Source organism: Pleuronectes platessa, chromosome 7 (assembly GCF_947347685.1).
Source record: "Pleuronectes platessa chromosome 7, fPlePla1.1, whole genome shotgun sequence".
NCBI lineage: Eukaryota > Metazoa > Chordata > Actinopteri > Pleuronectiformes > Pleuronectidae > Pleuronectes > Pleuronectes platessa.
In genome coordinates, this window is record NC_070632.1 from 26,392,721 (window position 1) to 26,681,078 (window position 288,358).

At 40.7% G+C, this 288,358-nt stretch overlaps 3 protein-coding genes and 1 pseudogene across 4 annotated transcripts; 3 read left to right on the forward strand and 1 right to left on the reverse strand.

The window, feature by feature from the left end:
- The first annotated feature begins 24,530 nt into the window (after positions 1-24,530).
- LOC128444805 (uncharacterized protein K02A2.6-like) lies at positions 24,531-27,074 on the forward strand (annotated as a pseudogene).
- Positions 27,075-69,463: 42,389 nt separating this feature from the next.
- Positions 69,464-193,627, forward strand: mgat4c (mgat4 family member C). Of its 2 annotated transcripts, XM_053427809.1 has the most exons (7): positions 69,464-69,601; positions 87,823-87,914; positions 122,150-122,220; positions 141,784-141,864; positions 184,265-184,416; positions 185,100-185,247; positions 189,015-193,627. In XM_053427809.1, exons 5-7 carry the CDS (start codon positions 184,288-184,290, stop codon positions 190,169-190,171), a joined length of 1,434 nt encoding a protein of 477 aa, XP_053283784.1. In that variant the 5' UTR covers positions 69,464-69,601; positions 87,823-87,914; positions 122,150-122,220; positions 141,784-141,864; positions 184,265-184,287; the 3' UTR covers positions 190,172-193,627. The 2 variants fall into 2 exon arrangements, with proteins under 2 accessions (XP_053283784.1, XP_053283783.1); XM_053427808.1 differs by lacking the exons at positions 69,464-69,601; positions 87,823-87,914 and adding an exon at positions 115,795-115,901.
- A 16,261-nt stretch (positions 193,628-209,888) lies between these two features.
- Positions 209,889-215,741, reverse strand: nts (neurotensin). Its single transcript, XM_053427786.1, has 4 exons — positions 215,681-215,741; positions 214,473-214,534; positions 211,034-211,234; positions 209,889-210,032 (listed from the first exon to the last, which is right to left on the reverse strand). Exons 1-4 carry the CDS (start codon positions 215,739-215,741, stop codon positions 209,889-209,891), a joined length of 468 nt encoding a protein of 155 aa, XP_053283761.1.
- A 4,637-nt stretch (positions 215,742-220,378) lies between these two features.
- Positions 220,379-232,756, forward strand: rassf9 (Ras association domain family member 9). Its single transcript, XM_053426615.1, has 2 exons — positions 220,379-220,556; positions 230,467-232,756. The coding sequence occupies exons 1-2, from the start codon at positions 220,510-220,512 to the stop codon at positions 231,728-231,730; spliced, it is 1,311 nt and encodes a 436-aa protein (XP_053282590.1). The 5' UTR covers positions 220,379-220,509; the 3' UTR covers positions 231,731-232,756.
- The last annotated feature ends 55,602 nt before the right edge of the window (positions 232,757-288,358 follow it).

Here is a 288,358-nt window from a genome sequence, read left to right on the forward strand (position 1 = left end):
CATTGACTCAGCTTGTGCATTTTCCTCCTGTGTTTCTCAGACAGATCAGCCTTTGCAACAAAGAGACCCGTCACAGAGATAATGGGCCATTAACACCGACACTCAGCTTCTGCTTCTCCTCTGCTGCTTTGTGGTGGGAGTCTTGTTCATGGCAGCAGGGAAGGTCAGTTCACAGCCAGCACGTTCATCAAACCACTCACGCTGAGCCATAAAATGAGGACAACTCTCAGGCTTTTAAGGGGAAAACACTCTCAGAAATGCTTAGCAATCCATTTAATGTTATGACTATGACACACACACATAATGTTATAAGAGCGCGAGTCCTCAGTTGAAAGTCGCTTTGGATGAGTCTGCCAAATGAGTAAAAGTAAATTATACAGAGGCGAAAAGAGGCTACTCACGGGGTCCTGGTGGGAAAATTCTCACATGGCCTCAGGCTAAGCCCAGATGGCCTCTTGAGACAGTTAAGCCAAATCGATCGCTTTGTACATTTTAGAGCAACATGCGCATTTCTTGAAAAAGAAGGTATCAATGAATAATCATATCCTGGGAATTTAAAGCACGGCCTTAGTGAGGTGACCTTGAGTCCTCTGTCTGTCATCAATAGTCAGTAGTGATTGACCGCTCCTGTTTTATCTCCACCTTTGATTGGCTGCCATCAATATCAGCTGCCTATGAGCAAGGGACATGATTTATTCTGCAGCCTCTTCAATGGGATATAGATCAGTTATGCGGGGTCAACAGAGATGGCCTCTTCGGGAGATCTGACTAAGGAGATGCAGAGGAAAGCAATGAAGTAAGGATACTGTGAGAAAGAAAATCTTTGTCAGTAAATATATTTTCCATCCATGAACTCAATTAACATATGATTTTTATAGGCAAAAAAGGTGGTTTATTAAGTGGAGCCAGAGGGTCCTCACATGGTACTGTCAGAACATGACGGGATGGTTCTAGCCAATATGACAAAGAGTCAATAGAAAAAGAAAAAAAAATTCGACTTCCATAATATTTAGTGGAGGGGTGGGACATGACCCAAGGAACAATCTATTACATTTCGGAAACGTTCTCACTTGGATCTGCCTCATACTCCGCCCTCTACACGCCCACTTTCAACCATAAATTGTCAATGCAAAGCACCTAATGAATATTAAATTATCTTGCTGGCCAATGGGTTTCCCCGGTGAGTCATGACAGAGTCAGGGCATCAAGCGATGAGAAGAGGAAGCGTAACTTTCTGACACTGACATTGAGGTGTTTGTTATGAGGTGGAGGTAAAGAGAGATTTTATGGGACAGCAGTGATGTCACTAATACAGAAAATATACTGATACTCTGCTGCTGCTGTGGATAAAACAATGAGTGAGAGTGGAGATGATAGAAAGAACGGAGCATGAAAGATCCAATTCAAAGGTGGAGGCAAGAAAAACAACACACTAACCCTAACCGTAACCTTAACCAATGTGGAGGAACTTGTATCTCATGCTCGTGTTTTAATCATCCAAAACTGCAGGATTATTACATTCGCAGTTGTCATGTCCCTAATATATAGAATTTAACAGAATTATTATTATATGTTTCTGTTTTTACTGGGACAGTTAGGTTCACATATCTATAGAATCTATGATCATTCATCATCATGGGAAAAAAAATCTTTGCGATCGCTTAACCCTCGTTTCCCGACTTCTCCTTCCATTTCGCGCGGATCCATCACGCAACATCGCACACGAGTATCACGGCAGTATTTATATATTTAGAGCAATGGGACCGATTACCTCACAGCAGTGGATGGTAACCTCCACTCCAGTGTTAATTTCGTTGACGAAGACTATGACGAAATATATTCGTTAACGACCTTTTTTCCATGACGAAGACGAGACGAAGACGTAACGAAAACGAATCTTTGAAAATAAAAACTATGACGAAATCTATTTTAATTTTCGTTGACGAGACGAAAATGTTGGTGGTTGACTAAGTCACAATAATTTTTAAAACATCATCGTATCAGGCCGTCATTAAGTATCAGGAGCGGGCGAGTGTGTGTGTCTGTGTATGTGTGTGTGTGCGCCCCAGATAGCGCTCCGGTCCGTAGCTCCGCCCCCCGCCTCGCGCACTCGCTCAGAGAGACACAGTGAAAGCAGAGCGCGTTCTCGTGGAGCAGCCTCTCAGTGACCGACTGCTTCTTAACTATGGAAACAGTGAAAACCAGAGTTTCTATGGTCTCAGCTGCTCAGAGATCAGCGCTTCAGCTTCTTCATCAGAGCAGAAGCTGCAGTTGGTTTCTACCGAGCTGCAGTTTCTGTGTCCGGCTCCAGTCTGACCTGCTCTCCCTTTTTGTTTTCACATTTAAAATTAAATATATATTTTTAAGCTATTAGGCTGCAGCTATATGTTTTTATAGAAAAGGAGTTTAATGTGGCTATAAAATGTGACTAAAACTAGACTAAAATGGAATTAGTTTTCGTCGACTAAAACTAGACTAAAATGGAATTTGTTTTCATCGACTAAAACTAGACTAAAATGGAATTTGTTTTCGTCGACTAAAACTAGACTAAAACTAAGAAGGATTAAAATGACTAAAAGGTGACTAAAACTAATATGCATTTTCGTCAAAAGACTAAGACTAAGACTAAATCAAAAATAGCTGCCAAAATTAACACTGCTCCACTCTGGGATATTATTTGGAAAGTGAATAGTTTTTCTTTATTTTTTACTGTATAATGGAATCTTAATGTAATTAGCTGTAAGTTGTTTTATATATTTAGTAATTAAAAGGTTTGTGTGGAACAGATATCGCCTGAGCAGAACTAAAGCTGTTGATTTTAATGTTGGAGTCGTCTCCTGCTGCAGCTACACCTCCAGTGTCTCTGCCGGACTCTTTTTCATTCTCTTTTTCTTTTGCGGCCACACTCTAAGAAAAACTGGTTCTTCACAAGTGCTCTGGAGCAACTCGAGTGCTCTGGGGAACCAGTTAAATCATCTTTATTCGAGAGAAGAAGAATGTAATTTCAATTTCACACGGAATCACACTTTACCTCATTGTAATGTTTTTGTGTCACATCATCTGATGAAAGAGTGAATTATGCATTAGTTGCTAGTTAGCGTTAGCTGTGTGGCCATGACCGACACAGAATTCAACGAATGATAATAATATGCTGTATTAGTTGCTTTTACCATGTTTTAAGTGTACAATTAATTTAACAAAATAACTGATAGTATCACTGATACTATTTACTTTATATTTAGTGTTTTGGCCAATTTTAAAGGTTAAACTTATGTGGGAGAACAGCAAATGCATATTGTATAATAATTAGATCAACTTTTTAATTAGAATTATTCAAAACATAAAATGTATTCAACTTTAAGGTTTCAAATTCATTTTTAAAAGCGATAGGTGATGAACTTAACAATACTTGAGTTTTCTACTCCATCAGAATCTGATCAATCCTCTGGGCTATTGATCAGGAACAACAACAAGTTATTTAATTTGTTTGTATTATGCATTATTCCCCAGCCTCCTTGCCTAACTATTGGGAAAGGTTTATTGCACTTCCTTAAAACATCTTACTTATTGCCAAATAAATAAGACAGGTGTAGTTGCTAATTTGTTTTTACTGGGAATCCTCAAAGTTAATGCTATTTTATACGCCATATCATGAGAGTCATTATGGCCTCATCACGGCCAGGCAGTCGATGTAGGTGTTGGCTCGAGATCTATTTTCTTAGTTTCACTCATGATGAGCTGGTTCTTGATTGTGTGCTCATCCTCCAGCCTCCTCAGTCCGAACTTCAGTAGGTTGACCTGCTCCTTCAGAGCCTGGTTCTCCTTCTCCACCTCCACCTCTCTGCTCCAGCTTGTCTCGGGCTGAGGTGGCTCCTGGTGCAGACTTGCGTCCAGTCTCCTACACTTGGCCTGACGCACAGTGAGCTCGGCCAGGCATTCAATGTAGACTTTACAGAGAGCACGCCGTTTCTTGGTGTATTTTTGTAAGAGACCATCTTTGTCTTTTAGCTGGTCCTGCAGCTGCTCCAACTGCTCCTTCAGAGACGAGACTTCATCTTTAAGAGCCTTAATCTCACCCATGGCTCAGAGGAGTTCGGCTTTGTGGGTCATCACAAGGTTTTGTTGCTGCATGGTTCACAATGGAGAAAAGATCTACTTCATATGACTTTGTGAAGAAAGTTCAAACAGTTGATGCACAGTTTTCTCTCGTCTGCTCAGTTGTTTGTTGTCTTCTTGTCGGTTGGTGGTTGTCGAGGATTCGTTCTCTCAAGAGTCTTCTGCTCTCATTTGGATCTTGGAGGCAAATGACATTTGTCTGTAGGTGACAACATGAAATAGTGTGTAAGATTCGGTAAGATTTAGATGAAATTGATCTATTGACAGACATTCAATAAAAAATAATTGATACAGAGGGAGAGACACAGACAGACAGAGAAAGAGAGAGAGAGATATTTACTCAAATAAATGACAGGCAACACTTCCCTCATCAGTTACAATAGCAATCAGTGGCTTCGATTTGAATTTGAATCTGAATTTGATTGGCAGTAATAGCTGTTGTCTTTTTGACTTTGCCTAAAATACTGTAGGTGGATACCACGGTTAATCTTCCCACTGTTACAAAAAAACACTCACATCATCATCTGGTCAAAATACACCCTGTGGAGTAAGATGGGAAAATATCCTGGCGCTCAAAAGCAGTTTTTTCCACACTGCCTCGCTCTGCCTGGCCTAGGCTTCAAGATAGTAAGACATCACTCAAGTCACACAAGGTCAGAGTGGAATAGCAAACTGTCTTAAACTTTGACAGTATTCAAGGCAAAATCAAATAGACAACAGCCAATCAGAGGTCTCCTGTCAAATACATTCAGTCAGATTCGTCCTGTTGTCACAGCCACAGTGGAGTTATTGATGAAATGTCGCTGTCTATCGAAATCAGCTTAAAATTAAAATTGCAGCATCTGGTTGCTATGGTGATAGAGAAAACCTACTGACGAAGGGAGTTTTCCCAATCAATTACTTAAGTAAATACTTTTTTTTACTCTAACTCATGAAGGTATTTTGATGACTACATTCTGCAGCAGAGCCTCACCAATATGAACCTTTCAGACATATTGATCTCAGCCTTAATGTTTGTCCATATGCACCAATATGAAACTTTGAATGTAAAAAGACCCTAAATGTCATTTTTTCTAGCCTGAAATTAGATGACTTTTCCTAAAGTCACACTAAATACAGTCCTGCTCACAATTATTGACACCCCTTCATTTTTTGCATAACCTGTACAGTATCTTCAGAAACAAATGGAAATGTACAAAATGTATATGATCATTATCTTTTAATTGGAGGTCCAAAGTAATTTAACAAAGAAAATTGTTTTTTCAACTTGAATATTGTAATTTCAAAGAAGAAACAGAAAAAACATTGTGTGCAGCAATAACGGCACCCCTCTTTAATATTTGGTTGCACACCCTTTGGCAGTGATGACAGCCTCCAAGCGTTTCTTGTATCCATCTATAAGCTTCTTGCACTTCTCAGCGGGTATTTTCTCCCACTCTTCCTTTGCATTTTGTTCAAGCTCTTGAACGTTTGCAGGGTTCTTTTCCCCAATAGCAGATTTCAGCTCACCCCAACGATTTTCAATCGGATTGAGATCAGGACTCATTGCTGGTCAATTTTTTCCTTTTCCATCATTCCTGCTTGCTTTTGAATGTGTGCTTTGAGACTGTCTTGCTGGAGGACCCATGATCTACGACTCAAACCAAGTTTTCTTACACTGGGTAGGACACATCGCTCTAAAATCTCTTGATAATTCTCTGATTTCATGATTCTTGCAGCGTATTGTACTTGTTGAAACCATGACCCCAGACTGTTCCAGCTTGGCCTTCAGGTCTTGAGATGTTTGACGTTGTTATTTTCCGACCATTCACACCAACCTTTGAAGACTTCTCTCATCAATTTTTCTCTTCCCCCCACGTCCAAGTAGGTTCTTGACAGTTCCATACAAACTTCTTTCACTTGATTAATTATTTCAGGAGTTATTCCAGATTATGTACTTAAACTTCTTGGGTGCCAATAATGGTGAGCAGGACACTACATGGTTGTTGGCAGTTGTCCGTCAGATTGAAGTCCACCCAGAAAGATGAGCAGTTTGAATCTATTACCTGTGGTCATTCCACCATAGTGATTGTCAATCAATTAAACAATCAAATTGTATTTGTATAGCCCATATTCACAAATCACAATTTGTCTCATAGGGCTTTAACATGGTGAGACATCCTCTGTCCTTAACCCTCAACAAGAGTAAGGAAAAACTACTAAAAACCCTTTTAACAGGGTAAAAATATGTAGAAACCTCAGAGAGAGCCACATGAGAGGGATCCCTCTCTCAGGACGGACAGAAGTGCTTAGATGTCAAGTGTAGGAAAACATCATTGTAGCTCCACTTATCCATTTGTTTCAAAACAATAACACAAGAGAATAACTTAACATTTACATTGTTACACAAAATATGCTGTGAAATCGTCAAGGTTTACAAAACAGATGGTTGCCATATGTTTTGATTTTACATTTATCATTAGCAAACATTTAAAATAAGTATGAAAATTAACTGATGACAAGTTTATTTATTGTTATCATGATTGTATTATTGTCATAATTAATATATACGTTTTTTTAAACTTCAAACATTGTTTTTTAAATCCTTTTTGGATTTCCATTAGCTTCCACAAAGTGGAACTTATTTAATGAAAGCTACTTAGCCATACTGATTATGTTGTGTGTGTCTGTTTTATTAAGTGTTTTTGACTGACCTGCTGCTAATTTTACTTTATTTTCTGCACAGTCAGCATGCTAGAACGAGGAAATGCCTAGGTGCTCCTGATGGCCAGTCCGCACCAGGCTCCGGCTTAGGGGGTGGATCCAAGAATTGTATTTGCACTTTCTTTAGTATTAAGAGATGGGCATATTTCTACATTTCATTGATTTATCAGAATATAATTTTGGAAACTCAAGGAAATTATGTTTAGGGGACTCATAATTATGAGTGGGTTTAATTTGGGGCAGATTCAAATAAAAATCAGGAACTAGTGAATTTAAATGTGGTTTAATAAGGGCTTGGCGAAGGTATACACTCTACTTGGTGTTATTCTAGTTGTAAATGACCCAATATGTATCTTTCAATGACAGACTGATACATTTAGTTATTTAGTTTTGGAAAATATCAATGCCCTTGTACAAAGAAAGAGATACTCGTTTGTAATATTGACTTAATGAGGTGAAACTTTTCATAATTAAAGATAGGTTTCTTAATCCTGGAAAAGAAGAGCAGACTAAACTTATTCAACAAATACATCCCATCCAATTCCATCGAGCATCTTGTCAAAGCTATGACCCCAAAACTCATGAACGTGCACTGACAACTGCTAGAAGACGACTTTTCTGTGAGTCACCCGCTTACATCTGGCTGTCGTCTCTGCTTCAGTGGTGTTTGTCTCTCCCGATGAAGACATACACAGGCAGGTAAGAAACACACAGATACACCAACCACTAATTTTATTTAGTCCAAATGAAATGATTGGTTGTGTTTACTTCAGTGCAGCAAGGGCCACTTGTTTTTCAGACGACAACCCTTTTTATGGCTATCGAGATGTGAAGAAGATTCAAACAAATACGATGCTTGTCAAATACGTTTTTCAGAAAACACTTACAAATCCTACCTTTTAAACGTATAAGAGGCAGAAATCATGACTTAAAAGCACTGATCCTACATTCTTAAAATTCATTGCTATTTCTGTCAATTAGCTGTTCCACTCTTTTTATTTATCAGCGTAATGGCCTGTATTCAATATTTTGTAACTGAGAGAACTGTGGCAGCAACAGGAGCAGCTAATTTTTTGCGTGGACTATTATGTGATGTCAGTATCTCTGTACGTAGCAAACTGTGTGTGTGTTTGTGTGTGTGTGTGTGTGCAAAATGTTATGGTATTCGTCAAAGCAAGCAGATGAATGAGACCATGTAGGCATCTGCGCTGAGCTGATAGTGCTCTCAGCTTGAGCTTGCGACAAAACTCCGGGAACAGCTTTCAAACCTCGATTCAGAGGAACCGTGTCCCAGTATTATCTAAAACCCAGAAGCATGCGTTGCCACTCTCAAACACCCTCATCACATTCTACCAATCATCAGCGCGAACCTTTCCAAGATGTTCCCCGTGAAGATGCGTTCTTTTCCCCTCTCTGCTCTCTGGTCCACAGAGAAAAAGTCCAAATCTAAAGAAGTTTATTTTCTTAAAAAATGACTTTTGAAAACATCAACATAACAGCAGCGGGTGGGTGTGTCTGAGTCTGGCTGGTGTTATTGCTTCATGTCACAGAGACACTGTGAAATGGTGTATTCAAAAAGTCAAAAATAGCAAGTTCAATATTCAAATTCCCCTGTGCCTTTTCGAAGGGGTTTCTTGGTTCGTAGATCATTGCATTAGCTCCACCTATAAAAGACCTTGTAAACCTTTTAAGTTAGATTGAGTTTTCCACATGCAGTTATGTGCTTGCGTAAGAACTCTCTATTTTTGCACTGACCAGCAATATTTTATTGCACTTTTCACAAGGACTGACTCTAGGGATGCACCGATATGGAAATTCTTGGCCGATACCGATATTTAAAATAACAATCTGGCCGATAGCCGATACCGATATTTGTTTATTTTCTTTTTGTTGTTATTCATTCACCCTTTTGTGCCAGAAAAATAATTAAATCATTATTTAAAAAGCACTATTTCAAAAATGTTCAGCCCTTCATCACTCTTGTCTTTTAATGACACAAATTGAATCAGATTTATGAAAAAATCTTTGATTTAACTAAACTTTATTGAACAGAGACATATAATGACCATTTTTCCGCAAGTTGAAATGGTTCCTTGGGATCTTAATGAAATGACTAACATATTTTGGTCAAAATACCACAAGGATTATTTAAAACAGCACCTTTTTACCCTGTCTAAAACAGCCCTGTTAAAGTATCATTATAGAGAACGCTCTTCTCATTCTTTTACGGTAGCAGTATTGCCCGTTTATTAGAGGTGTTACGGCTTCTGCGTGTATGACGCATGTTGTCAACTCCCTTGTTACCTGTGCATGAGACGGATGAATAGAGCCGGTGCACATGAGAATAAAGTACTTAAACAGATGCTACGCTCATACTTTTTACGCTTTTTACTTTTAAGTAACACTGCGTGAGTCAAGATAACTTAACAAGCCCTCCTCAGTTTTACCTGTTTTTAGTGCCGGGCAGAAATCACATCGCGTCAACACCCACGTGGCCCTTCGCGATGCTTGTTTTAATCAAACAGTCGGATTCCCCTGGTCCGCACCAGTTCTCAGTCAGCTGCTAGGCGCCAGCCGAGGCGCACCGCAGGGTGCCCCCCCGCGTGAACAGAGGGTTCCCCCAGCGGTCGCCTTAGCTGAGGTGATCCGCGAGAAGGGCCCGACACGCGTCCAGAGTGGCCGCCGCTGACCGCGTACCCGGTCCCCTCCAACAGCCCGCCTTCCGTGCCGGCGATGGACACCGCCCCGCGGTCCAAGAGAAAGAAAGCCCCCGCAGCACCGGATGAGGACCTCCCGGTGCCGCACACTGAGCCTCCGGCGGCGCGGAGAGGAGGGCGATGGAGCGACTGCTCCCCCAGCCGCGGCACGTGCCCAGCGGTTTTACCACAAATATGAACATCGGCCAATGATATCGGTGAAAGTCAAGTTTATTACCGATAAGCCGATATCAATTAACGAGGCGAATATCGGCCGCTACCGATGTTCGGCCGATAAATCGGTGCATCCCTAACTGACTCCCTTCATCATCTGATCTTTTTACTTTATGCTGTATAATTTCATTTGAGTGCCGTCGGTTGCTTATTTCATTTACTAGGAAACAAATATCCATTAGAGGAAAATGTGTAAAGTACACAGCAGTGACGAAACTATACCCATGAAGCCATGGGTGGTTTCAACATCACAGTCCATGTTCCCTTCTCCCAGAGAGGACATGAAGAGCCTCATTAACCAGGGGGAGTCACAAATAGAGTATATTTTTGTCCATTGTTAGTGAGGTAAAATTAAGGCACAGGTCACCATCAAATATGCTCCCTGTTGAGTCCAGAAACCAGAGAACGACAATTTTCACAAACAGGCATAGGAAGAAAGGGGAACATGATGAAGCAGGGCTGATGGCCAGGTTGGTTTGGCACCAGCGACCAGGTAATTGGGTTCTCAGTATCAAAGTAAAATGGCTGGGATCAGGAACCTCTGTGTCTCAGTCACAACTAGACCTGTTTGTTGTTCTTTCAAGAACAGAGCTGCATAGTCTTTCTGAAAGAAATGTTTTATTTCATATAGAGACAATGCAGATGTTTGTTTTTGCTGAAGACTGTAGATAGTAAATAGGCATTATGAGATATAGTCAACCCATAAATGTAGACGTTTAAAAAAAAAAAAATTATAAATGTGATTTAAAAACCGAACAACAGTCATATAATTTAGATTAAAGCTCGAAAAACACATTTAAGTGTGAAGTATCAGTACGTTTGCCAGTGCTACTGCAGGACAAGATAAGTCAAAACATATTTAGTTTTCATCTTCAGTGGACCATAGAACTAAATCTTGGATATTCTCAGATCTCTGAGAAACAGTATTTCAATCAGACAACTCACAATCAAACCTTTATTGATAATAAATTAACAAACAGGCAAACAGCGCCTTGTTATCAGCGGAGGTGGGACAGTGTGCCTTTAGTCTGTGAACTGAGTTGAACATCTTCCTCTACAACCTTGTATTCGCTATAAGTAGTGTTGGGAACTGGCAATATTATCTGGCGGATCTCCAACAACATTCATAGAATTTGTCTTCAAAGTAAAAGCATGTTTGTTTTGTCACTTCGGCTGTGTCTGAAGGGCGGCTGTGGCTTAGGGGTAGAGCGGTCGTCCTCCAACCTGAAGGTCGGCAGTTCAATCCCCAGTATTCCCTATCTGCATGCCAAAGTGTCCCTGGGCAAGATGCGGAACCCCGAATTGCCCCACATAGAACAACAAAGTGCTGCAAATAGATGCACTGTATGAATGTGTGTGTGTGTAAATGGGTGAATGTAAAACTGTACTGTAAAGAGCTTTGAGTGGTCATCAAGACTAGAAAAGCGCTATATAAATACAAAACCATTTACTTCAATAGTTAAACCAAATTACAGATATTTTATTTTGAACAGTTGTGAACTTGGGTCTGAATATTGTGACATATGCTAAACAGTGCTTTTGCAATGGGCGACATGAAATATGAAAAAATTGCAACAATTCAGAAAATCCTTCAAATTTGTATATAAACATATAAACACATGAATAGCAACAAAGCAAATTCAGGTATTTTTATTTAAACAATGAAAAAATTTATAAAACACAATCTGGTCGATTATGAACGCATAATAGCTTCAGCAGGTAGGATGAACTCAAAGTGGGTTTCCTGGTATGGTCGGAGGACAGAGGGCGTTGTAATGCTTGTTGGGGTAGAGAACCAGCGTGCTGGCCACAACACAAAGAAAATCTAATTTGAGGCCTTGTGGGACATTCTGATCCAGCTTAGGAATTTCCCCTGGCGGTTTCAAGAAGTCCCCAGCAGGTTTCAAGAGACCCCAGCAGGCCTAGGAGTCTCTCCCAGGTGGTGGAAAATGTCCTGGGGGTCCTTTGGGGACCCCTGCGGATTTTCTAGCCGCTCCTTGAGATCGAATCCTGACAATTCAATTGGCTGATACCCCATGACCCCTCTTTAAGGGGGCAGATACCTCTAAGGCAGGGGTTCTCAAACTTTTGCAAGCTGGGCCCCCCCAAAGCTGCTTAGGGTTACTTTAACTTGAAAAGAGCCGCACAGGAAGTCACTCGGCAGGCCGAGTTTCACACAGACTTTCTTTTCCACGATCCCCAAAACGGCTCCAAACAGCTGTTCATCCCTGCAGAAGACGGACGAGGTTAAATTCCGTTCAAAGAGCACGAGAAGAATTCGCTCTTTCCCTGCCCAGCTCGACTCCCGTTGCAACCAGCGTGGAGCACGGCTTGAGCGGCCACAACATCATTCACTTGTTTCAAGGAATCCGCCGGTCGCGCACGTATCCTGAGGCTCAACAAACAAGTAGGAGGCTTTATTGTCTGGGCAGAGACTAGTTTTAATACTTAGCGTGTCATTTATTTGAGTGTATGTTTGTTTGAAGACCGCCGTGTCTATTTTCAGCCGTGTAAAACGATGTGACTTAGGGTTCCTTTGTTTACAGTGTCAACTGTATTAAAAGTGCATCACGCCGCGACGGATCGTCTCCGGCCGCACTATTATCATCCGACTAGGTTTGCAGAGACTTTACCGATCAAAGATCAGTACACAACGCCAATTTGGGTACCGAGTGGTAAAGTCACTGTAAATTTGACTCTGCCGTGTTTTTGAGAGCTTCTCTGATCACTCCTGGCATGTTTATCTTCCTCTCTCTCTCACCTGCTTTTACACACGTCCCGACCTGCAGTCACATATTTCATGTTACATAGATAAATCTAACCTTAGAGAGCCTGAACGCAATGTGACGCCATTCGGCGCCAAAACCCCGAGATAAGAATCTCTTTGTCTGAAAACTCCTTTGTGTAACATATGTGACCTACCGCCATCTTGTCTTCAGCCTCATGGCGTCGCTGAGGTCGTAAAACCTCCATTTTGAATTACGCAAACGTAACATCATCTTGAATAGGCCAGACTACGTCACCACGTGACCGTGTCATTACGCCATTGCCACTCCCCCTCTCTCACACACACACACTCACAGACATACACCAACACACACATAGAGACACACACAGACAGACAGGCAGGCACACACACACATAGATAAATACCCCTCAGTATTACATGTGTGTTCTAAATTGTGTTAAGTGCTGCTGCTGTTGTTATCTTTGAAATATTGGAGTTTGTTAAATGAAGAATCATTGAAATAACATTAACTTTATTTCCCTGTTTAATAAATCCTTTTGTGATTAAAGTATTTGCATCTTGTGATTATTTGTGCATATGTATGTGAATACAGCTGGAATACTATAGCCTGTGCTCGAACTTAAAACCCTTCATTGTTTATTATATAATCATTAATATTAAATATTGAGATTATTAATTTAACTTTATAAACTGAGACTGATCTTTAAAGATTGACTTGTTGGTCCCTGTAACCAGGGTGGTGCCCCGCGACGATAAGTAATAATTACAGATTGTATTATTCTAATTGATTATTTTATTGTTTCATAAATTATTGAACTATTCTCAATTGATAACCATATCACTAATTATTTTACTATTCTTAATTTATAGCTTTATCATTTTTTATTAGTTTTAATACATATTTGTTTTATTATTTTAGTAATCATATTTCCTGATTATTAATAATTAGCCAACTTCAAATCTACTACTATTGCACAACATGCTGTAGTGGTTACTAAGCCAGGTCAAACAAACCTCTTAAATTAGTCAATATGAATGAAAGTTGAGTCGACTGACTGAACTGTGGATTACTGTGGCTTCACACACACCATCAGGCTGCCAGGAGTGAATGAAAAAACAACAGTGGTACGTGTTATTCAGTGATACAGTATGGTCTTATGGGAGGACTTTCACAGTAATATGAATAGCTCTGACCTTTTATAGAAGCCCAGGAACTAAATCATTGACTGTGGTCTAGGTTTTCTATATAAGCTAAGATAAAGTGGACAGCTCTGCCTCGGGATCTGCCTCAGCCGCTCTTGAGACCTCTCTCATTAATTTCTGGGCCAGCGAACAGTCACCTTGAATCAATTGATTAAACTAATTGAAAGCATGACACTACCAAACAAAGACGAGAGTTTTCTTGCTGATGTGTGTGGAGCTGTGCTGGTGTCCGAAAAGTCTGGCTGATTTAAATTACCCTCCAAAACCCACATCTCCTTATTTACGTCTAGTAAACCATGCAGGTCGATCATTTTAGTTTTATTTCCCCACTGTTTTTAACCCACATTGACCACCATTAGCAACCTTTTGTTGAAGGTATCGTTGTGTATGTATAATGATGGAAGGTTTTCTGTGATAAGTATAGCTGAATCTTTGACTGGGCGATCGATAATTTCTGCTGTGTGTGTGATCTGTGGCATTTCAGGAGACTTTAGGGGCCACGGGCAAAAGGGACCTGGAAGCACATTGAACCAGACAAACACCCTGAAGCAAAAATGTATTTATTTATCCTCAACGTACGTCAATGGACGGAGCCTTCTGTTGTCAATCTGTGGTCATTTCCTCTAAATTTGTGCACATCTTCTTAAAGCTTACAGGTATGGATAAAACAGAGGAATAGAGCAGTACTGCTGGAAATTGTGAAGCCAATAGTTCAAGCGCGAATGATGTTTCAACAATGGGGGAACTTTCAGAGGAGACTTTGAAAGTTGTTGCAAAACTACATGCATATTTGTAAGATGATACATTCCCAACAGGGATACACTGTTGCTTTAGCTTATTTCTAATGAAGTACATTATCACGCCTTGTTTGAAACAGATGTCTCTTTTTGCACATAAAGAGGCCTTTAGTGCACTTCATGGTTCATACGATATTCTGTATAGTTCATCAATGCTGCTCTGGCATTACAAAACTTTTGGCACCTACCTAGTGACATAGGACCTTGTAAGAGTGTTTCTGACCATTATGTTGTTTCTATTATACATAGATGGTTGTAGAATTTAGGAAGATTCTAACAAAACTGTTGTGGGACTGTGGACTAACACAATTAGACATTTTGAGATGGGGGCATCAAAGAAATGCCTGCTATCCTGTTGCAATGCCTCTGTGTGTGATCTCCACTGTTTAGCCGGCCAGTGCCACCAAACACCTAACTGAACTGTCAAAGGATCAATTCCAAATCAAAACAAAGAGTTTGAGAAGGGATCGCTCAAATGGGATACAACACAGTTTTTCATGTGGTTCCTTTAGAAAGATATAAGCTGGATCGGGTCTTCTCAAATGCCAAAACAATTTCAAGCAAATTCCACAAGCGAAAGCATATGAGGAGATGCAAAATCCCTGCAGATTATAATGTTACATTTAAGAACATCATTTAATATTATGGTGCATCTGTAAACAACACTTTCCTCAGACCTTTAAAAGAAAATTGAAAACCTGATGCCAGTAAGCTTGACTGACAAACTGTTACTGTCATGTGATACATTGTCTCATCTCATCTCATTTTCGTCCGCTTATCCGGGGTCGGGTCGCGGGGGGAGCAGCTCAAGCAGGGGGCCCCAGACTTCCCTTTCCCGGGCCACATTGACCAACTCTGACGGGGGGATCCCAAGGCGTTCCCAGGCCAGTGTTGAGATATAATCTCTCCACCTAGTCCTGGGTCTTCCCCGAGGTCTCCTCCCCACTGGACGTGCCTGAAACACCTCCCAAGGAAGGCGCCCAGTGGGCATCCTTACCAGATGCCCGAACCACCTCAGCTGACTCCTTTCTAAGTACAGGAGCAGCGGCTCTAATCCGAGTTCCTCACGGATGGCTGAGCTTCTCACCCTATCCCTAAGGGAGACGCCAGCCACCCTTCTGAGAAAACTCATCTCGGCCGCTTGTACCCGCGATCTCGTCCTTTCGGTCATCACCCAGCCCTCATGACCATAGGTGAGGATAGGAACGAAGATCGACCGGTAGATCGAGAGCTTTGCCTTGCGGCTCAGCTCTCTTTTCGTTACAACGGTGCGGTAAAGCGAACGCAATACCGCCCCCGCTGCTCCGATTCTCCGGCCAATCTCACGCTCCATAGTACCCTCACTCGCGAACAAGACCCCGAGGTACTTGAACTCCTTCACTTGGGCTAAGGACTCATTTCCTACCCGGAGTAAGCAATCCATCGGTTTCCTGCTAAGAGTCATGGCCTCAGATTTAGCGGTGCTGATCCTCATCCCAGCCGCTTCACACTCAGCCGCCAGCCGATCCAGTGAGTGCTGAAGGTCACAGGCCGATGATCCAATGAGGACCACGTCATCTGCAAAAAGCAGTGACGAGATCCTCAGACCACCGAACTGCAACCCCTCCCCACCACGACTACGCCTCGATATCCTGTCCATGTATATCACAAACAGGATTGGTGACAAGGCGCAGCCCTGGCGGAGACCAGCTCCCACTGAGAACGAAACTGACTGGCTGCCGAGGACGCGAACACAGCTCTCGCTTTGGGAGTACAGGGATTGGATGGCCCTGAGGATAGACCCCCTTACCCCATACTCCCGCAGCACCTCCCACAGTTTCTCCCGGGGGACCCGGTCATACGCCTTCTCCAGATCCACAAAACACATGTAGACCGGATGGGCATACTCCCAGGCCCCCTCCAGGATCCTTGCGAGAGTGAAGAGCTGGTCTGTAATTCCATGTCCGGGGCGAAAACCGCATTGTTCCTCTTCAATCTGAGGTTCGACGATCGGCCGAACCCTCCTTTCCAGCACCTTGGAGTAGACTTTACCAGGGAGGCTGAGAAGTGTGATACCCCGGTAATTAGTACACACTCTCTGGTCCCCCTTTTTGAACAGGGGAACCACCACCCCGGTTTGCCACTCCTTTGGCACTGTACCCGACTCCCACGCGATGTTGAATAGGCGTGTCAACCATGACAGCCCCTCAACACCCAGAGCCTTTAGCATTTCTGGCTGGATCTCATCAATCCCTGGGGCTTTGCCACTGCGGAGATGTTTGACTACCTCAGTGACCTCCACCAGGGAAATTGACGACGAAACACCATCAACCTCGAGCTCTGCCTCCAACATAGAGGGCGTGTTATTCGGATTCAGGAGTTCCTCAAAGTGTTCCTTCCAACGTCCGACAACCTCCTCAGTTGAGGTCAACAGAGTCCCATCCTTACTGTACACAGCTTGGATGGTTCCCCGTTTCCCCCTCCTGAGATGCCGGATAGTCTTCCAGAAACACTTTGGTGCCGACCGAAACTACTTCTCCATGGCCTCTCCGAACTTCTCCCACACCCGCTGCTTAGCCTCCGACACGGCAGCAGCTGCAGCCCTTCGGGCCTGTCGGTACCCTGCAACCGAGTCAGGAGTCCTCCAGGATATCATATCCCGGAAGGCCTCCTTCTTCAATCGGACGGCTTCCCTGTACACCGGTGTCCACCACGGTGTCCGAGGGTTACCGCCCCTTGAGGAGCCTAAGACCCTGAGGCCACAGCTAGCCGCTGCAGCTTCAGCAATGGAGGCTTTGAACACCGCCCACTCCGGCTCAATGTCCCCAACCTCCACAGGAATGCCAGAAAAACTCCGCTGGAGGTGTGAGTTGAAGATACCTAGGACGGGGGCCTCCTCCAGACGTTCCCAGTTCACCCGCACTACTCGTTTGGGCTTACCAGGTCTATCCGGAAATTTCCCCCATTCCCTGATCCAACTCACAACCAGATGGTGGTCGGTTGACAGTTCCGCCCCTCTCTTTACCCGAGTGTCTAAAACATGCAGCCTCAGATCAGATGACACGATCACAAAATCGATCATTGATCTTCGGCCTAGGGTACTCTGGTACCAGGTACACTTATGAGCACCCTTATGTTCGAACATGGTGTTTGTTATGGATAATCCATGACTAGCACAGAACTCCAATAACAAACGACCGCTCGGGTTCAGATCAGGGAGGCCGTTCCTCCCCACCACGCCTCTCCAGGTATCTCCATCGTTGCCCACGTGGGCGTTGAAGTCACCCAGCAGAACTACGGAGTCCCCTACTGGAGCCCCATACAGGACTCCATTCAGGGTCTCCAAGAAGGCCGAGTACTCTGAGCTGCTGTTTGGTGCATACGCACAAACAACAGTCAGAGTTTTCCTCCCTACAACCCTTAGGCGCAGGGAGGCGACCCTCTCGTCTACCGGGGTAAACTCCAACACCGCGGCGCTCAGCCGGGGATTTATGAGTATCCCCACACCCGCCCGGCGCCTCACGCCCTTGGCAACTCCGGAGAAGAATAGAGTCCAACCCTTATCCAGGAGTACGGTACCAGAGCTGAGACTGTGCGTGGAGGTAAGCCCCACCAGATCTAACTGATAGCGCTCCACCTCCCTCACAAGCTCCGGTTCCTTTCCCCACAGCGAGGTGACGTCCCCAGAGCCAGCTTCTGCCGCCCGGGTCTGGTCCGTCGAGACCCCTGACCTTCGCTGCCACCCATGTGGCTGCGCACCCGACCCCAACGGGTCTTCCCACAGGTGGTGGGCCCATGAGATGAAGAGAGGGGGGGGGTGCCACGTAGTTTGTTCGGGCTGTGCCCGACCGGGCTCCGTGGCAAACCCGGCCACCAGGCGCTCGCCATCGAGCCCTCCGTCTGGGCCTAGCTCCAGACGGGGGCCCCGGGCTTCCTCCGGGCCGGGTCACATCTCCTCTTTTTCCGATATTCATTGAGGCTTTTTGAACCATTCTTAGTCTGGCCCCTCACCTGAGACCACTCTGCCATGAGAGACCCTACCAGGAGCACAAGGCTCCAGACAACACAGCCCTCAGGTTCACAGGGACACGCAAACCTCTCCACCACGATAAGGTGACGGTTCCAGGAGAGGTGATACAAAATGAACAATATTGAAGTACATCTCTTTCCAGATACAGTTTATCTATTACTCTGGGGATTCCACATGTGCTATTAGCAGTTTTCATAGTGACAGACATATTGAGTTTTAAAATGTCAGTTCTCAGTACTGTGTGCACCACAAATGAAATTCTGTTCATCTCTGGTATAAAGGCAGAAATGATGAAGGTGTATGATTTAGTGCTGTCTGTTTCCTGTGCTGAAGGTCTCTCCTGCGTCTTGCTGCTCTCTGTCAGGACATCTCCACCTTTCCGAAACATCCTGGATTTAAACTAATAGTAAAACTACTCGTACATCCAACGTGCAGAGGAAAGAAAAGTAAAATCATTTCAATGTTGAGCTACAAATTATATACAATTAAGTGATAATGTACTCCAGTGAAAATGCAGAATGCTGTATTTTCTTGCTTAAATATTTATAATTAACTTGGTCATCATCATGAACATAGTTGAGAAGCATATGAGAGACCTCCAAAGACATACACTCACACTTAAATGTGTTTTATTGAGCTGTGAACAAAATGATGAATCACATATAAACACAATTGATAAACAACAATCAAAATGTATGGGTTGAACATGTATCATAACACCATCTACTGCTTAAAAGCTGCATTCATTTTGAATCTAGGCTAAATCTAGAGCCGTAAACCACCACATTATCTACCATTCATAGACGTCTCCCATCCGCCCCGGCCCCTCAGCTGTCTCTAACACACCATTCAATTGTGGCTGAGAACTGCAAGAAATCTCATGTATCAACCGAACATTACATTGTTCACATTTCATACCAGATGGTTGCAGTACGGCCACTGACATAATCCACAAAAACTGAATAAAAAAACACGGTTATGTAGTGGAAGTCATTCTTGTTAGAAGAAAATAATTAGACAACAGAATGCAATTTCTTAATTTGCATTTGAGAAAATTACTTTAATAATTTTAACATTTCGCATTTGATGGTTTTGGAAACTAGCTAGTCACCTGTCAGAGATCCCACGGTTATCTAAACACAAACAGATAATAAATACTGCTCTCCCTCCTGGTTGACAAGCCCCAGTCCTCATCAATGGGACATGGTCATGCCCATGAAAATAACAGAAACTATAGTCGACCAAACAAGTCAACAGTAAATTACTAAATGAATGCAAACAGGCGATATCACAATCCTTCTCATTGATGTCTTTTTTTAGCTTTGACTGGTCAAGCACTACTTGCCTCGTCTGTTCCAACAAAAGGCCACTGATAAAATAAAGGGCAATAATGAGGATTTGTGCAGCCGTCATTGTTGTTGAGACATTATTGACACAGTTATAATGAAAATCAACGGCAATTCTTAATAATTTCCGTATGTCTGGATGACAAAGGAAAGGAGGCTCATTAGTCATATGACTCAAATTGGATTTGAAATACCGTTGAGTTAAATGCCCTACTACTGAGCGGCAGGCTGAGTAGAGATCACTTTGAAGTGCAATGAATGTTCAACAAGGCCAGTCGAAAACCTCCACGGCACAAAGCAATGCTTTTTTATCTGCCATTCCTTTATCACTACTAGTTAGTCTAGCTAGGAAGCTTCAATTGACTCATATAAACAGCAATAATGCTGCCATTGAAAAACATTCTGCCTTTGTACAATAGCACTTTGAAGGGAAAGGGAATATCTGGGCTGCTTTATAAACTGTATTGGGCTCCACCTGAAATTAGGCCAGAAACTCTTGTGTTTTTCTCAACTGGGAGCGCTTGAAGAGATGTGCTTCGGGAACATTTTATGCAACCCCGCTACATGTGCTATTTTCCATATTTTAGCAGCTATTTGAGCTGCCTTTTGCATCACACATGGAAAAACAGAAGTGTTCTCCCCGCTGCTGTCAAGGCCACTTTAAAGCTGGAAAAGTTCGGGGATCATGTGGAAAACAAACATTTGATGATATCTCCTCAGAGGGACTCCTTTCAATTATTTTGGCAGCATTTGAAGAGAGAAGATGCCATGCCTTCTAGACTCTGTCTGTGCTTAGAGATTTATCTCATACTGTGTTGCTACACAGCCACCATCGTACATTTGAATTTCAAAGATCGTTCTTCCCAAGGAAAGTTTCCAGACTGACTTTTACAAAAACGGAGCTGTGAAAAGGTATTATTTTTTATTTTATTCACTCTATCAAATCCTGAGAGACATTGTTTGTCAGTGCCAATTTAGAGTAGGTCCCCTCACATATGGTGCTTTAAAGCCGCAGAAAGCTGAAAACGGATTTCCACTCCCAGGGAAAAAATTATTTTTGACATAAAAACTCCATACTGTTAAGATATATCACACTACCATATATGAGATAATAAATTAATGGATAGGTTCACTTTCACCAGTCAATCAATTAGTAAAGTTTTCACTCTTTTACCTTGTTTATGATATCAAATCTTAACCTTGCAATCACATTCTGGTAAGCAAAACACCCTAATCAGCCCTGCAGAATTTGGCCCATGTTGCTCTGATATGCCATCAAGCCTGTTTACATTAGGTCATGCAAGTAAGCAAACTGTAGAGAGGCAGGATTTAGGGCTATCAAGGGCTTTGGGAGAACAATTTGTTTACAGGACCTGTGCGGAATTGGTTCAAACAAATCTTTTCAGTATTGATCCTAATCCAATTTTTTTAAATGTCCATATTAGTTGTTCAAATAAAAGTGTGTGTGGTTGTCTAACAGCTGTGGCAGTAGCAGCAACAAGACATATAAGCTAACACTATTTATCATCTGACCAGACCAGTACTCGAGTTAAGTTGTTAAGTTTTGATGTTGCTCAGTGTGCTGCAGCTACATTTTAGCAAATAGTGCACTTTACCTGAATTTCCTCACTTTTTGTAAGCAAAGAGCAATGTAGCAAATATTCAGGTTGCCATTTAGAAAAGTAAGACTTAATAATTCTGATCTTTGTGGACAACAGGAGCTCTTACACTCTCAATCTTTGAGTATCATTTCTTGAAACTCCAGATATAAATACATAGTTTTGACTATATCTTAAAAAATACCAAGCTGAAGTTTAGTATAGTAAATAATTGGGTTGGGCTTCAAAAAGTGACTTCGTGGCAATCTTTCAACTCAATAAAATGCAACCGAACCCCTATAGCAGACCTGGCAACATCTAAATCACTGTAATGAATGTCATGTGGCTCAGCAAAAACCTGATATGCTCCACAGACTTGAAGAGACATCTGCCATAATTGGGAGCATAGCCCGGCATCCTCGCACCATGGAGCCACATTGATTTTCTATTTATTCATCCCTCTGTTCCTGAAAATTCTGCAGAGCAGTGGCCTGCAAACGAGAAGCATCTCCCACAATCTCTCAGTTCCTCCGGGAGCAGCTGTGTGCTGAGGAAGTGGTGCTGCAAACAAGAGGCCAGTGTGGATGTGTTTGTCAGGGCTTGCTTGCATGTATGCGCCCTGGCTTCATCTGTCTTGTTATCCATGTTAAGGGCAATGACTCATGCTAGCGCAAGGGCCAAAAGACAAACAAGGCACAAGCAGGAGACCACCTGCTGGGCTGGAGAGCAGGGCGAGGGGAAGTAGCTCTCTCTGACATCCATCTTGACTCTGATTCATTATTGTCTTTAGACGAGCAAAAAGTTGCCGTCTGTGGATTCTGTGGAAAGAGCGTGTGATGCATTTGTCCGCCTACTATCCTCCAAGGCTCGGTAACCCTTCCCTCTTTTGCTGCCTACTCTAAGCACTGTTATTTAGAGTGATGCATTTACCTCTGCCTCCCTGCTGGAGTGGACTCTTCATCACCCCGAACACAAATTCACACACACCAGCAGGAGTCATGTAAATACACGTGCCCTTGAGTGTGTGAAACTACACACGGATGTTAACACAAACAGACATACACACACATACTTCTGCCACTAGTGTTTAGTTTAGGAATTGGAGCGGACACGTCACGGTATCCAGAGGCAGCACGGGAGGCCGTGTGCAGCAGGACTTCTTTTTAGACAGGCTGCTACTTTGTTGAGGCAAAAAGAAAAAAAAAGTCTGCCTGTTTCTCTCAGGCTGGGTCAGAGGCATGGAGATCCATAGCCTGAAATGGATTATTTTTTAAACGGGTTAAAATTTATCCAGTTTGGTTTGACATTGTAATTAAGGGAGCAGACTAAAGATTATTTGAGGACATGTGTACATCCTGTCATTATCTCCTACATGGGCTGTGACAATGTTTTATTTATAGATTATGAACAGATCCGTTAATTTGGTTGCCACTAAAATATCATTGTTCTATTACTACCAGCAAAATCCATTTCCCTTACAAATGTAAGGGAAATGGATTATGTCGACAGAGTCAAAGACTACAAGCAATCTTGCTAGCTGCTTCCTTTTATTTTTCTAAAGTCAAAACTATCGTTCGTTTGATTCGGACCAAGATCAAATCTTTTTGTTAAACAATATTTTTGTCCGTTGGTCTGAACAGTGGTATATTTTATACTGGTTACATTTCTGGAACAAACAAAATAGGTATAAACACGCCATAAAACTGATATACAGCTTTCTGTAGTTTTGCCATGTGTTGGAATTACCTGCAATTACACCTAGGACCATGAAAATAAACACACAAAATCTTTACAGGTTGAAGAAGACAATTCTCATGACACAATGTTAGAGGGCACTGTTGTGTATTGATATCCAGTTAAGTTTGTTCCCTCGGGGCATCCGTAATGCCCCACCTTTTTACCTGCATTGCATGCTGGTTATTTTCTGTCCTGTGAAACTCACAGTAAAGTACGCACGTCTTTTCCATCACGTTCTCCTGTCTCATCTCTACTTAAGTTGTATCGGCATAGAGTGTACTATACAACAAAACTGGCGACGTGGAAGAAACGTTCTCACGTTTGTTTTATCATTTTCGGTGAAAAGTAGGAGTTTAATACGGAGAAGTTACGGAGAAGACGAGGAGGTAGCTGGTGAAGAGTGAAGCCGGCTAGCTTCCAACGGCTCGAAGCTTTCAACGGCTCGTAAGTTTCCAACGGCTCGTCCCTGTTAGCTTCCAACGGCTGGTTAGCTTCCAACGGCTCATCGGCTTCCAACGGCACGTCGGCAGGAGAGGAAAAGTGCGCCGCTGGAGAAAAGAGATTCTTCGCAAAGGTTGAGACATAAGGGCAGTGAGTAACAGTGACACGATGGCTGCACTGATTGGAAATATAGGACCATTTGATGAATCTGTAGAACAATGGAGTTCATACACAGAACGTTTTGAGTACTTTTTGTTAGCAAATAGCATCAAAGCGGACGTGATTGTGCCAACGTTTTTGACTGTCATGGGAGGAAAAACGTTCAACCTACTGCGCAGCCTAGTAACACCTGAAAAGCCTGGTAACAGAAGTTATGATGAAATAGTGGCTACTTTAAGAGCACATTATTCTCCTAAACCACTGATCATTGCTGAGAGGTTCAGGTTCCACAAGAGAAATCAAGAGGAGGGGGAGTCAATCTCACAGTTTGTGGCTGTACTGAAACAATTATCAGAAAACTGTGACTTTGGACGTTCTCTAAATGACACTATACGTGATGGGTTAGTGTGTGGCATGCGCAGTGGGACAATGCAGAAACGTCTATTGACTGAGAGTGACTTAACATTGCAGAAGGCAATAGAAGTGAGTACTTCAATGGAAATGGCAAACAAAGATGCTCAGCAGCTAAGTGCATCAACCCAAGTGCATAAGGTGTCTACGGATTTCAGATACAAAACAGTAGGTGGCAAGCCATGCTATCGCTGTGGGAAACCAGGTCACCAAGCAGAGGAGTGTTGGTGCAAAGACTTAGACTTCAGAAGCTGTGGCAAAAAGGCCCATCATCTCAGATGATGGGCATGGATACTGGGTTACACCGCTACTGGACGGAAAAGCAGTACGGATGCAAGTGGACACAGGAGCAGCTGTATCATTGGTGTCTGAGGTTGTATACAAGGAGAAACTACATCACCTCTCAACACAGCCAACGAAGATCACGCTGAAAACGTACACTGGTGAGACTGTACCAGTGAGAGGAATCGTGACTGTAACAGTGAAGCTCAACAAACAGAAGGTAAAGCTACCACTCTACATTGTGAAGAGCAGTCAGCCAGCTTTGCTAGGATGCACGTGGCTGGAAAAGATCAAATTAAACTGGCAGGAAATTCATATGGTTGCAAAAGTTGAGGACATAAACCTACAAGGAATATTGAGGAAACATGCTGAAGTGTTCAAAGGAGAACTTGGTAGTATGAAGGACATACCAGTTAAATTGACAGTGAAACCAAACAGTAAGCCCAAATGCTTCAAAGCCAGGCCTGTTCCATATGCCATAAAGCCAAAAGTTGAAGCTGAACTAGACAAACTAGTCAAGAGTGAAGTACTGGACCCAGTAAGTGTTAGTGAATGGGCTACACCAGTTGTTCCAGTCATGAAGAAAGACGGATCCATCAGACTTTGTGGCGACTTCAAAGTCACTGTTAACCCTGTCCTGACAGCTGAACAGTATCCATTACCCCACATTGATGATCTGTTTGCTGGTTTAGCTGGACGACAGAAATTCAGTAAGATAGACTTATGTCAGGCCTATCTTCAAATGCATGTTGAAGAAGAATCACAAGAACTGTTGACAATAGTGACTCACAAAGGACTGTTCAGGTACCGGAGACTTCCCTTTGGGATCACCTCAGCCCTTGTTCCAGAGAGCTATGGACCAGATACTGAGTGGGCTCACCGGTGTCCAGTGTTACCTCGATGACCTTCTCATCACTGGTAAAGACGAACAGGAGCACCTGAGAAACCTCGACGCTGCACTAAAGAGACTGGAGGAGTACGGACTGCGGGTCCGGACGGACAAATGTGAGTTTTTCCAGTCTTCAGTTGAGTACCAGGGCCACATTATCGACGGTGCTGGGCTGCACAAGGCACCATCTAAGGTAAAAGCTGTCGAGGAAGCTCCATCCCCACAAAATGTGAGTCAGCTGCGATCATTCTTTGGACTACTGACGTACTATGCAAAGTTTGTGCCGAACCTATCAAACATGTTAAAACAACTGCATGCACTGTTGAACAAAACCACACAGTGGAAGTGGTCAGACGGATGTGAGGAAGCTTTTAAGGAAGCTAAAAGAGCCTTAGTCCATTCAGAAGCCCTCACACACTTTAACCCCGACTTACCATTACAGTTAGCGTGTGACGCATCGCCTTATGGTGTTGGTGCTGTGATCTCACACATAATGCCATCAGGTGAAGAAAGGGCAATTGCTTTCGCATCACAGACTTTAAGCAAAGCAGAGAGCAATTATGCACAGATAGAGCGCGAAGCACTTTCTATAATCTTCGGAGTTAAGAAATTCCATCAGTTTCTGTTCGGAAAACGATTCACGCTGCTCACAGACCATAGACCACTCACCTCCATCTTTGGTCCCCACACTGGAATTCCATCGCTCACAGCCAGCCGCATGCAGCGATGGGCATTACTATTGTCTGCTCACCAGTATGACATCAAGTACAGAAGAGCTGAGCAGCACTGTAATGCAGACTGCCTCTCAAGGCTTCCCTTACCTGTCTCACACACGAAGCACTCCGAGGCTAAAATCTTCTACTTCAAGGAAGTGAGCAACGCCCCAGTTACCTCAGCCCACGTGAAGAAGTTCACCCGCACTGACCCAGCGATGTCTGAGGTCATGGACATCATCACTCATGGGAGAGAAAGAGAGCTGTCAGACAGCCTAAAGCCTTACCTGGTGAGGAGGAACGAGCTCACATTGCAGGCTGGATGCTTGTTATGGGGTTTTCGAGTCATCATTCCGCCGCAACTGAGAAAGCAGGTGCTTGAGGAACTCCATTCAGGGCACTGTGGCATGGTGCGAATGAAGGAGATGGCGCGTAGCTACTTTTGGTGGCCAGGCTTAGACGCAGCTATCGAAGACAGGGTCAGGTAATGTTCTGCACGTCAAAAGATGAGATCATGCCTCAGCCAGCGCCACTACACCCATGGGACTTCCCAGAGGAGCCTTGGCAGAGAATTCACATAGATTTTGCAGGTCCACTGGAGGATCGTATGTTCTTAGTCGTAGTTGACGCACACAGCAAATGGCCAGAGGTCGCCATAATGAAGAGCACTTCATCAGGGAGAACCATCGAGGAGCTACGGTCCATCTTCAGTCGCTTTGGATTACCTATGCAACTCGTTAGCGATAACGGCCCCCAACTGGTATCTGAAGAGTTCCAGTCATTCATGGAAGCAAACGGAATTCAGCACATCAAGTCAGCTCCCTATCATCCCGCCACAAATGGCCTAGCGGAAAGATTTGTGCAGACGGTGAATCAAGCTCTAAAATCATCACAAGGAAACAGAACGCTCAACAAGCGCCTAAGCGCCTTCCTGTTGACCTACAGAAACACCCCCATGCTACAACCGAAGTGGCCCCCGCATCAGCCATGATGAAAAGACAGCTTCGCACACGACTTGACCTTCTGAGACCACTGAAGACTAAGCAGGTCGTACAGACACAACAGAGAGCACAGTTGGGGAGACGGAGCAAAGCGAAAAGACAGAAGCTTCAGAGCTGGTGAGAGAGTTCTTGCTCGGAACTACTGCAAAAGTCCAAAGTGGATATAAGCAACAGTTGTCGCACAAACAGGCCCTGTGTCCTACACAGTTTTAACACCAGATAACATAATCTGGAGGAGACACGTGGATCAACTGTTGCCAGGAACCAACCTCAGTGATGACTCAGGTCAAATGGCAAACCCAGAACAGCTACTGGAGCCATTCCATGGTTTTGAGCCATCATCTGAACATCCACTGCAGCCACCTGAAAACAGGGAAAGTGTTCCCTACTCACCTGAACCAGTGGGTGTGCCTACTCAGGGTACTGATGCACCCCAGTCTGGGCATACACAATCACCACTCAGACTCAGAGACAGTGGGACTGTAGACTTACCCGTACGTCGTCATTACCCCACAAGAGAACGACGACCCCCTGACAGATTGAACATGTAGTCTAGAGACTAACCTCCAACAGTGGGGCAGAATACACCCCAGAGTTAAGTCTGGGAAATGAGGCAGTCTACCCTCTTTCCCTAGTTCAGGAAATGTTATTATATTCATTTATATATTTATATATTGAGTGTTATTTTGTAAACATTGTTAAAGTAAAAAGGGACTGTTATATTAAAAAGATAGTTTCTTTAAGGTTGTGGACTGTTATAAAAGAATAATCAATACAGTGAATATTACTTTTACTTATGGGGAATTAAAAGTAAAGGGGGAGGAATGTTGTGTATTGATATCCAGTTAAGTTTGTTCCCTCGGGGCATCCGTAATGCCCCACAGTTTACCTGCATTGCATGCTGGTTATTTTCTGTCCTGCGAAACTCACAGTAAAGTACGCACGTCTTTTCCATCACGGTCTCCTGTCTCATCTCTACTTAAGTTGTATCGGTATAGAGTGTACTATACAACAGGCACGACTCTATAAAGTTAATGTAAAATTTTGATCAAGATCTCCTTCTCAGTTCCCCTTGGCCCTTGTTTTGTTCCTTTCATTTCGCAGACCTGCAATTTTCCATCCACCCACCAGCTGTACCTGGACTTTCTCACGAGCAACATGTTCACTTGCTTACCAGTTTTCCTGAGCTACACCTGAACCCTGGTTCCTCAGCCAAAATGTATGCTTGCCATTGTCGCCAGCTCATCTGAGGTTTTCCCCCAATGCAGGGGCAGACTTCCCGGGGAGACCCCTCCCGCCGACATGTCACACACACTCTCTCTCTCTCTCTCTCTCTGAACGATGCCATGTTAGTATTTACTGTCTTCCCGTAATTCTCAGCCCTGCAACAGTTAACTAAAAGCAAAGGGTGAGTCAGAGATGATGCTATAAAAACACATTTACATTTAACCAGACCACATATTGTTTCTGTAGCTTATTGTTATTTATTTAACTCTATGAATTTTACACCGATTATTAATCTGCCACTCTTTAATTAAAGCTCCTTCACTGCATCATCCGTGTCCTGTCTTATGTGTCTGTATTTTAGTCTATCTTGCCTGTGCTGCTTTCAGCAAACTTCAGTCTCACTTTCTTTAACAAGAATCAATGAGCTGTGCCCACAAAGGTGAACCCTTTTAAAAAATTATAACTCATACACTCAGTACTCTAGGTTTCTGACCAAATTATGTCCCTACTAAAGAGTACAGATTTGTTGAATTGCACCAAATTCCTGTACCTCAGGGCGCACAGAGTGTAGAGCAAAAGAGAGCAGGAGACTAATGTGATACAATAATGTATACAATATGGTACTGAGCATTAAGGCCTTTTGAGTTATTTTCCATCCCTAAATCCTGTCCAGGTTGAGGATCGTCAACTCTGTAAAATACAGCCTCTTCAAGCCATACGGACTCATCTGCATGTCAGGCTTCCTGGCAGCCAGTGAGACATGAGGATCCTCCTTTACTGTTTCAGCATTCAACGGCCTGGCTCCATAATTTCCCATCCAGTGTGGCCAGGGGAGCTAAAGCACTAAATTGCAGTCTGGAGATACTCACTGGGTCTAAAAAAAAGCAACCCACTAAAAGGTTCCTGTGCAGGACTGCATAACCCAGTGCATATTTAATTCCTGGTTAATCAGCGCGGGAGATAGCGCATGTAAACAAATTAGTCCAGCCCTTATTGAACCATAACAGGACAGATCAATGTCAATCCATTTTGTTGGAGGAGACCACTGCCATGTGACTAGTTATTTAGCTTGATATATACATGCCATTAAGATTAAAACATTTTAAGCCCTGTGTATTTTAATTCTTCTCTGCTAGCTAAAGTCCACTTGTGGCTGCAGCCCTGTCGGGTAACATATGATTTATTTGAAGGAATCATCGCAGTCTTGGGGAAAAAACGGAAATTAAATAATAAAGATATTCTACGCAACGCAGTTCTGACCATTTCCTACCTTTGACTAAACATTACAGATTCTGTAACCCAAATTGGTCAAATGAAAAGGCAACCAAGAAAACATCTAGCAGAGGTGAAGTTTCATGGTTTGAGCACTAACTATGTTATGAATGGTGACAGCGAGGAAGTTATGTCCTGCACTGCCCCATTGGTCTCCATGGTGGGGTGTCATTGTCCTTGTACCATGTTCTACAGGGTGTCCTTTGAACATATGTATCAAAGTCAGACAGATTCCTCCCCAATGAAAGATACTAAGTTGTACCAGTAGTGTCTCTTAAATAATAGGCTTTAGTACATTGTTGTTACTTGTCCTTCTTAATCTTCCATCTCTTAATAATCTAATTTAGCATTTTTCACTCAGCAAAGAAGTCAGCCAAACTTTCATGAAGAAGAGTCCAAAGGGATCAGGGTCAACCTTCCACTGCTTTCTGATCATCATGAGGCATTATCAGTTGCATCATACATGTTGCAGTATTCCACTTGACTCCAATGTCTCCACACTGACCTTGGAGTCATGATCACAAGTCTGTTGGTTAGAAGTATTAAGCAACTTGATGTAGGGATGTGATATGGCTTCATAGAAGAATCCAATATATTTTGGTGCGGATCCGGATCCTGATTTCTTAGGGAATAAGTCATGGATCTTGATGGGAAAAAAACATAACGTTTTGGGGGCTGATATTTGTGAGTGTATGACATTTGGTGGAGATCCAAATAAAATCCAGATCAAGTGAATTTAACAGTGGTTTCATAAGGCCATTGGATCTAGGCGAAGGTATGCCCTTTCTTTCTGCCATTCTTAAATTTTTTGGTGTAAGGTGAAAAAAATAGGGAACATTTTAAAACTCCAGCAACACTTGTAGTATATATAATTATAATATAAAAATTATCAATCCGCCCCAGATGGGCTTGTGGACTTCACCAGGATCCCATAACAGGTCCTATTTAAATATTGTTGGTTATGTTTTCATCAGTGTTTGTTTCTGATGGTTAGCACTATTACACTAATACTATTCTATTGCACAGATTGACATGAAACTTGGTGAAAGGATGAGGTATAGCTAGGGTAAAAATATTTAGTGCGCATTAGAGATCAGGGGAAGGATCCTTTCTTTAACATTGTGAGATTGGGTGTTGCGTTATGAAATGTTACGTTACTTTATGTTGATGTACGTTATCAAAAATAAGAGTCGTAAAATGCCTTCATGTGTTTGTGTGTCCCCTGAAGGAACCCTAATTAAAAGGAAAGAGTGACAAGTAAAGCAGTGAGTAGCATCAGCAGAGAATTTGCTGTCCAAGTTTTAAAGTCTCTTAGAGTTCATTTGTCTCGCACGAGGGCTTCACACTCGTCAGACCACAGGCAGCAGGGTATAAATATGCAAAATGCTGCCAAGTTCCTTTATTTTACTTTCATGTCTTTTTGTGTCTGTTGCCAAAAATAGAGCTGTCACATTTCTGTTTTCAAATATTTTTATCCCACGAAACAGACCCAACATGTTTCACAAATAAAAATGCAACCTTGAGTGTTCTGACGCTGCCCCTCTGAGATTACAACCAGCAGATGAAGTGCAATATGCATGAATATGATTAAAACCATTGCAAGAAGCTGGGGTCAGAAGTCGTTTTGCTCGGCAACTGAATATTCATCAATTTCATCCTTAAACTGTGCAATGATTAATTGAACCTCCAGTGTGATTAAAATATGAATGAGATCCTTTCAAAGCCTAAACTCTCAGGGACGGCACATCCAAACTGAGCAGTTCATGTTTAATGCATGAACCACATATTGGTTTATCTTGGGGAGACCAGTCTCTGCTGCCAGGTATTCTTCCCGGACCATATGCCTCTGCGAGTGTACAGGTTTTCACTCTTCAGAGAGTTTATTAAACACACAGCGTAGATCCTTTAAGCCTTTAAAAGGGTCTGTCACATACTGTGGTCAGGTCCTTTAACGAATAAAAACAATACATGAACCACTGGCGCTAAGGAGGAAAATGGCATAGAGAACAGTTATCCATTCATTGCCCTGGGCGTTGTGTCTCGGCCCAGTTGTGCAGCCAACCAACCTGTGGTTCTGACCCACTTTCTGGCCTCATCCGTCACACTGAGAGTCCTGGAGACTCTGATTCATTTCCCATGAACCCATTTATTTCTCCGAGGCCGTTATATCCTCATTACAGACTTACCTTCTCCATCGTGCCGGAAGGCAGGTAGGCGGCATTTGAATATTTCATTATAGCACAATAATACTTTAAATATGCCACAGGATAAGATTTATACAGGTCGAAAAAGATGTTCGAAATATTTCTGCGGCTGACTTGCCGCAGGTTGTGATCACTGACCTGACATAGGAATGTATCTTTACAGGATGAATACTTAGTTAAGTTTAGTTAGGAAATGGTGACTTCAGAGAATATCACAACTCTTGTTCTTTCTGCAGATGGCTGGTAAAGCTGGAGGCAATAAACTTGCTGTATATGGATCTGTTTGATTTAAACCTGCAAACCCTGAGCTTTTGGATTTGTTTGGAGAACATCAAAGTAGGCCCTCCGTTAATTGTCCCTCCCTCTCCAAATTGATTAGGGGATCAGGGGTAATTCAGCACTTAAGAAGCTACACTTAGACTCCCTGTGAGTCTGGAAGTCATCCATAAACCACACATCACCCAGCGGTTAGCCAGCCTGTAACCCTGCTCCATACAAATAAGCTGCAGCCTGCTGCGGAAAGAAATGGACCAAGAAGGAAATGGATGCACTTGAAAAACAAAAAAGCCAGTAGTTTGTTGATGGTTGATGGCTGAAGCTTGCAGCCCGACACATGGATTCTAAATGTGGCACAGAGAGTTATCTCCTCTTTGAACATTTGTCATCAAAGTCACATCCTCCCCGGTGGTTTCTTCATGTCAATGTCATCCTGACAATGATGAGTATTCTCTCCTGTGCATTATCGTGGCTGAATTAGATTCAAAATGTGTTGAGTGTTAAGAAACTGGTCTTAGGAGCTAATGCACTGAGGGAGCCAACGAAAGAAGGTTGATTGGTCGTTTTCAAGGACAATTCATTATGACCAATGGCTGCTGATGGATGGATTATTGGTATTTGTCGAAACCAAACCTAAAACATGTCTGTTAAAGAGGCTTGGTCTGGCTGAGGTTGTGCACTTGAAAAATACCCCCCCCCCCCCCCCCCATCTAAGTATCAGATGATTAAAAGGAAAGATTCCCCATTGATTTCCTGTTAGAAGCACTTGGAGACATGTTTTGTTTATTGCTATTCTGCAAATCACCAGAGCACAGCAGGGAAGGAGAGAAATTACAAATGCAAATTCCCAATAAGTGCCTGGAAGGTATGTTGAAAGGTCCTCCGAAGGATATAATTACAACCCGGCTTGATTACATTTAAAGGGAGATGAGGGTGAAATGTTCCTGAATTATTCAAGCAAACAAAAAACACCCTGCAAGCATGCGAGGAACAAGAATTAGTATCAATCTGATGTAATTCTTCGTCTGTCTCCACTCGAGAGATTGACATCACACACAACCAAGAACAAAACCTGCTTTCTTTGTTTGCCTCAAGCATTGTCAGTGATTTCTCTCAAAACATGTTATTCCTCATAAAAATACAGTTTCCACAACATGAAAATTGTATATTTTCTTCCAATTAATAAAGCTCGGAATAGACAGCGCAAGGCCAACGAGCCACATCATACATTTTTTATTACCAACCTCTCTGACAATAGCTGAGATCAACATGGAGTGGAGTTGCCGATTAAATGGCAAACTACCTGGTCAGATTTCAGCATCAACATCTGCACATATCTCCCCAGTGACTGCATGAATTTCACGACCAGAGAATTCCTCTTTCCAGTGACACAGTGAATAGAACAGTAGCCTCGAGGCCAAACGGATGGAAAATGGAGAATGCGAAATGTTATTATGGAAAAGTTCTGACTATTAGTGAAACATGAAGACAAATATGTAGATATGAATAAATGAAACAGATGATCCCTGCACAGTCAAAACTGTCTTCTAGGTGTTTGTGCCATGCATGTACATGTAATCCTCAGGAATCAGCTGTTGTTTTTGTATCATCTTAGAGCACAGCAGATTGTTCAGTTAATGCAATCAGTGTGTCAAACAACAATTTCACATTGTAAAACTGAATTTCGATCTTGTGTTCTGTCTAGAAATGTTTTCTTACAAGTACAGAGATGAGATCCTTTAATTTGTTTAACTGTTATAAGAACTTTGTCGTTCATAGATAGCTAATTATTTCTTAGCAGATTGCAGATCAGTCTAATTCTTGTAGAGAAAGTCACACTACTCTTAAGGGGCCACGAAGTAGCCCTTAATGTCTGCTCTTCACTCATGCTCTACAAATTGTGGTGACCAACAGAGATAAAGGAAGTGACACAGATTCATTTTTGTCTCAGGTTTGGTTGAAGTAGGAGGACCCAAAAACAGAGAACAAAAAAAGTGTCCTTTAATTCAGGCAAAATCCACAAACCAAATCAAAACATAGAACTCACAATGAAGGCTAGAGGTGGGTGGCGTGAGGCGACCATGAAGTCGACGACGAACTGACAAAGGGAGGCAGAGACACTTGGATACACAGGGGAGGCGGGGGTAATTGGACACAGGTGGAACGCATGACGAACTGGTACCTGGAATCACAGTGGCAGGAAACGGGACAAAGACAGGAAGTAAAGTGTGAAACACAAAAGGAGCCAAACTACCAAATAAAGCAAGACACCCAGAAAACACAAATCCCAACATAAGGAAAACACAGGTATCGAGTACATAATCAAAATATGATATACAAAGGAGAAGGTCCAGAGAATAAGTTCAGAGTCCTGACACTGTGACTTTGCAATCCAATTGGAGTAGTGTGTCTGTCTCTACACAATTGAAGAAATCAGTATGACCTTTGGAGGAGCAGTTTGAAAGCAGATAATGATTCTCAGCAGGGAGCCTGAAGTGCAAATGAATGCCTCTCTTCACTTTGTTATGGAGCATAATCAGGAATCTGCTCTGACGCCTCTGGACGGAAATTGGCTGGAACGAGGCAGTGAACTGTGAAGGGCTGGGGCATGACAAGGACCGGTGATCGCTCTTACAGATAAACTATATCACGCACATATTCAAGATGAGAACAGATCTGTTCATCCTGTGTACCTTCCAGTTCTTCTCAGCACAAACAGTGTTTCCCATGCATTTTCTACACTGTGGCGGCCTACCATATTTAAATATATCCCCGTACAGTTTCATCATAAAAACATATTGTTTTACAATTTTCATTTTAACATAAGAGATCTCGGTGTACAACACTATTTTCTGGACTACTTTCCACGTTCCACTTGCTTTTGCTATAGTCCATAATAATTTGAACGTCCACGCAGTCAGACCTCATAGGTTCTGCTGCAGTTGTCGCATCACTGCAGTTCTTTTTCTCACGTGAAACCTTATCTTTCACTCTTCAGTAAACACTGAGCAATTTAAGTAGAAATGGCCCTGTGCGATCCCTTTCCCTCTACCTACCTTGTTATTCAGTTTGATTTGCTGTATGAGAGTTTGCTGGTACTGGTGCAGTTGGAAGACTTGTTTACTTGGTAATTTTCCTTCTCAGACTGGCCTATTGTATGCCTATTGCACACTTCATCATTTAAGTAATGTTTATTCTGTAGCCTCCTTCCTTGTAACCGGACCTGAGCCAGGTGGGAACAGCCCCCATTGGACATCAACCATACAGGAACACGTCCACTCTAACCAGCTCTAATCACTCATCACAACATAAGTGAAATACATATACAGCCGATATAATAAAGCATGATAATTTTTCCATGAACTGAATGTTAAATGCTGTTTCAACTTCCTGCAATTGGTACAAAAGTCCTAACTATCCAATAAACACAAATAAGTCTCTAACCTCTTCTTTGGTTCAAACTTAACTGAAAAGTCCAAATGTCTGGTCGGTCCACATGGTAGATGTGAAAGGTCTGAAATCCCATCCTGAGCCTGTTTTTCTCAGTCGTCAACTGTGGTTCTGTAACAATAATATCTGATGCAATGTGTATTATGAATTTAAACACAACGATTGCATGGTTGTACAAGCGGTTGTAAAAATGTTCTAGAGACTAGGAAAGTAAATTGTTGTCTCGTCCAAATTCACATCTTGGCTCTACCACTTGGCCCAAGGGAGAGGAATTGGGACAGGACCTTTATTTGTGTGATGGCCAAGGAAAGAAAAAAACAATATAAAGTGCATTGTGAAGTTCTTGCACATTGTCAGCACTATGTTTTTGCTACTGCTATATACACAGTATTCTGCTAATCAAGAATCAGCAGAATTGGCAATAACAAATAAGGCAATGCATCAAAAGCATCAATGAAGAGTCCTTGTAGCCAAAAGTAAAGGTAAACAATCCCCAAATAAAAATATGGGATAAACTCCACAGGGAACCTTCAATATGTTGTGTCAGATAAGGCTAGCTGTACAAATGTTTTTTTAATTTATTTTGCCTTTGTTTGATTATCGATTCTAATCAGAGATACATATTTCAGTTTATCTTGCACCTCTATTCCTTAGTATATGCAGCGAGCTGGCGGTTGGGCTGACTAGCGATGACGTCATCACTGGAAAAGGTCTGCATTAGGCTCCATAAAATGTCAGTTTGTTAGCCGGCTAATCAATATCCCGTCCACTATTGACACCATGTTGTTTTCCCTAGAGCATGACAACAATGTCAGAAGGGACTGCAAGTAGTTTTTGTGCTAACGACATCCAGCCTTTACAGGGGGATAACTGTTTGTGTGGACTGAGTAGTTATTAGATGTAACTAGAGCACAATGTGTGAGAATATTTATTCTTAAGGTTCAAGCATTTTTAATAATGTATTTGTTTGATAGTTTGCCTGTGAGTGAGTCTGGATTCCTGTTAATGCTGTTGATTTGAGATTTATGTTTAGATATAACAAATATCCACATAAATGTATGTTAGTACTGTTAGGGGAAATGGTGAGGTGTTGTTTATTTTTATTTTTGCTCCTGTTTTAAGATTTGCATTAGGTTGTATATTTGTCTTTGGACGTGACATGTTTCATGATGTACTTTACAGGAAACACAAATAATAATGTTGAACAATCCTTTGTTCTTTATCCTTTTGTTGCAGACTTAGGATGGATGACTTTAGATGGATGACCTAGTATATTCTGTGTTACTTCATGTGAGTCAAAATAACAACAGCTGCATTGCAGAGACCGACTACTTGCACCTTACTCACAGGTGATGAACCCATGGCATTTGCACAGGCTCAAAATTACATTGAACAAATACCAGGGCGGCCTGGCTCCTCTACCGTTGAAATGTTCTGTGGGAGGATGACATCCTCCTCTGGGTGTTTTTGTGCCGCTGCTGCTAAAGTGTCACACCTTTAGTAACTACCAACAATATTTTAAAACCTTGGTTTCATGGAATCCAGGCACCTGAAACCTACTCTGCTTTAAAATGACAGTGTAAAGTGTCAGATCATGTTAAGTCTGTTTTTCCCTGGTGTGGAAGTTTGCTATAATATGAATATGAAACAGGGCATTACTGGAACAGACCAAGCATTCTCAGTGGACTTTTTAATGGATAAATAAAGCCTAAGAGATAAAACAGATGGGCTGATAAACCACAGGTTTAAAGAAAACACACACACACACAGCCATACACATCACTCCCTTCTTATCAGCTGTCAGTCAAAAGCCCAGTCCTCCCCTTCTTGTTCTTACAAGGCCTTGCCAAGGATTAAGTGTGTTTACAAGCTGCCCTGCTTTCAGCGCCCATCATGTCTGCGGATGTCTTAGCATCTGACACCAGCCCACTAACCTCCTGAGCTTCTGCTTTTACACAGCGCGCATCTTCACCCAAACCTTCAAACTCCCCCATCCTCGTCCCATCTGAACCTGTTACATTGCTCATTCGGCCAACTGCTAACTGGGCCTGAAACTGTTTCTGCTCCCGGGTTACAGCTGCCCATCTGCGCCACTTTGTCATTCACTCACAAGAGCGTTGATTAGGCAGCAGGAAGTGTATTCTGTTGATGTTCGCTGACACTCAGCATTCTGGTGAGTAGAACGAGGAAGACGTGGTTTATCTGCCTGCCATGCAGCATGTTAGTCGACAAGGACCTAAGGATGTTGTATCACCCTAACTTGTGTATGAAGCCATTCCTTGTAAAACAAAAAAATCATTTTGTTTCTGCCTGTTTCTTCTAAATCACTTTACGAGATAGGGATACAGCTAAGAGAGACACGGAGCGAGGGACAGAATGTTAATAGTGAGCAAATGTTTTTGTCTGAATTCAGCCAGGATGAGGCTACAAAGGCGGAGATGTTAACATGAGAAAAGGCCAGAGGATTAAGAAAAGGCCTGTATGCTGCCAAGCAAAGAGGTGGAAGTGACATATGCTGCATCTGACTCACCAGAAAGACAGATGCACAATTAATACGATATTATAGATATATTGGCACAGTTTAACATGATGCTACAAATGTTTCTTCTAATCAATGTGTTAAATAGAGTTATTTTGTAGACACGCATCTTTTGCACCCCTGTCCGTCCCGGGAGAGGGATTTGTTATTATCGGCTCTACATTAAAATTTGACTGATTGATTGAGTTTTGGTTCTAAAGCTCTTTTAGTGTTCATTTAGTTTTCTCCTACATTTTGACTCCCTTTTGCATTTACTCATTTACTCAAGCTGAGATTGATGACCTGCTATTTATTTTCTTTGTAGATGTTTGCTATTATTTTATTCAAATGTATACATTTTTTAATGTGAGAAGATAAATAGACGAGACTACAAGCTATCTAACACACTACGAAATTTGTATATAAGGATGTTATGGTTGGTTTTGTCATTTCTTTAATAAACATTTATTTCCGTCTCTTTCATCTCACTCATTGTTGTGCAGGAAGAGACAGAATAGAATTACAACTGGAATAACAACACTGACAAGGTCATGGTCCAGTAAACAAGAAAGGCACTTTTTCAAAGAGTTATTATTTAATGTACTTAGATTTCTAGAACAGCTCTTCTCACTCTTTCATCACACACACAGCTTTGAAACATGCTCAAAACTGATTCTAAAAAGTTCATAATGAATGGAGTGACAATCCTCAGCAAAACTTTGCTTATAAATTATATATTACATAGTTCAATTATATTAACGATCACAGCTTAAATAGGCGATAAGGAAAACCTGTACATGTATCAAATATTGAGCCCAGCTTCACCCAGTACTTTTTACTAACTGCACATTGCACCTACAGACATTTAATAAAACCTCATTCAAAGCAGAACTATTATGGAGGAAGTATAAACTGCATTCACTTTTGTTGCTGGGTGAATTGACAGAATTTCTTTCAACGTGTACAAAAATAAAATATTTTTCAGTGGAGTTAGTAATGTGTGTTTGTTTTGACATATTATGGAAACTAGCAGTCCATTTATTCCTCCAGCAGCACTCTCTCACTCTGTTCACTCCTCCGCTTCATAATAGTGCTCCTCCTTATAACATTTTGGAAGCATTGACATTTTTATTGAACTTGAAAATTACTCGGCAGCCTTACACATTTACAATTAAATGTTTGACAAGTGCTAATTTGCAAACGGAGACAACTGTCCTTGTAGAAAAATCTGTTGAAATCAAGCGTTCTAATTAAACATGAAAATAGAACTGCTTGATGTTTCGAATCCAATGAACAGTGATGCAGTGATGTGGTGGTAATTTAATATATGGTGATCATAAAATATTGACCTTATTCTAAAGACTTCTTCATATATACATATATCCACGTTATTTAAGTTCCTACCACACAGAGTATATGACATAGAAGAATACAGACATGTCTGAGCCCCAGTAAGAGCTAATGACTTGTTGTCCTCTCTTATCCAAAGGTAGTTTATTTATCTTCCTTTATAGAAATATACCTAACCCAGCCACTACAGGGGTCCATAAGGTTGATTTGTTATGTGTGGTGCATGGTTCAGTTTTTAGACAAAAGACTCACCCTGGAGGAAAGTGGTCGAAGCACGTATTGACAAAGTACTGCACACATACACTACATTCCATAGCACATAAACATATTGTAAAACACAATGTCTACTGAGGGGGAAAGTCACTTATGCACAGAAATATATACAAGTACATTTACTCTGCATGCACTTGAGCCTTTTAGACAAAAGCACAGATGCAGGCATACACATTCACACACAAACACACACAGAGGATATTTGAAGGCTGAGTGGATGGGAGGGAAGGGTCATGGGTCACTGGGTCATGAGATTTTGCTTCTCGTTTTAAGGTGAGCTGAGATTTTGACAGACTGTAGAAGTGCATGTGAGTCACTGTAGTTCAGCTGTCTACCTTCTAAGGCCAAGGTTATCTCTCCTTTAATGTTTGGAATGTAACAGTTCACATTGAAAAATATAAAATTAGAAGCAGATTTGATTCCCCACCAGAATTTAACCCTTACAGCATGAAGAAGGCTTTTAAACAGCATTTACTATAAGAGGTGAGATAATATTTGTTCAGAAAATATAGCGTAATTGAAATAAATGAACAAATTTATCTTTATTGATGCTTTCACGATGGTTTTTATTTCAAAAACCTGTCCCTAATTACAACGTAAATGTTCAAACTCTTTCACTTCTAACTGTAAATCTTAAAAGACTAATCAACATTGTGTTGTGTTTTCGAAGGTTGGAAACAACACGGGACACTTAGTGCAGAATCCTTTTTTTTATTTATGATGAAGAAAATATTGTGTATTATGAGTATTTTGTATACTGATATTGTTGAGATGTAATTAAGATGACTAGATAATTTAGATGCTAAGATAGTTTAAACATTGGAATTCAAGATATTCACAGCATCACCTGCCATTAACTTTTGTTTATTATCTCAAATTGTTTCTTTGTCCCTTCGTTTTTTAATACCAAACACAGCAGAACTCTGAATATTAGTACTATACATTTCCGGTGTGATCTGTTTTAGGGGGATGAATTGTTAAAAGGTTGCTGGTGATGTTTGCGTTTTTTACAGTGAAGACCGTCTCTTTATCCGTATCTTATGTTCAGGTTTAACATGGCTACAGTCTTAACGTTGCATTTTTTAAGATTACCGCTTAGGACTACATTGGCAGCAATTTGTCCATGGTTTGACGGACAGTCAAATAGTTAATGCGAACATGCATGTGTGTAAGAGCAGGCGCAGGGAACTCTCCTCAGATGTTATTGGCCTTGACAGCTCTGGCGCAGAGCCCAGCCTTGAGCCACATTTACCAACGTGTCAGGTGTTGGAGTTTAATTTTTTTCTGCCATCTTGCCTCAGTACAGATCAGCAGATAAGTCAAGCCAGGCCAAGCCAAGCCAGACTGGACCTTTTCCACCCTGCTGCTTTCATCACAACAGGCATAGAGCTGGCCCCATTTCCGCTACCAGCCGTGTTTTGTGGGCTTGCCGAAGCTGTTCAGGGGAGAGCTAAAAATGGAAACAAGTTGGACAAAGTTCTGACTCAGCTGCTGAGTGAAAGACTGGAAACCATGATTGGTTAAGTTAATACCATACTTTGGTTGATTTAATAACTTTTCATGATCCAGTTTTGAACCTTTACAGCCCAATGTGAAGGCTGTACATAGATAAGACAACTGTGGATGAAAATGGATTCACCCCCATTCAATGGTTCTACATATCAGTAGAGCTGCAGCTAACACAGAGAGGAAACTGACTGTATTGCGGTACGAATACAAATACGTTTTGTGTTAAATAATATAAAGAAATTGCTTGCTTTTAGTCTTCCCCTCCAATTTCATGTCTCAGTTTTGTCTCTGGCTGTGTGGGAGACCACGATTGCATCGACGTTTGCAACAGTTTGAACAATGAGGATGTAATTTTTTTGCTGCTAGTAACAACACAATAATAATACAGTGGCAATATTCTCAATTCAAACAAAAAGACAGCTTTTTTCTATGCACTTTATTTAACAACATTTGCAAATACAAGAGCTGGATTGACAGCACACAGGGGTCAGACGTACGCCCATCTACAAATCAATCAGTGTCAAGTCTAGGCAAGTGATGAGGACAGGACGTACACATGTACTACTAATTACAGCCCAACAACACCTATGCTGCTGCGTTTTTCTGTGAAACCTGTAGCCAGACATTGGAGAGGTTTCTGACTTGTGTAGAGTGTTGATCCAATTCTCTAAACCAGATATGAATGTGAACACCCTGAAACAGTCAATACTTTAAACCTCATAGCCATTGTTTCAAATTAAAGGTGCCTAACAGGGAAAACCTGAATTTTACTATTTTATGGATGTATCGAATATATTGAGTTAATCTAACATCAGTCACGAGAGTGTGTGAAGGGCTGTTCAAGATTAGAGCAAATTGGTATGACTGTAGATTAAGTCCCTGCAAAGACAAGAGTGACAAGGTACAAGTACGTAATCAGTAAGAAAATCTAATGAGGAGGAGGAGAAGAGAACACTTACACATGCATGTACTGTATGTATATATGGACATACACATAAGGTGCACTTTAATTCTGAAGGAAACAGACCCACGGACCCTGACACTCTCCCCTCATTTATCTTTAACTGACATGAAAAGAGAATGTGAACACAAGCCCACAGACACACATGTACAGGCCTGTCGTTCCTACGGATGATTTGATGTCCTTACAGCCTGTCATTATATACACAACTTCTGAACACAGTACAGGGAATGAATAATGATGCAGTGTTTTGAGCACTTTAGCAGCTCAGCCTGTCAGGGTAGTCAGCGTTTATCTTGTCAGTGGACAACACCACCCTGCTCTTAGCACAAACAAATATAGACTGATATTTGCATAAGTCTCCTGAAAAGCTAACCTGTAATGTTCCCCTTGTACATCCCTCAGCCTCACCCTTGTGCCACCCACCCAACTTAATTTTTTCTACTCATCTTGAGCACAAGATCATTATCTTTTCAGGTGACAAAGAGATTGACTGTTACTATGTATAACAGGTTCAGTCAGCAAGAATGATTTGAAGAACTGAGGTTGGTGGCAAACAGTTTGCAGATACTTTGTTTAACAATTTTCTAATAGAAAAAAATGTAATCCGGGTGTAATATCCCCAAAAAATGCCTCTGCAAATGCACAAAACACAATTTCCTCCTGGGATCAATAAAGTATATCTGATTCTGAAATTGGCTTTAATTCATAGAAGAAACTAAACATCCCCAGGATGACAGATATTTTTAACAGACTACTTATGTTCTGTCTCCTGCTGTCATCAGTTAAGCTCCTCAGAGTTCAATTTGGATAACAACACAAACATTAAATCACAAAATGAAAATAACAACAACAACTGCCTCTTGGGTAATTACATTGTGAGGTCAGTCTCATTTCTTAAGTTGACTGTTGTGGATGCTTGGTGAGAAACCCCTGGGCGTCACTTTGATGTACTGAGTGCCCCTTTAGCATGACTAGTTTTAGATATTGAAAGTTGAAGCATGATTGACAGTTGGCATGCATCCAGCCCAAGGTTGGAGATGGTTGGCTGGACTTGACACATTTTCTTACCCAGTTTTTAAAAAATTGACGTTCAGGAACCATCTACATGGAATCACTGGACCAGGGTTCTGGTCCAATAAGCTGCAGTTGCCCGGTTAAGGGCTGCAACTGAGTTACAGGATCGACCTTTTTATGTTTTCTAGGCTTGCAAATATAGGCTGAACTAGACAAAGGAAAGGGAGACACATTCCGTCTATAACCCTTAAGATACTGTGTCCAAACACATCACACTTCCCTGGGAAAACCCTAACCATGCTTAAAGGGTAAAACACACACACACACACACACACACACACACACACAGACATCCTAACTCTAACCCTACCCATAATTCCAATAATAATAATACAAATGAATAAGTCTTTTCTCTGGAATTACTTGCAAGTTGTGGTAATTTGGTCCCCACAAAGATGTTGGACTCCACAAGCATAGTGGGTTTTCACAAATAGTAAAACAAAGCAGCACACACACGCACACAGTATATGTTTTTCTAACCTTGACCCAGCGGGAGCCAGGTTTTGAAGAGTCCGTATTTGTATTTCAAGGTTGCGCCCTGCTCACATTGCTGGAGGGTAATGCCTTTGTGATGATGACACAGCGGAGCTCACGGTGGAAATGGCGAAGCTGCTCTGTTGCAAATGAAGCACAAGATGAAAAGCAGCTGTTAGAAATAGTCAAGTAGCAAGGGCAGATCATTCTGTAAAGAATGGAGGGTGTCTGCGACAGAGGAAGTAGCTGCCAGAACTTTTGCTGCGTGAATGGAAACTGAAATCATGATATTACCTGGGAGACATTAAGTGATTATCACCTACTGCTGGTACTGTTTTAGAATCTTTAGAAAATCTTTCCAAGTAATAGTTTAAGTAAATGTTCCATTATATTCCTTTACACATTTTGAAGATGAATGCCTGCTGGTGGGGCTTACCAAGTATGAACACTCAGTAAATTGGCTGCTGCCATAACCTTTTTTTGTTTGTTCTTTCACACAATATACACTTTCATATTATCCTCTGGGCAACAGAAACAGAGAGGATGGTGGGATCTATAGAGGAACAATAAACTGAAGTTCTACTTTGATGAAACAGGAAGAGAAATAAATGAAAAATTTCAGGGCCAGACTTTTCATTATTTTGTGCAAATGGGTTCAACAAAACATATGGTTGGAGGCTAATTCATTAATTATACAATGATATTTGTCTGAAGCATATAGAGCTTCATTATACTTCCCCAATATTGCATTGATCTCCCAGATGCAGTAAACAAAATAAATTCTTTGCTTCAAGCAGGTTAAAGAAAACAGAAATTACCAAGAAATACTGAAACCATCTGAGGCCAGTCTCTGCTCCGCTAAATAAAAACACACAGAGAGACTGAGAGAGAATTTCTCATTGTTTGTTTCATGGTGCATCATCTGGTTTGCCCTGCCTCAGGCATCCGCTCATGTCATTTTCTAACTTTTAAATGTGGCACAGCTGTTCAAGCTAACAAAACTCCTCAAATGTGTAAGGAGGTGATTAAATACAATTTGTCGTCTTCATGCCTCTCCAACATGAGACCAAGTTCTTCTTCATTCATTGATCCCCAGGGTCATTTAAATGGGTCATTACGTCAATAGAGACCCGAGTTTAATAAAAACTCACAAGGGAATATCAAACCTTAGTTTGATAAAGCGTTTGTTCAGTGTTAATAACATGTTGAAAGGTTTTTCTAACTGATGGCTGTTCCTTTTTTGTAAGGCTGTGCAATTTCAAATGTTTTCATCTAATCACTTAGGGCTTTTAAAGGCAACTGTTTTACACCTACTTTGTTTGGACATGCACTAGATGTCCTTGTGATGCTTCAGTCTGAACCAAAATAACGGATGTAAATGGGGCCTGAGACCACGTACCTGACACAACCGACCAAAATTTATCAAACTGAATCATAGTTCGATTCGTTTGCAGTGTGAAAATCATTTCTTGGTTAGGTGGGACTTTCAGACCAGTTGCAGGAAACTGAGCCAGCATTAAACAATAGAAGAAGAAAAATAAGTGAAAAGGCTCACTGAATTTTATAATGTTAGAAAAATGAGCATGTTGATGTTGCTGGAGGTAATACCATTGTGATATTACAGTCGCAGCAAAATTCAAAAAGTGATCAGGTGAATTTTTTTCCCCTTTCAAACCAAAATAACCCTTAATACTATACATTTTATAATTTTTTTTTTACAAATACAATAGCCAAGTGTACAACACACTGACGTCAGACACATGTCAGTTAGGGGACAATATATATTCAGATGAATGATGGTTACTGGAAAATAGGTGGTAAACAGACTAATTACTCAGCAAAGACACAAAAACACTAGGTTGAAATGAGAGTCACAGAACCTGTAGGTTGATTTGTCGCTGAGGTTTTTACATTTTGTCAGATCAGACTGTTTCATAATGAACAGCTTTACTCAGCTGTAGATGCAAGCAGTCCAGCTTTTTAAATAAAAGGGGAAATAAATTAAAAATAAGTTTTTTCAAAAAAACACTCTAATTACATTACATTATGTAAAAGGAGTTCATTAATGTAGGTTGTATTGTTCAATCTATTAATGATAATTTGTCAAGGCTAGCCCAAGAAAGGATTTTTATTGTGACAAGTCCATCAAAGAGACTTTGAAACTGACATTAAAGTCCCTTCCTCCATATTTATCACACGTCTCAGTGAGGCATGCAGCCTGCCTGCCCACTGCTGATAGTGCCACTTTTTAATTATTTCCTCTGTGTTTAATTAGCACAACTTATTGGAGTTTTGTGTTGAGAAGAAGAAAACAAACATTAGACTGCAATCATTTACATGTGGGTGCAGCTTTTGAAGCCCAAGAAAAAAGACTAAAAACTAACTAATATATTCTACTTCAACAAAAATCTTTCCTCAGTCAAACCTGAGTATATTTGTGGACTGACTGGTTGTACGTGGCATCCAGCAGCCAGCCAAAGTCATGGCTGACCTCATCTTTTGACACAAGTCAACCAGAGGTCACTGGAACAGCAGCACTGCCACAGTAACTCATTCTGCATGATATGAAACAAGAATGGCCACCCTGGTCATCCATCATCTCTCTAGTGAGGCCCATCCATCATCACAGAGGCATGCTGACATCCGCTTTGCTCTGGTTCCTCTCGGCTGGACTGTGATTGGCCCGTGTTCCATAACCAAGTTGCCTAAGCTCAGGGGTGCGTCCCCCCATTCAGAGCAGAGAAACACCCACCCTGCCCATCTGAAACACATTGATTCAGAAATCTGTAGAGATGGGTTTCATTAACTGAGGGGCTTAAGTTTTACAAGAGGGTTGTTTGTTTTTTCCCCTTCAGAGTGTGAACAGCGTGAAGAGCAACTAGGTGAGCAAAACAGGGCCAGAGGCATCTGTTAATGTGTTGTGGTCTCCGGTATGATATGCAGCAAGGTGTTGTCAAGAGGAATTGAGTGTGACTGCAGCGCTTGTGAAAAATCTTACAAGTCTAGTTGAGTGTTGCTGATCGTGGCAGGTTTTTGCTCAAAGGTATCTTCCCCTGAACTTTTAAAATCTTTCAAGGGCTTAAATGTTTGACATTTCCATTTCAGTGGAGACCTGGAATCAGCGCTGAGTAACACGTCAAAATGGATCTAAACTCTCATAAATTCTCATACTACTCAAGCAGCCTAATTCACATCTCTGACCTTGAGCTATATTTTCTGCATGAAGGCTTGAGAGAGAAAAATTCAAAGAAGTAGTTCTTGAGATGTGGTACTGTAGAAATACTAACAGAAACAGGCAAATGGAGCTTTTAGTTCCTGAAATGGTTTGGGGGGATTTGCTAAATACCTATTAGCTAACTGATGGAATGATGAAAAGGTAAGTCAGTGAAATGGGACTGGTAAATTAATATGGAGGCTGCAGTATAAATAGAAAACAACCACTGAATCCGACCAGTCAGTAGACATGGTTCATTGTCACAAAAAGACATGTTACATGAGAAATAAATGTATCTGGTTCATTAATGGTAAAAAGGACATTTTCTAAGTTGACAGAAACAACACAAAGTGCTTTAGCGTTTCGTCTTTCAGGTAATGTCTGTTCTTTTTTCAGATGTAACAGCATGACAGGACCAGGACCCATGGAGACATCCAGATAAGATCCACAAGGAGATAAGTCGGAGTGAGCCCTTCATGCAGGACACAAAGAGGAGAAAAGCCTCAGCTCTTCTTTGAAATTCTGGAGCATAAAATGACTTCTGAAAAACATAGTTATCTACAGTATGGAGAGGGCTGGATTATGAAGCTGGTTTTATCACGCCTCATTGATAATACTACCTCAATGGGATTGAACACACAACAACAGGAAGCTTGTGGGGTGAAAAGGTATCTTAAGGGAAAGAGATTTCTGATGATGTGCTGTTTGATGTGAAGAGAAATGATCTGTTGAATGGGCAGATAAGATGAGAGAGCCTCTGTGTGCTTGTGGTTTGCTGCATCAGCCGATTAAGTGGATAAGATGCAAATGATTACTCTTACAGTGGCAACTTAATAGTGACATAGATTTCTAGCAATTACGTTAATTACTTCATTTAATTTACAATGGGTTGTTGCAGACGGTGCATTACCATCATGGCTTACCAATGGAGGACAGGCAGTGAAGTGAGGAAAACATGATCAGACGCTGTTTGAGCTGGAGCATTGTGGACAACCGTGACCACGGTCCATGATGAGTGTATTTTTACACAGCCTGCATCGTTACTAAATTCCTTTTTGACTAAAAATGATGTGACAGGTGTTAAATAAACCATTTAACAAACTGGTGTCTGCTCCTTCAATTGCTGCCCCGTATTTTCAAATATTCAAATAGGTATGGTGTTAGTATCACAGATTGCCATGATAATTTTTGTTGGGGTGGGATTAAGAATGGGGATGTCTTTCCACTGTGCTAGACTCTGGCTACATCCGGCTGCGTCCTCTCAAAATAATATTGGAACAGTGCTTTTAGCTGTGTCGACTGAAAGATGAGCTGGCGTAGCAAAGGTTTCACATGCTAAACGTTGGTTAGTGACAAAGGAAAATGACCAAATAAGTAAGATAAAAGTGCACTTAAGGCCCTTCATGATCAATGTTAGATACATCTACAGGAATGCATGGAGCCTTATGACCATACTTACAAATACGGACAGAAAAGATGAGAGTCACACTGGAAATCCTGGGGCCTGTAGTCTATAGTTCAAGTGAGACGTAAGAGACAAACCTTTTGAGGAGAGACTTTGTGAGTTAGTTAGAACAGAAGAGAATTGCTGTTGTTAACATGACCCACATTTCTTTCTTGATCCCAACTCTTTAGATGGTGGTGTTGCTAACCGCGAGGATGCTGTGCTCTCTGAGGTTGTTCTGGAAATTCTCAGTGGCTTTTATTGCCCCTGTCCTCTTGTATTTTTATTGTTAAACTTTAAACTGTTTCTCCAGGACTAACGCCGAACTGTGCCCCTGTTTCTGCAGAAGAATTGGTCGCACTGCGGCTGAGCGACTCACAGGCCGGCAACTTTACTACATTTTTTTGTGTGAGTGTGTAGGCCAACTCTGGTGTTTATAGTCAGTTAAACAGTTGGAGTTTGCTGTAGATGAAAGAAGAAGGATAAAAAAGTGAGAAATAAAGGGTAATTACTTTTTTGGTGAGGGTAGTTTTCTATCTTTTTTAAAGGAATTCTATTTTTGCTGTTTGTTTTGCATGTTTTTTTTTTTCAATTAAAAGGGTAAATATGATATAATATAATTTGTTAATTTCACCAACAATATTTTAGGTAAAAGGTTATTCCATTTTGTTCTGAAAGGGGACATATTATGCTCATTTTACCACAGTTGATATGGCTCCTTGGGGTCTTAATGAAATGACTGTAACATATTTTGGTCAAAATACCACAAGGATCATTTAAAACAGCACCTTTTTACCCTGTCTAAAACAGCCCTCCTCAGATTGACCTGTTTTGAGTGCCCTGCCCCCCTCACCCCTGATGAGCCTGGCCATGAGAGCCCCAGCTCCCCAGCGCTCCCAGTGGGAGTGCTCTGCATGACATTAAACAGATGGTAAAGGTCGTCCTTCTCATGATCATTATCATCTTAATTATTACCCCATCATCATTATCTTCATCACCATTATCACAATAACCTCACTCCCATCCATGCACCCATCCCTTTAATCTATCCAGTCAACAGTTTAAGGAACTGTTCTTCATATCTCGAGCACTTACCAGCTAAGTAATAAATATTTATTGGATTCCACAGTCTACTTTCTGTCACCTAATTTTGCTGCGGAAGTTGTTCAAGCAGAAAAAGATATGAAAATTGCAGATTCTGTAGTTTTCCCCATGCAGCAGCTACGGAGGGTGTAATGACTTTCTTATCAGACTTCAGGTACGGTACAGTTTGGTAGTGGCTGAGCTCAACTTATAGTCTGATCAGATCCAGCATACATCCTAAAATCACATTAGGAATACAGCACTTTAATTAGGTACCGAGTATCAGCTATATGTAGAAGAAGACAGGAAAATACAATTATATAAATATAAAATGATATAAAGTATTGAACATGATTTGGGTCAGCCAGTATTGGGCCAGTCACAGGTGGTGAGCGTGTCCTCACATGAGATGTTTCATGGCTAAACATTTCTTCATATGATGTTTTTCTAGCTTATGAGTTATACAAATTAGCAAAATGTAAATCTGAAGCTTGATTTAAACAAGTAGTATTGGTAAGTAAATCATGAATATACCTTTGTGCGGACCATTTTAAGCATATAGACTCTACAGAGTGAGGAACTTTTTTGAAAGTAAGAAAATTTTGACCGGTCCACACTCTTTCAATGGACTATTTGAGAGTCAAGATTTGGGTTTAGGGTTAGAATTAGGTTTGGTTAAGGGTTAAGCATTTAGCTTGGATGGTTAAGGTTAGGGTAAGGGGCCTGAGAATGTATTATGTCAGTGTCCTCACTAAGATAGAAGTACAAACCTGTGTGTGTGTGTAAAAAGCCAATCTAATAATCAGGTTTTTATTGGTGTGTTCCTGGCATTATAAAAGACAATATACTGTATACGGTATGTAGCCTTGCCATTAATAATGGGACCAAACATGTAGCAAAGGTATTGGTGAGCCTCTCATTCCCCAACTACATTTGAAATTAATTAGCATTAATTCTGTCATTTTTTGGTTCTGACAAAAAACACAGTTTTGACAGTGCAGATAATGTTTCCCTTTTTCTGTGCTTTCCCTGTACTCATCTGCACTGAATATTATCTTTCAACTTGAAACATACAGCATAAAATGAAAACCGGCAAACTCACCACCACTTTATCAGATAAATATATAGTCTCAATGGCTATGGCAGACAAGTCAGTCTAGTGAGCTTCAATCTTTCCACATCTTCTAGACAAGAATAGTGGCTTTCCAAAATAAAGGGACATCAAAATATATAAAAACAAAAAACAAATCAACATATTTGAACATACAACATATATAAGTTATTCTGTACGGCTGCTTCTTTGTTCATAAAGTCGCTATGGAACACTCGAAATCTCGTGATTTCCAACCTTGCCTTGCTCTCAAGGGAACAGCATCTGAACAAAAACAAACAGCTTTTACAGCAATAATTCAACAAGATAAAAATACAAAGCTTTGGATAAATACTACTCCCCTTGTTAACCAGGATACATACAAAAAAGAAAAATATAAATACAGAAATCTTTCATTTGTTGTTCTGATGTGACAAGTTCAGCTTGGTTTCTGTTGCTTATACCAAACGTTTTTCTTTGTACTGTTTTTATGGTAATCACATGTTTTATGTTATATATTTAGTGCTAAATATATAACAAATATGGGAATCAGTCAATTTTACTTCAGGGAAATCCATAATGTCCTTCTAGAACAAGAGTGCAGTTAGAGAAACTGTTAAACAGCAGCCAAATGGTATGCTCCAGCAGAAACTGAGTTGATTCTTCATGAGAGACAAGTTAATTGCAGATGTCGACAGCATCAGGAATCCCTGCTAAGAGATAATGAAGGCCAGGTCAGCCAACACACTCAGCCTACAATTGCTCATTTGACTCTTATTGTGATTGACAGAACAAAGATTGATTCAGCCCAATCTCAGGGGGTGAACTTTAACACTGGCACAGGTCGGCCACCCCAGTGTAATGCAAATGCACGCCTACGCCACGTCAGCCCAGTGGACAAGTGTCAACACTTTCAGAATGTATTGATCTTCTGCTGCCACTGGATTTAATATGCTTGAGTCTTGTCAACACCCATGAGGGAGGCTGGCCTCCTCTTGGCTCTGTTGCTGAATATTTGGCCTTAAGCCTGAAACATGCTTCTGCGTTTTCACGGGCCCGTAAGCGCAAGGGCCCTTCCGATCCCTTACGTGCTTATGTATCCCTCCTTACGTGCTGACGGGTGTCGACCCCCTTTTCTAAAATTTACGGCAAAGCTCCGCAAGCTCACTCAGCCCGCAAGGCTGTGATTGGTCTGCTCTACATCCCTTCTGGAGCTGCATTTCTGGTTTCATGCCCCGTAATACAGGCAGAAACAACGGGAGATTTAGAAGAATGAATATGGACCAAATAGAAGAGCGTTTGGCAGAAGAGATCCGAAAGTATGTCCACTTGTATAACCCGTGTAGTAGAAAAATTAACTAAATATGGTTAACAAACTATTTTGTATTTGGATAGTAAGTTTCTGCAGCCTTGTAAGAGACTTTTATGACTTGTATTTACATACACCAAATGTTTAAGACTTGAGCTGTTTTATGGTCGGGACTGTTAGTGTTGAAATACGTTGAGACCATTTGTTACTTAATTACCCATCAAAGGAAGGAGTGGATGTCTTCTTATCACCTAAGGAAACACATGTGAATCAGTTGCTAATGTTTAGATTCCTCTCCTTCCCCCACCCATGTATCCTTCCTGGATTGGTTCAGAAGGACAGCCCTAAATCCTCCTATATAAGATCTGTGTTTTTGACTGTTCTTCATCCTCACTCTGAGATCCTTGTGGTCTCCCTGTGTTGATCCTTTCTGCAGAAAGCCCCTTATTAAATACACGTAGATAACTTGGTTGTTTCCAGCCTCTTGTATCTCCAGATTTCCATCACACCCGTCACTGACTGGCGTATTTGTCCGCCTGAAAAAGGCTACAAGGAGCCGCAGTAGCTATGTAAATAAACAATCGATGAAGAAGAAAGAAGGCGTCTCTCAGGCTTCGACAAAAAGCATTACTCCGCCTAGTGTTCTGGCGCGGAATTGCTTTGTAAGACGCGCAACGGTTGGGGAAGCATGAATGACAATGAGTCTTGCGCCACAGCGGCGTGAAAAGACGCAGACGTAGTCGCAGAAGCATGTTTCAGGCTTGAAGGCTGAATTATACTCCTGCGACTGCAACCGCGGAAGGCCACGCAGCTGCATCGACGGACTCGTTTTGGTTTATGCTTCACTCACGTGTTGCGCATGTTGCAACGCAATTCACCGCCAGAACACTAGGCGGAGTAACGTTTTGTTTCGAAAACAAAACACACAAAGAAGAGACGTCTTCTTCTTCATCGAATCTTTATTTACATCGCCACTCCGGCTCCTCATAGCCTATTTCTGGCGGACAAATCGGCCAGTCAGTGACGGGTTATACAAGTGGTCATACTTTCGGATCTCTTCTGCCAAGTGCTCTTCTATTTGTTCCATATTCGTTCTTCTAAATCTTCCGTGATTTCCGCGTATTGTGGGGCATGAAACCGGAAACTAGACTCCGGACGGGATGTAGTAGGCAGACCAATCACAAGCCTTGCGGGCTGCGTGAGGCTCGCGTCGTTTTGTCGTGTAGTTAGAAAAATTGGCGGACACACGCAAGCCTGCAGAGGGCACGAAAGGGGCGTGTTACGTGTCTTGCGTGCATGCGTGCGTCCGTGCAACACGAGTATAATTCGGCCTTTAGAGTGAGAGGAGAAAATCCACCAGGTGATCTACAGAGATGCAGAGCACAAGAGCACTGTTGAGCACAAATCAAAATGGATTTTTTTAATCGATCTATTTCCAGTATAGTTGTATTGGTCCGAATTTTTCCTCTCCAAGTACTGATTGTTATACCTGAGCTAACGGTGTTGCCTAATATTAGTGTCGTTATTTTATTTTTCTTACCAATTTAAAATCAGTATGCATCATACCATGGCACTGATTAAGATATTTATTCTACAAATAAAGTAATATAACGTCATAGCTACACAATGCTAACCCTAACCCTATCAACTTTAAGTGATCATAAACCATTATTTCTTAATTGTATTGGGGTGATGAAATATAAAGAGCTTTTAAATGATAGTGACTAATAAACAGGATTTAATAATGATGAGTCATGTGTGGTCAATATTAGAGCTTTTATGAGGTCAGTTACTGATGCAATGTATTGTTCTGGTGATTATCTTCTATCTATTCTATCCGCTTATTCAAAAGAGGTCTGTCCCTCTGTATGTGGAATGTATACCTTCTGGTGTTCAGGTTATCAGGTTTGCACTCGGCATGTCTATTGTTTATATCCCGAGGAAGGGTTGAATTTGGTGTGATTTGTACAAGTGATAATTTTATATATATAAATTGTGAGCCCCATGCATCCATTGGGGATGGGGTTGCGTGCCTACAACATTCAGGAAGTCTGTGGACTGAGTTAAACATCTTCTTATATGTCCTTCTGTAGAAGAAGGAAGCTGGCCTACCACCAATAGCATTTGTCCTGACTGATCATTTTGAAAATTCAGTTTAATTTTACGACTATAAATTCTGAGGTTAACAAAATCTGGTTGATCATGGACACACAACGGCTACAAAAAGCAACAGTATATTACTGGTCTCCACACAGATTTTTTACACTGGTTGCACTGGTGCTTTTTCATTTAGGTGCACCTAAACATTTTACTGCACCTTTTGGCACCACAGTTATATACAAGAAATGTTTGGGTCTTGCACCCACGTCATTGTCCACAGTACCTCTGTGCAGACACTTTGAAATAGCAAACAGGGGAGGCTATAAAAGACATTACTTACACGGCATCCAGTTAGTCACCTCTGTTTCTCATAACAGGAGCACGAGGAGCCCGGCTGTGAGCTCGTCCTAATCACTTGCTGCTTAATCTGTCAATCCGTTCGGTCTACACCAAGATCCTTTATTCTCTTTTCTTCTCCTGAAAGGGTGCTTTTGTAAAGAAATTACCAGATTTTTCGCAGTTCACCTTAAAGTCGCCATATCTTTGCCGGTCAGCAGCGAATGTTTATTCACAGTAGATTCAAAAAAAGAAAAAAGAAAATAAATAAAAATTTCTCTTTAAATATGTGGGAGTGTCTGGGGAACAGAGAGGTCTCTAACAATAACACATTTTTGCTCGATAATCCTTTATGAGTCCTACAATGGGGACATTTTCAAAGAATGGAAATGGACTGGTGAAAAAGGCATTGCTGGGATTTGAACAAAGTATCTCTTGGTTAGTAAACAGGCACATCCACCAACTAAGCCACAGTACCACTTTAGTGTGATAATATTGTCATCATTGTGAAACCATTTTAAACCACTGGTACAAGCATAATCAGCAAAACCAGCTTAAACAGAATAGGAGGGCTATGATTTAGATCAACCTTTAGCTTTGTATTATATTGAATTAGTATTCCAGCATTTCCTCCAGGATTCCGTGGGTGTTTGTGTGTTTTTGTCTACTCGTCACATTTTCTATGTGTTAAAATACGTCACCCTGTATTCTCACTTTTTGTTGTCACTGTTCGACATTGACCAGCTTATTCACCGCCTCTCCGTCTGTCTGTGTGAGTGAGTGGGGCCGTGGCCAGCCTGGGAAATGTGTGTAAACTCTGCAGAGGAGATGAGATGAGGAAGCAACGCTATTGGCTAAAATACAGAGACAGAGCTTAATGTCTAGTGAGATCAAGGAACAATTTTAGTCGCACTTGACCGATTTGTGGTCACACAAGAACTGTTTGAGGACACTGACTAATAAATAGTTCTGAAGTAGCTCTAGAGCCTTAACAAAGGACAAGAGAACAGATCAGTCCATCAGGCAGGTTTAGAACTGACACTGCACTAGTTATTTCCTAAATTAAAATGGTGAGATATTTTCTCATGTACACTCGTCACCCTAAGATTATCAATATGCTTTTATATTAACACTGAGTAAAATTACTTATTTATAGGACATATAGTTCCATCTAACCGGTCAGCCACAGGCAAATGTTTCCAACAAACAGGATCTGAAAAAGAGTGGCAGCGGCAGGTAGACAGACACAGTTGGCGACTGGCTGCTGAAGCAGATAAAGGGCCAGATATTTCACTCCGGAGCTCGAGAGAAGAGTGAACGTTGGACAGAAACATGACTCCAGATCAATACTAATGTTGCTGCATGCCTTGTTGATGTATATGTTGGCAATTAAGCACAACATGTCAGGAGGTTTTTTTTCCGTCCCTCCAGTGGCCAAACATGAATTAATGCAGCGTTATGAAAAACAACTCGTTCACTAGCTATGATTTATTAATGCTCTCATGAGTTCGCAATGGGAGCTTAGGCTATGCGTGATATATTATCAGTTCTATGTGTACAGCTGCAGCAGGTCTACAACAAGCCCCTTTCAGCGGCTTAGAGCATAAGTGACCAACCTCTACTCCCTTCTCCTGTTCTTTCCTTTGACTTTCTGCCTGTGCACACTTCTTAAGTGTTGTGTCTTTGTTTCAGCACATAATACAGTATATTCATGTGAAAATGCCTTACTCAGTGAGCAAGTTAATGAAAATCTACATTGCTTTCCCCTGAGCTTATTGAACAGTCCTAACCCCAAATCCCTGGGATATTACAGTGCCTTGCATAAGTATTCACCCCCCTTGGACTTTTTCCCATTATGTACTACTAACTGGAATTCAAATAGACTTAAATAAACTTTTTCCCGTTTGATCAACAAAACATGCATAGTACTTTGGAGGTGCAAAATAAATTTTATTGTGACACAAACAATAATGAGAACAAAAAAGTTGACATCTGTTGGGTGCATAAGTATTCACCCCCCTGTGTCAATACTTGGTAGAACCCCCTTTCGCTGCAATTACAGCTGCAAGTCTTTTGGGGTATGTCTCTACCAGCTTTGCACATCTAGAGATGGAAAGGTTTGTCCATTCTTCTTGGCAAAAAAGATGAAGCTCAGTCAGATTGGATGGAGACCGTCTGTGAACCGCAATCTTCAAGTCTTGCCATAGATTCTCTATTGGATTGAGGTCTGGGCTTTGACTGGGCCATTTTAAGACATTAACATTCTTTAATCCAAACCATTCTTTTGTAGCTCTGGCTGTATGTTTAGGGTCATTGTCCTGCTGGAAGATGAACCTCCGCCCCAGTCTCAAGTCTTTTGCAGACTGCATCAGATTTTCTTCAAGGATTTCCCTGTATTTGGCTCCATCCATCTTTCCCTCTATTCTGACCAGTTTCCCTGTACCTGCTGAAGAGAAGCATCCCCACAGCATGATGCTACCACCACCATGTTTCATGATGCTGTTTGTTCAGTAATGATCTCCAACAAACTCTGAGTCCGTCACAGAACAGGTGTATTTATACTGAGATTAAATTGACAGGTGGACCCTATTTACTAATTATGTGACTTGCAAATGTTACTAGTGAATGCAATTGATCGCACCAGATCTTTGTTAGGGGTTTCACAGTAAAGGGGGTGAATACATATGCACTCAACACTTTTCAGATTTGTATTTGTAAATAATTGTGAAATCCATGTAATATTTCCCCCCACTTCTACATGATGCACTATTTTGTGTTAAACTCACGATGAAATAAATTTTAATCTGTGGTTATACCATGACAAAATGTAGAAAAGTCCAAAGGGGGTGAATACTTATGCAAGGCACTGTACATGAGTGCAGGGGTGGACTGGCCATCTGGCATACCGGGCATCGTCCCGGTGGGCCGTTGACCCAATGTGGGCCGGTCTGGTCCGCTATGTTTTTTTTTTCTTTTTTTTTTCTCTTCTTCCTCTCTAAATTCCCTCCAATTGGGCCGGCCAATTGGCTACAGAGGGCTAGCAGTGTGTTGCCAGCATCGACACATATTATTGGTCTGTTGTTTGTCATTATCAATCAATCATGGGCTGACAGGCTCAGGGAGCCCTGACAGTGCTGTCAATCACAACACAAACCAGGGTGGGGCGGGACCTCATGCCATTGGCGGGGGGAGTCGCGGGACGGGCTGCTGCTGAGACAGAAACTTAAAATGGATAATAAGAGTTAAAAACGCCCGGGTGGCGCTGAGAAGCATCGAAAAAAAAGCTGAAGTCTCTGGAGGTGGAGGCTGCTACATGTGCCAAACTGACGGACCTATTTGGTGCCGGGTTCACCAGCCCAGCAGCAGCAGGTGCGCCGGGAGACGAGCGAGGAGGACTCGACAATGATGAGCGAGTGGAGGCAGACATGGTAAGTAACGCTGGCCTGGGGCTGGCTAGGCTACATTTTTGTAGCATGTCCAAAACAAAGTAGAAAACGTTTTTGATTTTGTTTTAATATGCCGAATTGTGATATTATGGGTTATTATTGTTCAGATGATTTAGCTAAGCTAGCTAAGAGCTGCTAACGTCTACTGTTGCCATAGCAACAGTAAACTTTCTCAGCTGTAAATAGAGATGCAGAATCAAGCTAATTCTTTTCAGAAGTTTTATTGTGCTTATGTGTTGATCCTTAATGGTGTGATCATGTACACTAAATGATCAATTATTCTCCATTACAGGTTGTTGTGATATATTTAAGGAGTCGTTCTCCCTCTGTTTTATATGTGGACATTTGGGACCACTGTTAGAATTTGGTAAGTTTATCATGTCTTTTTTAATGTATAAATTCATACTTCATAATTATAATAATTTTCAAAAGGTTTTAAAAGAAACACAATTCCAAAAAGTTCTCAACTCTAGGTGCAGGACAGAGGAAAACATTTTCTTTATTTTTCAGACGTTATAATGTATCCATGTTCTTCTCAGGTTGACCACTTGACATGTGAGAGCCTGAGGAGTTGTTCCCCCTCTGTCCATGTTCGAGGACTTGCTCTCTGTCTGCCTCCACTCTCTGCCTTCACTGTACCATGTCTGTTGAGTCTCCTCTAGTCTGGTGAGTTTATCATTTTTTATTTTTTATGAAATCATACTTAATTTGTGATGATTAGAGACACTATAATGTATCCATGTCCTTCTCAGGTTGACCACTTGACATGTTAGAGCCTGAGGAGTTGTTTTCCAGACACAGGTAGAGCTGGCAGGGGCGTCACACTGGGCCTGCCCTTTTGGGCTGGGCTTCAGCTGCAGATCTAAAGGCTGCTTCCAGGGGCATGGGGCCCTCAGCCTTTGTTTTTCTTTGCTTCTGCACCTTACAACATACATCACACCTTATTTTCACACATCCAAACACCGTTAACACCACTGACGCGTTACATATTTTTCACATCCCACTACGTAGTTAGAGCTATCTTGATTTGGAGTTAAATAAATTTACTTTTGGCTTGAGAGGTTTGTGTGTGGCCTCCCTTCTTGTTGCCATATTTGAGCTAGGTGGTAACAGTAGTATGCATGAGAGAAGATGCCGCGAGATTGTGGACTTCTATGTGGTGTCCGCTGATAATGTAGTGGGCTGGTCTGGACAGACAATGCCAGGGCTGAATTTTTGTCCCAGTCCACCCCTGCATGAGTGTCAACATGAGCTGGGTTGTCAGCATAATTACATGATATAATTTGATGCATCAAGCCTCATTCAATTCTTTAGTATCTGCTTGTATTTCCCTCCGTCATTGTATCCAGTTGAACATTTTAATTTCCCCTCTGTACCCCTGCAACAGTAATTGAAGCTTATCTGATGTTGTCCTTTTGCAGTGTCGGAGGATTTCTATTTATTCGCAGCACCTCCAAAACCAACAGTTACTATTGCAGGTGGTGGTAAAACAAGCGTGGTGGGTGGTGATTGTAGACTGCATCGCTAATCAGAGGTTAATATCTCCACAGATTAAAGAGAACACTGGCAGCTCTGTGTCGATATGCTGTCAGCGCAGCGTGATGATAAATGTTTACGGCACTACATTAAGAGGAAATTACCTCTTTTTGTTCGCGACCCGATCATTCATCCACAAGCGTAGCATGCCCATCGTCAGCCCTGTTGTAAATTAGTCTGCACCTTTCTGTGGAAAGAAAGGTGGGGAGGATTGGGGAGATCAATCTTTTAGACGGGCAGTTAAAATCATTATTTGGCTTCCTGCAGGACACAGGCTGCGCTAAGCAGCGACAAATCATCTCACACAGTTATAAACATTCCTTTTCGTCGACACCCCAGGGAATGGCTGCTTTCTGTCCCTCTGTATGGAGATGACCAGTCTGACCAACAGTAGGAGAGGATCCTGAGTTAGTGAGGTTATTAAGGCTGCAGGACCGCTACAGTTATTCATAAGAAGCAACCATAACAAGCCCACAGTGGCTTTCCTAGCTAAGATTTACAGTGTGCTCCAAAAAAAACTGCAGCCATATCCCCACAGAATCTATTATTTTGGCTCCTTCTCCTCCACCAAGCTTAGGAACCAGGCTAAAGGAAAAAACGATGAACGATGACGACTACCTCAGGCCATGATGCCGATGAAAGGTATCTAATTCCTGCATCAAGTCTGTCTTAAAATAATCACAAATTGACTTGTGTTATTGGCGCAAAGTGTCCTTGTCCTGCCGTCACTGACATTGTTTACAATGAAGTTGGGGAGATTTGCATATTTAACGAACAGATCTGAACGGAGTTTCCACACTGACGTGATTCAGACCCACAGCAATCACCGCTCGGCCGCATCATCTGGTGCTAATCCAGCTAATCTTTCCATTGGCGACTGTTCTAGGATGGCTGTTTGCCCTGTTATTTTAGGAGAATGATTACGCATTGTGGAATTAACAATGGCTTAACCTCTTCGCAAGATTTCTTCACATCGCGCCTGCAGAATGCTTGGGGGAAAAAAAATATTCAGTAGAGAGCTGCGCTGCTCTCGCTTCCTCCAGAAAACACAATGTGAACCAAGATGTTCGCACCAATTACCAGATATCATTCATTGCATAAATGATACTGTGAGAAAGGGACCTTGCTTCCAGTATTGTGAGAGCTTGCATTTCAGTAAGCCGCCGTGAACCACCTGGCTGTTCTTTCAGATAATATCCTCTCTTACCTGCCCTGTGAGATTTTAATGAGGCAGAGGATTCCTGTAAAAAGAAAAAAATCTCTTTTTAATTACCAGTAGGCTTCCTTTCTTTTTCTGTGGTCCAATAATGACCAAGTCCAGGAAATCAATTTAGTGCTGTACTGCAAAAGGGAGTAGCCACATTCACTCCCTGGGCTGAAGAATGGCCAGAAAATCCTGCATATTTAGCACAAAGATCAAAGTCATAAATTCAATGTATTGTGCAGGAGCTGCTCCAAACATCTCTGAAAGAATAAAACTGAAATCTTCTTCATTTGTTTTTGTTGTACTTTGACCTGAATTACGTTTGCTCGATATGCACAGGAAGAGCAGTCACATGAGATTCTAGTGTCCTTTAGTGAATAAGTTGCACATACTCCCACTCTCAGGAGTTATTACATATCTTATTATTATGATCAGATGCAAATTGTTAAGTCCTCACGAGCAGTTCACTGTGCCAGTTTCTACTTAGTTCCTGTATTCTTCTTGATGATAGATTTGATGTTAGTGCCAGTTAGACTAAATTTGAAAAGAAAAGAAAAATTCTTCAGCGTCTTTGCAGGAACGTGTTCATCCAAGTCAGTACCACAAAGTCTAAATGAGCTTAATTAAAGGAGATTGAATTGTTGTTCCAAATACCATTAGCACTCGCACAGCAACAATATCGTGATTAGTTCTTCAACAAATAATGAAGCTGTGAGTGTTGTGAGCAACAGGATTGTCCTGCTTAAATCTAGCATCTCAAAAACTAAAGGCCAAACAAAATACAGCGAGGACTGAAGTTTGCTGTTGTGTTTCAGCCATTTCTAGTTCTCCTTTTGACTATTTGAAAACTGTCAGTATTTATCACTGTTTTTTAAGAGACAGGCAGATATACTGATACGAATGAATACACAATAATAATAATAATACAATTATTTGGCAAATCATTTCTGAATTACACTTGTTGATTGAAAATCCCCTACAATAAGACATAACTTATAGTTATAATTATTGGTGAAGTATTTATTTAGTATTTATTTCTCTATTACAGTTCTCATGGCATAAAATAACAATCTCATTATTTATCCTCCATAGCCATTTATACAATACACAGCATGCTTCCTCAGTTATTAACATTATTGACACGGCTCCTGTGGGGAATGTGATTAATTTACAACTGGATTTCTGTCACTTCCACCTCGGCTAGGTGTGAACAGGATGCTGATTGGACAAACCCTTACGAGGCATCTCTGCGAGCAGCTAATCCGTCGAGACCTGGAGAGGCAGTTGCATGTTTTAATGCTTGAGATGGATGCCATCCCCAACACAACAAAACACAACACCCACACTGTTCCTCCTACAAACCATCCGTCAACATACTGTTCGAGCATTGAGCGTAAGATATTCAATTGTTCATCTCTATAAATGTTCAGGGGCCGACTGAAATCCATCCAGTTTATCTCCCAGTCCTCCACCAGTAAAGCTGTGATCATTATCATGCATGAGTCTCCGAGGAAGGTGCACACCTGATGATGTGAAATGATGCCTAATGAAGCCGGTTTGCATCATCTGCATCTTGGATAGCAAATGATCTACTGTCTGTGTGCATATTTGATCTCTGGTGCAGGTCTACATGTATTCACGTATGTAATATGTACCTGCCTATCCGTGTGTGACAAAAATGATATCCATTCCCTGCAAGGAAATTACATTATTGCATTAATACAAGGCCAAATCCAAAGCCAATGGGCATGGCTAGAATGAATCAGAAATAAAAAGCTGTTATCTTCAAAAGTGGAAAATAAATTCAACCTATGTCAAAGACATTATGTTCTATTCCATATCCGCTTATATGTTGGTTGGTTGGTTTGTTTGTTGTAAGCGAGAATACACAAAAACAACTGTTCAGATTTCAATGAAACCTTGGTGAAGGATTCGTCATGGGCCATGAAATTTTGGATAAAGGGGCAAATCCAGGAGCTTGTTTATATTCTCAGGAAATAATGCATGGACTTTGATTTGAAAAGTCTTGGTTCTCTTCAAGGGCCTCTCTGTATTATGTCCTTGTAACCGCAGGCGAGAATCACCCCAACAGCATGATGCTGCCACCAACATGTCTCGCATTAACCAGAACACGAGCAGTGGTTGGTGGTCATCCACAAAAGGCCTCCGTTTTTTGTCTCATCAGACCAGAGAAAACCTTCCCTCATGCTCTGAGCCACCTGGTCGGCTAACTTAAGAAAGAGTCCGGCTGGTTGCAAACTTCTTTCATTTCACAATTATTGAGGTCACTGCTCATGGGAACAATAAAAGCTTTAGAAATGCTTTTATACTCTTGCCCTGCTCTGTACACCACCACAATTTTATCACGAAGGTCTACGGGGAATTATTTGAACTCATGGTTGGGATTTTGTCCTGACATGCAGTGTGAATTGTGGGACCTAATATACAGTGGTGTTTGCTTTGCTCGACCATGTCCAATCACTTCAATTTCCCACCGGTGAACTCCAATCAAGTTTAATCAGGAAGATACTTTTAAGAGGGACCAAAGAGAATGAAAGAAGTAAAAATTGAATTTGGGAAGTAGAAGTGTTCCAATAAGGTGAACCCATTGATGTACGAAATCTCCCCCTGGGACCAGACGCCAGTGGTATGTCTTGAAGTTCCACATCTTCATGAGAGGGACACCTTTGGTCAGACAGTTCGATGGGAATGTCAGGTGTATAGTTAAGGAGCTTGTTTGACAAAAACTAAATGAAAGAAAACAGAGAGAGAAATCTGAGAGCTTACAAGTGATTTGCTAAAGGCGAGCGTGCCACATTGTGATTGGGTGAGGAAACATTTGAGCTTGTGGAGCCAAAAGAAGGAAATCTATACTTGTTACTTAGAGGGCATGAGCAAGGAGACAGTCTTCCTGATAGAAATTTTGATGAGTTTCATTTCTCGACACATCTCAAGGATAACTAAAGCAAACCTGGAGGCACGTGAGCATTTGAAGTGTGTCAACAAACGCTCTAAATACTTGTATAATTGAGATATTTCCATTTTAAATTATTATTATTTTTTTTTTAATCTTAAATCATCATAGTGGGTCAGGGTAGTGAAGTGCAGACTAATGCAAAATGTTGGCAGACGTCAATGTACAATTAAATGTGTGACACAACACAGTGTGCAAAACGCAAAAGGGTTTGATGGGTCCAATATGGTATTATTATTTGTGTGTGTGTGTGTGTGTGTGTGTGTGTGTGTGTGTGTGTGTGTGTGTGTGTGTGTGTGTGTGTGTGTAAAGTTGTGTAACTGCATCTGAATCCGTGTCTGCATATTCAGATTTGTACAATGTTTAAAGGAATCTGTAAATGTGTGCTGAGGTTTGTGAATGCGTGCAGGAATTTTAAATGTGTATACAGAATCTATACGTAGTGAGAATTGTATAGTATACATACACATTATCTTATTTTTTTTCCAAACCTAATTATGCACTCATGGAAACTAAAAAAAAGTAAAACAACTTCCCAAATTCACACATTCACATTCACACACTCACACACACACACAAGCACACACACTCACACACAAACACACAACTAATGTTGCAACAATATTCGCTCTATATCTGAATCCTTTATGTATTATTATTTGTAGACGGGTGGTGATCAAGACAAAAATAAATAAAATAGTAAATCTTAAAATACTTGTTTAGACATGAGCAACCTTTAGCTCCTGTAATTCATTCCCTTGATTCAAACCCTCTCATGAATGTGGAGATTTTGCCTTTGAAACTTAAAGATGTTTTGCCCTCAACACATTCATTTGAATAAAGTCGCCAAACAAATACAGTAAAAATCTTGAAATAATCTAAACATCCCTCCTTGTTTACATCCACCAGTCAAAACACAGTGGCACGCTCGCAGCGTGACGGCCGCCCATGGGATCTGCCTTGTATTTAATGCATTCACATAAACCTGTTGCTGGTCCTTTCTGCAGCGTCTTACATAATAAATGTGAAACACAGCAGAGGGAATAACACTAACCCTAACAACAGCACAAAGATACAGTAACCATCAACAACAACGTCACTGTAGATGATATTTTCCTGTTGTTATTCAAAACGTAACTTTCTTATCTTTACTTTGTGCTGCCTTGTTGTGTGGGGATGGGGCCCAATAGTCCAGTCCTGTTAGCATACACAGTAGACATTCTTAACTTGGGTGACCTCAGCAGAATCCTAACCCACCAGCGGAGTCCAAGGCATTCTCTTCCCACAGAGCTGTGGAGAATGAACCACAGATTCACAAATTCATACCATGGAATCGTTCACTGCTGCGAACACCACGCGACCCAAGGATACTGTTCCAGGTCAGATTTGCCAAAAAAATTGAGTTAACGCGGTTGTTTGGCTGTTCTGAAGCTGAAGCTGGGACAGCTATTTCTGGACAAGCTCCGATGATTCATCTGTGGCTGTTGGGAGGTGTGACGTGTCAAGATGTGTCATTCCACTAATTGTCACTCTGACTTATCGGGAGCCTTCTGCAGCCCCTGAGCTCTCTTCTGACCTGAGATAATTCAGGCACAGAACTAAGCAGACAGAGCAGGTTTTACACACCTCAGGGAAGAGGAATCTGGTGTGGCTCTCTGGAGGTTTAGTGTACAGCTGGACTACAAACGCCTCTGGGTTTTTTGTTCTGAACACGGATACTAGTTTCTTCCTGTTTGTCAGATTTTGGATCCTTGGTGGAAAAACATTCATTAACAGTGCATAACACGTACATGGAAGTACATGGAAACACACTCCACCAGAAGTAATCATCTTGCATGCATAATTTTACCACGTTAGTTGAGAAAACTAACATGGGGCTTTGCTTTGTGGTATTCCTTCAACAAGTCAGTTATTTTCTTTATAGAGATTTTATTCAGTTTATTTCCCTATAGAATCAGTTGGTAACCTTTTTCGTGGTTTAGTACCATGATCAAATATTGAGCATGTGTCACAGTAACATCTCCAGTGCAGGAACTGTTTCTCTTTGGCAAAGTATTGGACGTCAGATGGTACTGATGCAGCAGTTCCTCAAGACAAACCGACACGTTTACTGGTGGTAGCAACTTTGAAAAGACAACATGGCTCCCTTACAATCTGAATAGGGTTTCAGCTTCTTATCCTTCAGCTCACTCACCAAAAACCTTGCCCACGTCGCATTATCCCAGTCAGAATGTGCTCTAATGAAAGCTGCTTATTAGCACCCAAACTTCTTTGATCTTGGAACTCATCCAGTTGAGCTGCATGTTTCCAGCTGCGATGCTCCTTGAGATTGGCCCATTTCATCACTGCGAGCATATCCGTGCAAACTGGGCAGACTGAGTTTTCTATTACATAAACACCAATAATCATTGTTTGTCCATTTCTCTTGGACAGCACGACTTTCATCTATATTTTCTTGACGGTTGCCATGATGCTTGTCAATGTTGAAATGTTACAGCTAATTGTGTGTGTTTCCTTTAGCCTGAACAAGAGCTTACAGGCGTACATCCAGATGGGACCACCCTGAAGGATGTGTTAGTCTACGATTTTATGTTGTATTCTTTGATTGCAGTAAATAATGAGTTGTTGCAAGGAGAATTTTGGGAATTTGAGATTTTTTTGTTTTTATTTATAAATTGTATGGAGGGCAGCATCATATTTCCTAGCGAGCTGCATACTGCCTTTAGGCCAGAGGTTCTCCACCTCTGTACTATGCTCACAAAATAAAGATGTGCAATGATGATGAACCATTGGCATTCCAATCATTGAGTTTCCAAAAGCAGAAGGAGAAGCTGTTTTCCCATCATAATACCTTTCTTTAAGTGGCTATAATCAATATTATATATTAACAATGGATCAAAATTGCTTTTTTGTGAAAGTGGTAACATGAGACAGAATTATCACGCATTATAATGACTTTCAGCTCATGGATTTGGTTGCACAGGCTAACCTGTTGTAGCACTCTCACTTATGTCTTCAGCGTTGTTTCCAGTTAGCAGCTGTTTTCAGGTACAAAGCTCTGATAAACCCACTCGACAGCATCTGTCAAGCACCAAACACAGCTGTACAAAGCTAACAACTGGATGGTGACTATAGTGGAGTTTTTAGCAGCTAGAGAGAATAAACAGATGATGATCACGTGTTTAATATGTTTTACACTGCACCCAAGTTTCTTACCCTGATAAGATGCCTGAGGACTGAGGATATTTTCCAATATGTTTTTTATATGTTTTAGTATTGGAATACCAATTTTATTTTTACCTTGAAGGTCATAACAGTGTATCATTTGTATCTATAGTCATGGTATATTTGCATGTTGTATATGTTGTACATAGTAACACCCTTTGATGTTTCATAATATACTAATGATTTTGATGACTTTGATTCAGTTGATCTGTTTTGTGCTCGTCTTTGCCACTGTAACACCTACATTTCATTGTGGGTTCAATCAAGTTAATCTTATCTCTTATCTCATCTCAAACTGTCGTCTACAACTAGCAAATGCAGTGATCAGATGAACATTAAAATAATAAAATACAGCCTTCGGAAAATAGACTTCCTCAGAGTGTCTCCAAACTGTACTGAGGAGCAATTGGAGTGAATGTATCCCATCCTCCACCAGATGTCTGCTGGGAGTGAGCGGGATCATGAATATATGAATGAACTATCTCCCAAAGACTAAATATTCAGGCCTGCACAGCCATCAATCTGAACCTTCCACAACTTCACCACTTCACCACCACAGGCAGACCGGATGTGATTTCTGAAACTAGAAATAGTGGACAGCATTGATCAACTGTGCCTGGGTTGCTTTGTGTTTCATCTGTACACAAAATAAATGCTCACTTCCAATATGACACACAACTGTTATAAGGAAGGAAGTTTGTGCACATTTACATCTCAGGGGCCTGTTATTCAGGAGGCTGAGAATGAACACACCGTTCCCCATCTGGTATAAACACCAATCATGATTACATGCAAGGGTGCAGTATAGGCTCATATTTCCCAGGATACCCTATTTAATGTTGATTTTGTTGGGTGACACGATGCTCTCCACTCACAAAAATATCCAAAGTATTTGGCTTAATTGTATGCTGGGGTATACGTGATGATATGAATATGCATATAAACAGCTTAGCCCAAATTTGACCTCCCTCTCTCTCTCTCACTCTCTCTCTCTCTCTCTCTCTCTCTCTCTCTCTCTCTCTCTCTCTCTGATAATGTGCCCATTGGTGGGAAGTCATTTTCACTAAAAGCGTGACTGAACAGGCCCATCATTGTTACTTAGATTGGTTTAGTATGATTAGGAGCAGACACTGATCATTGTCACTTTATTTTTCTCTAGTGATTAATGTCTTGATTATCCGTTATTGAGCCTTAATACTTTTGGTTATAAGAATGTTGGGGATGTGGTCTGACTTTACTGAATCAGTCATTCAAATCTGATCATATATTATTGCAATGTGAGTAAATAGCAGATAGTGTGAGCAGCAAAATAGACTTAAATTAACCATAAAATTTGTTGCCCTTTTAATATTATAAGAAATGTGCACATTGATAAAAATATTAACATCATCTTTGATTATATTGCACTTGTCAAGTCAAAGTTACAAAGTAAGAAAACATAAGACAAATATTTTATTACAAATATAAAACAGTCAACATCACTGACCGGGTGCACATTTCAGATAGGGAAGTTTGGGGTCAACCAACCTGATAAGTTATATGGTAGAGTTTTGTTTTCTTGTGTTTGGTGGTGAAGGTGTTGTACCAGGACGAGATGTTGAAGGTGAGAATGGATTGTCCGGTAAACCAGAGTAAAAATGTCCTTGCTGACATGTAGAGTCATGAGTTTCCTCAGCCGGTGGACTATTTGTCCTATGAGTTGCCCCCATACAACGGCAAATTACCGAATTAATTAGCTGTTATTGTTATTTTTGCCATTGAATAAATTTGTATTGATTTTTTTCAAATGAATATTAAAATGTCTTTATTTAAGATAGCAAAGAATGTCCCAGATTACCCGGAATCACTCTGTGTCTGATATAAAGCTGCTGATTCCGCCTAGATGACTATAATTGAGAAATGTAGAAGCAGAACTTTAATGCCTGGGTCTATTCTATCTACTTAATGTTCTGTTAGGTCATTTAATGGATAACAACATATCATATTTTACAACGCTTTATGGGTTGAGAGTGAGACTGCAAAGTAGAGCATCTATGTAAAATAATTAAATACATGAACAGTAAAGGGTTTATTTGTCTTTAAAAGTGAAATACAAAATGTTAGCAACATATTGTCGCCCTGGGATTAAAATTGTCTGGACAGGGTTTGTTCCAAGGTCTCGATGATTCCTGTCAATTCTGCCTGTTATCTCCCATTCAGTGGTGCAGAAAAGCTCCCCCAGACATCTATTAGGTCCGGATTGATTTTTGACCTTAAAGTTGGGTGAGCTAAAGGAATCCCTTTATAGAATTTTTGATTGATTCCCTTCCAAAATCATAGAATCCTAAAACGTCCTCAATACTTATTTTGACCTCAACTAATAACCTCCCAGAAGGGGGGCCTGAACCAAAGCGCTTCCTTCTTGGACAGGACATTGGCCCCCCCCAAAAAAATCTTATTAGCGCCCTTGGGATTGAGGGTTAGAGCCTCTGAGCCAGCCTCGTCTTCGTGCTGTATTTTAAACAGGATGCGCTTCGTCTTGCGATGACAGGTGGAACCAGGTATCTGACCGTCCGTGCCACGCACGCACCGCTGGAGCGCACGAATCCGATCGCACCGCCCTCCTGTCCGCCTGCTGCTGCTGTCGGGAGGAGCGGGGAGGAGGAGAGAGCAGACCAGAGCGCGGCGTCAACCAGTCACGGTACCTCAGGGATGTGGCAGCGATTTCGACAGCTAGCGATGCCCCGTGAAATCCTCAGTGAGAGCTGAGGAGGAAGAACAAAGCGGATTGCGAGAGGAGACAACCGCGGGGAGGAGGCGCATCATCTCAGCCGCTGCAGACATTTCCAGCGGCGTCTGCGTGCCCGCCTGTCTGAGCAGTCGTGCGGGATCGCGGAGCCGGTGTCTGAGTCCCTGTGACCGACAAGAGGAAAGAGACATAGAGAGAGACAGAGAACCCTCCCCCTGCTGACACCTGCATGTGGAGGTGAGTACCACTGTGCTGCTGCTGAGGAGTTGATGTGATTGTTGCTGAAGGACGCACAGGTGAAGCCACGTGGTCACAGGGAGAACAGGAGCAGCACGCTTCTTCTTCCTCGGTGTGTGTGTGTGTGTGTGTGTTTTTGATCCATCCTGCTCCGCAGTGTGCCACCGAGTCATAACTTTGTGCACATCGCAGCCTCCCTCGGTGCACAGACGTCACAGCATGTGGGGCTGCGTGTCTGATAACATCAAAAATGCAATAAGTCACAATCACAGAGCATGAATCCAATTTCTTTTTAGACCAGCAACTGAGGCAGAGTCAGATTGGAGAAGTGTCCAGATCTTTAACTACATCTGGAAGCACGTTATAGCTCCAGCGAAGAATTCCAAACAGCTGGAGTCGTGTTTGTCAAAGAGAAACCCATCCATAGTGGAATAAACGCATCTGACTTACGAGAGCTGAAAACTGGCGAAACAACTCCTCATTTGTTTATACTGTGAAGTAATACAGAATTTAATAGTTGATACATTGATGGTATTTCAAATTAATTTTCAAATAGAAGCATGCTTTCAGTGTATAAATACTGAATGGTTATTTGCTGTTATCTCAGTTGTGTATAATTATAAATGAAATAGCTGTAGGTTCTGGACTGGCGTTTGGACGGAACAAGCTACCGGTAATAGAAAATGTCACCTTGGGCTGTCGGATCTTATGAACGTCGTCTTTTTTTACTTTTTATAGACTAAACCATTAAAATGATTCATTCTACTGAATAAACAGCTGCTAGGTTGACTAATACTGAAAATATGTATTAGTTTCAAGTTGCAATTCCATTAAACAGCATTTGTACAACAGAGATAACATTCCTTTCCTCCTTGTCCTACATCCTCAGTCACTCCAGTCCTCTGAGCATCGTAAGTGCAGCAAAGAAAAGAAAAACACAGTTTGAGCTCTTTTCAAGTGGATGCCTAAAACGTAAACAGCTTCGTTCCATCAAGAGAAAACAGGAAATTAAATTCTAACATGAGTTTACTTCACGGACGCTGAAACTGTAACAGTAACGCACCACCGAAGAGCATTGTCCTCAAGTCGCCGTAGAATTGCATCATCTGCCAGGGCTGCTCATGTCCTGCGGTGCGAGTGACAGCTCCATGGCTCATGTGAAAGGCCTGTAGCAAAAGGAGCAGCTCATTACAAGTGCAGCAACTCGGGCTTCCTCTGGCAGGAGGCTGCTGGCTCATTAGGGGTCACCGAGGGGCGAGTGTCCCACTATGAGCCTCAGCTTGTTACCAGAGCACTCTGTGCAACCGCTGTTAATTGGTATGAATTCATTTTCACTGACAGATTGCAAAGACGCACACAAGTCAGTAAAACGGTGGAGAACTCAGCGCTGGGGCGGATATTATTTATTTCACTTCACAAATGTATTTTGGATCATGGCGGTGATGCCTTGAGTTAGACAACCTGTTTCAAAAGAAGCAGATGTAATCCCCAGAAAATAGTAAGAGAGCAAGACAGCTCACCAGTGTGGTAAAAAACTGTGTTGTGTTCTGCTCCCGGCTGCCTCTGCTCCTCAGTGTTTTCTTTAAATCTATTTGGAAGCTGGAAATTCCTGACTTCACAATCTGTAACAATACTATATATCACAAAATAGACACCAGCATTCTATCATTCCATGGTCCATTCACTGCTTTCTGTTCTTGTTTTGTTGCTCCCTAAATTGGCATAAATACTGAATCTATTTGTAAAATTCAGAGTTTCAGTTTTAACGTTGATGAGAACACTCCTGACAGAAGAGTGACTTGCGTGTGTGCAGACACAGTTTTTTTCCTCTCAGTCGTTGCACGAGTATAAAAAATTTCTGAAATCATTTTTGTGAACCCATCACCAATGCTGCTTTCAAGGGGAGCTGGTCCCTCACTGGCATCCCATCTGCGACACAGCAACTGTGTACGTTCCGCACAAGCTGAAGGTCCCATTACTGGAAATGCATTCTCAGTTGTCAGCAGCAGTGGTCAGGAAAGTTTGCCACCTGTTTACCAGCTGCTCTTTGTGTCTATGGTGAAAATGTCACCAAGAGTCATATTAGAAAAGTCATATTTTCATGTCATATACGTATAGGATAACAAAGTAGTGGAATTTTGAGAAACATTTTTTAAAACACACAATGAGGCAAATGATTGATAAACAATTAACACATGGATGCAGAATAAACATTTTCAAAATGTATTTTTACTGTGTTTTTAAGGGACAGTATTTAAAGGTCAAACAAATTAACACCATTTTGGCTTTATCTTACTCCCGTCACCATGTCTATACTACCGTCAACGCGTGTTTATGATGAAAAGGTAATTTGCATACATTCACGTATCCCTGCATCAGAAAAGTAAAACAGTCCTGTAAAATGGAGTGGACAGTGGCACTTTGAGTTGCTGAGCAGCTGAGTCTGAAGCAGAAGGGCCTGCACACTTTATTTCGCAGCTGCAAAATGACTCGACTGCTAAATGAAATGACTCATGCTTTCACTTTCATTCACACTGTACAAGTAATTTAAATAAAGTCATTTTTCTTTAAAGGAAGAAGAAGCTTCTATTGACCCTGTGTGCTTAGGCGGAACATAAACCCCCACAAAAACCTCTAATCCTTTATACTTTTTGAATGGAATAACATGCAGGCTTATTTCTGTTGCAGTTAAAGCAGATGAGACGAGACTGTCTATCTGAGGAAAACATTCATGCTTCTAATTTGTTCGGAAATCTTATTTATCTCTCAACTCAATTTTTTTAAGTTTAGAACTTCATCTCAAGACTCAGTTTTAACCTAATAAAATTAAATTGAAAATATTTTATATGTTTAATAATATTTTTAGCTGTTTATAGAAAAAATAGAGTATAAAACTCAAATTGATTTAAATGACATAACTAGTGCAGTTCAGAGTTAGACAATGGATCCAAAAGAGCAAGAAAGGCTGTCTAGGTCATTTGATATGATTCCAATGGTGGATTCAGTAGAGCTTTCCATATCGGCTGTGGCCAACTTGCTTGTTAACAAAAGGGCCTCAGCTACCCTCCTCCATCAGTCATCAAAGCAGACCCACCCCATTGTAGATACAATGCCTTGCATAAGTATTCACCCCCCTTGGACTTTTTCCCATTATGTACTGTTACTAACTGGAATTCAAATAGACTTAAATAAACGTTTTCCCGTTTGATCAACAAAACATGCATAGTACTTTGGAGGTGCAAAATAAATTTTATTGTGACACAAACAATAATGAGAACAAAAAAGTTGACATCTGTTGGGTGCATAAGTATTCACCCCCCTGTGTCAATACTTGGTAGAACCCCCTTTCGCTGCAATTACAGCTGCAAGTCTTTTGGGGTATGTCTCTACCAGCTTTGCACATCTAGAGATGGAAAGGTTTGTCCATTCTTCTTGGCAAAAAAGATGAAGCTCAGTCAGATTGGATGGAGACCGTCTGTGAACCGCAATCTTCAAGTCTTGCCATAGATTCTCTATTGGATTGAGGTCTGGGCTTTGACTGGGCCATTTTAAGACATTAACATTCTTTAATCCAAACCATTCCTTTGTAGCTCTGGCTGTATGTTTAGGGTCATTGTCCTGCTGGAAGATGAACCTCCGCCCCAGTCTCAAGTCTTTTGCAGACTGCATCAGATTTTCTTCAAGGATTTCCCTGTATTTGGCTCCATCCATCTTTCCCTCTATTCTGACCAGTTTCCCTGTACCTGCTGAAGAGAAGCATCCCCACAGCATGATGCTACCACCACCATGTTTCACTGTTGGGATGGTGTGCTCAGGGTGATGGGCAGTGTTGGGTTTTCGCCACACATAGCGTTTTGCATTGAGGCCACAAAGTTCAATTTTGGTCTCATTCGACCAGAGCACCTTCTTCCACATGTTTGCTGTGTCTCCCACATGGCTTCTGGCAAACTCCAAACAGGATTTTTTATGGATCCCTTTCAACAATGGCTTTCTTCTTGCCACTCTTCCATAAAGGCCAGATTTGTGGAGTAGACGACTAATAGTTGTCCTGTGGACAGATTCTCCCACCTCAGCTGTGGATCTCTGCAACTCCTCCAGAGTAACCATGGGCCTCCTGGTTGCTTCTCTGATTCATTTTCTCCTTGTCCGACTCTTCAGTTTGGGTGGACGGCCTCCTCTTGGTAGGTTTGCGGTTGTGCCATATTCTTTCCATTTTCTTATGATGGATTTTATGGTGCTCAGAGAGATGTTCAAAGCTCTGGATATTTTTTTATAACCTAACCCTGCTTCATATTTCTCCACAACTTTATCCCTGACCTGTTTGGTGAGCTCCTTGGTCTTCATGATGCTGTTTGTTCAGTAATGATCTCCAACAAACTCTGAGTCCGTCACAGAACAGGTATATTTATACTGAGATTAAATTGCAGACAGGTGGACCTTATTTACTAATTATGTGACTTGCAAATGTGACTTGTGAATGCAATTGGTCGCACCAGATCTTTGTTAGGGGTTTCACAGTAAAGGGGGTGAATACATATGCACTCAACACTTTTCAGATTTTTATTTGTAAATAATTGTGAAATCCATTTAATATTTCCCCCCACTTCCAAATGATGCACTATTTTGTGTTGGTCCATTACATAAACTCACGATGAAATAAATTTTAATCTGTGGTTATACCATGACAAAATGTAGAAAAGTCCAAAGGGGGTGAATACTTATGCAAGGCACTGTAAGTGGTTGTGATTGGTCAGACCTGTCTCACGACGGAGGGATTTATATACGAGAGGTAATAACCATTATCTCACTGATTGTTCTTTTCCAGGCTAGATATTGGTGCAGTGTAAGATGCTCTGAACCTAAAGCTCTTGAGAGGCACTGATGATTATATCATCAACTCTTCAGGTAGTCTGGGCAGACTACTGTGAAGCTTAAGACAAATGCTACAAATATCTGTCGCTCTGCCTGTTGACCGGACTCCACCCCCCCTGTGTTGTACCATGTTTATTATCCGAGGTGACTCAGGTCACGAATGCCTCGGCAGCCGGAATGTATTAGGTGGCCACTGACACCGGTGTGACACTGAGGATGTGAGGCGTAAGCGTCAGGGACTGAAGGCTGCCTCAGTGATAGTGGATCTGAGCTCGGGTCTATGTTCAGCGGCCGTGAAGAGAAATCTTAGTGCCAGCGCTGACTGAACCTCCACTTACTGACTTCCTGCCTGGTTGAATGGGTGAAAGAATGAACCGTACTTACACCATGCTTAGCACCGATGCCAAGATTAGCAGAGGAAGGAGCTGAAACACTCCAGGCATAAATCCAGACTGTATATTCACACAGTCAGATGCATTGATGTTGCCGTCAAGTGCTTAGCTGGTTCAGTGAGCAGCGTGATGCAAAGCTTGAATACCATGTTTATTAAGCGAGGAGAGAGGAGGGGTCTGGGTATAATATTCAGCACCGTATGCTCCACATGAGGTTTCCTCCTACTTCAGAAAGATAGAATCACCCAGCGTCTTATAACTGAGTTTACTTTGAATGGAAGCATCTGTTATTGAGTTATTCCTGAATTTATTTCATTTAACTCAGTTGCTCCTGAGAAATCAACAGAGACTCATCATTTATTCATTATTCAGTTATTTAATAGATTGATCTATTTTCTTCCAATTTCACCTCCAGTTTCACTTAATTAAACCATCTACTAATTAAGGTGCATTACTATAAATAAGATGTAATTTTGTAATCCAATAGCAGCCAAGCTATACTCATTCTGTACTAATGGAGAGCAAGATTTTTACTTGGAAAAGTTCTTGTTGTTTGTTACCTCCGCCAAGGAGGTTATGTTTTCGTCCACATTCTTCCATCTGTCTGTTTCATCAGGACTTTGCAAAAACTACACGAGGATTTACAGTGGAACTTGGTGGAAGGATGTGGTATGAGTCATGTTACATTTCATTTTGATGCACATCCGCATCAGGGGGTAGATCTACTTTTTCACTTTCTTTATAACTTTGAAACAGGACAGGTTCATAAACACACATTCATGGATGTTGATGAAACATTTCTGATATAAGTAGAGGACTGATATATATGAATGTTTGCAATTTGGCATCGATCCGAGTTGATCAAAGTTATAAAATCCAATTCTAAAGCTATTACTTACAATTATTAAAACTGTTAGACGGATTTTCCAATGATTATGAAATCTTTTTAATGCACATTTATATATCACCGAAGGCCACTGCTATAAAATATAATTCACGGTTATGTTAAAATACAAAATGACCCCTCACATCCACTGAGAGGTTGGGCCAACAGCCTGAAATGTAAATACCTGCACGTATCATGTTTATTATCTTTTATCACCTAATTTAATATAGTGTTCCATACGCACAGTAATTAAGTTCTTACATTTCCATGGTTCTGTAGTGCTTTTGCAGTAATCCAACACAATAAGTTAATCATCTCATTCCATTTACACGTCCATATCTTAGCACTGGGTTGCAGTTTCCGTGCCTCCATGAATAATATGAAGTTAATTGAGCAGGGCTCGGGATCAAACCTGGATACAATGTCAGTATATGAAGACATTTCCCTTAAGCATTAAAAACTGTTTCTTCACCAGTGTAAGATGGTTTTTGATTTAAATCAAATTCTTCCCTGCGTCTGTGAACAATGAGCAATGCACTTTATTGATTGGCTTTAGTATTTATCATTTTCCCACAGAATCCAACCCCCACAGATGTATCAAACTGTGCATATCTATACTTCAGGTTACCTCAATCGAGTGTGACCTGTGACCGCACTGAGATGTCTGAGATCACTGTAGCAGATACTGCTGCGTTGAAATATTTTACGTCAATAGTTATGCGTTCGAAATAATATATTTTTATTTTGTTATGACATATCTATTGATTGGCAAGAATAGATGTAGAAAGAGGGGGGGGGGGTCACTCATCTTTATTTACAGTCATTGTTTTTAAGATTAGAGCCCTTTTGCCCATTAAAACGCGATAATGATAATAGATAATGAGTGAATTTTCATTTTTTGGTGAACTATCCCTTGAAGAAGATAATCATTCTATGTTCTGTCGACTGTCATGTCAGTTTAAACCTTGGAGTGCTTATACCCTGGCTGTTTGTATTACCTTTGTGACTTCCAGTTGGTAAATCTGTTGTTGGAGGATTTTATGCATGCCAGAAATTGTAGTTTTTCTAAGATTTGAAAGACTTGAAGAAACATATTCAAACACATGAATAAATAAATATATGATACACATCCAAACTGTACATGCAATGTTTGATCCAAATTGGTCCCACTTAAGCTCAACATTTCTAAAAGAATCAACCAATTTGTGGATTGAAATTATGTATGCCAACAATAAAAAAAAACTGTCTATATTACGCAAACAAAATAAATAGTTCTCCAGTTTTCAGATTTAAAGTATCTTAGCTGAAGCCCATTGTGGAAGAAATGTCTAACATAAGGCTTGAACTCTCTTGCACCACAGGGTATTAAGACAATTTAATATGTTTGTGACCTGGGGACGAATCCATCCATCCATCCATCCGTCCATTAGCCGTAGCACTTGCCCTTTGAGGGTCGCGGGGGGTCTGGAGCCAATCCCAGCTGACGTTGAGTGAAGTCACCAGTCCATGAAAGGGCTGACGGATAGAGACAAACCATTCATGCTCACATTCTCACCTGTGCAGGATTTAGATTCACCACTTGACCTAACCTGTATGTCGTTGGAATTTGACCGAGGGAATAACCCAGAGTTCCTTTCTGACAGAAAGATGGCAGATTCAAACCAATAACCTTCTTTCCCTGAGGCAACAGTGCTCACCACTCTACCACCATGTCACCCAAATAAGTCAGGCAGTAATTGTAGTGGGCAATGCACAGTAATGACCAATGTAGTCGTTTTTGCTTTTGGACAGTTGGTCAGAGAATACACAGAACATTATCACATTGTAGCATTTATACTGCTAAATATGCCAAAATGTTACTTTCCACTACTCAATGAAACTTGATACAGTGAGGAACAGGTGGGGTCATTTAGCGAGCATATAAATAATTATTTTCCAGCAGTAAATAGAGGAAAATAGGAAGCTGTTGCGTTACAGCGCTGAACCAAAAAAGGGTTGAAATAAGAACACTCAGCTTTGCAAACTACTCTTCATTACAGGGAAGAAGTTGTCTATACAGCAGCGTTAAGTCTCCTCGTGTTTTGAAGTGGAATGATCTTAAACTCACTGAAGTGTGCTTTGCCTGCTTCATCTTCATCATCATCTGTGGCCATTTCCCCCAGCGTCAACCCCCCCTGATGCTCATTTAGCATAATGTGACTTTCTGCCCATTAGTAGCGAAGAAGGGCTGCACTCGTGCCATTTACTGTAAAGTTTCCCATCCACAAAAACAAACGTCTGTTCTAATGGTTTTATCATTTTGTATGGATTACATTCATTAATCAATAATGTAATACTGCTGTGTCGTTCGGCGATGTTATAGCACAGCATGCACTCCTAGAACTAAAGGGCCAGTGTGCTCATAGTTCATATTCATTTTTTCTAGTAGTTTCTACATATGTAGATAGTTTGTGTATTTGTGTGTGAGTTTGTGTGTGTTGACGTTTTTACATACCTATTGAAATTTCTTGATCCAACACAATGGAGTCAACGGAGATGGTTAATTTGAAATTGTTTGTAGCACAGAAATACTCCCTTTAACAGTAGTTGATCTTTCAAAATGTCATTTTTAAGGTTAGTTAGCACTTTCGAAGAACAAGTGAAATTCCTTTTGTCTTAGTTGTGTTGGTGTGGAGACAGAAGTTTTAGAGAATGCCAAAAAACCTCTCCTGATACCACATCTGTATCTTGCACAGAGGTTGATCCAGGGCCAAGATTTCATTATTTAGCAATTTATTTCATTTGTTTAAATCTAATTATGTCTGATCAACTTCGTATGCTCCAAAAAACTGAACAGTGAAAGGCTGAAGCCATGTTTATAGCAGTCACATTATAAGTTGATTCACTGATTCATTTATTGACAAAAAAATGTGAATATCAAATTTTATATGCAGGCAATTGAGTCTTTTATTCAAGTAATACATATGTATTTCATATCAATAGGTGCATATCAATGTAAACTGAACATATTTGAACTTGGACTGAAGGTTAAAACAAAAAATATCCAGACATCACACTAGAACTGAATGCTCGGTAATAAAACATCACTAATTAAGGCAATTCAATTTTGATTAAAGTCCAACATATATTGATATAATGCCTATGCATAAAGAACATGGAGGAAGATTAACACTTTAATAATTATTGATCTACTTATCAAGTGTTTGCCATCCTGCAAATAAAGAAGAGATTAAAACCAAAATCTTTGCCCGTTAAAATAGGCTAGTCCAAAAATGTGCCATATATCATGATAATTATCTTTCCCAATTGACATGAAACATTTATTTTGTAATTATAATGACCATATCGCCCAGCCCGTTTTGGGAAAGACGCATTACACTATCCTGTAGCTGACGCTTTTATCAAAGCGAATCCAATAGGTGCTTTCAATCATGAGGGTACAAACCCTCAACAGCAAGAATCATGTTACTACATTATATTAAAAAGCCAAACTATAAAGTGCTATATGTAAGTGCAATATATAAGTGCCATCATCTTCTTAGATAAGAAGTAGTCAAAAGAGATGCATTTGTGGCATTTTACACAATTTCCTGGCATTTACAGACTATTATGACAGACTAACGATAATGGTTCTCTCTGTCTGAGTCGTCGTTCTTGTACTTTTTGTCAAACCAGGGAACTTATATATGCGAGGAGGGCTGAGCCATTATATACAGCGCAACACCGAGTTGTAAGAGTCCCCTTGTTGTCTTTAATTAGGTATGTAGAGCAGATAATGGGAGCTAATGGATTGCTAGACAGCAGCACCAAGGTGCCAAAGAATCAAAGGAAGACATTGGATTCCCTTATGAAATATGCATCAATGACATTGAAATAGAGACGAATAGCAAGCCATGCTTGTTTGGAGAATGGGATGGACGGCTGGTTGAAAAAGGCTGCATAACCATGCCATATTGAGAATCCCTTTTTTTCCCATTCACACCAGCTGTTGATGAAGGCATGGAGCAGCTTTGATCAGCGAGAGGAGCTGGGCTGAGGTTGACATTACAGATGAGAACCTGAAGGCGACTGAGGCTGCCTGCCTGACGGATTTTTTTATTTATTTATTATCACAAAGCAGTTTAATTTCCTCAAGCTGCTCAGAGACTAAAGAAAAGTCAACACTTAACACATATATCTTTGCTTTGTGTTTGAAATGTTGCTTAACAAGATCAGATGTAACAGTGGAGATTGTCCAGATTGGGTTTGAGTTATAAGGTTGCTCATTCTCTTCATAATCTCCACTACAAACCCCTCTAGAATATGCAGGTGGTAAATGTAGAGCAGCAGAGATTTCAGTAATAAAGGGCTGTGATTGTTCCTCGGATGGCGTCGCCAGACAGCAGAATATGAGGCCGTCTGTGCTGATATTATGTCTTCCACAGTCCTATGGTAACAGGCTCTCATCCAGCTCCCTTAAAATTACCTCACAATTGATTGAAAAAGGACAATTTCCAAAAGGCAGCATTTGTTCAAGGCACCTTGGGACAGTAATTCAAATGATGCACCTGCGACGGAAGCTGCTCTTTGTCGTCACCGATTTATCACAGGAATTTCAGGCGACACAGGTGCTCAGACAATACGTACAGGTGCTGATTCTCTGGCTGTCGGGAGCCTGGTCTCAAAAAACATCTGAGAATACTTAAAGTTAGGAATCATTTTGTGACTGTCTGAAAAGTTTACACATGAATAGTAACTAACTATTGTGATAATGATCAAACAATTATCCATACAGAGAAAAATTATTTCAAAGCTGGTGACATTTTCTGAATGGCTTAGATCCTCGGTTCCCAAACTGGGGTACATGTACCCCAAGGGGTACGCGAAGTGGTTCAGGGGGTACGTGGGGAGAACATTTTATCTGCGTTTTCAAAGTGAAAAAGCCCATTACATTTTCAAACTGAGCTATAAATAATCGCGCAATATTAAATAGTCTGAATAGCCAACTCGCATTGCCAAAAATACCCATATTCAGCAAAATAATTACACTGCCAAAAAAAGTTACAGGTAGGTTAGTGACCGTTAGTCAAAACTAGGGATGGGCATAATTAATCGACAATCGATTAATTGATCCTTAAGAATTTCGTAGATGACATTATTTTGTCATCTACGATTATTATAAGTCCTGAAATCCCTGACAATTTCAAAGTTTCAAGTGTTATAGGCTGTATACGTGCGTCGGGGGGGGTACGTAGCTGGAGATTGAATGTCTGAAGGGGTACGAGACTGTAAAAAGTTTGGGAACCACTGGCTTAGATGATGAACAATAGTTTTATTCTTTTAAGCTATCAACTCTCAGATGATGAACAACGACATTTTAATAATTTATTGAAAAGTTCCAGGTTTTCTTTAAGTGATACTGTTATAGTGTGTCCCAGTGACCCCCCAACCGTGGTTCTGGAAGTAAATTTCCCATGTATTTTCTCCATTGGCGTTTCAGAAAATCATTATAAACACAGTTTTAACCCTGGAACCAGCTACGAGATGAATCGTTACCATAAAACATTTGATGGGAATATAAAAATATTACCGGAAGATTTAACAAAAGATAAAGGTTGTCACTGTGTACATAATTATTTTAAGAGTAAAGCAACTACACATCCCATTAACCATTGAGAACCATCCCTTTCCAATGACTTCCAGCACTTCATGAATTTGAATGCGTTGTTAAAACAGTGTTGCAATATATTGTAGTTTGTATCTCGTATTTATACATATAGTGTTTCACATAATGTATAATATATATGGAAACAGTGAGCTCCACCCGAGATGTCGCTTCTAAGCCTGAGGATTGGATTATTACATTGGAAATAAAATAAGTTTTCTTGAAATGCAGTTGATTTTTCATTCAGACAAGTGGCCTCTACAGGAGCCAATAACATTGCTCCTTAATATCTAAGCTTGTAAGTCTACATTGGGTTGCTTCAATAATATGGCTGATAATCAAAATCTCTAATTGGAAAAATAGAATTGAAATTTTCCTTCAGAACAACGCTGTTGAACTCTATGCATGCCTGTTACTTTTAATATTCATAGACACTTGCATTTTCTATACTTGGACTTAGGAGTATGCACAGCATTGTTGTGGATATTAGTAAAAATATATATGCACAAAAGTATAAAAATAGAGTTATTTCAAATACATTAACCAAACACTTGTTCATGATTCTCATGTGAAGTGTTAGCTAAAATATAGCTGAATTCATAATGTGTGTTGCTCCCTGAAAGGACGTTAGATTTGAGCCTGTGACAGTTTTGTTTTGTCTCATCTATTATAGATAGGGCTGTGTGTCTGTGGCAAGGCAAATGCTCTGTGTTCTTGACTGCTGGGTCGATGTGGAGAAAAAGACTGTGGTACTGGCTGGAGCGCAGCATGTGGGGATTTGTACCACCCTCTGTGACAAGCCTCCTACAGAAGTAAATCAACTCATTACTCTCTGTCTGTCTGAGTTAGCTCAAAGAACTGGACCCTGCGTCACTTACTCAGTAGGATTTCAAAGTCAGTGACGGATTTGAAGAAGAATAAAACAGGTACCAACTCGTTCTGCCTCAGGATGTAAAACTTGATGATACCAAAGATTACTGCTGGCACTTACTGTTGCTTGTATTATTCAGGAGCTGACTGTAAAACCCACCAATGCATGGCAGAGTTACATGGCAGCATAGGAGAGCTCTTTACTCATGTTATATGGTTACATGGGATTACTAATTATAATGAAGCAGTAAAGTGTCTCCACTGCTGTAAGTGTAGCAAGACATGGTGAATATTCAAGGGTTGGAAGGTTGTTTTAAAGATCCAGACTTAGAAATTTAAAGCCTCAATGGGCTCGTTTTCAAGCCAAAACAGAAGCATTACTTTTATTAAAGTATTTTCATGGTGATACATCACCTTGGTACGAGATTGTGGCTGGATCTCTGCTCTATTTAACTTGCTTACTCGTCTCTTTTGAAGAGAGACCTGTTGACACTGTCGCATTTCCTCAGTCCCCGGGAGAGATCAATGAATGTCAGACCCCCCCCCCCCCCCCCCCCCCCCCCCCCCCCCCCCACACACACACACACACGCATCTCCAAGAGAATCTAATTCTGCTGCTTCCTGAGGTCTAGCTCTTCAGGTACACATCTGTCGTCACCTCTTTAATTGAGCTCATAAATTATGGAAGTTTGTGCCGCTCCGACCCTAAAATGTAATTAGTTTACAACACTACACACACTTTTTGAGCTGCGTTGAGGAAAGAGGGGGTATACGTTGTTCCTTTAAGATAGCGAAACCGGAAAGTGGATGAAAGGACCAATGAGAAACCAGCATTTGCAGAAACTGTTAGTGGCAAGGAGAAATGTGCTTGGGGGGGATAAGGGGGGAGAGGGGATTTGTGGGGGGCAGGTGTGTGTGTGTGTGTATGAGAGTGTGGGGACTCTTGAGAGAGTATAGGCGAACAAACGAGAGAAAGAAAAGGAGGGGGAAGAGAGAGAGAGAGAGGAAAAAGAACATCCATGCGCAGGAGTGGGATCACAAAAAAAGAAACGGCTCGTTGCTGGGCTGTGCTCACTCACTCACTGCCTTTACAGTGACCATTTATCCCCAGTTTACTGAGAGACAAGAGACATGGAGATCACTTAGACTGGAAGCGTTCACAGAGCATTAGCAGACACACACACACAGTAACAGGACTGAGCGCAGAGATGTGTTAAAATGCTTTGGGCAGGTGAGTGTGCTGCGTTTTAATTGTTATTTTCTGCTGTGATAGGTGAGGCTCCCCTCCTCTACTTGGATTTCTGCTCTCTGCACGCTGTTCTTATGTGTCTTTATTTTCCAAGCTGAGGTCTTAGTGGAGTAATATCTGACTCCTCTATGGAAGTCTCCATCTCTCATGCTGCCTCTCTCCCCCCTTTCAAATCAAACCTCCTCACCACCACCACCATCACCACTCCGTCCGCATCGAGCACTGTCTTCTGTTTTTTCTCTTCCATCTTTCTCATGCCACTGACAGTGGGACATGTTACCATGTCCGATCCAGAATACATAACTCATCGCAGACACACAGTGCTCCCCCTGCAGCAGTGTACCTGCTGAGCCAGGTGTGCAATGTTTACTTCTTTGATGATACAACTTCTTAACCCTCTCACCAGTTGCTGCTGCTCCGTTCATCACACCAATTAATGTGTCTCATAATTATTACGACATTTCAAAGATGGCAGGAGGCATACACACAAAACTGTGTCATTGTGTCATGTTTGTGTTTGTGTCTTCCTTACGCAAACTCCTGCTGGCTTATTTCAAACTGTGAGAACTTCATTTCACTTTTCAGAGCTCAGAGCAGAGGTTACCAAACAGGTAAACCTCAGCTGTCCTGTTTGAGTGCTTTAGCGATTGCGATGAATCGCCTGCCCGGCTCACTTGGCTCTATTTCATACCATTGTCTGCTCGCTGTGATTAACTGGTCTGCGCTTGTGGCTTGGGTGATTTCTGCTTTGTGTTGAGAGCTCGCCGGCAGCCGGCGGACGGGGCTGTGCGTGAGGGGCCGGCTGCCAGGATTGGAGGGTCAGCTGATCGGCTCTGAGGTGCGGGAGATTTATGGCCCCCCAGAACAAAGCTGTGTCTGCTGAGGGACCATAAACCATAAATCAGGGAAAAGTGGGTCAGATAGGGTCAGTGCTCATCTGCTCACTACAGATCATTCTCTCTCTTTTGCTAAAGGTTTTTTATTTTCTCGCCGCACCTGACTATCTTACCATAAGTGACGTTTTCCACTCATTGCACCTGTACAAGTCAACCTGTTGTTTATGGTTAGGGTTATCAGTATCCTGTTGTTTATAGTTAGGATTATCAATAACCTGTAGTTAATAGTTAGGGTTATCAGTATCCTGTTGTTTATAGCTGGGGTTATCAATAACCTGTTGTTTATAGTGAGGGTGAAAAATAACCTGTTGATTATAGTTAGGGTTATCAATAACCTGTTGATTATACTTAGTGTTAACAATTACATCTTGTTCCTATTTAGGGTTAACAATAACCTGTTGTTTATAGTTTGGGTAAAAAATGTATTAATAACATTACAATTTTATTTTATTTATAACTTTTAATTAACAACCTGCACATACCAGCAAATTTTGGTATTAAAAAGAAATAAGGGAATCACTCCCTAATCCTTTCATTATCTGCAGCCATGTTAACCCCATTGGCCTTTTGTGTCTGTTCATCTTAATCATCCTAATCATATCCTGTTTGTCTTTTCAAGAGGCTGATTAGAGTCAAATTGCCCGTTGTCATTTTTGGCAGCAACTTGTTATAGATTGTATACATGGCTTTCCAATCTGTTCCATCTTCTTCCAGTCTGTTTTTAATTCTGATCGCTGCTTTGACTACTTTTGTGATTTGTCTTCCTAGGGGCAGTCGATGCCAATGTGAAAAATTGATTTTCTGCAGAAGGATTAGCAGCGGGGTTATAGCTATAGGCGTGCAATATATTACAATGATTCATCTGGCATCTGCTCACCAAAATAGGCTAAACAAATCCTTTATTAGCAGCAATATGAGAGTGATATTTAACAGAAACATGCACAGGCATACAGCAGACTGTAATCTTTACTGTCAAGGCAGTGGACGACATGTATGGGAATTGCAATGAATACGTTGAAGCTGTGTTTTCGAAAGTTCAGACAGCTTGAGTAGGGAGATAAATAATCTCTGCCAGGAAGGATGGATCTTAATTTATTTGTGTCTCTATTGTTGCACAAAGAGGCACCGCGCACTGCTGCTGGAAATCAAACAAATGCAAATGCCGGCTGTGGAATGGAAATGACTGTGAAACATCACAAGTCTCTCAGTAAGGCTGCCATAACAGCAGGGATTTGTACTTGTGTTTACAACAACACTGATATTATTTTCTACTATTTTAGGGGAACAGGAATTAAGCCATAGTGTGAGGCACGCTGCGTTAATGTTTTTCCCTTTATCATGCTAATACCTGACAGGTTTACAGTTTGTTAGCAATGTGTGGAACTCATATGCACGTGTAAGTGTTGTCAGCAGAATAGTATGTAAGAAGAATCCAAGAGAAAAGTCCCTCTAAACTATTTTTAATCAAACCTTCCCCTAACATCTTCACATCATTAGCTTTTTTTATAATCGAAAGTGCTGCAGCTTGAAAAGGTGAAAATGACCTTTCCAGAGCTAAATGTTAATTTATATATGTGTGAAAATAGCTGAAATGTTCCCAAAGTGTTTTGTCTGCTGTTCATGGCTTTTCATACATTTAGGTTGCATGTTCTTCTCAGTTACTGTGCTTAGGTTGCTGTGATGCTTATATCATGCGACAATGGGTTACTAAAACAAGTCTCCAGGGTCAGCTTTCCGTTCTATGTTTGGTTTATTACTGCAGCACAGTCTTATTGTTACATTAGTTTGGACGTGGCTCAGGAATTCAATGGAAAACTGTTTTGGTTTGGCCCATTTAAACAATTCCAAAAGCAATTTAGTGGAATTATTATATTGTAATATACAGCATAAAGCTGCAGTGATTTTATCACCATAATATGAATGAGGATCAAATGTGGAACATATGAACTATTAAATCTTTTTTTTTTTAACATGTGCTCTTTGAAAAAGCCCATTTGGCTCTTTCTAGTCCAGGTCTTGAGACCTGATGTTGGATTTGTACGAAATAAGGAAAAATAAAAAACTTGTGAAGGTTATTTCACACACAGTTTTACTGCTGCGTGGAAATTTAACGCTGTCAAAATGAAATAAACATTTGAGTTTATAAAAATGATCTAAATCTGTCCTGTTCAAAATCAGGAAGAAGTTTCTTTCTGGACAGGACAGCTGATGTCATTTTAATGTATTTTCAGACACACATAATGATCACCAGCACAGCTTGGATAATATATAATTAAAGCCTCTCTTTAATTGATTCCTCTGGATTGTAGACGACTTCCTGAATTGTGCAGAGCGCTGCTCTGTACCTTCGTTTGTCTCTGGAGAGGCCGCTGTGCTTTGAAGCGACATGTTTCATTGTGCTTTGAATTCAGCATCAGGCACGCATCTGTTCTATGGGTTTAACTCGTCGACATCACCGAGCATGATAATTTCTCCCCAGACAGCCTTGAACGAGCCATAATGTCAGATGCAGCGAATTGATGGGTTTTATGCTTAGTGGGAAATAAATCAATGTGCCACGCAGAGTAAGATTTTGAAATTACAGCACAGAGCGGGGCTGCCAGAAGTCACTTATCTTAGAGGATTTCAGATATTTTTGGACACATTACAGCCATGCATTCCTAAAAAGGACATTACTGTACATTCTTGATGAGAGTGTGATGAATTGAAGTTACTTTAATCTCAATTTGTCCACAGCTGAAGGAATCAGATTGACAGGTAAGATATTATGCACAGTTCTGAGTTTTAATAACCCATATATGAATATGATGATAAGAAAAATGGCTATCAAAGCCTCATTCCAGCCCAGCGTTCGACAATCAAGCTCAGACACGGTGCCATATTTGATTGTTTTTAACGTCAAACAAATAAACACAAAGGGAAAAAGCCTGAACGAGAGGATTGTAACCTTTAGGATCCTGCACAGGTTAAACTACTAGTTGATAATGCAATTAAACGGATAGTAACAGTCGCACATTTCAATACCATCATGTTTTTAAAAAGATTGTTCATTCAAATATAACAAAGAAACTTTGGTCCACTGTTTCCTGCATCAGACATGCTTAGCTCACAGTAGGCTAACGTGAATGGCTCATTTTGTTTGTTTTTATTTATAATACTTGATTGGAAGGACACAGTAACAATTTGTAATTTTATCACAATATGATTTCACTAAATGGTAATAAACAGAACTACGTTATTGCGAAACGTTTGTATTTCACCATGCTAAGCACCAAATGTGGCTGCAAAGACTCACATAGTGATCAAACATAATATCCTGTTTATCAGAAACACATTGAGATTTTTATTTAATCCTTAAAAAACCTGTGTTTTGGTACATTTTTGTCATGTTGTCCTCTTTTTGTGTTTGTAGCTGACCCACTGCAGCGACATGGTGGCCATATGAAGACTCCCTTCATATCCTACTCATCTAATGGAATAGAGCCAGATACTCTTAATGTCAAGGTGAGACTGAGATACTGCAAGATACACACATACACGCACGCACGCACGCACACACACACACACACACACACACACACACACACACACACACACACACACACACACACACACACACACACACACACACACACACACACACACACACACACACAATGCTATTCGGTATATAACTCTACCAACCCTAGCCTATTAACTTATCCTTGCATTAAAGAGGAGATACAACACGTTTATAATCCAGCTGTTAGGCTCACAAGTTAACACATTCCTACCTTCCACCGATTATGCTAAGCTAAGCTAGCCAGCTGCTGGCTGTTGACTCATATTTACTTTACAAATATGAAAACGGTGGCCAATCGATTTTCCTATCCAGCTCAGTACGAGATCCTGTGAAGGAATTTCCTGAAATGTCAAACTGTCCCTTAAAGTGTTTCCTCTTTACTAGTTCTCAGCCACATGTTGAGCTGCAGCAGATCATCAATCTTCAGGCTGCTGCCTCTGTCCCTACAGTTCTGTAGACTATCCCACTTACTTACTCCTCTTTAAAAGGTGCTTGTCACACAAGGACGTTTGTAGTTCCTTTTGAAAGGAAATAACACATCAGCTTCACATACTGACGAGTAAAATGTGCCTACTGTCTTCTATGACACAAGCCATAAGCCAAAATATTATAATGTGTTTTTTAGGCAAAAATAAAATCTCTCTGCTTTGTTATAGGAACATTTAAATGTATATTTCTGCTTAATTCTTAATTCTGTTTTAAACCCCAAAAGTCAAAGCTGAAAGAAATTAAAAAGTTCTTTCAACACAATCACACCCACACACTAGAGTGATTCTTTTTATCAGAAGGAAATACAGTAGATCATTGCATCCAGGGTCATCAGTTTGCCATTGAAAACATGATGTGAAAATCTGCAATCAACGTGCTGCCTGATAGTACTGTTTGTGTTGTGTCTGTTAATAGAACTGAGGAAATATTACTTTTATTTCAAAATTAAAAAAGGGAACTCCCAAAAAGATTGACTAGGCAAATTGTCTGAAATTCTGAAAGTACCAGAATCTGCCACAGAGCTGCTGCGTGGAGGATGTTTCGCCTTTTTTTAATGTCATATTCTGATATCAAAAGGCATTGTAATTCACAGTCTTCAGTTCAATTTTTGGAGAATTATTCTAAGTAAGTGATGCTGAAGGCTAATGTTACTGGCCAAGAGGCTGTCCAGTGTGCCAGCGTCTAACAGTAATGAGCAGAAAATATGGGCTTTCTTAATGTGGCCTAAATTTGCATTTAGCTTACTGCAGAACTGAAGGCAAATTACACCTCCTCTTTGTCTGCCAAACTCCAGTCTGCTGCTTTAATAAATACTTCCTCTGCTCTTGAGTGATGATATTTCCTGAGTGTTAAAACAGCAGTTAACACTTGCTATTCAGAAGTAATTATTTTTTAACAAAAAGCTTTTTGTTCTCTATTGATAAGCAGCTTTTAACCTCTTTTGTGTTGGAGACTCAGAGCGTTGAATAACATGGTGGCGGCACCTGGTTGACTACAGCTCTCTGACATTGTAAGGCGACAAGTGGAACAAGCACTGTGCATCACCTTGTTGCAGTGGCACTGTCACATTATTATCACAATCATCTACATCAACATGGGATTACATGTTCTAATGTAATAATGATGAAAGAATTAAACAACCAAAAACATCTACTTAAAACATACATTTGAAAGGCACAAAAATATTAACCTTAAATGAGCAACTTCCATAGTCTCTCAACTCACACATTCTTATATGCAGGTGTGTAAAAGAAGGATGTGATCAAACTGTGGAAATGTAGCAGATTATCCTGCAGAAAATAAGGACGTAGTTATGTGATTAATTAAAAAAAGAAATGTAAGGATTTTTCTAAAATTTTTTATTTGTTTTACGTAAAAATGTTTACTTTCGTAATTTAAGTTCTCTATATTTGGCTCAATTTGTGCTTTATTTTTATTCATAGTTGTTTATAGCAAAGTTTAAGATTAAACGGTAACATTTCAAGCCTCACTTAATGTTTTTGTCATAGTTTTTTTTAAAAGAGATTACAGAAATCATGGCAAATTTTTGGGATATATATATTTATATTGGCTTAATGCCTTAATGTTATCAAAATTAGCTCCTAAAAATCCATATTGGTCAGGTGCTCTGACATTTTGGTCAAAGATACAATATTACCATGGAAACACTGTATTTTATAATTTGAAAGGCAATGCATAATATTACCAAAATCTATTTCTTAAATTTTTCCCTTTATTGATCAAAAACTTAATTATTTTCTGTAATTGCCTGTACATCCAACTGTATCCTATTATAACAAAATATTTCTTGTTCATCCGCAGCAATAATGTTCACTATGGCCCATCATAGCATTTTGGAAGTCCTGTTTATATCTCAATATGTTCCATTGTATCATCGGACCTATCCCGTTTTATTTTCCGGGTTTTAAAATGAGATAGTACTCAGACCTTGTGTCACGTTGACCCGCAGCCCAAACAAGTCAGTATAAAAGCTGTACAGTTTTCCTTGGATGTGTATGAACCCTGCTGGTTGCTGCAGCCTCCGTTACCACTGATACGTTTCCTTTCTCTCGGCTTCCAGTTGACTTTCCACCCTGCGTGGGATAGGGAGAGCAGGAAGGTACAGGGCAACAGAATGAATGGGCGGCAGAGGCAGTAGCGAGGTGGACCAGAGAGATTAGCTGGGAAATTGACACTGACAAATCTCATACATTAAGGCTTCCTGGGAGGCGGCTATCGGTAGAGAAGGTGGCAGGTACCATATCCCGTAAATGGGACTGGGTTTCCTTAACACTCAGCTTGCAGCATGTTGGAAAGCCGAGCCACCCTGTTGTCCACAGCCCAAAAAAGATAAGAAAGCCAGGTGCGCACAGAGACATTTCATTAGACTAATGTGTTTACAGCCAGAATAATGAATAGAGTGAGGAAGATGAGAGTAATTAATTTGAGCTTTTTCTAGCTAAGTAACAAAGCAAATGTGGGCAAAACTGTTTCATTTCCCTTTGGAGCTGGAGCTTTTCCCCGTCTTTCGCTCCTGTTTTAATGAGATAAAGCCAGGCGTCTTTGATAAGGAGTCCTAGATACTATTGTTAGTAGGCTAGTAGCCTTTTGATCTGTTCTGAGGGTGTTTGCTCACATTTTCCTCATGAAAACGAAGCACACAGCCTGAATGTAGCATTCAACAATTCGTATTTTCCTTTACACCAATTACCAAGTTGATCTTAATTAGGCATCATTAGGAGTGAAATGAGCCTTTTCTCATTCTGTAAACCTTTTGACAACTGCAGACATGCTGTGCATTGCTTTGTGTCCTGTGAGTAAAGAGTCTAATTACCAAACATAAACAACTCTCTGGCCTTTGCAGCTGCACTACTTGATGTTTGCCGAGTGTTATTCCCAGCGACTTAACCCTGCTCAAGAGGTTCATGGTGTGTTCCTTCCATCTTTATTTATTGTGGACAGTGAAGTTGTTTTCCTGAAAAAGGATCGGTGCCCTTCCTGTTGCCTAGCAACAAAGTGAGTCCATGGGACACGGCACCTTGCAGAGTCTTTTTCCGACTACCTTGAAACTTGTCCTCTTTGGACGTGTGGAGAAAGGTTATTTGAGTAGCCATCATTATTCATGAATGAATGACAGGCCATTTTCACGAATGAGAAATTAAGATGTGAGTGAGTTGATGTTTGACCGATTTTACTTCGAGAACAAAACAGACTTTAAAGCATTATTTGTTTAGTTTTTTTTTTTTTGCTGGCATCGTGTCACAGTCACCGATGTGTGTGTGTGTGTGAATGTGTACTAACACTTATTTTTAGAAATAACACTATTAGTGCAGAATTACAGAAATGTAGAGGTGTTGTTTTATAGAAACCGTAAAAACTGTCCAAAAATATAATACAGCTGCTTCCTGGCAAGGGCTGCTTTATGCAGATAATTTTTCACTCCGAGTGGTGAATTCATCAGACTTTATATTTTGGTGGAACATAGAGGAGACGAGCTGTTAAATATTCATAGCTGCATTGTGTTCTTAAAATAAGGCTCATTAGCACTCCCAACCTCTTTTCAAGTTCCGCCTTTCTCTTGTCACTCTCAAAAGAGCCCCACAAACATGTTATTCATCTCGCATCTCTGTGCTCAAAGTGGGTTGGACTATTACATCGAACAAGTCTTTATTTTGAAGCCAGGCCAGCTCTGATACTGTTAGATTCTAACTCCTGTTTAAGTACCATACGAGTATTGATTGGATCAATTGAAGTCTTGCGAGAAATTCTGGTGCTGTAATAACAGAATTGATTTCTTTAAATAGCGGAAACATGCGCTTTAAACAGGATTACACACACACACAAACACACAAGAAAATTGCAATGTGCAGCACGGAACCTCCATAGTTAGAACTGTCTTTTGTCTTTCTTTGTGGAGCATTATCTCCCTGTGTACATGCCTGTGTTTTCTGTCTGTCGGTGTGCGAGTGTTCTGGGTGTAACCTGTCACAGAGTATTCTAAGATCGATTCCATTCCTCTGGATCCCTGCACAAGTGTGGAAAATTGATAGAAATGTTGAAGGTTGATTTATTTGACTCATATTTGGGGTAGTTTGATTATGCAGTAGTCTTCATGCTCTCCTCTGAAATTGACTGGTTGATACTTATAAGCTACTCGGCCACTTTAATGCGTCTGATGTAGGGCTTCTGGTCATTACCTCCACCAAAGAGGTTATGTTTTCACCTCTGTCTGTCTGTTGCTTGTTTGTTGGTCTGTAAGCAAGATTAGGCTAAAACCACTGGTGGATTACTATGAAACTTGATGGAAGTATGTGGTATAGTTCACGGAAGAACCCATACAATTTTGGCATTGATTTAAATCAGTGGGCAGATCCAGGATTATTATTTAATTTTATTTAACATTGTGTGACATTTTCAACGTTTTCCCAGAAAACAATTAAGGGCTCTTGATGAAAAAAGCAGGTCTGTTTATATTACTGATATCTATGAGTGTTTGATATTTGGTGCAGCTTGAGTTCAAGGGGAACTGAAGGATACTGGACACCAGGTGGGTCTGCAGGCTGTTAGCCAAGCTACAACTAACATTAGCTCCACTGGTCTTCAATCGACTTTTTTCAGCGAAGATTCAGGATTCATGTCAAGGATTTACAGTGTTCATCATTCAGGAGGTTTTTATGGGTCACTAAATTATTCTGACCAGAAGATACAGACCAGGTGATTGACACCAGAAGCTCAGAATAAAACAGTTTCATCTAAAAATCGGTGTAGTGAGCAGCGCTGTTTGCTCATTTTATTTCTCAAATAACATACGATCCAGATGGCCGATGACTTAAGTCTCTCAACGATTAAAGATTATAGTAGGGCTGAACGATTAATTGCATTTGCGATATGATAAAACGCGATTTTCTAATCGCAACGTGCGCGATTAAAACGTGCGAAAGAGAGTAGGACTCTGGGATGCTGTCCTCACCCGCAGCAAAAATGCCGCAGGACCACAAAACGCGAAGCAAGGCTGCATCACCTACAGGGTCCCAAAGTCTTCGGCCGACGTGTCGGACACACAGAGCGAGCTCATCTCACCGGTGGCCACGGTGCGGGCGGCGGACCTGAAAATCGCTCCCCGAAAAAGCAAGCCGAGCTCCGGGGCGGCGTGGCTCCAGAGCCCCCCGGTCACCTACATGTACATCTGCAAGACGGAGGTGTTCAGCATGGGGTTGTTCCTGCTGAGGCCCGGCGCCTCCATACCGCTGCACGACCACCCGGACATGAACAGGAATCTACGGAGCTACTGATCCGCAAGCTGCCCTGCCATCGCATCCAGCTGGCCCGCCGCATCCGCGGACACAGAGCTTAAACTGCTGCTGCTCCACTTACTATAACAACGCCGCATTCCTACACTTATAAAATGCAATTCAATGTGGAAGTAATCCAAGAATTCAGAATATGTTACTCAGATTAGTTAATGTAACGGAATACGTTACAGATTACAGTTTAGGCATGTATTCTATATTCTGTAACGGAATACGTTTTGAAAGTATCCTTCCCAACACTGGCAATGTTACTGACTTGGGAGCAGTAACACACCTATAATTAAAAAATGTTTTTCTCAAGATGGTAAATTTTGCACACAGGTTTTAAAAAGTGCATGCCTTGTGTTTATACTTACAATGACTTTGATTAAATTACTTAAATGCACACCGATTTGTTGTTCTTGTTTCTGTAATGAGAAGTTAAATAAAAATGTGGGAAAGAATATTGTACAGTAAATGTATCTAATATTGTGTTGGTCATATTTAAATCATTCATTACGGTTTTTTGGGGGGGGGGGGGGAGAAAGAGGATAAAATAAAAAAATCGCATATTAAATCGCAATCGCAATATTTTGGGAAAAAATCGCAATTAGATTATTTTCCCAAATCGTTCAGCCCTAGATTATAGTTATAATGTTGTAAGGTTATAAAATTGATTGTGATGGGATTTGAAACAAGACAATTTGTCGGTTGGAAATGTTTTAATGACTGGCCATTGGGCCGACAGCAGGCTATTATGGAGAACTCAGTTCATTATGTCCCTAACACCAATAGATTATTGAGAACAAGCAACAGCTTTGAGAGATGGAGGTAAGCACCATGGACAGTTCCTGCATTTATTATCATCCAAGTCTGTTTCATTGCAGAGGGACACACTTCAGAAAATGTCCTTATTTAAGTTATAAGTGAACTTTGTTGAGTGAATATACAATAGAAACTGGGCATATTTTACATTTGTATCTTTGATAACATTGTTTAGTGCTGTTTTGTAAATTGAGAGCTCTTTATTGAATATGTAATTTTTTTATAAAAAATATCTCTTTAATCGGTAAGTGGATGATTACTATTCATTACTGTGTAAATGCTTTACTTATCCATCTCTTGCCTTCTGTGCAAACTATAAACATCCAGTTTTGTTTCATAATGAGCAGCTTCAGCAATTGACTCACATACACACACACTCAAACACACACACCGTGCAAAAGGGAGGTTCACCTCACTTACAGGCTTGATCCACCCATAGGCAGCTTATTAACATACACTTTATCAGCGTTTTCATATTTCATGACCTAGTTCATCACATTTTAATGCCCTCCTGGTTCTACACGTTTGTGTTTTTAGTGCAGTCATGGCTGAATTGAAAGCTTTACCAATACGTCTCTCTACGGAATCGTATTATTACTTTTTCTTTAGGAAGCAGGTTATTAATGAGACAGTATCTATGGTTATCACAAGAGTCTTTGATGAATGGAGACATGTGCCAGGAAATCATTAGAGCAAAATTACTTTACAGAGCCAAAAAACTGCTGAAAGCAGATGATGGGCCAAACGCCAGTGGTTTCCCTCTCTGCAGATATGGCATTCAGGCTGCTCTGCTCCACTAAAGTACGTCTAGGGTAATGTGCTGCCCTCAGATTGCCCGAGTCCTGCTGAGCCTGTGAGATGCACGATTAGGCTGTGGCCAGGCCAGCATGCAGTGACCATGGCCAAGCATCGATAGATGAGTAGTAAGAAGAGACAGGGAGCAGATTGTAGGGGAAGAGTACAGGCAGAATACAAAGGTGTGTGTCCATAATGTGCAGGAAACAGTGTTAGTGTTTGATGGTTTTATGTGCCAAAACAGAATGCATTTGGAATTGATTTATTGGAGCCTAGCTCCTGAGAGTGCTGCAGTGTGAATATAAATATTTTTAAAGGGGAGATTCAGAATGTTGCAATCATTCTGAAAACCAAAAATGGCAGCAGTGATGCACGGAGCATTACTGAGTCGACCACTGGCAATTTCAATTCAGGCTCAAGTAACAGTGTGAGGATTTGGACTGTATTTCTATAGAAACATAGGAAGAATTTGTACTGAACCTGAACTGAGCTAAGTTTGCAGGCAACTGCTCTTGCATTGTGCTGCTTAAATTCAGATTGCCCCCTAAGGTATTTTGTTTTGTTAAAACCTTTTGCAAACTTAAACAAAGAAAGTCCCCATTTGGGATTGAAATCTAAAAAACAACAGTTGATGGTAGAGCTGTGGGCTATGCCCTCTGCTGACATCACATTTTGTAGTCTTGGTTATTTTGTGATCAGGCCTCGGGAGAGTTGCTTGAGTATTGGTTGAAACGAGTCCAAAGAAAGAACACGTGAGTCAGAAAATGAGCAGATATCCAGTTGTATCTGCTCAGGCTGGATAAACAGAAAAATTCTGTTTCCAGTTTTTCAGGGAGGCAGAAATGTGTTCAATTGACTGCAAAGTGGGTTGTACAGCCTGAAAAGACAGTGTCATGATAAGCTGATCATGATCATATTGACTGCTTTATATTACACCATGAATGCTGTTTGCAGGTCAGCTCATCAAACTGAACTTGTATCAATAATAAACATTTTCCATAATTTTTTGTCAAATTTTTTTTTAAACTACAAACATGAGAACTACTGCCAATACTGCAACATCTCAGGTCTGAGGCCAACAGAGTGTTTTAGCTGAGAAATAAAACAACCTGCAGCCAATTTGTAGTTCGCAAGGTCATCATCAGAACTGAATATAGGTATAGAGGTTATTTCAATCCACTAATTGCGGATTGGACACAGTACATTTTTTGTTCTACACTTATAATAGTTTTTCTCCACCTTTATTACTCATATTATTATTTTATTTCAATATTTCAGTCCTGTTTTTTTCTTTTTTCTTTTCAATAAAATTCTATTTTTGTTGTTTATTTCTGTGAGTATGTGATGATAAAATTTTCCTGTGTATGAGCTGAAAAGATAGTGTCTTTTCCCAGGAAGTGTCATTTTTTTTAGGACAGGAAACTTTACCAGGGGCCCAGACTACCATACAGTCTGTATATCTTCCATTTAAAAAAAAGTTGGTTTACAAAAGTGTATGTGGAGTCTGATTTTCTGTGCAACGTGGTTTTCCTTTCCTAACTCCTCATGGCTTCTGCTTAACACCTTTCCTTGACCTCACTACGTTTTTGATAAGGTCAAGGAAAGGTTGTTAGGGAATGAAATTATTTAGACTTTCCGGATGCATCCTGTGTGTGTACCATTTCACTCTCAGCTTCTTCTTTATATTTAGTGTTAATACGTAGCTGACAAAACATCTTGACTTGCATTCATTGGGTCCCTCAGTCTCATTATGGCTCAGTTTGTGACTCTGAGTGTCAAAACTCCTCTGGTTTTTAGTGTTGTGCAATAGTAGTAGTAGAATTGACGTTGGCTAATTATTAATAATCATGAGAAATGATTATTAAAATAGAAATTATTTGTTAAAAATAATTAAAAATTATAAAGCTAGTAATTAAGAATAGTAAAATAATTTATTAGAAATGATACAGTTATCAATTAATAATGGTTAAATAATTAATGAAAACAATAAAATTATCAATTAAGAATGAAACAATCTGTAATTAATGCTTATCGTTGCGGGGCACCACCCTGGTTACAGGGACCAACTAGTCAAACTATAGTTATCAGTCTCAAGTGATAAAAGTTAAATTAATAATCTCAATATTTAATATTAATGATTATATAATAAACAATGAAGGGTTTTAAGTTTGAGCACAGGCTATAGTAATCCAGCTGTATTCACATACATATGTACAAATAATCACAGAAATACAAATACTTTAATTACAAAAGTATTTATTCAAAAGGGGAAATAAAGTTAATGTTATTTCAATGATTCTTCATTTAACAAACTCCAATATTTCAAAAGAAGGCAACAGCAGCAGCAGCACTTATCACAATGGTCACACATGTAATACTGAGTATCTACTGGTGTGTGTGCGTGGTCGTGTGTGTCTGCCTGTCTGTGTCTCTATGTGTGTGTGTGTGTGTGTGGGTGTGTGTGTCTAAAGAGAAAAGGGAGTGGCTATGGCGTAATGACGAGATCACGTAGTGACGTAGTCTGGCCAGGATCAAGATGTTACGTTCACGTACTTTCAAGATGGAGGTTTATGACCCCGGTGACGACATGAGGTCGAAGACAAGATGGCGGTCGGTCGCATGTTACCCAAAGGAACTTTAGACAAAGGGATTTCTTATCTCTTGGTTCTGGCGCCGAATGGCGTCGAGATGTATTAAGGCTCTTTAAATCTAGAATTTCCTATGCCACATGAAATATGTAAGTGTAGGTCGGGACGTGTGTAAGGAACAGGTTTAGGAGAAAAGATAGAGTGAGAAAGAGAGAGAGACATCAAAAAAACATCGTCTGAGACCAGCTACAGTGACTTCACCACTCAGTACACAAATTAGAGTTGTGCACCGATCTTTTAACAGGTTAAGTCTCTGCAAACTTAGTCGGACGATAACAGTGCTGCCGGAGGCTCTCTGTCACGGCGCGAGGCACTTTAAAACATTCGACAATGTAAACAAGGAACCGGAAGTGACGCATCGTTCCCTCGTGTTACACGGCTTAAAACCAGATCAGCGATCTACAAACAAACACACTCAAATAAACATGACACGCTAAGTATTTAAACTAGTCTCTGCCCAGACAATAAAGCCTCTTACTGTGACCTTCGCGGTGTTGCTTGCGCGTGGCGCGGATTTTCCAGAAGTCCAGTGAATCTCGTGTTGTGTTCCTCGGGGTACATACGGTCAGCGAATCCCCGGAATTAGGTGAAGACGTCATGGCTTGAGCTGGATAGCGCTGGTTCATCTGTTACAGCGGCTTCGTGCTGGGACCGGATATGGAGCGAATTCGTCTCTTACTCTTAGAACGGAATTCGGCCTCGTCTCTTCTGTGACAGAATGATGCTTTGTCCTGCAGGGATTAACAGCTGTGTCGCAGCTGTGGGGATCGTGAAAAGGAAAAGTCTGTGATGCTCGGCCGGCGAGCGAGTTCCTGTGCGCGGCCTCTTCAAGTTAAAATAACAAAAAGTCCTATCAAACTAAAACGTCGACTGAATAAAGAAATAAAAGAAAATGGAAATAAAACAAACGTCTGTAATTATTGCCTCCTTTAGCAACTAAAATCATCTAGCTAGCCCGGGAACGGTCTATTGACGTCTTCAGAGAGCAGGAAATGGCAGCGATTTTTGGGGTGCATGGGCTTTTAAATTACCTGAGAGGTCCTCCTCCTTGAGGAGTTGGTCATAGGACATCGGCCAATTGATTTGTCAGGAATGGATCTGAGTGGGCGGGGCTTGGAACTCAGCTCGGTTCCAAGGCATTCCCAGAACATTTTTCCACCACCAGGGGGAGATTCTTGAGCCTGCAGGAGGATGTTTTCCCGCCAAAAGTTTAACAACCCTTTGTCCCTCTCGGCTCCAGTGTCTGGTGGCCCCCCCCTTTTGGGCTCTTCAGACCCAGCAGGGGTTCCGTGCTCCTGCGGGGGCCTTGAAACCTGCTGGGGTTTCTCGAAACTGCCAGGAAAAAGTACTCACAGGTGGATAAGAATGTTCCACAAGGCCTTGATTTACACAGGCCTTTGTTTAGATTTTCTTTGTTAACCTTTGACCTGTGTCTTGTGGCCAGCCGCTGGGCTCTGGCCCAACATTAGCGTGATATAAAATTGGTACAAATGTTTCGATATCAGTTTTCTTTCTAACCTTTTCAGCTCTGCCCTTCCTCTTTTTGTTTGAGCATATGTTCGTTTTGCTTGGTCAATCCCGCTAAGAATTGCTTGTAAATATGAACTTTTCACAACTTCTACTGCAAGTGAAGCAACTGCATCACAATTGAGTTTTGCTTTCACATAGTATCAGCCCAGAATGAGAAGCAGGATGTAGAGGTGTGGGCTGGTGCCTAGTCACATTGGGCTGACATCATCTGTGTGCTGAACAAGCAAAAAGAAGAAGGCAGTTTTAGAGTTGCACAGAGCAACCGGCCTACTGGTGTTCCTTCCGGTTCAAGTCCAACTATTGTACCATATTCATATATGATATCAGTATGGTTATTTTTCTGCACAATATCTCATTAGCTTTGACGATAGTAAGTTCCCGCATAGTCATCAGCCTTTTATCACAGCATCTTCCTTTAATTGTCTGCCATATTTCTCACCGTTGTTCTGCCTCTTGTGGTATGTTTGTGTTGTCATCACAACATCCCTCTGTAGGCTTTACCCATAAATATCATTTGAGGCTGTATACACAATGAGGCAGACGGGACACACACACACACAAAAGAGTTCCCAAAGGAACTGGGGACAATAGCAGTTAAATGATCTGGCCTCCTCTAGGACAAGGCACCATTCAATCACTAAAGACAGTCCAGCCCCGAGGACTGCAGACAAACACAATGCGTTATTGAGAGGAATAAAGTGAAATACATTGAGGCTTCACAAATTAAGTTTACACAGCTCCCGTGTCACCCCCCCTCTCCTATCACCACCCATAATTATCAATGTTGACTTCTGCTTGACTACTGCCTTAAATTGTCTTTGCAGCCTTGGATCCACTGAAATGTTCACAAGAAAATTATGAACTCAATGAAAAGTTTGACAATCATATGAGGATTGATGTTGTTTGTTTTATCAGAGGCTGTTCATTTGCTATGGGCACAGGCAGGGTCCTTGGAGAGAGCCATCAGCGATGGCTGCGGTGCACACATCCTGTGACTTACAGGTCCCAGAAGCACCCGTGGATTGTAGAATTTCTGAAAAAGAAATAAAAAGGCAATATAATGAAAAGTCATTAAACCTTGGAATGGAAGCGCTGAAACAGATGTTGTTTTGCCTCCATTTTGTGCAGTGCACCATTTAAATGTCATATTTTGCTTTTACAGAAACCAAAACATGCAGATTCCAGTTGCCAAAAGCAGTATTGGTGTCCTTTATGACTCTGGAGTAAAAAAGTAAAGTTCTTTAACTTGCCTACACTTATTTGATGAACAGGATTTCGGCTCTGTCACGTCTTTCTGTGCCTCTGACCACCATCCTCTAACCGCCTCCAAATGCCTCATTCCCCTCTGGTGGTCCACAGTGCAGTGGCTGGAGCTACACTTCTCCTCATCCACACATCCTCCTGTGGGGTGATTGAAACTAGAGTAAGCCCTTGTCAGGGCCTCGGCCACCATGTAATTGAATTCTACCTTGTTTCACAGAGTGCAACAAAGCATAGCACTGGATAGAAGGGTAAATATACTCAGCACTTCGAGACAAACCCGGGCCGCGACCGCTCAACAACAAACAGGCACAGCTTTGCTTGGTATGGTCTACAGACACAGTGGTGCCATCAAAGTGAAAATACTAGAGCTGCTGCTTGTGATGAAGCAGCGAGGACGCTTCCAGATGTCACATGTATGCAACTGTTTGTATTGTTTTAACAAAAAACATCCTCATTTGCAATTGAGTTTGGTTTAGCTTGACCTTTCACACTTGGACATAAGAAACAGACACACTATTACCTCACTGATTCTTGGGAAGTGGCACAAAACAGGATCCATTACAGAAAATATAAAGCTTTAAACTCAGACAATTTAAACTACATGTATTTATCTACCATGCACTAAGCTACTTAGCTATGCTTTGATACAGCCTCTCAACTTTCCTCTTTTTTAACTAAATGCGCTTTTTGCATTTTGCAGTTGCTTTTTTACTTTGAGCCAACACTATCAGACACCAAAGACACAGATACATTTTCACTCACATAATGCCAGACCTATAATAACTATAAAGAAAAAATTCACCTACGCTCACAGAGCCCTGAAGAAAATGACATACAATATGTATTTTTTATTATCATTATAATTTTTTATTTGACTTGAAATAAATTTAACATTACCTTAAACAGCTATCAAAATTTTAAAAACTAACTCATGTTAGGAGAGAGAGTACATTTTCATATATCACAAACTAATCCTCAAAAGATATGAAATATCATACTGAAATATTCTCAAAATATTCATTTTACGGATGTGACATGGACCTGACGGAGTTGATCCATATCTGACAGTGGTGACAAAACATTAATTTGTAAACATTTTAGCTCTCAAATACATGGGATGACTCAATTACAGCATTAAAACAAACAAAACAAAAAATAAATATGTTGTTTATTAACATTTTTACATAGAAGTGTGTGTTTCATTTTGAATTTGGATTCCTATGGCTATGACTTGTTTTATGTCATTAAAAAATTGCCTCATTTTGTTGAGCAGCCGGTTTTGGCTATGGTTTCTAGTTCTAGTTTTCATTTCTCTTTCAGCCAAATCCTTGACTTGCTTAATTTTCCTTCACCAACTCTCTGTCTCCATCTTTGTCTCTCCTGTCTTAGAAATCCTTCTTTTAATTCTGCCTGTGTACTGATTTTCTCCGTCTGCTTCTTTGATATTCTCTGTTCCTCCTTCTACATTCCTCCAGTGACAGTTGTTGCCTAGCCATGCTGTACTAAAACACCCAAGAAGAACACTCAATATTATTGATCATATGTTCCTGTACTAGAGAGGGAGTGCGTCTATGTACACACACACAAATATATATACCCATTATTAGACAAACAAATAATATATTTCTACATTTGACTCAATTAGTTCCCATTGAACGTGAACTCCGTAATTTGCCCTTAGACCGAATTTTCTGATGGAGTTTACATAGACAGGGATTTTATTAACAAAACAAATGGGGTTCATGTAGCAGCCATTTTCTTTTCAGCTTGATGCTACATTCTAACAGAACCTACTTCAGGAAAATCAAATGATCTTAACATTCTCAACAATTAACATTAATATTTAAAAAACTCTATAACACTTATTTGATCCTGTCTTTCATGGATAAACTCTGCACAGTTGGACTGTGGAAATGGGTCCTTAAGAGTGACTGCTTCCCCTAATATTGCCTGATTTTATTACGTTTTAATAAATGTCTGACAGTATTGACAAAAAGAGCAGACACAACTTTGAAACCTCATGAAACATGCACGTGTCATTGAAAAACAACCTTGCTCTGATATGAGATATTATTAAGTGTTTCTTTTTATGAAACAAGCTCTTTTTAATCAATAATATTTTTTAATTCATTTTATTGCACATAAATGATTGAACCCTTTATTTTAAGACAGTGTCAAATATATGATACAAAATAATTATTAAATTAAATTGAAGGAGATAATTGTGTTGAATACACTATATTATTAATCCCTCATTTCATCTACATTTGAAAATACTTTTTACTGCACGATGTGTTTTGTCCCGTGTCTCAAGAATCACTGACCACCATATCAGTAAAAACACAAAGTTAACAACATTTTTATTAATAAAAACCCACAAAGTGGATGTGAAGCCATATACTTCATCATCCATAATTTAAACATCTTTAAAAACTGTGGTGCAATGTAAAAAACTTGACTATTCCACAGATAAACATTGCAAAATGCTGGACTCAATGTGCAGAGCAGGATTACAGAAACACAAGTGTTGAATGACATCAGGGAAATTGCTGTGAAGAAATGTAAAAGGTTAAGGCTGACTGATAGCAAAGGGAAACTTTCAAACCAAGTTGGGTGAAAACAGTCGGCGTATAGAGGCCAGGGTACAGACCAGAGGCATCCAGAGCTTGTTCTTTTTGTTGCTGTTGTTGAGTGTGACAGGTTCCAGGCTTTGAGCTGATCCTGGCCGATGGAAAAGACAATGGTTAGGAGGCAAGTGGGCAAGAACAAAAACAAGAGTTTCAGAAAACAGTAGTTGTAAACCAGGCTTGTCCAAAGAATGATTACAAAGGGGTCAAGAACATTCTGGCTGAGAAGTGGTGACCTGACCTGTCGTTGAATAGTGGAGTGGAGTTAAAATATCTCTGTCCAGACAAAAACACAAAAATGACAAAACGGTACAAACGCTGTACCAAGCAATGTGGATGACGATAAGTGGCTACTCCTCCTGTCAATCGATATGGCCGCCATTGTTGTCCTTCTTTGTAGTGCCTGCTCATTGGACAAAGCACAAACGGTAAAAGTTTATTTAGTAAAATGCCTGCATTACCAGCAACACACACTATCAGGAATAATCCTATAAAGATTTGGTCCTCAGCAAACAAATGTTATTAACAATGAGTTTCCCAAACCCTACAAAAGATGGAAGTCAAAAGTCAATGGGCATATTTATTGCTCATTATTTTATCACAGCATGAGATTGTTGATATTGTGTAGCTGTCGAGTGTTATGTTCTTATAATGCGCAGGATAATGCCTCTGATACGGGTGTTTCATTTTCTCCCATATTTGTCTTTTACCTGAGCCAAGGAGGTTGTTTTTTTCTGTATTTGTTTGTTTGTTGTTTAGCAGGATTACGCAAAAAGTAATCAACCATCTACTATGAACTTTTGTGACATGAAATATAAAATTATAAAATTTTGGTGCAGATCAAGATCAGTTGGCAGATCACTTTCATAAACATTGTGAATTAGATTTTTCAGAGAATCATTTAAGGATCGGGCGAAGATATGCACTCTACTGAGTGCCCGACAAGTCTCTCTATTAGTGCTGAGATAGTAACTTGTTAACAATCCACAGTGGTGAACAATGTCTTTTCACTGCAAGAAACAAACTATGAGAGATTGTCGAAAAATTAGAGACATGTAACAATCTTAACCCAGTAAATAATATCAGTCCCCAACGGTCAAATTATGTTATTGGTGGTTTGTTATAATAACTTGGAAAAAGAGTATGTGTAGTCGATATTATACAGCTAAAAAATGTTTGTCAGAAAAAAACAAAACAAAAGAATGATTCTTGTTTAAAACATACGATAACAGATGTGAGAAACATGTCAGAATGTTTAATGGCATAAGAAACCAAAAGGTTTTTGCTGTGTAATTGTTCAGTCTTTGCATTCTGGTGTCTCTGTGGGACTGATTGTTGAGAACTGTGTGTGTGTGTGTGTGTGTGCGTGCATGTGTCTGTTTGTTCTGAGTTTTAAAGGCATATAAGGAGACACAATGCCAGTCTTTGGAGGGCAAATGGGATTACATTGTTGAGGCTGCTTCAAGGCGTCACTCCACTGAGGCAGGCTCCAGTCTGTGGCCTGTTTGCTGTCGGCTAATCTAAGGAGATGGATTCTCAGGGCTCACTCCAGTACAGTTACTGTGCTTAATGGGTTTGACTCCCCAGGACATTGTTTCAATCTAAAGGTCATCATGGTCTTAGTTCAAGCCGAGAAGCTCTCAACCCGGGCGGATTTCCTCCTCAACCACCCTTGTATAGTGTACTTCACAAGGAAATTTTTCTGTTAGCACTCCGATATTAATCACTGGGAGAGAACCTGCATTAACTTTCTCGATTACAACAAAGGCAGCAAAAAGGCTGCTGGAAGCGATATAGACATATTGTTTTTTCATGCAGCTGGGATTTTTCCAAGAACCTGTTTTATAAACTCTGGAACTTAATGTCTATTTCAACCACAGGTACATAGATTAACTCTGCAGTTGTTCCTTTTTCAAGTTAAAACTAGCAATTTATCTATTTTTCTCTGGTGTAAGATAACACAACAAAAACATACAAAAAACTAATTTCCTGAAGTTCGTGAGCAGGGAATTCATCCAAAATGCCTGTCAAGTCAATCAGTACTGCTCTTGGATTGTACTATTTATTTAATATCATTGTTCAGCTAATGCTCTTTTTAGCTTTAAAGCCTGATATCTTCCGAGAAACCCACTTAGGAGGGTCATATTTAATAGTTTTTGCATTTTCTGTTCAAGGCTGAATGTACGAGCATAAATATACACAAAGAAAGGCAGTGATGCAACTTTATCTATTCAATGAACAATATTTACATTAATATCAATTCATATTTACAGCATCTGTTCAATGCACAATATTTTGTTTCAGTTCAACACTGTAGCACAATGTTTTTTTTACATGGGCTTTGACTTGAATATGGCCATAAATGTGACTATTTCCTTATGTGAAAGTAGGCCCATGTAGTAAAATAAATACAAGTACTATACACAGTGCTTAATTTGTAAATCAGAAGGTGCCGGAACGCAAAGTACATATGACAGCGCAGGGATGATGAGACGGGCACAGGTCCCGGAACGCATACAGAAAACGGTGCTGAAAAAAACATGCAAATGCCCACTGACAATGCTGTGGGACTTACAAGCCTTAATTTCAAATAATATCCATGGTATAAATTTTATGACAATAATTTACAATTATTTTAGGCTATACTGCACAGCACAGGCAAATGCCCACATCAACACAGGTGGGACTTACAGTCAGCAATTAATTTCTCAACATAGATCTAACTTGTAAAATATAAAAAATAAAAGTTCAAAGCTTACAATAAATCACATAAATCTTCCATTATTATTATTTAAAGATTGGCACGGCGGCCTATTAATAGACAGTATGCTCACCATATTTAGTTGTCCAAAACACCCCACATCACGACCATGTCCGGATTCTCCTTCTCCTCCCTGTTTCAGGTTTTACTGCGTGTGTCTGTCACAGTTCTGTGTCATTTGGCCACCCACGACCTCACGTACGGGATTGGATTGAATTTAGCCAGGGGGGGTCCAACAAGATTTAGGAAGAGTAAAGATGAAAAAGGACAGTAAATTCAACTGTCTTTTTGACATGTTTGCATTGAACAGGTCACTCTTTGTTCCTCTCTGCTGCTTGCTCCCCAGATGCGGCAAATTTCAAAAGTTTTTGTCTGCGAAGCGGGGTGCATCAACAACAGATCTCCGAGTCTTTCAAATGACGTCGTTTTATCTTAATAAACAACATGAAATTCATGGGATTTGTTCTGTAAATTATTATATGAATATTATTGTTTTATTTTATACATTTTTTAAAACATTTTTTAAATATTAACGGAGCTGCCAACTTTTCAAAAGACCTTGGTGTGAGATTTTGTCGGGGGTGACCAAAATATAGCCGCGCAAGCAGAAACACAAGTTGCAAACACAAAAATCAAATGAGAGATTTATTACAAAACATCACATCAGCGGCGGTGTGTCTTAAAGCCTGAAACATGCTTCTGCGACTGTGTCTGCGTCTTTTCACGCCGCTGTGGCGCAAGACTCGTTGTCATTCATGCTTCCCCAACCGTTGCGCGTCTTACAAAGCAATTCCGCGCCAGAACACTAGGCGGAGTAATGCTTTTTGTCGAAGACGACCTGAGAGACGCCTTCTTTCTTCTTCATCGATTGTTTATTTACATAGCTACTGCGGCTCCTTGTAGCCTTTTTCAGGCGGACAAATACGCCAGTCAGTGACGGGTTATACAAGTGGACATACTTTCGGATCTCTTCTGCCAAACGCTCTTCTATTTGGTCCATATTCATTCTTCTAAATCTCCCGTTTCTGCCTGTATTATGGGGCATGAAACCGGAAATGCAGCTCCAGAAGGGATGTAGAGAAGACCAATCACAGCCTTGCGGGCTGAGTGAGCTTGCGGAGCTTTGCCGTAAATTTTAGAAAAGGGGGTCGACACCCGTCAGCACGTAAGAAGGGATACATAAGCTCGTAAGGGACCCGGAAGGGCTCTTGCGCTTACGGGCCCGTGAAAACGCAGAAGCATGTTTCAGGCTTTAGCCGCCGCCGCCACCCCGCCCGCCCTGGACGATGTAGCGAACCTCGTCCGCGGCGGACCTCTTGTCGGGGGGGGGGGCTGGGCGTGGCGGCGCCGGCCCACAATGCCTTCGCGAACGACGTATTGGCCACTTGTAAGAAATCACTTTTTTTTTTGGCGTGAGAGTTGGCAGCTCTGTACTAATATTTTTTTCTATACGAGAGGTACCGGATCAGCCCAAATAAGTCCCGGAACACGGGCAGGCCAAAACCAAGAGGTGCCGGATCCTGTTCCGGCAGGATCCGGCACAAATTAACCCCTGACTATACAGTATGAAACCGTGCATATTCTTCTCCTGCAAATATTTCTGTGCTTTTATTTTGAAACGCATACAGAAAATGTTGCAACCATTAATGAAACGTATTTTGAACAGACAAACATTAAAACCCAGCAGAAACATAATTTTTCACTGTTTATTCTTCTGTAAAACACAATGTTATCTGTCTATGACACAACACTTTACAACCCGTTTTAAAGTAAAAGCACTCCAGCGTTCCACTTTCTGAATCCATTCATTTGTTCTAAGGTTCTAATGGGGTTTTGATTGTTATCGACAGACGAAAAGATGTGCGTCATCCTACCGTAGTGTCCTGGTGTTTAGTTAATAAACCGACTTGTTTTGAAGGCAATGCACCAGATAAACCAGCTGCTCCGCCGCCAGCAGAGGACACTCTGCCTAGTAAACAACCGACACACAGCTGATATGTGCGAAACGCAGCCAGTGAGTCCAGAGAGTTTGGGGAGACAGTGAAGACTGCAAGATCGACTAGTAGATTGCTATTGACGGTAAATGGTAAATGGTTTTGTATTTATAAAGCGCTTTTCTAGTCTTGATGAGCACTCAAAGCGCTTTACAGTACAGTTTTACATTCACAAACAAATTCATACAGTGCATATATTCGCAGCACTTTGTTATTCTATGGGGGGGGCCATTCAGGGTTCAGCATCTTGCCCAAGGACACGTCTGCATGCAGATGGGTCAGAGTAGGGATCGAACTGCCGCCCTTCAGGTTGGAGGACGACCACTCTACCCCTCAGCCACAGCCGCCTAGGCGACCACTGCATTAAAGGGATAGTTCACCCAGAAATAATAATTCATTCATTCTCTATTGACCACTGTGGTGTGTGATTTGAGTCAACAAAACTCTTTTGGAGTTTCAGGGGCAAACAGTGTTGCAGCCAAATCCAATAACAATTTAAGTAACTGGCAGACTACTTATTTAAATGTGACAAAACTACAGGAAAAAAAAATAGAATGCCACCATACCGCTCCTGTGGTGCCATCCAAGTTGCTGTAAGCCCTGTTATTCAAATTCAATTCAAAACGGCGTCATTTACACAATGTTTTTAGCTTAAATGTCCGTTGTGATTCACAGTCGATATCAGAGGACATTTAGCCTAAAAACATTGTGTTAATGACAGGTTTCGAGTCAAATATATTGTTTTATGTTGGGGCTTACGGATACACTTTTTTATTCACTCAGATGGATAAACCAATTATTAAGGCTTGATGTTGACTGCAAAAAGCATATATGCAGCCATAATCTCTCCATAAGCTGTGCCTACATGCTGCTCTTTATGTTCCAGCTGGTCCCTTATCTGCAGTTCCAATCAGTCCCATTTAAAACTCCAGGCAATCTTGCCTCGAAAGAAAGGTACATTGCTTTTTCTACTGCTAATTAACACACCGTATTTATATAGATCAGAGCTGGAGGCAGAGCAAGCTGGTTCCAGCACTCTTTCATTGGACCTGGATTCTGCAGCAATATGTAGAGTCCAAATTTGACCGGCTGTTTGGCTCAGTTCAGCACTAATGGACCATCACCGTTACTTCTGCTCCTGTGGTGTAATCCAAGTGTCTGTAAACCCAGACAATCATATTAAACTCAAAATGTTCTCACGGACACACCGGAAACTGCACACACTCTTGCCAAAGGGCATGCGCAGTGTGCGCTATCGCATCGCTACATCCGCTGCCATCGCTACTTCTGGTAGTTGACTTTATGCCTAAAACTTAGTATTAATGAACCTGTTTCAAGTTTAAAATGAATGTTGGTGCTTGCGGACACTTAAATGACACAGACAGTAGAACATTACATAATTTTTTTTTAATATATATTTACTCACCAGAGTTGACAATGGTTATTAGACATCTTCTTAACCAAGGTGTAGTTGGAAGAGATGTCTCTAGTCTGTGTCTTTAGTCTGCGGTGGAAGATGTGTAGACTTTCTGCTGTCCTGATGTTAATGAGGAGCTCGTTCCACCATTTGGGAGCCAGGACAGTCATTGACAGATTTTGTTGAGTGGCTTGGTGTCACTCACAGTTAGGGATGCACCGATATGGAAATTCTTGACCGATACCGATATTTAAAATAACAATCTGGCCGATAGCCGATACCGATATTTGTTTATTTTCTCTTTGTTGTTATTCATTCACCCTTTTGTGCCAGAAAAATAATTAAATCATTATTTAAAAAGCACTATTTAAAAAAAATTCAGCCCTTCATCCCTCTTATCCTTTAATGAGCACAAATTGAATCAGATTTATTCATCATCAATTTATTTAACAGAGACATATTATGCCCATTTTACCGCAAGTTGAAATGGCTCCTTGGGATCTTAATAAAATGACTGTAACATATTTTGGTCAAAATACCACAAGGATTATTTAAAACAGCACCTTTTTACCCTGTCTAAAACAGCCCTGTTAAAGTATCATTATAGAAAACGCTCTTCTCATTGATTTACGGTAGCAGTATTGCCCGTTTATTAGATGTGTTACGGCTTCTGTGTGTATGACGTATGTTGTCAGTTCCCTTGTTACCTGTGCATGAGACGGATGAATAGAGCCGATGCACATGAGAATAAAGTACTTAAACAGACGCTACGCTCATACTTTTTACACCAAGTTAAACTGCGTGAGTCAAGATAACTTAACAAGCCCTCCTCAGTTTTACCTGTTTTGAGTGTCGGGCAGAAATCACATCGCGTCAACACCCACCGTGGCCCTTCGCGATGCTTGTTTTAATTAAACAGTCGGATTCGGGTTTTCACCAGTTCTCAGTCAGCTGCTAGGCGCCAGCCGAGGCGCGCAGGGGGGGCACCCTGCGCAGGCCCAGCAGCTGACGGCTAGGCCCGGCGGCCGTAGCTGCGGTCGCCGTAGCTGAGGTGATCCGCGAGAACACGCGGATCACCTCAGAGTGGCCGCCGCTGACCGCGTACCCGGTCCCCTCCAACGGCCCGCCTTCCGCGCCGGCGAAGGACACCGCCCTGTGTACCAGGAGAAAGAAAGCCCCCGCACCAGTGACGCCGTGAGGTGCCATCGGATGAGGACCTCCCGGTGCCGCACACTGAGCCTCCGGCAGCGTGGAGAGGAGGGCGACGGAGCGACTGCTCCCCCATCTGCGGCACCTGCCCAGCGGTTTTACCACAAATATGAACATCGGCCAATGATATCGGTGAAAGTCAAGTTTATTACCGATAAGCCGATATCAGTAAACGAGGCGAATATCGGCCGCTACCGATGTTCGGCCGATAATTCGGTGCATCCCTAGTTTTTTTCAATTGTTTTATTATTTCTGAAGAAGGGGTTAAACCTTGGCTGCAATGCTGCTTACCCCCCTGAGACTCCTAAAGTGTTTTGTGGCCTCAAACCCCTTCACCCACCCCTCCGTCGACATAGTGGTCAGTAAATAATGGGGGAATTTAGATTTTTCAGTGAACACTCCCTTTAAGTAAAACTAGAAGAGTGTAAAACTTGGGATCTTTGAAGAAATCTATTTTTAATCAAATTGTCTCAAACTAGCAGATGTACAGTAGGTATACCGCTATAGGCCTACTGTGGGGTTTCTGGGCAAAATGAGATGTGCAAATTTGCGTGACTCAGTCTAAAAATAAATAATCCTAAATTGGTGGGTTGGTTAATTTTTTTTTTTTCTTAACACACAAATAGACTTTAAGTGCACCACTTTTCTCTCAGTAGTTTCCCACCACAGGATTCTATATGTGCTGCTTTGACACAGAATCCAACCGCTTCCTGCAATGTTGGGGATTTATGTCACCGTTAAGGTGGCAGGTGGCTCATCAGGCCTCCGATAAGGCTTTCAGAGTCCACTTACCTGCTCTAATTTACAGTATCTAAGGGATTTCTTGGGCTGCATATATTTTGTTCTTTGAGCAGCCAAGCTTTAAATTGCTTTCCATCGGGAACAGCTCGTATGCTGGGGTCGCCAAAGCTGTGGCTGGTTTCCAATGAGATGGTTTGGCAGCGAAGCCAACAGTGTAATTAGGGTCACCCGACTCCGGAGCTGTTGCAGGGCAAAAGGGTCATCACGGCTGCATGGTGTTTGGAAGTCCCAACCAACCTGGTGGCTGATACTGCATGGCTTTATAGATCATACATCAGCAGAATGCTAGTGTGGTGCATCATCCAAAATGTCTTACTTTAGCCACCAGAACACCAGTATTTATTTATAACAACCCCCATGACGTCCCTTTGCTCCAGGGCCCTGTATAAGCAAACAGTTAGAAATATATGGCACTCTTTATCCCTGAGAAATGAGCGCACAATGACAAAGGAAGAAATGGAAAGATAGTTGGTAGTGAAAGCCCCATGTATAACAACTTGTCATCTTTGTCTTCCGGTGCCAGAAGATGACTTCAGCAGCCTTTTGCTGTTCGAGCTTTCAGTGCATGTACGGTGTGACTCCCTCCAATGTAGCCTGTGGTGTTTTCTTGAGGAAACTGCACAGTGTCCATCTGCAAAAAACATTCCTTTGTGTCCAGCAGTGAAGAAAAAAAAACTGAACAAACTCCCTTTGTCCAACTCATAGAACTCTCTTTGTCATTGCAGCAAGTAAGCTCTTCTGTGAGAAATAAAGAGACAAATTCTGATCAGTAAATCTGTGGTAGAAACATACTCATTTACAAGTGTCCTCCTGATTAATTAGATTTCATACTAGCAGGCGCAACCTATACTGAATTGGGTTAGAGACTCTGCACGGTATTTCACCAGAGACTGACAACCCCTTTAGTACAATTAGGAGTCCCTCATTAGGACACCTTATGCTGATGACAATTTTCACGAGTATCATGTATTATGTCTGCCTTCAAGTGGGTTAGTTTAAAGACATATATCCTTTGCAGGCTTCACGGGAGATTTTGGGGTTTAATGGCTTTGCTCAAAAGCATTTCAACAGTAATTATGCATTCTGAATCGCACCAAGGATATTCATTTGGATTACATGATGGTAATTGGTTTTCTTTGACAATATTGCATAGGAAGATCATGTTATCTGAAGTTGATTTAATCTAGACATTAATACAATTGAGCTTTAAGATATAAATGTATCCCCCCACATATTGTATGTGACTGACCAAGTCGCAGGGTTATTTTGTAACCTGTGTTCGCTGAGTGAGAACCACTTGTCGGATGTATTTGAATTATCTTCACAATGGCCCAACATTGTTATTTAAAAAAACATTGTGTTTGGTTCAGTATAAAAGCAGTCCTGTTCTAAATGTTTCCAGATATAACAAATTTATGATTTGGCGGGTTGAACAGACAAAGTTACTGGTACAAAAACATCCAGTACCACCCGTGCAAGCCTCAAACATAGATGAAAGAGCCATTCCTCAGATCTGCAGTGTTGTGATGAGGGACAGAATTTAAAATAAGTTTATTTATCATCTTTCAGAAAAAACAGAACACTGTAATCCAGCATATATTCAAAACTAATGTGTTTTCCACGGCAGTTCTTACTGAATTATTTATCAAGTCATTTTAGAAAAGACGAACCAATGTTGAGAATTGTGATTAACTGCAACAACTTTTTTTCCCACCACGTTTTAAAAATGAAATCATGACAAAAGCGGTTTCACCACTTATCTTATAATAAATGGTATAAGTGGAGCTGGATGGAAGTGCTATATAAAGCACTACTAAAATTAAGCAGCATCAAGGGAGTAGGTATGTATTTTTGCTTTATCGCTTACACATACATACACACCCACACAAGCTTGTCCTTGTAATACATGGTGACAGTAATGGAGAATTGAATTATCTAGGGAAACAGATAAACACAAGAAAACAGTTTGCATTGCTGGTTTATAAAGCTGTTAACCTCAGGCTTTGTGAACTAGTGACCATATAATATATAGACTATACAGACTATATAAAATCCTTTCTACAAAGCTTCTCTCCCTCCTCAATGCCCCACTGTGTCAAAACAAACATCCATGTATGTAGATGTCTTGAGAAGTAATTTACCTGATTTTACAAGATCTTTGAATTGTGCACATGTGTGGTTGTAAGAGAACTTATCTCCTGAATGATTGGATCTTAGTTTGGGATGTTGGATGCAGAATATCTCTCAGGGTCACCTGAAGCAGCTATGTTATTAAGTGCTTCAAGTATTTTTCACCATGTTGCACTGACTAATTATGAAAAATGGGCCCATCAGGCCTGTCTCAAACCCCCCACCCCTAACTCTACCAGCACTGGTCACATAGGTTCAGTGCTGCAGACGTTATTTATCTTGTCCATATTTAATGAGGATTCGCCCAAGGAAGTAGATGGTACATTAGCTGTACTGAACCAGAGCTGATTTCAGTGGTTTTTGTGCGAGTATGGAGTTGAACCATGAAGGCCTCACCGCTTCACGTCCTACATTGTGAGAGGGTCGAAGGCTGTGTGATGTGCACAGAGAGCGTGTTCACTCGCCTCGTAAGAACAGATCCCTGTTATAAGTCTGGACAGGATCTCATTGCCCCCGGTGAAGCATCATATATTGATGTGGAGAGAACAAAAATTACTGTAAGCTCTGACCCCTTTGTTCGCAGTGCAAGCATTAAAGTTGCTGAGTGTGGGCTTCACATTGAGCTACATTTTATTGTTACACTCAGCAGAAGTGATTCAAGTGAGTACCCTTACTCTTAAATGCTTCCTGACACTCACTGACTGTAAACCAGGAGGCTACACGTGCATCCTCTCCTAGAGCCTCACATGCACTGACAGAGAGGTTTAATTAAGATGTCCGTCAAGTACTGGAAATCCAGTGGATGATTTTGGACTAACAGACAAACTGCACAAATCTGTTACTCAAACCTAACAACGAGCCAGCTGTATTTAACAGGCACGTCAAGATGGAAATGGTATCACAGCCAGTTCTTGAAGACTACATATGGCAACAACCATTTATTCCCTGAGGTTATTTCTGCATCTATAATTTTTTCGACTGCTTACCCCACAGCTGGAGGTTTGTTGCTGTCTGTGAAGTCTGAGGATGTTTCATGTCCTCCATTCATTCTTTGGAGAGAGACCAAGGAGTGGTGGCAGCTATCTGAGAGCCTGCATGCTCCCACGGTGTATGGCTAATGCTGATAATTAAGGGGACTGGATGGATATACCTAGTTTCTGCTGTGCACTGGGTGGTGCTTTGAGCCCTGCTGAGTCACAGGGCACCTTGGAGGTAAACGGAAGCATGTTTTAGAGAAATCTGAGGCTGTCGGGGGGTTAAGAAGATTTCTCATCTCAACTGGGTGCTTTCATAAAGCAGGACTCTGTCGAAAAATAATCACGCAGTGCAGCATATCAAATCATGGCTTGAAGAGGAAAAATAAACATGTCTAAGTTCATTGCTTGCAATGCAATTTAGAAAATACACCTCTAGGGTCTCCAGCTGCAGACTTGGCTCTGTACACTCTGTGAAGACAAATACCATTGTAAGAGAAGCAGAGGAGATCTTAACAAGTAAAAAAAAGCTCCCCAGAGAAAGACCAGGAGGGAGAAAGAGGGCTGATGGGATGGGAAACACTGGATCACCACAGTGTGAGTTCATTGACAGGAATGAATGAAGAAATGTAAGGTGATGGCGTTCCTGGTGATCTTCAAGGCAATGAGACATTATTGATTTCCAAGGAGTAAACTCAATCCCTAATGTGTCCTGGGATCCAGGCTTTCTTCCTTTGTCTTGTCCTAATACTAGTCCATTTCTCTAGCTTTTAGTCCCCACAAAAGACTCTGGAGTGAAGCTTGATATATAACAAAAGCCCAGCGTGGTTTAGGCATGTCGGTCTAGCTGTAGGAAGAGTGAACACTCATCTCAGTGGATGGCGAAGATATGCCTCGACCATCTGTTCCCTTCTGACACAATGCAGTGAATCAGCACTTTAGTTTTTTGAAGGAGTGTATCCTGGAAACCTCTTATCTGTGAGGGCGGAAGCAGAGTATTGCTGCAGAGCTGTTTATCTGTGTTGATATTTAAGGGAAGGGAAGGATGCATTTTATTATTGCTCCTTAGCCCAAATTTTCACACAAATTCAGCGAGGCAGACAAGCTGTCCTAAGCTGTTCTTAAAAATTGTTGACAACATGATGGCTCATAGGCATGAGGGGGCCACCTGCAAAGAGGTAAGCATCATCATTTGGATGTGTTTAGTCTGTGTCCGTTAAATACATAATGTGTAGTACTGAATATCTAAAGGTTGACACTATTTTATCTGCTTTTTTTCGTATGTGTTCCCGAATGTAGGCCATATGAAGCTAGGGCTGCCATTTTAGACAACTTGACTTGGCTTTGAGTAATAGTCATGCAAAGTCTTTCCATTGCTGTGCTGCCACTGGGTGAAATATTTGGTGATGAGCTGAGGAGCTGCGGCTTTAAGATCCTATCCAAGGCAATAGTGAATAGGTATACTGATTCAGAAAGGATGGTAGAGATAGCAGAAGAGTTTGTGGAGATATGGCGTGCAGCCCCATGTTTATCAAATAGACTACAGATTGTCAGAGGAGAGAAATGTAAGGGATTATGAATAGTTGCTTGTCATGGACTTGATACATCTTTGACTTTTCTTTAAAGTACACAGAGTAAAGCTGGGCATAGACTGTATGGTTTTAGAAATGCATCTTCACAATGTGAACCAAAGCTCACGATTTGTGTGCTCACACTTTATGGTCCATCGTCAGCAATGACTTGACCTGTCATAAAAACACAGGGCTCTATACTTGTGCACTACGATGCACCGTGCAAAGCGCAGGTAAATGTCCAGATTGTGCCTGTGCGCAGTTGGCATGTCGCAGCTGATGGTGTGCCTGGAGCATCTGGAAACAGGAGGAGAGTGAGATGTAGTGGCTGTTTTAGCATTGGGTTAACCAAACAAAGTTTATACTCTTATCCTTCCCTTTAAGTAGGTTTATTCTATGAAATTAAATAGTAATTAGGAATAGGAGATGGATAGTTTACAAAATGTACCTTGTGACCCTATGTTTTATTGATGAGTAATAGCAAACGTTTCCACCACAGTGGGCCTTCAATAAGAGTCAGTGACTGTGTGTCAAGCTAAAGCCCTATAGAGGCTACATCATGTGATTAGGTCAAACGTTTTATCTATTTCATATTATCCAAGCGGCTTCTTGGGTTCTGTTTGCTCTCACTGTGTTTGCGACTTGGCGCAGGCCCAGTTTGGTTAAAACACACAGAGATTGAGTAATTGACTCATGGTTCTGCTTCAACTATGCGAGAGGATGAAGTCGGCCGACCTATATTTTTGACATGTCAGAAGTGTACTGTTAATGAGGCCGATGGTCGGTCAGGAGCAATTCAGCGCAGCCCGCTTCCCCCTGTACACTGTGTGACAAAGCTGAAAATCGTATGACGCATGACTCAGAAATCGGAGAAAAAACGGTCTTGAATTGTAAAGTGTATGCCCAGTTTAAGAGACTTTTTGTAAGGTAATGGAGGAACAGAGCATCCATTTTGTTTAGCCTCTCTAAGGGACAGGGGCATAAATAGATTATGGCCACCTCATCCTCTTAGGGTAATGTGTGTTTTTGACTTAAGATCATACCAGCATCAACAAGTCTTGAAGAGGGGCATTTTTGGAAATGTTACTGTATGCTCTTCTTTCAGATAAGGATCCAAAACACAGGAAGAAAATCATTTAATGTATTACGTCCGCTGTGAGAAATGGAGAAAAAAAAAATCATTCAATCCAAAAGGATAATTTTTATGATGGTTGAGTCATTTTCTGTCTCAGGTAAGCTGAAAAGTGGAATTCAGGCACTTGGGCTGAAACAACAAGCACATTGGGGACACTGAGCTACACCAGTGGGCCACTTTGATCACTTATTATGCCTCGGCTCCTCTCACATGTGACGTCTGAGTTAAAATTAAGCAGCATATTTAGAATACAGATTTGCCTTGTCGAGGCTCTGAGAACCCTCTAAGTCGTGCTAATTCTGGCATGTTGACATGCTTGGGTTTGTTCGACTGAAAAAAGAGGCACTGAAGAAAATCCCAATTCGTTTAGAGAACAGTTTACCGTAAACAATGCAGCCTAACAATACATGGTATGACTACACACCTAAATTTCCATGCCATTTTTGGAAGAAATCCTTTTTCATGTTTGTTTTTCGGAAGGTGGGAATATTAGTTCCCCTTGAATGGCTCTATATCCAAGAATCGCTTAGCAAAGAAAAGATTAAATGCACACATTAATCCAGGAGTCAGAGCAATCTTGTAATCCACTCAATATGCTAATTGCCTGTTCTTTCTCCAGCAAAGGGGTTTACAGGCCATTAAATGGCACTGAGTAGTCAAAGGCAAAGGATAGCCAGTGTTCTCCCCCACCCACTCTCCCTCTGTCTCTATTTTGTACTTGGACATGTTGTTGTACACCCACACAACATCCGTCTAAAGAAATATGCAGACCCTTAACAAAGTATGCTACGGTGATTCCAAAGCAGTTTTTTTTTTTTTGTTGTAGGATTATGGTAGAAATATTGTTTGGTCCATTTAGGCCTGACAGTGACAAAGGTGGATATGTTGAACTTTTGATCTTCTCAATCCTGATGGGGTTTCTTTGGACGTCTTCCGCCAGCATACCAAAGCTTGCTTGTAACAATTGTCCATATCTGACAGTGGTACAAGTAAATAATGAAAGAGAGTTGAGCGCTATTGTATCCGTGGCAGTCCCAGTCAGCACATCCCTCCCTTCTCCCACTTTGCCCATACTCAAGAGGAACACACCAAGGTAAAGTGCAATTCTTAGCACACCACTGCCTGTGTACCAGTCCCCCAAGTGGCCTTGGCAGCCTCAACATGATGGATGTTGTTTCCGATTGAGTTTCTCGTACACTGATAAAGCAGCCTTGTCAAAACACATTCACTTGCAATGTACGCAGATAAAGATAGTTTGCAGATAATTAAAAGATTTGCACTTTGCGTCATTTGTGGAGCCAACTGCCAAAGATTGGGGCTGTGACGGATGACTCAAACAAGAGAGTTCGGCATGAAGCCTGACTGCAAATGTAGCTGGTAATGACCAGAGTGTGTTTTTCAGATGCAGCTAATGAGCACGACCATTACACATAAATGACATTCTAAAAACCTGGGGAGAAAGGAAATGAAGGAGTATTCCAGATAGACTGCCTGTAGGCAGAAAATATGATGAGAGCATCTATAGGTCTGTAGTACCAGGATCTCAGTTTGCATGTGAAGACTCACAATTGGCACATATCCTCTGTTTTTGACAGATAATCCTTTTATGGGTATCATTTACATTTTCTGAGGAGCCCATTTTCAAGGATGTTTGCTCTTTTGTAAGATTCTGTAGAGAGAGACTGAGGTGATGAAAGAGACAGCAGTTCAGACCTTGTAGCTTGTGGTTTGTGAGGATGTGTTGACTCAATCTTAACCTTCATGTCACATCTAATGACCTAGAACAGACAATGTAATTATTGCTCAAAAGAAACAACCAGATGGATTTATTCCCTGCTGTTTTAACAGTAGCTCTCAAAGTCGTCTCACTTAATCCTCAAAAATCTGCGGGCTAATGCTGCCACCAATCGCTATGCAACATGATTGATAAGACACACATTTTGATGTGCTAAATGTTTACAGATATAAATTAAATCATCTTGAGTGTTTGTTTAGAGGTGATTTATATCTAGCAGTAATCAAATACTATGATGGGCTTAAAGTTATAGATTCTGGTGCTAACCATTTATTTTAATTTGTTTGAATTATTTATTTTGCATTAAAGATTTAATTGCAAAACAAATCTAAAATTATTCATGTCAGTGAAGATAATGGTGGCGATGATTCCATTTATGCTGCCTATATGAACAAAAATAGATTTCTCCTTTTCAAATGATAAAATCTGCACTGCCCACATACCACATGTAGCTTTTAAGTTTAAAGTGAGAAAATACAAAAAAAAAAATTATGTAAATAATTATAACATAAGAAAACTTATTTCCTGCATCAATTGCTCTGTAAAATAAGTTTTCACATCGGCAACTTAAACGCAGATATCTAAATGACTGGGAAAAGGCTCTCGTCGTATTCTAATGTATTTACTTTCATACTTCCTCCGTTGCTAATTTAATCTGTATGAGTATTAAGAAGTGAGCCTGTATTTGATCTGGATTTGTTCTTTTATCTGCATGTGTGAACCAATTTGTTCAAGGAAGCATTGAATCACACCTCGAGACCCCAATAGTTAACATATAAGCTTTTATAGTAATCTTCATATATTATATGTAATGGCAATTATATTTATAACATTCATAGAATAGCTAACATTGTCGTTTTTAGTTTGAAGACGTGTAGTTGTTGTAATTGAATTTTCTACCTATGTGTCCAACATGTGTAACCTATTTAAGTGTTCATGACTTGAAAGTTTTGGATTTAATTATTATTAAGCTTGCAGTCATCAAATAATGTGGTCACATCCCTCCCACAACACATTTGATGGCCTGTTTGATGTATTCATTTTTCTCAGGAATAATTTCAGCATGAGGAAAGTGGGTGGGAGTGGGAAACATGTTGGCATGGTGATTACAAATTAATTACAAAAATCTCAGGAAAACCACAAAAACAATAATATCAAGATGAGAGAGTAACGGCTTGCTTTAAAAATGTAGTCTTTCTTAGTGAGTGTGAGTGGGTGTTTCTGCTCGTTTGTCTGGCTTTTTTCATTGAATCTTGGGTAAAGGAGGTTTTCCTGGAGTTATTTTGTATACTGCAGCATGATGACCTTCAAGTTCTCTTTCGGTATCCCTGAAGGTTTTGTTACAGTGCAGATGAGATGCAAAGGTAAACCTCTATGTGGGTGGTTGTCTCTCAGGTTGAGAATAATCCTGGCAGCTATTGTCAGTCACAGTGGAAAATGGGCTGCTTACAAACACAATGTTGGCAGTAAAAACTCTCACTGCAGAAGAGAAGTATTAATTGCATTTCATCGAATCCATCCCCCACAACCCTAGAAGTACTCAACCTTTAGTGACCATACGGCTCATTTGTCTCTTAACTCGGATACGACCCACAGGGGTGTCTTCTGACATATTAACCCTACAGCACACCAGACCATGATGGAAATGTTTAGGCAATATGGATCTGTGTTAAATGTTGGAGTGAAGTGTGGGCATTTCTCCTACTTCCTTCCTGAGATCTGGGAATGAGGAGACTTTGTTGAAAATCCAACCAAAGGATTTAGGTACATGGGCAAACACGGCCAAAGGTCTACCACACATATTTTCAGGAGATAACACAATAACAAATATTCACATTACAATTACATCTTTTTTTTGTTGTAAATAAACTAGAGGATGTGAGCTTAAGAAATGATTTTGTGCTTCATACTTAATTTGAGATTGGAATTCTGAGTGCTCAGCATAGTGATTAGAATATTGCACCTCAAGCGATGTGAAAGCTACAAAAGTAAGTCCCAGGATGTAAAAACAATTAACCAAAGGTTCACATTGTTTCGTGGAGGAAGCATTTTCTGAAGATTTCACAGTTGCATTCTTTACAATAGCTCCATTTAGGTTTTCATGCTTGCTGAGATATTACTTCAGAACAAAAAATATTTTCAAGTAACAAGAAATCATTTAGTAAAATTATTTTGGAGGGGAATTAGAGGCTTTGAGTTAAAAATGCATTTGGCATCTCAGCAAATTGGCCCTGAATCCAAAATGGCAGCAAGAGGTAATTACTTGAAGGATGGACTAAAATGTCCAAAACTTATGTAATGCGATTTTACTAAACTGCAATTAGCACCCTGCTGTTGAGTAACCCAGCTGGTCTGGGATCGCTTTGTGTCCGAGGACATTGGAGAGGAGAGGCAAGTGACTGAACCTCTGGGAGATTATTTAAAAATAGAAGAAAGGGTAACTTGTTATAGCACTGGGTGATTGTATTATTATAATAAACACTCCACTGACTGGATTCCCACTCCAAATCTCCCCTTTGGAAAAGGGCCACAAAATCCAACTGAGTGAGGAGCACCTTGCAAAATGAGGTCATCTCCACACATCTTTTGATCCCTCCATTCTTCATCTCGGAGGCAAGTGGCATATAAGAGGATCTATCTTTGTGAACGCTTCTGAGGCCCCAAAATTACAAACAAACTGAAGGCGTGGGATCAATAGAGTGTGTCTCACAGAATGATGAACTGGCACTTCACAGGGGGAAAATCAATGTGGTGCTCCCTTCCCCTCGCTCTCCCCTCTGTCTTTCTCTTTGGGTCCTAAACTCTCCTCACAATCCTTATACTGCAGTGTTTAAGTGTGTGTTCACCTCTATGGTTCACCTGCGTGGCTTGAAGCAGTGTCTCTTGCTGGGATTTAATGTTCCTTTGTTTCTTATTCCTTTTTAGCCTCCGAGACCCCTGCCACTTTGATGTGTGAGCACACCCACCAATAATGGCCCATAGGATACGCAGTGGAAGTAAGTGCTTCTGGTCAGATTTACCACTTTAGTGGATCCTCCTCCCTCCACTGCCCTTGTAAACCTCAGCTCAGCTGTTGTGGACATATTGATCAGTACAACATAGCAATCTTTAAATCACAACACACAGCGGGATACAAACATCGGAGTGGTCTCAGATGTTTATGTCCCACTGTAGCACTTGACAGGAAACAGCCAAAATGAAACAGTCAATTTGGTGCAACGCAGGCCTCAGACATCAGGGTGGTTTAATTTTAGAGCTTCAGTATGTACCGTAGTGTTGGAGGTGAGAACAGCACACAGAGATTCTCGGGAAAATAAATTAATAAACAGGAAGTCCATTATATATCTTTAACAAAGAATTAGTAAAGTTCCCCAAACGGGTCAATTGGATTCAATGAGCTCTATCAAGAAATTAACTATTTTTCATTAACCGTTGTTCTTGGGGAATCGTAGAGGTTCACAACAGAGGGAGGCATCTTCTTGAATCAGTTTTGGCTTATTTTGCCTAGGAATGTTTTTTGTACATTGTACTGAGACATTTTGTTGAAAAGAAGTAAAAGATAACTCTTTTGATGTTCCAAAATAAAATGCTTACGATGCTAAAACGTTTGAATAGGTACAGTATTTGCTTTGTGGTTGCTTTTCCTAGGAGAGGTTGAGTTATCCGAATACTGAAGTGTGATAGCTCAGCAGTTGGGAGGTTTGACGAAGCAGGTGAAGGTTGTGGCTCTGATCAGTGTACATTTTGTGTGGATCTCTCAAGACGTATGTTAATACCAGGTGTGAACAGGGCTTACAAAGCTGTCCATAAAAAAACTGGTCCATTGTTATCATGTTGGTGGTAGGGTTGCAACGATAAATCGACGTCGATGACAAAATTAGTCGCCGACGAATTGACTCGTCGATGAGTCGTAGGTTACGTCATACTGCGTGTTTTTCGTGCCGTGCAGCTGAACTAAACGTTGTTTTACAGGAGGTGCTGATGGATGTAGCTGAGGAGTGAGCCATCTCGCTTCCTTCCTATCTCTGAAAGTCACACATGTGCAATAGCGACAAAACAGGGACCAATGGCGAGGTTCGTTTCAAAAGCATCGCGTACCAGGAAGTCAATAGTTCGGGAGAATTTTCACCCTTAAGGTACTACCATTGGATGAGCCCGAAAAAAAACTACGTGCATTATCTGTTCGGCGGACCTGCTCTCCATGGAAGCAGGACACGCACATGTGAGGAGTCACTCTTGGTCTTGTTTTTCCTGAATCATCTTGAGACAAGTCAGTTTCCATGGTAAACACCCATTGTGTCAGGTTTTCCTCCATATGTGCAGGGATGGGCAAAGATATACCAAAATGTATTTATAAATAAAATACCAAATACCCAAATTGTAATTGTATCAAAATAAACTACACAATACAGCAGCCACACCATGTATCAAACTACTGTATTTTTGTATTTAAAAAAAACAATATATTTGTATAGATATAGATATATCTATATATATAGACAGTGCTATAAAAAAGTATTTTCCCCCCTTCCTGATTTTTATTTATTTTTGCATATTTGACACACTTAAATGATTCAGATCATCAAACAAATTGTAATATTAGACGAAGATAACCAGAGTAAATACAAAATGCAGTTTTTAAATGATGATTTAATTTATTAAGGGAAAAAAGCCATCCAAACCTACTTGGCCCTATGTGAAAAAGTAATTGCCCCCTAAACCTAATAACTGGTTGTGCCAGCCTGGGCGGACACAACTGCAATCAAGTGTTTGCGATAACTGGCAATGAGTCTTTCACATTGCTGTGGAGGAATTTTTTCCCACTCTTTTTTGCTACATTGTTTTAATTCAGCCACATTAGATGGTTTTCGAGCATGAATGGCTTGTTTAAGGTCATGCCAAAGCATCTCAATTGGATTTAAGTCTGGACTTTGACTAGGCCACTTCAAAACCTTCATTTAGTTTTTTAACCACTCAGAGGTGGACTTGCTGGTGTGCTTCGGATCATTATCCTGCTGCATAACCCAAGTGCGCTTGAGCTTGAGGTCACAAACTGATGGCCAGACATTCCCCTTCAGGATTTTCTGGTAGAGAGCAGAATTCAGACCATCACACACTACCACTACCATGATTGACTGTTGGTATGATGTTGTTTTTATGAAATGCTGTGTTAGTTTTACGCACACCTTCCAAAAAGTTAGGGTTAGTTGGCAAATGTGAGACGAGCCTTTGTGTTCTATTTGGTCAGCAGTGGCTTTCGCCTTAGAACTCTCCCATGGATGCTATTTTTGCCCAGTGTCTTTCTTATTGTTGAATCATGAACACTGACCTTAACTGAGGCATGTGAGGCCTGCAGTTCCTCAGATGTTATTCTGGTGTCTTTTATGACCTCCTGGATGAGTCGTCAATGCGCTCTTGGAGTAATTTTGGTAGGCCGGCCACTCCTGGGAAAGTTCACCACTGTTCCAAGTCTTCTCCATATGTGGATAATGGCTCTCACCGTAGTTCACTGAAGTCCCAAAGCCTTCAAAATGGCTTTGTAACCCTTACCAAACCCTTTGTTTTTGAATTCCTTTAGATCGTGGCATGATGTATTGCTTTTTTAGATCTCTTAGCCTACTTCACTTTGTCAGACAGGTTTTATTTAAGTGATTTCTTGATTCAACAGGTCTGGCAGTAATCAGGCCTGGGTGTGGCTAGTGAAATTGAACTCAGCTTTTCCCCAAAATTTGGTTAAGCACAGTTCATTCATGATTTATCATCAGGGGGCAATTACTTTTTCACATAGGGCCAGGTAGGTTTGGATAACTTTTTTCCCTTAATAAATGAAATAATCATTTAAAAACTGCATTTTGTATTTACTTGGGTTATCTTTGTCTAATATAAAAAGTGTGACAAATATGCCAACAAATTTGAAACCAGGAAGGGGGCAAATACTTTTTCACAGCACTGTATATATATATACATATATATATACGACACCAGCTCAACTCCCTTACTTCTTTTCATCTTCATCTGCCTCTCTCTCACTCATGTTGCTTCTCATAGGTTACTGCCTATCGAAGCTCCTATATCTGCCTCCATCTTGTTCAGACAAACAAAAGAGGGAGAAGGACGTTGAGGCGTGCATTTTCAATTGTCGAGCCCACACAATGTTGATCACTAGCACCTTATTTGAGAAAAATTCTTAAGAAACACATCACAGCACTTAGACTAAGAGAAGTTGTGAGGTAAAACTAACACCAGAGCTGGAGGGATAGCGACCTGTTGTTTCATGACTTTGCAGCACAATGTTATTAATGACACTAAGGTACTAAACATGTTTGTTCACTTAAACCAGGGGTTTTCAACTGGTTTTGTCCCAGGGACCTCTATTTTGACTAGAAAGTAATCCGCGGCCCACTGATGTGCTTACGCGCGCACGCCTACGTTTGTGTTTGCGTGCGTGCGTGCATGTGGATAGAAGTAAGTTTTAACATTTGGTTTTCAATGTTGGTTTTATTTAAAAACCTCAAACAAATCTAGAAATATCTACTTAAAAACCTCACACAAATCTAAAAAAAACTGTAAAAAACAACAAAAACTGTTGAATTTCAGTCCTTAAGAATTGAAAACATAATTAAAATGCAGTTTGTAGTTGTATTGCATCTCAGAACCATATGTACATCAATATATAACATTCATGACTTAAATGTACAGACATGTAGCTGACATGTTGAGGGAACGTTAAAGAAACGGTGATCAATAACAATCATGGTTTGTGCCAATTGTAGGGGCGTGCTTAGGCCCGATTTAAGTGTGTCTATTCATTCTGTTGGGAGAACTGCTACTGGATAGATGTAAGTCTTAGAGCTCTCCTAAGAAATTGTTTCTCAACCAGCGAACATGGTAAAGTTGACTGTTATTGCATTTAATTGTTTAGGCTATTATGCCAATACATTTTTCGTATTACAAAGTACTTGTTTTTCACTTTTTTTTGTTTTATTTAATATTTTCATCATTAATTCTGCCCTTTTGGGCCTTCTTTTTGGGAAAATAAAAGTTCCCATCATACAAACTACATCTCCAAGACCTCCTGAGAGTTTTTCTACCTAGCTCAACCGCTCTTCTACATCTACCTTTAACACTCATACACAAGGGAAAACTACTGGCGGTTTCTAGGCCCAAGCAAGTTTCAAGGTTCCCCTCATCACCTTTATATTATTTTAGACATATTTTTCTTATTTTAGATACTTTTCACGATATTCAAGAGTAATCTAGAAATGTGTTGAAATATCAAAGCGAATTTCGCAATGCTGTCGCGGACCACCAGGGGGCCGCTGACCCCCGTTTGAAACCCCTGACTTAAACCATCTCTGAAATTCTTTATGATTTTGTTCCTGTGCACAATCGACGGAAAATTTACATGTTGGATCATCGATTTTCTGAACCTGAATGTTCTGTTTTCAACAAGCCTGGATAAATTAATGAGTAGACACCAATCAGAGGCTGCATGTATCGATTTTCATTTTCATCAAGTCATCAGGGATAGATGTCTCACAGAAAGTATTTGACAGTATTTTTTAAATACAAAAATACAAATGATTTAAGTATTATGATACGAAATATGAATACATTTTCATACAGATTCCAAAATACAACTTTGTATTTAAAATACACATTTTAAATGAGTGTATGATAAATACTGGCCATCCTGGGGCTAATTTGAGTGGGCAGGTGTGTTGTGTCCTGTTGGGCTGACGTGGGCGAGCTCTTGTGATGAGGGTGAGACAATCCCTAGTGCTGGAAGGCAACGCTGTCCTCCTGTCAGCCTGCCCCCTGATATTAAGGGCATGGAGAAGAAGACTTTGACAGGTGTCCATGTGTGGTGAAGTGATGGAGGTGTCTATCTGTCTGTGCGTCTGTCCGTCTGTTTGTCTGTCCATCCGTTTGTCAGTCCATCCATCCATCCATCCATCTATACATCCATCTGTCTATCTCTGTCTGTTTATCTGTCTGCCTGCCCACCAGCCCGTCCATCAATTTGTCTGTCCGTCTGCCTTTTTCTCTGTCTCTTTGTCTGTCTGTCTTTCTGTTTTTCTGTCTCTTTGTCTGTTTGTCTATCAGTCTGTTTCTCTGTCTCTTTGTCTGACTGTCTATCAGTCTGTTTCTCTGTCTCTTTGTCTGTCTGTCTATCAGTCTGTTTCTCTGTCTGTCTGTCTGTTTATCTGTCTTTTAGTCTTTGCTTGACTCCAGGGGTACAGTTTAGGCTGGAAGCTGTTGTTTGTCAGTAGTAAAATATTCATATTACGTGCAGTGAGTTTGACAAGCTACTCTGACACCTCCGTACACTCCACCCTCATTTTCATTTCCTCCCTGGCTCTGGCATGTTACCTCACAGCTCTGCTGTTCAGCACCGTGCTCTATGCTCAGTACAGTCATGATGAAAAGAAAACCACAGTGCACTACTTTCTTTTTACCTTTTCATACCTATCAGACCCATACCTTTCATATCCTGGCAAACACGTCGCCTGAAAAGCTTTCATTTGAGCTTTTATGACTATTCTTTTGAAGGCTTCCATGTTAAAACTGTACCTTTACAATATGCACTTTAAGGTCCCTCTCACCCTGTCATAATGGAGACACTTTCGATCTGAATCTGAAATGATCCTTGTGTGCGGCATATGATGTCTTGCATTTTCCAGAATGTCTCATCTTTTCTCGGAGAATCCTGCTAGACACAGTTTACCCTGCATGATTTCAGATGATGTTAACCAACAGCAGTATCAACAAGACAGGGGGCGTTTTTCTGCGAAAAATGGTGAATGCATGGTGAAACACTGCCAGCTCCGCCTCGTCTACTGTGGACTTTCAAAAATCGATCCAGAATTGTGGCTCTAGGAAGAATTTGTTGACTCTTCCTTGACATACAATTGGACCGATTTTGGAATAATATCTGCTTGCAAACTTTTCAAATATATTTCCAGTTCAGTCACCATGTGTAACTGCTCTGGAAAATAACTTTGAACAACTGTTAGGTAGAACCTAAAACCCTTGTCTACCTGAACCCCACAGTTTTACTTCAGGGGCCTGTAGTCCGAAAAGGGATTTGCAGTTATCAGGGTGACTTCAGTTTTACTTAAGAGTTTTCTCTACTGCGTGATGGAGAGAAGCTCAGCACATAGACGCAATTTACATTTGACATTTTACACGTTAACAGCAATGTCTTTTCTTTAGATGAATTTGTATTGTTCTTTTTTGGTATTCTAGCTTCTTTCATTGACTATCAGACTTGTTTACAAACCTAATTATGTATTTAAATACTGCTATCAATTTACAGTAGAAATTGAATAAAAGTTGTGATCCTGTTGTATTTTTAAGATATGAAAATCGGCCTAATTACGTCTTTATTGTATATTTTTGTGTTTGTTTTTTACTTACTCCCGGGTGAGCTTGAACCCACCATGGTTTCATCTCAAAGAATAAGGCCCTAATAATAGAACAGCTTTATTATAAAGACATTGACCTATACACATTCACACAGTCAATATTCATTGCCAGGTCTCTTCCTACATCTAGCTGCTGTAAATGTTTTTCTTTTCGTCCGCATAAAGTGTTTCTTCTCCTCGTATTTTTCTAATACAATCAATAAAATCAATCAAATTTTATTTGTATAGCCCATATTCACAAATCACAATTTGTCTCATAGGGCTTTAACATGGTGTGACATCCTCTGTCCTTAACCCTCAGCAAGATTTGGGAAAAAACTACTAAAAACCCTGTTAACAGGGTAAAAATACATAGAAACCTCAGAGAGAGCCACATGTGAGGGATCCCTCTCCCAGGACTGACAGAAGTGCAATAGATGCCACGTGCAGGAAAACATCATCAAGATTAAAGCTTTTAGGAGCATTGATGAGGGTAAACATCCTGAATGATAACTTCAATATTATATGTCAAGCAGTCCTGCTGCAATCATAGTCTATGGTAAGCAGCCAGCAAGATCATGATCCGCCATCCAGATCGGATCCACTATAGTCCACAGTCATTGTCCACTGCCGCTTATTATGATCCATCATCAGCTGCCACCTCGGCCGTGGTCCACCACCATTATGTGATGCCAACGCGACATGGGATCCGCCATTACTACTATGATCAGTCCGCAAGCTAGAGAATCCACCATACTGGATCCACCATTGCGACCTCTGATGCACTATCCACAAATCGTAATCCATGGTGCGGCCACAGCGGGCCCGGATCTGCGGGCAATAAAGCAAAGGGACTCGGGGAAGGGGTCAAGTCAGTAACATGTATTGATGAGATATGAATTACTTTGATGTGATAAGGATGGAGAAGAGGAAGGAGAAGCTGGAAAGAGAAGCTCCGTGTGTCATGTGTCATAAATTCCCTTTGCGTCATCAGGGGTTTTTGCCTTGTAATCAATGATACAATCTGAACTTGGGGGTACACTGAAGCTCAAGGTAAATCTGACTGGCTACTGGTTTGTATGATAGTTCAGTGCACCAATGAACGACACCAAGGCAATTTACTGTATGTGCAATCAAGAATTCTGATTCTGATTCTGATAGTACCAGTGGCGATTTCAGCCTGAAATTTCTGGTGGGGCAATTTTGTATGACATCATGTCACCGTCACAAAAATAGAGGTAGCTGATTATTATAAGCAGTAAAACTCTGAATAAAGAGCTTTAGGAGATGTAATGTTACTTTAAACAGCTGCTCTTAAAATGCAGATGTGACTTTAAATACTCACGTTTCAGTTGATCAAAGTAAATCTCATCCTCATAAACTCTAACGCTTCTCCCCGCTGGGTAATCATGTCGGGTCAATAACTCTGTACGATCCCGTTAGCATCGTCTGCAGGCTAGCGGAGCTAAACTAACAAGGCATGTACAGGTACCTGATCATCACTACTAACGCAATACTAAACTTGACTTACCACTTGAAACGGGAGCGCAGACGTCTCTAGCTTCTCTGTCAGGAGAACAAACCGAAGATCAAACCGTATTATTCATCCGATCTGTGAGTGAAACCTCTCCACAGACTGACGGGGGATAGCCTGTTAGCCTGTTAGCTCCGGTGAAGTCGAGCAGAAAACAGGGTGGGAGCTGGAGTCGCGTTTCGCATTATTCGGTTCGAGTTGCTAGGCAGATTTCGTGGGGCATATCTGAAAGTGCCCCAGCTCCACCAATCTCCCAATGTTAACTTCGGCCTGTGTGGTTCACGCTCATTGGTGTTTCCATGGCAACGGTCTTAAGCTTGGGCCGTTGCCCCAGAGCAGAGACGGACGGCAAGAGAGAAGCGTTTCACAGAGCAAGCACACAGACAGAAACACACATGAATCAAATGACTCCAAAACAAGACTATAATGCGTGTGAGTCAAGTTTATTCACACACACATTCACGCTACTTTGCATATAAAATAAAATAAAAAATATTTTGCCACAAAGTACAGATGTATTGAGCTTTCTGCACCACAGCGCCATCTGGTGGGACAGTGCACCACCTGCCCCTAAAGTAGAAACGCTACTGGATAGTAAGATGAAATCCATGTGGCCCACTCAGTAGATCAGCCATCAATACCTCAATGCCTTTTTAAACTAAACGCTTCCTATTTTAGAAAATAGAACAAGTTACGTTCTGCCGCACTAATTAGCTCTAACTATAAGCTTTATCAAAAAGGAAGGTTTTGAGCCTACTCTTAAACGAACAGATGGTGTCTGCCTCCCGAACTGAAAGGGGTAGATTATTCCACAGCAGAGGAGCTTGATTGCTGAAAGCTCTGGCTCCTACTCTACTTTTAGAGACTTTAGGGACGACAAGTAGGCCTGAGTTCTGGGAGCGGAGTGCTCTAGTGGGTTTATAAGGTACTAACAGCTCTTTAAGGTAAAATGGCGCCATATTATTAGTATTATACAATAATTGATCCTTGTTGTGAAATATTCAGTTCTGCTGCCATTGCACTTCCATGTCTGTGATTGGTCATACGCAGTAAACACCGCCCATTTGATGTACACCCGCTCATATCTATAGTAGGAAACGCTGGATGGACTTATCGATAGGGATGGGTATTGTTTGGTTTTTATCCGATACCGGTGCCTAAACCGTGCCTGAACCGATACTAAAAAAGGAAATGCTCCCGGCGGGGGCTAGCCAGCGCCAGGGAGAGGTCTCTCGAGGAGATCCTCCCACACCTGCACGGAAGCCCTGACGCAGGTGTAACACGGGCAGCGCGGAGACAAGAGTTTGTCAACCGGCAGACGCACCCGACTCATGCGGGGGCCTGACGGGAAGCGCCCCTTCCAGTGAAGGAAGGATTGGAAGTTTGAGGAGGTGGGAGAACCGAAGACCTCAGTCTTCAATTGGCTCAGGCACCGAAATGAAGCACCGAAATCTGCGTTGCATTTCGGTCCGGGTAGGTACCGGTTGTATTGGAACCGGTGCCATATTGGAACCAGTTCTCGGTACCCAACCCGACTTATCGAGTATATTACCAGCGTCCTGGGACCGCTTAGCCCCACTGCGTTTGGAAGGTCAAGTTCAGATGGATGACTGAAAGATATCCTGGGTCTGACGAAACTCGCTTCGTAGTACAGGCCCCATGCCTGTTTCTATCATGCGGTCCAGTTTAGAAAAACAATAAATTAAGTTATGGTATGGATAGAGTAAATACGTTTCAGCAGCTTTCTAGTGGAACATCCCCACATGAAAAGGTAGAAAAAGCTGCTATCTCGAGAGCAAACCTGTTTCCGTCCAAGGCTCTATATCTTTGAGACAGCATTGATCAACTGCTCGCTCTCTGCATGTTTCTATGCATCATGCTGCAACAGAATGATTAGCCTCAGGGGGGAAGGTAAACAGAAGTGGGAAAAAAGTAGCAAATCATCTTTTCATTATATTTTTCTGCAGCCTTGCTCTTTAGTCGTCATCACGGAGTCGAGGCCTCTATCTCCAAACTCTATATCAATATGGATTTAGGAGTCTCCCTGAAGCAAGGTTCTCAGCTAATTAAATCTTATAATCACTTTGTACTGTAAAAACACAAGCGAGGAGGAGGGGTCGTGTCAGGACTTGGCAGTTTAAACGAGGGCCAGTGAAGTTTTATTTAACAAAGGCAGCTAATTGGGTCAGAGCTCTTTATCCTCATAAAGCACCAAGGTTCTCCAGTCGGCCCGCTTGCGGCTCTTTGTGCTCAAGTGGAGTTTCGACTCTTTCTAAGAGAGTGAGAGGAGGGAGAGCGAGGTTGCAGCGCAGACCAAAACAGCCTCTGTTGTCAAGGCTACAGCTAACAGGTATTTTATATTGTCTTCATGGTGTGGAGGAAGTCAGGTCTGCTGTGAGAAAAGTGATGGGATTCACAGCAGCTCTATGCCTACAGTGAATTCCAATAGAGTAAGGTGCTACAGAGACGTACAAGTCCATAAACTTCTTCCATCTTTCATCATAAGAGGGGGGATCGTTCAAGCAAGGCGCTGTGTGCTCCACTGATGCAGGTCGGAATACGATCCTATCACTGCCTTGTCAAACTCTCATCACATCTCCTCTCTTTACATTGTATAATTACCTGAAGTGTTAGGACTGTATTCTTGTTTATCCTATGCATAATTCATAATTTTTGCAAATATTTCCTAAGAATTGTAATGTGTGTAAATAGTGTAATATTTTAATTACAGAGTCTTCGATCTGCACTTGAAAAATGCTAATTTTTCTCGTCTATTGTACCATGCTTTGTAACTTGTGTTTAATATTGCAACAAGCTCTAGGTTATAGTCTTTATTCATGCAGGCCCAAATGTGAGCAATAATTATCCAGTGATTCCTGCTTAGTTATCAAAAGCAGTTAACTACAACAACAAGTAAAGAAGCTGTTTTTATTCTTCACTCTCGCTCAAGTAAACACTTTCAATTCATCGCCATCTTAGTCGGTTTTTAGGCTGAATGTTTTTCTTAAAACATTAAAGTTATTATCATTATTATCATTATGGCATTCATACACAAATTTTCTCTTCATTTTCATTTAAATTGTTTACTTTGTGGATCATATACCAGTGTTGACCACAAAAGCCAATGTTAGAAGTAGTAGCTAAGGAGATTAGAGATGATGTCAGATTGAGGCTGAAGATTGTAGTGTTCAAAGTGGCAAATCAAAGATGGGGAGCATCAGCCACTGTACCTGCTTCAAAAGTCTTAAAATTTGCTTTAATGAGAAAGTGAATGCCAAGCAGCGTTCAGCATTTGCAAGTACGTAAAGGGGGAAAATTTGCACTCGTCTTAACACTGTGATTAGCACACACAGTAGAAATGCTCGCTCAAGGGTATAGTTTTGTGATATAGTGTTCTGTGTACTTTTATCAAAGTGTATGCGAAATTTGAGACTAAATAAACTAGTGATTAGGGATGAGCGAGTACAGCATTATCTGTATCTGTAAACCATATGAATTATCTGTATCCGTATCCGTACTCGGAGTGGGCGGGGCCTAACCCGGAAGTGGGTGTGATTTAACCCGGACGTGGGCTGGATTTAACCCGGAAGTAGGCCGGGTTGTCTTGATACGGGCGGGGCTTTAACCAGTATGTTATTTTAAGCATGCAATTGATATGGGTTGATCAGAAATTGTTATATTTATTAGGGATGTCCCGATCCGATATTGATATCGGAAATCAGTCCGATATCAGCCAAAAAAGTGAATATCGGATTTTATCGGACTGAATCTAAAAACTCCGATATAAGCGCTCCGATATAAGCTGTCCATTTACCGCTCCAGGACTTCTATAATAGGTGACTCTGGTTTGATCACACTCCAACACAGTAGGTGGTAATGCCCCTTAATTAACGTTGGTGCCGGCCGCGGAAGAAGAGCGTCTCTGATCCAGCATGCACAGCCCACGTGATCACAACAACGACAACGTGTGTGCCTGCAGCAAGGTGTAGTGATGTCGGCTGTGTGGAAGTATTTTACCGTAAACTCGGACAAAGACGTTGCAGCTAAATGCAACATTTGTCAGGCGCAAGTGTCCCGTGGAGGGACAGAACCGGGAAGGTTCAATACAAGCAACCTCATCGCACATTTGAAAAAACACCACAAAAAAGAACATGAGGATTTTCGCGAGAGCAGCAAGGCGAAGCAACAAGCCTCTGGCTCGCTTCAGCAACCCACGCTGGCCGAAAGCTTTGCAAGACGTGACAAACTTAGCCTGGATGCCAGACGAACTTAGCCCCGCCCACAACATTTTGGTCGGGCAGTTCGGTCTGGAGTCGCTCCATTGGGAAAAAATTATGGGGCGTGTTTCAACTGACCAGGAAGTAAAATTCCTCTTCGCTCAATTGGATAGACCTACAACCAATCAGAGCAACGTAGTATGTGACGTATGCTAAGCAACGCATTGTGAGTTATTTACTAACGCCGGGTTCACACCGGACGCTTCAGCGCAGCGCCAAGCCTTAAATAACAGCTGGCTCCCATCCACTCCCATGTTAAAACTTTGTGCCGGTCACACCGGAGGCTGAAGCACCGCGAGGCAGCCTTGGCGCAGCGCGGTGCTTCAGCCTCCGGTGTGACCGGCACAAAGCCGTGCAGCGATCTACTGGATCAACGGGTGATATTATTAGCGCTGCCCGGCGGTTCAGCGTCGCTTCAGTGTCCGGTGTGAACAGCCAAGCGCCGGGGCGATAGGGATTAGCGCGGTGCTCTGGCGTCGCCTCCACGTTCTGTGTTCCTCTTTCAAAATGAATGCGCTGTCGATGTCTTCTAAAACAGACTCAATGGCAGCATCTACACATCTCAGCTCGCCAGCGGCAGGCATGTTTGTTGAAAACGAATTCAACCCGAGGGCACTTTGGTGACGTGGTTTACGTCACCGTTGATCATCTGTCAATCATCGTATAAAGCCCGCCCTGACAATCTGATTGGCCCAGTCCGGCCATAATGTTTTCCCAATGGAGCGACCCCAGACCGAACTGCCCGACCAAATCTGTTGTGGGCGGGGCTAAATTCGTCTGGCATCCAGGCTATGACAAACTACCACGGGACAGCAAAAAGGCAATGGCCATAACAGAAAAGATAGCCCAGTTTATTGTGCTTGATGACCAGCCCCTGTCGGTGGTGAGTAATGTCGGGTTTAAACGCTTAATGGAGCACCTCGAACCTCGCTACATTATTCCTATAGTTTTTGTTGTTTTTGTCCCTGCCCACAGTTGTTTCCAACATATGCTGACAGTAGAAAAATAACTGAAGTGAACTTGAATTGTTTGCACTTTAAAATTTAATTTATTCTATTCAATTGTATAATGATGTTGGTAACCAGTGGTTATTTTGCACTTTAAATATAACATTTTGTTTTCATTGGATTTGTTGAGGTAATACTCTTATGTTGAAGGTTAAAATTTATGTAACCAATTGGTTAATAATAAATGGGTCAGTTTTTCCTATACCTACTGTTGCTGACTATTGTTTTCTGTTATATCACTACAACATCAGTAACAGTAACATCACTTTATCAAGCCTTTTCTAACATTCCACACAACAAAATAAGGAATAAATATATGTATGATTTGTGCCTATATCGTATCGTATTGATATCGGTATCGGCCAATACTCAAGGCTACAATATCGGTATCGTATCGGAAGTGAAAAAGTTGTATCGGGACATCCCTAATATTTATTGCTGATTAGAAAACTATTACAGGACAGTATCAGCATTGAGCTTCAGATCAATGATTTTGATCACAATAGCAAACGAACTATTTACAAAACAAGTTTTGCAACAATGAATACAACACATGCTGTTGCAATTATGAAGTGAAATGTAATAACAAGGGTTTTCATACTCAACATAACTTTATTTTTTAACTTTGAAATTTTTTTATGATTTTTTTATTTTAATTTTATTTACATTTATTTCCACACGAGGTGTGTGTGTGTGTGTGTAGCTTAATTTGTAATATTTTTTATACCACTACTACCTAGAAAGTGTCAGACACTCAGTGCGTGAAGTAAAATAAAACTGGTTAGAGCCAACTGACGGTTTAAAAAAAAAAAAAAAAACTCCAACGACCGGCAGAGAGAGGGAGAGAAAGTAGCCAGACGCTAGAGAGTAGTCCGACACTCAATGCGTGAAGTAAAAAAAAAAAAAAAATCTCCGACAGGCAGAGACGCAACGCGAGTCGCTTTCTACCAGCACCACGTCTGAACGAACCCACGTTTAACAGAACTCTACTGGTTAATAAGTAAGTACAAACTGAAATAAAAACAAACTTCCAGCTGAAGAAACCCTAAACGTTAACGGAAAAGACCCGCGAACCTGAGTGACTGAGAGACAGAGAGCTGTTCTGTGAGTGAGTGAGCAGAGCGGTGTGTGAAGGGGAGGAGCGCTGTGACGCTGTGTGAGGATTTTCATTCAGTCCGAGCACAGATATTGACTCGTATTACTCGTATAATACTCGTGCTCGGCAAAAGTGCTTTATCCGTACCGGATACTCGTTTCAGCCGAGTATCCGGCTCATCTCTACTAGTGATGCACCGATGTATTGGACCAAACATCGGTAGTGGCCGATATTCGCCTCGTTTACTGATATCGGCGAATCGGTAATAAACTTGACTTTCACCGATATCATTGGCCGATGTTCATATTTGTGGTAAAACTGCTGGGCAAGTGCCGTGGCTGGGGGAGCAGTCGCCCCATCGCCCTCCTCTCCACGTCACCAGAGGCTCGGTGTGCGGCACGCCTCGTGGTCTTTCGTCCGCGGTGCCTCACGGCGTCGCTTGTGCGGGGGCTTTCTTTCTCTTGGACCGCGGGGCGGTGTCCGTTGCCGGTGCGGAATGCGGGCCATTGGAGGGGACCGGGTATGGCGGTCGGTGGGGGCGTCTGTGGGCGTGTGTCGGGCCCTTCTCGCGGATCACCTCAGATACGGTCCCGCTGGGGGCCCCCTCCGGCGGTGCGCCTCGGCTGGCGCCTAGCAGCTGACTCCGAACTGGTGCGGACCAGGGAAATCTGACTGTTTAATTCAAACAAAGCATCGCGAAGGCCCACGGTGGGTGTTGACGCTATGTGATTTCTGCCCAGTGCTCTGAATGTCAAAGTGAAGAAATTCAATGGGAGTAACTTTTGGCACTCAAAACAGGTCAATCTGAGGAGGGCTGTTTTAGACAGAGTAAAAAGGTTCTGTTTTAAATGATCCTTGTGGTATTTTGACCAAAATATGTTACAGACATTTCATTAAGACCCCAAGGAACCATATAAGCTTGCGGTAAAATGCGCATAATATGTCTCTGTTAAATAAAGTTTGGTTATATCAAAGATTGTTTCATGAATCTGATTCAATTTGTGCTCATTAAAATATGAGAGTGATAAAGGGCTGAACAAATTTAAAATAGTGCTTTTTAAATTATTATTTTATTATTTTCCTGGCACAAAAGGGTGAATGAATAACAACAAAAACAAAATAAACAAATATCGGTATCGACTATCGGCTATCGGCCAGATTGTTGTTTTAAATATCGGTATCGGCCAAGAATTTCCATATCGGTGCATCCCGAAAATAAACACCATAGTTCCTCTGATTTCTATCATGAAGCTGCAGCAGCTCTGTAGGGCTGGGCAATTAACCTGAAATGCATGGAAACATAGACATTTATAAACACTAACCGATAAAACTTTTCTCATGTCTGTTAATTTGGTTAATACTTTGGCCAATCCGTGCATTCACAAACTGTCGGGTTTCCACTACGTTCATTTTGCAGGGGCACAATGTCGTATCACCTTACCGCATGTCCTTGGAAATAGCCGGATTCATGATCCAGCACCATCGATTTATAATTAAATAAATGTGTGAATAACGACAGAGACCAGCACACACACACACACACACACACACACACACACACACACACACACACACACACACACACACACACACACACTCCTGCAGACAGAAGAGACATTTTCCCTGCAGACTATGACGCAACACAGTGCTTTAATTTTGTAATTGCGGAAGAAGCGTTTATCCAGGAACATAAATTAGAATTAGGCAAGTTTTTTAAATATGAATCTCTTGTTGACCAGCGATGTGCCCCATGCGTGGGGGGGATCACTGAATAACATTAAATAATCGTTCATTAATCGTAAATTATGTAAAAGTTTGAAATAATCGTAATATTGATTTGAAGTCACAGCACCCAGTCCTACAGTTCTGTTACTTATGGTCCATTATTCCCAACTGTGCTTTCAGTTGCTACACAGTAACAGCACTTAGTGGATAAAAAAGAAATAGATGCTTGCAGTTGATTCATAGCAGCATGTCATTGGATGTGAAAAACGACAACAATATATGTAACTGAGATATTTATTTAGCACAGTGTAAACATTACACACCCCCATTTAGACTAAATAGTTGCAAACACAGAAAAACACTTCATTATAAATTCACGTAGAAAAATAATGCACAATCCCTTTCCGCTTTCACAAGCCAAAGGAGTCGCTGTGTGTCTGCGGTTGCTCTGTTCGCTGCAGCTCCGAGGTGGTGACCTCGCGTTTCCTCCATCTTCTGTGTTACTCACATTTGTGTCTGTCCCCGGGGCTCTTCGTCTAAAGAGCCCGGACTGGAGAGGCAGCCGGGGCCAAGCACAGTATGGCGAGGTTAGCACTGCCCTGGAGAAATCTTCACCGCGACCTGATTTCTTTCACTTGCTCCCCATATTCCCTAGATCCTCCACTCATATTCACACGATCCTCTGTCAGAGCCATTTGTGGGGAAAAACTTCTCTAACAGCAGTGAAACTAGAACAAGATTTCAGAGTCCAGTGACATGCATTGTGGTTGCAGTTCCAGCACCAGGCTGTCAGGTGTCCAAGCAGATTCTTCTTTGAATGATTAATCAGGCAGATAATTGCATCCATAATGAGGAATAATGCATAATGTCTGCCTGTTACTGTTGTCATGGATCCTCATCAAAACTGCATATCTGCACCATCAGTGGGAAACCGATGCATCGAGGAAAACCTCTCATAGCAGTCTGTCATATTCATCTCGCTGTGATCTGAGTCAATATTAGTGATTGGTCCCCAAGTCACGTTCAGCCCCATCTTTTCATTCCAGCATCTGGATTTAATTGGTGCTACACTGTAAAGCCACAGCTGTTCTGCCTGTTAGGACAATAAATTACCCCAATTAGGAGTCAAACAAAGGAGGCTGTCTGACACCGGCGGCCACTGCCATGCCGGGAGATGGTAATGCAATGAAATGAGGCTTCTCACCAACATGAAGCTGTGCAGAAACACCTGCCCCATCATCTCCCTGATCAAAACACAGTTCCAGTCCAGCGGATATATGGAGCAGGAGAAGATTGGCCTGCATGGCCTCAGTTGCAGTAGCTTCTGGTGTGTAAATGAAACATAAAAAGCGTCACTGTGTAGGAAATCAATGAACGGTATGTTATATAATTGCAGGGCAGATGATTAATTGGTGTTCGGATGATGAGTTGTGGGTACATCCAGGTTTTTTGGCAGCGGCGGGACATATCGATAGCATCAGTAATGAGGCTAGTCATGAGGGAAGGTTTAGGAGGATGTGGAATTGGAGGAACAATAGGAACATCTGTGCCTCACTACACAGCTAGGGCATAATTGTGACCATATTTCATTTTCCTCTTTAAAAGCCAGTCGTACTACACTTGCTGTCCAAGTCCCTGAAAGATGAGGCATATTTATTTGGCTCACTCCAATACATTCAGCAGCTTCCGCAACTCAGGTGGTCTACCTTTCAGAAAAATGTGGGGTAGCTGCCTCTGTGATGACGGCCTCTGTCTCGATCGGAACTCTCTCCACGTCTCCGCCAGGCCACGCCATCCCTTTGTCTCACATCTTGCTGTGAACACACCATTAAGCCAGCCGTAGTTTGACAGGAAAAATGAAGTGTGCTATTTCCTGTGGCCTCGAGTGTCTTCCTGAATAATGAGCGCAATGCCTGGACCCCCCATGCCCCTCTCCCACTCCCTGCCATTGGTTTTTCTCTTCTCCTTGAAGTTCCCGTCTGCTTAGAGAGTGAAGGGGTCTTGAGGTTGACATTTGTCTCTGGGAGAGAAAAAAGTGGTCAGGTAAGACCTGTCAAACCAAAGCTGGGAAGATTAGGGAAAAAAGGATAGTTGAATGAAGTGGATTTTATTGACAAAATCCTCATCCCAAGTCACAGTAATAGAGAATTCTGTGTCTGAGGAGATAACCGTAACGACAGAGTGTCATGAAATGATGCAAACAGCTTGTGCGAGCCAAAATTAACTGGCACTGTTTCCCATATCACTTATTATTTTGTATTTTTTTTAAACGTGTCGAATGTCTCGGCAGCAGAACTGGATCACAGCAACACTGAAATGCTGAAAAGAAATGGACACTCCGGTGCTAGCTCCTCGTCCAGCCTTACTTCTCCCAATTACCAGCGTGTGAGCAAACAGTCTGACATGACTGACCTCCTCTCTGAGAGCTGTGGTCATGACTGGAAGGCTCTCCCTGCTTATTATGACAGGAGTGTTATAGCAAGGGAAGAAAAGTCTGGACCGTGGCGATAGCACCGCAGGAATGGATAGCCTATTATCCACCATTGTGTGGTGCTGGTAATGGTGAGAGAGAGGGCATCCTCTCTGTAATGGTGATGATGCATTTGGAATGGGTAGTGCCTATTATATATCAGTGAGTGATAATGGCAGCAGAGAGCCTCCTCTGGGTTGTGGTCATGATGCCAAGGAAATTCATAAAGGTCCACACAGAATATACATTGCATGCCATCTTGGTTTTATGTTGATAGCTGGAATGAAAGGAGTGGCAGAGTTTTTCTCTCTCTGTATTGTAATAATGGTTGGCCAGTCCCTGTGTTCAAAGAGCGTGAATATCCAGGGAAGGGATGAAATTGAAGTGTGTGTGTGTGTTTGTGTGTGTCTGCGTGCGCGGGTGCATTCGGCCGCATGCATGTGTGCAGATGACAAACAAGAGGCACGCAGTAGAAAGAGAGCGTTAGTTAGCTATCTGCTCTGCTTGGCGCTCCGCCGCCCCTGTGATGTATGTTTATGGCCCATCATCTCTACCCAATTACCCTCCCTCAGTGTGGGAGCGCCGCGCCTTCCCATCACAGCCGTCAATGTCTGAGCGTGGAGAGAGACAGCGACAGTTAACGTTCCTGGACATCCTTGACAAAGCGCTGTTTTCCTTAGGGGGCTGTGGAGATTCATCTTCAAAAGTAAGCCACTGGGTAGAGGAGTCTGCCGTGTCTATGGCTGCTTTGGGAATCGGAGACTTGTTTACTGTGTGTTAATGTGAAAATGTGTGTCTCTCTCTGAGTGTGTGTATGTATGAGTGTGTGCTACAATTTAGGACAGTCTGTGTGCAAACTTGGCAAATCTCCTATTTCCCACGCACTCTTGTGCTTGCATCCGTCTGTGTGGATCACTCACAGTTCGATACATTGAGGTGTGCAGAGTGTTGGACGCTGTAAATAATGTGTGATCATTACTGTCACGCAGACAAAACTACAGCTGTGAAATAACCTTGGCATGATGGCTGTCATTGTTTCTCAGATACAGCCGAGGCAGACATCTTCATGTATCCCGTCCAGGTCAAGCTGCAGACTTTCTCCCACAACATCTGACTTTTACAAGGTAATCCTTTTCACTTGCTTCTTTGGACACAAAATTATGTGCTGAATTGTTACGATTACAGCATAGCTGCCCCATGCTTTGCCATCAAATGCTCTCCAGTAGAGAAGTAACATTAGACAAGGTAAATCAAATCGAAGTCTTGGCGCAACATCCATGAGGACTGATTTGCTTTTAGAGGTAGGGAGTTGTTTTTAACCCTGTTGACACTGATGAGGAGTGTTATCTAAAGCAATCTCATCACATTTAGATGATCTGTGATACTGAGGCAAGACGTTAGTTTATATGTTTTTTATCTCTCTGGCTCCATATTCATACGATATGACAGATTGAAACTACAAAGCTGTGTTTGTGTTGGCTCGATGAAGTAATGCTGGTGCCCAGAGGGTCTATCAGGGAGAGAAAATATTGACCGCCAACAGTTACACTTTGCTGGTGTTATTGCTTTTCACACTTGTGTGATACAGACAGCAGTCACCAGGCACAACATTTGTAAACCCGAAGCCATATTGACAGCTGTGTCTCTCTTCTGTCTAGGGCAGAAAATCCAGTTTATTATATTTACTTTTTATTTAATTTCACTCAAGTGCTTTTGTTGCAAACACATAATATGAAAATGCCGAACGAGACTAGAACAAAAGAAAATACTTACAGTTCAGATGAGACGCGAAACCCACAGGGGCCTGCTAAATTAGGATGTGCAGCAGAATGTGTGTGGGTTGTATGTGTGACTTTTAAAAATGCTGTAGATTTTGACTTGCTCAGTCAGCCTCTGTGACTCTCGGTGTGCATACAGTGGAAGACAGTTTATCACATCGACATGAGAGCAGAGCTCTTAGACATTGTCTGTACTCAGCAGCAGTACAGGATCGTCTTTTATTATAAACTCACCAAATCAGATTTCTGTGTATACTTGTTGGTAAAGCAAGAAGGGGAGGATATAAATGTTATACTCTCAAAAAAATGTTTTGGCTGCCCACCATAATGTTATTTGTCCTGTCGTTTTTAAAACTTCTCATAATAACAGATCTCTAACTTCGTTTTCTGCTCAGTTGCTGCATTGTGTAGCTGTTTTTCTGGGCTATTTGCGGCATGCTTGCCCCTGCTACCATCCATAAAGTTTTTACTGTCCACATATACAGTAAGACCTTAGTTTAGTTTCAACTGAAGTTGTGGCATACAATGAGCTTCTTTCCCTCTGCACTTACACATTTAGTTTTTGAGTCATTAGGACAGACTTTTAGAAATACGGTTGGCCCCAGGTTTAGTTTGAAAACCAAACGCAGATGGACCACATTGAGACTGGTTCTGCTAGAGATTTCTTCCAGTTAATAAGATCATTTTTTCTCTCCACAGTCCCCAAAGTCCTGCTAATTGTGGGAACTGTTGTGTTTCTCTATAAATTAATTAAAACTTCATATGATTTGATTTGGCGCCTAAAATTGAATTTTATTGAATACCTTTTATTTTTATTAGAGCTGTGAAAAATAACGCGTTAACGCGTTATGATTAAATTACAGGATTAATTCGTTTTTTTTTTTTTAACGCATTTAACGCATGCGCAGAAGGACCTTCCAATTCCGCCGCCTCTGCACTAGTCGCCGCTCTAACGCCGGGTTCACACCGGACGCAGAAGCGACGCCGAAGCGAGGCGTAAGCGCAGCGCCAATCCTCTGGCTCCCATCCACTCCCATGTTAAACCGCAGCGCTGAACACACCGGAGGCTGAAGCGTAGCGTTGTGCCGCGGCTGCCTAGCGCCGTGAAGCGATCGTTTCGGCGTCGAGTTTATTTTTTCCGCTTGACGCGAGCGTATCACGACAGGAAACACACTGAAAAATGATTTTAAACGATATAGATGACATATTTTATATGATATAAATGATCAAATATGCATCCCATACTTTGTATTCACGTTCTGTTGTCTTGGAGTTTTCATTTTACCACTTTTACCAACCACATTATTTAATGTCCCCCTCTGCCAATCCACTACAGCCACACAAGCAGTCATAAAGATAAAAAGAGAGAGGGGGGGGGGGGGGGGGGGGGGGGGCTACGTATTCTCCACATAGGCTTGAGTGGAGAATACGTAATTTACCCTCGACAACCGACATTTACCGGAGCTAACAGCGGAGAAGTTCTTCAACATGGATGACATTAAATTAATCATTGAAGTGGAGGAGTAACTTCAGTTGTTGATTCTCAGCATATGTTGTATAAAGACAACACCAAAAAAGACACATGTTGGGACGCTGTTGCTTAATGTTGGAGCAACAAGTAAGTATATGCTTGAAAAAAATGATTAAATGCCGTTTTTACTGCAGGCTGATAACAGCAGAAGTATGTGATATTATTAGTAATGCGCGGCGCTTCGGCGTCGCTACCGCGTCCGGTGTGAACCCGGCGTAATGCAGTCAGACGGCAGCTGCCATTCAAACAAACAAACAACATGGATAATTCTGATGAACCTGAGGACCTTCTGGACGGGAAGATCGTGTTCCAAAAAAACAAAGATCGAACATTCAGTAAAACCAAGGTGATATGCACACTCTGCGAGAAGACGTTATCGTTTCACCGTAGCAATACCCGCCTAACCACCGCAACGCGAAGCATGTGTTGGCGAGGGGCGTTCAAGTGGAATGCGCCAAACCAGACTCACTCGCAGGACACATTGTGCAAAAGAAGCGGTCAGCTTTACTGTCAGAGAATTTGAACAAGTTAGTTTGCCTCACCAACTGGCTAAAGACCGAGTAGCTAAGAGGGCCTTTAGAGGCATTAGATTGTATCATGGTGTGGTTAATGGTTGTGTGACAAAAAATATAAAAAATGTCAACCATCCTATGGCTAAGAAGCTCAAATAATTTCTGTTTAATTTAAAAAAAAAAGTTTTATTCAACCACACAATGGCTAAGGAACCCGAATTCTGTTTAGGATGAAGATTATATTAATGTTCCATATGGAAAAGCAATGATAACTGCTGAAGAACTGCTGAGTTGCAGCACAAAAGAAAAGTTAAATGTCATAAATCTTGTTTTCACAAAAATATTCCGAAAAAATCGGTAATGTGATTAATCATGATTAATCCATAGAAACCTGTGATTAATTTGATTAAAATTTTTAATCATTTCACAGCCCTAATTTTTATATATACGTTAATTTGCCATGTATTTTGCCAAGCACTTACTAACCTTGTTTAGATAAGTGAAGTATTTAAAATTATTATTGTTGTAATTAATAGTATTATTATTATTATTATTATTATTATTATAATAAACCATATCAGTAGCGGCAGGTTGAGTTGATAGATTGTCATTTCCACACATCACTTTACTTTGGCATTTACCTAAACAAGCATGACTGTCGAGTTGTGAAGCATCACAGTCACAGCAGGCTTGAGAGAAAGGCACGGCAGTGATCAGGATGACATTTGTAGAATATTTCACGACAGATGCAGTGATTATAAATGCCTGCTCCTGACAGCCGTGCAGCCGCTGAATTCAGAGGCTGAGTTACGTGTGTTAGGCATGAGATACATATTCACAGCGAGTGCCAGCGTTCCCTCTCTTATGCCCTTATGCACTCTGACGCTCCTGTTTACTTTTCCTCTCGTGTATCCTGATAAACTCTTTCCTGCTTTTGCTCCGGTGTTTGGGGAGGCTGAGGATTTGTCGCTAAACAAAGCTTCATTAAATATCTTGATGTGCTCTGGATGGAAATGGATTCAACATTGACATACAGCTGAAATTGAGGTGCGTACGTTTGTGTGTGTGTGCCTGTGTGTGTACTATTATACACTCCATGCCTCACAAAAATACTTTAAGTGATCTTTAGAAGTGTAAAACAATAGCTTTCTCTCCTCCACTGAGACGGGCCGTGACCTCCTTGCTGTTGCTTAACAGTGACCATTTGAATTGTAATGGGACAGGCTGATTGCCAATCGACAGCCCACATAAAAGTATTGCCGTACTGAATCAAAAGGCAGCTCTGTGATATCTAACACAAACAATGCAGCGAGCTCCAGCCAAATGCTTTCTGCGATGCTGTTGTTTACAGTGTGTGGAGGAAAAAACATTGAAAACAGCAGTGGCTAGAGCGAAGAAGACAGTGTTTTCACCTATCGGTGCAGAGCCGCACCTCTCTCAAAGCCACCTGCCATGCTAAATAATGCAATGGTGAGATATCCCTGTCGAATTGCAGTAATAAGCAGATGATCCCCTTTAGAAATAACAGCTGGTTGTGTTTTTGTTTTTGTTTTTAACGCCGAGGCTCCATCACTGCCCGTCACTCCTCGTTCATCAGCAGCTGTTAGCGATGCGTCCTATGTAATTGCTCTGCTATAGTGCACTGATTTCCGATGCCCCTTATGAGTTGGATAAACGCACTGTAATTTAAACATTAAGGCAGTTGAGCACAATTCCTGTCCATCTCCTTTGCGAGCAGCTAGATAAAAACACTGGTGCTTTCTGTTGAGCAGCACGCTTTGCTGTGCCAGAGCGAGAAAGCAGCCTCTGCAGGATGTGTGTTTTTAATGCTGCACAGTGGCGTATTCTGTGAGGATTTCTGAACGGTGCTCGTTTAGTACAGAGTTTTTCCATCTGCTGAAATCATCTTACCTTGATAGCTTTTTATGCATTTTGAACTGCTGAGGCATTCTTACTTTTTTCATCCCCCGAAATTCCATCACGGAACAAGACAACTCGTCAGGGCCTCCTCATCTCTCCAAAGCTTTTCATTTTCTAATTAATTTTAAACTGCACCACGGGGAAGCCTAGCTTAGAATACAACGGGTTTGGCAGCTTTATATAACCTCCTCATTTCAAACCGAAATGTTGAGATGATTCCTTATTTTTCTTTCTCAGTTAAATGAAAATCCTCCCTCAAATATTGTAGTAAGGTATTTTCTCATGCCTGTAAAGTTCCAGTGCAGTTAATAGGGTTTTATGAAATATTGTCTATTGTCAGTATGACACATTAATCCTCAGCGTCAGGTTTTGTGTCATTCACTCAGAAGCCCGAGTCCAAGGCTTTCTGTCTAGACTCATCACCAACATTCAATGTTTTGGAATGTTTGTCTTTTAATCACAAGACTATTTTAGGAAATTCCTGTTAAATAATAAGCGGGTAACAAAAATAATAACAATAATAATCACAAGTTATCCTCACCGGATAACAATCTTATCACGCAAAATATAACCCATATTCACATTTCATAATATGCCTCATAGTGCTTAATAAAGTGCAACACCCTTAAAAGTGGGTAAAAAACGTGGAAACCTCAGAGAGAGCCGCCTGTGAGGGATCCGTCTCCCAGGATAGACAGAAGTTTTATCAGCAAAATACACACATGGAGAGGTGTTTATAAGTTAAAAGTATTGACACAAAAGAAAATCTCTGACAAGAGATGAAAGGAGCAGTAATGACGTCTTTTTTTACGATAGAAGTATTGTCAGTAATAGTAGAATATATGAAAAGGCATTTTGTATATCTAAGCAATCTATTGTTTGTCATAATCCACAAGCTCCTGCTACTGCCGACAACACAAAGATTTCCCAGTGCCTTCAAGTCTGAGCATATCAAAGAGTGTATTGTTCCTTCCAAACTTGGAGGTGCACATTAGCGATGTGTAAAGCTTCCCCCTGAATTGTGGGTATAGGGCTCTATCTTTGGCTTACACCCACGTGGTTTGTTTCTGCACGCTGGAAACCCACTCAGCGTTCTTTATCTCTCACCGTTTGGTGTGAGAGGAGGCTCAAGTGCCGACCCCACGGGATGTCAGCTCTCACCGATGCTCTTGGACTTTCGGTAACATTTTGCCCCAGTGTCAGGGAAGAGGAGAGGAGAAGCGGAGCGAGAAAGAGAAGACTATGAGCTTAATGTAGATCTGTCATCAGCTGGCTGCAGATCAAAAGAGCAGCATTGGCAGGCGGAGCACAGAATCCATTGGAGCCTCCTATCTATGCCAAGCTTCAGCTTCTCTGAGGTAGATGAGCACACAGGGGCCTGGCTCGAGGCGAGTAGTGTGTGTCTGCACTCTGCAGCAAGTATGTGCATGTGTGCGTGTTTGTGTGTATTTTTGGGTGACGAAGTGGTGTGGGCACACGCACGTTGTCTCAAGGCAAGGATCTGGCACTTTGAAAATGTCACCAAAAGCCCAGAAACAAAAAAAGAGAAGAGTGTGATGAACAGACGCGTGTGCTCTGGGAGGTGTGGGATTTAGAGAGGGAGGAAGGCAGAATTATTCTCTCAGAGTGGGAGATGATGGCACAAAGACGGATAGATGCAGAGCTTTCTTGACTGTACGCCTCTGCAGCATCACTGTACAACTGGTAAGTTGGTTCAGTAATGTATCTACAGTGCAGCCTTAGGAGGTTTGTAGGGGATTTCTTTCTTTCCAATTTTGTTATATATGGATGGTTGAATTAACCCTAACCCTTAACATTAATAATGAGAATTATTCTTAATATTATTATCAATCAAATAAAAAAATGCTGGTTAGAGTCCTTTTAGTTTGCCCGTGATGATTCCTTATGACTTGTGAACTTTCTTGGTCAACAGTATGAAAGTCCAGGGGTTGCATTTTAGTCAAGCTTAGACAATATCTCAACAAATACTGAACCAACAGTTAGTGAACCATTTAGACTGAGTGTCAGCCAACCAGTTGAATTATTGAATCTGTAATAGTGTATTTTAAATTCATACAAATACTCGATATTTAAATGATTAAACATTAATATTAATGCTCGCTTGTTGAGGGAACTGTCAACAATTTTTAAGGTCCGGACCTACTAAGTTAGTGTGCATTGAGATAATGTATGTTATGATTTGGCACTTTGCATATAAAATTGAATACATTGTAATAATAGCATTGATAAGAAAATGATAATTTATAAGATTTAGTTGATTTTAAATCCACATAGATCACCAGCTTAAAAAATTTGAAAAGCCTATTAACTGATTCAGTTTAATAAAGTATGATATAAATACATCAGTTTTTGTGAATACAAATTCATAACATATTCAATACATCAATATCAATAGCTTGTCAAAGTTGAGGGGTATGAAGTTCCACAGAGAAGAAGCTGGTGACATTCACTCTTAAATAGAACAGCAGATATACTCATTGAAGCTCTGGTTTGAGATTTAGTTCTAACATCTAAAACTGAACTCTCACCCCTATGTGAAGTGAATGAAGCACTCCATATAAGTACCACAAAGAACTACACTAGCCAATAGCCGGGTTGTGTTGATGGCAGAATTATGTTAATTGTTTTGAGGATTACATTTGCGTTCCCTCCCTATACCTTCCTTCTTCTAGTCCTTCTGAGCCATGCAGTATGTAGTAGAGTTTGGATGCGAACATGAGAGGACACTATCCCAACCCAAACCCAACAGGCAATCTGTTTTTGTATCTGTGATGTGTTTTGAATATAGATTGCCAACATTGGTTACTAGGACTTCAGGCTGTGTTTTTTGCGACCTAAAGTTTAACACACACTCATATTCAACGCATGGTTGTTGCTTGTTTTTCCGAGATCAGAGACATGCAGTGGGGGAAAAAACATGCTCCAAATGTTTGCATATTTGCTTGTGTTGTATGTATTTTCTAGTGTTGTCATATTGATGAAGATGTTGTCTTAGTTTCCTTGTGTTTTCTTACGTTCTGTTAAGCTGTAAGGGCCACCGTTCTGAGTATGAGTTCATAAAGAGAAGGATGTTGTGTTGAGACATCACACCCTGACCTTGCCGGTCTTGCTCCTGAGTTTTATTGTGGATGTAGAGCAAAGAAAAATCCAGATGATGCACAACAAATCTCTTGGGTGTTTGTTTGTGTACATATTAATGTGACTTTGTGTGTGTGTGTGTGTGTGTCCTCATGTTTACCCAAACTCAATGTCAAACCCATTTCCAAACCACTGATTCAGCTGGTTGTGGAGATATACAGCGGCGCTGCCAGTGCTAACCTTTAGAGATTACTGTGACATTAAAAGCTGCATATGGTGAGTGGGGGAGACCCGATCATGGGTGCCTCATCTGATGCAAATGTCCCCTCTCCCCTCCATCAGCAAAAGTAATTATGGCAAACCACTGTGACATCTAAGGCTGTGCTGTATACCTAGCATAGGTCACGGAAATACAGCCATCTCTGCGGGTAAGGAGGAGACAATTATCTTTCCGTGCGGAGAGGTTGGCGTTGAGGGAGGGTCCCTCCAGCGGCAATACACTCCCCCCCACCCCCCCACCCCCCACGCTCCTCACACTGAAGTGCCTTTTGTGCCAGCAGCCTTGAGGGACTCGGTCAAGAAATTGACACTGCCGTGCGCTCTGAGCTACAGAGATGCATCTGTATAGTAGCACTATCTCCCCTGGCGACCAGGCCTCATTAATATGTTGGCAAAACATGTGTTTGGTCTAGATTGTATAATGTATTTTTACAGTCGCTGCACTGATGTGAAAATGACATGGGAAGTGTCTGTGCCGCAGTAGTCGTATGGTGTCTGGTGGACGATTGATGGACAGATCACACAGTCGTGTAATAAGAATAATAATAATAATAATGAAGTTTATTGGTTTATTGTTTTCTTCGGCTCACATGCGTTGGATCTTATTTCCGCTGTGCCACATGATCTCATCTATTTGTTAATATCAACAACAGAGACTCCACAGAACAGACCAAACATTAAAGACTACACCAAAAGCCCACAACAAAATACCAAACCAGACCCAGATGCATGTATTATAATGGCCGTATCAACATGTCCAACAATATAATTAGGTAACAAAGGGAGAAAAAGAATAATCAAACAATATAAATAAATGAAATGCTGAAATTTCCATAGGATATTAGAGAGGGAGGATGGAAGCAAGCTGTGGTAATAACCCCTGCTGCAAGCATAATTTTCTTTCCTGTTTTCATGATTTTTTTCTCATCTCTTTGTCGTGTCAGTGTTTTCACTGTGTCGTCTTGTGAGTGACTTACCTTGCAGAGGGGTCCTGCAGTCCCACTGCTAACCCTGCTGTTCAGAGTCAGTGGGCTGCAGTGGCACAGAGCGGCTTACGCTAACCTCTAACCCCCTGGCAGTCGCTGCCGGCTTAGCTCTGCTGAACAAGTCAACTGGGCTTTGTGCCCAAAAGAGTCGACCTCAGTGAGTGTCGTCTGGCCCTGTAGTGAGATCCCTTGCACCTCAGGGTGAGATCCAGCACATTATCAAACCCACTCCTGAGACAAGAGGCCGTGGCCCTCGCTAACACTGTCCCCTGTTCATAGACCTTTCTGCAGCATCTACACTCACATCCTTGTAATTATTCCATTTTGTTTATAATAGAATAGAATAACGTACAACTTATAATTAGGTCCAGGTTTAGGTTAGTCCCATAGAGTTTAAGAATATGCAGCATCCCTTTGTTGCTGTTTGTGTAAACAAGAATTTCTAAACAATTTGGTCAAGTTCCTCTCTTAGCTGTGGGTCATATCCTCACTGCGATTAAGCAGACTAACCCTGATCCACCAAGATTTTCGTTCTGTTCCTTTTAATACTCACGCACATCCAGTGATTGCACAATGTCCTATGTAATAAATAGCACAATTTGCAGGGACTGCGAATCCTGGAAATAAGAGAAAAATATCCACTTTAGAGCTAGAACAGAGCATGGCTCTGTCAGGTTGGACGTTGTCCACAACAAGCCAATTCCAAGTCCTTTACACAAGATATGAAAGGCATTGTGATAAATTCTAAAAGCAATATAAGAAGTTACATAAGAAGCAAAAGCAGCATGAAAAAGAAACATTTTGAAAAAAGAAATTCAAGTGTAGAAATAAGGTAAGAAGGAAACCAAGTAAAAACAAAGTAAAAGTGCAGTGTAAGAAATAAGTAGCCTTATTATTCGATTTACTATATGGCTGTGGCAAACAAGATGGTGTAGTAAAGACTTGCAGTTCACTGTTTATTTGTTCCAAATGTGTGGAGCATAAAACACTGAAAGCTGCTTCTACAAGATTACCTGAGAGGCCTGGATGGTTCATTATTTAGCAGTAGATTAGAAATGTATATATATCTAACAACTGGAGTAATATGATGCACCTTCCTCTTGGTGTTAGTGAGACACGGGGCAGCTCATTGACTCTGAATCTGCTGCAGCTTTCTGATCGATATCTCACAGACCTGCAAACTCACCTTTACAGTCAAGTTGACTGACGATGAAAGCATGGACAAGTGAAACAAGAAAAATCCAGTTGTTGTAGTATTGTCATGATGTCAAATGAATATATTATTAATTTGTTGTATAAGCCAATTTCAATGATTCACAGTAAGTATTGCACTCCCACTTTATCAGTGTCACAAGTGAAGATGATTAAGTGTTCTCATATTCCGGCTCTGAGATGTAAACAATAACTTCCTGTAGTAATATGGGATGCGTAGGTGAGGGAGGGGGCAATCCGACGGTTTCTGCAATTAGTTACTGCACTGAGGGAGGGAAAGAATCACATTCATTATGAGAGAGTATGGCCACCATGAAGGAGCCTCTTGAATTGTAATGAAGGAGGTCCCTTGATAACCATGAATTCACCAATTAAGGCTCTCATATTACATTCAAATTATGTGCATTTTAACGAATAGTCTTTCCATGGAAACACTTCCTTTGCTTTCATGGAGCTTTGCTGCTTGCAAATGTTGGAGTAATTAAGATAATCAAAGCTTTTGATGTTCCACATATAATCCAACGCACAGCAATATTGAGGAATTGCAAGAAAAAGTTGTAATGAATTACAAGGCTTTGTCCTCCTCTATTCCCTCCCATTAAAACAGCTACCATTGTCAGCGATTGCATTTTCTTTTTAGAGAAACAGCTCGTACATTCGTTTGAGAGAAAGTCACTCCTTCGTTTTTCAGACTTAACGACTGTCTACATCCCACGTCAACTTTGTAGCTAATTAGTAGACTGAGTTTCTAGAAACATAACTTGTTAGTAGAAACTCAGTGACAGTAAAGTTTTTTACCTTTAGTGTTTGACATATGTTTAAATTATTAGTGAGAGCTACTCCACTATTTGACCACTGCAAGCAGAAAGAAGCAGATAGCTCATCCATTAAATACATACATAGTGCTGTAGCAAGTTTTTTTTTAAGCAGCCTGTCCAGTAATTTTAGAATTTTTTTTTGTTAAAAACAGACACATGTAAGACGACTCGAATTTATTTCACCCAGAGTGAGATAACTACATTTAATACATTTTGAGTCAAATAAGTAGTATTTTTATTCTGCAATAAGCTGATTTGCAACATATGGAGTGTGTCACCATTTAAAATTAACATTGTTTCTCATGGGGCAGTTTGCAAATATAACCATATACATTAACTGAATGATGCGCACACAAGGGCAATTAAGGAGTGGGTGTAAGCCATGCTGATGAAATATTAGTGGGTATAAATCTTCACCTGTGTATGTAGTGCAGGGTATACCTGCATATACCCTGCACTACACCACTGCTGTCAACCACAGGTCCCGCTCTGTGGGCTTTTAACTCTCTCTTTTTGTCCCTGAAATGCCCTTATTTCCATTCCTACAAAAGAGTTTTAAACATGAAAGCTATTTTAAAGAAAGAAGTAATAACTTTTTGAGATCAACTGAACACATGTGCCTGCATTATGTATGATGTATGTGTGAGAAAGGAAGAGAGACAGTGGAAAGAGGCGGGAGAGCTCCCTAGCTGAGCTTTTATCATCTTTAAATGTACCAAAATGAGTCTTGGGGAAAAGGAAGCCGTGTGGCTTTTGAAGAATTAATAAACCTGTCTCATTTGGATGTGTTGAGCGTCTCAGACAGCCAGTGGAAGCCCCAGTTCCACACTGTCCTGACAGTGCTTTTGATGATCACTGATACACAGAGCGGCTCCCAGGGAGCGAGGCATCCAACAATGAGGGTAGAGTCCGTGGAGACTGGCTTCACTGATCCTGACTGAGCCTCATTATCTGGCCTCTCTCCAGCAAAGCACTGCATTAGTTATTCCTGAGACAAAGTATTTGGGGCAGTGTGCGTGTCCATTGTTTCTGTTCCTCTTGTTGGGGAAATCTACTTTGACGAAGGACACTGGTTTAGTTACCTGCTGGTTACAGACGGTGTTGTCTTCACATTGGTCGGTCCTGTAGAATGAGACCTTTAACTGATAGTTATAAATGGCTATTTTGTCTTTACCCTACACTATCTAAAAATAATGAAAAATTGCAATTTAACCTCATGGTTATGTCATTAGTCGTTCTTGTTTTGCTCCAAATTATAATTCACATTCACTTTGAGACTCCACCTGTCATGTCACGTCTCCTTAGTGTCATGTTACTGTAGAATGAGGAAGAGGCGGTAATTAGTGCTATTGTGATAAAAGCTGCCATCCAAAAAATTTGATGAAACCTGGTGAGTCAGACGTCCGGAAATGGGCTTCAGCAAACAAAATAATTGGGTAGAGGTGAATTAGACGCAGCTATGTAACTACAAGCCTGTGCTAGGCAATTTTCTACTCTGCTACTACAGGAAATTACAAAAAAGCATTGGCTGCCTTTGTTGAGAACAATTTAGTGATCATATGGTTGATAGCTACATTACGCCATTTGATAGGAGGCACATCTGCCCATTTGAGGGCTACTTTGTCGGCTTTTTGCTCAAATTCCTCTGACATAAAGCTGTGAGACAGAAGGACAGCAGGTATACAGAAGCCTACATGGACCTTAGGAACAACATCTTTTTAATTGTCGGCAAGATAAGGAACAAAAGCTCCCCACTCAGTAATGTAAAATAAACTATTGGTTATTTACATGCCTCTTTTTTACATTACAATTACTTGCAGTCCCACTTCTTTATAGCCAAAGACGTCGCTAGCAAGTTAAACGAAATAACATTGCTAGAAAAAAAAAAAGGTGTGATGGGTAATGGCAAGTAAGCTTAAATGAAAGAGAGCCATGAGCAGGATATCGACACGTAGAGCAAAATGAGAATTGATTTGAAGAGAAAAGGAGGCTGCCGTCTTGCAGAAGCAGCGGCTCCTGTGAATTCTTAATCCAGCAGTCTTTCAGGAAATCTCTGTGGCAGAACCGGTCTCTCATTACTCTCACAGACAGGCCTGCAATCTGTAGCAGATTGGAGGCTCGACAAGCATCAGGCTGTATTAAGATTCAACCCTCCGTGATGTTGGCAGACCAGGGGCCTAACGGGAGTTTTGTAAACAGGCATCTTGCCAGAGGACATATGGGTATCGAGCATTTAAAAAGGAGAGGAAAGTATCGATTCAGTCAACACGCCATCAAAATCTGTCAACATGAGTGATCAGGAATACATATTTGCGCAGGGCTTTAAATGGTTTCTGAATGTTTATTCCAGCATAATCCCTACAGGCAAGACATGACAAAAGTACCGTGTTTTCATGAACAGGTCAAATTTGAGATTTTGGTCTGTTTTGCTTCCACAGCATGTCTCCTGCCAGACTAGTGGAAATAAAAACATCAAAACATCATCATGTCAATCCATCTAAGTTTGAAGTCTATGTGATTGTTTCCTTCACCGTGTCATCAGAGGTATTAATTGAAAGCTGTCACTCCTGCATAGTGTTTTCAGATTCAAACATGATAATTTACTTGTAAAATCATGAAACTAAATTTGCAGTCCATATCTTTAACGGCCATTTTCTCAAAATGAGTTTTTTCTCATATTCTGAGAAACATATACTGTGGAAATATACATGTGAAAAAATATATTTTTTATGGTTGACAGCTATTTTCTGACTTATGGAATGATATTAAAACATTTAAGAAATATTGAAAAGCCCCTGTGTAAAAACCTTTGAATCGGCATGTGTCGTTTCTGTTCTGGGAATGTATGCAAATTAGAGCATCATTTATTAGAACAGCGTTACTGCTTCGTGCTACTCAGCGGAAAATGTTTTCTTCTATTTTTGACCGCCTGTTCCCCCACAGTGTTAACTGGACAGCAGGTCAACAACAGCAGACAAAACTCCCTCCACAGGAGCTGTAGTGCCGTGCTGCAGGGAGGCAGTGAAATTTAAACTGAAGTGACACTTACTGACTGGGCCAAGGGGAAGGGAAAATGAGCTTTTCCTGGGGAGAGGGGAAACCTTTGAATAGGCAGATTGACAGGTTGAGCAGTCAGAGGAGATAGAAAGCACTTGTAGCTGCTCGGACACGCCAAGAGGTCAGACGCCAGGGCTGCCAGCTTTGCCGGAGCGGCGGCGGTTTTTCCCTGTGACATTTTAGTCAAACGTTTGGCAGCGGAATCTCTCACAAACAACACAGCGGGAAGTTGACAGTTAATCTAATTTCCCCAGCCCTGCTCATGTGCATGGCCTTAGGGGTGTTGTTTTTCCCCGACATCGTGTTAGAGGGAATGTCGACAGAAGGCTTGGCGGCGCTCGGAGCTTGGGTGGGGTTTTCTTTGAGTGGGAAACCTTAAAGGAGTAAAACAGGAAGGTGTATAGCAAGATGAAAAAATCTCAAGTTATCAATCCTGTTTGTCAGACAGTGTTGATACCACAGAGGAAATTTCTTTTATCATGGCGACACCACAAGCAATAAAGTGAACAGAGAACAAAGGGAAATCATGACACATGTCACTTAAAGCAGAACATATTGGCAAGATAAAAAAATAACCATCAGTGCAGTGGCAGTCTGCACCCAGAGGATTTGTCAGGTACGACTCCATTCTGATCATTCCACATATGAAAAAAGTTAATTGAAAAGAAAAGATTGGACGTCACCGCTGCCTGTTTACTTGTGCTTTTGGAAGAGACTCCTTGAGTTCCTCCTATGTATATTTTGTAGAGGCATCAGGGGATATTTGCTTTATTCATTTAATAATTCATTTATCCAACTCTGCCAGTCTGATGAGCTTTTCTGGTGGGTCTTGTTCGACATCACAAACACACCTAAGACAAAGGTGCTCTCTCACTTTGCTGCCTTGTCAAATGAATACATTCACCCAAGTGTTATATTTCCATCGCTGCCAATCAGAGCTAATAGCAGCACAATAAATTAGGGGCTTTGGATTTGAAGGAGACCCCCTCATCCAGACCCTTGACACTGCGGTGGTGGTGGTGAGGATGAGGAATTGAGCATGAAGATACTGATGAAGGTTTTGTGGTTGGATGGTTGAAGGGAGATGAGATATCATGAGCTGAGGGGGTGCAGGGGTGGAGGTGGAGGGAGGTAGAGAGAACTTTTTAAACTTTGAAAGATTACAGGTGATTGGCTCAAGAGGTTTCCTGGCACCTCAAAGCTACAATCAGCAATCAATTAAAAATATCTTGACGTTTTACATAATGATAGTTGTCTCTGTTAACATATATAGGTTGATTTTGCTTGGAACGTATTAGAAAAACAGCAACAAGCCAGTTGTCACTCAGTTGTCATAATTGGGTCACATCTGCCCTTGGAGGCCGGGCAGAGGAAGTACATAAACTAAGTAATTATGTTTTAGTTGACTTGATAGTCTACTATTGCAGCAGAGCTGCCAGGGGATGTTTGATAAACAGAAATGAGACGTCTGCTCCAGGTTCATTTGATACAGCTCTATATAGCCTTCACTTTGAAATGAGCTGATAGCAGGGATGGATGTTGTCCTCATAATTTATAAAGCCTCCATTAGGGTGTGTTTCTTTTCACTTTGCCCTGCTCCTGCAGTAGAAAACATATTTTTCAAATTACAAATGCCGCTAAATATGTAACTGTATCTTTCCTACCTTTTTATCGGTTGGTGTTTTAATCTAACAACAACAAAACAGAGGGATCATGTAAGGAATGGAGGATATTTTTCAGTCGTGAATTAGTGACCTGTTCATTTATGCATTAAGAACACTGCAAGGAGGGGTTCTTTATCTTCCATTGAACTTACAGTGCAATGATTTATTTTCATCTTGTTGGCAAACAGTGGAGAAATTGCGCTCCAATGAATTAGTACTTAATGAAAATATGATTGCAGAGAACACATTTTTCATCTTCTATAGAACTTATACTGTCGAGAAAAATAAGAATTAATATGCGTAACTGATTTACTGACAGCCTCACAGATTGGCATTTTTATGTAGCTATTATCTGCTGAGGGAGAGACAGCTCCCACGTGCAGTAGATCTTGCTGACTCTTGTATATTTGCCAGTGCTAAACGAGATGGAGAGACTTGAATGAAGTTATATATAACAAAATCATGCAAAGTGATATTAAATATAGCTGTTGGGTTTCAGAGTTGTCATCTCAACAAGCTCCACTTTTTATTTGGAGAATCATCCTGTTACACACTGCATGGAAGTTGAGCAGACTCATTACAACAGTAAGCAACTTAAAAAAAAAATTCCATTCATTCCAAGTCAAATGAGCTATTACAAAAGCATGGGCTACAACTGATGCATTTAACAGCACAATTAAATTCCAATGGCTTAGTATCTATTGAGCAATTAACCTTTGGTAAACCAATTATTATTTAGTACGTGATGACAAAAGTAAGGTCCTAGAGGAGCCATGTCCTGTTTTAATAGACAGTCTTATGCCCTATAAAAGATGGAAATGTGGAGCCATTTTAGTGCCCTATTAGCTTGGCTCTGCTGAAACACTGCCAACTTGCTTCATCCGTGAGTATTGATTAATTGGCACAGAACTGTCTCACTGTCTGGGTTGGCGAGAAAGGAGAGAACAAATGGATGAAAAGGGATTCATCCAGCTCATGAAATGCCAGGGTGTCCATTTGGTCGAGAGCAGGTGCAATTACCAGGATTCAGTTCAAGGTCCTCAGATGGTCCACATGCAGCCTGTAGCAAGGCCTCCGAACCTTTCTTACCTGATTGGACTGTGAACATCGTGTTGCTATCGAGCAAGGTTACCACGGCAACTCCCATCGAGTCCCCAAAATCCAATTCACACCACCTTGTATTCCTTTTTTTACAATCACTCTGGATATTTGACAGCTCACGGTACTGCCTGTCTATTTATGCATCAATAATGCCATTAGAGCACACTTAGTCATTTGAATGACACTGTAAATGACATTGTTGATTTGTCACCAGTGGGTCATTTGTCATTTTAGTTGTGACTCCAACAATCTGGACAATTCCCAGCCTGTTATATCCTTCATGGAACATGAAGCAGCTCAGCCATACATTTATCACAGGCAATGCCATTACCTTTAGCTTGACGGCCCTCAAGCAACGGCAGTGCAATAATAGAGAATAGATTTTATCCCGTATGGAGCCTAGGCTTTCGCTTGTGCTTTATTTCCTCCTCCAGCCTCCAAGATAAAGGAGAAAATAAGGTAGCCACTGAAGTGTTATACCTACTTTAATGAAAGGTTTTAAACTGATACTGGTATTGACTCCAATGCCGGAGGCGCATGTCTGTCTATCAGATACTCTGTCATAAATGAAGATCAACAATGCTGTTAACTTTCCTTTACACTAACCTAAAGGAAAACAAAATCAGGCACTGCATTGATGAGTCTTATTATTAGATTTCCTGTTGCAGTACAATGATTCTCCAGTGAGATCACAAAGAGATGATGAAATGCTTCAGCTGATGAAAATTTCCAATCTATTCATGGTCTCGAGCGGCTCGCAGCATCTCTTGCAAAGTATGGGAACTCCGATTTTTTCCATAAAGAGAAAACAGGGTGATTTTGATCCCCCATGATTAGCTTGAAGAATCAATAATGATGATGCAGGCTGATCAATAACTCCTCCCCGGGGACCATGTGGCAGAGTCAGTAACTACTTGAGATGCATTGTGTGTGAGACGTCATACGGAATATTGATATGAGTGCTCATTTCCTGCGTGCCGCCGATGCTTTGGTGACCGTATGAGCTGTTAATGAAAAAATCTGCAGGGTTTGTCAACTGTCATCACGACCGAATGAGGCAGAAAGAGGGGCGGGTAGGAGGGGACGTGATAAAGGACAAATTTATCTGCTCACAAATATGAAGCCTAATAACCATGTTTGGTAAAAAAGAAAAAGGGAAGCGAGAGAGAGAGGCGCTCATATTTAGTGAAGAATTAGCATAGAGCGCTGTCAACATTGATGGGAAATCCTATCATAATATTAATGTCAAACTTCTAAAGCGCACATTTTTCTGCCAGCACAAATTATGACATCTAAACTGGATTAGGATCCACCCTTTCATTACTTTATTTGATTTTCTGACATCCTTTTTCCTTGTGCACACATTTTAAGGCCAGCTTACTAAAGAGCTTTAGACGTGTCGGGATTAGATGATAGTGGTGTAAAAGACTGCTTCTGTGGACTCTTTATTTTTATAGAAAATAATTTTCTATGACTTCCCACATTTCCTCAAGTCTGTTAACATTTGTGCTGCTTCACCAGAAAATAATTACTGATCATTATCACCTTTTAACCTGACAAAACAATACTTTTTCTAGTGTAACAAAATATTTTCACATAATTACAACATATACTTTGTTATAACTAGTAGCTTTTCTTCTGATAAGTTATATAAGAAGTATATAAAAAGAAAACATAGAAATCGCAGATAGAGCAGCATGTGAGGATGTGAAGAATCCCTCTCCCAGGACGGACAGAAGTGCAGTAAATGCTGCATGTAACAGAGCATGTCAACAAAATACTGTTTTTAGAACATTCATGAGAAAACATGGTATCAGACATAAATGGAGTGGACCTCCAATGTTTGAAGTACTGATACAAAAGAAAGTACTTTATATAGTTTCAACCATATATCAATAGTTAATAATACGCAGAGTTTGCATGCCTGAGATAACCAGGCAGTGAGTTTCAGTTGGATAAAGTATGTTTGCACCACTTTGGTCACTTGAGCATCAAAAGCAACTCAGAATAAAAAAATGACTCCTATATGTTGTGGGCCTCTTAACAGATATTAGTTGATAGGGCATCCAGCACAGAGTAGAGATACATGATGCTGCTAGAACTGGGGCCAGAGGATCTAAATATAATCACATCTGATTTTGAGTCAGCTGCCGAATGTTTTGGGGCCATCCGCCTTTTAAAGTCATCCAGGCGGTACATAATATGGCTATATGGTTGTTATGGGATTCATCACATAGCGACTGACGTGGACGATAAAAGCACTGGGAAAATGTTCGGCTGTTTTTCAACAACAGCAAAACAACAAGAGAAGCAGTACCTCGCGATGTGTCAACCCAATTATGCAGTAGAGATTTATCAGATTGTTCAAAAATAATATTAATTGATTGATAAGTAGTAAATAGTGTGTGTAAGTAGAAAAGATTTTGTCTCCTTGTCAGGCTTGAGACCACAAAAAACTCCTCTACCTGATTTATTAGCATAGGCTCATTTGTTTCTCATTAATTATGCACTAATGTCAACCCGCTCAAGCAGGCGAGGTCAAGACACTGGACTAAGATTCCAGGAGTGAATGGACCCAAAGGAGCAAAATACTTTTGTAAAAGTGAGCGCTGATATATTTCTCACCCTCTGGAACTGGTCGGTGCATCCGAGTGGAGACATCAAGGGATGATAGGTGTTCTAGTTGAAGGTTAAAGGTTGTGCAGGGCTACTGGGCTCAACCTCGTCACAGGGCCTTTTCCCCCCTCTACCTCCCACACTCCCTTCTCTCTCAGTCTCTCTGGTCCTCAACTCGGTACTGAGTTTTCAGTGCTGAGCCGTAGTCTGAGAACAGCACGTCTCCCCTCCTCCTTATACCTCTACACCCTAATTATCGGCCACCATCTGCCCGACCTTAGCCTGACATCACTCCTTTCCACACGGCAGCCCATCAACACTACCCTCTCACTCTCCACTGGCACCTTGGCTCACAAGCTTGCCACAGCTGCAATCTCTCTCTGTGTTACACATTTGTCCTCTTCGGCCATGTTTTATTCTCTGTAATCCCTCTGTCTTGAGTCTCTCTTACAAGAACAAGTTGGATGTAAGCTACTCTACTAGAAACACTGATCTCTCACAAAGTCTTTTGTCAACACACTTTGATTCTTCCGAGCTTCTGAACACTGCTTATATTATGAAGTCAGCTAAGGTAATGTGGAAAAAATGTATCTGTTTTTTGGAAAGATAGTGAGAAGCCAACCAAAACTCCCCTAGAATGAAGTCAGATAAGAGAACTTCTTCTTCTTTCAAAAGTACATGAAAATCAAATCTAGTCCTCTGAGTTTGAACCTCTGCAGTTATGGTTAAATCCCAACGGATCGAACTTCTTGGTGTCAGGAGTGTTGATGGCACAGCCAGTTTCACTATCAGGCCTGTCTTCCTGTCTTCATGTCGTCTACGACTTTGTCTGCTGACAGAGCTTACAGGCAGAGCTGGGAGAAAATGGTGGGCTCGGTGTGACAGATAAACAGGATTTTGTGTCTGGCAATCCTAAGATTGTCAGCTCCAATCTCTTGAGAGAATTACAACTGGCAGTCAATGCTGGGACACTGGCTCAGCAGACAGAGCATCAGACCCTGTGTACCGATGAGTGGGAGATGCCGACTCTTCCATCACGATAGCGTTGCTTGGTTTGTTCATGGCTGACAGGGTTCAAGGTTCCAAGAGCGCTGTTTTTCATCGGTGGAATGGACTTTTAGTACAACGTGTTATAAAGGACAGAATGTAAATGTCACTTGGTCTGTATTAAGGCACAATAATTATAGTTTGAATTGAAGAGAATATGTGGGTGACAAGCCATCTGAGTGAATCCTTCATGATTTATGAGCTTTTTACATGTTCACCTTTCATCCAAAGATTGCCTCTTTATCTCTAGCATTCCATTGGCTGCCTCTGTCTCCACCACACAGTGTTGTTAGTAGAACAAAGGCTTTAATTGCGCAACGAGCGTCAACATTTAACAAATAGTTTCCCCAGGAGGTACTGCTCTCTCCCAGGTCCAAGCCCAGCTTTTGACCTTTCTTCTCTGAATGGAGCCCTTTGAGGTCACATTGCCGTCATTGTTAAATGTCACCAGTTAGTGTCTCAAAGCGATGCCAGCAGTTTAAAGCATGTGGGCTGGATAAAAGCCACCTCTCTGCCATCAAAAGCTCCAACCAGGTTGGTATTTCCTTTCGTAAAGAGGGCAGGTTCTCGATGCTCTCTAAATCAATTGGAATGAGTTGGCTGCGAGGCCCCTTTGGCATTGAGCAGCAGTACCCAGAGATAAGGGAGCTCAGACGTGACGAGCCATATTAACCAGCCAGCTCTCCCTCTGATTGGATCATTGCCGTGCTGCTCGCCCGCAGGAGGGAGCCTGGCATCTAATTGAACAGTCTGGCTCACTGTTGACAAGACTATCATTTCTACATATCACCAAGGAAAACACTTGACTTGTTTTTTACCTGTGTGCAGAGCCTGTGCTTAATGCGAGTACAAATACAAGTCCTCTTGTGGAGACAATCTCAATCAAAGGCATGGTTTGGATAGGTTTACTGGGAGGAGTGGTTTGAGAGGAACAAGGTTGGGGTCTGCGTACAGGGTTAAGTGGATCAATGTCCATTTCTTTAACGTACCCAAAGCTCAGATGTTAATCTAATTTGACATCTGTTGGGGGAGGGTGCACAGAATAGAGAGAGAATGAATTTCATCAGATGTCAAGGGGAACATGACTAAATAATTCAGTTACTTAAGTGTGGACTGACATTTATCGGATTGTGACTAATAATAGCGCAGAGGTTAGACTGAAAGGAATAGTGCCCTACCACTTATTACCAATGCTATGAAAAGGTGGTATTGTGTGATAATGGAAAACTTAATTTTATGCACAGGAGAAACATGAGCTGTATTATAGACGTCAATAACAAGTTAACATCCTGGGGTTTGAGCCAATGATTTTCAACTTTATAAACTCCTGACTCCTTCAAATGAAGTTGTGGGTCCTTCGATTGAGAATACAACAAAAGATGGAGTTTTTTCCTGCTTTATTTAAAATAATTTGTGTTTCCGCTCCCTTTAATTGTTCGGCCTGTTCTGCAGTCTAATGACCTGCTCTAATGTTGTGGCTGAGTGGGGCATGTGATGTACAGTAAATGATTAGTAATAAAATACACTCACAATCCTTCTGTCTGGTTCTGCTAATGATTGATGGAATGTTGACATTTACAGCCTGTGTTCACGTTTCAGTTGTTTGACCAATGACTCTCATTATAAGGCCTTACAAAGCCATGCGTTATGGAGAATAGATACCTGTGACATACTGTATTTCAGTTTAATTACCATTGATTAGAGGCAAAACCATCAAGCCAGCCTTGTTCAGTTTCTCATCAAACACTTGTGTTTAAAAGTCAGGTTAGCAGTTTCAATCTTGCACCGATACTGATATGCTGCTGCGTTTTATTTTCCTTATTATTTATTCCTTATTCACTTTGATGCTTGAAATTACCATCCGAGCATCAAAGTGACTGAATGAGCTATTCAGACAAAAATTTAGCTAAAAGGAAAATATGAGCGTATGTTATATTTAAACTGTAAAAATTCAGAGATTTACATCTGTTTTGTTTGGAGAGATTTGAGCTGTGTTTTGAATAATGGGAGGATGGATCAGACATATTATTGTCTGTCATCTTGTCCCAACCCTCGCAAAGCTGCATGCGCATACCCAGGATTGATGCAGTCAGAAGAAACCCTTGCTTCGCGGCCGTCACAGTCAGAAATGAAAACTATCCGCAGCATCAGACAACTGTTTCTAAAAGCAATGTTTCAATAGATGCATACTTCAGCTCCCTTATAGTGTATTTAATTTCCTCCTTGAAGAGCTCACCATGCATAATATTGTCTTTTATTTTGCGCAACTCCCTGCCGTGCCGTGTGTAGAGTAGAATGTAAAGGTTTCACCGAGCGTCTGTGCCCACCAGGGCCAAGCCACACAGCAGTGGTGAGTGATAAAGCAGGTCCTCTCCACAAGAGGAAAAAAAAGAAAAGTGTTGTCTGCTCCCTCTTGACTGTCAACCACCATCTCCTGTCCTGTCCCTGAGGCGCACATGTCCAACTTCCAAATGCCAACCCAGTCGGGAGTTATCGCCACTATTTCCCCAGCGAAAAATGTCAGATGTGTGGTGATTTTCTGCTTTATGATTTCACAGAAGTGGTGACCGTACAGTGAGAGAGAGATAGTCTGTCCCAGTTTGATAAGTGGGTGATAATAATGAAATTGGATTTTTGAAAACTAATGTAAAGCCTCATTTCTGCTTTGACAGTTCAGCTGAACCTGCAAAAGACAATGTTTATTACACTGTTAAAAAATCATTGTCATCCATTATTTCATTGGTATGCTGTTGATACTGTGTGGTGTGCAAACTTAATTTTGTTTGCATGTTTTTGCCGGGTTGTTATAAATCATCTTAAATGTACTAGCGACTAACATGAACATTGGGAACATCCATCATGGGCTGAGTTGTCTCTCATTTAGTTCATTTGGGGTGTATTGCACAGCCAATGAGACGCAAACGAAAGAGCGAGCTGGCCATGGCTCGGTGCCCGTTGTCACTCTTCCTGAACACAGAGCAATAACCGCCCATGCATCTAAACTGAGAATAAAACAAGGTGAGAAAATAAGCACTACGTCAACACTGCAGGGGGAGAAGCAGTGGAAGGACGCTCAATGACAGGCCCAACACGTTCTGCATCACTGTGCTTCTTTATAAAGATCTTATAAAATTGTATATTTTATGTCAAGGACATCCAGTCCAGCAACATTAGCCAAGTAAGACCAGCAGTTATTTCTCCTGGTGGCTATATACAGAGCCAAGTGGTCACAGAGTCAGGAGGTCAAGCAAATGAAAGTGATTTGACGCTTGTTGTGGAGAAGCTTTTAGAGCTGTTACACTGAGATGTGACTGCTATTGGTCATAATTCCTTTTCAGTTATGAACGGAGCAGAGAGAAGAGGCTAACTGAATATTTTCAGACTCTCTGGGATGTTTTTTTAGCTGGACGCTACCACTTTGACTCTTAATACCTGACATAAAGATATCACAACGAAGCAAAGGTAAAATACAAATTGATCTCAGTGACATAATTGTAACGAATCAGATAGATATGTCCAGTACAAATAAATGTGTCATCTCCATATGATACATGGTACATGCATGTCTCTATTCTGTTATAGAAATGTTAGGGATATATTTATTTTAAGCAAAGAAACTGAAACTTAAAATAATTTCTCATTGCTATTAGTAACTTTTAGGGCCCCTGCATCCGTCTTGCTTACTGAGGCTACATCTCATCTTTACATTAGTGAGCGTATTCCAGTACCAAGAGCCCGTCTAACAATACTTACCTTCCACAACCTACAAACAACCAGCATAAAACGTTTGTACTTTTAGGCAGATTTTTGATTCAAGAGAAAAGTAGAGACCGACCAATAAGGATTGTTTTGGGGCTGATGCCGATACAGATATTAGGAGGTAAAACAATGTAGACACATATATATTGGCCAATTTATTAACATTCAGATTTAGCTCAGTTTTAGTTCAAACACTTGAACAGTGAATAAGTGGTTTTGGGATCAAAACCAACTGATGGGAAAAGGGTGTATATAATGCACATACTTAGCATTTTTATAATTATCTTGAATTCTTTATTTTGATTCTATTATGTTGTCATTCAAACCTGCTTGCTGTTGTACAAAGTAAAAATCCCCCGGTTTCTTATTTCTAATCTTATCTAGCATTTTTTTTATGTATTATCACACCTTTTGACAGATAATATAATTGAGGCTTGATCTTTCACAGTTTGAAGCTAGTTAATTAGTTAATTTTAGTTTAAAAGTATGTGCACAAAATGAATACATAAACAATAAAAAAATTATGTATGCAAATGATTGCATAATTACATCACACATAAAGAGACTGTCACTATAGGTTTATTACAAGCATAGGTCATCTGCAGCTTATTAAAAGCATAAGTAATGTTTGGTACATGTTTATAATCAGTACTACATAGTTCAGGTTGGAGAACTTCTTGCACATATCTGATTAAGTTTGTGTCTTATCTTGTGACCACTACCAACATTTGGAATTTGAAAACTGTTCCATCACAGAACAAAATCTCAGCTGTCTTAGAAATGATATCGTATAGACACAGAGAACAAGTCCAAAATTGTCACCTCATAAAGTTTCCAGCTTAAACCACTTGTTACTCTGGCAGTTATTTGTTAGGTAAAAATGCTAAATACGATTATGTAGCTGTTTAGAGACCGTTGCCCTATTTGTTAAAAGGCTTTCTGTGTCTAAAATCCAGCTTAGATGTCCTTGATGGCCCTTAAAGGTGCTTCGCATTATCCCAGTCTTACACAAGCCCACCTGACAACTACCTGGCATGAACACAATCTCCCACTGTTAGTAGCCGAGGAACAGCGTAGATGTTGAAGACAATAGCAGCAGATTCCAGGGAGTGTATCCGGCTGGTCGAAGATTTGATCCAACTGCAAATCTATTTCACTAACCTTTTAGCTCACCCAAAGACGTCCCTCTGATTTGTATGATTGCATTGCTCATGAATACTCAGTGAAACCCAGGAGCCTTTTTTGTGTCTTCTCCGTGTATTAATTTCAGTGCACAGTTTGCTCAGTACACGCTCATTGCCTCTTGTTCTGCGAGTGTCTCCGTGTAGATAATACAGGGCGGAAAGCACAACATGAGGTACCTCACCACCCAGTAGCACTGAATAAAATCTTTGCCTCACTTTTGAAGGAGTAACCTTCATACTAAGATAATATTAAGACCCCCTCTACATCTGCGTAAACCTGCCAACCACCCATCCTCCCTATTCTTTGTGAATAGCAGATGAGCATACAGTGCCTACACTGAAAAACAGATGCACATGCAGACCAAAAAGCTGCATAAGCTGCATGTGCCAAAGACTGCACACACAGTAGAGGTCATGAATATTTGATGAGGGCCGCGCAAATCTTGGAGAACTTTAAGCTCAACTCACTGGTCACCATGCATCTTTAATGGGGTCTGCACCTCTTGTCGGACAGCAGGAAAAGGATAAGTGCTGGGACCCCGAGTTTGAGAAAGTAGCTGGCCCTCACCACCTTGATGAATAAGTAAACACATTCAAGCAGGCAGAGATGCAGTCTGCCGGCTTTCAGTCGATAACAAGTAGATTTGTTTTCTTCTGAAAGCAGTGTTGTTTACAAGCCACCGATTACCCCTCAAATTTGATCCATCTCTCAACAGTTTTCCCCAAGCTTTGACAAAGCCTGACTCCTAGTCCGACCACATTCGGCTTCCCCCTCATACGTGCCACAGCTGCAGCATCTGAAAAGGTGTATTTCATGGTGCAATAAAAAAGAAATTAGGTTGTGCCTGCACTGAGCTCTGTTTATGAGGTTCCCATAAATATTTTCCATCTAAATTTGTGTCAATTTCAGAGCAGCTTCCTCCTATGGAGACAAACGTGATTTCCTCAAGATTGCTTAGTGCTCAAGGTTATTTTCAATAAGAAGCTGTTTAATGTTGATGCAGCTTTGCAAATGCTACTGAAAATACAAAATACACTTGAATACACAGGTTGCACAACGACAGTTAAAAGGTGCATTTCCTTTGCATCACACATTGATAAGTGTTTTTATTTTTCATGAAATCCAATCCATTCCATTGCCTGCATGTCATCAAACAAATAAACAATAATGTTTTCCAAATGGCTTTGTTGTACTACATACGCGCTTATTAAAATGGCATCTCATTAGGAGCATTGAGCAGCCGTTTTACATGAGATTAATTGGGTTTTTTGAAAGCACTTTCTCTTCATTATCATTCTGTCTTGCAAATGGATTCACTGCAAAGGCAATGCATATTCATTTTACAGGAAGCCTGAAAATTGTTCGGAAATGAGCCAAAGGTGGAGCCGGGCTGGTTTACCGACTTGCGCTGAATAATAAACACAATAACCTCTCAGCTGGAGGTGAAGGAGAATGGCTGTGTCTGTGGAATACATTTGGGAACCTGCTGAAAACAAGTCTTTCACCTTCGGTGTGGATATTGTAATTAATTTACTCAAGTCTTTGATATTAATTTGTTTGTGTCTAATGGGTTTGTAAATAATAATCATGATTACAAATATGTAAATAGTTCTCTGTCTATGTTTTCACAGTTCAAATGATGCACAGGATGCAAGTGTTTTTGTTTCCCATGGTTCCAGGTAAAGATATGGATGCAGCATGTATTCTTGACTACCTCCACTCTAGTGGCATTAATAATGCACACAGACAAGCTTTTATGGGATGCTGATTTGCTATTTCTAAAGGTAGGGGAATATGTGCAGCACACTCTCTTGATAGAGTGGTCTAGTTGCACTTTGAAATGAATAGGGATGAGTTTCTCCCTCTCTTTTTTCCCCCCTTTGACATACTATTATGTATGTGTAATGTGTATATTTCAACATCAGAGGAGCCCACTTGGTTTGAAAGCCTGCCTGAGGCTGAGAACCAAACAAAAAGTTTTCCTTTTTGCCAAGTTATGGACTCTTTTACCTGAGGCAAGATGAACTACTTCAAAGGCAAAGGGCATCCTTTGTCAGCATCTCAAACTGACAGCAACAGCTCCACCTCGAAAGTAATTGCACACAACTGCAATTCTAAGAGAAACAGTCCCTTTGGCTACACAACCCAAAACAAGAGGCATCGTTTCACAGAGCTGTCATGCACAGATAGATCATTATTAATTATTATTCTCATTAACCTCAGCGGGGTTAATGATGGAACTATCATGATTCAGAAACGACAAGCAAAGCTGCTTTAAAAGAAGAGTAATTATCAACATGTCTACATTTAGCTCAGTTAATTTTTGTAAAGTGGAGCAATTAACATTCTGACACAGGAGAAACAGTATATGTAGCATTAGTAAATGATGTACAGTGAATTGTACCGCCTTACTTGACTATTTGCTGATTCTAGTTGATTTTCTGCAGGACAAAACCAAGTCAGACCTGGGGAATTATCCAGTGCCATTTTTTTGTGGAGACATTCGTATCACTCAGACCATAAATGTCACTGAACAGTAAAACCCTGGTTAATTAAAGTGTAATTGTGTTGCTGTCGGTCCAGTGCCTCAATTAGTTGAATGTTATCATAGCAGTCAAATGCCGCCAAAGTTTCCAGTACAAGTGACAGAAAAAAGCTATATAGCATAGACACTGAGCTTTTGTGTTATTATTTACTATTGGTTTCTGTGCACCTAGGGGAAGTGATTTAGAGTTCAATTACATAGACTTCTTTGCGATTGACCTGCAGGGGGTTAATAGACTTATTGATTGATACTGTTATCCAACAATATAATGCTCTTTGATGGGTGGTTTACTTTCTTGCCTTCAAAAGTCACTGTGTTGTGCAGCAGGAATTTCTAGTCCAATTTTCAAGTCTCGTTATTTATAGAACAGAGGAAGCTGTTTTAGTTTAACAACGATGAAGACATTGCTCAGTAGCAGCACAATGTAAAGGGTGGAATTAGAATAGGGTTTTTATGAGGACCTGAGAGCTCATTAATGTCATCACAAATGCCACAGTGTTTTTCATAACCAAGGTTATAAAATAATAGGCTGATGATGGAAAACTCAAGGTCTGAGCAGTGACCACTGAAATTTGCTGAACACTGTAATGTTGCTGTGGCACGAACAGGTCGTTAAGGTTGAATAAGTACAGGCTTTAAGTCCGAGAATAGCTATTTCATTTAAAGTATGTGTTCCTTGAGACTCGGTAGGGGGGGGGGGCAGGCACAACTAACACAGGCAGGCCAGATATCCCAAAATTAGGATGCATATTATTATTTTGCTGGCGATATTGATGGAAAATGTAAACACACGATTCAAGGCATCATTATTCAACTTTTGTCTAGCAACAGCAGCTACTACATCCACAAGTGGAAAAGGGCCGCCTAAATTTTTTCTAAATCAGGAACACTTAAGGGGCCACAACCAACACAAAATTCTTCTCTCAGTAAGATTCACATTTACGTCATTACTTTTCTACTGTTAGCTCTATAGCTTTGAGCCAAGCCATTCATCATTTAAGATATTTCAATTTATTTTCCTTTTCCAAACACATTATGAACTTCAAAGAACTTAGGAAATAGAAATTATTAACTAATTATCATATTTATGATTAGTATTTAAAAAAAAAAAAAAAATGCACTTGGGTCAGATTAGCTCAACAAGCAAGGCCAGTGCCCCCTGACCCTGCCACTGGATGTGCCGAGCAGTAAAATGGTTTTCACGTACAGAAAAATAAAGGAACAAAAGAATAATTAGCTTATCAATCGTCATCAATTATTTATGTTGATTACAATTCCCAGGTTCTTGCACTGGAATTGTTGTTGCTGTAAGAAATAAACCAACCAAACCCCTTTGAAAGGTCCATCCTCTTCCCCTGGAATTTATGACTGGTCCGTCTTTTAATTGATCTACCGTTGGCTGTGTTTGATTTCAACACGTCTCACTAAAGTTACTTCCAAGAACAGTTTTTGGAAGGCTTGTTCTCCCTATTACAAATGACTGTGCCATCAAGATGTTTTAAAGCCATTATTTTACGTTAAAATCATTGATTTAAAGATATAATGTGCCACTTTTGTATCAGATGTTAAATCCTTATGCATGTTTACTGTGCAGCATCAATAATCCTCCCCACATACTGTACATTAGATCCGTATCAATGATTCGATAGAAGGGGCTTTTTAAACATTAGTTTTTGATAACCAGAGGAGAGGCTCACTTGGGGCTGCCCAGTCAGGGGGATTGGGAGATAAATGTCTTTTAGTGAATGGCCATCCCACACATCTCTCATCAAATATTAATGCTGGAGTGTTGGGAGTATTCCGACGATGCAGGGATATAAGATATTCTCCCATCAGTTTAGTCCTGGGATAGGTAGTCAATACTTAGCAGAGAACAATAGTATTCAATGCTGGTGAGGTCGGCAGGAAACATGTGCTTCTCCACTAAGGTATTGTTCTGTACATCTTTATTTTTACTTGTTGAAAGGTTGAAACTCAGCAATTCTGCTTGGATTATTTTGCTTTCTTTTCATTTAAGCAAAACTCTTATTTCAAACACTGCTGTTTTTTTCAATTGTATCTATATTGAAGAAAATGCTAGACTGCTGCTTGTGATACATTGGTACTTATATGTAATTATAATATTCCATTGCCCTCTACACTTAGCTATAGTTAAAGTGTTATTGAATTTTTGTGAAGTTACACATCCAGTAGACTTATAGTAACATTATCATCTTCTCAGCCACTTTATATTCTACTTCAGCCTCTGTGTTGGTCTCCACCAGTGCCTGAGCAATTAAACTGCATGTTGTCCAGGCCGATCATTAGCTTTTGTTTTCAGATTTGACGCCTAGCAAACAGTGGCTTTAGCTTTAAATTCCACCCTTAAATTTCTACCTTACATGCTACCAACTTAATATTTAGACACATTGCCACTCTACCTATTAGAATAAAAAAAAGTACTAAAAAAAAACAAATTATACACTGTATGATGAAACCTGCTTGCTGATAGAGTCATGGACTTTGCTGAGGTATTACAAATCACAGTGGGACCTGAGGTGATACTATTCCTGTGTGTAAGCAGGGCTTATAGGTTAGGAGTCACAGCTACAAGCTGTTTGTAATTTGAGTTGTACATACATATATATATATATATATATATGTATAAAGCCCACAGTGTCAGGATATATTCGGTGTCAATATACAACCTTGAAACATTACCCCCTGATAACACCATTTCAGGTTTTACTACTCTGATAAGCACATTAAACACATAATAGTTCATATTGACCTCTTATTTCATTAAAATGCCTAAAATTAAACAAGTAGAATGCTGCATGTGGAAATCTACCTGAGTAGTTTGTATGTGATTAAATTCAAAACCCAGTTTTGTAAGCTTACAATCAGTACTCTCCACTTGACCAAAAAGCTCATTCCCTAAGAGCACTTCAATGTATGCGCTGTCGTACTGGGTGAAACTGGGCCCTCTTATTGAGTCTCCAGTCCTCACTTCAACATGGAGCCTTTGAAAAGCCTGCGAGTGCCCCATCCCGTCCTGCACTAAATGTGTAGTGAGGAGATAGTGCATTCTCATGTTATCTGCTACCGGCCTATTGCCCCTTCAGCCATTTTCTCATTTCACAGATTTGACCAGGAGGTGACCTTGGTAATTTAAGTGCTTTTAGGGCAGAGCCAAGTCTCATCTTCCTTTTTCCTGTCTCACAAATGGAGACTCTTTTTTTTATTCCTCATGCCCATATCCACTGTCCAGTTCCTCCCCCCCCCCACACACACAAACTAGACGACAGTCTGTTGTCTACTAATTCACGTGGGTCTGTGCTTTTAATGTAGAAAATGGCCTTGGGGGAGCAGCAGCATATGTTTATGACACATGACGTCAGGCGTAGAGGGCGGTCAGGGAGTTTGAAGTCAGTGAGACACACAGTCCATTAGCCGAATGTGATATAACAAAGAATTAATTGAATATCCTTGCCCTAGACTCTAGGGCCTAGATAGTGCTTCACAAATTTCAAATACTAATCATCTTGTGTCTCAGATGTTAGTTATAATTTATATCACCAACTGCAGTTTTACAACCTCACACAAGGGATGTTGAAGAAATGGAGACCATATGCATGGGTCTGCATGTGTACAGGGGGCATACACATGTCGAGTGTGTTTTCTAGTGGAAATAAGTAGACAGAATCGCAGTCTTCCATCGACATCCCTCCCAAGTGCACCTCTGGCAGAGCGTTAATCTGGGTCAAAGTACTAACTGCACCGAAGGGCCTGGGAGAGGCTGGCTCACTTATGAAGCATTTCTCAAACCCCCCGTCCTCATTATAATGCTCACTGCAGCTGGAACGACAAAGGGCTGTCATATTTTCCACTGACCTCAAACGTAAACAACCCATACAACACTCTAGAAGTACATCAGCTTACAAGGCTTCAGTAGCAAGCGGATGCTCAGACTCCATTTCTTTGAGGCTGTTGGTGACTCTCTCCATCAAAGTAAACCACTGCAGAGTGGGAGAACCACTTAGCACTTCTCCACAGCCAAGCAAGAAGTTGCCTCATCATCAGTACATTACGCTATTTGATTGCACTCAGTTGTTTTACATGATAAATGCGGGCTTCCTCTCATTCGAACTATGTAGTCATGGCTTGCTGTGGTGCAGGGCCACTCGCAGCTACAAGGGATATGAGACATTCATGTCTCTAGCCAAGTTAAAAGAAATCAAATGGCATAAAGATATAGACCGATCAGACAAAGCTCTTCACAGCCACATTTCAATTGCGGACCAGGCTGGGTGATCTTGATGATAATACTGCAATAGCAAAGGGCCCATAGCCATTTGTTTGGAGTGTGTTGATGCTTGATTTCTCTGAAGTTAGCATCAACATGTGGCGCCTGCTCAATATTTCATGAGATTGTTCTCTAGTACCTTGCACCAGCTGTGCCAGTGCTGCTTCCTAGAAACAAACAAGCCTTAATGCAGATGCATTGAAAAGCTTCCTTCATGTGTCCAACACATCCTGGACTGAGAACAAGGCACTGTGTTATCACTGTGTGAGCTTCCGAAAGGGAAGGACACTGGGACCAGCAGGGACAGGAGGGGCTGTTTGGCAGCACATCGGAATATTCTTGTATCACAGAGCCTGACAGGCTGACTGGCTGGTTTGTAATGCTCCAAGGCTTGTCTTGCATACAGGTTCCTTCTGGGAGAACAGCTGGAAGTGTCAATGTTACTCCCTTGAGGGCAATGGCGGTGGTAGTGGTAGCGGTTGGTGGTGCCGGTGGTGGTGGAGAACAGGATGGGGGGGGGGGGGGGGGGGGCAGCGCACGAGGACTGTGTGTCCGTAGGGAACACATCACATTCAGTACATAAACACGCACACAGATTCTCTCCCTTCTACCGCCCTCCCCACAACTCCTCCTCCTCCCTCATTAGAGTGAGTGAGCTAAAGCTGTGACAGGCCAAGCGCAGGGAGGCGACAGGGGTGGCGCGGCTGCTGCTGTGGTTGGGTGGCACATCGGTTTGGGTCCTTGTTGCTGTTGTCTGGCCTCTGGAGTTTGATGGAGCTGGGATTGGTAAAGCCCACCACGTCTGAGGCCATTTTATGAACAGAAAACCATTTGGCAGCTAACAGGCGCGAGAAAAAAAACAGAGCAGAATGAGAGTTAGTGTTGTCACCTTAAATAACATGATGATGCCATCCGGAAGATTACCTTTGTGGAGATGACAGGTCATCACCCTCAAACACCATTGGCTGTTGTGACACACTGGGTTTTACGGGAATTACATGGTGGATGTCACTCTAACATAGCTTTCAAGCTTTAATCCAGCACTCTGTCTATTGATAGCACTCACTGACAATTCCCCAATGCTTCCCAATATAAAGATAATATCCGTGTTTCTATAGGGGCGTGGATGTATGACAAGGGTCGCTAAGACTTTGTGTGGCAGGCCCTATAAATGTAGTAATTGGTAGCTATTTGATCAATTTGATTTAATAACAAAACAGCTACTTCATTATAAGGGGATTTATTCTTCCACCCTGGGCCTCAATTTTGTTATCAACAAAGCCTCTGTTACTCTCGGCTTTTTATCGAGACAGAAAGTCCATTGAAAGTGGCTGAATGCTTGATGCAAGGCAACTGCTGAGTCCCCTCAAGTCTGCAGGCTTAATTGATTATTTGTGCAGAGCTGTATCTGCAAGGTGCAGGATGCCCAGGGAAATAATGTAAAAGAGATAACACGATGAAATGTGGGAGAATTCCTTTCTGCTGCCCATTTTATTAATCTCTTTCTCTTTATTCACAGTTTTCCACCACAGTTTTCCCATTACAGGAAACACAGCTTCACATTTTGAAAACACTGTGGCCTCAATCAACAGTTGAGAGTTGATTCAAGCCGTCAAGAAAATTGTTTGTTAAAAGGTTAATTTGATTCCTGAATAACGCATGGAGGGACTCAATGTTGTGAGTATCCAAGACTCCCGAAGGAGAACATTTTATCTTCAGATCTCATCTTCATTATTCTGCCTTTCTCAGTGCCTTGCTGAAATTCAAAGGAATGGATTCATCATGCGGATGGAGCTCACAATTTTTTTATTTCAGATTAATATATTTGCTCGTTCAGTCCTCAGCACAGCGACATGTCCAAAGCATCCTGACCCTTTAGTGGAAATTACTTTTGAAGAACAACCTTGGGAAGATGGAATGTGAAATTACTGTGGAACTCGATTCATGTTTGTTGCATGTCAGTCAAGAATGTCTCCTCAATCCTGATACCTTTTCCCCCATTTCCTCTGCTCCTCACACCCCTCTCCACAGAATCCCCGGTCTCGTTGGCATGCAGGAGGACTGCCGCTGCTCTGCAGCAATCAGGCCATTACAAATGGAAGGCTTTTTGTTTCGTTCTTTGTTTTATTTTTGTTTTATTTTTTTCCTCTGTGCGATATAGAATTCTTCACATTAGGTTGCACATCAGGCCAGAACATAATTGCCCTCTCCACACTAGGGAGATCCTTGTTTTCCATTTCAAGTCTGCCAGTGTCAGATTCCACATCAGAGGGAGGGGGTGTAGCAGGGGAGATGGAGACAATTCCTGGATCAGTCATCTCATGTGGGCTGCCAGAGATTCATGGGCGACATTGAGGATGAATGCAGAGATAGCTTGCCATGGTACTTTCTGCCTTGAACACAAAAGAACTTGGGTATTGAAAAAATAACGTGCAACTGCAGTATGTCTAATGGTGAAACAATGAGACGTGTGATTATTTATCGATCTGACATGGGAATTTGCTGATTTTCCTTGTTTTTTATCACGGTAAACTGAATATCTTTTGGTTTTTGGACTTATCATCGAGCTAGAGAAGTGGTTTGATGGTTGAAGGCACTGACACAAATCAACTGCTGATCCCCACAAATCTGCAGACTTAATTGATTATTTGAGCAGAGCCGTGTATCTTCAAGGTGCAGGATGCCCGGGGGAAACAGTGTAATACAGATAACAAGATGAAATGTGGGAGATTTGGTCTCTGAAATTGTATTAATTGCCCATTTACCCTTTTATTCATAGGTTCCTATCAAAGTTTTTCCAATTACAGAATCACTGCTTCACATTTTGGGATAACACACAGAGGATAACATTTTGTTTTCAAATCTCTCTTTGGACTATTCGTTGGAAGAAAAAAAACCTGCACTCTGAAGACTTAAGAACTTGTGATGGGTATTAATTTAGGGAATTTTGAGTGATCGCATTCATTCAGTTGTGAGTTTTGGGGTAACGCTAGGAACATACATTATGTATCTTCAATTCGCAAGTAGTTTACACAGACTTGGAATTTTCCAATTCCTCTGAGTCTCCTTTTCTATCCCTCGTGTGCTCATCTGTCTGCACAGGAAGGTAATAGCCCTCAGCATGCTATGACGTCAGGGATTGATGGACAGAAGATTTCCAACTGAAAGCCATTTCTAACCCCGAGGCTCTATTCACGATGTGATACAACCAGAGGATAATTCCCTCTGAGGATTTTGTTGGTCTGGCTTCTAGGAAGGTGTGGCAACCAAAGCGGAGAAATATACAATAAATAGAGAAGAGCATTTGTAACAATTCGCCTTGTTTAGGAAGAAGGGAAAAATGACTATGCTATTTAAAAAGGAGCACGGTTGGACCCGACACGCTGTGTACGGGCGCCGCCGCCTGACCAAGTTACAATCAACGAATACTATTTTATAAGACCGATAGCCTTGTCATCGGCCTCACCAGATATGAATATATATATATATATATATATATGAAATAAACCCAGATATGTTGCATACAATTATCTGTATTGACACAAAACTCAATCATACACACGTACCCCGTGTATAGGACGTGTGCCCGCAAGCAAAGACGGAAATGTGAAGATAACCATACAATTTAAACATATCCCATACATCAATATTTCCCCAACCACACGTTCATACAGTCCCCGAATCCCCAAACAACATCCCAAAGCAAAACTTATGCAGGTGTGGCGTGGTGAGATGCCACAAACAATACACAAAATGGTCGACGCTATCCTCACCACCTCCGAGCGCCCAGAAAAATTGTTCTGTCCTCGCGGTAATGCTTGATAGTGTCGCCAAGGCAATAATCCCATGTAGGTTTTCAGGACCGCAGTTACCTCGAAGGTGGCTGGTCGCTCTGCCGGCCCGCACACAACAGAAGCAACCCCTGCCGAGACGTCACTTCCCCCCATTTATCACATTGGATGTTAAGGAAACCCACACATACCCAATAACCCATTCAAATAAACAAATAAATACAGATATCCCTTCCCTTATCCTTAATATTGTAAGGCTTCTGACATTTATATGTCCCCCCTAAGACATTTCTGGTACATAAAGTGCCATTTGGTGACCTTTACATATTAAGTGTATTGAATTAAAAGACTGCGAGTCTTCTAGAATCAAAATTTAATTGAATTTACGAGGTCCCTGCGGCTAGTTAACTCGGCTGTGTTGCCACCATGCTCCCTTTGTGCCAGTCTAACAGGATTTAACCTCTTACTGAGAGCACGTCACTCAAAACTAGTTCAGGACAGTTGATTTGAGTTTAAGTGTACAACATGTGGGCTGGGCCAAGCGAAGGAGAGAGGTGGAGTCGTGGTTTATTTGGTCCAGTTCACACACACAGTGCATAATGGCTATTTAACAGCCCCAGCCCGCTGGAAGTTTGCTGTGTCCTGGAATGGTGCAGGGGACATCTGAGTGAGTGTGTGAGTGCCAGGATGACACACCCATTAGAAAACACTTAGTCCATTTCACTTCTACATTTTCACTTCAAGCCACAAGAATGAACACTACATAAGGTATGTTTGCAGTGAATTTAGGCCAGAACTGTTCATCTCACTGGCTTCACAAATGACACGTGTTTTGCAAATTGCCTAAGGAAGTGCAGTGATGAGTATATATATATTCAATATCAGTAACAAATCATTTAAATGTATATAAAAGCCATACATCTCAACAGTAATAAAGCTAATTCAGTATCTTCTCTTGAAAACCATTGACTATTATAATATAAAAAATGTCATTGCTGATAAACCAAGGACAAGTGAATAGCCAAGTTAGTTTATATATACTGTATATGTAGCTACTCTATTTCATAATCCAAGAATATTCAGTAGACTGCAAAAATGGATGGTGATTCAGTTTTTCTGCCCTGCATCTTGGTCACAGTTAAATCTGGGGAAACAGAAACAGCCAATGTTTCCAAGCTGCGCCTTTGGCACGATGAGTATCTCATCCTCTTCATACTCTGAATTATTGAAACAAGAGAGGCGCCTCACTTTGTCTTGTAGCAACGGGACAGACAATCTGAGAGATCAGCTCTCCCCCAACATGAAGCACAATAGTTAATTGTAGCTCTCTTGCAGGATCACGCAAGGGAATTCTTTTGAGTTGCATTGTAGGTCGTTTGTTTCAACCAAGCTTATGTTTGTGCAGAGCGCAGGAGCTGCTTCTGAGTTCTCATAATAGAGGAAGAGGCAGACATTGAGAGGCGGGAGCTACCTGAGCCGTGGTGTCAGGAGCCCCTCTGGAGGAATCCAGAGGGGCTCTAATGATTCTTCTCATCATCATGCTGTGCTCAGCTTTCTCCAGCTGAACTCTGCTATTCACTGAGAACACACAACCTATTCTGCTCCAGCCATAGTTAGTGTAGTATATGTTATATACTGTACCATGCCACCATAGCACAGACTTGTATATAGTAATCAGACCATTCTTGGCAATGTAATATAATATTGTGTTTATCATTTCTTTATGGTCATAGCTTACTAATTTACTAAGCAATGTTTTATAGATTTAAGTATTTGTACTGGTATATTTTTTATCACAGAAGCATTTATATATATCTGGAGGAAAATACGGTGGAAAAACACTCTCACTTCGACAGTTGCCTCAAGGTTTCTATGTAGGTCGCTCTCCAATATCATTGTCTAATGCACCTGACAGTGAAAGATCACCTGCTAATGCTGTAATATTTAATCTCTCAGTGCCTGTCATTCCCATTGACCATCTTGCATATTACTCCTGGACTGCTTTTCTTTAGAGCAGTGGTCACCACCCTTTTCAAACCCAAGATCCCTTGTTGATTCCAAATGAAAGCTGAGATCTACCACCCTGATATCTTCCTAAAAAATAATTAGGAGTGTCATATTTATTATGTAGCGATATGAGCATAAATATCGACAAAGAAAGGCAGTGATGCAACTTTATCTATTCAATTCACAATATTAACATTGATATCAATTCATATTTACAGCATCTGTTCAATGCACAATATTTAGCTTTATTTCAACAATATGTGGTGCAGAGGAGCTGCTGCTCCAGTACAATGTCTTTTACATAGGCTTTGCCTTGAATATGCCCAAATATGACTATTTCCCTATATAAAACACCTGTTTACTCAAATATATAAAATGAAGCTGTGCCTCTTCGACTCCTGCAAAGGAAAGTGTTGCAACCATTTATGTTTATAGATAGAGATTAAATCTCAGGTGAAAGATAATTTTCATTGTTTATTCTGCAGTCAACTACAATGTGTCAAATGTATTTCCCAAAACACTTCCATAACCCGTTTCAAAGTAAAAGCACTCCAGCGTTTCACTTTCTGAATCCATTCCTTTGTTAGGGTCGGCTGTGGCTGAGGGGTAGAGTGGTCGTCCTCCAACCTGAAGGTCGGCGGTTCGATCCCCAGTCTGACCCATCTGCATGCCGAAGTGTCCTTGGGCAAGATGCTGAACCCTGAATGGCCCCCCATAGAATAACAAAGTGCTGTGAATAGATGCACTGTATGAATGTGTGTGTGAATGGGTGAATGTAAAACTGTACTGTAAATACGCGCGTTTGAACAACAGACCGACACACCACTGATCTGCAGAGCAGCCGCAGCCTGTGAGTCCAGGGTGTTCGAAAGTCGACAGTGAAGGTTTTAGAGATCGAGCGGTAGATCGCGATCGACGAGTTGGCGACAGCTGCTTAAGAGAGACATTTTTAGCATTCAACTTAATCTAACCTACACCATTCCCTCTTCATTTGTGTCACCACACAGAACTGACAGATGTGCTATTAGCATTTTCTAATTGTTTGGGGTCCTCTATTACTGACTCTGTCAAAAAAGTGGTGTTTTCGATTGCAATTATTTTTCAACATAGCTCCTCGGTATAAGAATTTATTTGTATGATATTTTGGGGAATGAGCAGGCAGCCTTATGTAGCAATTTTATTGGTGTTATGCTAATGAGCAAATATTGCACCTCCTCTTGATGAGGTGGTGTTCATCAGTCTGTAAAAAGCAATTTTCACAGAAATTGTTTAGTCGAGAGTTTGGTGGTTTGGAAGATTTCCTTTAATGTAACAAATATGGTGAAACATTATGTGTGAAATATTTGATGTAAGTTTATAAATTGCAGACACCAGACAAATCCTGACTGAGAGCATTTCATGAAAAAATGTCATGAGATTTCGAGAGAACAGTGGCTTTAGATATTTTGCAGAACATTTTTTATTCATTACTGTTTGTCAAACTGTTAAATCAAAATCTTTCAGATCTTCATCACATGTGGTGCATGTTGCATTTCTATATGTATAATGTATTCTATATATAATTGATATTATATTTGTATATATTGATAGCAGTATCTGCTTGTTTTTTTTTCCAGGTATTTCGGCTTTCTCACAGTCCAAAAACATGCAGATTGGAGTTAGGTTAATTGGAGACTCTAAATAGTCTGTATAGGTTGGAATGTGACAGTGAACAGTTTTTTTGTCTGTTTGTTGTTGGCCCTGGGATGCACTGGCAACCTCTCATGACGGCTGGGACTGGCTCCAGCTGCCCCGTGGTCCTCAAAGGATAAGCTGTATAGATAATGGATTAATAGATCTATGCCTTTTTTTATTATTATTATACAAAAGATTTAAAATTGCAGATTTGCTCATATAATGTATGAAGTTATGCCTGTTAGTTTTGTTGGAGACTACCATTTAAGAAGAAATAAAATAACCTTGTTTCTTTGGAATTTAACTTGGCAATTGTGCAGGATTCGTAAAAACAAAACATAGAACTTATTATTAGATATACATTTTTGTTAAGGATGAGGGGACATTTTGTTATGTATGACTGTGTATGTCATACAGAAGGACAGCTGAAAAGAAAGAAAGAAAAAACAATGTCAAATGTCTCTCAGGTGGAAATTTCACACAACAGGCCACAATGGATGGATATGTTAATTTCGGTTTTCAAGTGTGCACACAGAGGTATTGACTAGTTGAAACCCAAGTGAGGCTGACTCCTGGGGCGAGTGATCGATGTGTGAGTGGTCATTGAACTGAGCTTAGAGGTAGTTTGTATTTTATCAGGCATCTCCAGGGCTTTGCAGCAGTGGAACAATAGCGCACGCTGATGACTAATTGCTAGCAAAGAAAAGGCCGACGCCATAGTTACATGTGTGGACTGCTGCTGCTGTTTATGGGCTTTTTCTCACCTGAGTCTCTGGTGAACAGTTGCTATGTGGAGTTTGCAAAACCTATTGTGGGTGAGCCTGGTGGTCAGTCAATGGAATAGATTTTATTGCAACTTGTAAGACACCTGGTATGAATACATTTATCTGTCACGTCAAATTGGAACACTGGGGTCTAACCATTGCCTCTCTGGTTATAGGACAACCGGCTCTACCCCCATAAAATCTGTTATTCATTTGTAAAACCTCAATAAATGAATGTCTCAAAAATTATGAAAATGCATCTCAGAGGTAAATATTCTTGCAAATGTTGAAATGGATTGAATTAGATTGTACAAGCGTACAATAGACAGATATTGTATTCAGTTTGTGCATCAGCTCTCTACAACTCCCTGCTCACAGTCTACTGCTCCGTGTCCCTTGTTATTTATAGAAGCTTTTAATTGATCAAAGAGCTGTTTACAAGGAAGATTCAACAACAGACCTTGTGAGCTACAGACTGGTCTTGTGTTCTTCATCCATCATTCATAATGCCCTAGTCTTCTTTAATAGTTGGTTTATAATAGCTTTGAAAGCTTTGAAGCATCTCAAAATGAGTTTGTGACTAAAACAGAAGGTCACCAGTTCAAATTCTAGCCAGTAGCTTTTGTCTACCTTTTTAGGCAGAACGGAAGTATGGTTAGAAACAACACTTGTGTCTTATAAGAATTATAAGAATATACACTTAAAAACAACTGAGTAAAATAAAGTGTATTCAAATTAATTGTGACAGTCAATTAATAATTTAAGATCTTTACTAGACAACAGGTACTTTTTTCTGGGATGTGGACATTTTTTCTATATTTTAGTCTTATAAAAGGTTGATTGATTAATATCAACATCTGATAGTTACATGAAAGTAATTTGCTGCAAACCTTGTATCCTAGTATCTCCCATTTTACACAGAACTGTCTCTTTTCCCTCTTATCTTCTGTCTTATATTCATCTTTTATATTTATTGATTGAGAGTGAGTACCGAGCCTGTATAACTGATTTGTTCACTCCATGTACTTCAGCGGTTGACAACTCTCAGTATACAATGTCCCGGCACAACTGTCATCCCAAGCACATAAAGAGAGAGTTGAAATGCTTCCAATGCGTGGCAACCAATTGTTTTGTTGCTGTAAGCCCGGGGCGGCTGTGGCTGAGGGTGGTCGTCCTCCAACCTGAAGGTCGGCGGTTCGATCCCCAGTCTGACCCATCTGCATGCCGAAGTGTCCTTGGGCAAGATGCTGAACCCCGAATTGCCCCCCATAGAATAACAAAGTGTTGCGAATAGATGCACTGTATGAATGTATGGGTGAATGTAAAGCTGTACTGTAAAGCGCTTTGAGTGGTCATCAAGACTAGAAAAGCGCTATATAAATACAAAACCATTTACCATTTAAGCCCAGATAATTGTGAAAATTAAAGTTATTTGGTAGTTTGGGTTATTTGGAGACTCAAAATCGATCATACATGTAAATGGTTGTTTGTCTCCGTCTCTTTGATATGCTGGGGCTCCTGGCCTCACGCCCAATGTCAGCTGGGATCGGCTTGTTTTTTAGTAAAGAAACCCATTTGATTCACATCAGCAATCCCTTGTTGACCATATCTATATCCTCATCATGTATTGCATTGAGTTTTTCTCCCATGTGATGTGCTAATCAGTGTATTGGGTCAACCTCTCTGCCAGACTCATTATCCTTCCCCTCTCCATCACACAGCATTTAAAGAAGAATAGTTATGATCCAAGCTCTAGAAAATTCTGTCAAACTTGGTCACATAGGTCTTTCATCTTTTGATGCTCAAAATAACTGATCCAGATGCAGTACCCATGCTGACAGCGTTCTGAGCGAGTGGCTCTGACGTGTCGTCTCTCATGTTTCTTCTCGTGCAGATCCTGGTGACCGGGTGCACAGCATGAGGCTGCTGTGGAAATCTGTGGACAAGATGAGGTGTCTGAGGAAACGCTCCACTATTCCCTTCCTCGGCTTCCTCATCACCTTCCTCCTCTTCCTGAACCTCTACATCGAGGATGGCTACGTTCTGGTTAGTAACTTGTGTCCAGGTTTAAACGTCTAAACTGTTAGTAGCAAGCATTTTCCAAATTACTTTGGAAATTGAGTTTAAAAACCTAGTACTTGTAGACCATCTTGATGTCTGGTAAAACAAATATGACTTTAGAACCAAACATATCCTTTTATTTGTTGACTCCACCCACGTTGTTCTTTTCTATAATTGCTTGTTTTTAAAGGAAACATGTTAAAATTTTCATAACATGGACCCAAGTTGAGATGATCCAGATGATTAATCTTTTATTCATGAGGCCATCAGAACTTGGGGAACTCAGTGCATTATCTGTGTTTGTTATTTAATTATTAAGGGGGAGTCCACATTTGCAGCTCTCTGGTGCTCTTCTCAAGTCCATTTACTCGGCTGTGCAAACTGCCTGCAGGGGTTTTAGGATTCCTTTTGTCTGCAAACGATGGGGGTTAGCTCAGCCACATCAAAACACAAATTATCTCAAGTTTGTACAATATTTAAATGACAACTATAAAACGACAAAAGTCTGTTTTTTCCCTCATCTGAATTATTCATAGTAGAAATAAATATTTTCAAGATGACTTTCCTGTTCCTTTTCTGCAGTGGTTATGACAACTTGTACCCATTCTATGCCCCCTGATGTTGTTTATACTGTGCAGTAATGTTGTGTTTCTCTTGTTGTGTTCCAGGAAGAGGATAAGCGGCAGCTCAGGGAAGCCTCAGTCCACCCACCGAGCTCAGAACGATACGTTCACACTTTCAGAGACCTTAGTAATTTCTCTGGAACAATTAATGTCACGTATCGTTATCTTGCTGGAACCCCGCTGAACCGCAAGAGTAAGTTTAGTGTTTCTTTAGGAGGAAATTACATTGACAAGTTTTTTTTCATCATGAGCTTTGGGGAGTCCCACTCACTCATAGTTGTGCACATGAGTGAGGATAGAACTAAAACAAAAAAATCTTTTGTGTTGGGATTTAAAGCACAACCATAAAATGTAACTTCTCCACAGAGATTTTGTACATCCGACTAAACAGCTCTTCTCCTATGCACAGTGCTTCATTCACAAAACGTTTATTTCTGTTTCAACTGCAACTACATTTCATATTTGTATTGCTGATAGACAAAGAGAAATTTAAACGATGCATTTATAATTCCTGTTGGGGTGGGGCCAGAAGGGGTCAATGGCCCCAGCTCAAATCTGATTTGCCCCGGATATTCCCCTGTCCTGTCAGTCACTTACTACCAATACTAACAATTAACGTGAGAATCGTTTAAGAAAATTTACCATATTAGGTTTCTAATAAGGAACTATTTTCAGAATATATTCAATGATGTGTGGTTTTGAATCAAAATAAGTAACATGGAATGTCATAAATTTGCACCTTACTGAATCTGGAATTCTTCATGGATGTTGGACATAATAATAATAATTATTATTATTATTATGCATTTTATTTATGGCTGCCTTTCATGATACTCAAAGACACCTTACGTGACAAATAACAAAATAAAAACAGATACACAACAATAAAAACAATACAAACATGAATACAATCAATATACAACAGACTAATAAAAGAGCAAGTAAATACAAAAAAAAGTATACTGAGTACGTAAATTGGAAGAGGGGAGTTTTTAAACGGGATTTGAAGGTGGGGAGAGAGTCAGTTTCACTGATGGCTTGTGGGAGAGAGTTCCAGAGACGGGGGCTGCTCGGCTGAAGGCCCTTGACCCCATGGAAGACAGCCGGGCAGGAGGTGTGGTGAGGAGCATGGAGGAGGAAGTGCGGAGAGTACTGGTGGGTGTGTAGTTGTGAAGGAGGTCAGTGAGGTAAGGAAGAGCCATGATGTGGAGAGCCTTGAAAGTTAGGAGGAGAATCTTGAAGTCGGTGCAGTATTTGATAGGATGGAAGTTCAAAGCTGGAGAAAGGAAAGAAGGAGGGATAATAGGAGAATGGATGAAGTGGACCAGAAGAGGTGTGTTTCACAGAGGACAGCTGCTGATGGATTGGTTCAATTTTAGTATTGAAAGAGCACATTTATATGTAATCATTGTGCATGTCTTTATGGATAGTGAGACCAACTTTTCTATGAAGGCCATCCAGACGACGACCTTTGGTTTTTAGTTGACGAAATTCAGGGGCAAACCAGAGTAAGGGAAGCGAACAGTCCAAGTCTAATGTAGTGGAGGAAGTTTGACCAGAATACAGTTTTTTTTTTATACCGAGAAACCAGGTCATCCGGAGTAAATAGGTTAATATGGCTGGGGAGGCTGTCCTGTCTATTTGAGAGAGCAGACAAATTGATGTTATTGATATTCGGGAGAGTGATGGAACGAGGTGGGTTAATTTTGGAAATTGGCCAATTGACATTAGAAGACACCAATTTATGGTCTGATATTGACAGATCGGATGCAGCACACTGAAGGGGGGTTTTACCAGAAGGGCAGACGAGATCGAGAACATGGCCTTTGGTATGAGAAGTTGGTATAAAACTGTCAAGACATGATGTGAAATCCCTTGTGAGTTTGTTCATATTGTTGTCCGTAAGTAGATTGAAATCACCTTAAAGAATTACAAAGGGGTCTTGGAACATAGGAGGGTTAAAAAGGCAGAAAATTAATTTCAAAAGTCAGTGTTGGCCTTAGGTGGGCGATAGACAGCAGCTAAAATATTGGGGATTGGCCCTTTTATCTGTAAGGCAATATATACCCAAATGAAACATGCACAGGAACATTCACAGAGGATACTTTCCACCTCTCATTGTGAAGTATCATGAGACCACCCCCTCGACCGGTAACACAGGGTTGACCGATGTAACCAAACCCAGGAGGAATCTTTCATTAAGTAATCAAACGTATGATTGTTGAGAAGATCGTAGAGCAGAGGTCCGTGAGCAAGCGGGTGTTAAATAGTCCGAAGACGAGATTGTTGGTAGCGAGCTTGATGTTAGCTGGCCTAGATTTTACTGAAGAACATGGGTAGGAAGACCAGAAGGACCGTATAGGCTTTGTGTCATCGTAGTCGTAGACCGGATGAATATGCAGTGCCGGTGGGGGCTCAGCGAAGTGGAGTGGCAGCTGGAAAGGTTCCACCGCTGTATCCTGAAGTATCGGTGTCCCTGGGTGGAATATAATGGATACGATGATCCGGTTGAATGTAAGCCGTGTCAGCGGCTGGTTGACCAGCATTGTTGCTACAGTGAGACTCCAGGGTAAGGGAGTAGTCCTGAGGGGTGAGGGGAGAAAGCAATGAGACACCGAACAGCTAAATTGTTAGATCGACAATACTGAATTTATCAGATGTCATCAAGTAGACCGATCTTCAGACAAGTGACAGCGGCTAATTGCATCAGCGTTCAATCCGGCCTTTTATTGGCCCCTCTACAAAATTGTGGCCTAGATAAAAAAAAAATCTCAATCAGCCACTGACCTCTGTTACAATTTCTTAAATCGTACAGCGATGATTTGACATTGTAATATTAACTTTAGGTCTTTTTCCGACGCTTCCTGCCAAATCAAATGGTTTTCAGCAGCAGATAGACTTTGCTCAATTGTCATGGTCATACCTAGCCTGGATGCCAGACGAACTTAGCCCCGCCCACAACATTTTGGTCGGGCACTTCGGTCTGGAGTCGCTCCATTGGGAAAAAATTATGGGGCGTGTTTCAACTGACCAGGAAGTAAAATTCCTCTTCGCTCAATTGGATAGACCTACAACCAATCAGAGCAACGTAGTATGTGACGTATATTAAGCAACGCATTGTGAGTTATTTACTAACGCCGGGTTCACACCGGACGCTTCAGCGCAGCGCCAAGCCTTAAATAACAGCTGGCTCCCATCCACTCCCATGTTAAAACTTTGTGCCGGTCACACCGGAGGCTGAAGCACCGCGAGGCAGCCTTGGCGCAGCGCGGTGCTTCAGCCTCCGGTGTGACCGGCACAAAGCCGTGCAGCGATCTACTGGATCAACGGGTGATATTATTAGCGCTGCCCGGCGGTTCAGCGTCGCTTCAGTGTCCGTTGTGAACAGCCAAGCGCCGGGGCGATAGGGATTAGCGCGGTGCTCTGGCGTCACCTCCACGTTCTGTGTTCCTCTTTCAAAATGAATGCGCTGTCGATATCTTCTAAAACAGACTCAATGGCGGCATCTACACATCTCAGCTCGCCAGCGGCAGGCATGTTTGTTGAAAACGAATTCAACCCGAGGGCACTGTGATGACGTGGTTGATTACGTTACCGTTGATCATCTGTCAATCATCGTATAAAGCCCGCCCTGACAATCTGATTGGCCCGGTCCGGCCATAATTTTTTCCCAATGGAGCGACTCCAGACCGAACTGCCCGACCAAATCTGTTGTGGGCGGGGCTAAATTCGTCTGGCATCCAGGCTAGGTCATACCTTCATTATGGAGGAAACTTATTCCATCTTAAATTGAGATTATTTGTATCAAACTGTTGATATGTTGATAAATGTCCAACTTTCACACCAAAATCCCACATCTAGTTTATTTAAGTTCACTTTCTGCAGAACTTCCTTTAGCTTAAAATAATACAAAGCCATCATGGAATCATAAGTTTATAAATGTTCATATTTTATCCACAGAGTATCTTACCATTGGATTGTCTTCAGTGAAAAGGAAAAGAGGGAATTATCTTCTTGAGACCATCAAATCCATCTTTGATCAGTCCAGTTACGAGGAACTGAAAGAGATAGTGGTTGTGGTCCACCTGGCCGACTTTGACCTGGTCTGGTGTGAGAACCTGGTTCAGGAAATCACCAGGAAGTTTGCTCACCACATCATATCCGGACGCCTCCTGGTGATCCAGGCACAAGAGGAGTATTACCCGTCGCTGGATGGATTGAAAAGGAACTATAACGACCCGGAGGACCGTGTCCGTTTCCGCTCGAAGCAGAACGTCGACTACGCGTTCCTCCTCAACTTCTGCACAAACCTTTCTCACTTCTACATGATGTTAGAGGACGACGTGCGCTGCTCCAGGAACTTCCTGACAGTTCTGAAGAAGGTGATCAACTCCAGAGAAGGCTCCTACTGGGTGATGCTGGAGTTTTCCAAGCTTGGCTACATCGGGAAGCTGTACCACTCCAGAGACCTGCCACGTCTGGCTCATTTCCTGCTCATGTTCTACCAGGAGATGCCCTGTGACTGGCTCCTCATCCACTTCAGGGGTCTGCTGGCCCAGAAGGACGTGATCCGCTTCAAGCCCTCGCTTTTCCAGCACATGGGCTACTACTCATCTTACAAAGGAGCGGAGAACAAACTGAAGGACGACGACTTTGAGGAAGACTCCATAGATATTCCTGACAACCCCCCTGCCAGCCTTTACACAAACATCAACGTCTTTGAAAACTATGACGCAACCAAGGCTTACAGCACAGTGGACGAATACTTTTGGGGGAAGCCTCCATCCACTGGAGACTTCTTTGTCATAGTCTTTAACAAATCTACCAAAATCAGTAAAATTAAGATTGCCACTGGTTCTGACGACCGGCAGAATGACTTTCTTCACCACGGAGCTCTGGAAGTGGGAGAGAAGCTGGTTGGGACTAAAAAAGGAAAACAGTGTTCAGCTTATATTACATTAGGGGAGTTTAAAAATGGCAACATTGAGGTTCAAGATGTAGACCACAAGATTGCCTTTGATATTGAGTGTGTACGCATCGTTGTGACGGCCAGTCAGAAAGAATGGCTTATTATTAGGAGTATAAGTTTATGGACTACACAACCTCCCAGCCAATGAAGACTATACACAAAGACTCTTAGTTTGTCGTTTAGACTAGGGTTTTTACTATGATTATGATTTGTTAATGTGTGAATTTTCAGGATTATTTATTAATTTTGTATGTATTTATTAATACTAATTTTGATTGTTAAATCAATCAATAGTTTTTATACCTGCAAGTTGTAACCTTAATGGGACATCATTCCAGTCTTTAAGGACTGTTCAACTAACCTCAGTGTCCATCAGCATAGGTCTTTTCGATAGTCCATAGTCCTTTTCAGCATTTATGTGGCTGATAAGTCATTATTATGTTTTTTATGAACTATAATATTCTAATGACACAATCTCATTATGTTATTGTTTTTTATCCAAGATGAGGCTTACAACATTCTCTCTTTTTACCATCAACAAATCCTACAAATAGACCAAATCCATTTTTCATTTGATCATTGTGTAGCCAAAGTCTCATAAATCTCATTCTTCTATATTCTTTTGTGCCATGTAGCCATACCCTGAAAACACGTCCCTCCTAAACCAGGAACATACACACACTGTTATTTATTTTGAGACATCCCCTGATGTACCTTTCATCTGCATTAATCCACTTTTGAAAATGGTGTTCAACTAATGTGGTAGCCTACTTAAATTTATCTTAAGTAACATTTCCTCAAAGGTCTGTATTTTTCTAATGAAACATATTATTTGTGACCCATTTTCCAACATTCATGTCTTTAATAGGAATGAATGGGCTCGGGGCTGAATGCCACAGACAGTGTGGGCAGGTCAGAATGTACTGAGCAATAGACTAATATATTATTTGTTTTATTCTTTTCATGGTATTAGTTGACAGTAACAAGTGTGTAGAATAATTCTATTAGCTTTCGCCAAACAGAGAGTAACTGGAAGTTATTGAAGGTTTTGTTTTATGCATTTAATCAAATGTTAATCATTAAGCATAGTATGAAACGTTTTTTTTTCCATATGATTTGCATAATTTGTCATATCATAATGTATATATTTCAAAACCTCATTGTCAAATGAAAAGTTTTATTATTCAGTATCATTGTTTTTCAACCACATCAGCTGACCCTGACTTGATAGTGTATTATACTTTATGTCATAAGTGGTTGATTTGATTGATTTACTTTAAGAATGTTTTTGCAGACTCTTTAGAAAGCTGCTGCAAGTCTCAATTTTACAGTTCTGTTGCTTTGTATAAATATTTTGAAGCACTCTGTGTTTAAACATGAGCAGAAATCTGCTAGGAAATGCAATTATGTGTTTTTAAGAAACACTTCTCATCCAATTATAACTATCGTGTCTCATTCAATTTTTCATGACTGAAATGAAACCTGCAGAAGTGCAGCACTGGGATTTCTCTCTGAGAATGTCCCCATTTGGCCCTTAATTATTTTCCTCCTTGAAACCCCACCAGGAAAGTTCCAGAGGTCATTGCTTCCTTCGATATTCATAATGTAACACCCAACTTTTTCAAGTTTCAAATGTTGCCCCCTGCTGTAATTGTCTCCTCTATTGTGGTGGAGGAGGGCGTGGAAGTAGGCCGAGCTCTCTTACCGGCACTGTATGTTCCGTCCAGGCTGCTGACAGGAGAACAATGTCTGTTTTCACCCGTCGGCTCAAAGAGATGAGATTAGATTGCACAGTGAAGAATGGTCAAGGTGTGCTCTTAGATCTCTTTTTTTTCCCACCACAGCACAATTTTCACCTAGTAAATTGGTCTGTGTTTTCCTCACTCTGTACACCAGCAAAACAACATCTCCCCCGGAGCTATAGGATCTCAATTCGTTCTTTCCCCAATGTTGCGCTCACACAACTACAGTGTTCCCCCCCCCCCCCCCCTACACGGTTGCCTCTCTGTGAGCTTTCCTCTCGGCTCAGGCTGTCTGCTGCTGCTTTGGGGGAAATCGGTTGGCTTTTGCCATGAAGATCTTTTCCTAAGTCCACATCCTAATCTATGTTACACAGTAGACATCTGCAAAATGTAACTCATCATCACCGTGATCCTCAAAGCAATTCACAACTATGCTTTACAAATAGCCTTGTCATTTTCCATGTTCACGTAGTTATAATCTGTCGTTGAGCGATGTTCAGTGACAGATTGGTTTCCTGATTGAAATGGCATCAAGGAATCACTCAACAATGCAATAAAGAGGTAAATGTTTACATAACACTGATGTTATTTAGGGACGTGACGTGCGAAACAGATCGTGTTCATAAAGCATGCTGCGACAGTTTTGTTAAGTGTTGTTCTGCTGTTGCGATAGACACCTGTTCTATGTTTTCTCTCAAGGTCTCGCTCAGTGTCGAGACATTTCGCAGATTGGCTCGTAGCACCGCCTCGAAATCCTTCCCCAGCAAATCCCCCCTGTGCTATCTGAGATGAAATTAGAATGGCCACCCCCTCAAAATACGGCTTATTGTTTTTCCCCACCATTTCCCTTGGAATGCAGCTATTCATTTTGGTGAATGGTTCTGTGACCTGCATGTATCATCTCCTTGGAGGGGAACCTGTTTGAATGGATGATGCACAGAATCTCCAATATGCTGCGTGTGTGGTATTCTTTACAACGCGCACCATGTTGCCAATTCAGGATTGTATTACCTGCTTATGAGCTATAAACACATGATGTCACCACTGACAAGTGTAATAGATGGATTTGATACGCCTCCTGCCCAAGTAGAGCAACGGTGTTAAGAGGCAAGATATATCTGGAAGGGAAATGATCTGGCTTTATTTGAAGTAAGACGGTGTCCTAAACTAACTGCACGTTGCAGATTTATGGACGGATTTACATCCTGAAGATAACAACAAAAGCTGCATAAATTCTTTGCCATTGGCAGCAAGGTTGGACCGAGACCATTATCGAAATACTCAACAACTATAATGTTCTCCGATTTGGTACTTACAACAATAAGTGGCTATCTTAACTGTCCATTTATCAGGAATACGACACTAGCTGTATGGGCCGGCAGAGGTGTGTTGATCACTTGAATAAAGGTAACTGTCAGAGTTTGTTTTATTGTAAAGGCTGCGAGGGTCCAAGCCCCGAAGTTCAACTGACAAATGTGAATATGATGGGTCCTGACTTATTTGAAATGTAAGTTGTCTTCCGGTAGAGCATGTACAAAGTGCATGAACAAAAGCATCTTCAGTGGATATAACAACTCCTTTCGTACACCAGGATCTATGAATTACTGTTCAGCTTCTGCTAATGAAATTGTACTGGGTTTGTACGTAGAAGCCGACGCTACCTTACTACTGGTTCACATGTGCTGTATATCGTTAAGTGGAGCAAGTGTGTTAAGATGTTGTTTCTGTGTCCGTTTTACTTTCCATTGTTCTCTAAATGGTACGTATTGTAAGATGACATATATTTTTTTACACGTATCGTTTCAAATGTTGTATTGTATATATTGTACTTAAATGAAATTAGATTAAACAAATGAATGCCAGACTCTGTGGTGCATTGCCTGCTGACATAGAGCTGTGTGCCAGAGAGCTCAAGTGGCCAGAGAATATTGAATACGTGTCTGTGGTGTCAGTGCTTGAATATTGGTTTGAAAGCCTTGAGGAAAACAAAACTCTGTTTACATCAACCCCAAATTCCAATTGTCAGCACCTCTGTCTTTGCCCGAACATGTTTTATTTCAGGGTTTAGAATAAAAGCAGAACATACACTTATGGACTGCATTTAGAATTGAAAAAAAGACATCTGACATTTTCAGTTCCCTGACACTTACAGGTTTCTTTGACTCAGATCTTGCCGTAGCTAAAAGCAAAAACGTACATGCAATATACATTTCCATATTCATATACTTTCAGCTCCCTTTTTTTTAGCTGCATGCTTAATGAAGGTGTGGGGGTCATGCTTAAGGGGATATTGTACTGAATGAAGCTTCATGCTCTCGGTGGATTTGTAAAGAGAGGGTCATACATTTTCATATATAAAGTGAAACACTGTTAAGACGACTGGGAATATGGCTGACAAGGAACACATGTAAAAACACGTTCTGGTTTATTTAATGAAAGTTACTCTAGATGTTGTCATTGTTTGTGTAAAGACACATGAGGCTCAGTATCAAAACTGCTTTTGTAATTTCAGATGCCCAGAGCATTTTTACACAACTAAAAAAATCCCACCATTTCTTATTCGTCTCATAAATAAGTGAACGCTCAGATTTACTAAGGCACACACAAAAACATGGCATTTAGGGTCTGTAAAATAAAACAGTCAGAAATTTTAAGTGCTTTTTATTAGCTTTATAATGTTATTATATTATAATGTCCAAATTTTATGGAAAGAAAGTAAAATGCCAATATTTTACCAAACATTACATTTGGTTTTGTGCATTCAGGAGGTTTAGAGAAGGGGCATGTTATCTGTTAATTAAACAGACTGGGCATTCAAAGTGTCCAGCTAATTGTAATTTACTGTCAGGTTTTACATAAAGAACATCTGGCATGTTGCAAATTACAAAAATGTTAAAGCAGTGAATTGAAAAATAAGACATTTTTTATGTTAAATTCAATTAGAGCATAAATACAATCTTGTTTTAAACATTAAACATGGACGTTAAAGAATCTACCTACTAACTCTAAAATAATTTTATGAAAAACATTGACTATAAAATCCTCTTTTCAAATTACCAGGGTAGGATGAACACAAGTTTGAGTCTGCACCATAGACTGTTTATAAAAAGCTCTGCACACACAATCCAGCATGCAAACAATAAAAAAGTGAATGTATATTGTAGAACTGTTTAAGCGGGAGTCAATAATGATGAGGTAAAATTATGAAGTTGCTCTGAAGCATTAACACAGACCAACTCTATAACAAGAAAAGAAAACAGTTGAATAAACCACATAAAATGGCAAAAATACTGAGTCCAAAAACCGAATGTAAATATAATCCACAACAGGTAGATTTAAATTAGACAAGCAAAGAAGTAATCGCTGTTGATGTGAGTTTAGCAAATGTTTCCTGTCTGATGGTGCTTTACACCTTAAAGCACATCTCCAATTCTTTGACAATTCTTGGCACAATAAAGAAGCTGCTGAATGTGTCTGAGTGAATAAGATGACGTGAAAGGAATCAAAGCTGTTCTAAGTGTAAAGGATATATTTACTTTTTTTAAAGTACATGCATTCGAAAACAAAAAAGAACCAATGAAAATGCCTCCTGGAGCCAAGAAGCAGCCAGTCAGGTGGATGGATCTCTTACAAAAAAATAGCAAAAACCAATACTGTTATAGAATACATTTAAAAATTAAAGTTTTTCACATGTTAATTACAATTCAGAGGGTTATTAGAGGAAGCGGGTACAGGATCAATAAACTAAATTACAGTTATCCCAGGTTTCACTACAGGTTTGTTAAAGACTGGTTTTGAAAATGCAGTCGAGTTTCACCTTCAGGCTTTCACAGTACCTCGTCCATTTCAGAGACCTTGAGCGTTTTTGTCACAGTCGTCCCCGCCTCTCTCCATATCTTGCCCTTCAAAGTCGTCCAGAACCAAATGGAAGGAAAGCGTACATAACGACTGACTACCTGCAAAACCACAGCTAATGCACACCATGAAGGGGCCGGGGTAGCAAGTAAAAAGCCAATATCCCACATAACAAGACCTGCACTGTGCACAGTGGGAGACATCAGCCAATCAATTACTCTGGTTGCCATGGTGCTACCCACACAGGAGGGCAAACCCCACATGATACCAGGCTGGAATGGATAGTGCGGATTTCCCCTTTTGCCTTTTGATCTGTCTTCCTCTTGCACCTCTGGGAATCAGCCTCTGTGGAGGGATTTCTAATTCCACCTCACATTTCTCATCCGTCCATTAAGAAGGAGCAGCACTGAGCAATGAGGCACTGAGCAAATCAAAAGAACAATGCACACGGCTCATTTTATTTATTCTTTCATCGCAGCTTCTTCTCTTAAGGTGCAGGCGTAATATGTTTTCAAGCACACTTCAGTGCAGCATCAAACCTTCTCAACGGCGTTTGAGTAAAACATTTCACACTGTGTGCGATTATTTAGCGTTTTCAGCACATGCCCACATCAGGCAGGTTCACAGGCTGGTGTGGGGCTGAGAAATGGAGGAGGGGAGCTGCAAAGAAGTGCAATGAGCAAACGAATGGTTAACAACAAAGCTATTGAAGTGAAGCTGAGGGCTGGGAAACACGAAGCAGGTGCAGGTGATGAATGATATGTAATAACCCAGGTAGGAACCTGTGATTGTCTGTCTACCTGTGATTGAGAGGTCCCCTCAGTGTTCAGGTGCACTCGGGCTGATGAGTAGCCAGTTGCAGTGGTAACCAGGAGGCCTGTGCCCGTCTGCACCACAGGGAATTGAACCAGTTTCATGATGGAAAAGTAATAGGATATATTCTAACCTGCCAAATCTAGCATTGAAACAACTGAGGTTAGAAGTGCATTATCCTTTATTTTCACACTGGGACATATCAAAGCTATGTAGAGAGGGGCCTGGACATATGCGGTGTGGTGGTTTCATGTGGTAAAAAGGGAAGAGGCATAACTGTGTAGATAACAAGTTTTAATTACACGGCTTAAACTGTGCTCTTATTGCATAGATGATCCGTTGCACTGGTGCAGACGAGTTAAAGAATTCTTTTCATTTGCTGTCATGATGTTCAACATTAACAGCGGAGTAGCCCAGCAGAACGCTGCGTGCCTCGCTTTAACTACTCCCATGGCATTTAAAGGGTCTTCATGAGAAGTGGAGATAAAAGCGGTGGTGCTGGAGGCGCTGCTGGAGCCAGCTCCAGTTCCTACGGCGAATGAGAGTTTAATCGCTCCCAATTGCTTTGCCTCACAAAGGTGTGACCCCACCCCCCTCACCAACTCCTGCTACCACCACCACCCTCCCATCTGTCTCACATTGTTGCCAGTGAACAAATCTCGCCGCAGGGAACTGTGCTGCTACTTCTTCCTCAGTCCCTTCTTCCCTAAACCCTCCAGTTTCAGCTTTGTAATTCCTTAACCCAACTGGGAACAGGGAGAGAGGTAATCAGAACAATTACACAAGATCCATTTTGTTTCATAGGAGACTGGAGTCTTTTTTCATGTGAATCTTCAGCCAGAATAAAACAGGTTGTGTTTTTTTTTTTTTTTTGTTGAACATCACACAGGCAGCAGCTGTCACAACACAAGAGAAGCTTCAGGGGCACACTGGTTTTACTAGCAGGTGTATCACATGGCTCTTTCAACAAGAGATCCACAAGCAATTACCCCAAAACTCAGAAGGAGAAAAAGCAGAAGAGAAGTGAGAAACAACGAGTGAAGGAAAAGCAGCCACTTTGATCTGTTCACACAAACACAATCCCGATCATCGTGTTGAACACAAGACAGTCATAGTGCCTGTTTCACAACCATGGCAGTACCTCTATTTTTAGGTTTATATTTTTCATAAAAGGATAAAATAATATAATTCCTTTGTCCGTGCCCCCCTGACAGTGTGTCTCATGATCAGCCAAACAGCTGAGAAGAGGTGCGAGGCAGTGTGTTGGCAGATCAACTGAGCCTTGACTCTGATGAGACAGAATGAGCTCACCACAACATATTGCCTGACCCTCCTCACTGCTCACTTTTCATATCTATACAGTAGCTCTCAGACTCCCGGGCATTTCTTCCAAAATTCTAAAGGCCTTAATTAAAGATTACTGTCAGGTTTCTTGCATGCACTGCTTAGATAACTCATTTCCCAGGGCGCATTGCTCATAACCACATAGGCTGGACACCAGATTTTTCAGCTTTCAGGACAAAAGCCCTCGACTCTCCTGCCAACGGGATCCTTCCAGCTGAAGGGCAAGCAATAACAGCTCTGCTGCTGCCATATCAATGCCTCTGCTGTGACTGGGAACTGGGGGAGGTTGAGTCGTTTTAATTATCACAGGCAGGTAAAGAGGCACAGTGTTATGGCTGGTGGAGAAGGCAGACACACAGGTAGGCAGGTGCAGTAGAGGAAGTGTAATCGATATGTTGGTGAGGACAAAGCTCACAGACAGATGGATGGATTAGTAAGGAGACGGACACACAGGCATCATTGCAGAAAACAGGTCAGTGCATGCAGGTAGCATAAGACATGCTTGAATATCAGCGTGTGTCCTACATATGTCAGCAGTTGTGCGATTGTAAACCGCAGAGTCTTACTAGACGACAGCTTATAGCAAAGATAACATGGACAACAGCGCTTGTAATGGACTATCCACTACACTGGTAGCCACCGCTATTACCTATAGTTTTCTTCTGAAAGGGTCATGTGATAGGAGCCTGATGAATTAGCAAAGCTATGTTGTGACCGAAACAGCTCAATAAGCAGTTGTGAGCGTGAGATTCTGTCCGTACAGACACAAGCATCATCACCATCACCATTTTAGCTAATCTACATTGTTGGAGTTGTAGGCAGAATTGATAGCCTGGATGCCAGATGAACTTAGCCCCGCCCACAACATTTGAGGTCGGGAAGTTCGGTCTGGCATTGCTCCGTTGGGGAGAAACTACGCCCGAACAGAAGCTGTTCGGACCAATTAAATTGTCAGGGCGGGCTTTATACGATGATGGACAGATGATCAACAGTAAAGTAATCAACCACGTCCCCAAAGAGCGCTTGGGCCCCCAGTCTCTTTTCTCTTATGCCTCAGATGAACACGCTTCTTTAGCCTGGTCTCCTTCGTCGTCTGTCCATTTTTTAAACAGGGGAATGTCGCGTTCCAAACGTGTTATTAAGTTCTTACAGGACCGACAAATACGATACGATTTGTTTGATGTGTTGTGGAGTTGTAATCCTAAACGGAGAATTTGTTCGTACGTGCATTCACCTTTAGGCCGGGTTCACACCGGACGCTGAAGCGACGCCAAAGCGACGCCAAAGCGACGTGTAAGCGCAGCGCCAAGCCTAAAATAACAGCTGGCTCCCATCCACTCCCATGTTAAACCTTTGTGCGGGTCACACCGGAGGCTGAAGCGCCGCACGGCGCCAAGGCTGCCTAGCGCCGTGAAGCAATCGTTTCGGCGTCGAGTCTATTTTTTGCGCTTGACACAAGCGTATCGTGCCTGGAAACACACTGAAAATGATTTTAAACGATATTGATGACATATTTTATATGATATAAAGTATCAAATATGCATACCATACTTTGAATTCCCTTCTGTTGTCCTGGAGTTTTAATTTTACCAATTTTACCAATGACATTATTAAATGTCCCCCTCTGCCCATCCACTACAGCCACTATAGTCATAAAGATAAAAAGAGAGAGGGGGGGGGCTACGTATTCTCCACATAGGCTTGAGTGGAAAATACGTAATTTACCCTCGACACCCGACATTTAACGGAGCAAACAGCGGAGAAGTTCTTCAACATGGATGACATTAAATTAATAATTGAAGTGGAGAAGTGCAGCGAGTTGTATGATCCTCGGAACATGTTCTATAACGACAACACAAAAAAAGACAAATGTTGGGACGCTGTTGCTTAATGTTGGAGCAACAAGTAAGTATATGCTTGAATACTACTGGATCATCGGGTGATATTATTAGCGCTGCACGGCGCTTCAGCGTCCGGTGTGAACAGCCAAGCGCCGGCTTGCTAGGGATTAGCGCGGCGCGGCGCTTTGGCGTCACCTCTGCGTCCGGTGTGAACCCGGCGTTACTGTTTTTTCTCAAAAATGCTGATCGTGTTGTTAAGTTCTCCGTGTATCCTTAAATTATTTTTACAACACTGGCAAAAATCGTTTTTACTGTTTTCTTTTCTACTTCTTCCAGCGTACGTGCAGTTGAGTTCTGTTGAACACAACTATGCGTCGCTTAATGTACGTTACATACTTGTGCTGTGATTGGTTGTAGGTCTATCCAATTGAGCGAAGAGGCATTTATTTTCCTGGTTTGGTTGAAACACGCCCCATAATCACAGCCCAATGGAGCAGTATCAGACTCATATTCTGACTAGAATTATGAGTATGACAGTGTCAGGCTACAGAATTGATGTACTTTTATACAAAACGTATAGCGTGGATGAAGCATAAGAGGGCAGGGAAGCAGCAGCTGAAAAAAACCTGAGAGAAGAATCTTGATGGTAGGTCTAGTTCGACAAATGGAGAGATCCCAAAGAAGAATCGCGACATACAATCAACCGTTCCAACAATTACTGAGACACTTTACCTTCATGAAGTCTGTTTATAATGTCATCCCATCAAGAGCACAGGGAAACGGCCATCCTCACACACTACAATGCATGGCATGTACTGTATGTTCAGACCGAGAGTATGTCGGTCTGAACAACTGCAATATCCAGATGTCTAGTCCAGTAGAAAACCAATGCAGTGTTTCACACTGTACTCTGTGGCAAGATCGGATGTATCTGATCATTGCCCTATTCACTTTACATTTCCTGAGCCAAAATAACTGTATAGTATTAAAGGGGACATAATATGTAAATTCCACTTTGTAGTGCTTCTACACGTTAATTTGGGTATCTGGCATGTCTACCGTCCCAAAAACTCTGGAAAAAAACAACTCCAGTGATTTGTTGTGGTTCCTCTATGTCAGAAACGATACGCTAGATGGCGTCGAATGGGATTACGAGCCTAAAAAACGTCACAGTCTCGCTACATGGCCTTGGACCACCCATCAGCATCATCTCAGAGAGACGGCCCGGCTCCCCGGCTTCCCAGCTAGCGTTAGCTCGCGGGCCAACACGCTCCACCCTCTCCCCGGGGAGACGGCGCCAGCCCGATGGAGCCCGGGCTGACACTGCCGGCACTGTGCATTAGGGTGAAGCTTGGATCCTGCGGAAAGCGTTTAGTGTCCTGGGGGTCTCCACCTCGACGATCGGCATGTTTATGTTTAGGCCACTTAGATGTCTGACACTCACACTAGGCGAGGGCAGCTCACTGGGAGCATAGGAGACGTCCCTGCGGTTTAGCTGGCTCAAGGTAAGCAGAGAGTTAACACGCGGCAAAAGCGACGGGGGGATTGCGGTGACATGGTGCGATCCGGGCTGTCCGAGGCGGCAACGTTAGCTGATCCCAGCCGCTATGTCATCGCATCCCCACATCTAAGCGGCTGTATAAACATGCCGATCGTCGAGGCGGAGACCCTGAGACACCTCTAAACGTTGACTCAACAGTGTGGAAGGATCCTGCTGCTGCGCCAGCTCGAGCTCCCACTGCTCCCAATGAGGGGCTGCACTGGGGGAGCTGGGGCTGTCGCAGGCAGGCTCTGGCCCACCTGACTCTGGTTCAAAACGATATGGTTGCAAGATTGTATCTTCGTCTCCAGTAGCCATATTTCTACAGAGGTAATGGATAGCTAAATCTCGGGGCGCTTGTATCTCGTGAAGGAGGGAGGAGGGGAAAGGGGGGGGGGTTGCACTCAAAACAGGTCAATCTAAGGAGGGCTGTTTAAGACAGGGTAAAAAGGTACCTTATCAACTTGTGGTAAAATGGGCATACGATGACACCTTTAAGGTGTGCTCATTTCTGAAATACAGTTGAGGCAGTTTCAATCATTGCTTCGGCCTGGTGTTGCTCTCTTGTTAGCTCCTGTCAGGAGAGTATTGACTTTCTTTAATAGTGATAGAAATGTCAGTCAGAGTCAAAGTTATTTTGAGTCAACAACGAGGCTACGTCAGCCAGTGTACAGCATGCCTGTGTACATGGGATGACAGTTAGTGTATATACAGTGACAGTTTGCATGTGTAATGAGTAATAACACATGATAAGGTGTCATGATGTAGAGATGTACGAGATGAGGCGAAGATCTCCATAATGCAATATGAATATCTCTTTCTCTGCAACAGGATGACTTAGAGGGCATTACCACTGTTTTAACATCAGGAGTTAACAGAGTAGCAAAGGAGTGGCTGTGTTTAATTAACTTAAGACAAATAATCAAGAGGATTTATTGAAGACTTTACCTGCCTGACCCTGGTAGTGTGTTATCCTTGGAGCAAATGAGTGAGGCTGGATCAACTGGGCACTAGTTGCCCTCAAAAGTGAAGCGCAAAAAAAAAAAAAAAAATCCGAAAAGAAAGTGTTACTTAACGAGAGTCTCAACTTTAAAGGGACGCAATGTCTGCCTATGATATGCCCCCCCCCCCATACAATTGGGATGCGTAATTACTATCATAAATACGAGTTGTGGTCTAAACCTGACTACCCTATCCTAACCCTCATGTGTAACGAATCACATTGAAATGTTTGGCTAAATCTTGATCAAAACGAGTTTACATGATAAACTAACAAGCACGTACATGTGTTTCTGTTAAATATTTTTGGATTTAATGGATGTGCTAATCCCCCAAACATTTGCACTTGCACTTGGCGGCTCCAACTCAGATTGGTGTGTGACGTATATCGTAAGGCAGGTTGTAATGTTCTAGCAAGTTACACCAGCGTTACATAGTGCAGTTCCAGTCCTCCAGGGGGAACTGTGGCAATGACAAACATGTCACTTTCCCTATTGTAGATTTGTGTATCATTATAATTTGTTGTAAGCTGTTATAAAAACTACTTAGTATTCCCGAGGGTCAAGTTTTAAGATCTTCATGATTTTAGTTTTGTGCCATATAGTGCATATAGGCTAACACATAATCTAACAAGCACACAAGAATTCTGAGGTCAGGCAGCATTTCAGTCCAGAAACACATCGTTCTCTCACAATCCAATATACATGTGAGTATATTTTGATATGTAGTAATTTGTGTGGTAATATTATCAGCAGTTTTTAAAAACTGTAATAAGCAGACTATTCAAAATGCACTTATCTAACTTCACGAGTATAAACTAAACTAACATACTCAGATGTTGTAGATGTTGTTAACATGGCTTTTATCTTTGAAAAGATTTTAGGTGAAACATTTGCATGTCCACTTCAAACCTTACAGAAATCTGAATGACCCAAAGAGCCTGTTAGAGGATCTGTGTGACATGTTGACATGTTAGAGGTTACTCATAAGACCCTTCTCAGTGTTGATGTTGACATTGAAAGCTGACTTCACCAGGCATCACATAGTTTTGATGTCATTTTGGAATTGAAACAATTTGAGTGTTGATCCCTGAGGTCCTCCTTTTTGGTGCTGTTTGTCTATATCTGCTGTCTGTCTTTAAGTAACCAGGGGCCATTATTCACAACTGACAATACCAGGCATACCTGTGTGACAGTGAACAGCTCAGACGTAGCTCGTCCCTGCATTGCCAACGCTGAGCCACTCAGAAATGCTGCCCATATGTGAGGCCTAATTATTTTCTCGGCTGGGCCCTGCAACAAGGTCGCATTTGTTATGCCACTGTCCCATCCACACAATCAGATTTCTCACAAGGGAAGCTAATCTCATCCCTTCACAAGCCATTATCTTGATCGGACTGGCTTTTTGCGCAATTCACAAGTCTAAATGAGAGAATGACTTTTCTTTAGCAGGAGTGAAGACGCTCATCAGCTTCCCACCAAGAAGTTTCAAACTGTCAGCCAACATCCACCAACTCCAAATTGGAGTTTAATTAAAGAGGCGTCCGGCTGGAGAAAGGCCAAGACAAGCAGACTGAAGCAACACTGCAGCGGCAGATGTCGATGAAGGTTTTTAATGGAGTTGAATTAATTCAAGCAGGGTGTAATTTGTCCCGTGGATGTGGGAGGCGTACTAAGCATGAAGTTTTCAGGGTCACAGGAGTTGTTATATCGATAGACATCTGCTGAGGCGGCCCACAAATTTGCAAAAACTGACAGAACTGCTCTGATGTCGAGATCATGATAGATTGCTTTCCTCCAACGTGACGCCTGTTGTGAAGCCAGAGTTGTGCTCTCACCCAGGGAAGGGTATTAAAGCTATCAACGTGTGAATAACTTCTGATACGCTGTGATTTTCTGCTTCATTTTCTAAATGTTAATTGATCGAGTTATCTTTAGTCCATGTAGATGTATATTCAAATTATTTACATTTACTGTAACATTTTGAATAGTCTGCCATTGAATGTGTTATAAAGGTGCAGGGGTGGATCCAGGGGGGCACAGGCTGAAATGTGATTGGCCCCTGAAGTGCTGGAGCACAAACAATAAATATGACTATTTGTTAAGAATTTCAATTGTCTATACTTTTTTGAGGTTCACAATGTGATTGAACAAGAAACAATGTTGATATTCAATGACGTGGGGCTTTGCTCAAACCTAAACAGAGTTTCTCTACAAAACAGTAGTTTTGTATTATACTGCCACCTGCTGGTAGTCAACAGATCCCGGAGGGTTTGATTTACAGAGCTTTTGAAACTCCCATTTCTAATGTTAACATATTACCAAAAGAAAACTTCACTGCATAGCCAGATATAATTTTTTATCCACAAGCGCACACACACAAACACAAACGTGTTTAAGTATACTTCTGACATCCGCCCTGTGGGGTCTTTTAGATTCAAATTTGCAACTCTCGGATATTTTGATGGTTTAGGTATTCACTTTTTCAAATAATTCAACCAACCAATCAATACATTTTGATGAAATGTTCGCACTGAAATTTAAATTAAATATAATAATATTTTATACTTATTATATATGACTTTTATATAAATCTTTTGGTGCAGTGCAGCCAGAGGACAAAGGAGGACATACCTTATACCTTTTAACAACAAAGCTATGTATATATAAATGCACAAAGGAAATTAGTCTAAAGGTCTCACTCAGTTATTATATTATCTGACAAATATAAAATTGTATTTTCAGATTACATTTTCACTGGCATCATTTCTGTTAAAAATTCATTTGAAATGCTGAAACATGTCGAACAAATGCTGAGACTCATCAACAAATGTCAGTGGATGAGTCTTCAAAGTCTTGATAATGTTAACACTGTAGCTACGCTCTGTTTGTTTGATAAATCATTCCTTTCTCCACTGTTTGAAGAACTTGTCCAGGTTCTGGGTCCCAGAACTTAGACTTCGAGCAAGGTACAATAACTCTGAACTGTTGCAGTAACAAACATTATAAGACTGTGGCTGCACTTCACTTCTTCTAAAAATTTGAAGCCTTTGCAGAGAGAAAATATATCTATTTCTAATTAACTCTAAGAATAGACACTGCACCAAAGAAACCCCAAAATAAAATCTTATTTGTCTTTACTATCTGTTATTGTTTGAGGTTTGCCCTGGAATTGATTTCTTCTGACTCAGTTGCCTGTTTTGTTCCTTCAATAAGCTCTTCTTTTGCCACAGGTACTGTACTGCTACACTCACGCTCCACATCAGGCCAAGAAACTAGTTAAACAACACTGCCATCCACTGCCTGTGATGGGCATATACACCACTGGTGGTCACATTTTCAGCCCATATATTGACACCGTTTGGCCTCTTCATTGCACACACGAAGCTTCCTGGAGCTGTTAGTTACGAAAATGTCCACAGGCCCCTGCATAATGAAGCTGCGGGAGAGTTTCAACAGCAGCGCTACAGATAATGTTAATCCTATCAAAGTATTGAAGGTTGATCTGAAGAGGTCGAGTTAAATGAGATTTAAGTGTGCCGACACTCACCAACCTGAATATTGCTTGAACCACAAACTCTCTAAGCTCATCTTTGCTTCTGGCTTCATATTCACAAGAAAACAGATAAGATTGATTTGATACAGGAACAAGAAAAAAGCCTTTTCATTTTAAAGGCTGGATTCTCCTCAAATCCAGCAGTGTCTTCAAAGGCACTTAGATTGAGTTTCCCCTGCTGATGCTTCAAGCTATCTGTCTCTGAGCTGTCTGCCGTCACCCCAGTGCATTGGGGGTGAATGTCATTTTCTTTTCTGCTGCTCAAAGAAATGAAAAGTTTTCATTTTAACCTTCTCCAACCAAAGAAATAGCACGAGTGTAATCCATTCACAGTCAGCTCTGTGGTTATTAACAATAAGAGAATATTGTTTCTGGAGACAAAATAAACCAACCCAAAGCATTGGTCTGGGTCTTTTTTTTTTTGTATATAAAATGTACGGGTATATGCTGGACGTCTAGGATGTAGGATGGTAATTCATTTTTTGAAAACCTCACAAAATCCCTCAATTCCTCATACATTCAGTCTTATCCTTTCACAGGCTTTCATTATAGGGCTCCAACTACAAGAAGGTCTTTGAAAGTCTTGAAGATTTGGTGTACACCAAGTAGATTATATTTTCATTGATGTTTGTCTGTCTGTTTTATGTGAACAGGATTACACAAAACTACTGAACCGATTGTATTCAAACATGGTGGCATGGGGAGTGGTGAATGGGTCAAGAAGGAACCTGTTACCAATTGGGGATGATACAGGGGCGGAACCACTTTCTTCACTTTCTTAAATTGGGAGATAGGACGCTCTATGAACGCCCTTCTAGATTATGAGTGTTATCTCCTCTGAAATGTGATTTTGGGGTAAAAGGACCCATTGCTCTCTAACAATGTAAGTGTCATAAACAACATTTATTGAAAGCTCAGGTCGTTAGTCTAAGTTCCCCAAGGCAAACCCCCACATTCCTAGAACTAAGGTAAATGTGTTGGAGATAAACTTAATGCATTTTTAACTCACTTTATAAAAACAGGGAAGAAAAAAACTTGTCTAATGTTTATTTATTATGTGTGTAAAACCCGAGGTCAGCATTTCGTGCATCAGAAGCAGTTGGTTGATCCGCAACAAGAAAAGATAAGTCAAATTCATTGTATCACGTGTCTCAGGCTGCTCCTGCACTATAATTAAGGGGTTTTACCAAATCTTGAAGCAGAGAGTCTTGCAAAATAAAACTCTGATTCAAGTGGTGTGTTCATGTTCACATTGGTTTATATCCTTTTAAAAGATATATATAGAAACAATTCTGTTAGCCTATATAAATATGAGTAAATTACTAAATCAAATTATAACATGTTACCAATTAAAAAACTGAAATAAAATTAAACTGTACAAATCCTATATCAATAATATATAATGAAGAGAACCTAATTATTATGCAAGTTCACTTCAAATAAGAAGCAGATAAACTAAATTAACTGCCATCTAAATCCTGACCTTTCTAGTGGGCAGTTGACATTAGACATTAGACCCGCCTCCTATAGAAGCAGCATCACTGGTCATGAAATACTAGAAATGGATTTGGTTGAGACAACCACCGACACTCAGCCATTAATTAAAATAATAAGTCTTACCAGTGGCATCCTCTGCCGCATTTATTTTCATATGACTGAGTCTGTATTGTATTAAACAAAATATGCAGTAAGCACAGGTAATGATGAAGTAGAATGTTGGATTAGACAATAGGCTACACCCTACACCAAGATGGTAGTGGTAGTTAAGTTTGGTTTTAAAACATGTAGAATACTTGATAAACATTTGATTAACACCTCAGATAGCCACTGTTATATCTGGTTTTGAAGGTCTGATCAAAGTGTGAGTCAGATCCAATTTTTTATGCCTATTGATTCATCACTTCACCCATTTTGATGAGTGTTACCAAAGATTCATATGTAGAGAAAAGGTTGCGATCACTAGAAAACCCTGTGGCACCATTTAGCTTCCTCCTTTTTCTAACCCTATTCAACCTCACCTGTTTAGCCTGGGCATGTACCAGTGAATGTGTGAAGTCAAACCCACAATGAAGCAGAACTCTGTTGGGCAGGACTGGCCATAGATAAGTTTCTGTAGAGCAGCAGAATGAGAATGTTGTGAAAGCGTATATCTGTCTGTGTGCTGCACTTCATCCAGGATCTTTGGTTGTCAGGGTTAAGAGGCGAGTTTCAAAGGAGGAAACCAGCACACTTTGATTTGCAGATAAAAACTGCTATTTATTAAGGCCAAGACTCTCGTTCCTCGCGGTCAAAGTCTGTTTTATCGGCTGAGGTTGAAATACCTCATGCACCCTTTTGAAAAATGTTCAACACGGCTCATACTAATAAGACCGAAGCTGAGGGTGCTAAGAGCTGAATGTTAACACAGAGGAATCAGTATTGCATCAATTTCCAGATGCGACTGTAGTGTTGAACATCGCTGTCACACTGACAGCAGCTGCAGGTCTTTTCTCCTGTTATTTTTCTGCTTCTAATTTCAGCTTTTGCAAGAAGATTTGCTGGAAAGATTTTTAACATCACAAGACTGCTGTACAGCATCTATACTTCTTTGATGAATACGGTTATTTTATATTTTACATCTATCCTATTGTGAACAAATCCCATGAAAAGACAAAAAACAATCAATCTACTTTTTCCCCTGTTGTCTGTACTTGTTAGTGGGATGAGCTCTGTGTTGCTTTTGGTCTTTGGTCAGGGGTTTTATTGAATCTAGAAAATCCCTCAGTCTTATCCTTTCACAGGCTTTCATTATAGGGCTCCAACTACAAGAAGGTCTTTGAAACTCTTGAAGCTTTGGTGTACACCAAGTAGATTATATTTTCATTGATGTTTGTCTGTCTGTCTTATGTGAACAGGATTACACAAAACTACTGAACCGATTGTATTCAAAATTGGTGGCATGGGGAGTGGTGAATGGGTCAAGAAGGAACCTGTTACCATTTGGGGATGATACAGGGGCGGAACCACTTTCTTCACTTTCTTAAATTGGGAGATAGGACGCTCTATGAACGCCCTTCTAGATTATGAGTGTTATCTCCTCTGAAATGTGATTTTGGGGTAAAAGGACCCAGTGCTCTCTAACAATGTAAGTGTCATAAACAACATTTATTGAAATCTCAGGTCGTTAGTCTAAATTCCCTAAGGCAAACCCCCACATTTCTAGAACTAAGGTAAATGTGTTGGAGATAAACTTAATGCATTTTTAACTCACTTTATAAAAACAGGAAGAAAAAAACTTGTCTAATGTTTATTTAATATGGCGACGCCTGCGAGCTAGTTCTGGCAGGCAACTCGAGCTGCGCTGCGCCAATCACGTGACATACATCATGTGATATACCTCAATCTCCACAACCATCTATAATACACACCCACCTTATCAGGTGGTCTATTTAACCAGAGAGACATTTCCCATCAACCCCTCTTGCTCGCACTGCTGCTGCAGTATGGCTACCTGTTGCTACAGTCCCTCCACCACCCCAGCATCCACCTGTAGGCCCAGCATCCACCTGTAGGCTCCAACGGGGGGTTACAAGTATTTGCTCATCACTCCCATCATTCCTGTGTAATCATATGGGGGAGTGATTAAGTTGGAGCCTAGACGCCAAACACTAAATCTGTTGTAATAAATATATTACATGATCAAACGTGAGTTGTCTGACAGAATTATGTGTGTAAAACCTCTGCATTCTCACAAACAACAACAAGGACTTGACTCCGATGTCCTCAGTAATAGCTATAGCCCCGAGGTCAGCATTTCGTGCATCAGAAGCAGTTGGTTGATCCGCAACAAGAAAAGATAAGTCAAATTCATTGTATCATGAATCCTTTAATCATATCCTGCATGAAATAGGCGTTGTGTGCAGCGAAGACATATAAAGTAAATAAATATAGTTTCTCAAAGATACACTTTTTGTTTGATGCTCAGGGTTTTATTTTCAGGACCTATATTTGAAAGGAGCAGAATACAGGCAGACCTCAATGCTGGACAGACAACCGAAGGGTTTGACTGAATGAAAAAAAGTAAATAAACATAGCAGTTACAAGAAAGGAGATATAATAAACACAATCACATCTCCACAGACAGTACAGTATATGGTCTGGTCCCTTTACACATCACCTCGGCCTCTGGGATGGCTGTCAGTAATCCGTACTCCGTTTTAAGATGTATGGTCTCCGGGACTTGGTGGTGTGCGCCGCCTGCCTCTTTAGGATGTAGGGAGATTTTCGCTTCAGCAGAGTGTTACCGTTCTCCTCTAAATATTCTAGAGAGTCGTGAAATAGCTGTGAGGGGCAGAGAGAGGGGGGGGCGGGTGAGTGTCACACAATGCGGAGGAAATGGCAGACAAACACATGTTTTGTCACTGAGTGGCAGGGTAATGGGAGGCCACGCCGGTGTTGCTGTGATTACACGAGCTCTGTGCTCCCATGCATGGGAAAGCAGGTGCTGATCTGCAGTCAGTGTGTTCGGATCAAAAGAGCAACGAGAAAAAGAGAGAAAAGCTGCTGTAGGAAGAGCAGAGAGTGACAGGAAAATGATGGAGAGGAGAGGGGACGTCAGACGGAGGAGGGGTGAAAGAGAGGAGATTTAATGAGGTGTGTTTACAGCTAAGGAAGATGGATGGGGCCCTGTGTGTTTGTGTGTGTGTGTGTGTGTGTGTGTGTCTGTCTTTGTGTAAGCAGACACCATATGTATAAGTGTGTGTACTACCTTTAGATAACTGTGTTGTATTTTATTTCCTTTTACTTTACTCCTTTTGTCAACTCAATCTCTGCAAGAGACTGCTGACATTTATCAAAACATTTTAAAACCCACGAATAATATCTGACTGTCCAATAACAAAGTATAAGTATATAGTCAAGTTATTTTTACTGACATTTTGTGTTAGAAGACCTTATTAAATATTGCATCTAGTTGGAAAAACATAGATTTGTTATTGTTAATAATGATGAATGTTTTACCTTATTTCAAAGAAGACTGAGATTTACTCAACTTTCAGGAGCAGCATCCAACATCAGAAAGTTGTAACTTGGGATGCTACAGTTTACTGGTGACATGTTTCATTTTCTTAATTTGTTTGTCCACATTTGAAAATTCATGTGGAGACAATTCATTTCGATTGTGATCTTTGAGTTAGTGATATGGCAGTAAGTTTGAAAAAAAACGTTTAACTCATTACATTAAAGTGTGTGTGTGTGTGTGTGTGTGTGTGTGTGTGTGTGTGTGTGTGTGTGTGTGTGTGTGTGTGTGTGTGTGTGTGTGTGTGTGTGTGCGCTCGTCTCACCCTCTCCTCTCGGCTCTGCAGTGCTCTGCAGATGTGCTGCAGGCTGTACAGCTCCTCCTGCATCTGGAGGCTCTCTCCCCTCAGCTTGCCCTCCTCCCGCTCCTCACCGCTCCACGTGTCCTGCCTCAGGCTGCTCACCATCCTGCATAGGTTGGACAGGGACATACGCCAGTAGGGGGCACTCTGCTTGTTCTGTCTCATCTGCAAAAAAAGGGAACAAGATGAGGAGGGGGAGGTGTTGGTTTGAAGAGGGTATCCAAAATTGACAGTTTTGCCAAACTCAGAGGATGGCAATGAATGGCGGTGGATCCTTGTTGGAAGTATGGGATTTAATTGGAGTCTTAACTGAGATGAGGTGAAAATTGGTTTGAGACCTAGAGGGGGAGGGAGCACAGAGTATTTAAACACAGCTGGAGAACATGACCGGGATCTTCAGAGCATGGAAAGTGATTTATTTATTTTTCTTTTCTCTTTTTCAACATTTATGAAAACGCCACGAAAGTGATGCTCGGACGGTTTGATTCAGACAAAAACACAAACATGGAAACTGTCACACAATTAATACATTTTAAAACAACAGCCATGCCATAACATGTGTATAGCTTCTCATCCTCATGTTTGGTTGTGACTGTGATAGAAATAATATAATTGGATACATTTTTTTTTTTTAAACTGTGCAGGTATCGCTAAGTTTCTGCTGTTACTCAGTCAAACACACAGATTATGGGGGGGCAGTTTTTATTTCAAATGACCAGTGAGGTTTCTGCCATAAATTCAGAACCCTTAAAACGCTGTGTTTGTTTTGACAGTTGTGCTTGTCTCAATTCTGAATCCCACCAATCAACGTTGCTGAACCTCCTGTTTCCTGTGTTAAGTTTTGCCATTTAGATTTCCTTAAAAAAAATACTGGTATTAATAAGTTGCTTATCAGTCCGAATTCTTTTTGTATGTTTCCTCCACTCACTTAGTTGGTTCTGCTGCAGCAGGAAAGCTTGGGGGCGACTCCGTTTAAAAAGGCAGCGATGATGCTGCGGTACGATGAGAGCACGGATGCAGGCTGCTGAGTGTTAGGGCAGCAGTTAAGATCTATGTGTGCTATTTGTTAGCCATTGTGAGGCACTACAGACCCAGGGTGATACTTGTGCCACGTCTAACCTCATCTAGCTGCAGCCGGCTGTGTTATAATCCAGTTAGTGCGCTTTAAGATGGAGAAGGTCCCCTATGGGCCAACGCCACAAAGACCTCTTGGTGTCTCTGAGGATGATGGAAGCATTGAGACGCTGAGGAGAAATTTTTGTCTTCGAAGTTATTGTAAAAGGCCACGAGCCCTGCAAGACTCTGCCTGCATGCATCAATTATGAGCAGCTGAGGAAAACTGTCTCCTCTGATGTTGTAAAGACTGTTGCCACTTCGAATATGGGACCCTTATGTTTCGCGCGGGGAAACATCGAATAAAGGTTCTGGAGACATCAAACAAACAACCCACCGGGAACCAAACATAAGCAGCCACTGACATTTAGAAATGATTCATGCGTTGACGATTTCAGTGGTTTTCATTTAGTTTTAAATGAAGTGTGCGAGTAGGGTTTTAAATGTGAAGAAAGGTCAGATGAAGGATTGTTTTGTTACGTCGCTTGATCGGAATATTGTCTCTTAGTGTTGGTCAAGAAAGGGCTTTGGTGAGTGGGATGAAGACTTAATGCAAGGCTTTAGTATTCTCTGTCTAATTAACAGTTGAACTTTCTGTCATTGATAAACTGCTAGAGCTAAATCAAACTTCCGATTCATACTTAATTGTATGTTTTGCATTGTTCTTTTAATAATTCAAATATCTAACTTAATATCTTTGCAATTATCAACTTTAATAAACAAAACACAGTCATCGCTGATAGAGAGCACAAAGATCATCACAGCCCAGAGTGACAGATGAGACCTGCTTGTAGAACAATGTAATCATCCTCAATAGAGATATATGTACGAAGGGAACTCTGACCAGAAGAAACCTTGTCAAGCAGGTTAATGACTAGAGTTGTCACTGAAAAAAAGAATCACACACAGTAAATTGTTGAGAAAAGGCCATAAGTATCTTCTATGCTGCACTTGACAGCCTCTCAAGCACTCTATCAGCCATCCAGGAAGTTATTATTACAATCATTGCCCCTGAGCAGCCTCAGAGCAAACGCAGCAATGAATCACATAGCTGATCGTCACCGTCACGTCTCCGTACGGGCATCACAGTTATATATCATTGACTGAGAGGGAGGGAGGAGGGAGATGTCTCGTGGCCATGCTGTCAGGTCCATCTGAATCATATTAGGCTCGACCATCTGTCTCCTCACGTCTCCAGTCCCTCTCTCACCTTTTTTCCCTCAGCTCCGTCCGACCTTTTAGCGCAGAGCACCACACAGATGTGATAAAGATCTGGAAGTTAAAGCTGAATAATTTCTCTCAGCTCCAGCTCTCATTTTCCCCTCTCACCTCAGAAGACCTGACTGCAGATCTGGGCTGTGTAGATGAAATCTACTTTTCTATCTCTTACTGGATAAAAGTGAGACTTTATTCAATTTCAAGTCAAACACAATGTCAATCCAAAAATACATAAAAGATAAATATGGGGCCCTGAGTGACCCACGTTCATTAAGGAGTTTATGTCTTCATTGATGTCTGCTTGTTTGTGGGTTTGCAGGATTGATCAAACATGGACAGATTGTCTTGAAACTTGGTGGAAGGTTGGAATATGCGCAAAGGAAGAACCACTAGCTTTTGGAGCAGATTCAATTATTTTCCACTTTTTATTCTTTACCATTTTCTTGAATTTCGAAATGAATAATGCAGAGATCTTGATGCAAACAATGGCAGGAATATGAAAAGTACCAATTCTTGTGACCAGGTGAAATGTGGTGCAGATCTAGATAATTGTCTAGATGTATCTGATCTCAAAACATTTTAAAGCAATATGGTAATAAAGTGACCAGGCTATGCAGAGGTTTACGGTCTCTCAGAGCCCTTCTATTCCAGAGGTTCTCAAATGGGGCCCTGTACACCCCTATGGGATCAAGGTGAGGTCCGTGAATAGCTTCCTGTTTCTTCCATGAAATTATTATCATAAATGGGTGTTCTGTATCAACATGGGGGAAATATTTTAACATGTCTAATATCTTTCTAATACCCCTTGCATTTTTATTTCACATGACTAAGTATAAGTGTAAAAAACAATAGACAATATGTAAAATGATTCTAATAGACATATATGAGGAGGTCCCTTGTATATTCTTCCATAGGAGGTCCATGTGACTCATGGACCCAGACTTCATTAAAGAACACCTTCGAGTGGAGTCAGATGGAGAAATGACCAGTGTCACTAACTGACCTGGGTGTGTTAAAGCTGTTCGGACACACTGTCTCTGATGTACAGGCGCAGAAAGAGAAGAGCTCATACCTTAGAAGTGAAGAGACTGCTGAGCAGCTCCTCCTCCAGTGCTCGCTGCTCCTTGTCCACATCTGTGAGTGAGAGGTAAAAACAGACATGTAACCTTCAGCCAGATCTAATCAGGAGTTCAGTCCATCCTCCCTACTTCTGCTTGCTACAGGAGAAATGTCAAATAGACGTGGAAGTCCAGAATGATCTTTATCAATTTGTTTGGTGTCTTGACTTTATCATCATCTGCTAAGTTGACATTGTGATGTAAACTCCTCTCTCAGCGTACAGTGTTATTTATTACAGGCAACTTCAAGCATTCAACAGGTGACATGCTATTGATTTATGGAACTCTCTCTACTGAGAGTGAAACAGAATGTAATCAACCCAATGAAGCTTTATCCAAATCCATTATTTATTTGGTTGATAATATTTTTTCTGCATGAACAGGGCTTCATATTAATTTTCCCCATCTAACACAACGATTGCTCCATGGCTCATTAGACCCAAGTGGATTTAGATTCTTAAGCAGTTTACTGCATTCTGCATTTAACTGTAAAATGAATGTTCTTCTTCTTTTCATTTGGAATCAATGAAAAAGGATAATAAGAAATATGGTTTGAATATGGTTTGTTTCTCTCTGGCATATTTAGAGTCTCATTCAAATTCAGGGTTAGGGTTAGGGTTTAAATGGATTTTAGAACATTAAAATAAGAAATTATTACACAGTGTCAATGAGGGAAAGGAGCTTAGAGGAGCTTGGAGGGGGGGGAGGGCTTGTTGAATCAACTCACAACTTGGAGAGAAAATAAAAATAAAATTTCTTAAATTGAGGTTATCATGTATGCGTTTATATTCAAAGTAATTTAGTGTGGGGTTATAACGTTATCGGTCTCCTGTCACACAAAGTCACACAACATTAATGAAAGCAGATATCATCACAGTTATTTTGGCAGTCAGGGTATTCATTTAGAAAAACAGTGTTAGAAAACCACAACTGTGAAGACAATCTCCGAACTGCACGTATGTATTTTAACTGCAAACATATTTCCATCATTAAAAATCAAATTCCAAAAAGATACACCTGTTGCACACAGACAGTTCTATACTGTGAATAGCACTCGTGCCATTTTATCAAATTTTGTTGCTATGAATGAAGTCTCTGATTAAAGATAAATCCTAAAATGATACAAACACGTACACTCTGTTGTAAGAGCGGCACTGCCTACCTGTACAAAGTCCCCCGCATGTGAAAAAGAGAAGGAGCATACACGCTAGCTGTGCCTGCATCTTGATGAAAGTACGAACAAAATCAAAGAAACTAAAATAATGGAATCCAATCTGAAGAATTCACTCGGGAAGAATCTAGTCCATAAGGTTAAGGGTCAGCCCCAGACAGCTAAAAGAGACTGGAGGTTGACTGTGTAGTTGTGATCCTGCTGCTACTGCCTCTTCTTCTTCTTCTTCTTCTTCCTCCTCCTCTTCGTCTTCTTCTCTCCCAGCTCTGAACAGCGCTACCCCTTCCTCACAGTTTTCTGGTTGGACGTGAAGTGAGGTGGGCTCCATTCCCTCAGTTTATAAGAGGCAACGTGATGTCAGAGGATCCCCCACCGCCACCAGCTCCTCTTCTCCACACCCACCTTCCAAGCCATTAACTCAGCCCCCTCCACACATCCACCCATTCCTCCCTTCATATCCCCTCCTTTCACTGTGTCATTGTTTCATCAGACGTCACTTTAGCATCACACGGCGAAAGGTTTTGCGTCAGGGTTTTGGAGATTCGGTTATTTCACCTCGTAAATACACACAGTCTGAGGTTTGGTTCTTCTCTCATCTCCTGGGGAGGGGGTGCAGTGGTGATGTGGGAGGATGCACGACATAGATTCACTCTTTCTTTGTCTGTATTTTCAATTCAACAACTGAGTGTCAAGACTAACCAAATACCTGAAACGACATGCGTTAGCAGTCAGTTATTGTTACTAAATATTTTTATTCCAAGGTCAAATAATACCACTTACTTTATGGCTGTTTGTTGTTGTATTAAAATCTATAATTATTTGTATCATATCTCATAACTAAATTTACAGTTAATTGTCTACATTTGAGAATCTCTAACCACAAGGTCCATGTTTTTTCTGTTCTGGAACATTTAACATCATAATCAAATTTCTATTTTCATGTCCATGACTGATAAAAAGCAGATGTTCAAGGTTCAACCATTCAGTTCATCCTTGGAATTTGAAATTAATAAATTCTGTATGAGCATAACTGAAATAAACAACTGCTTTGTCCACCTCTGATTTGTCTCAGCACCAACAGAAAAAAATTAGCAAATGTGTAACCAAGGAAAATAATGAATAAAAGGAAAATTACAAAAAGTCATCCAGCTTCCACTAACATACTTCAATAATCAAGGCTATTCACTTTTCACTTTCCTTGTGATTTAGAGATCATTAAGACAACATGATATCAGTGTTTGGATTCTACAAGTGAAGGTGTTGCAGGTGCGTCATCACGCTGAGGATCTGCTTCAGTGAATGAGAAAGAAATTCAGAAGTGTTCTTTCCCAAGGAATGAGAAACAAAGGGAGAAGATCTTAAAAGCAACAGCTGATATCCAGCACATCCCCAGGGTCTATTGCACTGGGGATGGGAGCATTAAGACTATAAATCATCTGACAGAGTTTATGGACAATGTAAAATTAACAAATACGTGAGGCTCATTGTTTTATGTCTACAATATCCGTATGCTCTAGATATGATTAAACACGTTAATAAAACCATAACATGAAAGTATATCTCAAGATTATCACGTAAACACTCAAAGTGTTGTCCCCCTCTTGGATACAAGCACTGTAACATTCATAAAGACTGATTCTCTCTTGGCTTTGCAACTCTCAATAATCAAGGCATGTTACCTTGTTTATTTTTCCTCTTTAACTTTTAAAGGTCCTTGGTGCACTAACACTAGTGGGTTGAATGTGATTAGGGACAGCGCAGCAAGAGCAGTACTGCATAACCTTTGTTAACATGTCATGTTAGAAGCAGGTTTGTAAAGCAGGCACAAGTTTGGACAGAGACTGGTTATATATGTATCATGGCTCCCACCGTGGCAGAAGTGTTGGCTTGATCTGCTACTGAACACCGTGTGTTTAGCAGTTTATAGAAATGAGGTGGCAAGTCCAAGAACTCATCTGTTCCTCCGTGGGCTTGAGGTGGAGAGGGTGAGTGGCTTCAGTGATGATCTCACCTGGACAATAAACACCACCGAGCTGGTCAATAAAGCACAACAGCTGCTGTACTTCGTGAGGAGGCTGAGGAAATGCGGCATGCCACCAAAGATCCTCAGCAACTTCTACTTCTGCATCATTGAGAGCATCTTGACCAACTGCATCACAGTTTGGGAGCTCCACTGCAGTGGACTGCAAGCGCTTGCAGAGAGTGGTACTGAGAGGATCAACAGGACATCACTACCCTCTCTGCACGACATCTACCACCACAGAGTCCAAAGATGAGCCTGCTCCATTGTCAAGAACCCCCATCACACCTGTTCACACCTCTGAAGTGTGAAAAGCAGGTTGTTCAGACTGGGGAACAGCTTCTGTCCAACTGCCATCAGACTGTTCAACACTCACTGTAGCAGAAGGCAAAGTCAGAATTTAATTGTACAGGCCTGTATATCTGACAAGAAACACTTTGAACTTTAAACTTTAAGATAATATCTACACCAGATTACTGATTAACTCTACTTTAGGTTTAGTTTTAATTTGATCATGAACATGAATTGATGTCCAATAACTGCAAAACCGGGAATGACAAGTAATGTCAGCGCTGAGTCATCCCCCCCACAGCTCTGTCGAGTTTATGCCAACCGCAACGATGCTTAAGCTAATGTTATTAGTTATGAGACGACAGGAGAGGATTACTCAGTAAGAGATGGGTAGAGTAGGGTATAAGGGTAGGTAGGGTCGGGGAGGTAGGGTGTAGGGTAGGGTAGGGTATGTAGGTAGGTAGGGTAAGCTAGGGTATTCAGTAAAGTAGGGTAGGTTAGGTCCTTGATTAATTTCTGCCTATTGCCAGCAGTAAAGTTGCTAATATCAAACTTCACAACATGTATTTAATGCAGTATACTTGATTTTAAGACTTACTAGCACCGGTTAGCTCAGCTAGGTTATTGTTGGCTAATACCTTGAAGGTATTTGGCTGTTAAATGCAGTGTAGGAGCAGGTCTTCTTCTCCCAGATTGGATGATCTTACTTCTGATTCGGTCTGATGGACAGTCAAACGGCAACGAGCCAATGGGCTGGTCAGCTCAGGAGTAAATACAGCTTTCCGTGTTGTCTGCTCAGGTAGGAAATGTGTGTATCCATCTCTTCAAGTTTGTAAAACCTCAGTTTTGAAAATATCCCTTTACAATTATTTTATTTTGAATGCACAAAACATTTCTGCAGCTCTAAAACTGAAAAACACATTAATAATCTTGAATTTAGACATTCATGTACATGATGCAATTTTTGCATCCACACATAAGGTGATATACAACTGCAGAGTGTGAGATAAGCTCTGTGAGTAGCTACAGTGGGTAACGGTGTCCCTAAAGCATTTTGGAGCTGTGCTCACTATTGCAGCCTTGAGGGTGGTAAATTCTCAGTGGGCCTGAATGACATGTTAACATAGCTCATCGACCAGCTCAACAGATCCAGTGTTCCATGTGTAACTGGTTTACAGCACCATGGTGGGCAATTGACAGACGTGTATTCAGTGTTTATGTGCTCTGAAAGACATCGCAGCACGGAAGAGATGAAAGCAGTGAAAATACCTGTCATGTTTACACCAATGGAGCTGGAGCCATCTTTCTATATTAATGTGGAGAGGCCAATTGATTTTACAGGCATGCACTAACATATACATGCACGTGCATATAACATGATCACGTGGCCAGACCAGCTCCAATTACCAAGAACAGAAACGCTCACGCAACAAACACTGAGAAGCTGTGACTTCATTTTCTCCTCAAGACACTATGACACCAATATTTCCAGATGTTGGCAGCCATATTAATGTTTAACATCTTGTGTATAAATAACTTTAATATAAAGTAAATTCCGAGTTAGAACAACCTCAAAACATATGTCCTCTGTAAACAGAATTTGAAGCATGTGAAACAGTCTGGCGACAAAGCAGGTTATATTCCCCTGTATGTCAGAATTTTGTCTTTTTCATTTGAATCTAAATGGGATTGCAAAAGCCAAGAATTAAATTGTCTTCAATATGACCACAGCTGACAAACTGTAATAACATCTTAGCATAAATTGACTTACTTTTGTCTTTTCGTCGCACAATTAGATTTATTTGTAGAGGAGCCCATAATGAAACCAATATGCAGAATGGCATTTATATATGTTGTAATACATAATGCAATTTTACTGCTATTCATTATGCTGATCTTTAACATTGTGACATAGGGTGTTCTTCTACATTTTCCTTGAATTCTCAAAGAATAATTCATGGATCCTGAAGGAAACAGTCAGACATGTTTAGGGGACTGATGTGTATGATATATAGTTTGATATTTTGACGCAGATCCTAATAAAATTTTAGATTTAGTGAATTTAAATGTGGTTTGATAAGAGGACTATTAGGCCTTGCCAGCAGCATCCGCTCTGCTGCCATTGTGGTTTGTGAATGATGAATGATATTGGGTCACTTTTTAGTTTTCAAATCCATAATGCATTTCTGCACTCTTTTATTCAGATGACCTGATCTTTTTTAGTTCAAGTCTCAGTTTATCCACTTTCACTGAATTGCCAAAAGTATTTACCCCTTTGTCTGAAGTTTCACAATTACTTGGAGTAGGAAGGGGGCAGAGTTTCACCAAAAAAAGCTCTCAGTAGCTGTCGTGTGGTGAAGCACCTCCCTCCCCGGTTGGGATGGGGCGGCGGACAGAGTTGCAGTCGGGACACCCTCAACTTTCCTGAAACACAAAAAGTCCCACGCCCTGTCATGCAGGGACTGTAACTTACTCCGGACTGTGGCCTGTTTCCTCGCGCTCCTGAGTCATGGCTCCGTTTGGGAAAAACTTCCTGAAAGCTCGTCTGAAAAACAGGTAACTTAATTAGAGTTATCATTATTGACGGGAAACCTGTTTCTGCGTGTGTGTGTGTGTGTGTGTGTGTGTGTGTGTGTGTGTATATGCCTGTGAAGCGTAAATGCGCGCGCCTCTGTGAGTGAGCGCGTGCCTCTCTTTCTCCGTTATGGAACTGTTGAGGAAGGAGAAATACGCACATCGCAGTGCGCACTGGATTTATGGTTTAACTGCGCAACGGTCAAAGTAAACTAAACTGTGTGAATGCAGTTTTGCGTCATCATCTACGATGATACCATGAACACATTTATCGTAGAGTGATATGAGACAAAGAGGTGCACCATTAAATGACACAGAATAACCTTTCAAGCTGTATAAAGTGTTGGGAACAGGCTGATCTCTCATCCATTTTGACAGATATACCTCGGTGATGGCAGTATAAATATGTATGTATCATATGTGAGAGGACCAAGTAACCTTTTGTAGTAGTAAGTTATTTCTTTCCACAATATGCAAGGTTTGAGCAGAATATACTGAATATCACACTGTGGAGCTTTGACCTCCTCCTGCTCTGTAATGACTACAGAGACATTTTCTATTTAATACTCGTTTCATGTGGGACTGTGGGAGTCAGAGAAATGTCTCACTTCAGGTTGAGAGCGATCCTGTCATCAGCACCTGTATCATTTTCCAGCAATTTAAGCTCTGCCTTTTGATGTGCTTCAGGCTACAGCTGGTGTCGGCCTCTGCTTTAAAAAAAGTTGGGATAATTAGATTTACCGAGGCACAAGCCATCCTCAAGCCATCCTTGTGAAGAAATTCTAGAGGTGCTGTCGACTGCAGATTTATTTGTTGTGCAGAGTTAGTAAACAGAGGCTTTATTTTGGAGTTATCTGGGTCATGATCCAATCCCTTACAGTGTGCAGGCAGGTTACCTGTTGCCAAGACTGAGGTTCAGGGAGTGTTTTCATTAGATTTACCTTTTAACACTCTCATTACCATCAAACTCTGTGGGAAAGCGTTTGGATGATGTTCAGATGTAAAAAAGAGGTTTTGTTTTACAGCTCCTGCTGTTGACAACTTTCTCCAGTGGCCCCGGCAGCACAACAAATATATTTTGATGTGAGATATGTTATCTGTGGTTACTTCAAACAGCCTGACTGAAGCTGTCTCCATGAGCATGTCTTATGCTTTTTTTTATGTTGTGTAATAATTACTGCTGCAGCACCTATAATTACCTTAAGTGTTTAGAACTGTAGATATGTCAAACGCTGGATTCCAGAGTTGGGCTTTTACTCATGCTGAGGCATTGAGGTGGATATTTGCTGAAGAATGACAAGCTGAAGCCCATGTGAAGCTGCGGTCTGTTCAAACGTCAAAACCTTTTGCAAACTGACTAAAACTAAAATGTGACAATGATTGCAGCTGACATTTGCAGGAATATCATCAAACAGTCGTAGTGGATCATCGCAGAGTCGTGTACATCAAACCGACATCATCCAGTAAACAGCATACAACAGGCCTGAGAGGGTTTGAAATGACAGTAAACGATTCGCAGTCAGCGACACAAGTGACCAGAGCGATTAAGTGACCACTTCCACCATATCTTGCTCTGAGTCACAGTTACCACAGTTGCACAAATGGGGGTGGATCGTGATCGAGGTGGCAGCTGATGGTGGATCTGAATGGTGGATCTTGATAGTGGCACTGGATCATGATGGTGGATTTTGGGTTATGGTGGCATCTGATCGTGGTGGTGGATCCTGTATCGTGGTGGTTGCTGATCATTGACTATGATTTTAAACAAGACTGCCTGATATACAATATGTCTCCTGAGATACCTAGCCTGGATGCCAGACGAATTTAGCCCCGCCCACAACATTTTTGGTCGGGCAGTTCGGTCTGGAGTCGCTCCATTGGGAAAAAATTATGGGGCGTGTTTCAACTGACCAGGAAGTAAAATTCCTCTTCGCTCAATTGGATAGACCTACAACCAATCAGAGCAACGTAGTATGTGACGTATGCTAAGCAACGCATTGTGAGTTATTTACTAACGCCGGGTTCACACCGGACGCTTCAGCGCAGCGCCAAGCCTTAAATAACAGCTGGCTCCCATCCACTCCCATGTTAAAACTTTGTGCCGGTAACACCGGAGGCTGAAGCACCGCGAGGCAGCCTTGGCGCAGCGTGGTGCTTCAGCCTCCGGTGTGACTGGCACAAAGCCGTGCAGCGATCTACTGGATCAACGGGTGATATTATTAGCACTGCCCGGCGGTTCAGCGTCGCTTCAGTGTCCGTTGTGAACAGCCAAGCGCCGGGGCGATAGGGATTAGCGCGGTGCTTTGGCGTCGCCTCCACGTTCTGTGTTCCTCTTTCAAAATGAATGCGCTGTCGATGTCTTCTAAAACAGACTCAATGGCAGCATCTACACATCTCAGCTCGCCAGCGGCAGGCATGTTTGTTGAAAACGAATTCAACCCAAGGGCACTTTGATGACGTGGTTGATTACGTTACCGTTGATCATCTGTCAATCATCGTATAAAGCCCGCCCTGACAATCTGATTGGCCCGGTCGGGCCATAATTTTTTCCCAATGGAGCGACTCCAGACCGAACTGCCCGACCAAAAATGTTGTGGGCGGGGCTAAGTTCGTCTGGCATCCAGGCTATGAGATACCCATATTGTAGCTGACAATTACTCCTCAATTAATTTACCTTCCATTATGTCGCAAACTTCTAATCAATGATGTTAATACCCCTATTTAGCTGAAGGTTAAGGACAGATTATGTCACATATTGTCAAGCACAATAAGCCAAATTGGGATTTTTGAATATGGCTTATACAAATATAATTTGATTGATTTGATTGACCTATTAGAATATTATTATAGAAATGTTAGGATAACACAAATTAACAGGCCACGTCAAAACATCTGAAAGAAATCTGTTATTTGTGTTTACAGAGAGTGAGTAAGTCACTTATTTTCACTGGGCAAAAGCCTGTTTGGTTTGGGGGGTGGGTAGGTACTGTAAGAAGAGTGGTTGGTTTCACAGAGGAAAGGAAGAGAGGGGAAGGGGTGTGTTGTGTCTCTGCTCACAGATGCCTATCGGGGGAGTCATCGTTCCAGAGATCAAAACATCCAGATAGAAAAGTGATGTTATTTTCTCACCCATCCCTCATCCTCTCTCTCAGATAAGAGCAGAGAGGAAGTGTCTCCTGTCCAGCACTGGGAAGTTTCTCCCCTACCTCTTTCTTCCCACATACAAACCAGACATATTAAACACTTTAGATACATGTCTGATGTTCAATGTTTTAACTTTACCTGAACGGTTTCATGGCTTTCTAGGGTTTTCATACTTTCAACTCATAGTTGCGTGGTGGTCTGTCTCGAAACAGAGCTGCTTTAATTCATTTAGGAAATGCTCATACAAAGTTTTCATCTTAGGCAGCCTGATGATATAGACCTTTACTGTGTGGAAAACTGTATGTGTCTGTAATGTGATGTATCATGAGTCATGTTAGTGGTGTGTGTACATCAGGCATTTTAATCATAATAATAATTATATTAATAGCTTTATTTTAAAAGTACTAAACTAGGTTACAAAGTGCCTAACACAAATTAAAAGCCAAATCATAACATAATAAGGCCAAGACTTTAAGTTTATAGAGAAACCAAACAGTTCCCACAATGATCAAGCACTTTGGTCAATTTGTTGCAGTATCACACGTGGTCTTAAAAATAGTAAGGTAATCTTAATTTTGTTAAACCTCATTTACTATTATCATGCTTACAAATTAGCTTTTTGTAAGAGAAAACTTTTTGCAGCTTAAATAGTTTGAAATGTCACCTTCTTAATGATACAGATATTATAACGCTTTAAAAAAACTACAAAAAAGACCAACAAGGAACTGATAATTGAGTCTTTATGTACTCTGGCACTTAACTTTATCTTCAGTCATGGGGGAGTGTACAGTTAGTCTCTTAAAAACTCTTAATTGTATCTTGTTTTACAGATTTGCAAAAGTTTTTCTGTGGATCCATCTCTTTTTTCTCAGCAACTGTTAAATGGACTGTTGTGGATTTGGAAGCTAACCATGGTGCCTAGAGGACGAATCTTAATGACCTTTGTGATCCTATGACTGTCCCTTAAATGGTAAATGGTTTTGTATTTATATAGCGCTTTTCTAGTCTTGACGACCACTCAAAGCGCTGAAGTGGCTGACATTTGTGAAATTGAAATGTGGATGGATTTTGATGCAATTGCATATACATTAATGCCCCGCCCCCTCTGGATGAACTGAACCTTAGCTTTCCATAGAGAGCCATCCAAACTAATGAATCCATCCATCAGCAGGTACCGTGTTAAGTTAAGTGTCACTGGGGACCAGAATTATCTGGATTGCTGGATAACAGTATAGGTGAAGAAGGAAAACATTTGGGTGAACCAACCCTTGAGAAGTCTAATCAGGAATGATTTATAGCATAATAAACAGGTTTTACTTCACTTAACTGCTGATTTCCAACCAGCCAATGTACTGTTTCTCAGTTTCAGCAATCCTATGATTTCAATACCAGCACAAAACTAAACAGGAGACAATCTTACCTGTTGATAGCAGAGGCTACAGGATATATTTAATGATGTGCTATCACAGCTGAGTTCCTGTTGGAAGTATCTGCAGCACCTTATCACATCACTATTGATCTGGGAACACACGGCGGAGAGCTATAATTTTTTATGACTCGCTCCAGCCACCAGCGTGCGGTCCTCTGTGGTAACTTGTAGTTTGCAAATTTATGACACAAGAGGGAATTGTCAATGTCTACAAGGTTGTCATTATGAGTATTACAATGGAAGAGAGCCGTGCCACCACTGTGCAGCTGCAACGTGATCGTCCTACGCAGGAACTTGGTTTAAAATTCCTATGAATTGCATGTGGTTTACTTCCTTGTGGCTGACGTCTCACTGGGTATATAGAGACTTAAGTTCAAGCTGAGGTCAAGAGCATCTGCTCAGGTCTCTTGAATTTCACTTATTTGCATTGCTGTGTTTTACAGTAATTTGCTTTTTTCATTTCTGTTAAGCACTTTGTAACTGTTAAGAAAAGTGCATGTGTAAAGTTTATTGTTGTTATCCACTGCACAGCATCCATCCTCACTGGGACAAAGTTTTTAAGTTGACTATTTATCATCATACATCTTAATTCCATTCCATCCACTCTGATGACCAGGTTTGACTTTATCACAACAACAGAGTCAACAACAGACAGCTGTGAACACTGAGGGCCCCCTCAGTCGTTGATTCTGCCAATGCAACTCCTGAGCCACGAATTTCAAATGGCTCCCAAAGCAACAGCCCTCATGAGTGTATTAGCTTCGATGTAATCAGGCCGATGGTGCGTGCAGTGCAGGCTAGTGGTTTTGGCACTTGCAAAGACTGATACCACCATTATCATCCAAATGTCCGTCCTCAGAAAATAACAACAATGTCTCCCTTTCTAGCTTTGTGAGTTTCCTGTAATGCAGATTTATTTAACCTGAAAGACATTTCCCATATTTAAATGTTTTGTGCTATTTATATTCTTATTATAAATTAATGTTCCATGAGGGAAGTGTTGAAGCTGAGAGTAAAGTATATTCTGGTGTATACACTTAGGTCCAATTTAGGTTTATAAAGAAATACTTTTACATTTACAGAAATCTATCGGCAACCTCACAGGTACCTGTGTTTCTCTACTTCATGTCATAAAAACTGAGGAAGAATAGCCACTGGCTAACAGCTCCATGTAAAATCCTCACTGACCTTGATATAGTAAGCATACTGTAAGTAGCTGCCTTGTAAAGTCAAATTACCCAATTTAGTCTATACAGAATCACAGTGCCTTTCGCCCAGACTTACTTGTTTTTTATGCTTTTTGAGTACATTTTTTATCATTTATTACTTGCTGTTCAGGTTTCGTCTTCATCCCATTGAAGATTAATTGAATACTGTCATTTCTATCTCCGGCCCGACCTCTGGGACATGTTTTTTTTAACACGGCCTCCCATTAAAGGTTAGATTTCAGACTCTTGACATATGGCTAACACACTCGCAGCCATGCACTTGTCAACACTTTGTTCACATTAGTGAGTAGAGCTGAAAACATGCTATAGTGAAAAGTTTGGAATCCTTTTCCCTTCCTCCCTCTATCCATTGAACTGTGTTGGCAGGATGTTGTCTGAACATTGGTGAGTTTTTTTTGTTGCCCTGAACAAATGCAGGTGTTTCCCGGCTGTGCTGTACCCTCTTCCTGTACAGCTGAGGGCTTGGGTCACCCTCTCTGAAATACCCAATTGTCTGGAGAACGTGTTTATTCACCTGCATCTGCAGATATGATGATGAACACATGTTTCTCACATGCTTTGTGTTAGTGTTTGTTGGAAATGTGCAGTCAACAGGCAATTTAATGTATTCAGCACAGTTGGGATTGAATGATCCTGTTTTCGCTTCTTACCTGATCTTTTTGGCCTCTTCTGTCCTTTCAATCCTTCCATCTGTGCTTTGCTGTACATCCTAACACTGCTACATTAACTGTTGTGCTCGTAACAGCTTAAAAACCCAAAACTGTTCTGATCCTTCAAAGTTCTTTAGTGTAGGAAGAAGTTTGTTGAAAGCAGCCTTTAAAGTGATCAGTAATGTGTTCAGTTACTGTAACCACAGATGTTAAATAAATGTAGTAGTACCATATGTAGGGGAGAGCAGGGTAATGTGAGACATTTTTTACATTTGCTCCCCTCTAGGAGAGCTAAAATGATGTATCAGTAAAATGTACACATTTCCCATTAATTTAGGATGTTTCCTAGCAATGGAAATTATCAGAATGTCTTCAGGACAAAGGGCAGTGAAATATGATTATTTAAAAAAAGTGGTCTTGTGTCTCACTTTACCCCGGCTTAGGGGTAAAGTGGTCCACTTATTTCTTCCACAATAAAACTACCATAACAACACATGTTGTAATAGTTAAAATCCCGACAGCTAGATTGACAACCACTAATATCGGACTAGTAACAGAATCATGGGGATTGGTCAATTAAGCACATTTATGATTATTATGATTCATGTGATCTCTTGCACACCCTAGCTTACCAGCACATTGTTTCTCTGTCCAATTGGCAGGGACAGGGATATTGTTTTTCTCTGCGTATTCAAATGCCAGTTCACGGCACTTAACTGGATCAAGGCCATGGAACTGGTCAGCTAGTTGTTTCAAGTGTTTGGCAAGCTCCTCCTCCATCTAATCTGTGAATATTGTCTTTACCTCAGCTACTGCACCCCAGGCTACTGATTTTACTTTCCCTTTCTCTTATTTCTTTATGAATCTTTTGAGGGTTGTCTTATCAATATTTTCTATCCCTTCCAGCTTTTCTTAAGGACTTCTTTCCTTGCATGACCTCAGCGGCTGCACTCTCCATCTCTGCGAGGGGTGTTTGGCCCTAGGTTGTCTTCCTGGTGTAGTTTCTTGGCATGATGGCTTTTCTACAATGTTTATGACATTAAAAATAAAACATATGTAATGTATACATTACCCGATGTCTCACATTACCCCGCTCTCCCCTATGAGTACTTTAAATTTACTTGAAGTATAAAGTAGTGTAAGATGGTAATAATGATACAGTACCTCAAAACTGTACTTTAACAACAAACTGTAAATGTCTAGCATGCATATCACCTATCCCACAATTATATCAGCGATTCACAATGTATTTCATCAGTCACATGTCTTGAAAATGAAGACATCGTAGATGAGATGCACACGTCTCATGTAGGTCTAAAAGATTAACAACAGACATATCTTGCATCTGATCTTAATGGGACATACTTTGGAAACAGTTCCTTTTCCCGTTTCTCCATGTTACCACATAAACCTTTCAGAATGTTTAAATTTGACTTATTTATAGAAATAAAGTTATCCAAAAAATATTGATTATTACACTGAAAGCTGTACAAACATGACTTTTAGAGCAGTTGCATCAGACTGAGTTATATTAAACAGGCCTCTTCTGCGTCCACCCTCTCTTTCCTTACACGTGCACCAGTACTGTTTGTGGGATTTCCTGAGCGGGTTAGAAACTCTTGAGGTCAAAGTCGTCATGGCTGTCATCTATGAATGCCAGAGATGGCTGGATTTGTTTGGCCTGTGCATAGCTCCAGTGTTTGCTCGGCCCCGCTGGTCGCCAAGGGTCTCCATAACCATTAACCAGTCTCCTCCATTGTTGCATACGTATCACATTCCTGAGACCTTATTCACCAGCAGTTTACACAATGCATGGGCTATGTTTGTTTCTCCTGCCATGTGGGAACCAAAAAATTTCGGTATCAGTGTGTAAAATCAGCAAACACTGAGATAATTCATTGAAGTTCTCCACTTTGAATAATACCTATTATGCCACTTGCTTCTGTCAGCCTGCAGGTAGTATCTGAATCATCCTCTTGATGATGTGTGCTGACTGCGGGCTGCAGCCAGCCAAGGTTATCTTCACAGATAAAAACAGAGCAGCTACAAGATGCAAGGTTCAGATCTGAACCCACTGCTGTGCACCAAGGCTAAAAACAACATCCAACTTTTGTATTAATTTGGGTAAATATACTGTAGAATTTGCTTGTGTGATCCAAGCCCTGAATGCAGCTCTTTATTATATCCTGAAATCAAATGATGCTCATGAGTTATGATTTATGTATTACTGTTAGCATTGTAATGACATATTGCCTGTTTGGTTGTAAAAGCACACACAGACACTCCTTCCACTCATAAAGTCAGTCTGCAGTTCAGTTTTCGAGGAGTGTACAATCTCCCTCTGGTTTCCTTGAGAGTGAAGTGTCTGTAATTGCACAAGTATTGTATAATGTATGTCACTTTCTTTGCGACAGTAAATCAGCATTAACCTGATCAACTGCATGAGTTGCAGAATATGCCTAATTTGTTATCTTTCATATAATAATATGATACATCATCATTTATCTTGAAATCAAATTGAAATGTCTGGCAATGCTATCTTCTTATTAGATTACTTGTGCTTGTTGTTGATGTCTGTATTGCCAGTGCCTATCATTTGACGACTGGATATTAGGTCCTGGATATTACCGGTGGTCCATTAAGCATGTAAAAAATGAATATCATCAGCCCATCAGAGGTCAATTTTGGAACAAGTTGTACGGTCCAGACGAAAAGGTAATGAGGGCCTTAGGGTTAAATGGCTCAAAACCCAACTATTAAGTGATCATCTCTGATGAGTAAGATGATGACTAACAGTCTAATAAGATCTAGCTAGAGAGCACAACATGAGTGACCATCGTTTTCTGCTCGTTGAACTAATGAACAACTACTAAAGTAGGATCCGTTTAAGAAAAGAAATATGACTTGCTAGCCTGTGCAGTGTTTGAACAGAACTAATGTAAACAAGGTCATTCACAAGGAATCATCATTTCATTCATTTTTTAACTACAACAACCTGACATCTCACTACCACTGGTTTACATGTGACCTCTGTTGTACATTAACCCTTGTTTCCTGACACCTCTCTGCTGTACTGCTCACAGTTATGCTTCAGTGAAATCTTAGACCCTGTCCACCACACTAATGCAGAGTTTTTTCTCTGCATTCGGGCCTCTCGTCAAATATTTTCACATTTTTACAGTGCTGATTTTCAAAAAGTCTTGTTCCTATGTACCCATACCCATGTGTACATTTTAAACTGAGCTTTTGGGGAATGATGACGGCTCATAAATTATCTTTTGACAAATCACAAAACAAGTTAACATTTTTTATATTATTGCTGATGTCCTTGTCTCTTGCTGTCCCCCCCTAAACAACCACTTGATGGAAAACAGAGGGGAGAACTACTGTGTCATTTTCAAGCCACAATTGTAAGCTTTTTCTTTTGGTCTCTTCTCCAGGACAAAAGATGCCGAGCCTGTGATAGGAAAGGAGATTCAGGTTACTGTCTGCAAAGAGGAAAAGGTCGTCTGTGGAGTAACAAAGCACACAACTTGTGCAGATATGATTCAGGCGTTACTGGAGGATCACAAGTCATACCCCGAGAGCAAGTGTCTCCTGCATGGGGAACCCAAAGATTTCTGTCTGGTTGAGCGCTGGAAGGGCTTTGAGAGAGCGTTGCCCCCTCTCACCAGAATCCTGAGGCTGTGGTATGCCTGGGGTGACCAGAGACCCTCCATCCAGTTTATTCTTGTCAAATCCAGTGATTTTGTTCCTCAACCTGCTAAGAAGGCCCTTACGTCCAAGGGGGCCAAGCCAAAGCGGTGGGAGCACAGCCGTGCACAGTACCCCCAGTCTCTGCCAGTGGAGAAGCAAAAGCGTATGGTGAAGAAAGCTTTCAGGAAGCTGGAGAAGCTTCACAATGAGACCAGGAGCTCCCCGGGCGCAGAGGAGATTGAGCGCATGGTGCAACTTATTCTCAACCAGGACCACACCATCCGGGAGCAGATCCAACACATGAGGGAGCTGGACGTGGACATCGAGGAGTTTGAGCTTCTCACACAAAGAGAAGCTGAGTGCGAGAGTGCATTGGCTCAGGCGTGTGCTCAGAGTTTGGAGGTGCACAGTGAGGAGCAGCTGCAGGAGTACCTGTACACCAGCGATGGAATTGAACATCTTGAGCTGCAAGTTCAGAGACACCGGGCGCTCATCCTTCAGCTGTCCCGGGATATAGACACTGAGCTGAGGGGGACTACCTTCCCAGTGGACCAAGGTGACGAGGATGAACAGGAAGGAGCAGCAGCTGCTTCCCTGATTCCCTCTGAGACAGACAAATCATTCTACACTGCCGATCTGGAGAGGATGCAGGATGAACTGAAGCACAGCCTCTTCGCCGCTGTGGCCCTTCACAACCAAGCTGCAGAAATGGAAAAGCAGCTGAAGTACTCAGACACTGCGCTGGTCTCCAAGGACCAGGAGTGCTGGCAGCTGGCTGCCCAGTTGAGCTCGCTGCAGATCGGGGACAGCAGGGAGGATAAGCCCAGTCTTTCCCCACTGAAAAGTGAGACTCAGTGCAGCGTCTCACAGACAGTGAAACTCAAACACAGCCTGTCCCCTCTAGACATTACAGACACAGACTCAGACACCGGGATTAGTTCTACACACAGTCAGGACTCGCTGTCACCATGTCTGGACTTCCCTCCCCCACTGGATACAGACGTTTGAAGAACCCAGCTGACCCTGCAGTTCAATGCTCAGTGTACACCAGCCCCAGTATGTGTCTCTCAGGTGTTACAGTTACAGCTGAGCATGTGTTTGTCCTTCATATATCTCTCTGTTCATCCCTCATCAAATAAGAAGGCTTTGTTAACTAGATCTGAAAGAATTCAATGATGCATTTACCGTCTACAAGTTTTGTCATAATCAATTCAATATTTCAGTAATTCTTCAAGTAAAAACGGTTTGGCATGTTTGTCAACAATTATGCAATTTGAGTATTTCACTTTGTGTTTGTTTCTAGTGTTTCAGGGATCGGATTACTCTTTTTAAAGCAGAACTTGAGTCATTAAATGACATGCTGTGTTTTTGATGATGCTCAAGACTGCAACTCGGATGTCATGATAAAACATGGAAGGCACCAACTGGAGCCATGTATGCATCAACTACTCTCTGTGTCACTATCACTGTTTAATGCTCTGTAATTGTCGTTTTTTTATCATACATTTTGCCTCCAGCGAAGAACATGACAGACATTTTTAATGTATGCCAGAGCCGTAGTAACTTAAAATTATTTTTACTATTATTAGAATGTATTTTTATTGCCCCTCATAAAGTTCTCAAGCTTTTTATGAAGCTGCACTTCTTTGTACACATTAATGATTATCTATTAACAATGTTTTATATTAAAACAAATAGCTCACTGGTTTGGATGTAGAATTGGTTATGTATCGTTGTCTACACTGTAAATACACTGCTGTATCTATAAGGACCAAATTTGATAAAAGAACTGACAAGATATTTATTCATCATGTAATTGTATTTCACACATGATTGTTTCCCCTCTCAGGCAATGATCTCTATCTTATCTCAATCTGATCAAACATTCAGCTCCAAAATATTACTAATTTAATAATATTTGCAAAATAAACAGTTTAAATATCTGTGTAAACATGCTTAAAAACACAAACTATAATAAAGTAGATTGTACATTTCAACATTCATAATAAACACTAATGCTGTAAATGTCAACAAGAGTTATTCTTGAGTTTGTTGAATATGGTTCATTGCAACAGAGTTAAGTTCTTTTCACATAAAGTCTGTATTTTTTTATCGAATGTTCGGCACGTTTGAAAATATACACAACCTCAGGTTGTGTCAGTCACATGCACACTATAGTGCGTCTTCACAGTTTTCGAAAACAGGTTTGATTTGCTGTGTTTCAGTCAAAGATGATCCAGAGTTGAAGCTCAAACTCAATTCTCCAAATGCAAAGATTTTAGTTTCATAGTTCCATCAAACCTCTGAATCAGCCCAGAGAAATGACACAGCTACCTGAGACCCCCTCTCCGATCGCTGCACCATATAATCAGACAAGATGGTCGCCATGCAGGCACAAACAGCGAGTGCTCTCCTGCAGTCAAGGTACTGCTGACAGACTAACACTTTGTGCTCGGGGCAGAGCAGGCTGGCTGCTGGAACAGCAGGGTATCTGTTTCACACACTAATTGCTCATCTGTCGCTCCCACCTCCCACCTCCTCCCTCGGCGCTTCAAGCCACTGAGTAGCTCCACCAAGCATGAAAGGCCAAGAGATCTTACAATGTGAACAATCTCGCACTGGTGCCCCACGCTTATTGACGGAGCAGGAGTTTATTACGGTACTTTTAACATGTTCTGACTCACTGACAGGAACACACACACCGAGCTGGAACAAAAGGGCATTTCATGGAAGTTGTATTCTAATGCTAATTTGACCTAGCCTGGATGCCAGACGAACTTAGCCCCGCCCACAACATTTTGGTCGGGCAGTTCGGTCTGGAGTCGCTCCATTGGGAAAAAATTATGGGGCGTGTTTCAACTGACCAGGAAGTAAAATTCCTCTTCGCTCAATTGGATAGACCTACAACCAATCAGAGCAACGTAGTATGTGACGTATGCTAAGCAACGCATTGTGAGTTATTTACTAACGCCGGGTTCACACCGGACGCTTCAGCGCAGCGCCAAGCCTTAAATAACAGCTGGCTCCCATCCACTCCCATGTTAAAACTTTGTGCCGGTCACACCGGAGGCTGAAGCACCGCGAGGCAGCCTTGGCGCAGCGTGGTGCTTCAGCCTCCGGTGTGACCGGCACAAAGCCGTGCAGCGATCTACTGGATCAACGGGTGATATTATTAGCGCTGCCCGGCGGTTCAGCGTCGCTTCAGTGTCCGTTGTGAACAGCCAAGCGCCGGGGCGATAGGGATTAGCGCGGTGCTTTGGCGTCGCCTCCACGTTCTGTGTTCCTCTTTCAAAATGAATGCGCTGTCGATATCTTCTAAAACAGACTCAATGGCAGCATCTACACATCTCAGCTCGCCAGCGGCAGGCATGTTTGTTGAAAACGAATTCAACCCGAGGGCACTTTGATGACGTGGTTGATTACGTTACCGTTGATCATCTGTCAATCATCGTATAAAGCCCGCCCTGACAATCTGATTGGCCCGGTCCGGCCATAATTTTTTCCCAATGGAGCGACCCCAGACCGAACTGCCCGACCAAAAATGTTGTGGGCGGGGCTAAGTTCGTCTGGCATCCAGGCTAAATTTGACCTGTCTTGAGTTAGTGGCAGTTTTAAGGAAAGGATTGTTGAAAGACTGAGTCACTCAACCAGATGCCATGTGGACCCTATAGGGGCTGACGCTTGGGTCTTTCTTCTAAATGAAGATTTACTTCTCTTGCAGCAAGAAGAGCTTAAGTCCAATATTTTTAAAAGGCAAACGCCAACATTTTGTGCTCTTGCTCCTAAAACATTTAAGAAATGTTCTTAAGGCACTATCAGGACATAAGTACCAGATGGAATGAATTGGTTTTTACTATTTGCACCGTTACGAAGAACATTCATCATTTCTGTCACCAGTTTTTCATCAGAAAGAGTCCCGTTCCCGTTCAGCCTGTAAAACACACTGAGAGCCGGGCTTGTTTAGAGAAACAGTCGATTTTGTATTCCTGATGAGCTTGAGGAGAAGCACAGGGAAGCTTTTAAAAACCAACAAAATATACTTATTGACAGATATGTTGACATACCTGATGTTCTTAACTGAAGAAATGAACCAATTTTGGGTCCTTTTTTTCAAGAGAAAGGACTTTAGTCTATGTATCATCTTAGATACTTTTAAGAGGACGAGCTGTTTCAAGGGCTAAAGCTTCCAAAACAAAAACTAAATAAACAAATGACTCGACAATACAAACATTATTAGACACATTTATTTATTCACATTTATTTATACATTTATTCATATATTTCAATATTTATTCGTTCACGTATTTAATTATTGAAAACAGTACAGACACGTAAGCACCCTCCTCATCTGCTTCATGCTGATGCCTTGGAAGAGTTTTTTGCTTTGTCGATCTTTGTGGGGAGCATTGAATGTCGATCTGTTCAATCTGATGTAGATCAACCAACCCAATGACATACAGTACTTTGAATGACTAGCAGCTGTAACCATTAGTTTCGCCAAAGTTATTAACATATAAATAAATACAGAGATAAATAAATGTTGAAAAGTAAAAATACATATAATTTTTTTTTATAAATGAATATATATATAAATACATTTAGAAATACATAAATAAGTAACTGGATGTATAAATTAATAAATATTTATTTTTAATCTTAAATAGCCTCTTTCATCACCAAATGCATTTACTCACAATAATTATTTCAAATATTATCTAGTTGTTTATTCATTTATTTTTCATTTTTTCAGTTCCGCGCCTCCATAGTCTTAAAGTGCTTAAAGTAATTAAACAAAGCTCAAGGTGTAAGCTGCACAGAACATTAGCGCTCACCACCATTCAGTGCTGGAGACCCTTGGGCATAGCGTGGAAGATTTGTGAAGCCGTCTTATACTGTAACTGAATCAGCGAAGAAGCTGGTGTTCCCCTGCTGCAGTTCCTGGTTCCAGCGAGGCTGCAGATGTTTGTCTCCTCTCTCTGCCACAGATCAGCAATTCAAAGACTAGGCAGCTCGCAACTGCGTTTGCCAACAACAATAATTACATGGACCCAAATGACAATTAGACTGACTGCAACGTGTCGTCGCTCAGCCCTACTACTCATCACCACAGGCCAGTTTGAGAAAACCATAATTTGTTGTCAGCTATGAGTCAAGTGCTGAATATGAAAAATGTAGAGATTTTTTTTAATAAAATGTATTATCTTAACCAAAATATAATAGAAATAAACATAATACATAAGGAGTACTCTTGTTTGACTGTAGCACATTGACAAATCTAGCAAATAGAGGCCTTTCATCATTATATGTGACCTTATTCTGGCCCCATGTTTTATCTTTTGTCACAGAAGGAAGCAGTGACATAAGACCTTTTGATCTGGTTAGGTAGCCTTCACCATCAGTTAGGGACAACACTAAACTGTAAATTAACACATTTCTACAGCCTCTACTTAAAAGCAAACTGGATTCCTCGCATATTCGTTCATTAGCATGGCAGTTTAAAAACAAATATTGCCTGACCTTATGGATGTCATCATGGAGAATCTAAAGGAATAAGGTGGATTAAAGATATAATTACCCATAACTAGAGCTACTTATTTGTCAATCCATGTGTCTGTCTATAGGGATAAATGTATTATTAAAAGCTTTAAGTGATTGAAGAGATTAAGATGTTTGATTTACTTCTTTACCCCAGAGGCACTTTTCTACTCTCATGTGAAATATGTACTTCTGGCTCCAATATTTGAATCCTATACCTGGACTGACAACATCAAGAGGTGGAGAAGCCTCAATGCCAGAAATGCAAGAGAGGTAGAAAAAGGTCAAGATGACAATTATGATTTGAATAGGGGAGAGCGGGGTAATGTGGGACATCAGGTGATGTGAAACACCCCCTGTATCTAGGCAACGGAACACATTTGTGGTCATGTGACTATTATGTTTTCAAGCCCCTCCCATTCCCCCCTTTCCATGAAGGAGTAGTTGGTGCTGGTGCTGTGGAAAGTATGTTTTTCCACAAAAATGTGTTTTTTGCATGTAAAAGTAAATTTTCTTGCTTTGAGCTTAATCAACTGTTGTGTCAAAACAAATAGATTCAGGTAGAAAAACTTATATCATACATGTTGGTGAACTTCCAACATTAAAACCATGTGATTGATGCTAGCTGAAGATTAGCCTGAATTGCTAAAAGATGTTGTTTTTCTAAAATGGTGGCTGTGGGGTAAAGTGGGACAAATGCTGTGGTTTAAAGTGGGACAGTGTCTCACTTTACCCCAACATGAAGCACAAGTTAAGTTTAGTCTTAAACATATTTTAGTGTTATATTGCATTATATATGTTTTATTTTTAATGTCATAAACATTGTAGAAAAGCCATCATGCCAAGAAACTACACCAGGAAGACAACCTGGGGCCAAACACCCCTCGCAGAGATGGAGAGTGCAGCCGCTGAGGTCATGCAAGGAAAGAAGTCCTTAAGAAAAGCTGGAAGGGATAGAAATATTGACAAGACAACCCTCAAAAGATTCATAAAGAAAAAAGAGAAAGGGAAAGTAAAATCAGTAGCCTGGGGTGCAGTAGCTGAGGTAAAGAGAATATTCACAGATTAGATGGAGGAGGAGCTTGCCAAACACTTGAAACAACTAGCTGACCAGTTCCATGGCCTTGCTCCAGTTAAGTGCCGTGAACTGGCATTTGAATACGCAGAGAAAAACAATATCCCTGTCCCTGCCAATTGGACAGAGAAACAATGGACAGGTAAGCTAGGGTGTGCAAGAGATCACATGAATCATAATAATCATAATTGTGCTTAATTGACCAATCCCCATGATTCTGTTACTAGTCCGATATTAGTTTTTGAAATGTGTGGTTGTCAGGATTTTAACTATTACAACATGTGTTGTTATGGTAGTTTTAAAGTGGAAAAAGTAAGTGTCCCACTTTACCCCAGCTAAGGGGTAAAGTGGGACACAAGACCACTTTTTTAAAAACAATCATATTTTCACTGCCCTTTGTCCTGAAGACATTCTGATCATTTCCATTGCTAGAAAATATCCTGAATTAATGGTAAATGTGTAAATTTTACTTATATATAATTTTAGCTCGCCTAATGTAAAAAATGTTGCACATTACCCCGCTCTCCACTACTAAGAAAAGTTCACATTTAAAGGTTTAAACACATTTTAAAGTTAAAGATTTGACTAGTAAGGAAAGAACCAATATTTGTTTGATACTGAATTCTCAAACTTATTTGTCATTTGTTGTTTCAGTCTTCCATTTGTAAAACGATGAATGAGATACATTGTGAGGCTGCACAAAAGCTGAAAGACATTTGGATAAAAACGCTGACCATTAAGTTACTGATTGTTAAAATCCACAGATTCTGAACTGTCATTGTGCGTTATGTCATTGTGCGAATAATTAGCCATTATGGACAAGGACAATATTTAGGGCACAGTGCATATCCAGGCCAAGACGGCATCATCTGTTCATCGTACACTGTTTACAGTCCAGTTGAGGTTTCTCAACACACAACACACACACTGAAAGTTTGTGTAGGTCTTTTAGGCCCAGACAACATTTTGGCCTATCTCTATTAACAGCTATCTGCATACCGATGCAGTTTGATCAGAATGCTGAGAGCCATTCTTATTTAGCTTTTCACAGCTTTTCACAAAACCTTCTCTAACCTGATAGGTCAAACTAAAAACAGTAACTAGAAGACTTCAAGCCCCAAATTCTGTCCCTCACCAACACATTCTGCATATTCACCTGTAGAATCTGTTTATGGAGAGAATATGTTCAGCTGCTTCTAGAGCAGTCAGATGGTTCCCACGTGCTGGTGCCAAAAAACCTGCAGTAAATCTTTGTTTGGGGGTGTTCCCACAACACGCCCCAACACTCAACTTTACAATTCATAAGAAAAATACATTCGCTTTACTCCTCACCACATTTAACAAACCCAGAATCAAAATTTATAATTGGGATAAAGGCTAGGATGAAAGTTATGTTAAATGCATCCAAATTATCCTGCACATTTACTGATGTTTACGCAGTGGCCCTGCTACAGCGTAAAGTCCCATCAGCCAATCCCAGGCACAGTTGGGTTCAAGCGGGATAAGTTGGAACTTGTCGAAGTAGTTCAAGGGCCTTGGGCTTAATTGCCACAGTCAAAGCAAATGTTGGAGTGCCATCCCATCCAAGAGCATGAATCATTTGATAAAAGAACAGAGAGCAATAAACTGTCCCTGCTGCCAGGGAAGGAACCAGACAGCAAACAGCGGAACGTGGAGAGTTGTGTGTGGGGAAACCTGCTGGCTTACGCTTTAAAGATGGGATTTTTTTTTTAAATGATCTGGGTTTTGTGGGTGTTTACATATCTGAAAATAATGTAGTTCGTTCTCAAATTCAAATTAAACGTAGTGATGAAAGTAATGCTTCGGGCATAAACACTAACACGTGACTTTAGAGGACATTACATTGCCAAACAATCAAATTTATGGAGATATACCTATACCTTAATAATAAAAACTTGCCTAACCCTAACCTTCTACCCTAACCTACAATTATAACCTCAACCCAAACTTAAACATATACCTAAATCCTAATTCTTAAACCTAAATGTAAACCTCAACCCAAATCTAAACCTGCACCTTAACCAAAACAGAAACATAACCTTACCCTAACCCTGACCTCAAGCTAAACCTACACCTAAACTTTACCTAAACCTTCCCTAAAAATATCTCTTCACCTTGAAATGTAATGATATGTGAATTTGCTGTTTCCTCATTATGTGTTTGTGTGAACAGATTGATGTTCCCACAACATCTGTGATCCCTAGACCACCCACACACACCCACACACCCACCCACACCCACCCACACACTCTTCCATTGCTTTCTTTTATCCTCCCTTCACCTCCCCTCTATTTAAGCTCCAGAAAGCACATTTTATTTTGGCATGGGTGTTAATTTTCCTCTTTATTAGCGCCGCTGTCCTGGACGAGGCTGTTTGTGTTTCTACAGGTGTTCTCTGATGCACCTCGCTCCACTATCACGCAGCCTTTCATTAGGTGGAGACACTTTTTCGCTCCTCAAACCGACAGACAGCGAGGCAGAGACAGTCTGATCACACAGAGAGAGAGACAGGGCAAAGCAAGTAAAGACACTGATACACAGAGTGAGGTTTTACTAACTTTGAATTTATGTGATTTAAGGGGAAAACGACAAAAAGATTACAATGTTTTTCTTTTTCATGATGACAGATTGAGCACACACTATATCTGGTGTTGTTTTACCTTGGGGGATTGTCATTATCTGTAAAAAAAAACTAAAATTATTTGATTTCTGAGACACTATCCCACTTCTATATGCTACTTTATCCTGCAAGGCTAGCTCTTTATCCTTGTTGATATATAAAGGTATCTGTGCTATTACTGTTTAAATAAGACATTTATCCAGCTTACATGCATTACATTAAAATACTTTAAAAACCAAAGCCATCAATGCAAAAAAGATCATTTTCCATGGAGGTAGGGTAGGTCACAAGAATTTTTTTTCCTCAGCAGAGTGCACACTTCGGCCGACGCCCAACAGTTTCTTTAAATTCCACAACCAATCTGTTATGTTAGTTTGAACAAAACTATAAAAAATACATTCAGTATAAACTTGTATTTCTTGATTGAAACCACATCATTGAATCTGTGTAGCCATACAGCAGCTGAAAAAATACTACTCACTTATGAAGCCACCTTTAAATCAGCTAGATCCAGGTATATTTGGATACCAAATCATTCATGCTCATAAAAAATCTGTCCCCTTAACATATTTATTTACGGGAAATTGGTGAAACACCCATCTCCCAATATTTACGAAAAAAATGACTATACCTGCAGCTTTGTTCGGATCCTCAAGAAAATGTTATGGGTTCTTTATGTGCTCATGTCCCATCCTTCCACCAAGTTTTGTGGAAACCGTTTTGTAGTTAAGCGTGATCCTGCTGGAAAACAGAAAAACCAACCAACATCAAACCAACAGAAACGCAGCGGTGAAAATAAAATGTCCTTGGTGGAGGCAAAAAATCAAGTCTATTTGTCCCCTAATACCAATTAGCTGTGCAGAAGTGACAAAACAAATGAAGACATTAAAATACAAATTAAGAAATGGGAAACAAGAGTCAACAAGTGTAAACTATTTAAAAGTAATTTAAAACAAGCTAAAGGTATTGTAATTAATTCACTATTTCCTGGCGGAGTTTAGTGGAGAGATGGCACAGAGTTGGTTTGGCTAATGGACCTCTAAATAGGCAAGCAGAGGGTGGGAACTGAAGCTGCGGATGTAAAGGATGGCAGCTGTCATACTGAAAGGACTGTTCTTCTATTCATTGCTACTGGTTTTGCTGCAGACATCTACCAGCATATCTTTAAACTTTGAAACCTATAGTCCAAGCAAAGTAGCTTTTTACCTCTGACTAATTGTATAGATCAGGGGTCTTCAACGTTTTTCAGGCCAAGGACCCCCAAACCGGAGAGATGGAGCAGGGACCCCCTACTATATATATTGTATACAATTGTGTTTTATATTAAACTAGGCCTAGTGCCATATATAAACATAGCTACCCTGTTATTGTGCATTCAATACTAAGCTATTCAAATATTACACAGGTTCATATATTCATGTTTTTAATTAAAACATGTGCACGGTACAGGATGGCCATGCCACTGCCATTTAGAAACATAATTCTTGCATACAAGACTGAGCTATTAAAGTAATTCACAGATTCATGTTTTAATTTTAAATATACATGTAGAAGAGACAGTGAATCTTCAAACCATCTATGGATGCCACACATACTCTCACATTAGTGAGATGTCGGACCCTGATGGGTAGCACACAACTTATCTAACCTTGGACGGATGGAGGTTGTCAGGCAGAGGGTCATATCAGCCTCACAATATGTCCGATGCTTGTTAATGTGTATTTAAACACATTTAAATTTGTGGGAAAAAAATTGGTTAGAAAATAAATATAAAATTATTAAAAATATAAAAAATTGTCTAATCAACTAAACATTTCGCGACCCCCCTGGAGTACCCATGAAAAGTAAAAAAATGTTGTATTACAAGTTTCTTTGAAAATGAATTTTAATATGAGCTATACACTAATCGAATATGCCCAAAATACACCCAAGAAGACTATACCGACGGCGGTTTTACCCCAGGCAGGTACTACCAAGCCAGGCGGTTTTCAGGTTAGAGGCCAGTCTAAAAGCAACATTGCCATCAACCATTGGCAGTAGTAGGATTGGATGAAGATTGGACCGATGTATTTGTCATACATATGAATGGTGTTTCTGCCTATGCAAATGAGGACATATTCAATAAGTGTGGAGCTCATGTGCATATTCAAAATCATTTCAAAAGAAACTTGTAATACAAAAAAAAGTTACTTTGCATGTATACTTTTACTATGTAAAGTTTTATTGTGGTAGGAGTAAACGAAAAAATTAAGCCTATTTGAGTGTATTTTGGGCATTTTCGATTAGTGTATAGCTCATTTGCATATTCAAATTCATTTTCAAAGAAACTTGTAACACAATTTTTTCATACTTATCATGGGTCCTTTCATTGTGTAAAGTTTCATTTTGATAGGAGTAAAGGAAAAAAATTGCCTCATTGGGGTGTATTGTTGCCTGGCCTTATTGGCACACATTGATGAGAATTAAACATAATTCCTCAATTAGGATTTCCTAGGACTTTTAGTATGTTGTTCTGGACACCTCATAGAAATGATCTATGCTGAAAGAAATTATTTTACAATTAATTCGATTTTTGGTTCCAGAATGAGTTACTTTGCCTGGACTACTATTAAATACAAGAAAAATAACTAATAAATAAAATGCTGTAAGTGGTGATTTAATATATAAAAGCAATGATATTAATATTTGTTGCTCTCTGCAATTTCTTAAAGATTTTTTTGCCATTCAAATATAAAATTTGTCCCCATTGTCCCACTTAAAAATGATTATTGGGTTCTGAGGTCTACAGCCACACAGACATTAAACTTGCATGACAAATTTCACCTCAAACACAATAATACAATGATAAACCTGTATTCTGACTCTGAGATTATGTTGTTCGTTCTTAAAAGCAGATTTTCATCACTTAATGTTGATCAGTGAGGTCAAATTATTTTTATGAAATTATGCTTGATGGCATGTATCCCAGCCTTTTTATCAAATGATACTTCATTCAGAAATTGCTGATGTGGAACACCGATTTTTAAACATATCAAAATCAGTTCATTCATTGAAAATTGTCTTTTTCGAGTCTATGGTTTGAAAGACAGGAATTTATTAGGGAAGGAGAGGGTTTTTGTGTTTTTTGCAGCTTGACCTATATTTTGGACCAAATCTTTGATATCCTCAGCCAAGGATGTTGTATTTTCATTGCCGTTTGTCTGTACGTCTGTTGACAAGATTACGGATAAACAAACTACTGAAACGATGTTCCTCAAACTGGTGTGACTCAGGAGAAGATTCACACCATTGGGTATTGGATTTCTTCTCCCTTCCTTTTACATTGAGACAGTGTTTTTTTTTTCTCGCTCCATTTTTGTGAATTACAGCTGCCCTGTAAAACCATGTGGAGGACAGAATGAAAATTGAAATACTACATTTTAAGAGTGAAATAAGAAAATATCCAGGCAACATAACCATGCAATCTGACAATGTTATATTCTTCTATCAGGCTGCAATGCAACCTTTGAAAAACGGAGTTGTACATAGGCAGGGAAATTTGGGGTTAAATGCCTTGTTTTGAGGGCCTCAATGACCTTGTAGACACCGTACTGGAGCATGCTCAAAAACGATATTCTGAGCTGCATTTTTTAACTCTTTTTTGGTCTGTCTGTTGTGAAACCTCCAGCCTTACTCAGTTAGATTAGTCCTACCTAATCGCATGCTTCATCACATTAAACAGGAATCTGTTTTACTTTGCTTTAGCCCTGAATGACAGCATTAGCAGGGCGGAAAAATCGATTCAGATAGATCAGGACAATGAATTCTCAACAGTGCAGTAAATAAAATGATTCACACAGCAGCCGACATCATCATACTTTTATTTTACATTCCCACGAAACACATAGGTACTCCATTCAAATTCATTTTATTCACAGCAGGCTATACGTGAGGATAATGGTGATGATGGTGTTTGAGCTTCTCTGGTTCTGAGGAGGACGAGAGACCAGGCCCGTGACTCTCACGTCTGATTGCCTGTGGCACTCTATTAGCTATTTTAGTAAACATGGAATTCATTTATTTTGTGTCACCTTTACACTCAACCCCCTATGCCTGTCACTCGCTCACTCTCACCGTCATTCTCTTGTATAGGATTCCTGATAAGGCCGGTTTTCCTGTGGATTACAGTTTTTCACATTCCATGTGTATTTCACTGGTGAGTCGTGACCATGACTAGAAAGATTAATAATAGATATAATCACTGGGGGTCAAAATTCACCACCTGTCGAAAGATAAAATGCTACATGTTTGTCACTGATGTGTATTTCTGTTATAAATTGGAAATTGATCTCCACAGGGAATATATAAAACAATGTAGATTTCCTCTTATGGAAGCTACTGTGATGAGTCTTGTATCCATTTAATGTTGGTGTAATATTATGGCATCAGACTTAAAGAGTCTGTGCAGTTTCCATTCATCAATGTATGGTATTAGAAAGATAGCATAATGTTAAATGTTCATACCCAGCCATGTTTATAGAAATGGAATTACTCTCACCATATCTCTCCTTTCATCTCAGAAGACCATTCTGCATTTATTAAAGAAAATAAAGACGAGCTCGCTGATTGGTCTGGTTCCCAGGCTACTTAAAAACAACTTTGTCATAAAAATGCAAGCATTTTTTGTCTCGAGCCTAGACACAGATATATCCCTCACAGCATCCCTCAGGAGAAAGGAGACTTTGAAGACAAACCCTGGCTCATCGAGGGTTTGAAGAGTCAGACTACTCACGTAAGATCTGTTTTTCCTTTGATGGTGGGCAAGAGGCTCTCTTGTTTCCTGTGCCATGCTGCGGTGAGATGACAGCACTAATCTAGACACACTTCCCCTCCAGAACTGGAACTTTGAAGACCCTGCTCTGTGTGCGAGATAAATATAATTCGTGGCAAATTTCCTGAGAGGGGTCCTGTCATTGTCACAAACACACCCAATGAGCCTTTGTATAAATAATGTACTGTACTCAGACTCATGTTAACACACACACACACACACACACACACACACACACACACATAAACAAACTTACACATACTTAAAGTTGGTTCCAAAAGTCCACTTTTGGATAACTCGTCTCAAACTAAATGTCAAGTGCATTAGCAAAGCAAACGCAAAATCAGAAAATACACATACAGTATACCCCCTTTTACCACCCTCATTCCTCAGTCACTGTCTTTCAATGCTCATTGTCATGGTAACTGAAAGCAAACTCAGCTCCTTGGCAGTCAATCCATGCATTTTAAAAGAGGGGAAAGGTCCCAATGGAAAAGGGTCAGCAAACTTCCTGGGATATCCCTGAAGCAAAGTCTCTCCATGCTGCTCTCTCTCAATCCACAGATTAAAATGTAGTTTTTCCTTTTAAAATATACTTCTGTTTATCATAAAGATGCAATACTTTCAGAGAGATTCAGAGAAACTAGCTGAGCTGGTGCTGGAATTCATTTCAGTTTAAATAAAAAGTTCTGTTTAGGCAACTTTTCTGTCTCCACTGACAGATGGAGAGGGTGTATTGGATTTACAGCAGAGATTGAGGTGTTGACTCGGGCACTAACAGAGTTGCATTCCTCCAACTCTGGATGTATGACGGAGCAGAGCAGGGTCCGGCCTGTTCTGGTGGGCTGGGGTCTCTTTCCAGTTGCTCCTGTGCTCTAGTGGGTAGTGGTTTCCTGTGATGTTTCCTGTCCAAAAGATCTTTCAGGGGAGCCATTTTAACTCTGTTGGAGAAATGCAAAAGATACCAAATGACCTGGTCTGAGGAGTGCTTACACACAGTCGTGTTTATGTGTGTTTTTTTGTCTCGATTAGTTCACAGTCTGTGGGGAATTTCAATTAATGTCAGAGGGTAGTAAATCCAATAATTTAATTGAGTTCCATTAGTTTTCACCATTTGACCAACATAGCTTGAAGCTGCGAAGGACAGCTTTGAATTCATGATCCGAATTTCAGCTATTTCAGTAGTTAATAACCTCCACCACACGGGTTATGTTTCTTACTGTATTTGTTTGTTTGTTATCAGGATTACATAAAAAGTACGGATATGGTATGAGTCATGGAGGAACCCATTACATTTTTTGTGTTGATCGTAATCAGGGGCCACATCATATTCTGTGATTTTTCAGAGAAGATTTTATGGATCTTGATGAAAAGAAAACCTTAAATATTATTTGTATTTCCATATTGGTGAAGTTTCAAATGCAAAGCAGAATCCAGAGATTTTGAATGTGGTTTAATAAGGGGGCTGTTATAGGCCTTGGTGGAGGTAAGTGCTCTCCGAGGGCCAGTCCAGTTACATTTACTGAGACCAATAAAGTGACAAAACAGCAGTGCTGTGTGCAATGTCATTCTACGTTCACATTCTCAACTGAATAGACAATCATGACTCAATAGAAAGAAATAAACAAGTACTTGTGACTCTTACTAATCATAGTCATTTTGTGTCCTATTAGATAGATATTGTGTCGAACAGCAGTAATCTCCACTTCTTGCATTGTGTACTACTTTAGTTTCTGTCTCTGTCAGTATGCTGCATATACTTCAACCTGACACACGAATTCATGCACATGAATAAAAGCGTGAAGGGTCAATGTGCAGCACTGTTGAGTAAATGGAGAATCATTTTGGACATAACTCTGTATGCCTCCAAGAACATAAGTACTCCTCTGATTGAGCTGTAACTTTGTGACTGAGCCTCACAGATGGGGGCTAATTTCACAAGTAGCAGCTCCAGGCCAGCCATAACATTTTTGACAATCCACATGAGTCACAATCATTTTACAGCCCTTCACTTAACGAAACTTTTCTGAAAAATTATAGGACTAACTGTGGGTCGTTTCTTCAGGGACTGGAGCAATATGAGTATATAAGCTAACTTGAGAATCTATATTGATTTATAAAAACAAGTCCACCAACAATAACAATCATTTAGGTAATTTGTCCCTGTACGAACCCTTCCCCGGAGTCCCTGTGCCTTATCGCCCGCAGATCCAGGGCCGCAGCTGTGGCAACATCATCATGGATTGTGATTTATGGATCGCGTGTCGGTGGACGTGGTGGTGGATCCAGTGTGGTGGATTTTATGTTGTGCCGGCTGATCTTATTGGGAATGGCGGATCCTCTGTCGCGTTGGCGTCAGATAATGGTGGTGGACCACGACCGAGGTGGCAGCTGATGATGGATACTAACTGGCGGCAATGGACAATGACTGTGGACTGTAGTAGATCCGATCTTGATGGTGGATCATGATCTTGCTGATTGCTGACCATAGACTATGATTGCAGCAGGACTGCTTGTCATATAGTATTGAAGTTATCCTTCCAAATATTTACCCTCATCAATGCTGCTAAAACCTATATCCTAATGATGTTTTCCTACATTGACATCTTCTGTCTTTCCTGGGAGAGGGATCCCTCACATGTGGCTCTCTCTGAGGTTTCTACATATATTTACCCTGTTAAAAGGTTTTTTAGTAGTTTTTCCTTACGCTTTCTGAGGGTTAAGGACAGAGGATGTCACACCATGTAAAAGCCCTATGAGACAAGTTGTGATTTGTGAATATGGGCTATAGAAATACAATTGTATTTATTGATTGATTAGAAGCACCAGCAGCGGACAAACAGGCCACTTCACCATCATGGAATCACCACCTTACCCTCCACCTTTAACTTGCCCTAGGTTAGAGAACCTTTGTCGTCATGGAGACCATGTATAAGAGGATCGATGATGACTATTTCACAGGGGAAACAATCAGGCCTATCCTGTGTGACGGCCCCTGTTAACCAGACCACAATGGGCATTGCAATAAGGGAGGCCCGGTTCTACTTCACTATTATTTATGTTCCTTTTCAAAATTATTTATGTTCTTTTTCATTTTGATGGTAAAATAATTGAAGATTAAATGATCTGGTTTGGTTTTATGTGTGTATTTATTTGTTTGGTCAGGTATCTCTGACTCCAGAGCTGTAGGATTCAGACAACAACAACAATTATGTTATTATTATCATCGGTAATACTGTTGTATTTTTACTGCTATCATTTAGAACATCTTTACATCCATAATTATCACTCTAATTGTTTTCTTTATAACAGTCAGAGCTGAACCCTGATGGTATACAACTGTTCCTGTCTATCTCTCATCTTTTCTTGAAACACTCGTACTATCGACCCTTTGTCCCCTGCTTTAGAGGGGACTAATGTTGCTACAGTTTACAAAGGCGACTTGTTAATATTCAGATTTTTTAAGGAAACTGTCCTTGTTCAATGTGTTTTCAGATTGAGTAGGAGATGAGGTGGGAAAAGCAGAGGCTGATGGCTTTTTGTTTCACTAAAACAAAGTCTGGCCGGTGAAGTTACAAAATTAATAATGAGATATAATCAACTTTTAAAACTGTCTGTCCTCAACTTTTTGGGAACACGAATTGAAACAAATCGCAGTTCAGACTTTCATTGAGGCTGGTAGCAGGTGGTACAGGAAGTGAGGGAAGTGGCTTGTTTATGCAGTGGGAGAAGTCAGCATTCACAATGGAAACTATGTTATCTGAAGTGGGGTCATTGTAAATCAGCCATTTCAAGAGGCAGAGACATGTACGCACAAACTGAACATAGGACCGAGTCGCCTGTTCAGTCTTCTTTTATAGAATTGTTATATATATATAGAAAGTGGCCATATGTTTCACTTTAGTCTCTCTCTCTCTCTCTGTCTCTCTCTCACACACACACACACGCACACACACACAAACACAAACACACACACACACACAAACTTGAGGACAGTCATTGGCATAATGCATTCCCTAGCCCCCCGTGTGTCTCTACCCTAATCTTTACGGTAACCCTACAACTAAGCTTTCAAGTATCTCAAGGTATGCAATACATCTCATAACTTGGTTCAGATTAAACTATGAGGTGTCAGATGTATCCCACCATGTGGAAAATGCAATTTTGCAAGTCAATTTATTTTAAATGTAAAGTGAAACTAAGACCAAAATTGCGTTGCTCTCAAATGCCCTTCACAATTATTATAATTTTTTTTGTATCTCGATCACAGTGGGAGTGGGGGTACTGAGCTGTGCTATTAAAAGAGGATTTACCTGTCATTATTAAACTGCAAAAAGGATAAGTCCCATTTTAGAAAACAAGTTTTCACCTCTAAGTAGGAAAGGTCTTAGTTTCTGGATCCTGTAGTTTCTTTGAATTTAATATGACAAATTTTTTGAAAAGCCGAAATATGCATTTGGTAATTTGAAACCATTTGAAGGCTGAGACTCTTATACTCTTTTGTTTAGTTGTTTGGCTTTTTCTATCCTAGCATCTCCCTCTTAGGGAATGTGAAGTAATGAAATGGTAAAGAGAAGTACCACAGTTAATGGTGGTAATGCACCTTGACGTTGGTTCCCACCCGCCAATAAACTGAACAAAGATGAAGAAGACATTTTCATAAATTAAAATAGTTGAAATGAATATTAAATCATTATATATATATATATAAATATGCCACAGGTGATTGATAGGTACGGTAAAGTTTGAATGATTATGTTCTCTGGAAGAGACCATTGAAGCTTAACTGGTCTGGACTGTGTGCAGTCACAAGCTGAGCCTCAATCAATCTCTGTAATGTACAGTATGTTCAGATTCTGTCATTTACAAATCACTTGAAGGCAATTAGCTCTTGAGCAATTCTACTACAGTATGCAAAAAAAATATTCAATGAAAAAAGTCAAAAGTGAATCATTGTTTCTGTCATTTGGCAAGCACTACAATAAAGAGTTGCTTTGCCCTTGATATGAAAATGAAACTGTTTAACAAATGTTTTGGGGTTTTGAGTTTTTGTTAGTCATGGTTACGCATTAGTTGTTTGTTTTTGTGTCTGGTGTTCATTTGATTGTCTCTGTAATGTAATCCCTAAATATATTGGTGCACCGATGTATCGGCCATACATCGGTAGCGGCCAATATTCGCCTTGTTTACTGACATCGGCGCATCAGTAATAAACTTGACTTTCACCGATGGCATTGGCCGATGTTCATTGGTATTGTAACGTCCCCGCCTCAAAGACGACACAGAACTTCTTCTCTTATTTGTAACTTTATTAAAGTCAACACGAACATGTCACACTCCTTGTTCCTTCTATGACACTCCTCACATTAACAACCGTCTTCTTCACTCCCCTTCCTCATTCACCCCTGACCCCCAACAAACCAGCCAATGAGAACCTGTCATCCCACACAACCCTATCCCATTGATCTAGAACTGTCACATGCCCCACCCAGACCTGTTCACTGACCCTCAGGACATCTCAATTCTCCTTTAACACGGTTTAACATGTCTAAACTGAACTTAAGTCATAACCAGTGTTGCCACAGCTACTTTGAAAAAGTAACTTAGTTACTTTACAGATTACTTGATTTTAAAAGTAACTTAGTTACTTTACAGATTAATTGATTTTAAAAGTAACTAAGTTAGATTACAAGTTACTTTATTAGTAGCTGCCAACAACACCCCCGCCGCCTCAACATAAAAATGACAACCGGTTTTGCGAACACTCACTTTATTAGAAACTGCCGGAGAGGGCCTCCCACGCAAACGGAGGGTTCCCTCAACGGGCGCCGTAGCTGAGGTGATCCGCGAGAAGGGACGACATGCGTCCAGAGTCGCTGCCGCCGACCACCGTACCTGGTCCCCTCCAACCGGTCCCCGCCTTCCGCACCGCCGACGGATACAATCCCGTGGCCCAAGCCGAGGACCTCCCCCCACAAAAAACGTTGAGGCAACTCTAGATATTAGATAATTTCCCACGGCACACCTGACGATCTCTCACGGCCCACTACTGTACCGTGGCAAGGTGGTTGAAAATCACTGGGCTACATGACTTCACTCCCAGAGACGCAAGAAGAAATCAAATATATATTTTACTATTAATGACAAAATAGTAACGCACAGTGACTTTGACAAGTAACTTTAATCTGATTACTTGTTTGGAAATAGTAACGTGTTAGATTACTCGTTACTGAAAAAAGTGGTCAGATTATAGTAACGCGTTACTAAGTAACGCATTACCGGCATCACTGGTCATAACAAAACATAAGCATGAACCCTGTCCTCAAAAAAGGGGCAATCTGAGGAGGGCTGTTTTAGACAGGGTAAAAAGGGTGCTGTTTTAAATGATGATTTAATTATTTGCCTGGCACAAAAGGTTGAATGAATAACTACAATAACTAAATAAACAAATATCGGTATCTGCTATCGGCCATATTGTTGTTTTAAACATCGGTATCATAATCGGCCAAGAATTTCCATATCAATGAATCCCTAGCCATACGCAATTAATATTGAAAAAAATGTATAGAAAAAATTTACAAAATACGTAAAAATAACCAGAGAAAAATAAATAAATACTGATCCATCGAATAAATTACGAATTAAATGGTTAAATACACAAATAAATGGGAAAAAATATACAGTTATGACAAAAAATGCATTTATTTATTTTTGAATTCATCATTAAATGTTTACAATTTGTGATATATATATATTATTATTATAAGTGATATCACAAATTGCATGAAGTGGTGTATATATATATATGTATATTCATATATAGCTACTGTGTAATAAAAAATAACCCTAACCATATATATATATATATATTTACTATATATATATATATATATGGTTAGGGTTATTTTTTATTTTTTGGCACCAAATAGCATTAGCACAAATTAGAGTAGATGTTCAGTGTCTGTAAAGTCCATGCAGTCTTTACCTTCCAGGTTTATATCCTCTGTCTCTCATTGTTAATTGTACATTTCATCTGTTTGCAGATTAAACTCTCACTCTGTTGACATGACTGTTTTGGGGGATTCACAGTAGCTGTAGTAGTTAGGGAGGAAATGGAACAGTGTAAATCCCCCACATTTACATTTGTATGGTGAACTCTTTCAGTCAGGCATTTCCAGAAACAGGCATGTGACACTTTTCTTTGATACAATAGGCTTGACTGCACATGACCTTAAGACAACAGGGAATTCAATTACCTCAGAGGAACAAGAAGTGCAACTTTGAAAGGCAAAAAATTGTATATGAGAGATAAGCGGCTATGGGTGAAAATAAAGCTAAAAGTTTTGAAACAAGGTGCAGACAATCTTGTATATCACTTTATATATAATATATAATTTATAATATAATATATAAACTTTATATATATAATATATAAAGTTATTTCACCACTTTATATATATAATATATATATATAATATATAAAGTGGTAAAATAACTGTCCAACCAACAAACCGACCATACAACTGACCAAATGACCAACCACCAAGTGACCAACCAAACAACCAACCGACTGACAAACTGACCAGCCGACCAATCAACCAACCAACCAAGTGACAAATTAACCAGTGAACTAATCAACCGACTGACTGTCCAAACAACCAAAGGAATGACCAAACAAACAAACCAACCACCAGACAGACCAACCCTACCATTCTACAAAGGCACATAGCATGACTAAAAATCAGCAGTGTAACTGTAGCTACTGTTAGGGATAAGACTTGAATTAGATCATCTGTAGTGGATTTAAAAAATGCCACATACTAATGTCACAGTACCTACCACCCAATTTCTTTAAATGACCATTGATGTTAAAGAATTTAATTTTTAATAAAGCCCTTAATATTGATGCAACTCTGTCACAGCAACAAGAACAAATACAAATTTCTTCTGATAATCTCACTTTAAATGTAGTTGTGTTCTCAGTGTTTACATTAGCTCTGACCGTCACATTAGCTCTCTCCGGGGAGACATGGTATGTTGTAAACATCACCCCCTGCAGGGCTGATGACGTCACCATCCCTTGTCTGAGCGCCTCCTCCCTTGGACTTTAGTCAAAACCTCTCGTCTTAATTATCACTTTGCCGAAGCCATTTCACAGCGGAGAAGAAAACCCCCTGCAGACAGTAAACAAACGAATGAAGCATCATTACAAAAGTTGATTACTCCATGGAAATGGCTGCTGCAAACCATAAACAGCAATTACTGCAAGCATCTTTTTTTATCGCTTTCTTACATATAACAATTTAAGAGCTTGGTCAACCCAAAATCATAATTTGTATTAATGTGCCTGCAAATATCAGTCAGTGGCCATTTTGTTATTGATTTGATGTAATTTTAGAAACACAGAACAGATTCATGTCAGAGGGTTAAAGAAGCTCGATAAACAGAACCAGAAAAGTGAGAAAGACCATGGAGAGTAGACAAAGCCAACTGTCCAGGAGACGTAAACACTTCCTCTGCCGGCCCGAATATAACACAAAGGAGGAATTTAAACACTGGAGTGACAATGTCAAACTCCCCTGACAGTAGAACAATACGAGCCAGCTGTCTGCTGGTGAACAATAGGTTTAAAACATAACCCATTCCTGTTGCCAGAAAATCTCATTACAGTCGCATGAAACCAGTTTTTTTTTTTCATCTAGAGAGAGGAATTAAAACTTGAACGTAATTGACGGTTCTGATAACGTAACTAATAAACAAATGATCTTGAAGGACGTTTCTGGCAGAGGGTCAGACAGGAGGCTAAATTACAGGAAATTCTTGTTTACCAAAAATCTATAGAAAATTGGTGAGCAGTAACAGGAAAACAGGGGGGCTCAATGAAAACTGCCCCATAATGTGAAAATATATAAAAACATTTTTAAATCAAATTAATGGAACATGTGTTTACAAGGTATATACTGAGATTCATCTAATGAATCATAATTGTAGTTTTTTTCTCCCACTATCCAGAAATGAAGCTAACCAATCACGGTTCCGAACGCTTCATTAAACAGTCTGCACAGTAGCTAAAGAGGAAGTGGAGCCACAGTAGTGAGGTATCATTGATATTGAAGATTGACCAATCACTAGCCAGTGTCAATTGTCAATCTTGACGTTTTCATCCCATTTTTCTAACCCTAACCCTTAACATCAAGTAACTAGTTAAACTAATTTCAAACCATCAGTGAGATGGAACTATTTAAAATGCCAGAAACCCTCTTTGAGAATCTATACTTTGACTTTTGAGTTTGGCCCATGTCATTAACATGGAGGAGACTGGGTTTATCTATACTGCTGCCAGCCACCAGGGTGCCATTACTTTGGCTTCACCTTTGGGTAGCTATCATGTTATACAGTCTTACAGTCTATCACTTTATCCTATGGCCACATGGTGGTGCTGTGAGATCCAGATCTACACAATAAAGAAATTGCATTTATATGACAAAATTCTTTAAGTGTAAAATTACATTTATGATTACACTGACTTTTTGGGATTGTAAGGAGCATGAATTCCTATTATTATCGATTTGTGCTGGTGGATTGGTTATTTCTTTGAGTGTTTATCCATAAGCTTTCAATCATTGGAATAGTATGAAAAACTGTACTGCATTGCAAACCAACGATCACGAAGGTATCTTGAAGCATTATCTATGAGACAAAAACAATGCAATTGACATCATCTCCATCAATCAAGCAAAAAATGTCTTGAGACTAATAAATAAAAAGGAGGTGCCCACATTCTGTCCAGAGTAATAAAAGAACATTTTGGCTCTTTGCCTGCAAATTCAAAGCGCTAATATTGTACCACGCGTGTGTTCACCTCTGACTCTGACATTGTCTTTTCTCTGCTTTCTTTGGCTGGAGTGCAGCCTGCTGCTGCTGCGCTTTGGGACATGATGTCAGGACGCACGTAGGGAGCACCTGTTGATGTGCGCACGAAGGCAGGGAGAGAGCTGATTGGTTCAAGACCCTAAACAGCCCTTGTGTGTACGCATCTGAGACGGTGCCACTGCCCTCTTATACACCCACTGTATGTAATCACTATGGCAGAGTGAGGCACCCTTCGGCAGCTTTAGACAAAATCTGTGACAACGGCAGTGCTCCTTCATACTATTCACACACACACACACAACCCTGCAGACACACTCGCTCAGTAATCAGAGGAAGCTGAAGGCAGAGGTGCTTTGACTCCAGCAGGAAACCCCCTCCATTGTTTTTCAATGGTAGCTAACCAACACCCACAGGCTGCCCTCACATTAAAACATCAGCTTTTTCCTTTTCCTGTGGGCTTCTGTATTTTAATATAGCCCTTAATGCCACATTTTGCATTCCATTTCCATTTTAGGCACTTAGCTGTCACTAAAAGAAGATATACAATTAATGTCTTTGCACAGTAAATGAAAATGTGTCTGTAATGGGATTCAAATGTGAGTTTTTTTGTCTGGTCTAATCATCCACAATGACTTTGTTTTATTTGATAAGGAATACAAATTAAACAGCAACCATACGCACAAGTTCCTTTAAAGGTTAATGGTAAGCGTGCTGCTTGGTACTGGCATGATTGTCATATTGTCAACAACCAATCACATTTGCATGCTCGGGGAACACAACTAATCAGCTTTCTTGATAAGCAATGCCACCTGTCCATGCAATGCTAAAGGGAAATTCATCTTAAGTAAATCCCAAACCAGATGAACAAATACCTGGTTCACCAACCATCTCTGGCTTTTCTCTCCAGGTCTATTTGGATGTTTAATGTCAAGCAGTAATATGATTTGATTGGCTGGTACCTGCGCTGCCGCTCGAAAAGTTGATGTTTTTTCAACTTCTACTACACGCATCGCAAGTAAAGTAACATAACCAGAATTAAGTTTTGCAATGCCCGACCTCACCCCAAGTGAATGAGTAGTATTTACGTTCTAGCATCCATATGTCACGTGCAAGAACTTCATTAGTGTTTTGTTTGTGCTTTACTTTATGGTTTTAATTATCTTAAAATTATACAGTGTAATGCTGATGTTGTGTTGACAGTAGAACATGTCACTGAAAAATCCAATGTTAAAGGAGGTTGCTGAATTCTTGACCACTAGCAACTAGTTGGTCGAATGTAGCCTGTTAACGAAATGGGACCGTTCTATAGAAGCTTCCAATATCCTGCCAAGGTATGTGACCTCACATTTTGCCAGTGTAGGCCACTACATGCACAAGTTAATACACAGATTGTATCATTGGCTCATGTCTCACAACTGTCTGTTGTGTCGGTTTTTGGATGGAATTTTGTTATACTAATTAACTCTAATGGTGCAACAGAGCATAACATAACTTTAATTAATAGTTGAAATTCGTCAAAAGTTACGGTTGTTTTTCAAAATGCACTTAGCTTACATTTAGCACTGAAAGCCCAGCAAGATTTACTTCGCCCCTGGGAATTTTAGGGGTTAGAGATATGTTTCATTCAAAATGAGCCATTTATTGTAGCTGTACAGCTCCTTATGCAAACATATGCTTTATGTTCAAATATGTGATATCACATGTGCAATATGAAATGACACTCCACGCCAAATGCCACTTGCATCTCTACAAGTCTTCCCTTTGTAAATTCACATATGTGCTCAAACCAAATTTGCAATTTTTCACACATCAATATGGCCCACTGAAAATGCATGTAGTCATGTGACCACATCTGTTTTGATTCAACAGCTACATCCTCAACACATCCTTCAGCATGTTGGCCAATCAGCCACTTCATCCAACACATTAAGACTGTAAGACCGAGTGCCCACGCAAGGCATCACTTCCCACACGACAGAATTACCTCCACAATAACCTCTACGCATTAAGTAAGTGGGTGAAAAAGCTTCATAAAAATTCTGTTTGTATAAAATGTTTATGAGCAGGAGGCTCTGTAGACATGACTATAATGTGGCTGGTTAACCTCTTTATCATACAACCTCTTTAAATTACTTAATGTTTGTTCAGCTTTGAAAATAAGTATTTATTCACATATGTGCTCAAACCAAATACTACACACATCCTTCAGATCTTTGTGAGATTCAGTGGTGAAGTGTCACGTTGCAGCTGAATACCCCTTACCTCACCCTCCTTTTCCAAACATGAAAGAGAACCTCTGGTAACCTTCGGTTGTCATAAAAACTCAAAAGGTGTTCAGTTTGTCCGGTCTGGGCTACTACAAAAAACATGGCAGCCTCCGTAGAGAGGAACAGCTCCCTCTGTAAATATAAAGTATTTCAATATAAAGGCCCATTTTAGGGTAAAGAAAACAACAATTCGTACAATTAAGATGAAACACAACTGAAGCATCAACTCTCGCTTAAACCTGTGGACTGAACTTAAACCTCCTCATTGGCAGAAAATGAAAAACAAAAGCCTTGAGTCTAAAAGAAAGATAAAATACAAAAAAAATGTAAGGCCCTTTTATAATAGGTAGTTCAACCAAAACACTATCACACCTTCATTTCACGTTCTACCGCGGCTGATTGCTGTGATTTGTCAACGCTACGTGGTTTTCCAATATGAAGAGCAGCATGTGGTTGATGCCTTAATATCGCTGACAGAAGTGTTGTTAAATGGGTGCAGACGGGTGTTGCTAGAAATACAAGAGCTGAATGTTTGTAGCCATGATCCCTGCAGGACTGAGAGATTGAAAGACAGGATGAAATTATGATAATTTTCTCCATTGTCTCTAACATCTTCCTGGTTGGTTGTGATGTTTTGTTGAACCGTAAATTGCATTGTGCTTAAGATTTTTTAGACATGAAAAGTGAAGTAAACATTTATATTTATATTTTTATTTTATACTTATTGACAGAGAATGGTTAGTGAAAATGATTCCAGCCTCATAGCCACGCCCAAATCTGAAAGAGCATTCCAACAAACCGGTTCTATTACAGATGGATAATTGAGAATAGATTATCAACAAATTAAATGACCTCAAAAAGAAAACTAACTTGTATTTTAATAGTTCTAACTGATCATGTTCATTAACATGGCAATTGCACCACACTTGTGTTAAATTACCTAAACTTTTTTTAAACCTAATTTCCAGAGTCACAGGCAGGCCCAAATATTAACAAAGATCCAAGAAAATACATCCCTAGCATGGCTGAAGGCCTTGGCTGGTGTCCAATTAGGTCGTGTGATAGTTTTGTCTGAGGACGTCTCTGTTCCTAATCTCACAGAAGCCGAAAAGTGTCTAGTATCTGGTTCAAGGCCACAGCTTCTATAGGGGTGAAATGGGAGGTCTTGTTTTTACACCGTTTGACAGCTCACTTTGTTCTTACTTATCTCCTCCTCCTGTGGCTAACCCCTACATGCTGTTTCCCTGTTATGTCTGGATCGAACATAGTGGAGTGTAAAAAACACTCTCAGTACATCTGAGAGGGTAACCTTGTAAATACATGCTGCTCTGTGCTTGTACCTGTAGATTAACTATAAGCTTTTTGACAGTTTATGATAAAGAGTCACAAATACATTGTTTGCGCCAACAGGTTTGATTTAAATCAAAGTAGTATTTAGTCAAACCTAGTTCACAGTTATTATTGTGAATTATTAGAATTAAATGTGAACCCATTAAAGACGGGGTAAGGGATTTTAATGCAATTCACTTTTTGTCAAAACTGCTAATACCTCGGTCCAATAGCTTTGCGTTCTGTGTTCACTGGTGAAACAAATCTGGTTTAAACACACAGACCACGCTTTGTATTTGGGAAACTTATTTAGACGACCTGTACAGCACAGCACTGTTCCAGCCAATCAGCAAAATGAATGTGTAAGAGTGATTTCCATGGCTATGGACAAAATCTGTATATGCTAATGATAAGCCCATCCTTTTTCTTGGAGCAATCTATAAATAACACATAATCACCTGTTATATCTCAAACTACATAATTTCATTGTTTAACAAGTTCTATCAAGCAATGGGAGGGCGACCTGAAAAAGTGACCTAAGATGATTCTGAAGCAGCAGTGGAGGGAGGGCTGTATTTGTTCTGGTCTTGAGTTTAAATATCAACAGTTGTTCCCAATAATCACTTACCCCACCTTTGCAATGTGTCAATAAAAAAGCTGGATTTGTGAAACATTACTTGTTTGATAATGAACAAGTTCCACTTGATCAATGAGTATACATCCATCCCCCCATTTCAAAGTTGATACAGGTGATATATTGTTTCAGTCCCAAAGTTGTCAAAACCTTGTGCATGTATCTGTTACAATCCATACCATCAACTTCAGGTTTATAAGTATTCACCCCTCCACCCCTTCCCGCAATGCAGTACCTGTGTGTATTGTTTCCGAGAGAGACTATGTGATTTAGTGCAGAGCTCAGGATTACATTCCAGCCCGAGGCTCTGGCATGGCCGTACGTCTTGAGAGAGCAGGAATTGGCTCCATGGGGGGAGCGGCCAAACAACTAACCACCGACCGATTCGCCTTCTAATCCCACCGTACGGCAATAAGAGGTGAGACACTCTATCACACATAAAATGAGAAGGGCCTCGTTTTACTCACTGAGAGCCCAGCTTCCCACACTCCATCTCCAACAAGAATTAATGGATTTGTAGCATTCTGCAGCAATGTTCAGCTTTGTACCCAATTTCCCTGGGCTGCACTGATCAGAGGATTACTGCACAACCAACTTTTCTACAAAGGTGTGTGACACACTTTGCTTGACTCACTACAACCACAACTATGTTCAGATTAAAGCCGTCTGTCGGTTCAGCCCTACACTGCATAAACAGGGTTTTTGAGGATGTGTTGTGGTTACAATGAAGTGACTTAATTAAAGAATTAAAAAGTTAACATCTGCTGTTGTAATCCATTTTTATAACCACATAGCAAAAGGTAACTATACATGCCTACAGATTTCATGTGGTGACAAAGCTGCAGAACAAAAGGCATTGTAACTTAAAAGAGAAGTTTACACCTAAAAAATTCAAAGCAGCTTCTGTCCTCTTTATTGAGTTAATGCATTTAATCATTTCCAGGTCAATAGTTGTCCAGATGTGGATTTTAAAGTAAAGGATTTATTTGAGGCCTAGTTTAAAACTAACCACTGTTGTAACAGTATATCATTGACAATTGGCCTATAGTCAGGAAAGGATTTTATAGCAAATTAAAACAACACAATACAATATTTATACAATATTCTTGACTAAATATTGTAAAACAAACTGAGGTACTTGCTAAACCTCTATCACAATGGATTAAACTTGCTCCTGGTGATAAACTAGCATTTACGTTCAAAGGGATTTTGAAGCTGTTATTTTAAGGTATAAAAACTACCTAGTGTTGCTTTAAACGCTGATGTAATAATATGTATACAGTAAGTAACTTACACTTGAGCTAATTTAACCAAGGTTAAACCCAGACCTACGAATTACCAAATCAGTGTATACTAAATTAGCACTAATACTCCAAACTTGAAGTGTGATTGAGTCAAAGTAGTTTACAGAAATTTAACTGCTGAAAGAAAAGAAAAAAGTCAATTTCTAAATCTCAGTGATCATTAACTGCTAATGAAGATCATGTGATGTGGTCTGAAGCCCCAGATCAGCTACTGGATGGAACTTGGTGCGAGACTTTTTTTTTTAACTGCTGCTGTCCCAGGCCCACAAAATTTAAGTTTCGGATTTAAAGCCAAAATGAACCAAGAGGTGGGATTCAGTTCTGTAAGGTTGGTAAGATATCAGTATCAGATGTGTCATCATCACAGGAATGACAGTATTAGTACTGGTTATATTGATACTGAATCTCTATTTAAATATCTCTGTGGCATTTTATTGCAGATCTATTATGTAGTTTTGAATCTGGATGGGAGATTTCACCAGGACCTACCGCGATGCTCACATCCTATTATGGTTCTGCATCTCTAACTGTGATAACTATCTTCCTCCTATATTTTTGTTCATGCTCAGGGAACAGTGCATCCCTCTTATTAGTCGACTGTGCGATATAAGTTTTAAAAATTGCCTCTGCGAATGGATTCCTCGACTGTGATGACTCTCTGTTTGTGCTACTCAGGGATATGAAGGCTTGTTGCATTGTCTTCATAACGCACGACTGGCCCGCTTAGATTGTATCCAGGAGTTTATTACTTCCAGCTTATTAGCAACCTGATAAAGCGCATGCCGCTCTCGGACGGGTAAATTGATACTAAGTGGTGGGATTAACTCGGTGTTACAGTGACAAATTAGTTTTGGCTTTGTCTTTTCTTCAACTCCATCATCTCCAAATGATAAAGCCTGAAAAGCAGAAAATATGTTAGAATCCCTTGAGTGTGTGAATTGGGCATTGCCGAGGAAGCACATGGAACACAGTGTGCTTTACCATATGAACATCCGTTGTGTATTAGATGGAAATTGGCCCAAGAAGATCACACAAATGTGTATAGTACACGTCCAGACGTATCCAAGCTTTCAGATTTGCCTTCGGGGAGTTTATCCCTTGGCAGCCAAGAGAGAGCTTATTCACACAGTGGCTTCCAGGTCTGCTACAGTTTACCTCACTGACTGAAATGTGGTTTGTCAACTTTCTCCAAGTACCTGGTGTTTGATTTCACCAGAAGGTTTCCAGGGAACTGGCAGACAACTGTCAGGAACTGCCAAAACCGGTTTCTGTGCTTGCATCACTGTGGATATCTGATCAATGCATCATAACCACATCTGCGGTCAGTGGGTTTCGGTTTAATAGTAATTTGTTGATGAGTAGGACTGTGACTAAAAGACCAGCCTTGTGAGAGCTCAGCAAAAAAAGGAGCTGTTATATGTTATATCTTCATGCACTTTACATTGTCCTGGGCCATTAGCAAAGCTAATAAAGCAGAATATTATTATTTTGTATAACATTTTTCTTAATAATCAGTATTTTATTGTGTCAGTCATTTGGCTTTAGGGCAGATGCAGATTCATTTCATTCACACATGTTTTTTTACCCCAAATGTTGTATTTATTTTATTATGAACACTTTGGGTCTTTGTACAAGAAAAGCATATTAATAATATCTGCTTCATTGAAAGGGGTTTGTTGAGGCAGGCGGGGCATCTTATCAGGATACCTACATTGGCACCTTCCATTGGAGGTTTACTGGGTACAACCAACTGGGAGAAGATCCAGGGGCAGACCCTGATGTCCCTTCACATATCTGCCAGAATTAAATGAAAAGCATGGCTGTGGGCTGGCTTCAAGACCCGATCTCAGACAAGATGAAAAGATGGCCAGATGAATATCTGTTGTACGTGTTGATCAACTGAGGTGTATCATCAAATGTAATAAGTTACACGGTTTTTCTTGCTATGTTTCTGCAGAACACAGATTCTTCACCTCATAACAAGCTGACTCAACACATGTTGATAAAAGCTTTATCATGTCTGCAATATTCATTGTACATTATAATGTGATATATATACATATAATAATGTACCTTTAATTACACACAAGAATATACAGTCATCCACATTTGGTTTTGCAAGATAACTTTGCTTAATAAATAAAGTAATGTGTATGAATATGATGTCCTGGATTGTGTGCATCAATTTCCTATTCATCGCGGATAGAGAGGTTTTCTATCCTAGAATACAAATTTAATAATGCTTCATTGAAAATATTGAAAAGACAATGGAATGGATGAATGTAAAATATTTTATATAGACAGTCTCATCAGTAATATTAACATATTTCAGGGATCATATCTAAAGTGGAAAATGTGACATTATTTTTTTCTTCATTCCCAAAGCTCTCCAGCCCTGCAGTAATTGTCCATGACAATCCATCTCAGGTGAAACAATCTGGCTTCAGGCAAAGTCCCACTCTGCCGCATTCATGTGCAAATCACTGAGAGGAACAATTCCCTGTAAAAAACCTCTGACACTTAAAAGCAGCTCTCAGGGATCCACCTTGGGCTCCTGGGTTGATCTGAGCTCAAGTTCAACACTATCAGTGTTGTTGTTTCAACACTATCATAAAGACTTCCTCCCCCTGCATTTTATCATTACTTAGTTTATATTCAGCTGCATTACCTCTGTCATTTTAGAAGGTTAGCCATACATTGTGAGCACTAGCTTTGGTCTCTGTACTATAAACTACATTATCTTGTGTTGACACATAAATCATTGCATTTCATTGCATGCTTACGTTCACGCAAACACTTAATTCCATAAAATGCCATTCGTAAATAAAAGGCTAATCGTCACTTCAAAACAACACTCACTCTTTACTTAGGTGTTGTTTGTAATTCAAAAAGGAAGCACTGCATGTGTCTCACATAAGGCACAACAATGACAAGGGTTGTAAAATAAACAGCAAGTGATGAGATTAGCCGATGAAGCCCAATGAGAGGGGTAAATGCCTGGCCCAAGAAAACGGTGGGTTATGAATAATCAACTATAGAATGTTTATATCATGCAGCACTCATTCGAGCGATCTGGACTCAAAACCAAATTCTGCAGGGTTTTATCTCTTTTCATTGAATTAAATTGTATTATCTTTTCTGTTTTTTATGAAATAGTCACTTTCTAATAATCAACGTGAAGATGTAGACGACTTGTGTTGTTTTGAGGGGAAGAAGAAGTTATTGACTTGGTGCCAGAGCTCAGCGACGGATGGGTCTCTAATCAAATGTGAGTTTTTGGGTTCAACAGAATCGAGGTTTACCAAAGTGGGGTTTTCTGTCCATGCTCATTAATGCTGTTGGTAAATCAGAGTAGCAATCAGGCAATGTGATTTGATAGATATTAGGTTGATTAAAGCCCACAGATGTGTGTTATGCAAAGTGTTTCTGCTAATTCATTTAATTGTTTGCTGAGTAGTAAAGGCTGGGCAGGAAACACTTTATGTGATTATGTAGTAATTTTCAGTGTGTGTCAAGACTGAAAGGGCTTTAATTCACAGTTTGGTTACCGTCATCGCTTTTTTCTGCTCTGCAGGAGCCGTGTGTCATACATGTTGAGTTAAGACACGTCCACTTAAACACAGTTTACACTTTAAGGACCGTCCAGGTGTGAACACACTGAGTCAAACCAACAATAGAAGTGTCCATGGCAAAATAAAACTGACTACTGCAGCGCCTGTTGTCAACCTGCCTGCACCTGTGTGGTTTGGAAATAAGTTTGAATGATTAATTTAACTTGTGTTATTTTATTCAAAAGTTCCATGTCGGCTATTTCTGAGTCGATTAGATGAACGGTTTGTGAGATATGCTTTCCACAAACAGACAGATAAACATTGGAATTGGTAGGTAGGTCACATCCAGACATATGCCTTTGTTGAGTCGACCTCCCATGAATACAGTTGAAAATGTTATTACCGTGGCTACTGCTCAGACTGTAATATCTCAACAAGTATTGAACTGCAACTGAACTATGATTGTAATAAAATTTTGATTTGTACTTTGATTTACGGCCAAAGACATACAAAATGATGCCATCAGCTGCAGCTGTGTTCAGTTAGTAAGATAATTAGCTAGTCCACACAAATCGTTCGGCTCTAATCGGCCTCATCATGCAGATAATAATGTGACGTAGATGTAAAGATTGTGGATGTCAACATCCCCTGTGATTCGTGACACAACTTCAGAATGTTTCAACATGACCTGTACGGAGCAGCAAAAATGCAAAATGTTAATTATAGTTTCTAATTCATTAAAATGGAAATTACGCTTGCAAAACACATCTATGTCCTGTTAGGACTGTAGGTGGCTTATTTCATGTTCAACTTCATTCAGTATCACAGTTAGTTTTTATCTGACTTTGGTCATATCTTGTAGGTATTTCAGTCTCTGCAACTGCTAGTCTTCTGCTGCCTTCAGTTTCGAGTCTTTAAGATGCAACTGACGTGTAGTGAAAACAAAGAGGTTGGCCAGAGATATAGAGCTATAAACCACATAACCCTCTCTCTCTCTCTCTCTCTCTCTCTCTCTCTCTCTCTCTCTCTCTCTTGTCACATTTCTAAAGCTGCTCCTGAGTGATTTCCAAGACGTTTATAAAGGAGCTCCATAAATCTGTTTCAGAGTGAAAGTGCCGTTAAAGTCTCTTTGCCACAATGGCCACGTTTATATTTAACTTTTCGTGCTGGCATACATTCTAGGGTTTCTGCTTCAGAGGGACTGGAACCTCTAAATCTGGATTTTATCTAAGCACTATTATCCATCAGCCTAACAGCTTTGCATTGGGGATTGGGAGTGCATTTTAACAATATAATCAAGGCTCAATAAACTAAAGCGTAAGATTTTCACAGATTAAGGTAATTTGCATTTGAGGGATGAGGATGGCTTTGGCATATTATCTCTCTTATAGTCTGTCTATGAAAATACCAATACCAACAGTCAACCTGTAGACTTCAGCCACGATATAGATGTTTAAAAACAAGAAAATACAGTTTCATTTTTACAAATAATTTCCTACAGTAGTTGTGCACAGTATTTTCTTAGCATACATGACCCATGAATAAAATAATCCGTGTGTTCTGGTATACTTTCTCATGTGGATTACTGCATTTGGTCTGGCCAGGATGATGTACTTGGGTTTGGTTGAACCCATATTGACCTAACCATAAATCAGTGCAACTATGTGGCTGTTTTAAAAACATAGAGCTCTGTTTTATTTGTGTGGCTTTTTGACAATATAAACTATAGAATAACAAGTTCATCCTTTGAATGAATTCTTTCATTTCCTCATTCCAGATGCTGACTGTCTTTGAGGATATGGAGGTGGCATCATAAATCTGCTGTTTGATATGTAAACATATTCAGATATTCAGTTGCCACTATCAGCCTCTAAGGGCCAGAATTATGTTAAAGTCTGTATGTGGCTGAGGATGAGGAGATATGTCAGAAACATATATGTATGTATCATGTGACAGTTCACCCATGATTCATTATAGCTGAGATTTTCAGTAAAGTGCACTGCGTCATGGAGCTCTCAGCAAAGATGATCACCACCGGCTGTCATCAACAGCCCCCGACGAGTCCAGAGCAAGCTACAGAGAAATAGAACAGTTGTGTTCATTTGACACTAAAACAGCAGCGAGCTGAGCCTCGTCTTATCATCAATACTGATGCAAATTGACCCTGAAAAAAAAACATGGAACAGTGGGACAGCACAATCAAAAAATCATTTTCACCTCATAGCTGCTAGTAAAAATCACTCAGATGTGCTGATGAATACCGGATGGGTTATGATACACAGTGTGGGCTGTAAACCAGCAGTGATGGAATCATTAGTTTTTGACTCATTTTATCAACTCGTAAAAACTGTATTTTTTTTCAATTTCAAAGTTTAAAAAAATTATCAAACGAAAGTCTTGAATAATAATAACTCATTCATTTTTGTAGTTATGGTTAAATGATTCAGATTGATCTGTTTGTAGTTTGGTGCTGAGCAGTTTGAAGACAGTCAGTTTTTTTTTAATAAACATTGGGGAGGGTCTAAATCTACTTTTGAAAGTTAAACAGTGGAAACAGGGAGTAACATACAATATAAAAGTCAGAGTGCCATCCCCTTTAAAAGCCAGGTACACTTGCATCTTGGTGGATTTGCCAGGTAGTGAGAGAGAACGCTTCTCTACAACAGAAAGGGATTTGCTAAAGTGAAAATGCAGAACAGCGGTGTCTGTGTAATAGTCTATGCACTCTGATCATGTACCTGAAAATGATATAATATAGTGATATACTGCGCCACTGACCAGGTTTCTGTTGGTCAGCATACAAAGTAAGACCACATGTCTGTTCTCCAGAAGTGAATCCATAGCTGTTCAATCACCTTGTGGGAGCAGGCTGCAATATTGGTCATAAACCCCACCTCCTCCATGTAAATAGATGGGACATGGACGAAACAAAAAAATTCAAGTGCATGTGAAATATTTCTCAAGGATGGTCTCCGTCTTTTAGGTGTCGTGTCATTTGCTTTATATACAATTTATGCACTCTGCCAACAACATGCTTGACCTACACGTCCCCAGGTGCTCAGATCGGAATGCATGTATTTTCTTTCTTCTTCTTTCAGTGGGAAGGTAGGGTGGTTCAGTGATTTACCCTGTTGCCTTACAGTTCGAAGGTTTGTCTATATAGGTGTTAATATGATATCCTGTTTAAGTTAATCAGTGACCAATAATGGCCCATTGGTCTGAGTGTGGGCCCTTTGATAGATGGTGTATACTCCACATTTCACCCAGTGTCCGCTGAGATTGGCTTCAAATGAGACTCCTTTACAGGTCCAAAACTTTGTGGCCAAACCTGAAAAGATCCAGATATTTTCTACCCGAACGTTAAGTTAATGCTAATTCACCAACTTTATGCCTCACCTCAAGTATCGATAGTTCATAAAATACATCCAGGTTTTCTGTTATTCCTCTCTTGCCAGTTGAAATAGCAGCTTGGCTAACTTAATCTACTCGAAATACACAAGATATTTACCAGTGCAGTCTGATACGGCTGGATCCTGGTCCTCTTGGATCCACTCGGTTATTAGATAACGTGGATCTGAAAACAAACATAAGTCTCAGGTCCTGCAGTTCCACCCTGAGAGCCTCTACTTCAGACTCTTCCCACTGCTCAAGCTAGTAAAGCTAACGGATGAATAGATGGTACCTTAATCAATTGTTAATATAAAGATTTTAGGTGATAAGTGCTGTTTTAATATAGTAAATAAGTGAGTGGATAATATGGAAGTGTTTGACACAGAAGTCATTTATTTTACCAGGCGGCTAATAAGAGGAAATAATGAGAATTTTCTTAGAGTTTGAACAAAGCGACACTAGTGCAGCAAAAAAACAGACTAACGACTGTGAGACTTCTCTTCTCTGCTGTACTCGTGACAGTGACCACAACTGTGAATCATGTTCGCTGTGATTCCTCTAAGAAGGTTGTGATTCATCAGAAATGGAGGCTCATCAACTCCATCCAAAGGTTCTCCATGAGAGGGTATGACCATAAAATGACAGATCATCTGCACCAGAGAACACATTGACATCGCCAGTACTATCTATTTGTACAATTAAGTATATATTTAAGCAAAACCAACAAATGTTTATGGTTAGCTACACATTTGAGAAAAAAGATCACCAGCTAATCTGATGCATATTAATGATATTGTATACTGCATATGCTATAGATTACTGTTTACAATTATATAGCCAATAATTCTAACTGCTTTTAATATACTGCAAACATTATTCAATGGGCAGCATTTCTGAATGTAAAAAGTAACTGTAGTATTGGTAGAAATAGATATTATTTCCTATTACACTTGTATGTTTTTCGATTTCTTCATTGGAAAAGTTGATTTAGACAACAGGTGACATGGATGGTGTCATTTTATTCAAAACAGCACATCATGTGGCCAAGATAATAATGTCATGAATAAATGTGACTCAGGGCTCTTTGCATCTTCTTCGTACGGATTGAATAAATAAAAAAAAATAAAAACATTGCATCAGAGTCGCATGCGCAGGGGAGAGTTAACAAATTGGTCGTATCACGCTGCTTTGTGAAGAGACTGCAGTCTTTGTGCAGTCGGATAAAACTCGTTCTCATTCCACTCCCACAAGACCACAAGCAGCAACTCATTACCTGAGGGGTTGTCCTCAGACAAGAAAGGGGCTTTTCAAGGATCACTGCAAAGCCACTCAAATCAAGAAAGGCAACACACTCGTGGTAAATGTTGGATGTTTCCAGTGCAGCCGACACTGCTGCCTTAAGTAGCCCGGGATATTTCTTTTAACACGCTCTTTGGGCTTTGGGTCTTTGACTCCCATTACGGATCGCACAAAGGCAAACTCAGATGAGCCTGCAGTGTTGCAGCGACAGGTTGAGCTCCCAGCTCACAGCATTTTGATAAATGTTCTGTACTAGTTTGCAATGCAATGCATTCTTTAATATTTAGCTCTTTAATTCCTAACATGTTGCAGCACATTATGTGTTTTCCCTGTTTGGTATGCGACAGGCCATCTGTCTCTGCTGTGATAAATCCATTCTCTGGATGTTATCTTTGGATTGATCTCAACTCGCTGCAGAATCGTAATAAGTCTTAAGATTCTTTTGTTTTCCCTTTTCAAAGATTTATTTGTCTTCCTTCTGGACTTTCCCCTCTTTAATTTTTATTCACTGTGATTTAAATCTTATTTATCCTCCTGGTTTTGACTTTGAGATAAACTCTATCAGGTTGTTAAGGTTGTCCAAATGAATATCTAAAAAAAAACATGTGTATCTCAACTATACTCTCAGCTTGAGTAACACATTCTGCGCATGCCGTTGAAAAGTAAATGACATTTGACGAACTGGGAACAGTGAACTCCAAAGAAGGACACCTAATCTCTACTTCAGGTTTCTGGTGACACATTCAGTACCAGTTCCTGCATAGCTCAGATTCCACAGACCCGACATATTTACCTCTGAGCACTTTCCTGGCTGAACATTATCTCAACTGGTTATCTTAACTGTGTGACAAAAATGTAAATAGGCCCCTCCAGACGCCTTTATTTGCTCCAGTCAGACCACCTCTGTAATGGAACGTTCTGGTTTGGTGCATAAAGAGAATATCTTTAGCTCTGAGACGACATCAACAACAGCCAGCCCTTGTGCTTTGGTCCGAGGTGCAGTACATGTGTGTTTTTTCCTTCTTTTCTGTAGAGTGAGAGCATTTAGTGGGTTTTGAAGAGCCCATTCATTCCTTCCTGTGCGGACTAAGCTCATTCTTTACAGTCTGAAAAGAAGCACTAAATGCGGCTGGGGACTGTTCAAGTGTTTATACCCATACATCCTCCCCTGGGCCTGCTTACAGCTAAATCTTCTTTCAAAAGCTCCACCTAAGCAAAGCTATGGCCACTGTGCCAAGTTTTATCAAACCAACAGGGGGGTGCCCAGTATGTGAATACAATTTCAGAGAGGAGACGGTGAATTTGTTGGACATTTTGGTAAGCACGCGGTGCGGGGCACTGCCTCCTTGGCTCTCCGGGGCATTAACCTCAGATCAGAGTCACATAATAGCCAATTGACTGCTGCGCAAATCTGTCATGTGCCTCCAGGTTCAATGAATGCTGCTGTCTTTTTCTCTCGGAGGACTTTTCGGTTCATCCTGTCACCAACAGCAGGACTTGGGATTCATTTGTAACTGAGGGCCATCATTTATTCATTATAACTAGGGATGCACCGATTTATCGGCCGAACATCGGTAGCGGCCGATATTCGCCTCGTTTACTGATATCGGCTTATCGGTAATAAACTTGACTTTCACCGATATCATTGGCCGATGTTCATATTTGTTGTAAAACCGTTGGGCACGTGCCGCAGCTGGGGGAGCAGTCGCTCCGTCGCCCTCCTCTCCACGCCGCCGGAGGCTCAGTGTGCGGCACCGGGAGGTCCTCATCCGGTGGCGCCTAATGGAGTCGCTGGTGCGGGGGCTTTCTCTCTCTTGGGCCGCGGGGCGGTGTCCATCGGCGGCGCGGAAGGCGGGCCGTTGGAGGGGACCGGGTACGGCGGTCGGCGGCGGCGGCGACTCTGGAGGCGTGTCGGGCCCTTCTCGCGGATCACCTCAGCTACTGCGACCGCTGGGGGAACCCTCCGGCTGGCGCCTAGCAGCTGACCGAGAACTGGTGCGGACGGTGGGTGTTGACGCGATGTGATTTCTGCCCGGCACTAAAAACAGGTAAAACTGAGGAGGGCTTGTTAAGTTATCTTGACTCACGCAGTGTAACTTGGCGTAAAAAGTATGAGCGTAGCGTCTGTTTAAGTACTTTATTCTCATGTGCACCGGCTCTATTCATCCGTCTCATGCACAGGTAACGAGGGAACTGACAACATACGTCATACACACAGAAGCCGTAACACCTCTAATAAACGGGCAATACTGCTACCGTAAAAGAATGAGAAGAGCGTTCTCTATAATGATACTTTAACAGGGCTGTTTTAGACAGGGTAAAAAGGTACTGTTTTAAATAATCCTTGTGGTATTTTGACCAAAATATGTTAGTCATTTCATTAAGATCCCAAAGAACCATTTCAACTTGCGGAAAATGGTCATTATATGTCTCTGTTAAATAAAGTTTAGTTAAATCAAAGATTGTTTCATAAATCTGATTCAATTTGTGTCATTAAAAGATAAGAGATGACACTTAAATAGTGCTTTTTAAATAATTATTTAATTATTTTTCTGGCACAAAAGGGTGAATGAATAACAACAAAAAGAAAATAAACAAATATCGGTATCGGTATCGGCTATCGGCCAGATTGTTATTTTAAATATCGGTATCGGTATCGGCCAAGAATTTCCATATCGGTGCATCCCTAATTATAACTGTGCAAGAATGTGCCCAATTCAGAATGTGTACCAATAAATGTGTATACCTGCATTTTTCACTTAATTAAACTTTTATACACTCTAGTATAATAGTAGTTGCATGAGGGGAAATGCTTTTTGTAAGCAGGAGATTTTAGCTGCAATATCACAAGTGGCCACTGGAGAAAACTGACAACCTCATAATTCCACATAAATCTGTCTTTCTATCTGCCTGCCTGTCTGTCTGTCTGTCTGTCTGTTTGTCTTTCTTTCTGTCCGTTTGTAGAACATATATCTCTCGAACCATTCAACATATCGGCTTCACACTTGTCATGTGTATTCTTCGTGGCCAAGGGAAGGGCAGTGTTACATTTGGTGCAAAGTATTAAATATCAAGGCAGCAGGCAACCATCGGCCTGTAGCATCATTGAGTGCAGGGCAGGATAATCTTCAGTCTGTGGAATGAGTGGAACATGTCTTCTTCTACGACCTCTGATAAACTATAGAAATGTTTTTTGAGTCAACTTTTCTTTCAACATTTGCCTGGCTTCTTCTTTTGTAATATTATAGCAACTGTAACTTCAGCGCTTTAGTATAAAATGATGTATTTATCATCTATTGTGTTTCAAAGGAATATAAATCCCCAAACTGGGTTGAGCCATCTCAACTTGCCTCAAGGCTACAGAACATTTTATCCCATAAACGCTTTACAATTGGCTCATCTTGCCCAAAGGCTCAACTTCACTTAAAGATGATAGGGATTAAAGCCTCATTTGGGGTTTAACTGTATGCACTGTATCATTTATTAGGTGTGGGCACATCCCATTCAATAACCTATACATCAAAGTTTAACTTTTGCAACATGAAGAGCTACTGTCAGTTAATGCATTCACCAATTCACTGCAGCCATAGTTCTCGTGTTTTGCATGACACTGCTTATTGTTACAGATTGAAATGCAAAACAACACATGAGACAGACTCAAGTTACTCACATGTTATTACTATACGCATTTTATCTTTTTCAAATGACTAACCCATAACCGTAATTAAATTACTGTTAAATGACATGCAGGTATTAAATAGCATGAATGCTTGAACTTCTAGCTTTCATCTCTGCTATCATCTCAGCGGTGTAAATCTCTCCAGCTCTGTACTGCATTAAATGTTTAATCATGTTCATCACTGTCCTGCAAAGACTGCAGACCCCAGCTTTTTATCTGTTTTTTCAGACAACTTTATTTATTGGTGACTATCAGTTTGTAAAGATTTCAACAAACAAGATAAAAATGTATCTTATTTTACCAACCCTAGCTTTAGTCCCAAAAGCCTTTCAGTCTGAAAGGCAAATGTCAGCAAAATCCATTTTGTTCCTGATCCACTCATTACATTGACTTGTCAGCATTTTAGCATTGGCCCACTTAAATTTCTACCTGCAAATTACTGACTTTGTGAGGAATGTTGTGTTATAAAAGATTACAAAACATGCAAAGTACAGACAATTTAATCCTGAGGGAGGATGTCTTTCTTTGCCATAAGGGTGAATCTCAAACCGACTCCATCCACATGCTTTTTTCCCCAAATGCTTTATATAAGCTCTCGGCTAATGATCATTAATGTGTCAACATTATTAGGAGCTGACCGGTCGTCTGTGAATCTCATGTAGAATCTTAATGTGTTGCTTTCTCCTGTCGTGCGTCCATGCTGAGGAGAGTCCTCTGGAGACCAGCCCTGCAGCTGAGGCCCTGCAGGGCTGGCACCGATAGCTGCTTAGAAACCTGCTTCAAGAAACGGTCTGTGTCAAACAGCAGCCTGTGAGTCCATCACAACATTTTCATCTTTTATGATTCAGCAGTGTCAGTGCAGCCAAATAAATATGATCTAAATGGAGAACACAATAAAGTGTGTGCAGTATAAAATTATACATTTCTCTTCCCTTAACACTCTTGTTGAGGGTTAAGGGCAGAGGATGTCACACCTAGTTAAAGCCATATGAGACAAATTGTGATTTGTGAATATGGGCTATACAAATACAATCTGATTGATAAACCTTTTCTGTTCATGACAAACTTGAATTGCATTTGATGTCTTCACCTTGTCTCCCATGTATTTCCTAGGACACACTGTACCATCTGGCACATTTAAACTGATTAGTCAGGAATAATTGTGTGCTGATTTAATAAAATAAACAGTTTAATGCCCTTATGCAGTGCAAATACAATAGAAAATATTCTCAGGGGGTTGTTAATTGTTATTTATGAACTTTAAACCACAGTTGTTGTTATGAAGGTTTTAAAATGTGATAATCAGCAATGACTTTAAAAGAACAAAAGAAATGCCTAAAGATCTTTGAAATTAAGAAACAATATTAAACACAATATTATTTATTTAAAGCCCAAATAAAGAAATATTTCTACCTCCGTCATCGAGGTTTTGTTTTCATCCCAGACAAACTCACACACTCTAGCTGCCAGACACAGCTTGACTTAGAAAACTGATCCTTTCTACTTGGCCTTGAAACAGAATACGGTACAAAGAGAGCTCCAACTTCCTCCTCACCGGACAGAAGGCAGACTAATTTCAGGAGAAATGAAAATTGTCATGCTGCACGTCTCAAGCTGCTGTTTTACATTTCACTTGTGTCATTGAGCTGCCTGACTGTCCCTGTGCGTACTGCCAGTCTGCTTTGAACCAACTGTTATTGAGTGCGTCTCCTCAGTTTGGGTGGCAGGCAGGTTTTGTTTCACTCAACAGAAGCAAAGCTTTGGTATCGTGAGCAACTTGATATAAAGAATTGCCCACTAGCGCAGCACAAACCTGATCCTACTGTGTGAAGCGTTTTGTTCTGCAACAGGAGAGGCAGCAGATGTAGGCTACGTGATGTATATGAGCTTTCCAGGTAAATATAATAAGGAACGCATACTATTGTTGAGTGACATAAGATACAGCCCTGAGGAAGAATCCTTTACTTCGTATTGCTGGAACATAGAGTCCATAAGTACCGCAACCATGTTAGCACATGGTACCATGAGGTGACACTGCCTATACCACTGTTGTGCACCACTAAGCCCACAGGGAGGACTTTACAGATAAAGGAAGTGTTGGACTTTGCACTTAAGGCTCCCTCTACAATGTCATCCACTGTGGGACCTTAAACCTCAATGACAAAACAGATCATTTGTCCTATTTGTCATATGGTCATCACGGTCCTCTTCATTAGTTGCTGAAGAGGCCTCATCCAATCCAAGCCTATCAGAGGCTGGCACCAGAGTGAGAGAAGAAGTACAAAGAACATTATTGGGTAAATTAAGAAGCAGATGACTTCTCAAGCTAGTGCCCATGGCCCCCAAGCCAATAACAACCCTTGGCCTTAAGATTTATCAGGACTCATTCTGGTTAAATACTTTTGTTTTTGAAATAGTGGTGTAAAGGTGATTGCGAAAATGTTGCATGATTATAAAATACTTTGGATGTATTTTAAATTAGTAAACCATTAAATCAAATGATGTCATAACACATGATGCGTTAAGACTTGATCTGACGCTTCCTGCCAGCGACTGCGAGGGAGCGTGGTCCTTCTTACAAATGTCCAGAATGAAAAAAATGAACTGATGAACAAAATTATGTTAATGCTTTAAATCAGACGTTGTTTGGGAGTTGGACTTTGATGAAGGTACTTTTTTTTTCAGGTTTGTCTGGTCATCAGAATCAGAATCAGAATTCTGTATATTTGCACATACAGGAAAGTGCCTTGGTGTGGTTGGTGCACTGTACATAAAACAACAATATAAAAACAACAATAGTAAACAGAATTAAATACTAAAAACAAACACAGAAGTGTAAACCAACACCCCGAGGCAGCCGTTCGTGGCGCCATCTTGACTCTGTAAGATATTGTATATTCATTTATGTAGCCTCCAACAGATGAACATACATCGTGGTACATGTCATGTACAAAAGACCTAAAATGGCAGTAATTTAACATGTTAAAATAAGGAATATCATTTAAAGTGAGATACCATGTGGGCTTATAGATTGCCTTTGGGCCCAATGAATGTGGGTATTAATATTTGCATGTGTGCGTAGGGGTCGGTAGCGAGTTTGCGTCCAGGACCCATATTCATGATAATCCGTCCAAAGAGATTGTGATGGAGAATTCAATGGATTATCCTCATCTCTTTGTCCTCACTTGATGTTTAGGACACTCAGACACACTCGTGTTTGGTTATTTCAGAATCAGAATCTTTTGAACTGACAGCTGCACTTTAAAGAAAAGAACCCTTGTCTTTGTTAGGGTATATATGTTGTCTGTCACCAGTGTTAACGCACTGCTGCAGCCTGCAAAGAAAAACATTTCCCCTTGTTTCACATTGTAACTTTTCATCTATGACGGATAACTGTTGTGTCTTCATCACCCCGTTTTACTCAAGTTATTTTTATTCCTCCTCTGTGCTCAGTAATGTTTTCCTCCCTCTTTGCTCATCTGGGCTGAAGACGCATTATACGAAGGAGCCGCTCATCCAAGAAATGTACATCGATGATTCATCTTAACCTATTTTGTTGTACATCGCAGCCATGAGCATGAAAACAAATTCTTCAAGAGAACAGAAGTGATATAAGACGCCAAAGCGATTTAGTCAAAAAAGTCACACCATAAGTAATCTCCTGCTACACAGCTCCGTTTGTCATGTTCCTAGATGTTTTGTCTTATACAATCGTTTGGCATTCGACTGTTGACTGTATGCGCCATGGAAATCTAGGAAACTTATCTTTCTTGTTGCCTTTTATCAGTGTTTGGAGAAAGGAATCAGCCTTTCACCTTTCCCATTCAGGAGAGAAGATGGGCCACATGCACAATGAATTACTCATTCAACACTGTACCAGCTTGGACCCTAATTTCCATATCCACCTCATTACTAAAATGGCTAAATAGGCTTCAGAAATAACTCATACTGGCTTTTATAATTATTATTGTTATTATTATTGTTATTATTATTATTATTATTACAATTATACTTATTATTAATTAATTATATTATGAATTGTTGCTGCTATCATTAATAACCTCTTTACACTCTTATTGTTTTCATTATAACGACTCTGAGTTGAAACCTGAAGGTGCACAGTTGTTCCTCGTCTCTCTCTCCCCCTGTCCTCCTCCTCCTCCCTATCTCTCTTCCTTCTCTCTCCTCTTTAACACCCATCTCTCCTCTCTCCCCATTTTTCTCTGCTTACCCCAACCGCTCGAGGCAGAAGGCCATCCACATTGAGTCTGGTTCTGCTGGAGATTTCTCCCAGGTAATTAGGGAGTTTTTTATCTCCACATTCGCCAAAGTGCTGCTCATTGTGGGAACTGTTGGGTTCCTCTATAATTCATTATCTAGCCTTGAGAGAATGTATATTATGATTTGGCAATATATACAAATAACATTGAATTGAATTGTTTTTTACATTGGTTAATAATTGACTGCATGGCTTTACTGGAGAGGAAAACATTGGCTGAGTCACTGGTTTGTTTGTTTTTTCTTCCTACACCACTTACACGCTCTCGCTCCCTCTGCCACTGCTCGAAATTCAGAAGGCTGAAGGTACTAGTTTGCTTTAGAAGAGTGTTTCACACCCCTGCTACATCATCTGTGTCAAACGCAGGTCCACTGTCTGTTTTCCCACCCAAGGAAGCTCCAAGAATTTACCCTAACCACTCCAAAATACTCAAGGATACTGAATCATTGTTGTGTTTTGGAGAAAGGAATATGATGTTCCTGCTATATCCAAACAATGTCCTGTTGATGTAAACATTAGGATCCTCGAAACCAAAACAACGAAACAAAACAATGTCAACAAAGTCACTCTCTCCGACCTCCAGAACTTATCAGACAGCTGCATGAAATATATGTGATGTGAATGAATCTAGGGGAATAATGGTTTAATACAAAAAGTTAGAATTTAGAACAATTATAAGATTCATTATTAACACTATGCAGCAAGGGTTATTTATAAATCATTTGTTTAAAGGCCTTATATCTGGCCCAACCTGCTCAAGGCCCCTCCTCCTCTCTTTATTGCAAAGAATACAGTTAGACCCCAGAACCGCTAAAATATTGAATTCTCACAAGATTCACATGATCTGAACCACTGCCAACTGACACTACACAGCTTCAGACTGTAACTGGATGCATTTTCATACGTTTACCAAGGCATCATGATGATGATGAGGAAATGGAAGAACTGGTTTTCTCTCCTCTGAATGTGACGGAAGCGTCACAATCCTTAAAGCTCACTCACTTCTCGAAAGAAGGATATACCTTACACCTCTGTGTTTCCTGTCTTTGCTTTTGCTAGTTTTATACCTGGTTATACTGTAGTTTTACCACACCTCTCTATTCCAAATCAAGCTAATGGAATTGAAATCTACTCCCTTCTTTTGCTTTAAATCATTGCTTAATAATTTTTGTCTTCTGCAGGTATGTTTTCCATAACCATGAATAAAATATAAAATATAATGTATTATTTCTGTGACCCAGTATTTTGTGTGTGAGCACTGTTTGAAATCCTGTGAAAAGCTCCACATTATAAAAAATATTCCATTTACAGCTGAAACATGAATTTATCAAAGCATATATTACTCCTTGTTACATGTTGTGTCATCAGACACCTACAGTGCCATTTAAAGTCAAATAACCTGTCATTGTGAATTGTGTGCACTACGCATTCAGAATTCCCAATTTTCAAGCCCAGGTATATAGTAATGATTGTAATCTATTTCGATAAGTAGAACTTATTCTTTCCCACATGAATGTATTTATTTGAAACTATAATAATATAAAATGTTTTTTTGTGGTTGCTGTGTGAGTAGTAGATCCGACACAACAACACACATATATTATCACCCTGTTGTTGAGGTGGTGGCTAACATCCAACCTTCACACCCAGTACACTACATGTTTCTCAAGTGCCCAGTCATGCTAATTGTCAATTATCACCTCTGTAATTCAGGCGTCCCTCACACGTGCACAGACACACACACACGTGCAAGGCAACCCATAGTCAGACATGTGCAGGCTTTTTTAAAGGATTTCATTGTCTTCTCATAAATCTATAATTATTATTCAAGTATTGAATTGTGCGGCCTTAACTGCTCAGCATGATTTTTTTTAAAGGCGTCTTTAAGCAGCATGGACAGACTTGAATGTGGTTAACCCCTCACATCAGCTCAGATTGTATCAGGTAAAGTGCAGTACGTCAGCTGTGGACAAGCTTTCACAAATAAATATCATCAATTTAAAGGTAAAAAAAAAAGGTGAAGAGACATTTTCCCCTGATTCCCTGAACGGACCAAGTTATTTCCATGAAGGAAAAACCTTTGGACAATGACACATATTGTATTAAAGGCAGTGTGAGACGCTCAGCAGTGTTAAACACACAGAACCCAGCTGATCAGTATAACATCTGCCTTGTAAACCGCCACTGCCACTCTCTCCTCTCTCAGTTCTGAAGTGCATTCATCTCTCTTTTCATGTTTCGGATCCGACGGAGTGCTCCATCATGACGGCAGCGCTCTGCCACCTTCCATCTTCGTTGATGAAAAAGGTGTGCGAGTGCGGCCCCACCTGGGGCCCCCCTCCATCCTCACCCCCCTACGCCCCTTCCCCATTGTATTTGAGTGGTTTAGTGCCACTTGTGCTGAGCCTTCAGAAAAATATCACTCTGATAGACCCTGTCGTGTCCATCCTCAGACTCACCTGACGCATGCCAGATGGCAATTCAGTGCTGCTATTTCAGGCCCTGCTTTTACCCTGGGAAAATATTGATCAGTATGACCCATGGTATGTGTTATGTGTCTGGTTTGTTCCTCCTGCTGTACTTTGTATATTGCAAAGAATTTTGACAAATTGCACAAAATCAATATCTTTACATTGTACATTCAGGAAAATTGCCCTGTATATCATAGTTCTATTTTTATCTTTTTAGTATAGATTCTGCTTCTATTCCTATTTTCTATCTCACAATATTTGTGTCTTGTGGTGCTACTTCCTTCTGCTGCTGTGCTCAATTTCGAATTTCCTGTAGGAGGATCATTAACATCTTATCTTAGCTTCTGGTTTTCCTCCCACAAATCTGTCTTGGGTCCAGCATTTAAGATCGTTATAAACATGAGTATCTTCTCCCGAGAGTTTAGTGTTGAAGAGAATAAACACACTATTTGTCTATGTACGTTTTGTTTTGCGGTTCTTTGTGGAAGAACTTGAATGTCCTGCACAGACTCTGAACTCAAACGAATCTAACACATGTTGGATGTCGAAAACTGACCTCAGGAAGAAACATTGTGGCCAACCTTCCCAATGGAGGATGCAATATGCAAACAGTGCTTGGTTTTGAAACAAAATATAATTATATATATATACATATGTATATATATATATATATACACTCCTGATCAAAATCTTAAGACCAGTTGAAAAATTGCATGAATTAGCATTTTGCACTGTTGAATCTTAGGAAGTAGAGTTTCAAAATGCAAAAAGAAGAAATGGGAACAAAAGCCCAAAAGTTGTGAGCAGGCAATTTATTGAAAACAACAATTTAACTGAAGTAGGCTGTTCATCAGCTGATCAAAAGTTTAAGACCACAGCTAAAAAAAAAAAAAAAACTCCTAAAACAGAAATTAAAGTGTCAAAAACTGACTCATTAATGAGTAGCTCCACCATTATTGTTGATCACTTCAAAAATTCATTTTGGCATGCTTGATGCAAGTGTTTCCAAAAGGCTAGTGCGAATGTTGCGCCAAGTGGTGAAGATGGCTTCACGAAGGGCATCCACTGTCTGGAACTGAAGTCCATTTTTGTAAACTTCCCTTGCCATCCATCCCCAAATGTTCTCAATTGGATTAAGATCAGGGGAACACGCAGGATGGTCCAAAAGAGTGATGTTATTCTCCTGGAAAAAAGTCTTGGTCAGACGGGCATTGTGAATTGGAGCGTTGTCCTGCTGAAAAACCCAGTCGTTACCACACAGACGAGGGCCCTCAGTCATGAGGGATGCCCGCTGCAACATCTCCACATAGCCAGCTGCTGTTTGACGCCCCTGCACAACCTGGAGCTCCATTGTTCCATTGAAGGAAAAAGCACCCCAGATCATGGTGGCACCCCCTCCACTGTGCCGCATAGAAAACATCTCAGGTGGCATCTCCTTGTCATGCCAGTAATGTTGGAAGGCATCAGGACCATCAAGGTAAAAAAATTCTCGTCAGAGAATAAAACTTTCTTCCACCTTTGAATGTCCCATGTTTGGTGCTCCCTTGCAATGTCTAAACGGGCAATTTTGTGGCGTTGAAGGAGACGTGGCCTTTGAAGACGTTTCTTGTTTTTGAAGCCCTTCCTTCGCAGATGCCGTCTGATGGTTATTGGGCTGCAGTCAGCACCAGTAATGGCCTTAATTTGGGACGAGGATCGTCCCGTGTCTTGACGGACAGCCATTCGGATCCTCCGGCTCAGCGCCGGTGAGATTTTTTTGGGTCTACCACTTGATTTTTTGTTCCATAACCCTGAGGATCTTTTAAGAAATGCAAAATGACTGTCTTACTGCGTCCAACCTCAGCAGCGATGGCACGTTGTGAGAGGCCTTGTTTATGCAGTTCAACAATCCTACCACGTTCAAAGACGGTGAGCTTTTTTGCCTTTGCCATCAAGAGATCTTCACAGTGTGATTACTTGACAGGAAATGACATGGAATCCAAATTTTTGCACAGATTTTGGCTTTTAAAGGCTGTGGTCTTAAACTTTTGATCAGCTGATGAACAGCCTATTTGAGTTAAATTGTTGTTTTCAATAAATTGCCTGCTCACAACTTTTGGTCTCTTGTTCCCATTTCTTCTTTTTGCATTTTGAAGCTCTACTTAGAACCTTCCTAAGATCCAACAGTGCAAAATGCAAATTCATGCAATTTTTTAACTGGTCTTAAGATTTTGATCAGGAGTGTATATATTATATGATATGATATCATGATGTTCTCATTTTTCTAGGCTGAAAATCGGACATGAATCATGTCTCAGCTTTGAAAGTCACATATACTCAGACGTGCTGGTTCACCCACACAACATACCAGTTATTAAACATACCACAGACACACATTCGCAGGCTGTGGTTTTAAAATGACTGGATTGGGTGAAGGTGAGAGAAGCTGTGAGTAACTACTGAGTTTGACAGAAAATCAGCTTTCCCCAGATCTGTCCCACATATTAACCAGTAGATGGCGCAATGACATAAATATTCACAACAAATATCTTGAATTTTTTTGTAGAAATCTGTCCTGAGCACTGTGCAAAAATCATTCATGTGCTCAAATATTACACTTTCAGGGGATTCTTGTGTCATGGTATTAAAGTGCTGTTCTAACATCATCCACTCTTCAGGTCTCAGCTGCAAGATTTGTATCCCATTAAGCTGCAAGAGCCTCAGTGAGGTCAGTGCAGTGGCCTGGTTCTTCCGGTTCACGTCAAAGGTTGAGGTCGGGGCTCTGTGCAAGTTGCTCAGTGTCTTCTCGCAGGGATTTTGTTTATTGACAATGTGAGGACAGTTTAAATGATCATGTTGTATTTCAACCGGCTTCTTATCATTTAAAGTAAACATTGAGAAAGCAGGGCTCTGTGTTGCCAAATACTTTTTTTCAACTTTTAAAATTTTAGCTTTTTTATTTGATAGGGACCAGAAGAAATACTATAGGGACTTAGCTGTAAAAGTACATTTTCATCTGTTGTCCCTCGCTAGTTATTGAAAGGTAACTTCAAATAAAATAAAATTGCCTGTCTTATATAATTATCGATGGATAGATCATGCGCGTGATACTTACCATTCAAACTAACTCTACAACAAACCCATGATACCTGATAAAAACAGACAAATAACCCAAGAATAAAATAAAGCCTATAACCAAAATCAAAGAAAAGGGTGCGTGCGTGCGTGTGTGTATTGCTGAAGCAAATGGTACTGATCATGTGCTGCCATCTAGTGGGCTCGTGCAGAGCTCCTTCATTTTCATATTTCTACTCTAATTTGAGTTACTGTAACCCTATACACCGATTACTGTAGCATATTTGAATGTAATGTATGTATTTTTTTACCAAATTTGATTTACACAAACATTTTCTGTACATGTGAGACATCGGATTATAGCTTTATCCAAGTATCCTGCCCTGCTCTGCTGCCTAGTGTGTGTGTGTGTGTGTGTGTGTGTGTGTGTGTGTGTGTGTGTGTGTGTGTGTGTGTGTGTGTGTGTGTGTGTGTGTGTGTGTGTGTGTGTGTGTGTGTGTGTGTGTGTGTGTGTGTGTGTGTGTGTGTGTGTTCTCCCCCATATGAACTATATTGCCTACCTGGAGGTGTAAGCCAAACACATTCATGTCAGATATACGAGGCACCGTGGGGCTGCCTGGGAGCTGAGCTGCAGTTTGGTTTGGCAGCTGCACAGCAGGAGCCATCTCCCCCTGTCAGCCGTCATGTGGAGGAGACGTTCATTTCTGAGGAGGCAACAAGATTACAGCCTCTCTCTGTGGTCCGCTGCGGAAAATCTGACCTATCATATCCCACACTGCTTTTATGAAGTATATACATCTTATCTTATCTCCTTACTTTCCTCCCACAAATCTCTCTTGTGTCGAGCATTTAGGATCATTATAAACAGGAGTATCTTCTCCAGAGTGTTTAGTGTTGAAGAGAATTAATACACTATATGGTCTAAGGTATTTCTCTATGTACTTTTTTTGTTCCAACACTGTTTTAAGTTGTGAAGTAATGGTGACACCTATGAAAAACATTTCTTTTCAATTAAGGATGAGAGCGATTTCTGAAATATTTTGATATAAATAGCAAAAAAAAAGCTGCATTATTGTTTTGAAAGTAACAATTATGGATGTTTTTTCTATACAGATACAGTTTCAGAGTTTGTCAAGATTATATAAATTGAGGTTGTGGATGACATCTCAATTCATTCCACTCATGTAGTGGAAATGCTAAATGTGAGAATTGTTGAAAACCTGAATAAGATATTTTGTTTGATGTTGGAGTTCAGGCGATTAACTAAAATTTGAAATTGTAATGTTAACCATTAAGACTGATCAGTGAGTATAAGAAGCCCTGATGAAGCTGTAAGATCTCAAGTCCAGCAATCATTATATTTTTGGATAGAAAGAGAAAACAAAGAATCCTTAAGTAATAAAAGCAGTACTTGAGATTTAACCTTTTTATTCTACTCCTGTCACAGAATTTGAATAAATAGGGTTTTTTTTCTGGATGTATAAATGTCTTTTTTAAGTTCAAATGATCTAATTTGAAGTAATTAGGTGAAATATTGATCATCCTTTACCAGGGGCGGATCGAGGGACGGGGCAAGGGGGGCATTGGTCCCAACTGAAATCAGATTGGCCCCTGAATTGCCCCTGTGCTGTCAATCGTTTTTTTTTTTTTTTTTTATTGAAAGGCTAAACTACTTACTAACAATAAATATATCAAATTGTTAAGCATTTTTATAAAAAAAATTTTTTAACACAACGAACTGGGTTTACTGTTGTTATGTGGTCTGTGTTAAGATGTTGAGTTACTTTAAGAAATAGGGCTGTGTGATGGAAATTCATCATGAGATTTGAAATAATGAAATTCTCTGACTGGAGTTGCCATTGAGTCTTTATAATAGTAAGCTCTGCAGAGTTTACACAACAAGCACGTGTGCTCAGGATGGAACAACTGGCTGCAAGTGTTAAAAAGCCAGGACTTATACAAAGAGGCGTTTCACAAGACAATATGAAAAACAGAAGACATAACTAATACAAAGAGGTGCTTCATAAAACGTAACAAGAAAAAATATATGAAATCCTCCTCTGTGTCTATCTGCTGTGTCCGTCCGCTGTAGCAAACTCCCTGTTTGCCAAGGCCACAGCAGTGAGACAACTGGTCGGTTGAATTTTCCCTTACAGGTTGTTACTGCTTTTAGAAGTTTATGGTAATTACTGAAGGCGACACAAGGTGATAGGCTGTAAAGAACGTTACCAATGGAAGGGATCTGAATCAAGGAGGGATCGGGTATTGGATGATGTATGTGTTGTTGTGGCTCCAGTGTGTGGTTGGAGAGAGCGGATGTGGAGCATCCATCAGTACAGAGAACTCAGAGCTGCAGTAGCCTTGAACATCTCACAGCTTTTGAATCTTAAACAATAAAAACATGGCTTCTCGTTTTTTCAGCCATTTAGTTCTACATCAAACACAACATGGTCTTATGACTGTTTAATACCTATGGTGGTCATGTGATCAGTATGGAGAGGTGAGCAGTCACATGATCAGCGCAGAGAGTCTAAAGCCACATGACCGATCATATGCAAACAAAAAACATGCACAACGTCCTTAAAAGCATTAGGATACCCCATGCATATTATATTATATACATATTACAACGCACATACTTTTTACATTTTTGATCAGATTAGATTAGATCTGTACAACGAAATGGACATTTTTACATCTCACTAGAAAGTGCAAATAGTAGAGAGGAAAGTATACATCAGATATTGTACATTAAAATGAATCAAAACACATATGATAAAAGAGCAGCACAGTCAATTATTTACAGTTATGGTATATATCAGTAAATAAAGATCTAGTGAGAAGAGTATTATTTGTGAGTTTATATGTATTGTATTTGTCTTCACTCTTCTCAGTTGAATTGTTCCTGTTATTAACATCTCTTCTTTTTTTGCCCATTAATGGACAGAAATGTTAACAGACCTTAAAAAACAGTTAATAAAACCAGAGTCTATTATATGTTCTATCTTCAATGATGTGACCATGGGCCAGGCCACACTAACTTCACATCAGTCACATCTATTCTGTCTGATGACACTGTTTGTTTGTTTGTTTTTAGTTGTTGACTGGTTTGTATAAACAGTATAATCCAGCGGTGCCTCATCAGACTGTTCGTGAGTGAAGCAGCTGTCAGGATCAACATGATGCTTTTCACTGATAGATGACTGACTGGGTAAGTGTGTGTGTGTGTGTGTGTGTGTGTGTGTGTGTGTGTGTGTGTGTGTGTGTGTGTGTGTGTGTGTGTCTGTGTGTGTGTGTGTGTGTGTGTGTGTGTGTGTGTTTGCATGCATGTGTGTGTCCGTTTGTTTTTAATATCACATATTATAGACATATTACGTATTGGCCCTGTATAGATTCTTTTTTGTGATGCATTCAATTCTCACAGTATTAGTTTATTCACCTCAGCTATTAGTCTGAAAACATTTTCTCTGGTTAATTGTGAACATTCACTTCTAACATTTAGCCTTTATTATATATTGCTATATTATATTGTAACATTAAGTCTATCCCAGTTCACTTTTTACAATCAAAAATTCACACTTGCTGATACTGGTGATCAGGTTGCTAACATAACGACCACTGGAATCTAGAGATTGTCTGATTATAAACACTTCTGAAGCATCTATTAAGTTATGTACAGTTAAGTCTCATATGTATTATTATACTCAATTAATGGCTGGGGTTGTTATCCCCCCATCTTGGGGCATAACATCACAAATATAAAATCTGTTCTCTCCCAAATCAAACCTCAGACCACTGAATTAACAACATAGGTCGTTATTAAGAGACAATAACAAAACAACAACGATCTGACACCCTATACCGACAAAAATGGAGAAAAATAAGTAAATGGAAGTTCGCCCCTATGTGTAAGTGTCAGTCTATACATGGGGTGGTGTGGCCTAAGTGGTAGAGTGGTGGTTCTTCAACAAGCAAGTTGCCGGTTCAAATCCCACTCTTCCCCATCTGCATGACGAAGGGTCCTTGGCAAGATATTGAACCCCTAAATGGCCCCTCATAAATGTTGAGTGTAATAATTGTAAGTCGCTTTGGACAAAAGTGTCATCCAAATGACATGTAATATACAGAAGGGAAATGTATTTAAATTGACATAAAAAGACAATTACAGCGGTTTGCCAGCATTCACCCAATGATCACTGACAGTTGTAAACGAAATTAATCTCATTCTCATTTTCGCCGACCTCACACTCTGGAGTGGCATTAAACCTGCCAGTGTCCAATGTTCTGTCAATGTTCCTGAACAAAACAATACACATAAGGATCTTTTGGTTAAATCACATAAAGTGCTTGATTAGAACTTTCCTTCATGAGACAATAGGTCCATGTCAAGTCTCCCTTTCCTTTTGTGAACAGTTCCTATGTGCTTCATGTAAAGAGCATTACTTTTAAGGGAATGAGAGGCACCGTTGAGATTCTCGCCAGCATCTAGACCCGTTATTAAAGTCTAATAATAGATCTTTCAACATTTGCTGCTTTGTTTCCATGTTTAACCTGAAAGTCTAGAGCCCCTTTAACCACAAAGAAAGGCTGTTGTCACTCCTCAGCACAGCAGGAGGCACTTAACCTTACCTAGCACCCTGTGAATTAATTCCACATATGTTTGGCCCTGGCGTCTGTTAGACTCTGCCCATCCATCCATTAGCTATACTGCTTATCCTTTGAGGGCAGCGGAGGGAAGGGGCTGGAGCCAATCCCAGCTGGCGTCTAGATGGTTCAATGCTAAAAGAAATAGTTTTTGCCTTTGTTTTTGTTTTCACCAAAGAAATGTGTAGTAATAGCCAAAGTGTCGTACTTGGAAAATAAGAGCAGGAAGAATATAAGTTGGCCGTGATGACATTCAAGGGGCCATGTAGAGCAGGGACATGACATCATTGATTAGCCAATAGTAAGTTAGATTCTCAATCTGTCACGCTGGATTGGACGACATTTACCAGGGGAGCAAGTCTGAAGTTTTCCCATAATAACACTTGACCTGATTTTGGGTGTGGGTATACAGACACACACACACAAACCTGGATTGACTGAAAATCTTTTGTGATGAACCATTGTAATTGCTTACTCAAGAAGTCCCACTGTGGCCTTTTAGCTGTTTTTCATTTGTTTAAATGTGTATTTAGTACACTTTAAAAAATATATATTTTTATTTCTCATTTCCTTGCTTGGGTTTGAAAGTCAAACACAGGCTCATACAGTTAAAAGAAATGTCCTGGACTGACTGTGGAACAATTCCAAAATTCAAAACCACCATCAGTTGGCAGTGGCTCTGGCTTTTAATGCTACAACCTTGCACCCATTTACCCCCCCTGCCACACGTCCTGTTGTTCTGACATTGTTGTCAAAGCTCCTCAAAATCTACAAGTGCCTAATAGCTCTGAGGAATCATGGTGTGCAGCCAAAAATGCCTTTCAGGAGGTCCCTTATTCTCAACGCAGGGAGGAAGTGGTTCACAACGGGCCCGAGGCGGCTTTACAAGGGGCTATTAGAGGCCTGTAGCAGGATGCCTCACAAATCCAATTAGGAAGAGCTGGGACTGGACCTGGACTGTCTGCTGCTGCCTGTCAGTCAGAGCAGAGAGAGCAGGTGTCCAGTTACCAGAGGTTTCAGGGTGTGTGTGTGTGTGTGTGTGTGGTTGTGTGTGTGTGTGTGTGTGTGTGTGTGTGTGTGTGTGTGTGTGTGTGTGTGTGTGTGTGTGTGTGTGTGTGTGTGTGTGTGTGTGTGTGTGTGTGTGTGTGTGTGTGTGTGTGTCTGATGGAGCTAAACTTCAGTGGATCTTTTATCTGGAGCGTATTTATATGCATCATGTAGGCTATGTTTTTGTCTATACATTATATAAAATTATGCTATTATTTGTCTATACATAAATCTCTGTGTGTGGGTTACTGCTCTTATATCCTTGTGGGGACCAATTTAAGTATAGACCATACAGAGTGAGGACATGTTTGGAAAGTGAGGACATTTTGGCTGGTCCTCCCTTTTTCAAAGGGCTGTTTGAGGACTTAGACTTGGTTTTAGGGCTATGGTTAGAATTAGTGTTAGGTTGGGGTTAGGGTAAGGGTTGGGCATTTAGTTTGGCTTTTAAAGGTTAGGGTAAGGGGCCTGGGAATGTATTATGTCAATATGAGGGTCCCCACCAACATAGAGGTACAAACATGCATGTATCTGTGTGTATGTGTGTGTGTGTGTGTGTGTGTGTGTGTGTGTGTGTGTGTGTGTGTGTGTGTGTGTGTGTGTGTGTGTATGTGTGTACCCTTACATTATGGAAATGATGGACAAAGAAGCCATGCAGACCAAATGGCGTAAATCATAACATTTTAAAGCGAAGACATGGTTTAAAGGTTAGGGTAAGGTTAGGTTAAGGGTTAGTCAAGTAGTAAATATGGTTAGG

Bases quoted from the DNA above. Each gene is read 5' to 3' on its own strand.
- rassf9 (XM_053426615.1), top strand. From the start codon at position 220,510: ATGGCTCCGTTTGGGAAAAACTTCCTGAAAGCTCGTCTGAAAAACAG. The intron at 220,557-230,466 runs GTAACTTAATTA...TCTCTTCTCCAG, and splicing joins AAAGCTCGTCTGAAAAACAG to GACAAAAGATGCCGAGCCTG.
- nts (XM_053427786.1), bottom strand. From the start codon at position 215,741: ATGCAGGCACAGCTAGCGTGTATGCTCCTTCTCTTTTTCACATGCGGG. The intron at 214,535-215,680 runs GTAGGCAGTGCC...TCTCACTCACAG, and splicing joins ATGCGGGGGACTTTGTACAG to ATGTGGACAAGGAGCAGCGA. The intron at 210,033-211,033 runs GTGAGACGAGCG...TGCCCCTCACAG, and splicing joins TGCAGAGCCGAGAGGAGAGG to CTATTTCACGACTCTCTAGA.
- mgat4c (XM_053427809.1), top strand. From the start codon at position 184,288: ATGAGGCTGCTGTGGAAATCTGTGGACAAGATGAGGTGTCTGAGGAAA. The intron at 184,417-185,099 runs GTTAGTAACTTG...GTTGTGTTCCAG, and splicing joins TCGAGGATGGCTACGTTCTG to GAAGAGGATAAGCGGCAGCT. The intron at 185,248-189,014 runs GTAAGTTTAGTG...TTTTATCCACAG, and splicing joins AACCCCGCTGAACCGCAAGA to AGTATCTTACCATTGGATTG.